At 52.2% G+C, this 204,088-nt stretch overlaps 6 protein-coding genes and 3 long non-coding RNA genes across 19 annotated transcripts; 4 read left to right on the forward strand and 5 right to left on the reverse strand.

The window, feature by feature from the left end:
• Positions 1–7,682: 7,682 nt before the first annotated feature.
• Positions 7,683–9,725, reverse strand: LOC138424470 (uncharacterized). The gene is made up of 2 exons (XR_011250806.1): positions 9,237–9,725; positions 7,683–9,112 (listed from the first exon to the last, which is right to left on the reverse strand). It is a non-coding gene; the product is annotated as an uncharacterized lncRNA (long non-coding RNA).
• On the forward strand, positions 9,494–26,985 carry WDR82 (WD repeat domain 82). The gene is made up of 9 exons (XM_069561436.1): positions 9,494–9,993; positions 14,027–14,124; positions 16,815–16,881; positions 20,859–20,958; positions 21,393–21,509; positions 21,755–21,910; positions 22,354–22,423; positions 22,983–23,125; positions 24,126–26,985. The coding sequence occupies exons 1-9, from the start codon at positions 9,833–9,835 to the stop codon at positions 24,153–24,155; spliced, it is 942 nt and encodes a 313-aa protein (XP_069417537.1). The 5' UTR covers positions 9,494–9,832; the 3' UTR covers positions 24,156–26,985.
• Positions 11,575–23,759, reverse strand: LOC138424469 (uncharacterized). Its single transcript, XR_011250805.1, has 3 exons — positions 22,801–23,759; positions 13,914–14,039; positions 11,575–13,371 (listed from the first exon to the last, which is right to left on the reverse strand). It is a non-coding gene; the product is annotated as an uncharacterized lncRNA (long non-coding RNA).
• Positions 26,986–28,871: 1,886 nt separating the features above from the next.
• PPM1M (protein phosphatase, Mg2+/Mn2+ dependent 1M) lies at positions 28,872–35,977 on the reverse strand. Of its 4 annotated transcripts, XM_069561433.1 has the most exons (13): positions 35,057–35,977; positions 34,801–34,843; positions 33,637–33,799; positions 33,138–33,425; positions 32,370–32,493; positions 31,962–32,216; positions 31,399–31,511; positions 30,963–31,047; positions 30,753–30,871; positions 30,555–30,618; positions 30,218–30,325; positions 29,966–30,114; positions 28,872–29,641 (listed from the first exon to the last, which is right to left on the reverse strand). In XM_069561433.1, exons 4-13 carry the CDS (start codon positions 33,359–33,361, stop codon positions 29,497–29,499), a joined length of 1,386 nt encoding a protein of 461 aa, XP_069417534.1. In that variant the 5' UTR covers positions 33,362–33,425; positions 33,637–33,799; positions 34,801–34,843; positions 35,057–35,977; the 3' UTR covers positions 28,872–29,496. The 4 variants fall into 4 exon arrangements, with proteins under 4 accessions (XP_069417534.1, XP_069417533.1, XP_069417535.1 ...); XM_069561432.1 differs by lacking the exons at positions 34,801–34,843; positions 35,057–35,977 and adding an exon at positions 34,557–34,619 and having other exon boundaries at positions 33,553–33,799; XM_069561434.1 differs by lacking the exons at positions 34,801–34,843; positions 35,057–35,977 and adding an exon at positions 34,557–34,611.
• A 6,003-nt stretch (positions 35,978–41,980) lies between these two features.
• On the forward strand, positions 41,981–52,339 carry TWF2 (twinfilin actin binding protein 2). The gene is made up of 9 exons (XM_069561439.1): positions 41,981–43,433; positions 46,659–46,736; positions 49,000–49,178; positions 49,578–49,673; positions 49,912–50,016; positions 50,154–50,279; positions 50,921–51,071; positions 51,213–51,334; positions 51,738–52,339. Exons 1-9 carry the CDS (start codon positions 43,409–43,411, stop codon positions 51,903–51,905), a joined length of 1,050 nt encoding a protein of 349 aa, XP_069417540.1. The 5' UTR covers positions 41,981–43,408; the 3' UTR covers positions 51,906–52,339.
• A 2,433-nt stretch (positions 52,340–54,772) lies between these two features.
• TLR9 (toll like receptor 9) lies at positions 54,773–62,163 on the forward strand. The gene is made up of 2 exons (XM_069561437.1): positions 54,773–55,049; positions 56,018–62,163. Exons 1-2 carry the CDS (start codon positions 54,864–54,866, stop codon positions 59,102–59,104), a joined length of 3,273 nt encoding a protein of 1,090 aa, XP_069417538.1. The 5' UTR covers positions 54,773–54,863; the 3' UTR covers positions 59,105–62,163.
• Positions 62,164–64,538: 2,375 nt separating this feature from the next.
• Positions 64,539–184,687, forward strand: POC1A (POC1 centriolar protein A). Of its 8 annotated transcripts, XM_069561449.1 has the most exons (13): positions 84,093–84,154; positions 84,849–84,927; positions 97,190–97,263; positions 116,257–116,341; positions 117,320–117,491; positions 117,874–118,053; positions 119,438–119,545; positions 120,506–120,621; positions 130,661–130,794; positions 140,524–140,592; positions 143,115–143,213; positions 165,898–166,041; positions 183,957–184,687. In XM_069561449.1, the coding sequence occupies exons 5-13, from the start codon at positions 117,331–117,333 to the stop codon at positions 184,053–184,055; spliced, it is 1,110 nt and encodes a 369-aa protein (XP_069417550.1). In that variant the 5' UTR covers positions 84,093–84,154; positions 84,849–84,927; positions 97,190–97,263; positions 116,257–116,341; positions 117,320–117,330; the 3' UTR covers positions 184,056–184,687. The 8 variants fall into 8 exon arrangements, with proteins under 8 accessions (XP_069417545.1, XP_069417546.1, XP_069417550.1 ...); XM_069561445.1 differs by lacking the exon at positions 97,190–97,263 and having other exon boundaries at positions 83,979–84,154; XM_069561448.1 differs by lacking the exons at positions 84,093–84,154; positions 84,849–84,927 and adding an exon at positions 84,538–84,627.
• ALAS1 (5'-aminolevulinate synthase 1) lies at positions 68,295–82,806 on the reverse strand. Its single transcript, XM_069561440.1, has 11 exons — positions 82,218–82,806; positions 80,984–81,202; positions 76,999–77,247; positions 76,082–76,231; positions 75,050–75,272; positions 74,021–74,205; positions 73,311–73,490; positions 72,821–72,985; positions 70,611–70,879; positions 69,752–69,914; positions 68,295–68,604 (listed from the first exon to the last, which is right to left on the reverse strand). Exons 2-11 carry the CDS (start codon positions 81,180–81,182, stop codon positions 68,444–68,446), a joined length of 1,944 nt encoding a protein of 647 aa, XP_069417541.1. The 5' UTR covers positions 81,183–81,202; positions 82,218–82,806; the 3' UTR covers positions 68,295–68,443.
• Positions 184,688–189,567: 4,880 nt separating the features above from the next.
• On the reverse strand, positions 189,568–203,662 carry LOC138424476 (uncharacterized). Its single transcript, XR_011250807.1, has 3 exons — positions 203,315–203,662; positions 199,429–199,630; positions 189,568–190,064 (listed from the first exon to the last, which is right to left on the reverse strand). It is a non-coding gene; the product is annotated as an uncharacterized lncRNA (long non-coding RNA).
• Positions 203,663–204,088: the final 426 nt, after the last annotated feature.

Genomic DNA, 204,088 nt, shown 5'->3' on the forward strand with positions numbered 1-204,088 from the left:
AGCTGGTTTTAGAAAAGGCAGAGGAACCAGAGATCAAATTGCCAACATCTGCTGGATCATTGAAAAAGCAAGAGAGTTCCAGAAAAACATCTATTTCTGCTTTACTGACTATGCCAAAGCCTTTGACTGTGTGGATCACAATAAACTGTGGAAAATTCTGAAAGAGATGGGAATACCAGACCACCTGACCTGCCTCTTGAGAAATCTGTATGCAGGTCAGGAAGCAACAGTTAGAACTGGCCATGGAACAACAGACTGGTTCCAAATAGGAAAAGGAGTACATCAAGGCTGTATATTGTCACCCTGCTCATTTAACTTATATGCAGAGTACATCATGAGAAACGCTGGGCTGGAAGAAGCACAAGCTGGAATCAAGATTGCCGGGAGAAATATCAATAAACTCAGATATGCAGATGACACCACCCTTATGGCAGAAAAATGAAGAGGAACTAAAAAGCCTCTTGATGAAAGTGAAAAAGGGGAGTGAAAAAGTTGGCTTAAAGCTCAACATTCAGAAAACAAAGATCATGGCATCCGGTCCCATCACTTCATGGGAAATAGATGGGGAAACAGTGGAAACAGTGGCTGACTTTATTTTTTTGGGCTCCAAAATCACTGCAGATGGTGACTGCAGCCATGAAATTAAAAGATGCTTACTCCTTGGAAGAAAAGTTATGACCAACCTAGATAGCATATTGAAAAGCAGAGACATTACTTTGCCCACTAAGGTCCGTCTAGTCAAGGCTATGGTTTTTCCAGTGGTCATGTATGGATGTGGGAGTTGGACTGTGAAGAAGGCTGAGCGCAGAAGAATTGATGCTTTTGAACTGTGGTGTTGGAGAAGACTCTTGAGAGTCCCTTGGACTGCAAGGAGATCCAACCAGTCCATTCTGAAGGAGATCAGTCCTGGGTGTTCTTTGGAAGGACTGATGCTAAAGCTGAAACTCCAGTACTTCGGCCACCTCATGCAAAGAGTTGACTCATTGGAAAAGACTCTGATGCTGGGAGGGATTGGGGGCAGGAGGAGAAGGGGACGACAGAGGATGAGATGGCTGGATGGCATCACGGACTCGATGGACATGAGTTTGGGTGAACTCCGGGAGGTGGTGATGGACAGGGAGGCCTGGCGTGCTACAATTCATGTGGTCACAAAGAGTCAGACACGACTGAGCGACTGAACTGAACTGAACTAACTGCTTAAGAGAATTTAGATAGGGAGCCTATATCAGAAAGAGAGCTATCCCCAGAGATACTTTTATATATCAGAAAGACTTATTTGTGTGCCATAATAAACATGCATGTAACAACCATTTGCTCTTGTCATATTCTTGCGAACTGTCTACTGCCCCTCTGAAATCCCCAACCACTTCCCTCTTCTCCTTAGCTCAGGATTGTATGTGCTGTGCTGTGCTGTGCTTAGTCGCTCAGTTGAGTCCAACTCTTTGCAACCCCATGGACTGCAATCCGCCAGGCTCCTCTGTCCAGGGGGATTCTCCAGGCAAGAATACTGGAGTTGGTTGCCATGCCCTCCTCCATGGGATCTTTCCAACCGAGGGATCAAACCCAGATCTCCCACATTGCAGGCAGATTCTTTACTGTCTGGGCCACCAGGGAAGCCCAAGAATGCTGGAGCGGGTAGCCTATCCCTTCTCCAAGGGATCTTACTGATCCAGGAATCGAAACTGGGGTCTCCTGCATTGCAGGGAGAGTGTTGACCAGCTGAGCTACCAGGAAAGCCCCAGGATGGTATATAAACCTCAACTGCCTGACTGCCTTTGAGTTTGTCTTTGTGGGACTGCTGTACATATTTATGTGATTAAATTTGCTTTTCTCCTATTAATCTGTTTTATGTCAATGTAAATATTAGACCAGCTGATGAACCTAGAAGGGAAGGGAAAATTTTTCCTCCAAAACAAACTTATTTAAGCTCCAGGGAGGCCTCACTGGGCATTCTAACTCAGAAATTTATCTCAAAGAACTGGAATTCACAAGGAGTTCTCAGTTTTGCAAAGATGATATGTTGTTTAGGTCACTTTAAACTGCAGCATGAAATGTAGAAATTTAACAAATGGGCCAATCTCAATCTTATTATGGTAATCATTTCACATATTTATATAAATGTATCAAATCATCCTGTTTTACACCTTAAACTTGACACAATGTTATATGGGTGGCACAGTGGTAAAGAATCCACCTGCCAAAGCAGGAGACTCAGGTTCCACCTCTGGTTCAGGAAGATCTCCTGGGGAAGGAAACGGCAACCCACTCCAGTATTCTTGCCTGGGAAAAACCATGGACAGAGGAGCCTGGTGGGCTATAATCCATGGGGTCGAAGAGTCGGAAACGGCTAAACAACAGAAACCCTTTCCAGCAAAAAATAGCTTAAACAATGAAGAGAAATTGTGATTTCACGTAAGACGCGATCTCAAGGTAGAATGGTTGGAGGATTAGCTGTGTAGATCACAAGGACCCTGTGCTAGTTTCATAGGGTGGCCAGATCAAAGTCACACACACAAGGTGGCTTACGGCAATAGAATTTTATTGTCTCACAGTACTGGAGGCCTAAAAAAGAAAAACAGCATCTAAAGGAAGATTATGGGGAGTTAGCAAGTCTGCACAAAGCAGAAATTGGCAGAGAATCTGACCCCCCGCCTTAATGATGAACTGAGATTATGTCCCCTATTCCCCTTTCAAAAACTGTCATGGCCTAGCAGAATCTTCAGAGTTGGTTCTGAAACACATGTCTGCCTTCTCTTCAGGTTGCCAGTCTTCTGAATAAAGGAACCTTTCCCTTTCCAACGAAGTCCAATCTCTTGAGTATTGGCTTTTTTTTTTTTTTTCTGGTTGTACTGGGTCTAAGCTGCTGTGCACAGAGGCTACTCCTCATCACAGTGGGCAGGCTTTTCACTATGGCGGCTTCTCTTTTTGCGGAGCATGGGCTCTAGGCGTGTGGGCTTCAGTCGCTGCGGCACTTAGCTGCAGCTCAATAGTTGCGGCTCTAGGGCTTCCAGTGCATATTCTTCAGTGGCTGTGTGCACAGGCTTTGTTGCTCTGCGGCATGTGGGATCTTCCCAGACAAGTGTTCGAACCCATGTCCTCTATATCGGCAGGCGGATTCTTATCCACTGTGCCACCAGGGAAGTCTGAGTACTGGCTTTTGAGCAGTGAGCAGCCAAACTTGAGTTTGGAAACAGCTCCACACATATACAGTTATCTCTAGGCAAGTCTGGGTTCTGCCACTTGCTATTGGAATACCTCTCTTTGCTTCCATTTTGCCTCTCATGGAGTTGTTACGAAGCTCAAGTGAAATCATATGTATAAATTAATGTGTATGTATGTAAGATAATTGTTATTACAGCTAGACTTCCTTTACTTCCTCCACACATAATGTTGCCAGGTAGCAATTGATTCTCAAGTGTTGGGATGAGAACAATTTTTAAGATATACTGTTTGATTCCAACTAAATGACATTCTGGAGAAGGTGAAACTATGGAGACAGTAAAAGATCAGTGGTTGCCAGGATTTGGGAGTGGGGGAATGAAGAGGTAGAGCACAGAGGTTCTTCAAGAATAAGAAACTACTCTGTTACCATAATAATGGATACACGTCATTATACATATGTCCAAACCCATAGAATGTATAAAACAATTGTGAGCCATAAGGCAAACTATGGACTTATGGCGATTATGATGTGTCCATGTAGGTTCAGCCATTATAACAAATGTACCACTCTGGTGAGAAATATTGATAATAGATAGGCTGCGCATATGTGGGGTCAATGAGTATACAGGAATATCTGTACCTTCCTTTTCATTTTGCTGTGAACCTACAACTAACTTTCTAAAAAAAAAAAAAGTCTTTTTTAAAGACAGAGGAAATGGACAAAAATGAATGGGCCAATTAAATATCTTGAGGGACGTCCCTGGTGGTCCAGTGGTTAAGAGTACATCTGCAAAAAAAAAAAAAAAAAAGAGTCTGCCTGCAGTGCAGGGAATACGGGTTCGATCCCTGGTCGGGGAACTAAGATCCACATACCAAGGAGTAACTAAACCTGCGTGCCGCAACTAGGGAGTCAGAGCACAATGGCAATGACGGGCCTGTGCGCCACAGTGAAAGATCCCGAGTTTGGCACTGAGATCCAATGCAGCCAAATAAATTTTTAAAATTGTTAAAAACAAATACTTTGGCTACATTCAGTTCAGTTCAGTGGCTCAGTCGTGTCTGACTCTTTGCGACCCCATGAATCACAGCACACCAGGCCTCCCTGTCCATCACCAACTCCCGGAGTTCACTCAGACTCACGTCCATCGAGTCAGTGAAGCCATCCAGCCATCTCATCCTCTGTTATCCCCTTCTCCTCCTGCCCCCAATCCCTCCCACCATCAGAGTCTTTTCCAGTGAGTCAATCCTTTGCATGAGGTGGCCAAAGTACTGGAGTTTCAGCTTTAGCATCATTCCCTTCAAAGAAATCCCAGGGTTGATCTCCTTTAGAATGGACTGGTTGGATCTCCTTGCAGGAAATCCAAGAGTCTTCTCCAACACCACAGTTCAAAAGCATCAATTCTTCGGCGCTCAGCCTTCTTCACAGTCCAACTCTCACATCCATACATGACCACTGGAAAAACCATAGCCTTGACTAGACGGACCTTTGTTGGCAAGGTAATGTCTCTGCTTTTCAATATGCTGTCTAGGTTGGTCATAACTTTTCTTCCAAGGAGTAAGCGTCTTTTAATTTCATGGCTGTAATCACCATCTGCAGTGATTTTGGAGCCCAAAAAAATAAAGTCAGCCATTGTTTCCACTGTTTCCCCATCTATTTCCCATGAAGTAATGGGACCAGATGCCATTCATTCACTTAATGATATATATTGAGTCATTAATATATAATGACTGGCTGGGCTCTGGATAACATGGGAAGCAAAATTACTTTACACATGCCTAATGGAATAGTAGATAGCCGACGGGGGAGCCTGGTGGGCTACCGTCTATGGGGTCACACAGAGTCGGACACGACTGAAGCGACTTAGCAGCAGCAGCAGCAGCAGCAGCATTCAAAATGATTGTATAGTTCTGCATCTACTGATCTGAAAGACATCCATAGTAATCTATGAGGATAGGTTTTTAATAATATTATATTATGAGCCCGTTAAAATATATTTTAACGGGGAAAAATGTCTGAAAAGTTCTGCGTCAGATCAAACGTTATAGTTTAGCTATTCCCGGACACTATGGGTTTTTTTTTTTATTATTTCTTTGAATTTTTTAGTTTCTGCAATGGATGTACATTTGCTTGCATGGATACTAAGTATATAAATAAATTAAATAATGGTTAAAAGGAAGACTGAAAAATTAAGTCTGATGTGCTTTAAAGCAGTCTGATTCACTTCTGATTGCAGTTTTCTCCTCTGTCCACCCCTCACTGGAGCCAGCCTTTCTCTAAAGTCCAGCCTGTAAGGATTTGGAGGCTTAGAGAGCCTCACTGTTACAGGGCAGGGAGCCAGGCTAGGAATGTGAGACAGTGAGAATGTGAAACAGGCTGAGCTGTTTCAGGGCACTTTTAAAATATGAAAAAAAAAAAAAAGCCTTTTTCCACTCCAAAAATAATTCAGGAAGTCAAGTCTTGGGAGGAAGCTTCAATCTTCAACAGTGAATCTGGGAAAGGTATGGGAAGTACACAGCTTGAAAGATGTGCTGCAAAGATTTCTCTTGCCATACAACATTCAGCAGGTTATGGGTGTTTCTGTGGTTGTTTTTGTAGATTACATGGCCTGAAAAATATATCTCCCTCGGTATATTCACTTCCCAACAGTTGTAGGACATGGCACCCAAATATGTCTTTGTCACCGCCTAAGCATTCAAAGCAGACTGTACATTAGTCTTCCTAGCCTGTGAAATGAAAAAGCAGGCATTGCACGGAAGTGTGTGCTCTGGGGGCACAGAGGGCTTTTCTTCCACTGCTTTGCAGTTTGGACAGTTGCCATCCATTTGCGTTCCTCTCAAACAGCCTTTTTTCCAGACCCCAGAACAAACTGTAGTCAGAAACCGTTCTTTGTCAGAAGGCAATTGCAGCCCAGACTTTGCTAGGATCTTGCCCTCTTCTCTCAAGGAATAAGTTCTCTTTATGTGTTGGGATCCTGGTTCTCTTGTTTACTTGGGGATTGGACACAGCCTTGCTTCTTTCCAGGAAACCCCCACTGTCCCAGGGTTTCTGTTTTGTCTTCAACATTGTCCAAATTATATCTGCTCTCTGGATACCACATCTTCCTAGTATCACTGATTAAAACGTTTTGTCTTCCCTCTTCCCTTTTCTCCCTCTTGAGACACCTCAGTTTAGTGAAACAAAATAAATAGACCTCTGTCACCACTGTTGTGTGTGTGTGCTAAGTTGCTTCAGTTGCTCTTTGTGGCCCTGTGGACTGTAGCCCAGCAGGCTCCTCTGTCCATGGGGATTCTCCAGGCAAGGATGCTGGAGTGGGTTGCCATTGCCTTCTCCAGGGGTGTTCAGTTCAGTTCAGTCACTCAGCCGTGTCTGACTCTTTGCGACCCCATGAATCGCAGCACGCCAGGCCTCCCTGTCCATCACCAACTCCCGGAGTTCACTCAGACTCACGTCCATTGAGTCAGTGATGCCATCCAGCCATCTCATCCTCTGTCGTCCCCTTCTCCTCCTGCCCCCAATCCCTCCCAGCATCAGAGTCTTTTCCAATGAGCCAACTCTTTGCATGAGGTGGCCGAAGTACTGGCGTTTCAGCTTTAGCATCATTCCTTCCAAAGAAATCCCAGGGCTGATCTCCTTCAGAATGGACTGGTTGGATCTCCTTGCAGTCCAAGGGACTCTCAAGAGTCTTCTCCAACATCACAGTTCAAAAGCATCAATTCTTCGGCGCTCAGCCTTCTTCACAGTCCAACTCTCACATCCGTACAGACCCAAGCAATTAACCTTTTGAGGGGCTGAACACAACCTAAGAGGCTGTTTGACTGCTCAAAGGAAACTAAAGAAAAGGTGTGTACCTATTTTGTAATCAGATATCGTTTTCCTTTGTCAGAGGTCAACTTTCCTTCCTTTTAAGACAAAGAATCTCTTATACCAGTGGTTGCCAGTTTCGCCTGCTGCTCACTTCCTGCTGTGTGGCCTGGTTCCTAACAGGCCATGGACCGGTACCAGTTAATGGTCTGGAGGTTGGGGATACCTGCCTTATACAAACCATCGCAACAATTCCATTGACTACAAAGAGGGTAATGCAACTATTCTAATAATATATCTTGAGTGTGGTCGTTGTAGAAACTGTACAATACTGTATATGGATTCCAAAATTCAAAGAACTGTGAAAAAGGCTCATTGTTATTGTACATAAATTATACCTCGATTGACAACACTAACAAAAACTGGTTTAAGTAACATGAAAATTGTGTAAGATACAATGCTAAAGCAGGAGAGGAAATGGCTGCTTCTACAGCTTAGGTGGATATGTGAGTAAGGAGGCTATCAGGAGAATTTAAAACTGTGTTTTGCTAGAGAAGGAGATAATTTTCCCTTTAAAACATTTGTTATTAATGCTATGGATTTGGGGAGCAATAAATATGTTTTAAAACTTAAAGATGGGTGTTTATAAAATGTATGGAACTGAACACTTAAAATTAGTTTGTTGTATGCACTTTATATTAAATATCAACTACAAAAGTTTTTAAAATAATTTATTTATTTTTTGGCCATGCTGGGTCTTTGTTGCTGCACAGGCTTTTCTTGAGTTGCAGCAGGTTTGGGTTTCCTTGGTGGCTCAGACGGTAAAGAATCCCTGCAACGTGGGAGACCTTGCTTCAATCCCTGGGTTGGAAAGATCCTCTGGAGGAGGGCATGGCAACCCACTCCAGTATTCTTTCCTGGAGAATCCCCATGAGGAGCCTGGAGGGCTACAGTCCATGGGCTCGAAAGGAGTCGGACATGACTGAGGGACTAAGCACCGTACTCTTCAGTTGCAGTGCAGGAGTTTCTCATCACAGTGGCTTCTCTTGTTTCAGAGCACAGGCTCTAGGGCGCTCAGGCCTGAGTTCAGTTCAGTTCAGTCTCAGTCGTGTCCGACTCTTTGCGACCCCATGAATTGTAGCATGCCAGGCCTCCCTGTCCATCACCAACTCCCGGAGTTCACTCAAACTCTTATCCATCGAGTCGGTGACGCCATCCAGCCATCTCATCCTCTGTCGTCCCCTTCTCCGCCTGCCTCCAATCCCTCCCAGCATCAGAGTTTTTTCCAATGAATCAACTCTTCTCATGAGGTGGCCAAAGTACTGGAGTTTCAGCTTTAGCATCATTCCTTCCAAAGAACACCCAGGACTGATCTCCTTCAGAATGGACTGGTTGGATCTCCTTGCAGTCCAAGGGACTCTCAAGAGTCTTCTCTAACACCACAGTTCAAAAGCATCAATTCTTCGGCGCTCAGCTTTCTTCACAGTCCAACTTTCATATCCATACATGACCACTGGAAAAACCATAGCCTTGACTAGATGGACCTTTGTTGGCAAAATAATGTCTCTGCTTTTGAATATGCTATCTAGGTTGGTCATAACTTTCCTTCCAAGGAGTTGGCCTCAATAGCTATGGTTCCCAGGCTCTAGAGCATAGGCCACTCTGCAGCATGTGACATCCTCCCAAACTAGGGATCGAACCTGTGTCTCCTGCACTAGTAGACAGATTCTTTACTACTGAGCCACCAGGGAAGCCCTACAACGCTTTCAAAGAAGGCTTAAAGAAAAGTTGTGGGTGGTAGTCACAAGAAGGTACAACCAAATAAAAAAAAAAATTCATCCACTTAAAATTTATGCAATCTAATGTAGGCTGCTGCTAAGTCACTTCAGTCGTGTCTGACTCTGTGCGACCCCATAGACGGCAGCCCACCAGGCTCCCCCGTCCCTGGGATTCTCCAGGCAGAACACTGGAGTGGGTTGCCATTTCCTTCTTCAATGCATGAAAGTGAAAACTCAAAGGGAAGTCGCTCAGTCGTGTCCGACCCTTGGCATGGACTGCAGCCTACCAGGTTCCTCCATCCATGGGATTTTCCAGGCAAGAGTACTGGAGCGGGGTGCCATTGCCTTCTCCATCTAACGTATAGTACACCTTAATAAAAAAAATACAGAAATTGAAATCTGGCTCTGTCTGTTGCGGACCAACGGTCAAAAGCCACCAGCGTTGACTCACACCCAGAACAGGCCTCCTGGGGCGTAGCCCACCTCCGCAGTACCTGCTGTCCCTGGGCCTGCGGCCGGGGCTCCTGCAGGGGGCGCCTGAGTCTCTTAGCGGTGGCGAGCCCGCACACAGGCCTGAGGCTCCGGGTCACGCGGGGCCTTGGAATCCAAGGGGTAAGGACGTGGGAGTCCCTTCCCCTCCCGCCCCCGCAGCAGGTCTGGGAATTGCCTCTTGGGGCCACCCAGCCACGCCACTCCCTGCCGGCAGCGCTGACGTCACCGCCCCGCCTCCTCGCCTCGCGCCGCCGTTACCGCCCCGCCCCTTTTCCCGGCTGGCTCCGCGGTGAGGTTCCTCGCCCTGGGCTTCTGCCTGTCGTCCCAAGATGGCGGACACAATGAGCCGGCGTCGCGCCGGTTGGCCCTGAGGCGACCGTGAGGCTGAACGGTCGGCAAGGCCCCACAGTCCGGGCAGAAGAGTGTTGCTTAAGCAGGAGGAGAAAGAGGAGGAGGCGTCCCGACTGCCGGCCGCTCTCCCGCCCGCCGCCGGCGCGGCGCCCGCCCCGCCCCGGTCGGCCCCTCGGCAGCCCGCCCGTTCCCCGGGCCCCGCCCTGGCCCTGCGCCGCCGCCGCCGCCGCCTCAGGCAGCCGCCGCCATGAAGCTGACCGACAGCGTGCTGCGAAGCTTCCGCGTCGCCAAGGTGTTCCGCGAAAACTCTGACAAGATCAACTGCTTCGACTTCAGCCCCAACGGCGAGACGGTCATCTCCAGCAGCGACGACGACTCCATCGTGCTCTATGACTGCCAGGAGGGCAAGTGAGTGCGGCGGTGGCCTTGGGCCCGGGTCTGAGTCCCGCCCGCCCTCCGCGTCGTGGCCCTGCGCTCGCCCCGCGGCCCGCTCTCTGCCCGGGCCCGGCCCCGCGGCCTGTTTTGCACACGGTCCTGCCAGGGCCGCGTCCCCTCCGAAGCCGTCTGGGAGACCGTTTTTTTCTTAATAGCGATGGCGATAACAATAGTCTTGTCTTCCTTCGGTCTCCTTTTAGACCGTTTTTGCATCTCTGGCCAAACCCCACCTTGACCTTGACCTTTAAACGCCGGGTCCGCCCACCGCGGCCCCAGCTGGTAGCTTTTCCGTTAGGCGGGCTTCGTCCTCGGTGCCCGTCGGCTGTGGCCCCCTTGCAGAACCGCGGAGGCTGCTCGGCTGCCTCATTCAGCAGAGGCAGCTCCCTCTGCCCTCTGCTCGGTGACCTCGATTCAGTCCTGGCCCATCGCCGGTCCCCTGCCCCTCAGCTTCCCGCCGTGTTTTTGCCGGAAGGCCGCGTGGGTTGCAGTTGTTACCTGTCAGGATTGATTTGTTGTGCCTCTTTGGGCCCCTTGTCTTTTCCTTTCTGTTGCAAATCATTCTCTTCCTCCCTCAGTCCCGGTTCCTACGTTTATAGTTAACTTTTTAACAGCATCTGAAACTTTTCCTTTTTGCCAGACACGGACGAACCTGGCCGTCCCATCCCGACCTGAATGTGAACCTCCTAATAGAACAAAGAAAATATCATGTAACAATTTCGTGTTTCTTCTTAGGCTTGTTTTTTAAAATTACACCTTACAGTCGATTAGGACTTAACCACAGTTCTAAGTCTGATCATGACATTTCTAGGTTGTCCCAAGTCCTCTGGAGACCCAACACATCTGTATCTCTGCAGAATCTTAAAAGCACAGCATTTTGCCAGTTCCCCCCTTTTTTCCCTTTTTCCTCAGCTCTGCCCCAGACTTGCTTTCTTCATGTCCCTGCTAAATTGTGAGCTCCTTTTTGAATCCTTGGATTTTTCTTTACCTTCTCCAGCTGTTCCTTTTGTCCGTTTTGTTTAAACTGATGTCTTCTATAAACTTTCTTTCAGAACTTGTCTCTTCATTTCTGAATTTGGTCATTTGAGGTAATGGTCTGAACTCTATTGTTCTCCCCAATTTTTTCCTGTTTGGACTGTGAAAAAGTATTATGTAACTGGCTTTGGATCTGCCTGCAGTATGTGGAAGAGTGGCCTATAGTGGTGGTCCTGGGGGAAGAGAATTGTTAGCTGGACCAATGCTGAGTGGTGATGTGAGTCAATGTTATTCATTTCTGTCCAAGTCTGGCCACTTGCATTAACGTGGATTAGAGTCATGTATAAAGCTAGGGTGGAGATAGAGGTTGTGGGGTCCTGGAGCTGGAAGAAATTTTTAAGCTGATTTGCTTGAAATGCTTAGTGCTTGTGCACAGATTAGAACCTCTTCCTGGAACTTGAGGATGGAGGTGTGTATCTTCATTCAAAGAAAATGAAAATCATGGAAGCATTTCTTCAAAGTTTGTCTCCAAATATGGCATAATTTCCACCCCTTAGTAGAAATGACATTAACTGGAAGTCCTTCTTGTTATAAGTAAAATATTAATTTTATGACATAATTCAGTTCATTCATTCATGTAGCATTTTTACATAATTACAAACTTGGCAGAAAAGTTACACCATTGTTTACGAGAACTCCCAGGATCCAATAATTAGTTATGTTTTGCTCTGTTTTCTTTGTCATTTCTATGTAAATGTTTATATTTACATATGTATATGTATGTATATATGTGTGTGTGTATGTATATACAGGTGTGTGTGTGTATATATATATATGCATTTTTTTCCCTGAACCATTAGATAGTAATATAGAGGTATCAAGCCCCTTTATCCTAAACACTTCAACATGGATATCCTAAGCACAAGGACTTTTTCTTATGTAACCAGATTACAGTTATCCAAATTAGAGATGTAATATTGACACAGTAGTATATAGCACATTCTTTAAAAGATTCTCATGTGAATTGTGACCTTGTTTCATCGTGATCTGTGATAAGAGAGTGATCTGATAGACTGGGTTCTAGTTTGGCTTTGTGACTCGGTATGTGACATTGGTCAGATCTCTTCTCTAGCCTCAAGGAGTCCATGATCCTAAGTGATAACATGAAGAAAAAAATTTGCCACTAGTGTAGGTCAAACCAACATTGGAAGAAAAGTAAGATTTCCTTGGAAAGCAGTATCTGTATTAGATGGTACTAATGTTGGGAGTTTGAAAATAGCTAAAACAAAATTCTTTGTGCTTAATATTTTCTCTGTTTACTGTTCATTGACACTTTCTTTATAATGGAGTTCATCCACTGAGTGATTTTGGGGAGAGGGAGGTGCACCACAAGACATGTAGGGTCTTAGTTCCCCTACCAGGGTTCAAACCCTTGAACCCTGCATAGGAAATGCGCAGTCTTACCCATTGCTGCCAGGGAAGTCCCAAATGATTTTTGTTTGTTTGTTTAGTATGAAAGCATACAAAGGATATTACTTTTGGTAGATGTTGTGAATTATTCAGAGAGAAGGATTTAATATTGTTTATTCTTACCTAATCACCAGAATCATAGTTTGTGCAAAGAAGCTTACCTCAATAATTGTGAAAAAATGTGCATAGTCCTCTGAAATGGATGCATTAGAATCTAGCTTTCAAACTAGAAAATGATACGAGGTAAAAGATTATGTTAAGCACAAAACTTTAGGTTAGTATTATTGATATATTTGAGACAAATAGACCATATGTAATTGAAACTGAATATTTCCCTTAGACCGTACTCTTTAACATTGGTTCTTCAGGCTCTGTCTTCATTATTGTAGGCCCAATACTGAGGTAAGTAAGCTTCTCTTTCCATTGGTAGACTCAAAGTCAGCTGTCTTGAGAGTAAGCACATGTTCGTATGCACGCTCACTCCCTCACTATCTCTCTCATTCACTGGTTAACACAGTGACTACATGGCAGAACCCAGGATGGTGGACTCGACAAGGTAGCATTCAAACTGCTCTTTTTGTTTACTCATCTTTTGGGAAACGGTGAGAATGGGAAAATTCAGTGCATTTGGAGTGAGAAATCTTGTTTGTAAATAGGTTTAATGTAGGGAAACCCTTGACGTCAAATTGAAAGTGCAGATTGACTTCTTAAAGCTCCCTGAGTCATCTGATTGTTTAGCATCTAGGTTTCAAGAGGTTTTTACATTGAGAGGGTGAACTTCTTTCCCATAAATTCTCGGTAAGCAGTAGTATAGGATTTATGAAATCCTCCTGTACATAAATGTAGAATATTATGAAGTTTTAGATAAAATATTTCGATGAGATCAGTTTCAGCTTGATCTTTAAGATTCTGTAAAAGAAGATAACATTTAAGGAACTTCAACAAATAGACTGATAACCTCAAGCTTAGAAATAAGTGATTTTACATTTAAGTAAAGAGAAAAGAACTAATAACTAGTTTTGATACAGAATTAGGTTTGTCTTATAAAAGGCTCAATATGTGCTTTGGAACTATACGATAGAGAGGATGGAAATATCAGGTTATATTAGGAAAGGCAGTTTTGCACCTGGCTTCAGTTTTGATAAATCATTTCTTGAAGAAAGAGCGTCTTTCCAAGTGAATGGCTTAAGTTCTGGCCTCACTGGTGTGACATATTCCCATTTTCCTCTTTTTTATAAGCTATGGATTGTTTTGCGTGTCTTTCTTCTCAAGTAGGTGTACTTCTTCTCAAAGCTTACTTGTGAACAGTGTAGTAAAGGCTGATTTGAGCCCTTAGATGTACTTCTACTTCCTAACTTTGGCATTTGGTTCAGGCTGTTGCCCTTGATTGATTCTGTTTATTTCCTCCCTTTTTGAAAGAAACGCTGTTTCTTTTCAGTGTTACGGCTTACCAAGAATCTTGACCCTTCCCACGTCAGTCAAGTGCTTCTCTTTACATGAAGATACTAGATTTTGGTGTTGGAAGTTTTTGATGGTTTTCTTTTTCTGTCCATTTCTTCGGCAGACCAAAGAGAACCCTGTACAGTAAGAAATATGGCGTGGATCTCATCAGATACACTCATGCAGCAAATACAGTTGTTTACAGCTCTAACAAAATAGACGGTAAGCAAACTTCTTTTTAGCAAGTTAATGGTCATGATTACCTTTGTTCGGTAAGGTTTATGGAACCTTTGTGACCAGTTATGTTTGATTATAGTTATTTTAAATTTTCCTGTGATATTTGCTGTGCTAACACCATTATGACTGAAGAGATGCTGGAAGCAAGCCATTAGAACTTTTGAAGGACTTGAAACTGAGTAAGGAAGTTTTCTAGTTTAGGGTGGGGAGTGGAAATAGGAAGCTACGAATTGTATTTACCGTTTGTGCTGCTTGAAACTTGAAAGAATACTTTTAGAAGAAATAAAAGGAAAGAACACTTGACACACAGCAAGTGTTAAACAGTGCTGCCTTCCTGTTCAAAATAACATAGATTTGAGAAAAGTTTTCACAGATACTTTCAGGTATGGTAGTTTAGTAGACTTAGAAGAGTTTTTGTATTGTCCAAACTATTGATGGTCTGTGTCACAAAGGACAATATACTGACCTTAGTTTTTTTTGATTCCAGGGACATTTTTTATCTGAATTTTATCCCCTTTTCCATTTGTTATTTAAATTTTTTGGCCATACCATGTGTGCGACATGTGGGATCTTAGTTCCTCCATCAGGAATCAAACCTGTGTACCCTGAATTGGCAGCACAGAGTCTCAACCACTGCCACTCCAGTCTGAACCACTGGACTCCCTTTCTTCTTTAAATAAAGTTAATGCCTTTGAAGAATAATAGTTATTTTTCAAATTTAAACTTGTGAATTCTTTCTCTAATAAAGTATCTTTGTTTTTACTGCTTTTCCTCTGTGATAGGTCATTCTCAGTTGACAGGTCATCTTGAAATTGAACTATAACACTTTCATGTTAGGACTGGGTTTTTTTTTTATTTTAATCTTACTGACTTATTGATTGTTTCATTTTTAGCAGTAAGATTTTTCTAATGTCATTCAACAAAGGTTGCTTAGACTGCTATTTTGGTTATGCATATCTCAGAGCAGATGGGTAGACGTTTTTTTTTTGTATGAGAATTCTGTACTTGATTTTTAGAAAGTATATTGTTTGTACTTTTCATGCCTTTATTTCAGAAGTGGTTTTCTAAGTAAACAGTGCAATTGATACTTTTGGACAAGAATATAAAACAGGATTTTGAGGAAATATATCCCTGTGATCATCTGAATGAATGGTGTTTCTCCTGTTGGGGTGTTTTTCTGGGTGATTAAATGAGAATTCTCCAAATATGGTGCACGATGAGGCAAATGTGTAGCACTTGCAGCTTTGCTGCCAGGCCTCTGCTGTGAGGACGTTGCCTTTCCTGTTTCGAGCACATCCTGAGGAGTTGCTCCAACGCTTCGTATCCTTTTGCCTGATTCCAGGCTGAGGTAGTAGTTTGTACAGTTTGAGGGTCTATGATACCACCCGGTACAGGAGATAACTGTACAGGCCACTGCCTTGCCGGGAACAGTGCGCCGGCTACCAAGTGGGGCGGAGACGATGGCGACGCCCTGCCCACCTCTGGGAAACCAGGTAATGGGGAAGGGGTGTCTTCTGCTCAGGGCCAGTGAGGAGTTCCTCGCAGTAGAACAGTCAGGAATACTTTACAGTTGCCAGTTGAGAACTTTGAAGATGTTTTCAAGGAAACTATGTTTAGCTTTGTGCCTTTTTCCCTCTCCCAGGTAAACTCCCTGTTATTAGTACCCCTGTGAACGAGTGGACAGAATTTGTGCTTTGAACCTTTTTGTTCCTGTATACTGTTTACCTCCATAATGTTCTTTCTATGCTTTCCTTTTCTGTATTTTGGCCCTATTGCCTATTACATTTTTCAAAAATTGTTTCTTATTCCTAGTCTTGTCAGAAGCATGGTACTTTCCAGTTCTGTTATTTATGGAACTTCATTCCCTTCCCAGCACCATCGTATTTTGTTTTACTTTTTCAGAAGGAATGATTTGGTTTTAAAGAGTGCTTTTCTTATTCTCTGCAAGCACAGATCTCTGATGACTCTTTTCTTTGATCCTGTAAAAATCTCACTGCTGTGAACTGGACTTGGTATAGTTCATGGCTGATGTTTAGATATCTTGCAGTCTTTTTAATCTAAATTCTCTCATTTCTTCTTTTGGCCACTTTCTAACTCACTTCTCTGTATAAGGGACCATTATAGTTGGTTAATTAGAAAAGGAGTAGAACTTTAATTCTCTTTCCATTTTATTTAATTTCAATGTAAATTGTGTATTCAGTTTACATTCAGATGAGGTGTAGGTTGGGTTAACATGCTGTTGGAGAACGCTGGAGAAAAACATGCCAGAGTCCAGCCTGATCCACAGCTCAGTACGGCTGTTGAGTTCTTTGAGCCTGTTTCGTCAGTAGCCATATGTTTTTCTTTAAGGTTTGCATTCTGTGGGTACTGAAACTGTTGTGAGGTTTCTGGTGGGTGTTGGGGCATATTTGCAGGATAATTTTCATTGTAACTATGCAGGAGCCAAAGATTGGTAACAACAATGATTTTTAAACATAGCTCTGTATGCTTTCAGCTTGAGAACTCTGCTTTTGAGTTACGTGAAATCTCTAGTGCTGTGGAAAGGAGTTATTCACTATTGTGTATTCAGACTTTGCTTGAATTATGGAGAACAATGAATTCTTTTACCTTGTCTTTTCAAGATGAAAATGCAAAGTAAATTATTTAAAAATAATAGGATATTTATCTTCTTTCAGATACTATTCGTTACCTGTCATTGCATGACAACAAATATATCAGGTACTTTCCTGGACATAGCAAAAGGTAAGACACAGTTGTTAAAAAAAGTAAATAGGTTATCCAGAGAATAAATGAGTGGAGAGATTTTATTAGTGAAATGAAGCTAGTTTCTCACTGCTGCTTGGCATATCTCTTAAATCTTCTCTTGTTAACTGTTCCTAAACAGTCAGCTCTAGAGTAATCAAGGTTGTTGAGCCAGGGGTAGGACTTCATGGATAAACTGAAACCTCAGTTAAAACATTAATAGGAAAAATGTGGACTAAAGATACTCAATGGAAACCTATATAGTAAAAATTGCATTTGGCATTTAGAGATCTCAAATATCAGACATCCCTTAATGAAAGGACAGTTTACATGTCTGAGGCTTCCTGTATAGGTGGCCCCCATTTCAGCATGCTCCTCCTCTACATAAACATGTTCCATATGAAGATCTTCATGAGAATGCAAAATTGATAAATTGTCCTTTGTTACTTTTTGAAAGTTAAAAACCTTGTTTCCTTATTCAGTTTCATAATGCAGGTTGTTTCTCTCTGTCTCTTATCCCAATTCTCCTAGTATTTTTCCTCCGGTTTTTCAAGTTTGGGTTGAATGTTATACACAATTTCCCTTGGATGCTATTTTAATCAGTGGGACTTTTCTTTGCAAATGTACAGTAATCCAGCATGGAGTGCTTCAGAGCCCTGATAAGAGGTGGGCGGAGAACACCCTGTTTACAGTGGCACTTCTGATTGGGCTGGGCATTTTCTTTGTTGCTGAACATAAGAGATGGCAATTGTTGGTTACTGTGTAGTTCAGACAAAGAATGGCTTGAGACTAGTAGATGTTTTTGTTTGTTTGTTAAATTAATGGTCACAAACGTTGTCTGTAATTGAGAGTTGATGGCAGTTGTTTGAAACTGTCCAATCTTACCCCTTGCCCAATTTCTTGACCTTCTGATTCTTCATGGATAACTTTGTTCCTCTTTTGTGAGAAAGTCAAGACCATCCAAACTGAGTTCTTTTCAACTTCTGTCTTTTCCACCTAAATTCCTCTCTTAGAAACCTTTCCCTGAGAAAGAAGTAGTCTTTTTCTTCCTTGAGAAAAACAACCCCTCTCTACTTTCTTCCATCTCCTTTACTGCCTACAGACTTCCTTACCTTGAATTTTTTGGTTGAGAATATCACCCACTTCTTTTCACTGTCAGACACAGAAGAATAATCTGCATATTCCCATCTCTACCTCCTCACATTCATTCACTGTTTAATTCTCTCATCCAAGCCAAACTGTTTACTCCCCTTTCCCTGCTGCCTCCAGGTAAAATACACTGCCTGGGGCTTGTTTTGGCACTCAGCCTCTCTGTAAAGCTTTTTTTTTTCCCCTTTGGCTTTCCATCTTGGTTCTGTTCTTGATATTCTTGGCCTCTCTTTCTTCTTTAACTCTGAAGTAAGCAAGTAAGTACCCTAGCTTTTTTCTCTGCTTCTCGGTATTTTCTCAGCTACCTCCATCACTGATTTCATTCACCTCAGATGGCTTCCCAAATCAGTATTTTCAGCCTATGATTTTCAGACTGGACTTTGCACCTACAAATTTTATACACATCTCTGTAGGTCTCTGACAGATCTGATACTCCATCCTTCGTTAAATTCCTTGGGCCAGTTCCTCTGTCTGCCTTATGTTTTTTCCATCTGTCTCTTGTAGTTCTCCCAATTCAAAGCCTCTGTTGTCTGTTCCCTGCTTTTTCCCTGCCTTCGCATTTAGTGAGCTGTTAAATCCTGTTGACACTACCTGGGTTTAACCTCATGTGTCACTTTCCTCCATACTTACTCCTTTGCTTCTGTCCTTGCTCAGGTAAATTACTGTCATATCCTAATCTCCCCACCACTCACTATCCTGCTTCTGCACTCTGGTTTTTGGTTTTTGTTTTTTTTTTTACAGTTCTGACCACTTCACAGCCTCCATCAAAAAGCCTTGGAGTCAGGTTCTTTTCTGTCTGTCTGACCCATTTTCCCAGTATTATCTCCCGCCACTCCAGTTGAGTTGAACTCTTGCGATGCTTCCTGAACTGCCTCATGCCTTCTCCTATCTGGCATCTTCCAGAAAGACCACTCCCATTGAAACCTTATTCAACACAGGTGCAGCTGCTTCCGGAAAGCCTTCTCTGACCCTCTCTTGGAATTGTCTGGGCTAGAGAGTTAAGCTTTCTTAGAGTGGAAATCTCGTTTCTCCTTGCATTCCCTGTGCCTCTTAGCAGAGCCATATGCCAAGGTAGACTTCCTCTGAGCTTCTGACCTGAATACTGGGACATACAATTACATGTCCATCCATATGCATTTTCCTCACTCTGTTTTATTACCGCCTCAGCATTCCCAGGAAATTTTGGCTTATAGTATCTTTAAAATTTTTAAGTTGATGATGTAGTGCAAATGTTAATTTAGTTATGCTGGAAGATTGGTGGGGGGTGCGGCAGGGAAAGTACATTTTCTCATTTTCTGTTTGTGGCACACATTTTAATTTCTTTCTCATGGAACCAAAACCTCCTGAACCCCTTTCAGTGTGATCTAAAATTTGAACTTCCTCTATTTCTACAGTTAAAAAATCCATTCACAAATGAGTTGTGTGACTTGATCACCTTATTTTTTAACTTCAGATTTTTCTTTGTCAAAATGAAACAGTACACCACCATCATTTCCTCAGTAATCTTCACCTATGACACCCACTCTTTTGTCTATGAAGTGTTTTTTAGCCAAGCCAGAATGTGGAGCTGCTCTTTCAGAACACCCAGAAGGAAGTACCATCTGAGTGTCCATTTTCACAAGGGCTTCCTCAAGAACCCCCTGGTTAGGGCTCTGGCATGCTCCAAGAGGCAGGTAAAGCAGAGTCACATGCTGTCCTCCATAGGCTGGGCCCAAATTCTGGGGACATGGTGGGTATCTTCAGTGCAGAGCATGGCAGAGCAAGAACATGAGCAGAGGGGGAAAGAGAGCCCAGATGAGGCCTTGGAAGAAATATTTTTCAGTGAGTGATTCTTAACAGTATATGGGTCCCCTAGAAACATAGCATAGGCTGTTAGCACAGGCCTGTGGCTCTCCGTAGGTATGGCACTCAAACTATCAGCCTCACCATCACCTAGGAACATAGATTGTCAGACCTATTGGACCCACAAACCTCTAGTTAAGGAATTTTTTTAATAAATTGAGATATAGTTCAATACCATAAATTCATCCTTTTAAAGTGTACATTTCAGTGGTTTTTAATATATTCACAGAGTTGGGCAACCGTCACCACTGTATAATTCCAGAACATATTCATCACCCCAAATAGAAACCCTGTATCCATTAACACTCCCCATTTCCTGTCTTCCTAGCCCCTGGCAGTAACTAATCTACTTTCTGTCTAACCTCTTTTACTTTCATGTATGTTTAATATGAATAAGTGATTTCATTTCTTTTTATTGCCAAATAATATTCCTATGTGGTGATAACACATTTTGTTTACCTGTTTATTAGGTGATGGACATTTGAGTTGTTTCCACTTTTTAGTAATTATGAATTATGCTATTATGAACACAGATGCAAGGGGATTTTTCTTTTTGACATATGTTTTCCTGTTTCTTGGGTGTATACCTAGCAACGGAATGTTTACCTTTTCGAGAAAGTGTAGAACTTTTTCAAAGCAACTGTACCATTTTACATTCTTACCAGCAGTGTATCAGGATTCCAGTTTCTCCACATCCTCACCCACACTTGTTATCTCTCTTTGATTTTTGCTTTGCTAGTGGGTATGGAGTGGTATCTCATGATTTGATTTGCATTGGAATCGTATATTTTTATGTTGTAGCTTTAAGTTGCTTTTTAAATTATACTAATTGCCTTTGATTATTCCAGATTGCTTGTGTATGCTTGTTTCTTAAAATAACATTCTTAGGAGAACATATATAGGGAGGCAGGCCAAGTGGTTTAGAGTTCATATACAATTACTGCAGATATTTTGCTTCAACTACTGTTTATCTTGATGCATTGCAGGGTGGTGGCCTTGTCCATGTCACCTGTGGATGACACTTTCATTTCTGGGTCTCTTGATAAGACCATTCGGCTCTGGGATCTCCGCTCTCCTAACTGCCAGGTAATGTTGCCTCACAGTTACACTGTAAGTGTTTTCTGTGGTAAGCACTATCATCAGTGCTCCCTCGCAAGGAAGGGGGAAAGCAGTGTTTCCTTTCTGGGATCCCAGAGTCTTTAAATTTGGGAGAAAATTGTTTCTTTTCCTGGTAGGTGACTAATAATTGAGTTAATACCTTAATCCAGTACATATTTATTATGATCCATGCCTTAGTGTTTTAAAGGCAGTTTTCCTGGAGGCTCTGAACTATAGATATTAGATTTCAGAGATTTGTTTTTATTTGAATTCAGTGTCTGTAAAATTGTACAGTTAGAGTTGATCTGAAATGAATTGCATGGAGATCTATTTTTCTAAAACTTCATTTTAGTTAGTTTTATGTTTGTTTTTGGTAGAATCCTGGGTTCATTAACTTTTTAAAAAATTTTCTTTTTTCTTAGGGTCTCATGCATCTACAGGGCAAGCCAGTTTGTTCTTTTGATCCAGAAGGATTAATTTTTGCCGCAGGTGTCAATTCTGAAATGGTCAAACTTTATGATCTTCGCTCTTTTGATAAGGTAAATCTTTGAATCTTTGAACTGTCTTGATACTATGGAGGTTTTGAAGGGTGAGATGGACATTTAAGAGCCTTTTTCAACACTAGAGGAGGTACGTGGTAGATCTTAGAAAGCATCAGAGCAGTACTTAATCCTCTGCTTTCCCTAGTCCCAAAGGAATCTAAAGGGATAGAATGAGATTTGGCTCTGGCAGAAGGAATGATTGATGTGCCTTGGGCCTGAGGCTGCTGTCTTCATCTTTCCAGGGGCCATTTGCAACATTTAAGATGCAGTATGATCGGACTTGTGAGTGGACAGGACTTAAGTTCAGCAACGATGGCAAGCTCATCCTCATCTCCACCAATGGCAGCTTCATCCGTCTGATCGATGCATTCAAGGGAGTGGTGATGCACACGTTTGGGGTGAGCTGACAGCTTTTGCGCTCTTTTTTTTTCCTCCCAATGTTCTTACCTTTTTCTGTGGTCATCCCTTCTGAGGATTATGTTAGCTAGTTGATGGAGACCAGCAGTTGTCTTTGGTTAAAGGCATGGACTGGCATTTTCTTCCTGCACATGACATCATTTCTCTTGGATTCTGAGACATTTACTTCTCACTCAGTGGCTCAAGTTTTGTGTTGAGATATATAATAATTCCTGACCATAAACATTATCTAGCTCCCTTGAACATGCAGTTGGGAGTGGATTAATTGTAAAGGGTGGTAGCCGAGTCTGGAACCTTGGTAGCATGTGGATTGAGAAGGAGAGAGTATTTCACAGAAAAGATGTGTATGTGGAGTCAGTGTTTGTAGGCAATTATTTTTTGTTAATGGCACTGTAACGAGTATTGTTTGGCTTTTATTTTTTAGGGTTATGCTAATAGCAAGGCTGTCACATTGGAGGCCTCGTTTACTCCAGACTCCCAGTTTATTATGATTGGTAAGCTTCCTTTATACCCTTTGGGGGTTATTTCTCTGATACTGTGCATTATGTTATTTTTGCTGGTTATAACTAACTAAGATACCATTTATTATCCTCTTGATAGACATTTTCAGATTTCTGTGTAGCACATTATGTCAAAGATACTGTGTCTTTAAACTGTCCTGGCTTTGCATGTCTTTACTGGGGATGGACGTTACTGATGGTCTTCTCCTGGACCAGCATAGAGTTAAGTCCTACAAGCACTGTCTTGCTGATAGTGCCGACTTCCTGTTGTAGCCTTGCGTTGAGTCACCTTAGTGTAGATGTTTGTAGGGTGACTGTATTCAGCCCCCTTTTTAAATGAGAAAACTGAAGTTAGAGGGGAAATGACTTGCCTGAGAATAGAGTCTAGATCAGTTCCTAATGTGTCTTTTCTTCACTGCCTTTGCTCCTTCTTCATTTCTGCTGATGGCTGGGTCCTGAAGGTTGGCTGCTTTCAAGATGTCAGTCCATGGCTGCCGCTTGTCTTTGTAGTATGCCTTGAGCTGTTGTTACATGCCTTGATCTTTCTCTTCAGGTTCGGAGGATGGCAAGATCCATGTCTGGAATGGAGAGAGTGGTATAAAAGTGGCTGTATTGGATGGCAAACACACAGGCCCCATTACCTGTTTGCAGTTCAACCCCAAGTTCATGACCTTTGCCAGCGCTTGTTCTAACATGGTATGTGAACAACAGGAGACATCCTCCACACAGGGGCCCTCTTCATTTGGGGTGGGGGTCCTTCTGCAAGAACAGTGAGTTGTTTTAAATAGGCACAGTTACAAGCACCCAAGTTCCTGTTTCTTAGCTGGTGGCCTCCCTATTTCGCCTCTGTTATCTGATCTGTGATTGGGCTGGCCTTTCACTTTTACTTTTCTTTCCATGATCTGGGATCACCTCTGAGGTGGAGATCTTAGTTCAGCTTTGGCTCCTGGTTTTGTGTCCAGACTACCTGAAGCTTTGCCTCATAGTTTTTTGGTTTCTTAAAACTCTTTGAGCCAGCCTTTTGTGGCTGCAGACTTTCAGTTTTTCATTCCTCTCAGATTATGCTGAGTTCATCAGAAATTCTTAGTTAATCACAGCTCACCACTTAGAATTTTCTCCAGGCCCCTGTCTCCTCCTGGACAACATGAGCAAAACAAAATAGCAGTGAATCTCAGCCTCCTATTTCCTCTTGGCATCTCCTAAACCTGTCTAGGTATTGGGGTATGAGGCATTTCATTACTAGCCTACTCAGAATACATTGCTCCATCTCTTTTTCTTTTTAACTAAGAAAACTGTCCAAAAAAAAAAAAAGGGTAGCAGAGCCATCCAGTCCAACCTCTCTTGTTATTTACAGCTCCTGAATGAGAGGGCCTGCCTGAGGTCACTTATAGGTTAACAGTGAAGCCAGACACCCACCTCCCAGAGAGCAGTCCTTTTTTTTTTTTTTAAACACCGGACCTCTGTGATGTAATTTAGTGTTGAGGGAAAAAGAAGTAGCTTACTTTCACATAGATTGGGGAGTGTTTCTCTGTTTATAGATTGCCAGTCTGTTGGTCAGGAGGGAGGGCCACCAGCCATAGCTGCTTCAACTTTAGGGTTGGGTGCCTTGATGGTGGGGGAGGGGTAAGAAAACCCTTCAGCATTGAGGAGAGAAGCTTGGTTTCTTAGAGTTGACTCATGTTCTTCTTTCATCCAGGCCTTCTGGTTGCCCACCATTGATGACTGACCTGCACGGTGCTTGGCTGTTTTCTGTACAGCAAGGGTGGCAAGTAGGAAAAAACTCAGAGGGGACTAAGATGATAGTGGGATTGGATCATTTGACTGGGCTGGAGAGCATCCTTCCACATGGCCTTCCCGAGAATGTGCTGTACATCTGCTCAAAAGAAAAAAGTTACTTTGCCGAACTTCTTCAAAAGGACTCTTGGTGTGGCCAACTCAATCGGGACTCAGACTTTCCAGCTATCACTGCACCGAACTCTTCCAGAGGATTGACCAGACTTGTGATGAGGGGATAGTGGGCCCTCGAGACGCCTTCAGTTTTGAATGTATTTGCTGCTGAGGAGTCGGTGAAGTTGTTCATTGTGCACATCCCTTCTCCCACCCCCATCAATGCATGGGAAGCCACAGTTCTGATTTTGAGATGCTAGGGCAGCTCAGTGCCCCTTGCCCTCACCCTGCATGCCTTGTTACTGGGTCTCCCTGTGTTTTCGCGGCATCACCCACAACCGTTGCATTACTTAGGTGCCAAGCATTTACAGAAGTAAGTCTCCATGTATTTTAGGGTCAGAAAGGGACAGATGCAGAAGGACCTTGCTTTCCAGGAAGTCTTGCAAGTTAGTCATGTGACGGTGGGTGACCTGACCATGCCTCAGGCTCTGGGTAGGCAAAGGGTCAAGGGCCTGGAAGGGAGGGAGGAGTGGGAGCAGGTGAATCCCTAGGGCTGGGAGGTCTAGCAGCAGCTTGGTGTGTTCCCCTGTCATTAACAAAGCCACGGTCCTTCTGGGTGCCTGCCAAGTCTGATTGTGTATGAAAGCAAGGTGGGTGTCTGTTTTTGTGCATGAGCTCCATCGCGTTCCTGTGGGCCAGTATTGTGGAGTGACTCCGAGCTGTTTACATTGATGCCTTCCCTGCCCACCACAAGTTGTGTACATAGTCTCCAGATGATCCTACCCCTTCCCCAGCTCCCAACATGGGGCTGGCCTAGGCCTGTGTTATATGTTATATTTAGCCTTTTTATATATGACTTGGGATTCTGTTGTTTGTATTTTAGCACAGTGTGTGTACACCTTCATTTAAATATATCGTGTGTGTGCATACATATATACGTATATATATGTATGCACATATATATATATATTTTAAAAGTATCAAGAAGTTCAGCTGAAGGAGATGAAGCCCCGCGCCCCCGGAGAAAGACTGCATCCTTGCTAATAGTGTTTGCCACTGCCACAAGTGTTAGTGAGTCTCCCTATTAACCTTTTTTCCCTTCGGGAGACTAAACAAAAGCAAAGCTTTTAGTGTTTGCTGTCCCCATGGCAGCTAAGTGAGGGTCTTGGAATGACTGCCTTGTGTTCCTCAAGTCGCACTTTGGGGCCTTCTCTGCAGTATTAGCCCCTTTTTTGCCCAGTGATGCTCCGTCTGCGCCTGTATGTGTGACAGTCACTCTTGCATGCCTCTTGTGTCTGGCTTCTAGCATTTGGGGACAGGATGCTGGAACCAGAGCATTTTCAGCTTGTCTGAGGCTTCCTTGCCAATTACAGGTCACTCCTGTTCACCTGTATGTCTGCTTTCTTGCTGCTTTTCCTTGCCTTGTCTTGGGGAGGCTTCCTAATCGGGGTTGACATAAGCTGCAGATAGCTCATTACCTTTCCCCTGCCTGGCCTTCTTAGAGCAGGACAAGTGGCATATTATTTCACCAAGTTCCCAAACAGAATCGAGTAACACATTCCCTGCAGACCCAGAAACAGGCCCAACAAGGTTATGTTTGACTTGCCCAAGAGTACCTATCCACTGGTGGGGAAAGCAAGCCATTACTCTTGCCATTCAGCAGCAGGAGTAGGCTGTGAATTGCTAGCAGTTACTGTTTGTTTTCTCTTGCTTTTTTAGCAGTTACTTTTTGGTTTGTTCCTCAAATTTAAGGGCAAGGGGCATACATCTTTGCCAGACATAGATTGGAATCTACAGTTTCTGCAGTGCCACACTCTTTATAAAGCTCTGCATTCTCAGAGTGGAGAGACTTTTAGAAACCAAGTGATCTGAACTATTAACTGCCCACCCCTGGCTTTCCAGGGTAGAAAATTCATGGTAGGAATAACTGTTCAGAGAGAGTACTTGGAACTGTAGGTTAACAAGAAAGCCTGTATAAGTGACGTATCTGTAACCCAGAGCAGCCACCATATATGACTTGTCTATCCGCAGGAAGATGATTTGTATTGAGTTCCTGTGAGTCTGAAGCAGAGGCAGCAGGTCCTTTGAAAATAGGCACTGCACTGCTTCTGTTTATGGGGACCTGTGGCTGCCGAGCCAGCTCCTGAGTTGGGAAGGAAAGGGGAAGATGCAGCTGGAAGTAACCGAAGGTGATGCCGTGGTGGAAATAAGGCAGAATTAAGGGAGGAGTGTCTGTGAGCCAGAGACCCTGAGGAGCACCAGGGGTGCTGAGGCACCTTCAGTGGGAGCCGAGGTGCTTAAGTTCTGGGGATGGGGGCGCACCATGCTCTCCAGAGTCAGGGCCAAAGCCACTGATGTATATGTGATGGTGACGCTGCACTGCTCAACCACCAGCCAGTGGGTATTTTTTTTTTTTAAAGGAAAAAACATAACTTGCAGTCATAATTAATGCTTATTAAGAAAAATCTGGGAATTTTAAAAAGAATCAGTTTACCACCCAAATGTTACCACTGCTAATATTTTGGTGTTAAGTGTTCCTCTAGACATTTCTGTGCATATAGATTTTTGGTGTGTTTACATAGTTGTTATTCTACTGTATATACAATTTTATGTCCTTTTTGTACTTAACATATAAACGTTTTTTTCCATGTTATCTGTCTTAGACAGAATTTTATGGCTGCAGCCTCTTCCGTTGAGTTTTCCTAGCACTGTGTGCCTTGTTCTTAAGAGTTGGAGGGCGTGGGGGTGGGTTGTCCCCTGTCAGTCCTCCTGGCTCATACTGGGACTCACTGTAATGCTGTGGACAGGTTGTTGGGCTTGCTGGGACTGCCTCTGGTAACTAAGCCCTGTGGGCTGGTGGGAGGAACCCTATATCCAGCTCTCAATGCATAGCAGTCTGGGTCTCTCAACCCCCCATTCGAATAAGCAGCAGTAGGCCAGAAATGAGTGACCCAGAAAAGGCAGGCCTGAGCCAACCTTGAGATCTTCAAAGACTGTATTTGGTGTATACCTCAAGCTGCCTTTCATGCCCACTGTTAACCTCAACCCTTGATCAGTTGGCAACCTCTAGCTGCAATAACGTTCGTCCTGCTAGGCACTAGCTTGTGGGGGGCCAAGTATAGTGGAACCAACATTCTGGTAGAAGGCCTGGCCTGTTCCTTAGTAACCCCCTGCCTGGCCGGTGAATTGGTAACTCACTAGTAGCATGGCATCCTCAGCTGCAATACCGTGGGCCTGCCACTTTGCCCCTGGTTGTTAGAGGTTGACCAAAGGCTCTGGAGGGCAGCAGAGGGAGCGTCCCAACTTGTAAGGGGCAGGCCATGCACAGGCTGTCAACATGACTGCTCAGGGAGGAGGAGGTCCCCCGCACGGCCTGCCGTGAGGGCTACTGCAGTTTTTGGCTCTGCTGAGAGACATGAACACGCAGGTGAGTGTGGCTGCCTTTGCAGTGGTCACTCCTGTCAGTTTGGCTTGTTTGCAGTTGAGAGACCTACCGTTGCCCACTTCCTAGGCTTCAGCCTTGTGATGTGAGAAGCAAAGTAGACTGTGGGCGAGCTGGCTCAGTAGTTGACGTGGGTAGTGGGTTGGCAGGCACAGGATACCGCTTATAAAGCTTTGCTGGGGGCAGGGGTGAGTGGAAGGTGGGGACTGCTGAAGAAATAGGAAGTAAAACTACAGGGTGGTAGGGCACAGTTGTCCTTGCCAGATGCCTCACTAGAGTCCTGGAGAGGCTGCCCAGAGCTGCTGGGGCCAACCACAGTTGGTCATGACCCAGCTGTGGACAGAGGTAGGCCCAGAAGTGCGGGGCTATGGAATATGACTAAAAAGTAAGTAAGCTCATAGTTTATCCTATCTCTTCCCTAGAGAACATGTAGCAAATGGAGTCTAAAGTGAGTTAATGGGCAGGAAAGGTGGTCTGGGAGCCTCCCCAGTGTGTTAAATAAACAAGTTTCACCATCACATTGGGCTTAGTGGTCCTTGTCCTTTCTGGCTGCAGTTTAAGGCTGTGAGTTGCCTGGTAGGAATCTCAATTGTAAACCAAAGTAAGAGTAGATAAGGGAAGAGATAGATAAGGCTGAGGTTATGAAATTAAACAAATACTAAGCATTTGAGCCTTGGCCAGTGCTGGATGATAAAAAGGGGTCTTGTGAGGAAGTTGAAGAACTAAACTACTCATCAAACAGCAAGCTCTGGAGCCCTAACTAACGTCTCCAGTCAGTAAGTCTAGCTTTATTCTAAATTTACTGTAAACTTTATACTAAAACTACTATAATTTGCATTTTTTAAAAACCCAAAGGCATTCCCTCCGGTACCTCAAGCCCAGAACTCACAGCCAGCAGTGGGGACCCTCCTGTTCTCCTGGGCAGCAGTTCTCTCACTGGGGTTCATCCCAAGCTGGGAACTAGGGAGGCTGCAGAGAAGACAGTGCTGATTATAGGGAAATTTGTAAGGTGGAGCTAAGGTTAAGACTGATTTTTTTTTTTTAAGAAGAGAACGAGAAGAAGCAAAAAGTACTATAATGCCAAGCTTTACAGCAGTTGACAATTCACAAGGGTTCTCTGCACATAAACATTTAATAGGGAGGTGATGGAAGCAACAAAAGGGCATTGTTGAGGCATCAGCCTTGGGCAGGGCTGGGGCCAGAGAGGAACAGTCAGGAGCAGTGATGAGGGCATTCACTCAGCCACCTCTGGGGCTCCTTCTGCCCATTAGTTTCTCCCCCAACTAAAGCTCCTGCGTCTGTGCCTCTCCTCCAGCACAAAGGGGAGCAAGAGTAGGATCTCAGTGACAATGCATTAGAGACCTGGATCCAACCACAGTCTGTCTGCCCTTTCTGGCATCCTTGGCCAATGCACTTAGTCCAGCTGTCCCGATTTGGGAATAACGTATTGGGCTGTTCAGGATCCTCTCCGAGGAGCCTTGTGTCGATTCCTAATGTAAAGTGGCTCTGCCAGACATGATTATTGACAGTAGCGTTCTTTGCCTGGCAAGGAGGGGACCTGGGGAACTCCCTACTTTCTTCCAGCTCTGCCTGCCTTGTAGAAATGCGCACCTTGAAATGGGCTGGGGTCAGGGCTCGGTCTGGGACAGGGGCAGGCAGACCTGCTGTTGACCGTGGTGGAGGGATACCCATATCGCACCTGGCCCCTTAATGGTTCTGGGATGCGGTGTCTGAATCCTCAGTGGCTACTGTGCCCCTGGCCCTGGTGGTGCAAGGGAATCACGAACACAGAGACGTCATCGTAGGACACCTGCCCTTCCTGTATGGGGCTGTCATCCGTCCCCTGTGTGCTGCGTATCAGCATCTTGGCCAGCTCCGAGAACCTGTGGGGACCGTCCTGCAGATGTACTTTGGTGCCAGATCAAAGAGGCAAGGCCAGCCCTCAGGGAGAGCTCCCCCAGTGCTGGACACGAGAACTCAAGCAGTGCAGTCTGACTGTGGGGACTGGGAGGGCCACAGATTGGACCATGTGAGTATGGACCCAGAGAATTTGGGGACCCACAGTCACCCCCAGGAAGCCTGAGGTAGCTCCAGTCCTGGCCAACTGTTCTCAGCCGGACTCCTCTGCTGTGATGTCTTCTCGGTACTTCTTAATGTTGCTGCTGGTACTAACCCAGGTCCAGGCAGATCCCCAGCAACTACAGTACCTGTGTGGGTCCTCTCGGTTGCCAAGGAGGAAGCTCTGCACCAGCCGTGCCACTTGCTCATTGGACAGGACATCCCAGAGCCCATCAGTTGCCATGACAACCACATCCTCCTCCTGGGGCTCCAGCTGGTCCATATCGAGCACAGTCACCTGCAAGGTAAGTCTGAAGTCTCCTCACCGCTCCCTTCCTAGCTCCCACCAACCTTGCGTTGTCTGCTTTTCTGGGCAGATGGAAATGCTGTGGCCCCCTCACCTGTGGGACAGATAGCAAGAAGGGCTTGAGCTGAATATTTGTGTCCAGGACTCTGAGTTGATGGTCTCCTAGACCCCGGGAGACGGCCAGGGTTCCCAGTAGCCGAGCCTGGAAATAACAGAGGTGTGAGGTGATAGCAGACAGCCCCAGAAAATGTACATGTAAAGCACACAGAGGTGGACTGTGACCCATGGGCCCCTGGGCTGAGAGAGAAACATCCCTGTGACCTTGAAGCAGCCCCTAGGACCTCAGCCAAGGGCCCCCATGAGGGACAAAGGAGCTCCCACCTCTACAGGGGGCGATTCAAGAGGGATTCTCGGAGTGGCCGTTCACTGACCTGCCTACCCTGTCCATGAATCAGTGGGTACTTGAGATCCGACTTCTCCACACACTTGTAGCTCCTACCAGGAGCAGACCCAGTATCAACCCAGGCCAACAGGGCCCACCTTGCGTGTAAGGGGACTGCCCTAGGCCACCCAGCTGAGCCTGGACCCCAGGGCTCTCCCCACAGTGTCCCCAACCCCACTTCACTCACCAGCCACTCATGTGGTGATCCCTGAACAAGACCTTCTGCCCCAAGTCATCCCCCTTCAGTCGCCGAGGGAACTCCAGTCGGGTGAACTCACCAGCCAGAAGCTCAGGGTAGATAAAGGCCTGGGATAGGGAGGCCTTGCTCAGATCAGGCTCCCTCTGGTGGCCCAGGAGCTGGGGCTCCATCCACATCTTCTCCACTAAGAGCACCTACCAGCTGCTGGATCCGCTGCCGCTCAGTCTCTGGGGTGAACTCAGAGCTCAGGGGCCGTACCTCATCCCTCCGCACCAGGATGGCCCTGAGGGGAGTTTTAGAGGAGACGGAGAGGTCTGTGGAGCAGCCTCCATCCTTACCCATGGCCTCCCTCCTGCCGGCCCCTCCTCCAACCACCAGGGGCCAGTTCTGCCCATGCCAATCCCTTGCTCAAAGCCCCTCCGTGACTGCCTAAGTCCTGCAGGGTAAAGCCTCAACCATCTGACCCGGTCCCTGAGGCCCCTGCCCCTCTGGCATCTGGCACATACCCAGTGCACAAACAGCTCAGCCATATTCCTCATTTCTGTCTCTCCACTTCCAGCCCCCTTCACTGTCCCCCCCACCTCTCCTGCCCGTCTGCTTGCCCCGCCTCGCTCACCCTCCAGAGCTCACTCACCTGCTGTCCCCAGCATTGGCCACATACAGCTTTCCCTTCAGGGACACAGCCACCAGGGCTGTGCAGCCACCCACCTGGCCTGAAGCCTCCAACTCTCGCCCGATCACCTCATCCTGGGGCAAACCAAGGTTGCTTTAGCTACTGCTTGTACTGCAACCGTGCCCCTGTCCCCAACCCCCACCCTACAGCGCACTTCCCAACCAGCAAGCATGGCGGTCCCTGCCCAAAGTCACTATGACTCCAGGATCCCTGTGGTCAGGAGATCTAAATATATCCTTGGGGAGGTATGGAAGTCCTAAACAGTGAGGAAGAGAAATCAAGGACCTAAAGGATGTGCAATGAGATAATACAGGTAAAAGCTCCTAGCACATATTAATAGGAGGTGCTAGAAAAACAGGAGAGGTTATGGTGACTGCTTAATAACAGCCTAACCCAATTTTATCCTCTCAATCCGAAGATCCAGGGTGATCACCATTAAGTGCAGGGACGCCCCCTAACCCAGAGTCCCTCAGGTCCCTGGGGGTAAAACCTTCCCTCCTTCCCCAGCCAAAGGTCACACTCACACACTCCTGAAAGGCACTCTCCAGAGCCCCGATCACCAAGTCTTCCGTTCTAATGCCCTTTTCCTCCACAAACTGGGGGTCACTGGGGCAGACGCAGCGGCCGCTGAGGTGCATGGGGGGCTGAGTGGCCACCATGCCCTCTACCACAGCCTCCAGCTGCCGGCGCAGGCAGGAGTGCAGAGTGTTGGCAGCCAGGATAGCTGCAGCTGGACCACCATGCCCGTCAAACAGTGCCCAGTAATGACCTGTCAGGAACTGTACAGGAGGGGCCTGGCATCAGGCTCTGCCTGGCCTCCCTAGTTGTCCCCTGGCTGAAAGTGAGGCACTAGGGCAAGAACCTCAGTCTGCAGTCCTGGCCCCAGTCTTGGCCCCAGACTATAAGAGGGGCTCAGGCTCAGCTGCACTCACCTCCTCTGAGCACAAGGTCAGCCATTCCTGGTCCTCTTCAACCCCAAACTCACATCTCCGGATGCACAGCTTCCCACAGGCCGCCTGATCCTCATTGAACTCAGATTTCTCTGCGTTGATGATTCTGAGGCCAGGATGTGATCAGTGACCCTTTTAGGGACACACCTCTGCCCCCATGGGTGCAGAGAACAGTTGAAACATAGAAGGGAGCCCTCCCTCTGGAGCAATAGCCACTGTGCTGTCCCTAGCACACACCTGGACAAACAAATGCTGGTAGTTTGCAAACTGTTCAGTGATCTCACAACTAAGGCAAAACTCAGGACTCAGCCACTCTGGAGCTTACCTGCTGTCCTGGGCTGGGAGGTAAGGACAAGGCTGCCTAGGGAGCTGTGAGGCTTCCTTGCCTATCTGGTGCCCCATCTCAGCCATAACCCAGGGTGAGATGTGTGTGCGTGAGGAGTGGAAGGACTCTCCAAAGCCCAGAACGCTGGACCTCTGCAGGGACCCTACCTCTTTTGGAAGCCTGAGGGGGTAGGCTTTTGGGCTGAGGGGGCAGGTCCTTCCCGACCTGAGGTGGGATGCGGGAGGGACCAGAGGAAGTTATCCACAAGGTCGGGGGCGCGGGACCCTTCACTCAGCGGCGCCTGTTTTCTCAGTCGTCAGCACGGGACCCGGGCGGGATCATGGGGTGGGGGACGCGGCCTCAGGATAAGACTCGCGGGGAGGGGGGAGGTTCGGGCGGGCCCCCGTTTGGGGCCGGGCACTCACTCGGCGTAGCCTGCGTTCCAGGGCAGCGAGCGGCCCCGTACCGGGCTGCGCACGGGCCGGGCGTCCGGGCGGCGCGAGGCGTCGGCGGTGCCGGAGCTGGAGCCCGAGCCGCGCAGGAAGCGGGGCCGCCGGTAGGGCACGGGGCTGGCGCGGGGCCGGGGTGGCCGCTGCGCGGGGAGCGGGCCCCTCGGCAGGAAGCGGCGCCGGAACCAGTCGGCTGACATGGCGCGTTGGCCGGGGGCTGCCGGCGGGGCGCCGGGCGAGAGGCTGGGCCGACGGCACCGCCCGCTAGTCCCGGGAGGAGGAAGCGGGCTAGCGGCGGGGCGGAGCCGGCTGCGCGGCGACGCCCCCAAACCCCAACCTCCCCGTCGCCCGGGAGGGAGCCTGTACGCGGCCTGGGTGCCATCAAACCTACCGACAAGCTGGTGGTGTTATCAACCCCACTTTACAGGCAGGAACACTGAGCCTAAGAGAGACTAAGAGGCTGGCCTCCGCTCACCCAGGAGCCTGAGCAGGCTGAGGTTCACCCACCCGGACGCGGCACGAGCCTCTGAGAGGGAAAGTGCCTCCTCCCCGCCCAGGGAGGCCGTAGGGGTCCGGGACCTCCAGGCTGGATCAATGTCCATGGCAGAGAGTCGGGCCTCTTCTTGCTAGCCCGGAACCTTACACAAGGGCAAGATGGGAACAAGATGTACTTGGAGGTGTCACACGCCTGACACATTGAGTAAGAGGCTCAGAGCACAGTGTTCCCTCAGGTGACCTGCATGCCTCACCCACTTGGCCTGGCACCCTCCGCTTTCAGACCGGGCTTGGTGGTCACCCTGGCCTTCCTTATCCTGAGCATCCACTCCCACCCTCAAGGCCAAGTCTTGTAAACATTGTGCCTCCAATCAAGATGTCCTCTCTAGACAGACAGCAGGGGCCTCACTAGAGTGTTAAGTGACTGATGAGTAAACAGAATCCTTGGTTCCCCGAAACAGCAACTAGTCAAGAGTTCAGACTTGTGACTAAGGGAAGTGAAAGACTTTCATCTGGGCTGGGGGCAAGATGTTGTAGGCCTCTTAACTCCTGGCTGCCCACCACCACGGGGTCTGCAGCTGTGTCCTCCTTCACACCTGCATGCTAGCACCACGCTTTGTCACCGTCCGCCACTGAAGCCCAACTTCCTATGCAGGACTGTTACTTCCATCTCATAACAAGGACTCTTGAGGCCCACAGAGGGGAAGTGTCCTGACACCCAAAGCTGTGCTGTTTCCACTATGACAGTGCAGCTGACTCAGAACCCCCATGGGGGATTTCTCTTCCCCTTTCCTCCTCTGGGAAGACAGCCCTGGCCACTTAAAGCCCCTAAGGCCCTACAACCCAGGGCCCTGGGGCAGGGGAAGGGGGCGGTGGGGGCGCTACAGGAGCAGTCCCTACCTTGGCTTCCATGCCTAAGCCCAGCACTTGCTCATCACTGGTCCTTACTTCCTCCTGGAGGCCAGCCCTGCCCCACTAGGAGTTCCTCCCACCCACAGAGTATGGTTCCTGGGGTAGAGGAGCTGTGCCCAACAAGCTGTCCCTCAAGTAACTCAGTTCCAGCTAGCCTGGGAGCTAATTTACTGTCCCCACTTTGTGTGTCAGACCCCAAGCAAGAGAAGAGCACTACTGGAAATGAGCTCACCTGTAGTGATGGGGACGTCCTGGCAGACAGTGCTTGAATCAGCCTTCAAAGGGGAAGGGGACAAGAAGAAGGCTTTCTAAAGGACACCTGAGCTACAACCTGTCATTGGGACAAAATGCACCCAGTGACCCAGAGTGCAGCAAACCCAATTCTATCAGTGGGGTGACCTCCTCATCCCATCAGCCAATGGCTCAGAGGCTTTTAAAATCTTAAACCAGAGGCAACAATGCAAACAGAGTCTATTCCCCACACTTACCATCTCGGACTCCCTGGGGGGATGAAGGTCCTGTTCCCTTAGGTGTATTCAGAGAAGCTCCTGGCAGCCAGGAGTCACAGGTGGTCTGTTGCCCACCTTAACTATTTTGAGTTTTCAGAGCCATGTAGAGTCTGACAGCAATCCCATCCTCCCTGTTCCAAGGGGGCCTGAGCATTCCTCCAGTGCTACCCAGGCTTCTGTGGCTCCGTAGGCTCCCAGGAGCCTCTGCTCTTGTCTGGATCCCAAGACTGATTCTCTTGGTTTACTCTGTTATTTCGCTTCAGCAAAGTGGTGGGTATGTCTAAGAAAGGTAGACTGGATTCTGGTCATTTTTTCTGGGTCCTTGTAAGTCTGAAAGAGCTTGTATTCTGTCTTTGCTTTTTCTTTTTTTAAAATGCATTTGGCTGTGCTGGGTTTAGTTGCACATGTAGGATCCTTCCTTGCCATGGGTGGGATCTAGTTCCTGGACCAGGGATCGAATCTGGGCCCCCTGCATTGGGAGCATGGAGTCTTGACCGCTGGACCGTCAGAGAAGGGAAGTCCCTGCCTTTGCTTTTTATTTAATATTTCGGTCCAGAATTCTTTCTGACTGCTGTCATTGTGTTTTGGCTGTTACTGCTGCTGAAATCCAGTGCCCCATCACTCCCAGGACTTTGGAATGGCCTGTGTCTGCCTTTTTCTGTCTCCAGAAGCCTCCAGGCTCTTCTGTGTCATGTCTAGTGTCTGAAGTTGTAGGTGAGGTTCCTTGGGATGGGTCTGTCTTCGTTTCTGGGTTGAGTCCTCCCTGCTGCTGCTGCTGCTGCTAAGTCACTTCAGTCATGTCCAACTCTGTGCGACCCCATAGACGGCAGCCCAGCAGGCTCCCCTGTCCCTGGGATTCTCCAGGCAAGAACACTGGAATGGGTTGCCATTTCCTTATCCAATGCAGGAAAGTGAAAAGTGAAAGTTGCAATTCCTCACTTTCCAGTGACACTCTTCTCCCACTCTCGAATGAACTCAAGCCTGCCCTCTCCTGGCCAGAGACCTCTCCTCCACTAACCCAGCCGGCCTGTGAGGGATAGAGGGCCATTTTCAGGCTGTGGTTTTTTCCACTCACAATGAAAAGGCTTTTGTTGAATTCCATACCTGTTCTTAACAAGATTTTAGATTTAATTTAAAATATTTAATACATTTCATTATGACTCAGTTTCTTTCCCTGAAGTCAAACAATGGTACTACTTTCTAGTGAATCCTTCCAGAGATGTCAAGGGTATTCTGTGCAAGTTCATGCAAAATAAAACAAAACCATGTAAGCCCAGGGACAACGAGTGCTGGAAAAATGTGGAGAAAAGGGAACTGTCATGTATTGTTGCTGGGAAGGTAAATTGGTGCAGCCACTATGGAGAACAGTATGGTGGTTCCTCAAAAAAACTAAAAATAGTACTGTATGATCCAGCAATTCTACTTCTTGATATTTCTCTGAAGAGAACAAAGTCACTACCTTAAAAAGCTATCTGCCCCACCATGTTTATTGCAGCATTATTTACAATAGCCAAGACATGGAAAAAACATGTGTTCATCAATGAATGAATGGATAAAAAAAGTGCATCTCTATGATGGCTCAGATAGAAAAGAACCTGCCTGCAATGCAGGAGACCTGGGTTTGATCCCTGGGTCAGGAAGATCCCCTGGAGAAGGGAATGGCAACCCACTCTGGTATTCTTGCCTGGAGAATCCCAAGGACAGAGGAGCCTGGTGGGCTATAGTCCGTGGGGTCACAAAGAGATGGAGATATATATATATATATATGTAAATGATAGGATACTATACACTGTATCCTGCATGTGAAGTTTTCATATAAGATACCTTTATCTTTTCTTGCATCAGTTCTTGAAGAGCTGCCTTGTTCCTTGTGAGGGCTACCGAGCAGTCTCTGCAAACATGCAGACTTTATGTAGCTAGTCCCCCAGTGTGAACATTTGCATAATTTTCTTTTTGCTTTACAAGTTTTTTTGTGTGGGCATATTGGTAGGATCAGTTCCTACTAACAGAATTGTGGCATCAAGGCATTCCTTGTTCACAACAACACTATTCATAACAGCCAAAAGATGGAAACAACCCAAGTGTTCATCAACTGGATGAATGGGTGGACAAACTGTAGCACCAATGCACAGCGGAATACTATTCGGCCATGAAAAAGAATGAAATGCTGATACATTGTACAAGGAGGATGAACCTCCAAAACATTATATTAAGAAGCTGGACACGAAAGGTCACATATTTTATGTTTCTAAGATGGTTGGATGGCATCACCAACACAACGGACATGAGTCTGAGCAAACTCCAGGATATAGTGAAGGACAGGGAAGCCTGGCGTGCTGCATGCAGTCTATGGGGTCACCAAAGAGTCAGACACAACTGAGCGACTGAACAACAAAGTAAGTAAATCCATAGAAAAAGAGAGGAGACTGATGGTTGCCGGGGGCTGAGAGTAGGGGAGAATTGGAAGTAATTGCTTAATGAATATAAAGTTTTATTTTGGACTGATAAATAATGTTTTGGAATTAGATAGAGGTGGTGGTTGCACAACATGGTGAATGTCCTGAATTGTTCAGTTTAAAATGGTTAATCTTTTAAGGCATTATTCATTTCATTGTGCTGGACTTAGTTGTGGCATATGAACTCTTTTTTAAAATAGAATTATTTGGGGCTGCACTGGGTCTTTGTTGCTGTGCTCAGGCTTTTACTAGTTGTGGCGAGCGGGGGCTACTGTTCATTGTAGGCTTCACATTGCAGTGGCTTCTCCTGTTTCAGAGCACAGACTCTACGCGGCGGGTGGTGGTGTGGTGGTGTGGTGGTGTGGTATTCAGGAGTTGTGGCACTCAGGCTCAGCTGCCCTGTAACATGTGAGAATCTTCCCAGAGCAGGGATCAAACCCATGTCCCATGCACTGGCAAGTGGATTCATTAACCACTGAGCCACCAAGGAAACCCCTGTAGTGTTTGTTTGTTTTCATTAGTTAATTTGGCTTCACTTGAGTCTCAGTTGTAGCATGTGGGATCTTCCACTGCAGTGCGTGGACTCTCTAGCTGTGGTGCACAGGCTCAGTATAAAATGGCTAATTTTATGTTATGTGAATTTCACAATTTAAAAGAAAAAGGGGGAGAGGGAATACATCTAATAATTTGTAGATATTGTCCTACATGAAGGTGGCACCAATCAGCCTATTTCCCTATCCTTTGACCATTGCAGTTTTTTAATAAAGTTTTAAATTTTTACCTAAGGGCTTTCCAGGTGGCGCTAATGGTAAAGAATTCATTTGCCAGTGCAGGAGATGCAGGAGTTGTAGGTTCCATCCCTGGACTGGGAAGATCCCCTGGAGGAGGGCATGACAACCCACTCCAGTATTCTTGTCTGGAAAATTCCATGGACAGAGGAGCTTGCTGGGCTACAGTCCATGGGGTCTCAAAGAGCTCGACACGATTGAGCAACTGAACAGACATACCTTTAATTTTTATCTATAAGTAAAAAATATGCAAGTCTAGTTTGACTTTCACTTAATCGGAGAGGATAAGCAACTTTTCAGATTTGAGAGACATTATTTGCAGTTCATTTCCTATAGATGGTCTTTTTGTATCCTGTGCCCAGTCTTCTTACTGAGCCATTGGTCTTTTTCTTATTATGACAGTTCTTTATATATAAAAGAAATCAACTCTTTATTTTGAAATGATTTGCAAGTATATTGTTTGTAGCCAGTTACAATTTTATGTGATAGTGAATGGTTTGCCTTGGAAACGAACAGAGATCATTCTGTCATTTTTGAGAGTACATCCAAGTACTGCATTTCGGACTCTTCTGTTGACCATGATGGCTACTCCATTTCTTCTGAGGGATTCCTGCCCGCAGTAGTAGATAAAATGGTCATCTGAGTTAAATTCACCCATTCCAGTCCATTTTAGTTCGCTGATTCCTAGAATGTCGACGTTCACTCTTGCCATCTCCTGTTTGACCACTTCCAATTTGCCTTGATTCATGGACCTAACATTCCAGGTTCCTATGCAATATTGCTCTTTACAGCATCAGACCTTGCTTCTATCACCAGTCACATCCACAGCTGGGTGTTGTTTTTGCTTTGGCTCCATCCCTTCATTCTTTCTGGAGTTACTTCTACACTGATCTGTACCATGTTGGGCACCTACTGACCAACTGGGGAGCTCCTCTTTCAGTGTCCTCTCATTTTGCCTTTTCAAACTGTTCATACTGAGAATGCAAGAATACTGAGGTGGTTTGCTATTCTCTTCTCCAGTGGACCACATTTTGTCAGACCTCTCCACCATGACCCGCCCGTCTTGGGTGGCCCCACACGGCATGGCTTAGTTTCATTGAGTTAGACAAGGCTGTAGTCCGTGTGATCAGATTGGCTAGTTTTCTATGATTATGGTTTCAGTGTGTCTGCCTTCTGATGTCCTCTCACAACACCTACTGTCTCACTTGGGTTTCTCTTACCCTGGACGTGGGATATCTCTTCACAGCTGCTCCAGCAAAGTGCAGCTGCTGCTCCTACCTTGGATGAGGTCACCCCTCCTGACCTTAAATATGGAGTAGCTCCTCTCAGCCCTCCTGCGCCTGCACAGCCGCCGCTCCTTGGACATGGAGTAGCAACTCCGGCCACCGCCCCTGACCTTGGGCATGGGGTAGCTCCTCTCAGCCGCCGCCCCTGTACATTGTCACCCTGCTTATTTAACTTATATGCAGAGTACATCATGAGAAACGCTGGGCTGGAAGAAGCACAAGCTGGAATCAAGATTGCCGGGAGAAATATCAATAACCTCAGATATGCAGATGACACCACCCTTATGGCAGAAAGTGAAGAGGAACTAAAAAGCTTCTTGATGAAAGTGAAAGAGGAGAGTGAAAAAGTTGGCTTAAAACTCAACATTCAGAAAACTAAGATCATGGCATCCGGTCCCATCACTTCATGGGAAATAGATGGGGAAACAGTGTCAAAATCACTGCAGATGGTGACTGCAGCCATGAAATTAAAAGACGCTTACTCCTTGGAAGGAAAGTTATGACAAATCTAGAAAGCATATTAAAAAGCAGAGATATTACTTTGCCCACAAAGGTCCGTCTAGTCAAGGCTATGGTTTTTCCAGTGGTCATGTATGGATGTGAGAATTGGACTGTGAAGAAAGCTGAGTGCAGAATTGATGCTTTTGAACTGTGGTGTTGGAGAAGACTCTTGAGAGTCCCTTGGACTGCAAGGAGATCTAACCAGTCCATTCTAAAGGAGATCAGTCCTGGGTGTTCATTGGAAGGACTGATGCTGAAGCTGAAACTCCAATACTCTGGCCACCTTGTGCAAAGAGTTGACTCATTGGAAAAGACTCTGATGCTGGGAGGGATTGGGGGCAGGAGCAGAAGGGGATGACAGAGGATGAGATGGCTGGATGGCATCACCGACTTGATGGACATGAGTTTGGGTAACTCCGGGAGTTGGTGATGGACAGGGAGGCCTGGCGTGCTGTGATTCACGGGGTCGAAAAGAGTTGGACACATCTGAGTGACTGAACTGAACAGTGTTATGTTTGTGTTTTTGATTGTGGGTTTTTCTATATAGACTTTTCTTCCTTTTTAAAAAATTATTACCATGTTGTATTGGTTTCTGCCATACATACAACTCAAATCAGCCATAATAGAATTTTTATTTTTAATGTAAATGATTTTTTTGTTTCTTTCTCGTATGGATTCTGGGTTTGGTAACATAACCAGGAGGACTTCTCCATTCCAAGATTTTACAATCTCCTCCCTTTGTTTCAGTAATTTTCTATTAATGTGTGTTAGTCGCTCAGTTGTGTCCAACTCTTTGTGACCCCATGGACAGTAACCTGCCAGGCTCCTCTGTCCATGGGATTTCCCAGGTAAGAATACTGGAGTGGGTTGCCATTTCCTTTTCCAGGGGATCTTCCTGACCCATGGATCAAACCCGGGTCTTCTGCATTGCAGGCAGATTCTTTACTGCCTGAGCTACCAGGGAAGTCCTTTATATTAATAGTTCACTTAAAAAAAAATTTTTTTTTTGAATCGTTGACCCACCTGAAAAAAAATACATTCAAATAATTTCAATGGCTACTATGTGTTGAGAAACATCGGCAAGAAAGGAGCAACCAACCTATTCCTGGACACCCTGATAATCCCTGGGCTCATCTGAGGAGCTGTGTGCAGCTTTCTCATCTTTCTGCCTGAAACCAGATCTCAGCTAGAGATGGAGTCTGTTTGGATGCTCCACTGGTCCCTGGGCTCCTGGCTTGCATCATAGGCTCTGAAACTGAGTAGGACTGGGCCACAATCCCATTCTCTCAGGAAGTTCCTTTCTCTGGTTCAACCCTTTTCACTCAGGTGTGAGACAGTGATGGAGGCGGTGAGGGCCACTGCCCAGAAGGATTTCTCATCCTTTGTCCTAATTTCGTGAGTAAAGGAAACTTAGGTTCTTGGGGAACACTCACTGCCTTATGACTTGGATCAAATCACTTCATTTCTCCAAACCTCAGATTCTACATGTGTAAGGAGACAGTAACACCTACCCTGTAGGACTGTCATGAGTATTAAGTAAATGTGCCCTGCCATAGTAACTGTGCAACACACAGATTCACAGTTCATTCAGATATTTTTTTTGGGGGGGGTAAATATTATTGGGGACCCGCTAATCCTGGGCACTGTTGGGAACAGAGCAGTGTTGGGGATACAGCAAGGGCAAAAACTTAACTACCGGTGGGAGGAAGACAATAAAGAAATAAGCAAGTAAATGTTAGGTAGTGATAAAAACAGAGAAAACGATGCAGGTGGGGCCAACCAGGTAGCAGGGGGGACCTTGATGTTAAGACAGCCATGTAGTTCATCTAGTGATGGGACATTTTAATAGGGAACAGAAGCGTATTCTTTTTTTTTTTTTATTAATCTGTTTTCTTGGTTAATTCCTGTTTCCGAGAGGTTGAGGTTCTTATGGTTCTGTGGAACTGCCAAGTGTTCTTGTGGAGGGAGGCAGGTCTGAGAGCTGATATGACCAGAGTCTCGGTGTTGCTGGCCTCACTGGGCTGTGACAGATCTGAGTTGGGGGCACTTGCCTATGAACTGTTCTCCCAAGGGCTGGTTTCACTGTTACACGTGGTTTTTATGTTCCATAATAAGTGCTGAAGTGGTCATGGTGAGCTCACTGCACAGCCCCAGTCCTCGGGGTGTGCACAGGAAGATGAATAAGAAAAACCTTTCAGTTTTGTGTGTGCTGGAGAAACCCAGGGTGTGGGGCACACAGAGGAGGGCTCAATGCTGCCTAGTTAGGGTGGGGTAGGGACAGGGGGCAGGGAGCTCAAGCTGAGGTATCAACCAGGCAGGCCACATAGTCCATCACCAACTCTCAGCAAAAGCCTTTCTAACCTTCCCAACCAAAGTCCCAGTACAGGCTCTGATTGGACAGACTGTCCAATCATGTGCTCACCCTGACTCAATCACAGTGGCCTGGAAGATACATTCTGTTGGTAACCAGCAGGCAGGGGCTGATGCCAGAGAAGGCAACGCTCCTGGCTATGGAGTCAGAAGTTGATTAGGAGTTGGGAAGTTTCTCAGACTCACCAAACTCGGACCCTCTTTGCACATGCAATTTCCTCTTCTCGGAACACTTTTCCCTTGCTCTACCAGGCTTTCCTCCATGTCTCCACTCAAATTTCACCTCCTCCTGAGGGTCCCTTACTCTCTGCACAGGGTCCTCACGGCCACAGACTCCGTTCATTTGCTGGCTGCCCAGTAGAGGGTCTGTCTGGGCTCCCACTGCTAGGGCAGGGCCGGCGGGTCGAGACGCCTCGAGGAGCCCAGGCCCCACAGGAGGTGCTCAAGAGACATCTCAGAGGAAAGGGATGCCACTCAAACACACGCCTCCACCCCCTTCAAGGCCACAAATTGGGGTAAGTGCCGATCCCCCACCTGCAAACCCACCTGGCTGGGACTCACGGGCACGCCCCAGCGCCAGGGCACTTGGATCAGGGTGCACAGACACACGCGCTCAGCCACACGCTGGACCTGGTTTTGGTCACAAACGGCACGCGCAAGCGCGCGTACAATCCGATCCATTCCCCGTCTTAGGCCCACCCGGAACCAAGCGCCCACTATGCGCACGCGCGGCCCAGAGTCCCCGCCCCTCGCCCGTCAGGGGCGGGGCGCTCTGGGGGCGGGTCCTGCGGCACCGCCCGGGAAGCTGCGCGAGTCTGGGCTGCCGCCACCACATCCTCCTCCTTCCTCTCCTTCGAGTGCAAGCGAGCCAAGCCGGGCCGGGGCCAAGCCGAGGGCTCCGAGGGCGCGGGCGGAGCGGGTCACGGAGTCATGGCGCATCAGACCGGCATCCACGGTGAGGACGGATGGCGAACGGACAGGGGGCCGAGGGTCTCTGCTCGCGGCTGCGGCCCCTCCCTGGCTGTCGGGCCCCTCTTTCCTCTCCCGGCATCAGCCTGGGGAAGCTTCCTGTTTTCTTTTGCAGCCGCGGGTCGCCTGGGGTGGTCATTTCTTGGTGGGATGCGGGCTTACTGTGCATAGTTGAGGGTGCGTGTACATGTAGGCACGCAGCTGGGGTGGAAGCGGCTGTGTTCCCATCTGGGGGTGGAAGTGCCTGTGTGTGCCCATCTTTTAGCACGCAGGGTGGGTGTACCCGGATGTTCGCATCTGAGGAAGTGTGCACGCATGTGCACTTGTCTTGTGGGTACAGCCCTGTTTATGCACATCTGGATCTGACTGCTTGTGTACATCGAGTGCACAGCACTAACGGCTGGTTGGACGCTGTCGGCTGGAATCATCTTCAGATGATGATGGAATCATCATGATCAGTGTTTCGTGACTGTGTGCACATGTCTGGGGGTGTCTGTGTGCATGTGCACAATTTGGGTGCCTTGCAGTGTTCATTCGAGTCAATGGAGGCACCGTATGATTCCTATTGGCTGTGTCTGTGTGAGGAGGGGGTCCTGACCTTTTGGCCCCTCCCCAGACCCTCACAAACTAGGCTGGCAAAAACTTGGGACAGGTGTTTTCTAAGTGGGGATGTGGAGAATTGCCAGTCTGACCTTGACCTCTGATCTCTCTGCTATTTTCCATTCTGATCTCCTGAGTCTGCCCCAGTTAGGGTTGGAAGGTCCCAGCTCCAGGCTGGAGGCAAGGAAGAAGGTTCTGACCTAGAGATTCCAGGCCAGGTCCTCCACCCCAGAGCGCAGGGCATCCTCCTCCTCCTGCAAGGGTCCGATTCCTCCTTCGACAGGACAGGGAAGAAGCAGTGGCCGGGAGCCAGGTGTCCTGACTATCTGGACCTCAGTGTGCCCCTGTGTCCCTGGCCTGGGAGGGCTGCCTGGCCTGTGGGAAAGGCCCAGGCTGCTTGCCCAGAAGCCTGCTGGTCTGGGCCTCAGCCATTCCTCCCACCACACCAGGATCCCCTGCCCAGGGCCATCACCATCGACCAGCCTGACCACCTGGATCTCTGCTTGCGGTTGTGGCCGCTTGGTGGCTGGCCCTGACAGGGTTTCCCTGGCCACGCCCCATAGGACCAGAAAAAGCAGGAGCCTGGGTCTGGGCCAGGGCTCTCCAAGAAGAGCTGGAGGGGCGGCTTCATGACTCAGCCCCACGGAAGGGAACAACCCCTCACCAGACCTGCCCCTTCCTTCCCCTTTGATCACTGCTGCTGCCTCCAACTGGGAGGGGATTAGAGGTTAGGGCTCCACCGCCCCATGCTGGGCTGACTGGTCCTGTGGCCTGGGCCCTCCTTCACTCCCTCATTTCCCTTATGCTGAGATCAGCCTGGCTAGGGAAATCTGGCAGCCCTCCTTCCGCCTGGGAGCAGCCCACCCCTTCCCATTTCTGGCCTGGGGAGGTGGCAGGAGAGATCACCCTGGATGCCTGGGTGCCAGTCCCGATCCGCTGCCTCACAGCAGGCAGGAGAGGGCTGTAACCTGAGGCTGACTGAGACAGGGTGGGAGGCAAGGCAGCAGGGGTGCAGGTGGGGGGCATGAATCTTTGATGAGAGAGGCTCAGGTGTCCCAGGCCTGGCCTCTGGATTATTGATGGTGGCTGAGGAGACATGGAGGGCGGTATGTCTTCCGCTACTGGGGTGTCACTTTGTCCTGGTAACACTAGAAGGGGTGTGTCAGCCTCTCCCTTGGGGGAGGTCTGAGCAGGTAATAGCCTGCCCTGCTGTCATTGCAGTAATAAAAATGAATAATTGTTATTAGGACAGGCTAATGCTGTGGGACGTATTAACTCCATCTTATAGAGGAGTTTGAGGTTCAGTGAGGTCAGAGGTCACTTACATCTGGTGGAACCTCAGGCCTGGAGTCCACTGAGGGGCAGATCTGTCCTGGCTCAGTGGGGCTATGTCTCCATACCATGCTGCTGTCAACCCCAAGGGCCTGCCTGGCCTAGCTGCAATTCCACCCACCCTGTGGCCTTGGAGGGTGGTACACAGCACTGTCCTGTGAATCATGCTCACGGTCACCCTGCATGATGGGCACCTGAGGACATGACCAGAGTTTGTTTTCCTAAAGGCCCCCCCGCACCCATCCTCGAGCTGCCAGTCGGGCCCTATAAATATTCTCTGACCTCAACCCTCCAGCTGTGTTCCCACACAATTCTCCTGACCCCTGGGCAGCCCCAAGGTCATGCTGGCCTGGCCCTGTGCAGCCCTCTGGAGACCCAAGGAGGTCCTTCCTAACTTGGACCTTTGCTGCCCCATCTGAACCACCAGTGGATCTGTGATTTCCACATTCCCCTAGCTCTGACCATGATCCTCTGCAGCTGTGTTCCTGGTCATTGGCTGTCACCGTTTGGCTCTGTGGCTCAGGGACCACAGTCAGGGTCTGTTTTGGAGAGTCCCTGAGAGTCACTCCTCTTCCTGGCTGCCTGGGGGTAGAGGTTTATCACCCCCTGGCCGGATTGAGCCAGAGGACCTCCCAGCGTTAGGCAGCCTGGCTGGGGGAATGGGGCTGGGCGTGTGTGTGTGTGTGTGTGTGTGTGTGCAGGGCACGCGCGCACGCGCGTGTGCACAGCAGTGTGTACCTCTGTGTTTCTGTGTACAGCCACTTGCCTGCACATATTTGTTAGCCATGCTCTGCATTTGCCTGTGTCTGAATTTATTAGCAACCTGGGGACTGCATCCGTGTGTGTGTGTGTGTGTGTGAATAGACATAGTGGTCAATGTATGTTGGGGGCTCCTGTAATTTTGTCTGTGGATATGAGGATGCTGGGTGTGTCCCAGGCTAGCCCTGGGCTGGGCCTTCTTGGGGGTGCAGGGAACAGGTGGGAGCTGTTCATTCTGGCTGGCTTGGCCTATCCCATTCCCGGGTGGGCTGTCTCATCTCCATGTGCCCTGTCAACAGCCGTCCCAGCCAGCAGGCTGCCTGCCTGCCACCTCTGCTGGCTAAATTTGGGAGCTTGCGTTCAGCGGCCGTCTCAGGTTCCCAGTCACATGGGGGCCCGTATTTAATCTGGTTCCCAGCTCCGCCACCAGACCCCCAGGACAGAGCAAGCCCCGAGCGTGTCCCTGCCCACACTGTTCCCTGTGCCTGCTCAGCGCCCACCATGTTTCTTGTTCTCGTAGCCACCGAAGAGCTGAAGGAGTTCTTTGCTAAGGCGCGGGCTGGCTCTGTGCGACTCATCAAAGTTGTCATTGAAGACGGTGAGTGCTTTCTGCGGGCGAGGGGACAGGCTGGTGGCTGGACCCTACTGCTTCCCTGGGAGGTGGGGGGAACATTGTCCTTCAGCCCCTCAGGACCTCAGTTTCCCATCTGGAAATGAGAGGTGCCTTATAGGAGAGCCTCGGTGGTGGGCATGGTCCTTACGCCTGTTACACAGGAGCTGGGGACATAGCAAGGAGAGCCCTGCCCAAGGGTCCTGCCGAGCCTTTCCAGAGGCTCTGTAGGGTCGCAGGGGATGAGTAAGGCCAGGCACTGCCCTCGGTGTCTAGTGCCGTTCACCTCCCTGGGTGGTGGACAGGTCTGGCCTCACTTGGCCGCTGGCTGGGGAAGAGTCCTAAGGAGAAGCCGGAGCCCTATCCAGGGGAAGTGCCCTCACTGTGGGGAGAAGGGACTTGTGTCGGTCTCTTTCAGAGCAGGACCAAGGAATTCCAGGTTTGGCTGGGCCATGACTTGAACCTGGGGCATCTGAGGCTTCCATAGGGGTGGTGCTAGAGGTATAGGGCTTGGGGTGTGAGTGAGCTTGAGCTGAGGCCTAAAGTGGGGAGGGAGTTTGGGGAGGCAGAGGATTAGACTGAGGCTTGGGGAGCTCTGGGTAGAGAAGTCCTGGGGTACAGGACTGTCCCTGGAGGTGAGGGGTACAGACTCCAGAACTGGGAATGGGCCAGGCCCCCACAAATCCTTCCAGCCCTTCTTGATAGCCATGCAGTAGTGGGCCCTTCTGGGTGCCTCCTGAATGGGCTTGGTGTCCAGCTGACTTTTCACATGCTGAATTGGGTCAAAGCTGGGTCTGCCCAGACTGAGAATCCACCCAGGCTTTAGAGCTAGAGCTCTATTGGATGGTGTCCAGGGTCCCCAAATTCAGATGCCCTCAGAGGCCAGGTTGGGGATATTGGCGTAGGTCAGCCCCCTGCACCCCTCTAGAGAGAGGAACTCATGGACCCCAGACCTCAGCCTTCCCTGTCACCTCCCAGACAGAACATCCCTGAGACATTGAGCAGGAGGAGTCTCTCAGTGGGCCCTTATCTGCAACCTGCTGTTGGCCACCTGGGAGCCCCAGAGGGTCCAGGCCTCCTGCCGGCGTATCTGAGTGTGGCTTGATCTTCCTGATTTTTCTAGAAAAGCCAGGAATTCCACTTGTTACATCAGATTTTCCAGTTTGAAAAATGTTGGCAACAAATGAAACAATTTTGGCAGTGCTGTTGGCCAGCCACCTCCGCCCCCGCCCGCCCCCCACCTTCCCCAGCCTTGGTCAGCCCGTGGCTGCTGGTTTTCAGCCTTGATCTATCTGAGTTCTGGGAGGATAGGTGAGGAGGCCAAGGCCAGAGGGAGGTGGATGGGTTGGCAGGCCCGGCTTGTAGGCGCTCTTGGATAGCCAGCCCTTTGCCCCCATCAGGAGGGCTTGGTGCTCGGGTGCTGGTACCCTCAGGCTAGGTGGTAGTTGTCCACTTACCCCAGTTCTTCCTCCAGCCTGGGCCTGTGCATACGGGCTGGTGTTTGGTTCCACACTAAGACTCCTGGTGGGGGTTGGTGGGTCGAGCGTGTGTCCATTCAGCCACTCTGCGCCAGCCAGGAAGGCGGCGGGACTGGTCAGCCCTAGGTGTTAAGAGGTTGGCTACTCTTGATTGGTTACTTTTGGGGAAGGGGACTAGAGCAGGTGGAGGGCAGCAGGGTACCTGTTTCTGCAGTGTCTGGTGGGAGCCCCTGCCTCCCTCTTTCCCACAAGCCTTTCTGCCTGCAGATCCCTGTGACCTGAGGCTGGGACAGTATTTCCGACAGCATGTTCGTTCTGAGAAGGGTGTGCCAGGGGGTCTGCTGGAGCCCCAGGCTGAGGGAGGAGGGGGCCAGAGGCACAGTGGGGCCATCCACTGGGTATATTCCAGTGGGGTGAGGGCCGTGGGTATCTGTAAGGGGACGTGTTGTTGGTGGCTGTGGGTACAGGGCTGCGTGTCTTGGTGCGGTTGTCTGTGCTGGGTCATCTGTTGGCATGTTCTCAAGGCCACGTGTGTGTGTGTGTGTGTGTGTGTGTGTGTGTGTGTGTGTGTGTAGAGGGAGCAGCCTCGGGCTGGCAGCTCTGCGCCCTCATTCATTCATTCATTCATTCACTCACACTGACTGAGTCACAGACTTCAGGGGAAGGCAGGGAGGGTGGTCAGTGGGTCTGAGTTACCTCCAGGGGCCAAGCCCACGGTGAGAGGTGGCTGTGGGACATGGCTACTCCTTGGCTCACCTGGCCTCTGCCCCCAGAACAGCTCGTGCTGGGCGCCTTTCGGGAGCTGGTGGGCTGCTGGGACCAGGACTATGACGGGGCCGTGCTGCCGCTGCTGGATGCCCAACAGCCTTGCTACCTGCTCTACCGCCTGGACTCGCAGAATGCCCAGGGCTTTGAGTGGCTCTTCCTCGCCTGGTCACCTGATAATTCCCCCGTGAGTCTTCAGAACTCCTGCCCAGCCTCGGGATCGGAGCAGGGGGGAAGCTGGTTCTGATCAACATAACATGGCACTGCCCTGGGGAATCTAAAGGGGGAGATGTCAGATCCTGCTCGAGGGAGTATGAATGAGGGAGGGACAAGGTCCTGCACTTGGAGCCTGGCATCTCAGCCTCCCAGCCAGGTCAGCCTGGCTCTGAGAGGCAAAGGTTGCGCTGGGTGAGGGTTCCCTCTGCTGTCCAGACCACCCTACTGCAGCCTCACCTTCGTGCTACGCCCTCTGCTGGGTGCATGGGCACAATGAGGAGACCTGGTCCCCACCCAGAGGCTCCTGCCTGCTCCTGGACAGGCAGCCCTGCCTGGAGAGAAGTCTCATGGCTTGGCGCCTGCCCTTCAGGTGCGGCTGAAGATGCTGTATGCAGCCACACGGGCCACAGTGAAGAAGGAGTTTGGAGGCGGCCACATCAAGGATGAGCTGTTCGGGACTGTGAAGGTAGCTGCACCCCCCTACCCTACCACCCCAGACCAGGACCCTACAAGACTAGGGTCACGGGTCCACAGAAGGTGGGGTGTTACGCCAGGTTACAGAGCAAGTAGGTGCCAGGGGATGAGTAGGGAGGGCTGGGAGAGTCCTAGGTCTGCTTTGAGCACCCCTAGAGTCTGGGGTGCTCAATGGGCTTCTGCCAGCCCATCCTAAGGTGTTCACTTACGCCTCTGCATCCACTGGTCAGGATGACCTCTCCTTTGCCGGGTATCAGAAGCACCTGTCGTCCTGTGCAGCACCTGCCCCACTGACCTCGGCTGAAAGAGAACTCCAGCAGATCCGTATTAACGAGGTGGGCACACCGGGCAGAAGTCCCAGCCCAAGGCCTCCAGGTCAAGTCAGGCCCCACTGGCTGAGCCTGCACTCCCCAAGTGGCTACCCCCTGGTGTGGGCAGGAGAGGGCCTCGCTCACTGTTCACCCGTCCCCAGGTGAAGACAGAGATCAGCGTGGAGAGCAAACACCAGACCTTGCAGGGTCTGGCCTTCCCCCTGCAGCCGCAGGCCCAACGGGCACTTCAGCAGCTCAGACAGAAGGCAATCAACTACATCCAGCTGGTGGGTGCCGGTTCCCTGCCCCAGGCGCACACTTGGGGTACACTGTACCCCACCTGCTCCCGCTCCCACGCGTGAGCTCACTTCAGCTGCCCCCCTGCCTGCCTGTCTGCTACAGTCGCTGTGTGTAGTGGCTGCAGTCTGTTCCCTGCCCAGCCCGGGCCCCACTCACCGGCAGAGACGCCTGACACACTGTCCCTCATTCCACCCTCCATGCTGCATGCACACGTCACCCTTAGCTCCCCCCTCAGCCCGAGCCCCTTCCTGTCCCAGACTCCCTCTGCAGCCCTGCTGATCACCCGCCTTTCCCCAGCCAGTGGCCTCAGTGGTCCAGCCTTCCGCCTTTCAAACAGAGTGGCTCTTCCACCATGAGGATGGGTTGGCCCAGGGATGCTGCCTCCCTGAGGTCAAGGCCTTCACCCCTGACCTGTCCATCATCCTTGGTGGGACTTCCTTCTCTAGCAGAGCATTCAAAGGGGCAGAGTTAGGCCTGGGCTCAGGAGTGGCCTCTTCAGAGTGGGATGAGGGGAGCCCCAGGAGAGGAGCTGTCCGCAGCTTCCCACCTCAGGGAATTCTCGTCAGGGAGGGTGGGCCTGGGCCCTCGCCCGCACGGTGCCCTCACATCTCCCGCTGCCCCTCGGCAGAAGCTGGACCTGGAGCGGGAGACCATCGAGCTGGTGCACACGGAGCCCACGGACGTGGCCCAGCTGCCGTCCCGAGTGCCCCGAGACGCCGCCCGCTACCACTTCTTCCTCTACAAGCACACCCACGAGGGTGACCCCCTGGAGTCTGTGGGTGAGTGGCCGTGGTGGGCCTTCCACTTCTCACGCGGCTGCACAGGAGCCGCACGGGCGCACGGCCGGGTGGGCGCCTGCGGGGGCTGTGGGGGCGGCAGGAGCGCCGGGCCCGCCTCAGCCCGCCTCCCCGCCCCCGCAGTGTTCATCTACTCCATGCCCGGCTACAAGTGCAGCATCAAGGAGCGCATGCTCTACTCCAGCTGCAAGAGCCGCCTCCTCGACTCCGTGGAGCAGGACTTCCAGCTGGAGGTCGCCAAGAAGGTGGGTGCTGTCCCCTTGGGCCCTGTCACCACCCCTACGTGGGACGGCAGCATCCCGAGACTGTGGCAGAGCAGGGGGCATTGTTGCCCTGTTGGATGGAGGGGGAGACTGAGGCCCAAGGGGTTGTGTGTGTCGCTGGTGGCCTTGACAAGCCCCAGCTGTGACACCTGTGTCTCTCCTTTCCCTGAGTTTGGAAGGCAGGTGGAAAGTGACAAGGCCTTCCACCAGCAGGCCCCCAGCTCTGTGCTCCTGGGGTTGGCATTTCATGTGGGCATCTGGGAGGACACCCCAGGGCTAGAGAGCAAGAGATCCAAGAGGTGCTCCAGGAGTGGGGGTGACCGAGGGTGGTGCATGTCAGGGCCCTGCACCCTCGGAGTGACCAACCATGCCTTGCCCTGGACAGATCGAGATTGGTGATGGGGCGGAGCTGACGGCTGACTTCCTCTACGACGAGGTGCACCCCAAGCAGCACCTCGCCAAGCGGGCCTTCGCTAAGCCCAGGGGCCCCGAGGGCAAGCGGGGCCACAAGCGCCTCATCCGTGGCCCCGGCGAGAACGGGGATGACAGCTAGGTGGCAGGACCTGAGCCCTGCTGGCGTGTGGAACTGTGGGGCTGCCCCCCCCACCACCCCCACGGCCACCTCCCTCCTTGCAGCCGGGCTCTGGGGCGGGGGTTGCCTCCTATGGGTAGGAGGGCTGGTAACTGAACATCCTTGCAGCTTCCGAGGGCCCCTGGGCTGGCATTTTGTGACCCTCCCCCACTGCTGTCCCTGCCTCTCATCCCTGTGCCCAGGGCATCTGGGGACCCTGCTCGGCTGGTTCAAGGGGCTGCGTCGGGGGACTGGCATGAACCAAGCCCCTAGGGGAACTAAGACTAAGGCCCCAGCATGGCCCAGAACCCTTTGGCCACAAGGGGTGAGGTCATTCGGGGCTGGGGCAGAGGGTCACCGCAGGACAAGATGGTTGAATGCTGTATTTTTTAAAGAATAAAATATTTTTAAATCAACAGCTGAGTTTGGCCCTGAGGGACTACCTCTGGCCCTGGGTATGGGGAGGCCCTGGGCATAGACCTGCCCCTCCCCACCACACACACATAAACACACACACACACACACACACACAATGTGGAAGGGGCCTGCGGTCCTGCGGGGTGGAGCCACACACACACACCCCCACACACACAGTGTGGAAGGGGCCTGTGGGCCTGCGGGGTGGAGCCGCACACACACACATCCGCACACACACACCCCCCCACACACACAGTGTGGAAGGGGCCTGCGGGCCTGCGGGGTGGAGCCGCACACACACAGACACACACACACCCCCACACACACAGTGTGGAAGGGGCCTGTGGGCCTGCGGGGTGGAGCCGCACACACACAGACACACACACACCCCCACACACACAGTGTGGAAGGGGCCTGCGGGCCTGCGGGGTGGAGCCACACACACACACACCCCCACACACAGTGTGGAAGGGGCCTGCGGGCCTGCGGGGTGGAGCCCCAGCCCGCCTGGCTGCAGGTATGTGGAAGAGCTGTGTCCGTGTGCGCATGTGCAGGCTTCGCTGTCAGCTCATTGGCCCCCTCTTGAGTACCTTGGGTACTTCTCTTGTCCCAAAGGGCCTAGGTTTCTGGTCCCGGGGACTCTGGGGGAATCTCCCTTGGGCTTGGGATTCAGCAGCAGCCAGAACTTCATTTTCTGCCTCTGAGAAGTGTGTAGAAGACCCCTGCTATCCCAGATGGGAAGAGTGCAGGGTTGGGGACGGATGGGGCCGATGATGGATTCACCTGCTGGATAGGCACTGTCCTTTTTCTGGAAAGTGCCTCGGGCTGGGACTCAGGGCAGTGTTCCATCCCTGGGGCCTTTCTCTGCCTCTACTGAAGTGCGTAGAATTGTAGGGAGTGGAGCTGGAACCCAAGCCAGAACCCACAGAAGGCAGACTGATCTTTCCCACCTCAAACACTGGTTCTCAAGTGGGCAGGAAGACAACACCATTGTTCCCATGCTGTCAAACCCCCGGGCCTGTGCACCAGCTGGGTGCCCAGCAGCTCAGAGCCTGTCTGCCGTGACACCCGCCCAGAGGTGCACACAGAGAAGCAGGGGTAGCAGATGTCCAGCCCTGCCCGTCTCGCCAGAAATGCTGTTTGTTCATTCATTCCCTCATTCACTTAGCCATCTCTCAGAAACACTCTGTGCTGCCCAGAGCTGACTGTGGAGACCCATGAACTCAGCAAGTGTTGAGCACCTACAGACAACTTTAACAACCTTATGGCTTTTGCCTTTATGATCCCCTGAACTCTTTCTCTTCCCTGAAACACCCTTTCATTTTACCCAAATCTGTGTCTCCAGAATTGCAATTTCTAACTTCATATAAACTCTTTATTTGCAAACAAAACAAAAATGTTAACAAATTAGGTAAAAGCTCAGGAGTGCTCCATCTGGGGTAGGGGCTTTATAAGAAGATCAGAGAAGGCCTCATTGAAAGGGTAATGTGTGACGAGAGAGGTAAGGGTGGTGAGGGAGAGGGCCGTGTGAGTTATCTGGAAAAAGAGCTTCAAGACACAGGGAACAGTACATTCAAAGGCCCTGGGGCAGGAGAAGTACATGCGTGTGTTCGAGCCACAGCCAGGAGGCCCGTGTGTCTGGAGACTGGGCAGGGAGCAAGGGGCAGGCAGATAGCATAGGACCCTGCTGGCTATTGTGTGGACTGTGGCTCTGGCCCCAGAAAGGGCCATGGAGGGGTCTGAGCAGAGGGGGAACCTAATGTGACTTAGGGGCCTAATAAGAACAAACTGTGGACCTTGAGAGCAGAAGCAGGACAATCCTGAGGATGTGACAACTGCTCTGGTCTAGGCAGGAGGAGACGGCAGCTCAGACCAGGCTGGCGGATGTGGAAGTGGGGGCAGGGTGGAAAATGGGCACATTCTGAACATGGAGCCAGCAGGACTTGCTGAGGGTCCTGGGGCATCCTGCGGCTTGGGGCCTGAGTGATCTGTTGCAATCACCTGGGTCAGAAGGATTGTGGGGGGAGCCTCAGGGGAGGATGGGCCAGGAGGTCTCAGCTGATCCATTGGTGGGGTTTGTGCTCTGATGGTGCCCTGGGAATGCAGAGGAGGGCCTGCTCCTGGAGGAAGCCACCGCTGTGGCAGGGGCAGATGACCCTGGGCAAGGCCAGTGCTGCCCCCTGTCCCATACGCCAGGCCCAGCATGATACACAGAGCTCTAGGACTTGTACCTCAGGGCAGGAAAGGGCAGTGAGGGAGCTGCCGGCCTGGGGGGGCAGGGGTTGAGAAGGCTGAGGCATACCCCACCAGGTCTGACACTGCTCCTAATTCCAATCTCTTGCCAACCTTAGACTGAGCTCTGGGCCTTCACCTCTCTCCAGACTTCCCAGAGGACAGGTGTGAGGCCCACGTGGGGTGTGACAGATGGTTCAGACAGACTGGGGTGGGGGGCGGGAGTAGAAAGAGGAAGGGGTGACGGAGCCATCTGCCACCTGACTATGCAAATGGCCTCTCTGACTCATTATGTCCCCTACACCCCACCCCTGCCATGAGCGCAGGGAGGAAGGGGGCTACCAGGTTATTACAAAATTCTCACTTCCTCTGCTCTCTGAGCCGTCGGCACGGGAAGTGAGCGCCAAGCATCCTTCCCTGCAGCTGCCGCCCAACTTGCCCGCCAGACCCTCTGGAGAAGCCGCATTCCCTGCCATGGTAGGATAGCAGCCCTCGGCCCCCAGGGAAGGGGACAAGGTGGGGAGGAAGTGATGGGGAGAAACACGGGCTTGGGAGCTACAGACAAAGGTAGGTGAAAGGGACAGTCACCCAGGTGGCTCTGGGGAAATTCACTGAGCCCTGAAGTCATGAGCCAGGAGACCAAAACTCGCTGCTTGGGTGAGGAGGCTGGGGCTAAGGGCTGCTCTTGGTGGTGGTGCCGGGCTCACTGGTGGTGCTGGGCTCACTGGTGGTGGTGCTGCTGGGCTCACTGGTGGTGGTGCTGCTGAGCTGTAAGCCAGGGGGACGCCAGGGCTGTGCCCTGTCTGCCCTTTGCTGCCCAACCTTCCCTCCAATTCGTTCTGACCCACAACAGTTTGAGTGCCTGGGCTGGGTAAGGTGGGCAGAGCATGAAAGAGCTAGGCAGTAGCCATCCTGGCCAAGGCCCTGGGCAGTGGCCAGCCTGAACCCCAGCAGGAGACCTTCATTTCCACCTCTTGGCCAAGTGGAGCAGGAGTGGTTGGGGGAAGCCTGACAGAGAGCAGAGGGAGGTTTTCAGGGGTGCTGGAGGGAAGGGAAGATGCCTCTCTGCTTGGGAGAGAAGAGAAATGACCTCTGAGGAATGGAAGGGGGAAGCGAGGGTGAGCTTGGGGGGCGCCTGTTGACCACCAACCTGGCTCTCCTGTCCAGCTAGGGTTTGGTTTTGAGTGAAAGCCTCCATCACAAGTCTAGATTGCAGGTCTCAGGATGAGCTCTGATTCCTTTCTCTGAGTCAAAGGCTGGGTCTCAGATCTGAGTCCAAGTTCCCCATGGGCTTTGGAGATGTGATGGGCACTGCAGAGAGAAACAGGAACCTCCCTGGAAGGCTGGGAGAGACGGAGGTGGAAGCCCTCCTGGGAAACCCCCAGGGAGGTGGGGCAGCGGAGGTGGAGCTGGGGCCGTGTCCTCACCCGGCGCCCACCTTGCAGGGCCCCTACTGTGCCCCGCACCCCCTTTCTCTCCTGGTGCAGGCGGCGGCGCTGGCAGCAGCCCTGGCCCAGGGCACCCTGCCTGCCTTCCTGCCCTGTGAGCTCCAGCCCCGGGGTCAGGTGAACTGCAACTGGCTGTTCCTGAAGTCTGTGCCGCGCTTTTCGGCCGGAGCCCCCCGGGCCAATGTCACCAGCCTCTCCTTAATCTCCAACCGCATCCACCACTTGCACGACTCTGACTTCGTCCACCTGTCCAACCTGAGGATCCTCAACCTCAAGTGGAACTGCCCGCCGGCCGGCCTCAGCCCCATGCACTTCCCCTGCCGCATGACCATCGAGCCCAACACCTTCCTGGCTGTGCCCACCCTGGAGGAGCTGAACCTGAGCTACAATGGCATCACGACCGTGCCTGCCCTGCCCAGTTCTCTCGTATCCCTGTCGCTGAGCCGCACCAGCATCCTGGTGCTAGGCCCCACCCACTTCACCGGCCTGCACGCCCTGCGCTTTCTGTACATGGACGGCAACTGCTACTATAAGAACCCCTGCCAGCAGGCCGTGGAGGTGGCCCCGGGCGCCCTCCTTGGCCTGGGCAACCTCACGCACCTGTCGCTCAAGTACAACAACCTCACGGAGGTGCCCCGCCGCCTGCCCCCCAGCCTGGACACCCTGCTGCTGTCCTACAACCACATCATCACCCTGGCACCCGAGGACCTGGCCAATCTGACTGCCCTGCGCGTGCTTGATGTGGGCGGGAACTGCCGCCGCTGCGACCACGCCCGCAACCCCTGCAGGGAGTGCCCAAAGAACTTCCCCAAGCTGCACCCTGACACCTTCAGCCACCTGAGCCGCCTCGAAGGCCTGGTGTTGAAGGACAGTTCTCTCTACAAACTAGAGAAAGACTGGTTCCGCGGCCTGGGCAGGCTCCAAGTGCTAGACCTGAGTGAGAACTTCCTCTATGACTACATCACCAAGACCACCATCTTCAGGAACCTGACCCAGCTGCGCAGACTCAACCTGTCCTTCAATTACCACAAGAAGGTGTCCTTCGCCCACCTGCAACTGGCACCCTCCTTTGGGGGCCTGGTGTCCCTGGAGAAGCTGGACATGCATGGCATCTTCTTCCGCTCCCTCACCAACACCACGCTCCGGCCGCTGACCCAGCTGCCCAAGCTCCAGAGTCTGAGTCTGCAGCTGAACTTCATCAACCAGGCCGAGCTCAGCATCTTTGGGGCCTTCCCGAGCCTGCTCTTTGTGGACCTGTCGGACAACCGCATCAGCGGAGCGGCGAGGCCGGTGGCCGCCCTCGGGGAGGTGGACAGCGGGGTGGAAGTCTGGTGGTGGCCCAGAGGCCTCGCTCCAGGCCCGCTGGCCGCCGTCAGCGCAAAGGACTTCATGCCAAGCTGCAACCTCAACTTCACCTTGGACCTGTCACGGAACAACCTGGTGACGATCCAGCAGGAGATGTTTACCCGCCTCTCCCGCCTCCAGTGCCTGCGCCTGAGCCACAACAGCATCTCGCAGGCGGTTAATGGCTCGCAGTTCGTGCCGCTGACCGGCCTGCGAGTGCTCGACCTGTCCTACAACAAGCTGGACCTGTACCATGGGCGCTCGTTCACGGAGCTGCCGCAGCTGGAGGCACTGGACCTCAGCTACAACAGCCAGCCCTTCAGCATGCAGGGCGTGGGCCACAACCTCAGCTTCGTGGCCCAGCTGCCGTCCCTGCGCTACCTCAGCCTTGCGCACAACGGCATCCACAGCCGCGTGTCACAGAAGCTCAGCAGCGCCTCGCTGCGCGCCCTGGACTTCAGCGGCAACTCCCTGAGCCAGATGTGGGCCGAGGGAGACCTCTATCTCTGCTTCTTCAAAGGCTTGAGGAACCTGGTCCAGCTGGACCTGTCCAAGAACCACCTGCACACCCTCCTGCCTCGTCACCTGGATAACCTGCCCAAGAGCCTGCGGCAGCTGCGTCTCCGGGACAATAACCTGGCCTTCTTCAACTGGAGCAGCCTGACTGTCCTGCCCCAGCTGGAAGCCCTGGATCTGGCGGGAAACCAGCTGAAGGCCCTGAGCAACGGCAGCCTGCCACCTGGCACCCGGCTCCAGAAGCTGGACGTGAGCAGCAACAGCATCGGCTTTGTGACCCCTGGCTTCTTTGTCCTTGCCAACCGGCTGAAAGAGCTTAACCTCAGCGCCAACGCCCTGAAGACAGTGGATCCCTTCTGGTTCGGTCGCTTAACAGAGACCCTGAAAATCCTAGACGTGAGCGCCAACCCGCTCCACTGCGCCTGCGGGGCGGCCTTCGTGGACTTCCTGCTGGAGATGCAGGCGGCCGTGCCTGGGCTGTCTAGGCGCGTCACGTGTGGCAGTCCGGGCCAGCTCCAGGGCCGCAGCATCTTCGCACAGGACCTGCGCCTCTGCCTGGATGAGACCCTCTCCTTGGACTGCTTTGGCTTCTCGCTGCTAATGGTGGCGCTGGGCCTGGCGGTGCCCATGCTGCACCACCTCTGTGGCTGGGACCTCTGGTACTGCTTCCACCTGTGTCTGGCCCATTTGCCCCGACGGCGGCGGCAGCGGGGTGAGGACACCTTGCTCTACGATGCCTTCGTGGTCTTCGACAAGGCGCAGAGTGCAGTGGCTGACTGGGTGTACAACGAGCTCCGCGTGCAGCTGGAGGAGCGCCGCGGGCGCCGGGCGCTCCGCCTCTGCCTGGAGGAGCGAGACTGGCTCCCTGGCAAGACGCTCTTCGAGAACCTGTGGGCCTCAGTCTACAGCAGCCGCAAGACCATGTTCGTGCTGGACCACACGGACCGGGTCAGCGGCCTCCTGCGCGCCAGCTTCCTGCTGGCCCAGCAGCGCCTGTTGGAGGACCGCAAGGACGTCGTGGTGCTGGTGATCCTGCGCCCCGCCGCCTACCGGTCCCGCTACGTGCGGCTGCGCCAGCGCCTCTGCCGCCAGAGCGTCCTCCTCTGGCCCCACCAGCCCAGTGGCCAGGGTAGCTTCTGGGCCAACCTGGGCATGGCCCTGACCAGGGACAACCGCCACTTCTATAACCGGAACTTCTGCCGGGGCCCCACGACAGCCGAATAGCACAGAGTGACTGCCCAGCACTCCTTTAACCCCACCCCCACAATCTCACACACCCCCAACTCCCCGCACCCCCGTCTCCCCACACCACCCCCCGTTTTGCCTCTCTGCCTGGGATGCCCCAACGTGCCTCCCTTTGCAATCCCACCGCTCTGTCTGGCCCCCTGGCATAGAGCAGACACATAAATAAATGCTGCTGGAGAGCCAACAACTAACCCTGAGCTCATTGGAGGTGCTATTGGGAGGGAAAAGGGGAGAATTCACCGGGCCTAAAACAAAGGCGGGGAGCAACAGGTGATTGGCGGTAATTGCCATGGAGAAAAGGGGAGGGCCCACAGGGCTTAGGCTGGCAGGGTTAGGGGGAAGCTGCTAAGGGCAGTTGTGTTCACTGTCATCTTTTTCAGACAGTGAGGTCTTGGTCCTTCCCAGAGAATAGACTGGGTCTCCTGACCCTTTCAACTCCTCCCTCAATTACCAGTCCTATTGAGCTGGGCATTCCTCTGTAACTGGCCTCAGGATCTATCTCCCTCACCAGCAGGGCCTAGGGTGCCTCAAGGGCAGGCAGGGAATCTGCAGGCCTGCTTCATTTCTGACTGGCACCAGATTCCTAAGAAGTGGTAACCCTGCAGAATGTTCATTCCTAAAGCGATCAGGAAGATGTGCAGCAAGCTCAGAGGGGGTGATTGCGCTTTCTGGTGGCCACGTTTATGCTGCACTGGGGAGGCTGGTCCAGGCTGGGGAGAGGAAGGCCTGTGGGTGAATCCTGGCAGCAACGGGCTGAGAGCTAGGGAAGAGTCTAAGGTGAGCTCACAACCCATCCCTTTCTGTTTCTGCCTTGAGTGCATGCTGAGTCTCTCTGTTCTGCATCAAAGGGACACCTCGGTGAGAGCCGTCACCTGGCTACAAAGGAGGGGCCTCTCTTTCCTGCTCCTGCCTCTCGTAGCTGATTGTACGTATGTGGGAGTTGCAGCCACGGTGGAGTATGTGTGTGTGTTTCTAGTTTTGGTGCTAGATTTCTGTGTAGACTTTGGGATACTGCTGGGAGCCTCGATGCCCATTGTTTGGAGAGAGCCTGTTCAGTGTCTCCACAAGTGTGTGAGGAGTCATGGGTCCTGTTAGGCCCAGGGTCCTTGAGCTGCTTTGCTCAGGCCGGCTGTCTCCCATCCCTACAAGTAAACCTGCCCTTTGAGGCGCAGAGGAGACACGTGCGGCCTCTTGGTTCGAGCTGGTTTCTGGGGCGCTGGGAGAGAGAACCCAGCTGAGTTGGCCATGGGCCCAGTTTGGGGCAGCTCAGGGGCTCAGGGCCTCTGGGCTGGAAGGTTGGCACTCAGGCAGACTTGGCTAATCTTGCAGCCTGGTTGTGGGGATCCCTGGTAAGGACAGGAGGCTGCTTTTTCCCCTCCCTCCAGGCTATTGCTGGGAGAGAAGTCTAGGCCACCTTCTCCTTTCTGACCTGGGTACAGGGGCTCCTGCTGGAGGCTGGCATCCCCTATTATCTGCCTGCCTAAAAGAAAGACAGAGGAGGGTCTCTGACCCACATATCTGTGGCCCCATGAGGGTCCTGATTCAGTCCAGCTTCTGGAGGAGCAGGCTAGCATGGCCCCAAGCACTTCCTTAACCCACACTTGGGGAGAAAATAAAACAAGAACTGTCATTCCCCTAGGCTGCAGTCTTGTGGGCGGGGGAAAGGGGGCCACTGAGTGGCTCTGAGACTGTTCTGGCCACATCTGGGAGCAGAAGTCAGGGCCCTGCCCAGGGTACCACATTTTGCATGTGAGAAGCACAATTTGCCTGTCTCTGACCAACAGCGTCTGCCCTGGGGCAGACCCCAGCTAGGACCTCTGCATTCCTGGCCATGCACTCATGCTCCCAGTCCTGGTTCTTCTGAGGATTCAGAAGAGCATCTTGGAGGTGAAGCATGGGGGCTATGGTAGGAGCATGCTTGGGCTCCACTTAAGTCAATCTAGAGGCGTCTATGGTGCTCAGTTCAACTTGCAGGGGAAAGTTCTGCTGTCATCGACCACATCTAGGGGCAGAGCCACTAGCCTGGGCCCTGCAGGGGGTGCTAGGAACTGGGCTCCTGTGGTCAGGAAGGACGCTGGTGGCTGGCCCTCTTCTCCACACTGCTGCACGTCCTCAACCATTAACACTGCCCACAATACAGCTTTGCAAGGCTGGGGAAGAAATGGGCCTTGAATCAGATTACCTGGGGGGACCACCAACTCTGCTGTTTGGGTTATCCTGGGCAAGTGCCCTCCCCTATAGAGACTGCACATCTGCCTGTGAGAATGGCCAGAGTTACTCTGCAGGCTGTTACAAGTATTTATGGTAATGTGTTTCAAGTTTGGGAGACCTAGCTGGCCACCCAGTGGTTATTTGTAGGTAAGGTACTTACACTGAGGACAACCTCTCACTGGGACTGTGAGAGATTTTTCTCTCTCTATCCAGAGATGGATCCTTCTGAGTCAGGGCCCTTCTGAGTCAGGGCCAGTGCACTGAAAGGGGTTCAGAGGCAACTGCGGTGGAGCTGATTTCGGACGCACGCAGCAGTAAGTGCCAGTTTGCAGCAAGCAGCAGGGAGCCATTGCTGGAAGCAGGGTCTTACTTTCCCAGTCTGGAAGTCCTAACCGCTGGACCATGGTGGAGCTGAAGAGGAAAAGTTAAAATTTTACATCACCTCCTTCTCCTTCTGCCTCTGTAACTCAGCTTGCCCCTTGCAAAGTCTAGATCACGTAGGTCACGTAGTCTCAAAAAGCGGGGACTTGCAATACTAGGAACTGGAGTTTATCTCACTCACCCTTGTCCTGCTCTTTGAAATCGTCCAGCCCCTGCAAATCTGCTTAATCATGCCTGTCCAAGCCAGGCATCCCCCTCCCCATCTTGACCACTGTACCCGTGCGCGCGAAACCCCTTAGTTTAAACCAGCCTATTAACAGCCAGTGTTGCCCACTACAGTCTGTCTAGAAAAACTCTGTAATCCCTTTGTTCGGGGCTCAGAGGTTGGAGTGTTAACTCCCCTGGGCCCGCCAGTATAATAAATCTGAGTTCTCTAACACTCCAAATGTGGTGCTTCGTTTCTCGAGTACTGGTTTCTGCAAGAGAGCCAGCAGTTAGGCTAGGGTCCCTAGTCTTCGCCTGCTTAGTCAAGAATGAGGTGAGGCGGTAGAAGGTAAAGGGTAAAGTAAACAGTTTATTGAAAAGAAAAGTACATAAGGAAAGGCACACAGGTGAGCTCAGAGAGAGAGAGTCTCGCCTTTTTTGAAGTTTAAATCCTTTATAAGGGGGCGGTTTTCCGGGTCTTTGTCTTCCCTCAGGCCAATCATCTTTCTCGCTCTCCCCCTGGTCAGTTTGTCTCAGGACCCTCACCTGAGGTTTGCGCACATACACCTTAGCCAAGATGGATCTCAATGTGAAGGCTTCTGGGAAGAGCAAGACTCATTACGGCCTGGAATATCCTCTGATTTTTGACTCCAAGGAGCCATCCTGAGCACGTGTAATGCCTCCCTTATCCTTTACGCAGGCAGGGTTCTTGCCTCTCTTTGTCCTTGTCATGATTATTCCCTTGAGATGTTTACAAGACACAAAGACTGGCTATTTACCCTGTTTCTGTGGTCACTTCCATTTTGGAGAGGAAACAGGAGGCTGGTAGTAAATTCCTCAGCAGGAGCCCACCTATCTCTCGCCTCAGGAAATTCAAAGAGGAGCTGGGTGATTGTAAATATCCAACCTGGAGCCTGTCTATCTCCTGCCTCAGAAGCAGAGGCTCAGGAACCTGGCAGCGGGAAGGGATCTGCACACCCTGGTGTTGCCTCCTTGTGCTTCCCGGCCATCAGGGATCAGTGAGCGCTAGACAAGTCGAGGTCTGGGCACAAGACATAGGACAACTTGACGGGAAGAAATGTAAAAGTAAGGAAATTCTACCTGCTAAGATTCTAAGTTACAGCTCTCCCATTTCCCTCTAAGGACACATTATTTAATGCCCTGAAAGTGAAAATGTTAGTCCCTTAGTCCTCTCCAACTCTTTGCGACCCCATGGACTGTAGCCCTTCAGCCTCCTCTGCCCGTGGAATTCTCCAGGCAAGAATACTGGAGTGGGTTGCCATTCCGTTCTCCGGAGAACTTCCTGAACCAGGGATCGAACCTGGGTCTCCTCCATTGCAGGCAGAGTCTTTACCATCTGAGCCACTAGGGAAACCCATTTAATGCCCTAGGCTTCCGAATATTCTCAGGGAGCTTCCATGACATCATCCATTTCCACACTTGCATCTTTATTAGAAACCTTGCTTACACGAACTTTTCCTGTGTAAGCAGTTGATGAATCCTTCCGCTCCTGCAGCGGTGCTCCCCGACAGTTTTGGCACCAGGGACCCGTTTTGTGGAAGGAAATTTTTCCACCGACAGGGACTATACAGGGGGATGGGTTCCAGATGATTCAAGAGCGTTACATTTGTTGTGCACTTTATTTCTATTACTATTATATCACCTCCACCTCAGATCATCAGGCATTAGATCCTAGAGGTTAGGGACCCCTGCTCTGCAGAACATTCCATCATCCTTTGTTCTCATAATCACACACAGCAGGGAGAAGCTGAGCTAATGACCTTGTTGACTCCCCCCAACCCCCCCGTGGCTCTGAGTCTAAATGAGAAGGAAGGTGGGTCTTGTTAAGCATTGGGAGAGAAACGTGACCCAAAGTAGAGGGGAAACTACTGGACGGAAAGGAGGTGGAGGCAGTTCCAGGCGTGGGAATCTGGTGGACAATGGAAGGGCCCTGAAGGCTGTCCTGGGGGAACAGGGCCGGGAAAGCTGAATGAGGGCATTTCCTGAGCTGAAAGGAAACTTGTGGTGGTTCCCAGGGGATATGACTTCCATCTTACCCAGGGGGCCTGCCCGGGTGTGTGGCTTTATCTGATGCGACCAGGACTCAGCCAGCTCTCTCATCGCCTGGCCTGGTTAGGGGCATGGACCCACCCCCAGAGGCTCGGAGCTGAGGCCAGGAGTCTCATTCCTCCAGTTGCTTGGCTGTTCTTCAGCTCATCTATCCATTCTAGAAAAGTAATCTTGCAGGTTTTCACAGGTCACTGTTGTAGGCTGAATGTTTGTGTCCCCTCCTTGGTGGAAACCCTAACCTCAGGTGATGGTGTTTGGAGGTGGGGCCTTTGAAGGGTAATTAGATTTTAAATTAGGGTAGGAGGTAGGTTCTCCGTGGTAGGATTAGTGGTTTTATAAAAAGAAGAGAGGGGGATTTTCTGGTGGTCCAGTGGTTGAGGCTCTGTGTTCCAATACAGGTTTGATCCCTGGCAGGACTAAACTCCCACATAGTGTGGGAGAACTAAGTTCGCAGGCAACAAATACTGACTCGGCACTTCTCTGGGGCGCACATGCTGCAACTACTGAGCCTGCGCACTATGAAGTCCATGCGCCTCAAGCAGCTACTGCGCATGTGCATTCTGGGGCACACCTTCTGCAACTACTGAGCCTGTGCACTCTGGAGCTCACGTGCTGCAGTTACTGAGCCTTCACAGCTCTGAAGCACAGGTGCCTCAAGGAAAGGCCCGTGTGGCACAACAACTCGGACGCAGCCAAAAAACAGAATAAAGTAATTAATTTAGAAAAAAAGAGAAGAGGAAGAGGTAAAGGTCACATGCATTTATAGCGAGAAGACAGTTGTCTGCAGGCTAGGAAGAGGACTTCCACCAGTAACGGAATCTGTTGGCAGCTTGACTCAAGACGTACAGCCTTCAGAACGGTGAGAAACGTTGTTTCTTGAGAACCGGCGGTGTTGTTTAAGCCCCGTCCTCTGTGGTGTATAGTTACAGCAGAGACAGACCCCTTTTGCTTATTCAGCACATCACGAGCCTGGGAAGAGAAATCCGGGGAAGAAACAATGGCTAACACCAACCCCTGGAAGCTGGTGGGAACCTCCGTGGGTATTTGAGAGCCAGGAGTCTGTCTAGACCTGAGGCTGGGTGAACAGGTGAGGGTGGGATGGCTGATGAAGGTGCAGAGATGGATGGGATCTTGATACCAGAGAATCTCATCAGCCTATTGTGACAGTCTAGGATATTTAAATAGAATTTATCTGTTTGGCTGCGCTGGGTCTTAGTTGTGGCGTGCAAGCTCTTAACGCGGCATATGTGCTCTCGTTCCCTGATCAGGGCTGGAACCTAGCTCCCTTGCATTAGGAGCTTGGAGTCTTAGGCCCTGGAGAACCAGGGAAGTCCCGACCATCTGGTACAATTTGAAAACCCAGAAAAATTTCTGCAGGGGAGGGACAGGACATGATTTGGGGGGCGGGGGTAGGAGTGGGCTGTGGCTTATGGGATCTTAGTTCTCTGACCAGGAATTGAACCTGAGCCCTCAGCAGTGTAAGCGCTGAGGCCTAACCACTGGGCTGACAGGGAACTCCCTGTTTTTTTAAAAGCTCTCTCAGGCTGCTGCGTGGGGTAGAGGCTGGGGCTGGGGCAGGTGCCAGGGTGATGGCGCAAGCAAGAGAGAAGCAGTGGAGGTGTCGGGAAGTGGCTTGGCTTGAGGTCTGTCTTTGAGATAGAACTTACACGACTTGTTAACAGTGTCGTGTGCGTCGATGAGAGCTGACTTCCGCACGAGAGGCCAGAGTTAGAGGATAGATAATGGCAAGATGAGGAGAAGGGTAGGTAGCGGAGGAGTGGGCAGCCCTGGGCGCCGTCAGGAGCTGCGTGGTTCAGGTGCTTGTTTATTGGCCATCAGTGATGTACAGCTTGAACTGAAACCCAGGGTGGCGTGTGTGTTGGAGACATGGAGAGATCCTCAGAGAGGATCCACAGAGAGGGGAAGCCTGGCGTGCAGTCAGAGATGAACCCAATGGGCGCTCAACATTCAGAGAACGACCAGCTCGGGAAGGAGGAGGAAAGTCAGGAGAGGTCAGTGTCCCAGAAGCTTAGAGAAAGCTATAAAAAGGCTAAGGACACCCACCTCAAATACCAATGAGAGGCAAACAGAATGGGCCGCTGGATTTGGCAAAGACAAGCACGATGTGGCAAGAAAAGAGTGGCCTCCACAAAGAACAGGCTGAAGGACCAAGTGGGGAGGGCTAAGCAGAAAGGGCAGAACAGAGGCAGCAGCTAGGTGGGGCTCAAGACCGAGGGAGAGCTTGTTTTATTACAGGACGGTGAGCGCCTGCTGCAGGCCCACGGGAAGAAGGTAAGAGCCGGTTGCAGGAATGCACAAGAAGCTGTGGGACTCAGAACATCAGGGGCAGGAGCACGAAGGGTTGGAGACCACAGGTGCAGCGAGCGCTGGAGGACTGCTGTGACAGAGCAGCCTGTACTGCCCGACTTTCACAGGGAAGTGTGAGGGCCAGGGCTGGGGGGAGCAGCGGCCGCAGCACTGACTGTTCGGTGTGGGGAGAGGCTTGGACTGAGGCGGCTGCAGCTGCGGCTTATGCCCTCAGAACTGCTTGGGGTTGGGGCACAGGTGGGCCGGCCACTGCCTGGCAGGCATTAAAGCCATGCTGACTTCCCTGTTCTGCCTCTTGTTAGTGCTGCAGTGAACACTGGGGTGCCTGGTGCACGTGTCTTTACAAATTAGTTTTTTCTGGATGTATGCCCAGGAGTGGGATTGCTGAATCTTATTTTTAGTTTAAGGAACCTTCATACTGTTCTTCACAGTGGCTGTACCAACTTACATTCCCACCAACAGTGTAGAATGCCCCCTGACTCATTCCCTTTTCTCCACACCCTCTCCAGCATTTATTGTTTGTAGATTTTTTTGATGGTGGCCATTCTGATGGTGTGAGGTCATACCTCTATGTTTGTGAGTAATATTCCATTGTATATATGTAATCTTTGACAAAGGAGGCAAGAATATACAATGGAGAAAATACAGCCTCTTCAGTAAGTGGTGCTGGGAAAACTGGACAGCTACATGTAAAAGAATGAAATTAGAATACTTCCTAACACCTCTACATAGTTTTGATTTGCATTCCCTGGTGATTCTCTGGTGATAAAGAATCTGCATGCAATGCAGACCTGAGTTTGAGTCCTGGGTTGGGAAGATCCCCTGGAGGAGGGAATGGCAACCCACTCCAGTATTCTTGCCTGGAGAATTCCATGGACAGTGGAGTCTGGCAGCTACAGTCGCCAGGTGGACATGACTTTGAGTGACTAACACTTTCACTTCTCTCTAATAATTAGCTATATTGAACACATCTTTGCATGTTTGTTGGCCATCTGTTTGTCCTCTTTGGAGAGATGTGTTTAGGTCTTTTGCCAATTTTTTGATAGGGTCGTTTGTTTTTGATATTGAGCTGCATGAATGAGCGTCTTGTTATTTTGGAGACTAATCCTTTCTTGCTTTGTTTGCAAATATTTTCCCCCACAGAGGGCTGTCTTTTCATCTTGTTTATGGCTTTCTTTGCTGTGCAGAAGCTTTTAAGTTTAATTAGGTCACATTTGTTTTTATTTTCATTACTCTAAGAGGTGGGTCAAAAAAGATCTTGCTGTGATTTATGTCAAAGATTGTTCTGCCTATGTTTTTTCTAAGAGTTTTATAGTGTCTCACCTTACATTTAAGTCTTTAATCCAGTTTGAGTTTATTTTTGTGTATGGTGTTAGGAAGGATTCTAATTTCATTCTTTGACATGTAGCTGTCCGGTTTTCCCAGCACCACTTACTGAAGAGGCTGTATTTTCTCCTTGTATATTCTTGTCTTTGTCAAAGATTGCATGTATACAATGGAATATTACTCAGCCAGAAAAAGGAACAAATCAGAGTCTTTTGTAGTGATGTGGATGGACTTAAGAGTCTGTCATACAGAGTGAAGTAACTCAAAAAGAGAAAAACAAAGATTGTATATGAGCACATGTATGTGGAATCTAGAAAAATGGTACAGGTGAGCCTATTTGCAGGGCAGGAGCAGAGATGCAAACGTGGAGAACGGGCACGTGGCCACCACTGGGGAGGGGCTGCTGCTGCTGCTGAGTCGCTTCAGTCATGTCCAACTCCGTGGAGGGTAGGACGAATTGGGAGATTGGGCTTGACATATTACTACCATGTGTAGAACAGATGGCAAGTGGGAAGCTGTGGGATAACGCAGGGAGCTCAGCTCCGTGCTCTGTGATGACCTAGAGAGGTGGGACGGGGCAGCAGGAGGCAGACCGAGTTTAAAGGGATGAATGACTTTTTGATTCAGTAGCCAATAAAAAGAGGAACCCTAATTTAGACAAGAATTTATTTTCTGGACTACATGTTTACCATAGATTAAAATTAATATAATTTAATTCACATACAAAGACAACTGTGGAGGGACTACCTGGATACAGTGTGACTTGGGGTAGGTGGAGTAACTTAGGGCACAGCACATTCAGGCCTGAGCAGATACCAGCTTGCTCATACCGGAGAAGTAGGATTTCTCTCTTTCGCTCATCATTTCAAAATGCAGTGGCCTCCTGCAGAAGTTGCACTCGGCTGAGGAATGTGGCTTGAGTTCCAGCCCAACTCGCTTCCATGTGGCCAGCAGATGATCTGTGAGGAGCAAGTTTTTTTAAATTAGAGGAAGTACATAACCAGGACAAATGGACAATGATAACTTTTACACAAGTGTTCACAGCAGCATTCTTTTTTTTTTTTTTCATAATAGTCAGAAAGTGGAAACAATCCAAACATCCACCAATTGATGGATAAACAAAACATGGTATATCTGTACTGAGGAGAATTATTTGGTAGGAATGAAGTGCTGATTCAAGCTACAACGTAGATGAAACCTTGAACACACTGTGCTGTGAAATAAGCCAGGCACAAAGGGCCATATACTGTACGACTCCATTTCCATAAAATGTTATGTACAGGCAAGTCCATGGACAGAAAGTGGATCAGGGCTGGGATGTGGCTGCTAAGCGGTGTAAAGTTTCTCTCTGAGGTGATAAAAACGTTCTGGCATCAGAATGCTGACGGTTGCACAACATTACTTCAAAGCCACTGAATTATGTGTTTTGAAAGGTTAGAATTTGTTTTATCTGAATTCTATCTTAATAGGCTGTTACTTAAAAAGTAGAGAAAACCCAGGTCTGGCTTTACTTTACACCCTTCAGAGAAGAAGTCGCTCCCACATGGCTGCACTGTGTGGAATGGATCATTCCTTGCAGGGGAGCCCAAAAGGCTGGAGGCAGGGAACCACCGTGGGTGGCGGTGGAGGCTCAGGAGGGCAACACACCTCCGAGGCAGAGGCAGCTATGAGTTTAGTCTCTGCCTTCAGCTGGACGCAGGCGGAAAGGCCTGCGTTATACAGAACTATGAGAATATGAAATGCTGAACAGAAGGGGTTAGGTGTGTAGTCGGTTTTCAGAGAAGAGAGAAGTGCAGAGCTGAGCTCTGGAGGCCCGGGCAGGCTTAGGCTGTCAGAGGCATCTCTCCTGCAGCAGCCACCACTGGGGGTCCCTGAGCCACACAGACAGAGGCATGGATGGGAACAGTGAGCGGACAGCAGGCTCCCTCGGTGCTTCCCGTTAAGTGGAGCAAACGACTAACCGTCTTTCACACTTCTGTACCACCTGAGAATATTCTTAATTACTTGGAAAAAGAAGAGACAAATCTGAATGGCTTGAATTATAAATGCTGCAGACAGCTTCACGCCACTCTCCCGCGGGGCTCTGGCGGCTCCCTGGCTACTCACCCACGAAGTAGCTCATCATCTGCGGCGTGTGGTGCGGCGTGGGGGCGATGCGCAGCAGCTCCTCGCCCCGGGGCACTGTGGGGTAATTGATCGCTTGGACATAGATATTATGTCTAGTCATTAGTTCATCACAGACCTCCGTGTTTTTAGCAGCATCTGCCACCTAAGATTGATAATAACAGAAGATAAGGCTGGAACCAGACAGCAGAGACTAGTCACACGCGTGTCCAAGTGGCTTGGGCTCGACCTGCATATGCAAGCCTGGCAGAGAGGCTGCCCCAACACCTGCAGTTTAAAGGGCTGTTTACCACAGATCAGAGAACTGAAACCATAGTAGAAGTAACTTTCACACTGATCTCCCTCCCAGGATCCAAAGCGGGGAAGCGGGAGCTCCCATGAGCCTATTGTGATGGCAGTGGGTGTGTGCACCCTGGGGATGAAGGCAGCTTTGGTGATACCAGCTCTGTTACTCAGATGAATTCAACTGTGACGCCAACAGGGCTGCCCTTTGTAGCAGGCAGAGCAAGACCTATGTCACGAGGCAATGAATAAAAAGCAATACTTTAGAGCTAGCCAAGCTCCGGCTTTCAGAGCTTCCCAGACACAAGCTCTGTGTTTACCCTGTCAAGGCTAGTGTGCTGGAGAAGGAACCTCTGCTCCAGCCTGCTGGGCTCAAAGGCTTCATTCTCATCGTGAAGTCAGCCAAAGGCAGAAACATGGCAGACGGCCACTGGCTACAGCCCTTGGGCCCAACAGTCACCTTGCCCAGCCCAAGTTCAGGAAGGCGTGAACTACAACATCTCCTGGTCAAGTGCAGAGACCCAGCCCCCAGCAAGTCCAGTCACAGACAGGTCATTACCCGGACAGGGATGATGTGACTGGGGCAGTGGACCACTGGCAGGCCGGCATCCATCAGCATCTGCCTCATGAGCTTCACGTTGCGCTGGTGTTGGCGGCGAAGTGCCTGGCCCTCAGCGCTCCTCAGGATCCGCACAGACTCCAGTGCTCCAGCCAGCAGCATGGGCGGCAGGGAGGTGGTGAAGATGAAGCCCGCTGCATAGGACCGGACGGTGTCGATCAGGGAACTCGTGCTGGCGATGTACCCTCCAACGCAGCCAATGGCTTTGCCTAGGAGGAGACGGGTTCATTTATTACAGCGACTGCCCTAAGTGTGCACAGCCAGGCGCTGCAGAGCCTCAGAACACTTATTCTTCTCTCTCTCCTTTGTTTGTCCTAAGACTGAAATCAAGGGACAGCAGCCCATTTCCAAAAGGGAAAAAGCTGAGAATGTTACGAAAGGGTCTTGCCCAAAGTCAAATGGCCAAGCTGGTGTCTGATCAGGATCAAAGCGCAGGTCTCCAGACTAGGTCTGGCACCAGTGGCTGGTCCCAGCGTGCCTAACACCAAGTGCCACCTCCCCTCTGTCCTCCCTGCCCACCCAGGTCGCCTGCATCTTCCGCACTCTGCACTGGGCCTGCTCTGGACAGGGTCCAGCTGGGTGCTCACTGTGTTACCCTTGAGGCCAGAAGGTCGGCTAGCTAAAGACACCTAATTTGTTTTGGCAGGACTGGTATTAATTTCTACTTAAGTAATCACAAAACCACCAAGGAGTGTTTGCTGGATAAACATGAAAACTCAGACCCTGTTATGGTTGATTTAGGGCTGACCTCATTTTTCCTTCTTCCTGAGTTCCCTTATATAATTGGTATCTCAGGTTTCAAGATTAAGGACTCCAGAAGAGTCCTCTTCGATCTTAAAACATTATGTTCTGTAATTAACATTCTTGCTTCAACCCCACACATGACTGGACTGGTATAAGCTGTCACAATGGAAAATTTTCCTCTCCAGCCCTTTTCATCTCTCAGGGACCATACCTTCAAAGGGCCCACATCATGAGAGCTCTTTACAAGAAAAGGGCAGCGGGAATCAGGACAGGATGCTAGAACGAGTTCTCCTCTGGGCAGGGCTCTGCCCCAAGAGCCCCAGGCTCTCCTGGTCTGCACGACATTCTCACGCCCCTTGACGGGGCTGAAGGACACTCTTTTTTGCTTGCCATTCTTTTACCAAGTACAGGCTGTAAAGTGGCATTTTAGCCAGCCACTGCGTGTGTCTCCAGCCGCTTTACTAACTTCTGAAATTCTCAAATTTGTATAGATGACATTTTTATCTCATAGACGAAGAGAAGGCCTATAGTAATTGTCTGTATACTGTTCACTTTCATTCTTCAAACTGAGGTGGGGGTCTGCTGTTACCTCCATGAGGAAACTAAGGCACAGAGAAGTTAACCACCAATGCAAGGTCACACCGATAGTGAGTTACACAGGCAAGACTTACACCCAGCAGGCAGCATGGCTATGGAGTCTGGAGTTGCTCCAAGAGACGCTGCCTCTCAACTAGGAGGAACAGAGGATATACAAGGACACTGGGTGAACTGGACTGTCCCCACGTGCTAGGGACAGAGCTCAGCGCTTCACACCCAGCACCTGGACCTGTAGCTCCAGGAGAATAGCACAAAAATTCGTCCTTTTAATTTCTTTTTAATATAAAGGAATAATCTGATGTAGAGAGAGTAAAGGCCATTGTCGTGGTGTATACCTAGACCCACAACTACGTTTGGAATGAGCTCAGAGGGCAACAAATGGTACTTCCGTCATGTCAGGCTATGAGATTTACTTTGATTCTGCTGGCCAGGCCTCCATGACTCAAGGGATTCTGCTAAACTGTGCCACTCACTGAGAAAATAAAAACTTGCTCAAAGAAGTGCCCCAGGCTTTAGATGCTATCAGACCATCTCCTCACCTGACCCATTAGACCAGCAGCCGTTGGTTTTGTTGTTTAGTTGCTAAATTTTGTCCGACTCTTTTGCAACCCCATAGACTAGTCCCCAGGCTCCTCTGTCCATGGGATTTCCTAGGCAAGAATACTGGAGTGGGTTGCCATTTCCTCCTCTAGGGGATCTTTCTGACCTAGGCATGGAACTCTCATCTCCTGCACTGGCAGGTGGGTTCTTTACCACTGAGTCAGAATTTAATTTTAGTATGGATTACAGCCTGTGCAGAGCACACATACCAAGTGTTCCAGAAATGATGTCCATTTTTGGCATAACTCCATCCCGATCGCCAATCCCTCCGCCTTGCAGCCCGTAGAGCCCCACTGCGTGGACCTCATCCACGAAGGTGATTGCTCCAAACTCGTGGGCCACATCACAGAGCTCTTCCAGCGGGCACACTGCCCCTGAGGAGAGACCACAGACCGCGCTGAAGCACTCGCTGTGTCACGGATTTCTCTTTTGGTAAGTATTAGAACACAATAACTTACCTTCTAAGATATTTTTAATATTGGGGAAAGCAATGAACTTCCCCCAGTTTCTGGACTGTTTTGGAACTAGGTAAAAACCAAAGTAGAATATCTACAATCATCCAAATCTATACAGTGTCCCCCAACTACAAAATCCTGGCAGAAAGTGAAAAGAAAAGAAACTACAAAAATAACGTCATGCTTTTAAGTTCAGGCCTTGTATTCATTAAAAGTTTTCAGGCTGGCCTCTAGATAGACTTACCGTCCATTGAGTGGACAGTTTCAAAGGCGACGATCTTGGGCACGGCAGGGTCGGACCTTTGCAGCAGTTCTCGGAGGTGGCTGACATCGTTGTGGCGGAAGATGTACTTTGGCACTCCGCTGTTCCGAATCCCTTGGATCATGGAAGCATGGTTCCCAGCGTCAGAGTAAATCTCACAGCCTAACAAGACAAAAATGCGCTTTATTGTCATCTGTACCAAAGCTAAATTATTTTCTCAACAGTCAAGGACAACAGACTTTGCCCTGAAAATGCTACTTTGCCCCGTAGGAAAAAGACCCTGCATGCCAGTTTCTTTCTGGCAAAATAACTAACTAGTGCTTCTCCTCTGAGAAGGCCCATAGATATAAAATAACCCAGTGGCACACAGTTAATCTGCTTTGAAATCTGGCTGCCTCACTCCAAACTCAATCAAAAGATAACTACACATGATTAAGAGAATTCTCCAAAAGATTTTCTTGGAATACAAAGCACACTGGAAGCAATTACTGTAAGGACAAGCCCTGCAAGTCTGATTCTTCACTGTTATCCTGCTCTACTGGAACTCAGAATGTAACACTTCATGAAGTGTTAACTCAGTTCAGGAGTTCCTAGCGTATCTCTTGAGTGGTCTGGGTAAGTCTTTTCTGTCATCTTCCTGTTACTACTAAGAAACCCAGACAGTTCTAAGGCACCCACAGCAGGCTTCCTACCTGGCATCATCTTAGCCAGAGTGAAGAGGGTCGAGTCATTGGCCACAAAACACGAGGAGAACAAGAGTGCGGCATCTTTCCCATGGAGGTCAGCCAGCTCCCGCTCCAGGTCCACGTGGAATTTACTAGTTCCAGAAATATTTCTAGTACCCCCTGCTCCAGTACCATGCTGTTTCAAAGTGTCTCTTTAAAAAAAAAAAAAAAAGGCAGACAGAAAATACATCTCATGGTTCTGAATACTGTAAGAACAGTTCCTCCCTCTAGGATCCAGGAGACTGCAACTGATGTTGATGTAGCGCTTCTTTCCCTGTGAATATGGGGCCAGAAGTTTCAACCACTTCCTGTCTAGACTGAGTGGGAGAAAGCCTCAACACCGGGGTGATGATGCCTCTGGGGGGATCAAGAGCAAGTGTCCACTTACCAGTCTTAGTTTAGTTAATTTACAAAGGTTTCTTTTCTCTGACAAACATCTCTTTCTCCAATAACATGACCTCAGGCTCTAGAGGGACCTCTTGACTGACTGTCAGTCATACCCTCTGCGAACCAGTCCCATAGTCTTAGGCTGTCTCTATTACTAAACCTCAGACTGAGCTCTCTCTGGCAAGCCTGCTTGGGGAATTTGGCCAGCAACTCTCTCAGGTGTCCATACCATGGCAAACCTCCTGAAGGACATGAACTATGGGCTCTGCCATCCCATGCTGCTCGATTTGTATTTCTCCATCCACACCTACAAGGCAGGGCACGTATGTGCAAGACTGCTCGGTGTAAGAGGGGTCCTTGCTTATGGAGAGGTTGGAAGTGAGCAGACATATAGTCAACGAGCCCATAAACTTGAACCCTTGCACAAAGAGGGGCTCCATCAACTACTTACACTTTAGAGTTCTCTAAAATTAATGTGTACATATTTTTAAAGGCTAAAAATTTAGCTTTAAAAATGTTCCCCTATAAAGGATCCAATCCCTGTAAATTATCAATGTCTTGCCAAGTCACGCTTATGCCGGTGGTATCTGAAAGCTGAGAGCTACTTACATGACGGCTCCACACACCCGTGGGTGGCGACTCATTCCTAGGTAGTCATTGCTACACCAGACAGACACTTGCTTTTTGCTGATGAGAGAGTCCGAATAGTCATCTGCCATGGGGAAGGACTGCGCCTTCCGGTTCACAGTTTTGAAAACTCGATAGCTATGGTCATTTTTTTTCTCATCAATTTTCTTCTCAAAGAAGTGATCATACTGAAAAGTGCAAACAGCTAAAACCAAACAAAAGATGGTATAGTCTGATGGTTAAAAAGCACATCTAGGCTTTGGTGAAGACCTGGGTTCCCATCCCAGCTCAGTCACTTGGCAGTAGGGAGGTTCTGGACAAATGAAGGAAGTACTCATCTGGGCAAGTTTCTTGACGCCCTCATCTTAAGACTGTATGTCTCAAAGGACACTGTATGTGCCAAGCATTTAACATAACCCCCACCCTGATAGCTCAGTTGGTAAAGAATCCTCCTGTCATGGAGGAGACCTCAGTTTAATTCATGGCTCAGGAAGATCCCCTGGAGAAGGGAAAGGCTACCCACTCCAGTATAATGGTCTGGAGAATTCCATGGACTGTATACTCCATGGGGTTGCAAGAGGCGGATACGACTGAGCAACTTTCACTTTTCACTTTCCGTTGAGTAGACAGTAGGTGCTAAGAGAGAGGAGGCAGGCTCTCAACAGGACTGGCATTTACTATAGACAAGAGCACCAACCTGCATCAAGCAAGCGGCATGTTTTTTTTAAATTAATTTGGCTGCACTGGGTCTTATTAATAGTTGCAGCATGTAGAATCTTCTGTTAGTTGTGGTATGAGGGATATTTAGTTGTGGCGTGTGGGATCTAGTTACCTTACCCAGGATGCAGCTCAGGTCCCCTGCCTTGGGAGTGCTAAGTCTTAACCACTGGACCACCAGGGAAGTCCCAGGGACATGGTTTTTAATCCTCAACTCACCATGCAATGATATATTTAATCTGATGTATGTTTAAGTTATAAACGGTCTTCCACTGGGCAAATATCAAGGAGACTTACATTTTGGCAAGTTATCTTGAAGAAGGTGGGACACTCCTTCTGGTCGTTGCTTTCGCATGATATCCTGAAAGTTCTTCAACAGTCCATTCAGCTCCCCTCCTTCGGTCTTCACGTTAATCACACTGGGATTCACTGAGGTTTGGACAACCTCTGGAATACAAGTAACAAGAGGCACAGGGGATCAGTGTTCTATTCTGAGTCCACAATGCCTTCCAGATATATTGTCAAAAATGGCTTACTGCCTAGTTCATAAAAATAGCCCATCATAACCAAAGTGAGATGTAACTGAATATATGAAGCCTCTCTTCTTTAGTTACTGTTTGGTTTTGTTTTCAGAGCTACCAACCAGCTTTGAGGAACATTATAAACTCTGAAGCTTTTTTTTTTCCCCCTGGCTGGTTAGCATGCCTTCCCCATTGCACCCCCCAACCCTAACTGAGACAATTTTCTTTATAGAAAACAATTCCAGCCATTTGATCATTTCTGCTGGTGAGGTTTCTTGGGGACCTTGTGTGTTCCATGGATACAGCCACAAATGGAATAAAGCCTACTACACAGCTACCACCACTAAGACAGCTTGGGAGTCCTAAGACCAGCACTAACTGCAGTAACACTGTTTTTTCCCTTTTATCCCACCAGATGATGGGAAAGAAACACAGGGCCAACAGTTAACAGTTTATGCCTACGGGGTATTTTCAGAAATTAGTTACTGTAAAAGCTGGTCACACCCTACAAAACACAGAGAAAAGAAACTCCCACATTTTACCACACAGTCCCCTATCTGGATGACCTCTCTCCTTGGCCCTAATGAGGAAGACACGGTCAGAAATACTCCCCTAGTAATAGCTCAGACAAATCTGAGGGTCTGGAGAAGCTGAAGGACCTCTTCACTCTAGTGAGGGTCCCTGGCAGTTTACCTTCCCTCACGGCATGCATCTCCTGTACATCTTCCTGAAGCGCCAGGCTGGCTTTGCGGAAGACGCTGCTGCCACCCTGGCTCATCTCGGCTGCCAGGAAAGGGCACTTGCTCCCAGTGCCCTGGCTCGAGGCGAGGGAAGGGTGTCCAGACGGAAGCTGTGTGCCATCTGCAGTCTGCTGGGATCCATCAGGAGCCTGCTGCGATCTGTCAGGAGCCTGCTGCACTTCAGCTTTGGCGGTTTTATCCTCTGAGGGGGGAAATGGAAAAACTGAAGCATTGGATCTGGCTGCTCAGGACACGGAGGCCCACTTGTTTCTTTCTCTTGTTGCCTCGAAGACACACTTTATACTTCCTCTACCTCAGGATCTAGACACCAGTTTATTCTTACTGGGTTCTGCAAATTCAACTGCTTTCCCATCTGTCTCACTGGAAACAATGCTCCTGTGAAGAGTTAATTGGCACAGTCCACCTACTGCTCAAACCCACAGTACCTCTCACTTATCAATCCCCAAAGTAGTACTTTCGAGTTCTAGATGGCCCTGCATTCTTGAGTTGGATTATTTTCAGTAAATCTGCCCCAAGTACACGCAGCATATTTCATGAGAGGACACACTCTTGAAGGTATTTGGAAATGGTCATACAACTTTTCCTCTGCTAATATTTTCTAGACCAAAAACATTCACTGGTTTAGATTCTTGACCAAAAAAAGCATGCTGTTGCTTAACATATAAACTATTAGTTTTCTCTAAATGGCTCAAAGAAGTTCATGATTTAACACAGTTGGCTGGGAATTAATTTCCTAGACTTTCCTCTCCCCTTGAGCAAAGGTGGTCATCTTCCTTCTGGAAGTCTTTCATCATCCTGGGATACTCCTGTGAGTCACAGGCCACGCTCTCCTATAACTTGGGTAAGATGTCTCCATACAGTAATACAGTTTTTGTTAAAATCTTCTAAAAGGAAAGTTAAAAAAAAAAAAAAAACCAGAAATGGGACTTTCCTGGCAGTCCAATGGTTGCCGCTGCTGCTGCTGCTAAGTCGCTTCAGTCGTGTCCGACTCTGTGCGACCCCAGAGATGGCAGCCCACCAGGCTCCCCTGTCCCTGTTAGGACTCTGCATTTCCATTATACGAGGGCACAGGTTCAATCCCTGATCAGGGAACTATGATCTCATATGCCATGTGTCATGGCCAAAAAAATTGCTTTCATTTTTCATTCACTATAAAAGTCATTAAATACATATTCAGTGTGGGAAGTCTGGAAAAATAGAGTTCTAGCATTCAAAACATAACCATTAAAAAAAATAATGATAAGCATTTCAGGACTTCCCTGGTGGTCTAGTGGCTGCGACTCCAGAATTCCACTACTGGGGCACAGGTTCAGTTCCTGGCTGGGGACGTTGCACATGCTGTGCGGTGTGCCCAAACAAAGATACCAGAAAGCCAACAGCCCCCCGCCATAACCCCTGCAGACAGCTCGGCATATTAACTATCTTTTCCCCTTTTGGGCGCGTTTAGAAAAAGTTTTACTTATTCTGTATGTTGCTGAAGTGAAAGTCGCCTGGTCATGTCTGACTCTTTGTGATCCCATGAACTACGCAGTCCATGGAATTCTGGCCAGAATACTGAAGTGGGTAGCTGTTCCCTTCTCCCCGGGATCTTCCCAACCCAGGGGTCGAACTCAGGTCTCCCCCACTGCGGGCAGATTCTTGAGCAGCTGAGCCACCTATATGCTTGTTTTAATATGCCCTTTTCATTATCAAGATCTATATAAGCTAGTAAATATTTTGAGTATCATTTGGGATGGTTACATGATGGTCTATCAAGTGGACAAGTCACATTTTACTCAACCAGGAATATAAGAGGAAATCTATTGCTAGGACAGACTGGTAAAACAGGGTTTTGATTGTTCAGTTAAAAAAAGCCATAACTAATTCCTAAACAATGGTACGGAGGAAAAAAGAATCCTACAAAGGATTAAATCCTTTCTACTAAAAGAAAAAACATTCCTTTCTTACAAGTTCACACCCAAAGAACATACCTAACAAACCTCTAGGGTAAATTATTCCCCAGAATTAAGTGGAATCTGAAAAGTTGAATTCTCTCCTGGAAAAGACTAGAACTCAATCTCTGATCTCTTTATGAAAAACAAAATTTTAAAATTAATATACAAAGATATATGTGTTAAAAAAAGTTACTACTTTGACAAATTCTGTATGATTCCATTTAAGTGACATTTCTAGAGTAGTCAGAGATGCTGTTCAATCATGTCTGCCAGGGCCTGGGGGAGGAAAATGGGAGGGGGGAGTTAGGATTGAGTTGCCACAGAGTTTCATTCTGGGACAATGAAAAGAGTTCTGGACATTGCATGGTGGTGATGGCTGCAGAACAATATGAATATACTTAATACCACTGTATAATTAAAAGTGGTTGCAATGGGAAGTTTTATATTATATGTACTTTGCCACAGTAAAAAAAAAAAAAAAATGTAAAAAAGAGAATAAGGACAGCATGCTTGCATTTAGTTGGAGCTGTGTTACTAGTTCTGGCCAACAGCTGTTATGTGTTGCTCCCTGGCTAAAATACCCAAGAGCTGGTGGGGATCAGTGAGTATCTGATGATATTAGGAAGCTGCATCATCTTTTAGACGTGATAATGGTACCATGTTGGTGGTTTTAGAACTCATGTCTTTTAAAGGTACAATACTGATATTTACAGAGATTTCTGGAACCAGTTTCAAAATAGCACAGTGGGAGTAGACACGGTAAATGAGGACACAAGTGAAACAAAGCTGGCCCTCACTGATTACTGTTGTTCAAAATCGAATTCACTGTTACGAAAAGTTTTTAAAAGATGAGCTGATGTGAGACCTTCTCACTTTCCCGTCATGCGGTAGTGACCCAAAAGCCATCGATTTCAGAGGTAAAGCTGTAGGACACCAAAGTGTGAACCCCAGGTCACTGCTTAGAAGAAAATGGCCCTGATGACCCCAAGTGTGAACAACATGACCTACCTTGAATGAACAAGATAGAAATCTTTTGTGTGTTAAGCCCGTGAGATTCAGGGGTTGCTGGATACCTCAGTGTAGCCTAACATAACTGAAAAGCACACAGGCACAGTTGACTTTCTGGGTTTTCCTGGTGGCTCAGATGGTACAGAACCTGCCTGGAGAAGGAAATGGCAAGCCACTCCAGTACTCTTGCCTGGAGAATCCTGTGGACAGAGGAGAGTGACAGGCTACATAGCCCATGGGGTCGCAAAGCATTGGACCCAACTGAGCAACTAACAGAGTTGACTTTGAAGATGGTTTAGTCTGGAATAGCCCACGTGGCCTGGAGCCAGACAAAGATAAGATAAGTGACTGTCTGAGACTTCCCTTATGGTCTAGTGGCTGAGACTCTGTTCCCCAATGCCGGAGGCTTGGGATTGATCCCTGGTCAGGGAACTAGATTTCACCTGTTGCAACTAAGACCTTGGTAATAGCCAAATAAACAAGTGATTCAAAAAAAAAAAAAAGGTGTGACTGCCTAAGTAATTAGCAGGAATTTGGGAAGGCATAGCACAGAGAAAGCAGTTGAGGGCAAAAGACACAGGTCAGGCAACATAGCAAAGGGAAGGAAAAAAAAGAAGAAGAAAAAAATCACTTTAGAAGTTACAGGCTTCCAGATTCCATCTTTACAGAAAGATTCCAGATTCTTAGGCTTATATGAATGAGGCACTGACAAACTCCCAACAGATACCAACATGCAATCCATAAGGTGGAACACTGGGCACTGTTTCACCTTTAAAGATGTGAAAACTGAAAGTGCCTACTTTGTGGAGTTAGGATGATGATTCCATGAGATGATCTATGCAGAGAACTGAGCCTGGCACAGAGTAACCCCCTGAGCGTGACCCTCATCAGCACTGTGCGCAAGAACTGCTTCCAGGGTCTTGTAATGAACGCAGACATCCCACCACCCTCTGCTTCACTGCTAAGGACACTTACTGTCATTAGCTGGAGGGGTTTCTGTGACCTGCTGGCAGAGGACTGCTGAAGTGGACAGGGCCCGAGGGGCTGGCTTGGCCCCAATTTCCATCATCTTAGGGCAGTTTTGGGCATAGAACAATAGAGATTTGCCTGCCTTCTGCAGAAAGGCTTGAGGCACTCGGGATAAGAATGGGCAGCGACGAACAACAGTCTCCATCTCCCGGAGGTACACTGATCCTGCACAAAGATGAGGAGTGACACCAACACTTGTTAATACTCGTGCAAATACCACCCCCAAGGTCACTGGATTGTCACCTGAAGTTTGTAGCAAGGGTACCCTGGGATACTAACGAGTCTCACTCAAAAATGTCTAAGGGCAGCACTGATGAGGGACTAAGAAGTGGTGATCACACGCAACCCAGATCACCATCTCCTTCATTCCCCAGCTCCCTACAAAGGCACCTGCAAAGCTACTTTACCAAGTACCGTAAATAACGATGATTAATAACCAAGGGGTTGGGACATTAGGGACGAGTCAGGAACAGGTCTGGGAAGTCAGAGGCTCCTTGAGGAAGATGCACAGTGCAGGTAAGACACCTTGGCACCCACCCAGGTGGTGAAGTGAGGCCAGGGAAGAAGCTACTGTCATCCATCCAGGCAGAGAGGACTCTTAGGGATCCTGATCTTCTCCTGGTCCCCACACACTCCCAAACCTCTCAAGAAGGCATCCAGTCCAGCCCTGGGTTCCTGAGGCCAGGATTTCCCCGAGGGTATGCCCCTACCGTTCCATGAACTGGGCATAACAGAAAGCAGAGGCGTACAGAAGGCCAAGGGTACAAGGGGAAGTGCAGCCCGAACTAACTGGGAAGAAGCAAGGGTTAAAAAACCAGGGCCTTGGGTCTGGCGGAAAGCGGTGGTCCTGGGCAGGGGAAGTCAGAAGTTACGGGTAGAGGTGGGGGAGGAAATGTCTAGGACTTGAGATTAACGAGGTGTCTTAAGACAAATTCGAAAGCGGTTAGGGTTAGGGTTAAATGGGGAATGGCCATTCGAAAGCGGTCGGTTAAATGGGGAATGGCGGAAGGGGCCGATGTGGTAGGAGATCGGCCACAAAAAAAGTTGACCCCGAGGTGGTGGGTGATTAGTGCGGTGGGGGATGGGGTCCCAACGGCTAGGGCAGCGGGCGCCGGCAGGCAGGGCACGCGGGGGTCGGGTTGCCCCCAGCTGCGCCGCAAGAGGAGCGCGGGGCCCTCACCTGCGCGGGGAAGTCGGCGGAGGTGGCGGAGGCCGCAGGTACCCAAGTGGAAGCGTCGCACCAAGCCTTGCCCTTGTCTGCGAGAACCCTCAGGCCGTGATCCCTGTCGTCCTAATATACACCCAGGCGGGCAGCTGCGCTTGCGCCGTGGGGCGAGTTGCGGCCTCTGCGCAGGCGTGCCACGGAAAGGGCGGGGCGAGGCGAGGAGACGCTCCTCCTCGGACTTTGACTCGGTAGAGAGGGGTTTACCGCGACTGCCTGTAGCAGGGCTGAAGTGCAGAGCTGTGGGCGGATACCTTCATCCCGCACCGCCTTGCCGCTTCCCCCGCCAAGTACCCCTATGCTTCAGAACCATTTGTGGGGCATAAAAGGGCAGAGGTGGGGGAGGGGGGAAAGCACCTCTAGGGGAACTGAGGGGTTCAGTTCAGTTCAGTTGCTCAGTCGTGTCCGACTCTTTGCAACCCCATGAATCGCAGCACGCCAAGGCCTCCCTGTCCATCACCAACTCCCGGAGTTCACTCAGATTCACGTCCATCGAGTCCGTGATGCCATCCAGCCATCTCATCCTCGGTCGTCCCTTTCTCCTACTGCCCCCAATCCCTCCCAGCATCAGAGTCTTCCAATGAGTCAACTCTTTGCATGAGGTGGCCAAAGTACTGGCGTTTCAGCTTTAGCATCATTCCTTCCAAAGAAATCCCAGGGTTGATCTCTTTCAGAATGGACTGGTTGGATCTCCTTGCAGTCCAAGGGACTCTCAAGAGTCTTCTCCAACACCACAGTTCAAAAGCATCAATTCTTCGGCGCTCAGCCTTCTTCACAGTCCAACTCTCACATCCATACATGGCTACTGGAAAAACCATAGCCTTGACTAGACGGACCTTAGTGGGCAAAGTAATGTCTCTGCTTTTGAATATGCTGTCTAGGTTGGTCATAACTTTTCTTCCAAGAAGTAAAGTGAAAGTGAAGTCACTCAGTCGTGTCCGACTCTTTGGCAACCCCATGGACTGTAGCCTATCAGGTTCCTCCGTCCATGGGATTTTCCAGGCAAGAGTGCTGGAGTGGATTGCCATTTCCTTGTCCAGGGGGTCTTCCCGACCCAGGAATTGAACCCGGGTCTCCCGTGTCATCTGCATATCTGAGGTTATTGATATTTCTCCTGGCAATCTTGATTCCAGCTTGTGTTTCTTCCAGTCCAGCGTTTCTCATGATGTACTCCGCATATATACGGCTCTAAAAATAGGTACTATGGGAATAGAGGAGAGAGGGGAAACTAGGAGTTCCAGACCAGGATCTTAAGCAGTATCTGACCCACCCAGGCTTATTTTTATGTGGGTGGGAGTGGGGGAAAGGGAGGGACAAAGGAAGCTTCCGGGAGAAGATGAGACTGGACTGATTTAAGCATGGTGTGGTCCTGGGTCCTGGGGGTGATTTCCAGGGACCTGGAGCGAGGGATTCTAGGAGCAGAAGTTCAAGGAGACCTAACCGTCGCACTTTGTGGTCTGAGATAAAGGGACTTAACCTGATGCAGAGAAGGAGCACAAGGAACAGGGCTGGATGGAACCCACACACTACACACTCGGGGGCCGGCGGTGGAAGCATGGGGTCTGACCGGTAGTTGGGGTTTGGCACATATTGATTATTTTTATTTTCCATTGTGGGCTGTCCAAAGTCCCTTGCTGGCCGCCTGGTCTGGGCACCAACTGAGTGACTCAGGGCTTTCTCCCAGAGTTGAACTGGCCCTACCTCCTTTGAGTCTCTTCCAGACCACACCTGTAGGGTACAGCTTGATACAGCCCTGTCAGGAACGCCAGCGTGGCCTCCTTGCTCCACACCCTTCCCAGCTTAACTTGGGCTTGGTTGAGCTGGGCCTGCACCAGGCTCAGGGGTGCTCTCCTCTTGTCCGGAGGAAAGGGCTGCCCAGGTAGCTCCTTCCTCAGGTGGGTGTTAATTAGAGGGACAAAGTCTAGAGTGATGGTCGTCAAAGTGGGTCCAGTACCTCCCAGTTGCCTCTCTCCGAGTTCCAGCCAGCTGCCAGACAGGTGAAGGAAGTCAACCTGCAGAGGAGGCACCAGGGTCTGAAGTGGCACTGGGGCCAGTTCAGGGGTCCAAGATGAGGGCTTTGCCTGGGGATCTAGGGCTCACCTCTGCCCCATCCTGCTGAGGGGCCCTGTGCAGTGCCCAACAGCTGGAGAGAATGTAAGTGAAAAGATGAGACTCAAGTGCAGCCAGAACAGAGTAAACATGGCACTGGGCACTTTGCCCATCCCTACCTGAGCAATGGGATCGTGAACCCCATTCTGCCTACCTCGCGGGGCTGCTTGAGTGATCAGAGGCAAAGCAGAAGCTGGAAGAACAGGATATCAGAGCTGGACATGGGTTCTAACCTCAGCTCGATCTTGTTTTATCTCAGGTAGGCCACAACCTCTCAAAGGCTCTGTTCTTCCTTGTAAAGCTCTCCAGCCTTGCCACTTGTGTTTGGCAGAGGGTCAGGTGAAGTCATGGATTTCAGAGGCCAATTGTTTAAACCAACAAGTTTCCAGCCCTCTGGGAATTTCCTGTTTAATAGAAGGAAAGGTTAGGAAACAGAAGACTCCCACAGAAAGTGAAATAGAATGTTGTAAATAATTCCAGATGGAGGAAGAGGCCATTACTCCAACAGGCACTGAAGGATAGGGGAATCCCAGCTACAAGGAAGGCTTCCAGAAGAAAGGTACTGGCTGGAGGGGTGGGTGTTTGTGGGACTGCAAGACTGATGGGTGAGGCATAGAGTGGGAAAACCCAGCTCTGTCCTGGAGGGTAGTGTGAGTCAGCTTGAATAGCTGGGCTGCAGGAATGCAGCTAGGTAGTTAGATGAGAAGGGTTACAACAGAGCTACATAGCTTCCCGGTATGGGGAAATAATCGGACCTAGGAATCTGTGTCTTAACCAGGCCTCCCTCCTGGTCATGTGGGGATAGGGTAGTTTGAGGCCACATCTTGTGAAATGCTGCACGAGTGGTTTCCAGATTGAGATCTTGCTTTTTTTTCTTTTAAAGAACTTTATGTATTTACTTTTAAAAGTTTTGATGGCATTAAGTCTTCATTGCAGCATGCAGACTTAGTTGTCCTGTGTCATGTGGGATCTTAGTTCCCCGACCAGGGGTTGAACCCATGTCCTCTGCATTGGAAGGCAGATGCTTACTTACTTGTTGGCTGTGCTGGGTCGTCACTGCTGCGTGGGCTTTCTCTAGTGGTAGCGCATAAGGTCTCCTCTCTAGTTGTGGAGCGTGGGCTTCTCGTTGCAGTGGCTTTTCTTGTTGTAGAGCACAGGCTCTAGGGCGTGCAGGTTTCAGAGGTTGTACTACATGGGCTCGGCCGTTGCAGCTCCTGGGTGGTGGCGCACGGGCTTAGTTGCTCCAAGGCATGTGGGATCTTCCCAGACCAGGGATTGAACCTACGTCTCTTGCATTGGCAGGCAGATTCTTTACCACTTAGCCACCAGGGAAGGGAAGCCCTGGAAGGTGGGTTTTTAACCACTAGACCCCCATGGAAGTCCCTGAGGCCTTGTTAGAAGGGCAAAGGCTAAAGCCATGAATTCTAATCTTGAATGTGCTACTTTTTGATTTTCGAGTCTTGGGCAAATTACCCCATGCCCTAAGCCTCAGTTTTTGCATCTGTAAAGTGAGAGTGCCCCTCTGTCTCAGTGGGCGGGCCCCATTTTGACAGAGTTGAGATCCCTTTCCTGAGTTCAGCCTTCTTGCTCTCCTCTCCCTCCCTCTGCTTTTTCCTTCCCTCTCTTTTCTCCCCCTCACTGCTGTCTTGCCTCCCTCCTCAGAGCTGTGGTGTAAAACACTCATCACCCTGGTCCCGAGCAGGGGAGCCCAAGCCTCCATAGTTCAGGCAAGGTCAGGCTCCATTCTGGGAATGACGCTAGGACCCAGCCTCCCCGACTCCCCTGTCTGCGTCATCTTCACCGTCAGGGGCCGTTTCATCGTTTTCCACCCTGTGTCCGAGGAGCTATTTTTAGCAGGGATCACGAAGCCCAGGGACCTTGAGCAAGCTTTGTGCTTTCCTCTGGGCCTCAGTTTCCACATCTGCCAGCCAGGTGAGAAATCTTACCAGCCTTCCTGGAGACCCCAGTGGACGTGGGACAGTTTTGAAGACAGGCAAAACCTTCAGCCTGTGCTACTGATGCTCAGTGTGGCCTTGGGCCCGCAGTGCCCATTGGGGTGTTGGTACCTATATGAAGAATGGTGGGTGAGGGGCCAGCCTTGTAGAAGGGCTAGAGGTTCTGGAAACAGCTCTGCTCTGCTCTGGAGGGTTGGAAACATGAGCTCCAGGGTTTATAGTCATCAGGCCCAGGAGTTATGATAGGAATTTGGGGGTTGGCTGGGACAGGAGGGTTCTGAAACACCCACCACTTGCCTTGTTCTGGTCCTTCCAGGCTCTGGCTTACCTGGGGCAGGCCTGGGCCTGGGTTCATGAAGCCATCTGTGGGACAGGGGGTGGGCTCCTATTGACTAGGGGGAGAAGGGGCCACAGTGGAGCAAAGCCATCAAATGCTCCAGGAGGCAGGTCTAGGGTGGTCCACAAGGAACAACACCCCGCACTCTTGTTGAAAGAGAGCAAGAAATGTCCCAAAAAGCAAACACTTATCTTCCCAGAGAGCCCCAGAGGAGCCCAGAATCTAACCTTCCAGCCTAGCACCCACAAACTGTGGCCCAGACAAGTTCTGTTTGACCTACACGGTGCTTTTAAAAATGTGAGTTAGTTGGCAAGATGTAGCAATCCGGAGATTGTTAAATTGAAACTCGGATTTTTAGCTTCTCTTGAGCACCCTGCAGGCCTGGAACCCCTGGGCTGGCCCAGGCAGGACCTGCTGTCTCCACGTTTCCACCAGCGCTCCCTCCAGGGATTTCCCAACCCTGAGGACATGTGGTGTCCAAGCAGTGACAGCTGTCTGACCTTGCAGACATCTGAGTGTGTGTCTGTAGCTCTAACCCATTTTAGAGCCCAGGTGACTAAGACCCAGAGAGGGGAGAGGACTTGCTCAGGGCCACACAGCAGATGAGGTTTGGGTTGCAAAGGGAACCAGATGTAATGGTTCTCTGCTCTCTAGCCCACATGCTGGGCTCTTTTGCCCTCAGCCTCTGGAGGAGGGTCTGGGGTGGGGGGCTAGGAGAAGGATCGGACTGGTCCAGAGGTGGTTCCCCAGAGCTTGTCCTCAGCTCCCAGCCCCGGCCTGCAGGTCAGGCCTGAGCAGGCCTGCTGAGGTGATGGAGCAGTGATGGGGTGATAACATAGGGTGGAGTGAAGGGACCTGACTGAGCCCACCTCCTCTGGCCAGTGCTGGATGCACAGTGCGAAGGAGCCTCTCTCCCTGCCCTGAGCTGCTGAGGACACACCCTAGGAAAGGGACCGCTATAGACTGTGACCAGCGTGGACAGGGCACAGGGATGGATGATGGCGGGAAGGAGGGGACCCACCTGGGAGCTGGGACCTGGTGTCAAGGAGATACTGCTCTGATGGAACAGCCAGGCTGAGGGCCTCACAGAGAAGGCTGGAGGAGCCTAGTGTGGAGGAGGGAATTGGGGGGCAAGGGAGGCTAGAGGCAAGGGGGAGACAAGGGAAGTATGTGGGGTGGGGGTCAGAGTCCCAGCCGACCGTTACCAGAATCCCACTGTTACCAACTGTGTGATTATCAGCCAAGGCAAGGACCTTCATTTCTCCCTGGCTGTGCAGGTATTTAAAGGCCTGTTTTGCTGCACTCTGACCAGAGGCGGGAGAAGCTGGGACAATGGAGGGATGAGGAGAGAGTGAGTGAGCAAGGCTGAGAGCAGTGGGGTTGGGTGGACTGGGGCAGTAAGAAGGCTGGAAGGATGACACTACCATGAGCAAGTAGCAGCTCTGCTCAGATGTAGGCCCTGGTCCCCACGAGGAAGCCTTCTAGGCCATTCAGTGATTAGCCACATACACTGGATAGAAATTCAGGATGGTGAAGGAACTCGCCCAGGTCACACAGCCAGCAGGTGGAGAACAGGGCTGACCTGCTGGCCTCTGATCCAGTGCCCCACCCCAGGGAGATTAAAGGAGCTGGGAGGAATGAGGCTGGGACTATGTCTAAGGGTTTTAGCTCTCCGTGGAAGCCTTTCTCTACTTCTGGGTGTTGGTCCACTTTGGTTGGGCAGATGGGAGTGCCCAGCCAAGGAGACGGCCCAGCCTGACCCTTAGAGGAAATCATCCACTTCCAGAAACCTCTGGGCAGCCAGCCACAGGCTCAAGAGGCGAGACTTCATTCTGACCCCACACACCGGCAACACTGTGCTCCTTCTCCGTCCCCCGCACTTGGGTCAGAGGCTCTGGACTTGGCTGCCTGGCACTGGGACTTTCGGCCTGCTGGAGGCTGCCTTCTGCCCTGCTCTCCTTGCTCCTTGAGGACCCTGGAGGCTGTAGGTTCTCTGCCCTCGACTCTAGAGCCCATCTCTGATGGGGAGAAGCAATACTCCTCTCTGCCTCTTCTCCCTGTTCCCGCACCATTCCATCCATCCTTTCTCAGGACTAACAGTGATTCCCTAAGACCAACCACCGCCCTACTGAATTCTGGTCCCAGGCAGTTCTGCGCCTTTTCCTATCTAATTCTCAGACGTGGAGTAGCCATCCGCAGCCCCATTCTCAGAGCGAAGGCAGACTCTTGTTTGTGATCAACCCCCAGCTCCAACCCTCACAGCCTCTCTGAGATTCAGCTTCCTCGTGCACAGAAGGAAGTAATACATTACATGGTGATTAAATGTTATGTATCAGCCCGGCTAGGTGATATTGCTTGTTTGTTTAAACACCTATCTAGACGTGGCTGTGACGTACTTTGTACATATGATTAACGTCTGCAATAGGCTGACTGTAAGTAAGGGAGGTTGTCCACAGTAATGTGACTGGGCCTAACGCAGTCAGCTGAAGGCTTTGAGAGGAAAACCTGAGGTTTCCTGGAGCTGGACTTTTGTTGCAAGCAGTCATATAGAAATTCTGCCTGAGTTTCCAGCCTCCTGGCCTGCCCTCCAGATTTCAGTTTTGCCAGCCCTCACAGTCATGTGAGCCAGTTCCTTAAAATGAAATAAACCTCTCTTTCTCTCCCTCTCCATCTATGCTATGTTTCTTAGTGGTTCTCCAAGGGTGACAGGAGGACTCCCTGAAACACCACCCCCACCTGGAAACAGCATACAGTGTGAGCTACGAACAAGGGAATCGAGGTGTGGAGAGGTGACTTGTCTAGAGTTTCAGAGCTGGAGTCAGGAGTCGAGCGAGGCCTGTCTTCCCAGCTCTCTCAATGTGTCCTTGTCTTGTCACCCATCTCCTTGCCATGATCCTCAATCAAGGTGCCCAAGGGGCCTCCGGTGACTCCCTCTCTCCTGGGGTTCCCTTTGGGTTTAATTAGAGCCCTCAAGTCCCAGTTGGGGGTGAGACCAGAGGCATTGTTGGGGCCTGTCTGGTACTGAGTTAACTGATTCTTGTGCAAGACTAGCAGTCTTGTGACACGTCAGGCATCACCAGCCTTTGAACTGTGGTGGCCCTGCTGTGGCTTTTAGAGTCGTTACCAGTGAAATCAACCAGGGGTGATGGCTAAATACCCACCCCTTCACCTTGGGGAAGACTTCTCTGCCCCACTCCATACTCTGCAGACCTCCGCTCACCTCTTTGCAGCATGGCCCTGGGTTAGCAGCACAGAGCCCCACAGGGGCCTGATGGGGTGGGGCAGTATGGGCCCTGTCCCCCCTGGGCTTAGGGACAGCTCCATCTCAGCTACAGCTGTTGTCATTCTCAAGAACACAGCCCTCTGTGGCCAGGCCTTCTTCCCATTTTTTCAAGAAAAGCCTCATATCCATATTTTGACGTGAGCACTCTGAATTCTTGTCTTTTTTTTTTTTTAATAGCAAAACCCTATTTATTTGAATAGATAATATTTGCATATGCCGAAAATGCAAATAGCATGGTTCAGGGTAAACAAGGAAAATTCCCCTCATCCGGGTCTTTCCGCAGACACTGCCACTGCTCCTAGGTTCTCCTGGGTCCTTCCAGAAAGATTCCACTCATTTATTCACATTATCCGTTGATCGTCTACTATGTGTCCAGTGCTGCACTTACGGAACATAGTCCTTTTTGCTCTTTGTACTTAACACTAATAGCTTGGAGAGAGCCCTGTCAGTGATCAGGGAGTGCCCATCCTTTTCCACAACTGTGTGATAATACTCCACCGCACTGTTGCTCATCGTTTACCCACATAGCCCTTACCAATCCTTTGGTGGTTTTGAGTAGGTTGCACTTTCAGACATCCTCATATAGGGTGAGGGCGTCTGTGGGATATTTAGAAATGAAATCACTAGTTGATTTACAATGCTGTGTTAGTTTTAGGTGTAAGCAAAGTGAGTGAGTTATACATATATATGTATTATTCTTTTTCAGATTCTTTTCTCATGTAACTTATTACGGAGTGTTGAATAGAGTTCCCTGCGTTCTATATCAGGTCCTTGTTGGTTATTATATGAATTATTATATTAATGTGTATATGTTAATCCCAACCCTCTAACTTATCCCTCCTCCACTTTCCTCTTTGGTAACCATAAGTTTGTTTTCTTTCTGTTTTTTTTTATGATTTTATTTACTTATTTATTTTTGGCTGTGCTGGACCTTCATTGCTGTGCCTGGGCTTTCTTTAGTTGTGATACGCAGACTTCTCATTGTAGTGGCTTCTCTGTTGCAGAAATAGGCTCTAAGGTGTGTGAGTGTCGGTGGTGGCGGTTCCTGGGCTCTGGAGTGCAGGCTCAATGCTTGTGGCCCTCGGGCTAATTTGCTCTGCAGCACGTGAGATCTTCCCAGACCAGGGACTGAGCCCGTGTCCCCTGCGTCAGCAGCGGGTTCTTTACCACTGAGCCTCCAGGGAAGCCCTCATATGTTCGTTTTCTGAGTCTAGCAGTCTGTTTCTGTTTTGTGAATTAGTTTATTTGTATTGATTTTTTTTTTTAGATTTCACATTAAAGTGTTATCATATGATATTTGTCTTTTTCACTTAGTATGATCATCTGTAGGTCCATCTATGCTGCTGCAAATGGCATCGCTCCATTTTTTATGGCAGAGAAATATCCCATTGTACCACATATATGTATGTAGTATACACTTAGATATGTACCACATTTTATTTCCATTCATCTGTTGATGGACGTTTAGGTTGCTTCCACATTTTGGCTACTGTAAATAGTACTGCAATCAACATTAGGATGCATGTATTTTATAGTTTTCTCTGGATATATGCCCAGGAGTGGGATTGTTAGGTCAAATGGTAGCTCTATGTTTCATTTTTTAAGGAGGCTCTGTACTGTTCCCCATAGTGGGTATACCAATTTACATTCCTACTAATAGTGTAGGATGGTTCCCTTTTCTCCACACCCTCTCCAGCATTTATTGTCTATCAGTTCAGTTCAGTTCAGTCGCTCAGTCGTGTCCGACTCTTTGCAACCCCATGAATCACAGCATGCCAGGCCTCCCTGTCCATCACCAACTCCTGGAGTTCACTCAGACTCATGTCCATCAAGTCAGCGATGCCATCCAGCCGTCTCATCCTCTGTTGTCCCCTTCTCCTCCTGCCTCCAATCCCTCCCAACATCAGAGTCTTTTCCAATGAGTCAACTTTTCGCATGAGGTGGCCAGAGTACTGGAGTTTCAGCTTTAGCATCATTCCTTCCAAAGAAATCCCAGGGTTGATCTCCTTCAGAATGGACTGGTTGGATCTCCTTGCAGTCCAAGGGACTCTCAAGAGTCTTCTCCAACACCACACTTCAAAAGCATCAATTCTTCAGCGCTCAGCCTTCTTTACAGTCCAACTCTCACATCCATACATGACCACAGGAAAAAACCATAGCCTTGACTAGATGGACCTTAATCGGCAAAGTTATGTCTCTGCTTTTGAATATGCTATCTAGGTTGGTCATAACTTTTCTTACAAGGAGTAAGCATCTTTTAATTTCATGGCTGCAGTCACCATCTGCAGTGATTTTGGAGGCCCCCAAAATAAAGTCTGACACTGTTTCCACTGTTTCCCCATCTATTTCCCATAAAGAAGGTAAAAATCTTTGATTCCAACTTTGCTTTTTCTCTCATATAGAATTGTATGCCCTGTTATAAACAACCTCAGATGCTTGATGGAACGAGGTAGTTTTCAGGAAATAGATATATAGGTTTACTTATTCAGTAAATACTTATTGTGCACCTATTGTTTACTGGGCATTGAGCTAGGTTCTAGGGAAGCAGCCCAGCTCTCATGGAGCAGACAGTCTAGCAGGGGAGACAGATGTAAACACAAGCCCATCCAAACACATGATCAAATGAGAGTGAGAGCTCACACAGGTGGTCTGAGTGGCCAGAACAGGGGCTGCTTTATCTGGGGATTTGGAAAAGCCTCATGAGGATGGGACATTCCGTGTAAGTCGTGAGGAATGGGAAGAGCCGGCCAGGTGATGGCTGGGGTGGAGCAGGCCCGACTGGGGGTCCATGACCTTGGTTGTCTCAGGCTCTAGTCACTGCGCTTCACGATAGTGTTGTTGTTCAGTTGCTAAGCCGTGTCCGACCATTTGCGACCCGAAGGACGGCAGCGTGCTGGGCTTCCCTGTCCTTCACTATCTCCTGGAGCTTGCTCAAACTCCTGTCCATCGGATCGGTGATGCCATCCAACCATCTCATTCTGTGTCACCCGCTTCTCCTCCTGCCTTCAGTCTTTCCCAGCATCAGGGTCTTTTCCAGAGAGTCGACTCTTCCCATCATTATATGGGCAATCACCTGTTGATTGAAATATCACCTGTTGGTGAAAATATCACCTGTTGTGTCAGGCGCCGAGGAGGTGTTGGATACGTCTCATCATATTACTGTTATTATAGTAAAATGTGAATGAGAAGGCATGGATGAGAAGTTGGGGCTAGTGGGCAGTGCTCAGAAGATGGCCTTGGACTCTTTAAGGCTTTGAGGACCCTGAGGAAGGTGGATGGGGAGGAGCTTGAAGGCCTCTAAGCCCTCGCTGAAGTCATAGAGGTGGGGTTGCTGGTGGGATGTGGCGTGGGGGGCAGCAGAGGCCATCCAGGCCCCAACTGAGAGGGTCTCCAGAGCTGGCTGAGAGGAGGACCTCTTCTCATGGGGCCTGGGGTTAGGAAACAGCTGTGAAGCCTTGGGATCAATCCTAGGTGAGACACACCCTGGTGTTCAGGCAGCATGAAGTGCCAGATCCCCAGGCAGGGGATTCTGGGGTCGGAGGAGGGCAGTCTTAACATCTACCCAACCTGCAGATCCCATCTGACTTGATGCTGAGGCCTGGTTGTGACACCAGCTTAGCGCTTCCCTTCAGCTAACGGCCACCATCCCACCCAGCCCGAGTTCCTCTTTTCTGAGCCCCTACATCAGGGTCCGTTGGGACTTTGCCTTCATTGCTTTGACTTGGGCGGTCTAGGGGGGCTAGAGGGGCTCAGCAGAGCTGTTGGCTCAGAGGAGGTCCTCCGTGAGCATTTGATGAATGAATGGATGAGTGAACGAATGAATGGAGTGGGTAAACAGGCAGATCTTCTCTGTGAGCTCTGTGAGTATGGTGAGTTCTCAGGCCCCAGAGCTGGGGGGAGTTTGTGGGCAGGTTGTGTCACCAAAGAGGCAAACGTGAAAAGTGGGAAGCTGATGGCTGGGTAGGAGAATCTGAACAAGGTCATTACTAGGCACCCGGTCGCTCAGGCATTTGTGCGAGTCTGCCCCTGGGGAGATCTGCAGGCACCCTGCCGTCGCACCCCTTTTTGTCCACACATGGGTCACAGGCCCCTCCCTGGGGTCCGTGCCATCCTCTGTGCTCACCCTGGGCTGGCCGTCTCTGATCCTGGTCTGTAGACCATGAGAGGGCTCAGGAAACCAGCTGAGGCCCCGTGGAGCTGGGCAGGGTAGGGAGCTGCAGGACAGATGGGCACAGGGCAGGTGGCGCGTCTCCCCATCCCAGGCCCCGAGCCTTTCTCCTGGCCCTTGTCCCGCTGCCTCTGGCCAGCACATCAGGTAACCATGGCTCTGCGTGGGAGGGCTCCCACATTATGTCTGGGTAACTACATTTAGAAAATAGTTTTTCCACAGCCTGCTCATGTCTTAGCAGACAGGAAGCTGCTGGCAGCTCTGAAGTCACAGTTTAGGTTTGGGAATTCTCCAGGCCAGAGCAGCCTGGTGGTCATTCTCAGGTGTACACACAGGATGTCTCTCAAATGCACACTTGGCCCAGGACCCACAGGTGCCAGAGTCACTAACACCCCCTGGTGCACAGCCACATGCCCAGCCACTGTAGTCATGGGCCGGCACACTCAGACTAGCAGCCACGTGTAGCTGCAGAGTCACATTTGCTACAGGCAGACAAGCAGGGACGGGCCGCTGTGCGCCACGGTTGTAGCGTGGTGTGCACTGTTGCACACGCGGCCAGGCGGTGTGGTGCCACAGGGTTGCGCACTGCTGCTTTGCCCCCGCTGAGTGCCCACTAGCTCCCCGGAATGCGACATCACTGTTTCCCTACCTGCATTTCTGGTGAGGTCAGGGCTGTGAGGTCAGTAAGCGCCCCCTTGGGAGCTTGGGAGAGGACAGTGGGTTTGTAAATCACCCGAGTCCAGTCGGGGTCATCTTGGGACATTCGTGCGCTTTCCAGAGTGTGTGGGTATTATTAGGCAGTGGCAGGAGTCCAGAGAGGATACATCAAAGGACGCCACAGAGGTGGTACTGGTCAGTGTTCGGGCTGTTGAACAGGTGTTCTCTGGAAAAATGTCCTGTGGTCACATAGGTTAGGTATGTGTATTATATAATTCAGCCGGGCTGAACAAAGGTGAACTGGTTTCTTGTTTGTAGGTTTTGGCAGAGCCGTGTGCTGCCAGAGCTCTTGGGAATGGAGTGGGATGGGTGGGGAGGCCATAGCGTGGGTCTCGTTGCCCATCCACACTGCCTTCTCAGGGCCTCAGGTGGGCTGGGGGCACCTGAGCAAGACTGCTTGGCAACACCAGCAATCCCTGGACCCTGCTGCACCCACCGCGGGGTTGTGGATTCAGGTGCGCACCCTAGAGTCTGCATTTCTGCCAGTTCTCAGGTGTTGCTGGGGCTACACGTGGAAAACCACAGACCTCAGAGGAGGCAGAGGGAGCTTTTCAAAGCAAAACTTGCCTGGGGTTGCGCCTCTGCTCAGAGCTCCCCCCCGCTCAGTGGAAGGCACGTCCTCACCGTCTGCAAGGCCCACCCACTAGATGACCCCCCAGCTAGTTATTCTGTCCCTTAAGCCCACCCAGCAAATCCCTACCTTGGGGCTTTGTGTTGCTGCCCCTTCTGCCCTGAAACGCTCCTTCCTCAGATCTTGGTGGGGACCGGCCCTCGCCGCCATCCCTTCCTTCTCACTCCTGCAGCCCCATGCTTGTACCCCGAGGCCTGCCAGGACTGCAACAGCACCTGCGGCCGTCTGCATCCATGCCTGGAGGCCAAGGCCATGCTGTTGTGTTCTTGGCTCCATTCCCAGCACCAAACGTGGTGCTGGGGAAGGGGAGGGTCGGAAGGGGAGGAACAGAGCTGGAGGGGCCAGCAGGGCTAGAACTCCTCTGTCAGCCAGGCCTGAGCACCTGGAGCCCCCACACAGGAGGGCCCCAGGGGGACTCCCTGGTCCGATGCCAGCTCTGCTGCCCTGGGAGGGGGTGGGGAGGAGAGGACAGGTGCCCCGGCCAGGGCAGTGGAAAGTGGCCCTGAGGGCAGCCAGGCTCTGTCACCAGCAACACGTTCCTTATCTGCACTGACCTGTGTCCTCTCCTTGGAGCACTCGGCATCCTGACGTATCTCCCCAGAGGTCATGGCAGTGTGGATAAACTCCGCTCACCTGTAGTGCACAGTGATGTGGGTGAGGTCGGAGGGTGTCCTGTGGCAGAAACCAGAAGGTTCTGGGGAGCTGGGGCCAGGCTTGTTTTCCCCCTGACACACCCTCTGCTGGGTCTGGCCTGCCAGCCGGCAGAAGAGGAGTTAGCCCGGCCTGACTGCGAGTGCGGGTGACTGATGGGGAGGGGCTGGGGGGGCAGAGCCCCTCTGATCTAGTCCTCTGTGGGGTCTGTGGGGTGGCCGCCCGGAATCTGCACCAGCGTCCCTGGGGCCTGTCTGATTGTGTCCTGCCTCCTTCCCGAAGCAGCTGTAGCCCTCCCCCAGCATGTCAAGGCTGTAGGTTGAAGCAGCCTTGGGTGTCGGGATAGTCCCTGAAATTGCTCATGATGTCAGTGGTGGCCTTGCTCGAGGCTCTCAAGGAATCCTCTGACAAGCAAGGCTTTTTAAATTTATTACTTTATATTTATCATTGTTTCTGGCTGCACTGCACAGCGTTTGGGATCTTAGTTCCGTGACCGGGGATGGAACCCATGCCGCCTGCAGTGAAGCACAGAGTCTTCAGCACCGGACCACCAGGGAAGTCCCTCACAAGCAAGGCTTTGACTTTAGGGTCCTCCTGCTCAGGGAGCGCATCAGGCCCTGAGGCTTGCTGAGTGGCTGTGCCTGGCAGATGGACTGCAGGCTGAGCTCTCCCGGGTGTAACTGTGAGCAGTGTCCCGCTTCCCACGTACCTGTGTCTGTCCATACGCACACGTGTGCACGTGCAGCAAAGTCTGCAGTCTGCGTTCCTGCACCCCAACCCCCACCCCTGCCTGCCTCTCCCCCTTTTTAATTGACAAAACACCAAATTAACGTCAGGTGTACAGTGTAATGATTCAGTATTTGTATGTATTGCGAAACAATCACCTCAGTGAGTCGGTTAACATCCATCACCGTGATACACGGTTACATAAAAATTGTTTTCCTTGTGATGAGAACTTTCCAGATCTACTCTCCTAGCTATGTTCAAATATGCAGGATATAGTATTATTACCTATGGTCACCATGCTGTACATTTCCTCACCATGAATTATTCATTTTACAATTGGAAATTTTTTTCAGGGAGCTTACTGTACGCCAAGCCTGTGGTTTCATCCTCCTGCAGCCCGATGCCATAGGGTTGTGTCCCCCCAAAGGTATGTTGAAGTCATAACGCGCCATAGACCTGTGAATGGAACTTTGCTAGAAAATAGGCTTCCCTGGAAGCTCAGCCGGTAAAGAGTCCGCCTGCAATGCAGGAGGCCCCGGTTCAACTCCTGCGTCTGGAAGATCCACTGGAGAAAGGATAGGCTGCTCGCTCCAGTATTCTTGGGTTTCCCTGGTGGCTCAGCTGGTAAAGCATCCATCTGCAATGTGGGAGACCTGGGTTCGATCCCTGGGGTGGGAAGATCCCCTGGAGAAGGGAATGGCTACCCACTCCAGTATTCTGGCCTGGAGAATTCCATGGACTACATAGCCCATGGGGTCACAAAGAGTCAGACACGACTGAGCAACTTTCACTTTCAGGGTTGTTAAAAACATAATGAAGTTAAAATGAGGTCCTACTGGATGAGAGCGTGCTCTAATGCTACTACTGGTGTCCTTTATAAGAAGGCCAGAGGCGCATAGAGAGGAAGGCATGTGAGGAAGGAGGTGGAGATTGGAGTTGTGCTCCACAAGAGCTGAGAAACTCCTGAGGCAGAAACAAGGCGGGCGTCCTTCCCCAGAAGCTTTGGGAGGAGCGTGGCCCTGCCAGCACCTCGATTTCTGACTTCTAACCTCCAAAAGCAGGAGAGAATAAATTTCCCTTGTTTTTAGCCACTGGGTTTGTGGTGTCTTGTTACAACAATCCTAGGAAAGTAATACATTTATTTTCTGTTAGGATCTCTATTGTACAGGAGGAAATAAGATTCAGAGATGTTAAGCTGTCACCTACCCGTACACACCAAGTCAGTGTAACACCTGGGATTGGAGCCAGATCTGCACAACTCCAAGCCTGTGAGCTCAGCCTCCCCCCATTGGACCTCCTTTGGCTCCATTCCTTGACCCACTACAGCATCCCACTCCCCGCAGCCTCAGGGGAGATCCCATCCCCTCCCTGTTGGGGGTCTCCAATGTTTTTCACTAGCTCCTAAAACTCTTCCATGTCCTGGCTTCCCCAAGCTCCCGTCTGACCTCCTTCCTTCCCTTCCCCAGCAGGCTTCGGGGGTGCCCCTCACCATCCCCCAGACCCTGCATGGCCTCGGTCCTTAGTTCTGCTGTCAGCTGTCCGCATGGGAGTTCTGGTACCCCCACAGCCTGGACCCCCATGCTCCCGTGCGTTTCTGTGCAGTCATCATCTCCCTGTAGTTGTACCCCTCCTTCCTGTTGCTCCCACATCTCCATACCAGGACTCTGTCCCCAGACCTCTCCCCTTCCAGCCCTGCTGAGGATGGACCCTCTGTAGGGGAGCCCCGACCATACCCCCTCCCTGGCACCCCAAGCTTCCAACATGCCCCATTGCCCCCAAAGTGGCATTTGAGACCACTGTCCAGGCTCCTGTGGACTGTGAGGTTCAGACAGAGGAGGCCCCAGTTGCCTTCTCTGCAGAGGGCCTCCCCCATCTCCCTGCCCACAGCCCGCTTTGACCCCCAGCCTCTACCCTGGCCCAAGGGTGGAAGCTGCCACTGCCCAAAGCGGGTCCAGGTCTGTTCAGCCAAAGTTGGAGGCCCAGCATGATTTGTCAAATCCTGAGCCAGCCTGTTCAGGGAAGGGGAGGAGGGCAAGGCCAGAGCTCGTTTGATGTTGTGATGACCTTCTGTTGGTCCAGCAGAGGTTTGCACAAGGAGGGGTCGCTGGAGTCCATGTGTCCATGTGATGTAACGGGGCATCAGCTTGTACGCTGGTACATCGGCACGCGAGGTAACAGCTGTGGTTGGCACTCTGCCTGCTCCCTCCCACTTACCGTTTGGGGTACACAAACCTGAGCTCTTACTGCCAGAGACCCCTGCAGAGGGCCTTCTGTGTCCCAGAAACCCCTAGGCCTGATGTATAAGTGACTGAAGGTGCCAGGCTCTGAAGTGTGGGTGGCTAGGCCCTCACCCCAGGTGAGGTGACCCTGAGGAATGTCCTGTACTGGGTCCGGGCTCTCTAGCGACATCAGGCTCCAGTTGCCCAAGGTGGTAACTTGCTTAATAATACCCTTCATGGTTCTCCCTCCTCTGTCTCACGCTCACACTCCCTACTGGTGTTCTCTCAAACACACGAATTAGCCGTAATCCTTTCTCAGCTTCTGGAAGAACCCAAACCAAGACAAACAGGTAGACACATCAAAGTTATCCCGTAAGCATGCAGGAAGTGCAGCAGACACACAGTCCCATGCAAGAACTCAGAGGCGCAGGGGGGTGCACACAGTCACACACTTCCTCCATTCCATGTGCTCTCGAGAGGGGCCTGGATGAACTGACGGGACCCTCCATCTAGAAGCACTTGGACCCTCATCCTGCTTGGCCTTCAGGTCCCCACCCCTGCCTTTTTCTGGACGCCTTCTCCCTATCCTGCCAACAGAGGGACACGCTCAGTGCTGGGCCAACACCCCTAAAAGGACATTCAGAGGGCTCAGCCTGCTTGGTGGCCGTTTCCCTGTCTGATTCCCCTGGAGCAGAGGCTAGTTCATCTCCTGCCATCCCCACTGAGGGGGTGCAGGGGCAGCTATATACCTGACCCTCCATAATGCCCAGGGACCACGGAACAGAGTGGGGCATGCAGCTGGCATTCCACAGATGCTTGTGGAATAGAACTGTCTGCTCCCGCCTCTATAGCAAGCCCTTCTCTGAGCCCCAGCATCACAGGGACCCCTGGGAGGGATTTCCTAGTGTTCCTCAGGCCCAGTGGTTCCAGGGAGTGAATTGTCCAAAAATTTCGGCGACTATTCCTTGTGCCAAGCCAGGGCTGAATGCCCAGGACCCTCCTGTGATTAGCAGGAGGTTAACCATTAGCAGTGGTTGTCACTGTCACGGAGTCATAGCCTAGGGGGAGATAGATGAGAAAACTCCAGCATATAAGGAGTGAGGGGTATGGAGGCATAAGGGATGCCTGGGGTGGGGCCAGCGGAAATGGCTCCTCAAAAGGCAGGGGCAGGCTATCCAGGCCCTCCTGGTGCCCAGAGTTTATCAGTTCCCCAGACCACTACATCAGATTCACCAGAGGGGAGGAATTCCCTGGCAGTTCTGTGGTTAAGACTCCATGCTTCGAATACATGGGGCATGGGTTTGATGCCCGGTCAGCGAACTAAGATCCCACATGCCCATGGGTGTGGCCAAAAAAAAAGAAGAATCACCAGAGGGTTTATTATAAATATGGGCTCCCAGCTCCACACGGCTCTATGGCTGGTCTGGGAACTGGCATTTAAACCAGCTGCACCCTAGATTCTGGAAAACCCCATGTAGGCCTGGCCTTGGCAATCTCACTCCATTTAATGACCAGCTGAGTGACAGTTCTATAGCCCTGCTTCTCAAACTGAGGGTGGGATGGTGGTGGTCATGAAACCACGGGGTAAACGGGTATATTTCTGAATATCAGTGTGACTTGGAGTTAACTGATCAATCATTAAAACACTAATTTGATATTTAAAAGATATTAAAAGGGAGTATTTGCTAAAATTCATGGTTTAAGATAAAATGAGACAACAAAGGACTTTGTAGTGTGGGATTGGACACCTTGGGACAGTTTCAGTCCCCATCTCTGTTGTTGGGGGTGAAATCTTGAGGCCCCCTTTTCTCTCCACCAGGGCCTGAACTGTTTAAGGGTTTTTATTCTTCCTGTATACATTAGGATTAAGGGTTCAGGCTGTACAGACAGACTTGGGTTCAAATCCTGGTTTCCTACATATCAATACTAACTCTGTGCCTCAGTTTTCCTATCAGTAAAACACCGTACTGCTCCTGGCCTTGTAGTTAAAACTTCACAAGGATCTTGCTGTACTCCTTCAGTTCAGTTCAGTCTCTCAGTCATGTCTGACTCTTTGCAGCCCCATGGACTGCAGCACACCAGGCTTCCCTGTCCATTGCCAACTCCCAGAGTTTGCTCAGACTCATGTGTATCGAGTCAGTGATGCCATCCAACCATCTCATCCTTTGTCGTCCCCTTCTCCTCCTGCCCTCAATCTTTCCCAGCATCAGGGTATTTTCCAAGGAGTCAGTTCTTCACATCAGATGGCCAAAGTATTGGAGTTTCAGCTTCAGCATCAGTTCTTCCAATAGATATTCAGGACTGAGTTCCTTTAGGATTGACTGGTTGGATCTCCCTGCAGTCCAAGGGAGTCTTCTCCAGCACCACAGGTCAAGAGCATCAACTCTTTGGCACTCAGCTTTCCTTATGGTCCAACTCTCACAACCATACATGACTACTGGAAAAACCATAGCTCTGACTAGGCAGACCTTTGTCAGCAAAGTAATGTCTCTGCTTTTTAAAATGCTGTCTAGCCTGGTCATAGCTTTTCTTTGAACGGGCAAGCGTCTTTTAATTTCATGGCTGCAGTCATCATCTGCAGTGATTTTGGAGCCCAAGAAAATAGAGTCTGTCACTGTTTCCACTGTTTTCCCATCTATTTGCCATGAAGTTATGGTACTGGATGCCATGATCTTTGTGTTTTGAATGTTGAGTTTTAAGCCAGCTTTTTCACTCTCCTCTTTCACTTTCATCAAGAGGCTCTTTCGTTCTTCACTTTCTGCCATAAGGGTGGTGTCATCTGTGTATCCGAGGTTATTGATATTTCTCCCTGCAATCTTGATTCCAGCTTGTGCTTCATCCAGCCTGGCATTTCATATGGTGTACTCTGCGTATAAGTTAAATGAGTGGGGTGACAATATACAGTCTTGACATACTCCTTTCCCAATTTGGAACCAGTCTGTTGTTCCATATCCAGTTCTAACTGTTCCTTCTTGACCTGCATACAGATTTCTCAGGAGTATTTCTGGTATTCCCATCTCTTGAAGAATTTTCCACAGTTTGTTGTGATCTACACAGTCAAAGGCTTTCACGTAATCAATAAAGCAGAAAAACATGTTTTTTTTGAACTCTCTTGCTTTTTTGGTGATCCAAAGAATGTTGGCAATTTGATCTCTGGTTCCTCTGCCTTTTCTAAATCCAGCTTGAACGTCTGGAAGTTCACGGTTCATGTACTGTTGAAGCCTGGCTTGGAGAATTTTGAGCATTACTTAGCTAGTGTGTGAGATGAGTGCAATTGTGTGGTAGTTTGAACATTCTTTGGCATTGCTCTTCTTTGGGATTGGAATGAAAACTGACCTTTTCCAGTCCTGTGGCCACTGTTGAGTTTTCCTAAACTTGCTGGCATATTGAGTGCAGCACTTTCACAGCATCATCTTTCAGGATTTGAAATAGCTCAGCTGGAATTCTGTCACCTCCACAAGCCTTGTTTGTAGTGATGCTTACTTGACTTCACACTCCAGGATGTCTGGCTCTAGGTGAGTTATCACACCATCGTGGTTATCTGGGTCATGAACATCTTTTTTGTATAGTTCTTCTGTGTATTCTAGCCACCTCATCTTAATCTCTTCTGCTTCTGTTAGGTCCATACCATTTCTGTCCATTATTGTGCCCATCTTTGTATGGAATCTTCCCTTGGTATCTCTAATTTTCTTGAAGAGATCTCTAGTCTTTCCTATTCTATTGTTTTCCTCTATTTCTTTGCATCGTTCACATAAGAAGGCTTTCTTATCTCTCCTTGCTATTCTTTGGCACTCTGCATTCAAATGGGTATATCTTTCCTTTTCTCCTTTGCCTTTAGCTTCTCTTCTTTTCTCAGCTGTTTTGCCTTTTTGCTTTTCTTTTTATTGGGAATGGTCTTGATCACTGCCTCCTGTACAATATCACAAACCTCCGTCCAGAGTTCTTCAGGCACTCTGTCTATCAGATCTAAGCCCTTGAATCTATTTCTCGCTTCCACTGTGTAATTGTAAGGGATTTGACATAGGTCATACCTGAATGGTCTAGTGGTTTTCCCTACTTTCTTCAGTTTAAGTCTGAATTTTCCCATAAGGAGTTCATGATCTGAGCCACAGTCAGCTCCCAGTCTTATTTTTGCTGTACTCCTTGATAAATGAAAATTGTCCACACAGTTCAGTTCAGTTCAGTTCAGTTGCTCAGTCGTGTCCGACTCTTTGCGACCCCATGAATCGCAGCACACCAGGCCTCCCTGTCCATCACCATCTCCCGGAGTTCACCCAGACTCACGTCCATCGAGTCCGTGATGCCATCCAGCCATCTCATTCTTGGTCGTCCCCTTCTCCTCCTGCCCCTAATCCCTCCCAGCATCAGAGTCTTTTCCAATGAGTCAACTCTTCTCATGAGGTGGCCAAAGTACTGGAGTTTCAGCTTTAGCATCATTCCTTCCAAAGAAATCCCAGGGTTGATCTCCTTCAGAATGGACTGGTTGGATCTCCTTGCAGTCCAAGGGACTCTCAAAAGTCTGCTGGTGCTATACCACACCACAGTTCAGGGCTGAGAGTATTCTAATTTCTTGGGTATCTAGCCCTGTGTTCCCACCCCAGGTGCTTGGGAAGGCAGCCAGCAAAGACTTGTGAGGGGACCTGAGGAGCTGTGACCTGGCATCCTTCCATCTTGCCCAAGTCCCCTGGGTTTGGGTTGGTGTCTCCAAACCTCAGGCTTCCCAGGTGGTGCTAGTGGTAAAGAATCTGCCTACCAATGCAGGAAACACGAGATGCAGGTCCGATCCCTGGGTTGGGAAGATCCCCTGAAGTAGAAAATGGCAACCCACTGCAGTATTCTTGCCTGGAAAATTCCATGAACAGAGGAGCCTGACTGGCTAAAGTCCTTGGGGTTGCAACGAGTTGAACCAACTGGGCAGCTGAGCACTCCAAACCCTCTTTGGCTGGGCGGTGGGACCTGGGGACAATGAATTGCCCTGGCTACTGTGCCCCTCCCCCCGGCCTCACCAGCAGACCAAAGTCTAAGAGGCTCTGTGACTTGCCCAGGGCCATAGAGCCAGTCCCTATTTTAGGGCTGTGCAGTCCAGTATCATAGCCACTAGCCACATACTGCTGCTTACATTTAAATTCATTAAAATTGACCAAAATTTAAAATCCCATTTCTTAGGCACAGTAGCCACATTTCAAGTGTTTGACAGTCACATGTGACCAGTGCTACCTTGTGGAACAGTGTGCATACAGAACATTTTCATCATCACAGAAAGATCTCACGGTTCCACTCATCTCAAGAGGAAGTTCTCAGCTGTGGCTGCCCACTAGACTCACCTGGAGAGCTTTTAAAAAACACTGGTGCCTGGCCCCACTTGCAGAGGTTCTGAACAGCAGCCAGGGCTGAGAACCAGTGCTCTGAAGCCCTGTTCAGATTGTCTACTGGAAAGCTTTCTCTAGTGGAAATGGTTCAAATTGAATTTATACCTTTTGTGAATGTCTGCATCCCTCTCCCAGCTCATGTGTGCAGAGCCAGGGTTGGGGGTTGAGCCTGAGTTTTGTGGAATTCCCTCTCCACATAGTTGGGCTGCCTGGCCCATTCCCCTCTCTCTGGACAATGTGAAATGGAGGTCCAGCATCTCTCTTGGCGTTTCTTGAGGCTATGGGAGGGAGGTCATGCTTCATGCTTGTCATGCTTATGGGGTGTGGGTAGAAGTACTCAGAGGCATCCCTATCTGGCTTGAGTGGATGGTGAGGAATGTGGCTACTGGCCAGCTCTGTTTTCTTTCTGAAAACTGGCCCCAGAGTCCCCTGGGTCCACTGACCTTATCGTCCCAGGAATTGCTGTGGTGACTCTAGTCATGCTGCCCACTGTTTGCAACATGCAAGGGCAGGCTGAAGCTGTGTGCATACCCAGAGTGGCCACTGCTGCTGGATGGCTGAGCAGAGCTAGGTGAGGTTGATGGCTGGGGACTCCATGGATCCTCTCCCCACTTTGGGGTGGACCTCCCCTATAAGAAGGCTGACCTGCAGGGGCACGCCAGTTTCACAGTGGGTTCCCCTGGGGCTCAGGATTGCAATGGGTCTTCCTGGGGGGGGGTCATCCTGCAGGGGTCACTCCCACAACAGGGAGACCTGCTACCAGAGCGCCATCTTGGTTCACCCCTACCCTAGGAGGGCCGCATGTCCCTTGTGGCAGGGGGTCTGGGAGTGATGACAGGGTGAAAGGCCCTTGCAAGGGGCCCTGTGTGGGGGCTGTATACCAGGACAGAGACATGTCTGCCACAGGGGAACTTGGAAAAGAAGGTCTCTCAGAGCCTCCTCAACATGGAGATCCCCCCAACAACATTAAAGCTCTTCCAACACTGAGCATCCCCTGCTCCCATGGAGTTCCCAGTCAGAAATGGGGTTCAGTCTGCTCCAGCAGAACATGGAACGTGGAGCCGCCAGTCTTGGTTTATGGAGACTGTGCTTGTGGTGGATCCTAGGTTGTCTGTGTGGTTTTCTCAGACCTCTGTGTTTTTATGGTGAATAAATGAGCAAGAGCCAGTGGGGGCATCCTCAGTTCCTCCTTCCTGAGGTGTAAGAATCGCAGACAGTGGGAGCTGGAAAGACCAGAGAGGATGAGTAAAATCTTCCACTGCCTCTCACTTTGAGCAAGCCTGACATTTAAAAATCATTTTACTGAAGGATTTTATAAATGCAGTTTTGTAGATTATGAACTCTTGTAGACCAGAGGTGTTCTCTAACTACAACTAACAAAAATAAAGCCAAAACTACCACCCAACAACAAGAATGAATGAATCTATATGTGTAATAGATATGGTTTTCTGTATTTGTTTCTTTTTTAGTGTTTTCATTTTAAGTATTTGGCCAGTAGGCAGGAGAATAGCTGAGTAAGATGCAGATGTTGATGGAAAAGCTTGAAAACTGTCATTTGAACAGTGCTGAACAATTTTGGGATGTGTGTAAGTGATACAATACATGTTTTAAGGAGAATTTCATAGTGTATAACTTAAGTGAGCCTGAACATTTCTAACATAGGAAGCTGCTTCTAACATACAGGAACCAATTTTAAGCCAAATCACAGTGAAGTTAGGTTAAAAAAAGTGAAAGTGAAAAGTGAAGTCGCTCAGTCCTGCGGACTCCTTGCAACTGGATGAACTGTAACCTACCAGGCTCCTCTGTCCCTGGGATTCTCCAGGCAAGAGTACTGGAGTGGGTTGCCATTTCCTTCTTAGGGTTAAAATATATCTATCTCTTGTGTCTGGCCCCAGACCTTCCAAGTCCAAAGAAGAGACTCATTCCTCCACATGCCAACTCTACCCCCCACCCCCTCACCACCCCCCACTTCCCCAGCCCCAACCCTGCCCCCTGACCCACTGTCAGTCTTTGAGTTCACTGCATTGGGCTCTAGTTTGCAGGTCCAGGCACACACCATCTTAGATACTTGGATATCATGAGAAACTTCAGGGGCCTGGCCAAATCTTAATCAGTGTTTGTTTTGTTTACGTTCATTTTCTCAGTTGTGTCTCTTTATGACCCCATGGAATGCAGCATGCCAGGCTTCCCTGTCCTTCACAATCTCCTGGAGTTTGCTCAAACTCATGTCCATTGGATGGCATCGGTGATGCCATACAACCATCTCATCCTCTGTCGTCCCCTTCTCTGCCTGCCCTCAATCTTTCCCAGCATCAAGGTCTTTTCCAGTGAGTCAGCTCTTCATGTCAGGTAGCCAAACTATTGGAGCTTCAACTTCAGTGTACATCCTTCCAATGAATATTCAGGGTTGATTTCCTTTAAGATTGACTGGTTTGATCTCCTTGCTGTCCAAGGGACTTTCAAGAGTTCTCCAGCAGCACAGTTCAAAAGCATCAATTCTTTAGTGCTCAGCCTTCTTTGTGGTCCAACTCTCACATCCATACATTACTACTAGAAAAACTATAGTTTTGACTATATGAAGTGATGTCTCTGCTTTTTAATACACTGTCTAGGTTTGTCATTGCTTTTTTCCCAAGGAGCAGGTGTCTTTTAATTTCATGGCTGCAGTCACCATCTGCAGTGATTTTGGAGCCCAAGAAAATAAAGTCTGTCAATGTTTGCATTTTTCCCCCATCTATTTGCCATGAAGTGATGGGACCAGATGCCATGATCTTCGTTTTTTGAATGTTGAGTTTTAAGCCAGCTTTTTCACTCTTCTGTTTCACCTTCTTCAAAAGGCTCTTTAGTTCCCCTTTGCTTTCTGCCATTAGAGTGGTGTCATCTGCATATTTGAGGTTATTGATATTTCTCCCTGCAATCTTGATTGCAGCTTGTGCTTCATCCAGCCCATCATTTCTCATGATGTACTCTGCATATAAGTTAAATAAGCAGGGTGACAATATACAGCCTTGACATACTCCTTTCCCAATTTGGAACCAGTCTGTTGTTCCATGTCTGGTTCTGACTGTTGCTTCCTGACCTGCATACAGGTATCTCAGGAGGCAGGTAAGGTGGTCTGATATTCCCATCTCTTGAAGAATTTTTCACAGTTTGCTGTGATCCATACAGTCAAAGGCTTTAGTGAAGTCAATGAAGCAGAAGTTGATGTTTTTGTGGAATTCCCTGGCTCTTTCTATGATCCAGCGAATATTGGCAATTTGATCTCTGGTTTCTCTGCCTTTTCTAAATCCATCTTGTACATCTGGAAGTTCTTGATTCATGTATTGCTGAAACCAACTTGAAGGATTTTGAGCATTACCTTCTAGCATGTGAAATGGGTACAATTGTGTAGCAGTTTCAACATTCTTTGGCATTACCCTTCTTTGATTGGAATGAAAACTGACCTTTTCCAGTCCTGTGGCCACTGCTGAGTTTTCCAAATTTGCTGGCATATTGAGTGCAGCATTTTAACAGCATTATTTTTAAAGGTTTGAAATAGTTCAGCTGGATTCCATCACCTCCACTAGCTTTGTTCGTAGTGCTATGCTTCCTAAGGCCCACTTGACTTCACACTCCAGGATTCTGGCCCTAGGTGAGTGATCACACCATCGTGGTTATTTGGGTCATGAAGATCTTTTTTGTATAGTTCTTCTGCGTATTCTTGCCACCTCATCTGAATCTCTTCTGCTTCTGTTAGGTCCATACCATTTCTGTCCTTTAGTATGCCCATCTTTGCATGAAATTTTCCCTTGGTATCTCTAATTTTCTTGAAGAGATCTCTAGTCTTTCCTAGTCTATTGTTTCCTTTATTTCTTTGCATTGTTCACATAAGGCTTTCTTATCTCTCCTTGCTATTCTTTAGAATGCTGCATTCAGATGGGTATATCTTTCCTTTTCTCCTTTGCCTTTAGCTTCTCTTCTTTTCTCAGCTGTTTTGCCTTTTGTGCATTTCTTTTTCTTGGGGATGGTTTTGATCACCACCTCCTGTACAATGTCATGAACCTCCATCCATATTTGTTCTGTCACTCTATCAGATCTAACCCCTTAAATCTATGTCTCACTTCCACTGTATAATCATAAGGGATTTGATTTAGGTCATACCCGAATGGCCTAGTGATTTTCCCTGCTTTCTTCTATTTAAATCTGAATTTTGCAATATGGAGTTCATGATCTGAGTTACAGTCAGCTCTCGGTCATTTTTTTTTTTTTTGCTGACTGTATAGAGCTTCTCCATCTTTTTTTTTTTTCTTTTAAATTTTTATTTTTACTTTATTTCACTTTACAATACTGTATTGGTTTTGCCATACATTGACATGAATCCACCACGGGTGTACATACGTTCCCAAACATGAACCCCCCTCCCACCTCCCTCCCCATAACATCTCTCTGGGTCATCACTGTGCACCAGCCCCAAGCATGCTGTATCCTGCGTCGGACATAGATAGAGCTTCTCCATCTTTGGCTGCAAAGAATATAGGCAATCTGATTTCGGTATTGACCATCTGATGATGTCCATGTGTAGAGTCCTCTCGTGTTGTGGGAGGAGGGTGTTTGCTATGACCAGTATGTTTTCTTGACAATACTGTTAGCCTTTGCCCTGCTTCATTTTAAGTATTGACCAATCCATACTTCACCAGAAGAGGTGTTGGAAGATTCACAAATCTTGAAAAATGCCCAGTCTAGATCAGGCCCAGCTTGGGGTGGGGTCGGGGCGCGCGTCTAAGGACAGCAGAAAGTGAGCAAGGACGGCCTCTGGTGGACAGGTCCCGGCAGTTTCCTCTTTTAAACTGGTATTGTAATTTACATCGGGTACTCAGCGCTGAGGGTCCTGAGAGGGCCAGGCTGCGAAATACCCTCTCATATCGCAAACTGGGAAACTGAGGTCCACAGAGCAGGGTTAGTTTTTCCCCGAGGTCACACAGCGAATCAGGGCAAGAACTGAGAATATATCCCAGGCCTTTCGACTCCACGGATGTGATTCCGGGTGACTAGTGTTCTTTTAAACAGACACTTGTTTTAAGCGCGTTCGGAGGAGCGAACCACTTAAAGAATTCATGAAGGGCCAATAATTGGCTCTGAATGGGGTAGAAAAGCCGGCCTCGCGGGCGCTTTTAGAGAACACAAGCACATCGAACCACACCCTCTACTTCCGGGATCCTTAAAGTGTTGGCTTCGGGTGGTTAATCCCGGCCCCACCCTCGTGGCATCATGGGAAATGTAGTCCTGGTACCCTCCAGACACAAGGATGAGGACCGTCTTGGAACTGCAATCCCAGAAGGCTCTGTACATGGTCGTTTTAGCCTGGCTACGGGTCGGTGGGGGAACCCTTTATTCCTGGACTCTTCAATTTCTCAGGGGGAATGTGTGACGGTGGACAGAGGCATTTGGCGCCGCCGTCCGTAGGCTGACTGGCCAAGTGGCGCTAGACGCAGAGACCGTGGACCCGGCCCTACAGCTTTCTTTCCGGTCGACGGGCAAAAACTTGAGGCACCGCGTCTCCTTTAACCGCGGTGGGCGGGGCGAGGTGCAGAGACCCGCGTTGCTATTGGCGGCGGTTGGGGGCGCGGAAACTGAACGCGCCGCAACGGCAGCCGCCGCTCCTTCACGCTCCTCCAGCGCCTTGGGCGCCCCCGGCCCCGCCATGACCGCGCACTGCCCGGTAAGTTTCTGTCAGCGGCGGCCGCCCGAGCTGTAGTCTCTCCGCGGGGACAGTGGGACGCGGGGTTCCGAGCAGGTCCTCTCTGGCCCCAGATTTCGGTCGGTGCAGGCGGTGCTGAGTTCTGGCACCTGGTGAACGCCTCTTGCGAGCCAGGCCCTGTTCGCGCTGCCGGGGCTAACAAACCAGTAGCCTCTGCCCTCGGGATTTGCTTCCTAGCTGGGCAGACACTAGCACGGCCTGACTGGAGGGAGGTGTGACTTGGGGTCAGTGCCGGGCCTCTCTAGTTTCAGTCTCCGTTTCCCTGAGCAGTGGGTGGCTGAACGGGGGGCTTGTTGAGAGTGTATTCTGTTCCCTGTGTGGGAACAGCTAGGCCCCCGGGACGCCTTCGTCAGTGTGACAGGCTGCCTCTCCGCCCCAGGTCCTTCCAGAGGCCAGTGGGGAGCACTCCAAAGCCCCTCTTTTGGAGAGGTTGTTTTGAAAACTCAACCTGCCTGGTACTCTCTGGGTTGTGAAAGTCAGTGACGCTGAGTGGTGGCTTGTTGGCTTTCTTAGGTGTCTGGGCACGTGAGCCAAGGGCCCGGACTGGGAAGCAGGCCTTTTGACCCCCTAATGGTGTTCCCCATCTTTGGGGGAAACGAGGAACCAGGAAGCCTGTGGCATTGGAAAAGAGGGTGCTGGGAGATTTCAGGGGCCCGCTGGCTCGGGGCAGATCTGACCGTGCCCTCGAGGGGGTACTGTTTTACCCTAGTTCTTTCTAAGAAGCTCAGGTGGAGCCGTTTCTGCTCTGTGCCCCGCCCTCCCCCAGCTGCCGTTCCCTCTCTAGGTGAAAGGCAGGTGTGTTGGGGGTGGAGCGGGGCATGGGGAACGGGAACCTTTGTTCTGGTTACAACTCCTTGGGGTCCTTCCTCTGCACCAAGGACGGGTTTTCCCCAAGAGGAGGTTTTGCTGGGCTCTCTGGTCCCCCCAAAATGCTTCGTTGAGGTTACTGATATTTGGGATAAGGAGAGATTTTGCGTGGCTGGGGTATAACTCTCTAACACGAATTACTGTTGGGTGGAGAAGTCTCTGGAATATTATCTCCATGTCTTCCTACAGCTTCTCTGATGTTGGGCGGAGTGGAGGTGGTGGTAAAGCCTCAAGGGCTTGTTCAGGGTGGACCTTCGGTTTTACTAGTCAGTCCACAGTGGGATGGAGGGTATGGGATCCGATTCCTGAGATGGTGGTTGCTGAAAGTCCCCATTTTCTCTCCTTGGTCTTTGAAAAAATGATTTTGATGATGAGATGTTATTCACAGACCATAAAATTCACCCTTCTGAAGTGTAAAATTCAGTGGTTTTTAGTACTCTCACAGTATTGTGTTAGCATTATTGTGTTTCCAGAACATTTTGATCACCCCCAAAGGGAAACCTGTACCCATTAAGCAGTTGCTTCTCTTCTTCCCCACTTCCCCTGCGTCCCCTCCCTTCGGCCCCTTCAGTCCCTGTCAGCCACGAATCTATTTTCTGTCTTTATTCTGGACACTTCATATACATGGACTCAGACAAAATGTGGCCTTTGGTGTCTTTCACTTATAGCATAATGTTTTCAAAGCTGTACCTGTTTCCAGTGCATGGCTGAATAAATATCCTGTTGCACAGATGTACCACATGTCATTTATCCATTTATCTGTTGATGAACAGTAAGGTTTTCCCACTTAGTGCTATTATGATTAATACTGCTGTGAAAGTTTTTGTACAAGCCTTAGTGTGAGAATGCTCTCAATTCTTTCGGGTATTTACCTACAGTTGCTGGGTCATTTCATAACTCTGTGTTTAAGTTTTTAAAAAATGATTTGTTTCTTTTTATCTTTAGCAGTGCTGGGTGTTCATGGCTTTAGTTGTGGTGAGCGAGAGCTGTTCTTGTTTCGTTGTGTGGGCTTCTCAATTTGGTGGCTTCTCTCGTGGCTGAGCATCGGGTGGGCTTGACTGGTTGGAGCACGTGTGCTTAGTAATTGGGGCTCAAGGGCTCTAGAGCTCAGGGGTTGTAGCACACAGGGTTATTTGCTCTGTGGCATGTGGAATCTAGGGGTCAAACCCATGTCCCTTGCATTTGTAGGCAGATTCTCAACCACTGGAGCACCAGGGAAGTGTACTATGTTTAACTTTTTGAGAAACTACCAGATTATTTTCTATAGTGAGTGTCCCCCACCCCCCTTTTTTTTTTAAGATTTGTTTATTTTTGTCTGTGCTGGATCTTCGTTGTTGGGCGCAGGCTTTCTTCAGTTGCCGATGGGGAGGGGGGGCGGTTGGGCTTCTCATTGTATGCTTCTCTTGTTGCAGGGCACGGGCTCCAGGGCACATGAGCTTCAGTAGTTGCAGCAAGCAGGCTCAGGACCAGGTTCCTGGGCTCTAGACTACAGAATCTGTAGTTGTGGCGCGTGGGCTTAGTTGCTTCTCCGTGTGTGGGATCTTCCCGGAGCAAGGATCATACCCGTGCTGCCTCCACTGCAGAGTAGGCTCTTAACTGCTAACCACCAGGAAAGCACCCCTCTGTTTTTATACGTTATTTTTATTTTAAAACCTTTATTAATGTAACCGAGTAGTATTTTGGGTTGTGCTGTGTCTTAGTGCTGCGCATGCGCTTTCTCTAGTTGCTGTGCGCACGCGCTGCTCTAGTTGCGTTGCGCAGGCCTCTCACTGCGGTGGCTTCTCCTGTTGCTTAGGTCCGTGGTGGGCTCGGTAGTTGTGGTGCATCGGCTTAGTTGCCCTGCAGGATGTAGGATCTTACCGGACTAGGGATTGAGCTTCTGTCCCTGCTTTGGTAGGCAGATTCTTCATTGGATCACGAGAGAAGTCCTTTTTTTTTTTTTTTTAATATTTTGTCTATTCTGGCTGTCTTATATGCATTTTAGGATTAGCTTGTGAATTTCTGCAAAAAAAAAAAGTACCTGAGATTTTTATGAGATTCTATTGACTCTCTTTAGATCAACTTGAGTATTGCATCTTAATATTAAGTTATCCAAACTATGGACATGGGATGTCTTTCCATTTATCTGTATCTTTTTTTAAAATTGATTTATTTTTAAATGAAACAAGGATGAATATTTTTAATGATGAAAGGTATGATTCACAAACAAGATAGACATCATAAACCATTAGACACCTAATAACAAGAAGCAAACATAAAGCAAAAATCGAAGAAATAAAGGAAAAAATATATATATATAATCATTGTGAGATATATTAACATTTGTCTGAGACTATTTTATCAAGGGCAGAAAAAATAGCATCTTGAATGATGTCATTAATAATTTAAATATAGATTTCTATTTATATTAATTTAATCTTACATCCTACACAAATATATTAAAAATTTTGTTTCTCATACATAGGACAATTTCAAAAAATAGAATTCTTTTTTTGTGTGTGTGATTCAGTTATACGTATACACATACTATTTTTGAAATTATTTTTATTATGTTATTACAAAATATTGATTATAATTCCCTGTAGAGTACTATACAATAAACCTTTGTTGCTTGTTGCATATCTTTTTACAAAATTATATATATTGCGTTACATTTCATACTAAGTCAAACAAGTGGAATCAAAATGTCATAAATTTTTTAGTTAGGCAAAAATTCCTAAGTTTTCTAAAATATATATATATTATTTATTATATGTATACAAGAGCTTTTCTACTACACCTGATAACTTGATAAAATCTTGAGAAAAACATCAAAAAATGAAAGAGTTGGAAAAGTCGGAAAACATAATCTAAATGACATGGGAGCACTGAATATGAAATAGAATGTGAAACTAGAAAAAATTCGTAAGTTTTCTTCAATATATATATTATACATCTGTATATATTTTTATATATGTATATAAAAGATTTTTTACTATACTTGATAAAGGCTTCAGAAAGAACATCAAAAAAAAAGAGATGGAGAAATTGGAAAACATTAACTGAATGAAATGGGAGCACTGAATATGAAATAGAAAAGTGAGACAAACCAGATGGAAATAATATATCATCGTATAGTTCAGCTCAGTCGTGTCCGACTCTTTGCGACCCCATGGACTGCAGCACACAGGCTTCCCTGTCCATCACCAACTCCTGGAGCTTGCTCAAACTCATGTCCATCGAGTTGGCGATGCCATCTAACCACCTCATCCTGTGTCACCCACTTCTCCTCCTGCTCTCAGTGTTTCCCAGCATCAGGGTATTTTCCAAGGAGTCAGTTCTTCGCATCAGGTGACCAAAGTATTGGAGTTTCAACTTCAGCATCAGTCCCTCCAATGAATATTCAGGACTGATCTCCTTTAGGACGGACTGGTTGGATTGCCTCGCAGTCCAAAGGACTCTCAAGAGTCTTCTCCAACACCACAGTTCAAAAGCATCGATTCTTCAGTGCTCAGCTTTCTTTATAGCCCAGCTGTCACATCCATACATGACTACTAGAAAAACCATAGCTTTGACTAGATGGACTTTTGTCAGCAAAGTAATGTGTCTGCTTTTTAAAACGTTGTCTAGGTTGGTCATAGGTTTTCTTCGAAGGAGCAAGCGTCTTTTAATCATGGCTGCAGTCACCATCAGCAGTGATTTTGGAGCCCAAGAAAATAAAGTCTGTCACTGTTTCCATTGTTTTCCCACTTATTTGCCATGAAGTGATGGAAATGGATGCCATGATCTTTGTTTTTTTGAATGTTGAGTTTTAAGCCAGCTTTTTCACTTCCTCTTCCCACTTTCATCAAGAGGCTCTTTAGTTCTTCACTTTCTGCCGTAAGGGTGGTATCATCCGTGTATCTGAGGTTATTGATATTTCTCCCTGCAATCTTGATTCCAGCTTGTGCTTCATCAAGCTTGACATGTCACATGATGTACTCTGCATATCAGTTAAATCAGCAGGGTGACAGTATACAACCTTGACGTACTCACATATGTACTGACATTTCCCAGTTTGGAACCAGTCTGTTGTTCCATGTCCGGTTCTGACTCTTCCTTCTTGACCTGCATACAGATTTCTCAGGAGGTAGGTAAGGTGGTCTTGCTCTGGTGGGCAGGACCTTGCTCAGGAAAGCTTTGTAATCCTATTATCTGCTGATGGGTGGGGTTGTGCTCCTTCCCTGTTGTTTGGCCTGAGGGCACCCAGCTGTGGGGTCTATAATCAAGTTAAGGTGACCTCCAAGAGGCTTCACCCCAAGGGGAACCTTCCCAGACCACTGCTTCCAGTGCCCCCATCCCTGTGGTGTGCTCCTGCCGATCCGGGCCTCCACAGGAGGCCCTCCAACACTAGCAGGTAGTTTGGGTTCAGTCTCTTGTGGGGTCATTGCTCCTTTTCTCTGAGTCTTGGTTTTATTTTGTTTTGTTTGTGATCTGCAAGACTGGAGTCCCTGATTGCCCCAGTCCTGTGGAAGTCTTGTAGTCAAATGCCGCTGGCCTCCAAGGTCAGATTCCTTGGGGATTCCCAGTCCCTTTGTGGGATCCCAGGCGGGAAGCCTGATGTGGGGTTCAGAGCCTTCGCAACAGTGGGGAGCTCGTTTGGCATTACTGTTCTCCAGTCTATGTGTCACCACGCAAGGAGTACGGGATTTGGTTTTATCGGGGTTGAGCCCCTCCCACTGTCTCGCCTCGGCTTCTTTGTCTCTAAATGTGGGATATCTTTTCTGGTGGGCTCCAGCGTCCTCCTGTGGATGCTTGTTCAACAGCTAGTTGTGGTTTTGGTGTTCCTGCGGGAGGAGATGAGCGCAGACACTTGTACTCCAGCTTGAACTGGAGCCTCTTATCTAGGTCTCCTCCTACTTTTTCCAGTGATTTTTTTTTTTTTTTAGTTCTCACTGTGTTTTACACATCTTTTGTTAAGTTATTCCTAAGTTTTTTCTTTGTGTATCATAAATGGAATTGTTTTCATACTTTTATTCTTCACAGTGTTCATTGTTGATATACTTGATTTTTGTTTATTTTGTATCCTGTAACCTTGCTGAACTTGTTTATTAATACTAGTTTTTTAGTGATTCCTTAGAATTTTCCTACATAAAGGATCATACCTTGAGCATTTAAAAACCCTCCTGGTTGTTCTAGGAAGTGTCTTGGACCTAGGGAAGCCCCTTCCTCATCCAGGCTTCACACATTTGACCCTGGCTCTCCCTCAGGAGGACCCTTCGCTGGAGAGGCATTTTAAGGGCCATCGAGATGCAGTCACCTCTGTGGACTTCAGTCTCAACACAAAGCAGCTGGGTAAGAGGAGGCATCTTGGACTGAGAAGGTCGAGTTTCTGCCTGGGAGGTGTGGCATGAGGGGGCAGGGCACAGTGAGAACTCAGGTGCTTTCTCTAGACCTGCAGCCTGCTTCAGCAGCCAGTGCCCTGGGCACTAGGCTTTCTGAGTTCCATTCTGCACTTGGAGTGTGAGGCTCAGAGAGGTTGGGGACCTTGCCAAGATCATACAGCCATTGAGAGTAGGACCTAGTTCCGGGCTTTTCCCTCCATACCCCATCTACCTCTGAGGTCTGGCCTCAGAATGAGCCTAAACGGTGGCATTTCCTTGGGTCTTTACTGATTCTGCTGTCCACAGTGCCACAGGCACGCCTTCTTATTGAAGATGCCCACCAGCGAGAAGGCTGTGGAGCAGAGCCGGGTGTGCCCTCCCCCCACTGCTCTTAGGCTGCAGCTGAGTGCCCCGTTCTTGGCCACCTGAGGGTTCAAACACGGCTATCACGGCTGCAGCTTTCTCGTTTCTGTGGATGAGCTTCCCCCTTCATCCCATCGTCAAGGTCCCCTGCCAGAGACTGCTGGTTTCATGATACACTAGAGGTTAAAAGGAAACCCAAGTCATTTGGGGTCTGTTTTGAGGCCCTTCTGATGGATCCTCTTAATGGTAATAAGCCTACTGGGTTGAGCTGGCTCTCCAGTTTTAGGAGGACTTGCTCTCTAGAGCCTCACAGTGTGTCTCTGGGGAGACCTGGGTCCTTTGCAGCACAGCGCTGGCTTGTGATGGGTATCTCTTGGGCTGGTTTCTGTGTGGACCTGCTGCCTGGAGAGTCAACAGGCCACAGGGTCTCCAAACCCCTGCTCAGCAGTCACTGGAAGTGTGACTGAAGATGGGGAAGATGGAGCTGGCTGTGAAGCTGAGTTTCCCTGCTGCCCACCCTGCCCCAGCTCCTGGTGGAGGCGCCAGCCTGCTCGAGCTGAGGGTCACATGTCCACTCTCGCCTCAGCCAGTGGCTCCATGGACTCGTGCCTTATGGTGTGGCACATGAAGCCCCAGTCCCGTGCCTACCGATTTGCTGGCCACAAGGACGCCGTAACCTGTGTGAACTTTTCCCCTTCGGGACACCTGCTTGCTTCTGGCTCCCGCGACAAGACTGTCCGCATATGGGTACCCAACGTGTGAGTTAAAGACATGAAGGGGCTTGTCTGAGTTTTGGCCCTGGTGCTGGACTGGTCACAGTAGGACGTCTGCCTCACTTCTTAGGGGCCGCTGTTAGAAGCTGGGCTTCAGTCAGGGCCCTCCCCTCAGGGTCAGCAGGGAGATTCTGGGCTGACCTCAGCCATCCTGGGAGGATCCCACCTGATGCTGCTTGCACGTGGGTGAGGTGGGCTCGGGTTCTGCTCCTGTGGGGGAGGCTCTTGCTTCCCTATTTGGGGACTGGGGCACTCAGGCCTGGATTGATTTTGGGAGGGTCCTGAGGAGTGGGGAGAGCTTCGATGTGCCCTTATGTTGCTGTTATGGGTTTATGGATTTCCTGACTCTGGATGCCCATCCTTGCAGGAAAGGCGAGTCAACTGTGTTTCGTGCACACACAGCCACAGTGAGGAGCGTCCATTTCTGCAGTGATGGCCAGTCCTTCGTGACAGCCTCTGATGACAAGACAGTCAAGGTGTGGTCAACTCATCGCCAGAAATTCCTGTTCTCCCTGAGCCAGCATATCAACTGGGTCCGCTGTGCCAAGTGAGTGTAGTCCTACCTGAGATTGTTGGAGAGACCTCAGGGGTTGGGGGTACAAAAAAGATGCCAAGTGTCTGCATCCTGACCTTGAACAAGTTACTTAGCCACTCTTTACTTTTCCCGAGCCTCAACTTCCTTATCTGTGAATAAGAACATTAATAGTTCTTATATTGTAAGTTGTCAAATCTTCACTGAGCTAATGCATGAGGGATAAGTTAGTCAGTTGCTGGCCACAGTTGACCCCCTGATATCTGTGCTGATGCAGCCCAAAGTGGGTCATCAGGGGCCACTTATTAGCAATAGCAATAACAACAAGATAACGTCATTCCACCCCTAGACATTTTCTTCTAGCTCCTTGTGGCAGTCTTGCAAGTTGGTGGCATCGTTGCCATTTTGCAGATGAGGAACCTGAGGCTCAGAACAATGCAGTATCTTGTCCTTCGACACAGAGAGTAAGTGGCGGAGCTGAGCTTAGAAGCTGGGCCCCTGTCACTGAGGCTTGCCTCCTTAGCTCTTGGATGCTCTGCTCCTCAGAAGTGGGTTTTGCTCCAGAGCTGCCTAATGGGGGCCCAGGCTTCTGATGGGTTGGTCTGGAAGCTGGTTTTCCTTTTGGTGCGGGGCCAGTGCTATGGGGATGGGGCCAGGTAATGAAAGTACTTTTCAAGGCCTAAAAGCTGCAGACACAGCTATGCCTACTTCTGGTTTATTCTGTTTGTTTCAACAGATCTCACATGTCAAATCTGTGTGCTTCAGGGGAAGAGGTTGGGGTGTCTGGGGACCCCAGGAAACCATGGGAGTCAGAGGTTGGGGACTGTTGAGCTGTACTTTTCTGGGGACCCCAGAAGTTACTTGTTCTCTCGGGCACTTGGCTCCCTGTCCTGGGAGGTCTCTGGCTGTTGTGAGAGGCCCGCACCATTGGGCTTCTGAGAGTGGGAGCAGCCCAGCCAGCAAATGAGGGCTGAATTCACACTGGGCCTTTGGTGGTAGGTCTCCAGAACCTCCATCCGTTTTGGTTGGCACCTGGTTTTGCGGACCAATTCTGAGTCGCACATGGCCTCAGGGCTCTGGGGGCAGGATGGCGGTGTCCACAGTGAGCTCTGGGCTACTTTGATGCTACAACACTGGAGTCAGCATGCACGTTGCCATGTGCGGTGTCGGGGGCCCTGTGTGTGACCGTGCTTCTTACCTGCTCACCAGAATGTGGGCACCCTTCTGGTCCATCTTGCAGAGAGAAGAGCATTTGCCCCGGATCACTTGGGGTCAGAGCAGGGTGTGTGGCCCCAGCGCGTTCCTGTGCTGGGCAGCTCAAGAAGAGTGACTGGAAGGCGATGTGTGGCACCTGTGATGTCTGTTGATTGGTGGTGTGACTCCTGTCCCCCCGGTTCAGGTTCTCCCCGGATGGGCGGCTCATCGTATCTGCCAGTGATGACAAAACTGTCAAACTGTGGGACAAGACCAGCCGGGAGTGTGTCCACTCGTACTGTGAGCATGGCGGGTAAGTTCCTAGATCCTCTCCCCTACCTGTAGGCCCCCGAGAACAGCACAGACTAGGGCATCAAAAGGCCGTAGGGGCCTCCAGTGGTGGCATTTGGGGCCCTTAGCCATGTCTCTGTTGCTCCCTGGCTGTGCGTGCGTGCGTGCAAAGTTCTGCCTCATTCCCATCCCCACGAACAATAAGAGGCTTAACCTGAAGGCATGAAACTCTTGGGGCTCTCTTTTCCCTTCATTTTCTAGTTCTCAGAATTGTGAAGTGTGTGTCTGAAGAAGTTGAACCCAGACCCCCAAAAGGATATTAGTATGTTCTCCGTGGTGACGACTTTATAAATGAAAGGCTAATCGGTTCTTGTAGCAGATGGTGGCTGTTCGTATTGTGTTGCATCATTGAGAGGGAGGAGCCTGTGTTTGAGCAGGGCCTCACCTGATCTGGGTCCCTGAATCAGCAGCAGCTTCTGCCCCCAGTAGGCTGAGACCCCCCGATCAGGGCCCCTCCCGAGCCACGGTACTGTCCTGAGTGTCCCACATGAGTCTGTCAAGGGCCCTTGGCTTATCTCCTAGGAATAGGTGAGCAGAGGGTCTGGAACCTGCTGGCCCCTCTCGTCTGGGCCTCAGTTGTCAGGACCTGCCCTGCCTCTGGCTCAGGTCAGGGCGCCAGCTCTGACTGAAAGCCTGCAAGCAGCTGGCTGACCATTGGTCTGAAGAGCAGTGTCTCTGCCCGCATTTAGAGGTTTGTGCTGGGACTTGCTTCTGGAAGTCCCCCCAGGTCACTCCTAGCTCTTGCCTCACCCTCTCCTTCTTGCCTTCCCTTGGCCGCCTGCTAAAGACACAGGGCAGCAGGGAGGTGTTCTGCACCGAGGGGAGCAGCATGAGCAGATGCGCGGCACGGGGAAGCGCTGGACGTTCTCGGGTCTGCTCTGAGTCAGGCCTCCTACAGCACTCGGTGGCCCCCTCTTTCCAGCTTTGTCACCTACGTGGACTTCCACCCCAGTGGCACGTGCATCGCTGCTGCCGGCATGGACAACACGGTGAAGGTGTGGGACGTGCGGACTCACCGGCTCTTACAGCACTATCAGTGTGAGTGTCCCCGGGGGGCTGCTGTGGGACTGTGCTGCGCCAGGCGTCCAGCTCATGGCTGCGGGGCTGAACTGGGCCTGAGGACAGCCCTGGCTAGCTGTGGGGAGTCCTGGGTCTGTTGGGATCTCCAGGGATGGGTCATCTATGGTGTGGCTGTCTGGAAACTTGGCTAGGGGATGGAAGGGGTTGCCACCTGGCATCCACCAGCCCTCTGGTGGCCATTTGTGACGTGGCAGAGCCTCACGCACACTGCAGGGCAAATGGGGGCTCTGGCCAGGGCGCCTCTCGAGGGGCACTTCCCAGGGGCTGCATGTGCCACTTGCCTCCCCCTGTAATGAACGCTCTGTTGCTCTGGGGCCAAGCTGATAGCTCTGGAGGTGATGAAGGGGACAGGTTTGTCAAAAGAGGTCCGTGTTGGTGGGGCCTTGGCCACCTCTGGTTCCATGGTGTCCTCCACAGATGTGGAGCCAGGAGCTGTTTGGAGGGTCCATTTGTTAGGGGCCAGGCTGGTAAACACAGCCGTGGTGCTGTGTCTCCTTATTTAATTGTAGCCCTTAGAAGGCAGGGTGGCGGGCTGTCAATATGGGCTGGTGTCAGGCTCCAGGAGGGAGATGGGGTTGGGGTCAGACTTGTGTGAGCTCAAGATGAGATAGCTGAAGCTACTAGGGTATGAAACTGGCCTCAAGGTAGGTGTGACTGGGCAGAACTGTGATTCACCACAGTTGTGGGGATGTGGACCCAGGAAGGGAGCTGGTGAGGTGCCACAGGAGGTGCTGGGAGTTTTGCCGGAGGCTGAATGGATAGGCAGACCTGGGGGTTTGGGGCAAGACCAGGAAGAGTCAGAGCTGGAGTAGTTTGAAGAACTGTGGTTGTGAATTTGGGACTAAGTTTCAAGTTCATGGGATCACTTGCAAAATTCACACCCGAAAATGGGAAGGACAGTTCAGTTCAGTCGCTCAGTCGTGTCCAACTCTTTGCAGCTCAGGCACGCCAGGCCTCCCTGTTTATCATCAACTCCCAGAGTTCACTCAAACTCACATCCATTGAGTCGGTGATGCCATCCAGCCATCTCATCCTCTGTCGTCCCCTTCTCCTCCTGCCTTCAATCTTTCCCAGCATCAGGGTCTTTTCAAATGAGTCAGCTCTTTGCATCAGGTGGCCAAAGTATTGGAGTTTCAGCTTCAACATCAGTCCTTCCAATGAACACTCAGGACTGATCTCCTTTAGGATGGACTGGTTGGATCTCCTTGCAGTGCAAGGGACTCTCAGAGTCTTCTCCAACACCACAGGTCAAAAGCATCAATTCTTTGGTGCTCAGCTTTCTTTATAGTCCAACTCTCACATCCATACACGACCACTGGAAAACCATAGCCTTGACTAGACGGACCTTTGTTAGCAAAGTAATGTCTCTGCTTTTTAATATGCTGTCTAGGTTGGTCGTAACTTTCCTTCCAAGGAGTAAGCGGAGAAGGACATATTTGTACAGAGTTGTGGGGTGTGGGGTTCAGAGTTCTCTTCTTGCACCCCCAACAAGCTGTTCCGAGTCTTAGATGTTTGAGGCTGGCATTTTCTTGGGGTGACTAAAGGAACAGATCTTCCAAGAAGGGAGAATGGATCCTGGTCTTGAAAAGCACCTGGTGGAGATAGCTGGGTGAGTTTGGGCAGGTTACTTGACTCCTGTGTACCCCTGATGAGACGTGTTTCATAGGTGGTGTTGGTGTAATGAGTTGGTTCATGACAGGAACTTAGAGAGTGCCTCTCTGTGTTGCGTCAGTGCGGTGTTGGTGACAATGATGGTGATGCTGCTGCTGCTGCTGAGTCTGTCCTGGAGTCTTGAGGGCTGGTTTCCTCGCAAGACTGGCCCTGCTGGCCCAGGCCTGCAGTACTGCACACCACCACCAGGTGGCAGGGGCCAGCCACAAGAGTGGTTCTTGCCTGGATCGGAAACCCTGGAGTTTGTCACTGATGGCTGTTCCAGACAGCAGCTTCTAGAACTGCTAGAAGCTTCTAGAACTTCTAGAACTTCTACCCTCTCCTTGGAGACCACGCCTCTCCTCTCCTTCAGCCTTAGAGGCCTTTCTCCTGCCTTGGGCCAGGCCCAAGTTGCAAACTGGGTGTATCAGCACACTGATGTGGGGAGGTGGGAGGAGCAGAGTGGTGCTGGGCGGGAATGCTGTCTCTGAGTGTGAGGTCAGGGGGCCTTGGGCAGGGAGGTGATGAGGCAGGGCAGTGCCTGGACTCTGCTTCCTGTCTGTACAGAGGTGGTGGTAACCTGCCTGATGGGGTTTGTGAGGATCTGATGGGAGAATCCAAATGAGGATTACAGTCTAGTACTGGATATGTGGTTTTACCACATAAATCTTCATACTGATGGGGAGAATCTCCAGGTGACCCTGGGCGAGTCCAGGCACACCTCTGATGGATCAGATGCCTGGTGTTGACGAGGTACAGCAACAGGTGCCCGCAGGGAAGGGCCTGGAATGCCATACTGTAGCCCGTGTCCTGGCTGGACATGCTGGGATGAGGTGGAGAGGTGGCAGGCATCTGAGAGGATAGCGTGCTGAGAGCCTGCTTGAGTAGGAAGCCATGTGCCTGGCGGGAGGGCTGTCCATGCCCAATGTTGGGTGAAGGCTAGACATGAGAGTGAGGCAGGGGTCAGGCCCAGAGGGCAGGTTCTGGAGACTGGATGGAGGCAGAGCTGATGCTATGGGTGGAGGGGCCAGCTGAGCCTGGGTATCTGGGGTTGCATCCCTGAGCTCGAGGGGCCATGGGAGAAAAAGATCCACAGAGCATCCAGAGTGATGAGTGGGAGCCTGGTCTCCCCACAGTGGAGGGCTGAGGAGAGTGGAGGAAAGTGGGGTGTCCTGAAGAGGATGCTCAGGGTGTGGTGACCCACAGCAGTGGAGGAGAGTGGAGGGTGCTGGGGAGAGGTGCCTCGGCTTCTTGAGGGAGCAGGCTTGGCAGCAGGTGGGGGTGGAAGGTCCATGACTGGCAGGGCTGGGGGGCGGTGGGTGGACTCAGGTGGCATCCGAGGTCGAGTCCTGAGGGGGCCTGAGGTGCGTGAGGCTGACAGGCTCTGCAGAGGAATTTCAGCCTGTTAATACAGCTGTCCTTTCCTCTCATGACAGCCGCTCAGCAAGCCTGAAGCATTTGATTCCTAAGCACCATCCCCCCTTAGGGACCAGAAACCTCGTGGGCCTGAAGCACCCCGCAAACAGCTGGACCCCCCTGAGCTCCCTGCCCAGTGTGTGGCACACGGTGGCTGGGCACAAGGCAGCAGGCTCATCCCAGCACCCCTGGGCTCAGCCTCCAGGGCTCAAGGAAACCTCGCGGGCCCGAGCTCACTGGTAGGGAGTGCACCCCTCCCCCTCTTCACTGGCAGGGACCTGGTCAGGTCTGCTCAGGTCCAGCCGCTCCCCTAGACAGTGCTGTGGCAGCACCTGCGACCGGAGAGGTGCTCCTGGCTCCTGAGTAGCAGCTGTCCCCCCACCCCAAGAGGCAGGGACACCCCTGGGAGGCTGGATCCCCGAGAGGGCCTCCCGGCCCCTTGGCAGCAGGCAGAAAACCCCAGCAGGTTTTCTGACCCCTTAAGACACCCAGGGGAAAGCTTTTAAGGCCAGTGGCGTCCAGTGTCTCCCCTGATTGGGGTTTGAGTGCATAAGGCTGTTGTGCTTTTCTGAGAAATTGGTTCGTGATACTGCAGTGTGTGGCCAGCGAGTCCAGGCCTCCTGCTCTGTGGAGGGTACTTCCTGTCCCCTGTTGGTGTGTTAGAATCACTTTGGGCGACAGCAGGTGGCTGGCACCCTTTGTCTCAGGCGAGGGGTGTCTTGCTCTGGCCTGTCACTGCGGAGAGCAGTTCTGATTTCCCAATTCAGCAAGGAGTTGGTGGGGCACTGGAGCCCCGGGAGTGCCAGTCCCCACGGAGGTGGCTTAGGCGCCATATGCTCAGAGCCCACACTAAGACTGTTCAGACATCTGAGCAGCCTTGTCCCAGATCCCTTCATGTGCCTTGTGCTTTCCAGGCACGTGTGTGTTCGATATCCAGGGACAGGCCTGGGTGGTCAGCAGCGCAGGGCTGCTCCCCATTTCACAGATGGGGTGTTTGAGGCTTGCCTGGGTCATGCAGTGAAGAAGCTCCGGGTTCCTCACACTGTGTTGATTCCAGTCATTTATTTGCCCAAGGCCTCTGAGAGGACTTGGCTCTCTCCAGAAGCTCCAGTTAGAGCTCAGAGTCCCAGCTTCTCTGTACATTGGTCCTTAGCAACCCCCTGGATGCCCCACCCTACCCCAGACATGGTCATGGAAGGTTTTAAAGCTGCTGTGTAGCCAACAGGGCAGGTCTGCACCCTTTTTGGGTTTTGGAGACTGAGAGGGTTGATCGTGAGGCCAGGCACTGTCCCACCTGATCTGGCCAGCACACTGCCTCTCCCCCGCCTTCCCTGAGCCAGCGTTCACACAGCATTCCCGCAGAGCAGTGTTCGGAGCGTCTTTGCTGCTGCTATCAGAGCACCTTCATCGTGTGAACGCATAGCTCTTGTAAGCCCACAGCCTCTGTGTCACTTGTGATGCCAGTTGTGTTGTGAGAGCCGCCCTGGGTGGTAGGTGCCGAGCCCCTTGTGGTGGGGTGGGGAATGTGGTGTGGCTTGGCACTGGGGTGGCCTGTCCCTGGAAGGGGCCTGCTGGGGTCCCTTGGCCAGTTTGGAGCCCATTGGACAGGGGGGCAGGTTTGCTGAGGATTCAGCAGGAAGAGCTGTGCAGGCAGGTTGGGAATGCCCAGGTGTCTCCTTAGGCCGCAGCTGTGACCTGTTCCACTACTGGGGGCAGGGTCTGCAGTGACCTCAGGCCCCCTCCTTGGCACCCTGGTGACTTGTAGGACCTCGAGCTGGTACATCTCTGACCTTGAGTTGGCATCCCTTCTCTGGGGTAGTGCTGGGGGTGGGGTGTAGCACACAGCTGTGCCCGATGGGCAGCCTGCCATCAGCCGTCACTCATGTCTGCCGTGGAGCCAGGCAGAGGGCCTGCAGCTTTGGCCTTGGTGAAAAGTGGATTGTTTGTGGGCCATCACTGCTCAGGGTTTTGTGACAGGAGGCTCACCCCCTCGTGGGGCAGTTGGGCCTCCATCGTGCAGGGGGACTGTCATCCAGGGCTAATTCTTATGAGGCCTCCCTGGCACAGTCCCACCCTCTGCAGAGCTGGAGAAGCTGTCCCAGGCTGACGGGGCTGGGGGATGAGGAGCTGAGCAAGTGGGGAAAGGGGATTGGTTGTGGGGTCTGGCACATCTCCAAAAGCCTGGCTTGCTGGGCTGAGCCCTATTCTGGAGTAAATGGTTCCAGGTATTTCTACTCCAGCCAAGAGGCCTTTGCTACTCCTGCCATTTATCGTGGAGCTAGGCTTCAGGCACCCTTCCTCCCTTGGGTGGGCTTGACCAGGTGGGAGGCCCTGGCATGGCAGCCGCGCCCTGCCCCTTGCGCCTGGCCGGTCCTGGACAGCCCTGTGCTCCCTGAGCTTGCCTCCCTGCCCGATGCTGCTGCTGCCTCTCCCAGCTTTGTCTCAGGTCGGGGCGGGGGTGGCACTCGTGCCAGCGCAGGCTGCCAGGGGCTGCAGAAACAAGAATAGCATGCCCTTCAACAGGCTCAGGGAGGCAGAAGTGCCAGGAGCAGCATTTTGAGGATGCCCAAGAGGAGATGGGGGTGTGGTGAGGTGGGGGGGCGTGGTGCGCAGCTGACTCTCCACGCTGTCTGCTGTGGCGCTGAGGGTGCAGGGGATCTTGCTGTGCTTGCCTCCCTCAACCCCCAGTCCCGACTTCACCGCGAGTGTGAAGCTGCCTTCTGGCGAGCCCCGCCCCTCAGGAGCAGGCTCGCAGCCTAGAGATGCACTGCCTAAGTGCCTGCACGACCCTGTCTCCTGCCCCCCAGACTTGACACTCTTTCAGGGTGAAGGAAGGATTGACTTCTTAAGCGTTCGCTCAGTCATGTTATCATAATGACTATAGTCTAATGCTGAAAAGATACATTCTGGAGGTATGTAGATGAACAATTAGAGGTGCCCCTGTTCCTGTCCTCCTCAGACAGAAGTCCTGCTCTGTGTCAGGAGCTTCAGTCCACGCTGCTTCCGGGTCTGCCCATGTGGGTGCTCCCCCCACACGTGGGAGTCTTGGTCACACTCTGCCCTATTCGTGTTCTTTCTGCCGCTGTGTGTGGCTGGTGCCTGTTCAGTTCTGCTGGGGTTGCTGTGACTTTGTTCCTCTGCTCTCCATGCCCCTGTTTTTGGTGAACACTGAGGGCGCTGCCCCCTTTCCCTTGGCCCTGGCTGTAGCAGTGTGTTGGGCTGTGGGGACTCTGGGCTCTGGCTCTAGGAACTGACTCTGGGGATCCTGGCAGCCCCGCTCCAGGCCGTCTCTTGGAGTTTCTGGTGCTGAGAGTGTTCAGACCTAAATATCGTGTTACGTAAGGTCCTGGCTGTCTCTCCTAAGTGTGTGCTCAGGACTGTGAATCCACAGTCCCCGGCGTCTGGCCAGCCTGGAGTTTGAGGGGCTCCATGCACCTCTGTCGGCTCTGTGGGGACTAGTTCATGGTGGGGGTGTTTATGGGCCCAGCAGTGGCTCCTGCACGCTCATGTGCCAGGATGAGGGGTTGGTTTTAGAATTTGCCTTTATGTTTATGGCTGTTCTGGCGTGATGGGTTCATGGTTACTGTAGTCCCACTGATTGCCACCCTACCCCACCACCCGCCCCCAGGCCAGTAGTAGTGGGTATGAAGGCACCAGATCTCAGCAGTTGCTCTAAGAAGCTGTGATGTGACTGGCTGGTCCTTGCACTGCCCATCCCCGTGTGTCCTGTCTGGGTCCCAATCACCAACTGCTTTTTGAGACCCGTTCAGTGTCAGGCCTTGAGCGAGGAGCCAAGGACCCAGTGCAGCCCCTGCCTGGTGAAGCACATGGTCTCTAGGGGACCCAGTGGGGAATGAAATAGCTGCACATAAATGCAAAACCCTTGCTTTGAAGAGGATCATGGTGCTTCAGGAGGCTAAAACAAGGCCCTGATGGCGAGGTCAAGGGAGGCTTCCCTGGGGTGGTAACTGAATATTGAGCTGCAGGGTCTTCCCGGCCCAAGGGGAACAAGGGGTAGGAAGGTCCTCCGGCTAGGGAGCCGACAGGGCTGGGGGTCAGATCTTGGAGAGAGGGACACCAGCGTGGATGGTGGGGCTTGGGCTAGAGCGGTGGGGAAGAGGCACGGAGGGGCTGGAGCTGTTAAGGGGGTTAAGTAGCGTCGGATGCCTGGGGTGGTGGCGGGGGCATCAGGGCTCGCTCTGCACAGATGCCTCCCAGGCATCAGCTGGTAGCATCCCCATAGCACCCTACGGGGGGTGCTGTGCTGCAGAAGGAGAACAAGCTCAGTGTGCCAGGGTGGGCCAGTCGGGAGGCTGGGATCAGAACCCCAGCCTAACTGGCTCCCGAGAGCTTGTCTTCACTGGCTTCTCACCCACCCCACTCACGTTCTTTCCCTAGACCAGGAGCTGACTGTGGCTCAGATCATGAACTCCTTATTACCAAATTCAGACTTAAATTGAAGAAAGTAGGGAAAACCGCTAGACCATTCAGATATGACCTAAATCAAATCCCTTGTGATTATACAGTGGAAGTGAGAAATAGATTTAAGGGCCTAGATCTGATAGATAGAGTGCCTGATGAACTATGGATGGAGGTTCGTGACTTTGTGCAGGAGACAGGGATCAAGACCATCCCCATGGAAAAGAAATGCAAAAAAGCAAAATGGGTGTCTGGGGAGGCCCTACAAATAGCTGTGAAGAGAAGAGAGGCAAAAAGCAAAGGAGAAAAGGAAAGCTAGGCATCTGAATGCAGAGTTCCAAAAAATAGCAAGAAGAGATAAGAAAGCCTTCCTCAGCGATCAATGCAAAGAAATAGAGGAAAACAACAGATTGGGAAAGACTAGAGATCTCTTCAAGAAAATTAGAGATACCAAGGGAACATTTCATGCAAAGATGGGCTTGATAAAGGACAGAAATGGTATGGACCTAACCAAGGCAGAAGATATTAAGAAGAGGTGGGAAGAATACACGGAAGAACTGTACAAAAAAGATCTTCATGACCCAGATAGTCATGATGATGTGATCACTAATCTAGAACCAGACATCTTGGAATGTGAAGTCAAGTGGGCCTTAGAAAGCATCACTACGAACAAAGCTAGTGGAGGTGATGGAATTCCAATTGAGCTGTTTCAAATCCTGAAAGATGATGCTGTGAAAGTGCTGCACTCAGTATGCCAGCAAATTTGGAAAACTCAGCAGTGGCCACAGGACTGGAAAAGGTCAGTTTTCATTCCAGTTCCAAAGAAAGGCAATGCCAAAGAATGCTCAAACTACCGCACAATTGCACTCATCTCACACGCTAGTCAAGTAATGCTCAAAATTCTCCAAGCCAGGCTTCAGCAGTAAGTGAACCGTGAACTCCCTGACGTTCAAGCTGGTTTTAGAAAAGGCAGAGGAACCAGAGATCAAATTGCCAAAATCTGCTGGATCATGGAAAAAGCAAGAGAGTTCCAGAAAAACATCTGTTTCTGCTTTATTGACTATGCCAAAGCCTTTGACTGTGTGGATCACAATAAACTGTGGAAAATTCTGAGAGAGATGGGAATACCAGACCACCTGACTTGCTCTTGAGAAATCTATATGCAGGTCAGGAAGCAACAGTTAGAACTGGGCATGGAACAACAGACTGGTTCCAAATAGGAAAAGGAGTACGTCAAGGCTGTGTATTGTCACCCTGCTTATTTAACTTCTATGCAGAGTACATCATGAGAAACGCTGGACTGGAAGAAACACAACCTGGAATCAAGATTGCTGGGAGAAATATCAATAACCTCAGATATGCAGATAACACCACCCTTATGGCAGAAAGTGAAGAGGAGCTAAAAAGCCTCTTGATGAAAGTGAAAGAGGAGAGCGAAAAAGTTGGCCTAAAGCTCAACATTCAGAAAACGAAGATCATGGCATCCGGTCCTATCACTTCATGGGAAATAGATGGGGAAACTGGAAACGGTATCAGACTTTATTTTTTTGGGCTCCAGAATCACTGCAGATGGTGACTGCAGCCATGAAATTAAAAGACGCTTACTCCTTGGAAGGAAAGTTATGACCAACGATAGCATATTCAAAAGCAGAGACGTTACTTTGCTGACTAAGGTCCATCTAGTCAAGGCTATGGTTTTTCCTGTGGTCATGTATGTATGTGAGAGTTGGACTGTGAAGGAGGCTGAGCGCTGAAGAATTGATGCTTTTGAACTGTGGTGCTGGAGAAGACTTGAGAGTCCCTTGGACTGCAAGGAGATCCAACCAGTCCATTCTGAAGGAGATCAACCCTGGGATTTCTTTGGAAGGAATGATGCTAAAGCTGAAACTCCAGTACTTTGGCCACCTCATGAGAAGAGTTGACTCATTGGAAAAAACTCTGATGCTGGGAGGGATTGGGGGCAGGAGAGAAGGGGACGACCGAGGATGAGATGGCTGGATGGCATCACGGACTCGATGGACGCGAGTCTGAGTGAACTCCGGGAGTTGGTGATGGACAGGGAGGCCTGGCGAGCTGTGATTCATGGGGTCGCAAAGAGTCAGACACGACTGAGCGACTGAACTGAACTGAAATGAGGGGCATCGTATTGGCATGTCAGAGGTTCTCTTTTCCATTTGGTTTCCCTGAAGTGGCAGCATGTGAGGCCTAGTGAGGGTCATGTTCAAGCATTCTGTCCGTCTCCAGCTTGATGGCTTGGTGAGGAGGGAGAGGCAGAGGGATGGCTTGATCCCCTGGCCTTTCCCCTGGGCTCCCATCTGCCCTGCGTCTGCCGTGGCCTGCCCTCGGCTCTGGGTGGGCCGCCTCCTGTCCTTTGCTTGTGCTGCCCTCCTGGAAAGTCCTTGGGAGACTCCTCACGGCAGCTCGGGATGCTGGCTGCCCTGGCTGGCCCCGCGTGCTGTCTTCTGGCTTCACGGGCCTCCCAGCCTGCGCCTGACTGCCGTCCTTCCCCCAGTGCACAGTGCGGCGGTGAATGCCCTCTCCTTCCACCCGTCGGGGAACTACCTGGTCACGGCCTCCAGTGACTCAACCCTGAAGATCCTGGACCTCATGGAGGGCCGGCTGCTCTACACACTCCACGGCCATCAGGTGAGGGCATCAGCCTGGGCGGGGTGGCGTGGCGTGGGCTGAAGGGGCCGCCTCAAGGTGGCCCTTCCCTTGGCGCCTGATGGGCCGTTGGAGCGTTTTGCATCCCCCCACAGCCTGGGCAGTGGGGTGAGGTGCAGAAACAGGTGTCCTACCCATGAGAGCTGTGACCTCTGCAGAAGCGCTGGGCCTGGGGCAGCAGCTGAGGAGGGAGCACAGGGCTTCAGTCAGATGGGGGTGGGGAGGGAGGCGTCTGGACGTGGCTGGCAGGGTTTCTCTAGGCTGAATGGAGTCTGTCCCAAGTGACCTCCAGCCTCCCTTGGTGGTACGGTTGAGGAGAGCCCTGGGACCCATTCCGTGAACAGCCATGAAGCCTCCTGGAGCCCTGTGGAGGCAGAAACAGCAGGTGCCTCGTGGAGGTGGGCATGAAGGAGGGAAGTCTCCCCACATGTTTGCTGAGGAGTTCCCGGAGCTGACTCGAGGAGAGGGGCTTTCTCTCCGAGCCCCTTTTAGCAACGCACCCATGCCTCGGCTCCCTGTGGGGCAGTGACTGGGCACCGGCCTCAGCGGGTGGGCTGTGGGATGCGGGCTGGGTGTGGCTGAGTGTCTCCTGCTGAGCAGAGTGGTCAGCAGAGTGTTTTCTGTCGGGGCAGAGACCAGAGCATTTCCATCTGTCCACTTCTCTATTTGTGAGCAGGCGCAGGTAGGATGGAGAGTGGGGGCACTCTCGAGGGCTGAGGGAGGCTCTGGGGTGCTCGTGCCTCTTGGGCCAGCAGCTGTGTTGAGGTGCCTACCCCAGGGCCCTCTGGATCCCACTGCCACCTGAGTTGTGTATAGGGCCTTGGCTGGGTCTTGTGGGGGCAAGGCCTTTTCTTTTGCTTTCTTGGGACGTGGAGGCCACTTGCTATCAGCTGTGGTGATCCCTTGTCTGTCAGAGACATGCCTGGTGTGCAGGAGCTCTGACCTGTTCCTCTGATGTTGACACATCTGGGCGTCATGTGCGGCCACTGGGCTGAGGTGACTGCTGCTCTTGTCAGCCTGTGGGGGAATCACTTTGGTTATCCCTTTGGCGATTTGATTACTTAGATTCATGCGTAACCAGTTTTGGCTGGAGTTTTATAACCAGGAGGGCATTTGGAAACCACGTGAAGGCTGCTGCCTCTTGTGTTCCGATGATAAAGGAGAAGCCATGCACGGAAATACTGTGCAGACAGGTGCACACCAGGTGACCACCCCATTCTTTCCTTTTTCTTGTGAGCACTCTTCAGACCGCTGACTCAGCTCTGAGCCTGAGAAGCCTCGAATGCAGCATCTACAGGGGCATTCCTGAGCTCAGGCCCAGCGTCAGAGCATGGAAGCCTGTGGATGTTGTTTTCCCAGAGAAGCAAGACGGGGCCACGATAAATCACGTGGTTGCCTGTCTGCTGTTGAACCTGGAATGTGGGAGCTAGGCTGAGGACAACTGGTAGTTTTGGGGTGTGGAGAATGGGAAATGGCTCCAGGAATCACCAAGCTTGCAGTGCCCAGAGGAAGGGGGAAGAAAGAGAAGCAAGCTCACCCCTATTCATCTTGCTGTCTGCCTGTCCATTATGTCATCCGCTCCCCAGCTTGCTGGGCTGGGCGTCATGGGTTTGAAATGGATGCAGTGGCCCCACCCCCTGGGGCTCATGCCTGGCAAGCAGGGGACTCCCTGGGGCCATCAGCAGAGCTGAGGTGGCATGAGATGCGTTACGAAACGAGAGGCAGGTTGGGTCTTGGGTGGTACTTGGAGGGTTAGGTGAAGCAGCGTGGGCTTCTTCCCCAGAGTGCTGCTCAGATCAAAGTGGGACTTGGAGTGAGAGGCTCACATTTGTTTCTGTTCTGACCCTTGAAAATTCCCACCAAATACAGACACTTAGCACTGGTGTGCTGTGGGCTTTAGGGGCCTGGGTTTGGGGTGATTCACAGTCAGCTAAGTGTGCCTTCCTTAGAAAGGATAGTGCGGTTGAGCAGCCTTGATTGGGGCAGTTATTAAAAACAGCCCACCAGCCAACCTGAATACCTAGAGCAGGTGGATGTCTGGGCTGGGAGCAAGAGTGCCTTTTCTCTCCCTGAGGGGACAGACCTGTGGAGGTTTGACCTGTGCTGTCACTGGGAGCCAGTGTGCTCCGTAAACGTCCCTGACCTGTGAGGGTCTGTGCGTGCTATCAGGCCAGAGTGGTTCCACCCTGGAACAGTTCTTGGACACCTGTGTTGCCCTGTTGGAGAATGTATTGCCCTGACCAAGCCCCAGGGAGAGGGCCTGTACCATGGCTGAGGAGTGCAGCTCTGCCCGCGTGCTCTGTGCAGCGTCTGGTCTTAGGCTCCCCCCTCATGAAGTGCCCCCGGCCCTGTCCTTCCAGTAAGACGTGCAGCTGAGCTCCTTGGCGACTTGAGCTTCCACATTCTGTTCTGGGAGGTGACTGAGGGCCTCACCCAGCACAGCTGTCACTGGCCACTTCCTAAAGCCTGTGGCTGAGCAGCCCCGTGGCTCCCTAGTGGCCCCGGATGCCCAGGGATTCTGTCCCACAGAGTAGTTGGCAGATTTGAAAGCACCTTTGAGTCCTGGTGGGGGAACCGAGGCCCAGAGAATGGGGTAGGCAGCTTACGGTTGTTGAACGGGGTCAGTTAACCATATCTACAGTTTCCAGCACACCCGCTGACCCCATATGTATGACTGTTAGAAGCTGAGTTGTAATCTCACTCTTGTTCTTAGTAATAGATCACTGGTCTGTGTAGGAAACCAGCAGGCCTCATGGCTTCTTGTGTTCCAGCCTCACTGTTGGATGACAGCATTCTGGTCAGTGGGAGAGGGATCCCCTTGAAGCTTTGGTTTGGACTTGAGGACTTCCTTGTGATCGCCCTCAGGCAGAGCCCTGAGGGAGCTTTAGAGGGAGGGCTGTTGAGTTATTCTGCTCCATGGAGCAGCAACCCCCTTGGGCCTCCAGTTCCATACCTGTGAGAAGGTACAGTGCAGGCTGGGGGTCAGAGGCCAGCTGAGAGGAGTCAGCTGCAGGGGGCTGGTGCTGGGGTGAACCAGACCCTGACCAAGAGAGGGGGCTCTGTGTGTGCCAAGGAAGTGTCTCTGTGTCTTGCGAGAGGGCCGGCCTAAACCACCTCTAATGGGGGAAGAGCGTGAAAGGGTCAGAGTGGAGAAGGAAGGGTCGAGGAGGCAGAGCTGTTGGGCAGAAGCTCTCTTGCCTTGGGTTGAGGCCAGAAGTCTGCCATCTCCTGAAGGCACAGGAGCACCAGGACGGCCACATGCCAAGCGCAAAGCTAAGACCGGGGTCACCTGTGGTGGCCTGGGTCTCCTGGGCTGGGCCCGCGTGCAGCACCCAGGGCAGCTGGTGCCCCAGGCGTCTGGCCCTGCTGGCAGTTCGGTGGCTCTCTGGTGTGTGACTGGCCACACTTCCATTGGCCCGAGAGGCCGGCTGGCTTGTGGGTTTGGGGGCGGACATGAGTTACTAGTTTGTTGTGAGCCTAAAGGATTCTGGGGCTTTCTCCCTGCAGTCCCAGCTTTGGGATTCTGAGCCACAAAGGGCGATTCAGGGGGTGCGACTGGTGACTGAGCGAGGCTCCTGCCTCGTGGGAGCTGGCATCACACATGCTGTGCCCCTGAAACAACTCCTTGGCTGCTACTGGGGCTCGCGTGGCTCTTGAGAGACTTCTTTGGGGTGAGTGTCCACAAGTGATTTGGGCATCAGGCCAGAGAGCTGGGCAGGCCCATTGCTGGCTCCAGCCCAAGTGGGCCCTGGCCTTTCAATAGCCCTGCTGCTATTGCTGCTTGAGGGCAGCAGGTCTGCAGACTCCAGCTGAACAGACAGTGCCCTTTGCCAGGGCAAGGGTGTGGGACGGGCCCAGGAGCCTTTTGGGTCTGAGAGATGGGGTAGCCCTCTGCCTCCACGTGAGTCTGCCATTCAGGTGGAGAGTGGGCAGAGTGGAGAGGCTCTGCCAACCTGGGGATGGGGCACTGCCCTCTTTCCTCCACCTTCTCTCCTGGGGACACTGGGGTGATTTCTCTCTCAGTGATCTGGTGGAAAGGAGCCCTCATGGTCACCTTTGCCAGCTGCTTTGACTGAGGCCAAATGTCTGATATATTTTATTGGGGAAAGTTCACAGCCTTGTCTGATGCCGAGCTTTCTAAGGAACCACCCCAGTATTTCCAGGACTGAACCGCTTATACCCACCTCTTTCTGGTTTAGAAAAGACGCTGGGCACTCTCTCATCTTGTTCAGCCAGAAAAGCATGAGTTTTGGGGGTCCACAAAAGGGAGGAAAGGGCTTGGGTGTTGGGATCAAACCATTCTGGCACCATCTCTTACCCTTTGACAGTGGTCAAGACCTTGCCTTTGCCAGCCTTTCCTCCTCTGTAAGAATGACACCTGTACCTGTCATAATGGGAGAGGATGTCTGTGTTGCTCGGCACCAGACATAGTAGGTCCTCACAGGGGTCAGTCCCTTTTCTGTGCAGCTCTTGGAAAATGACCCCGTGCTGTTCTAGGTGAGAGCTCTTTTTTCTAAAATATTTATCTATCTATTTTCCTGTGCTGGGTCTTAGTTGTGACACTTGGGATCTTTGGTTGTGGCATGTGGCAGTTTGCTGACCAGGAATCAAATCCAGGCCCCCTGTATTGGGAGCTCAAGTCTTAGCCACTGGACCAGCAGGGAAGTCCCTAGGTGAGAGCTCTTTAACAGGCAGTTTACAGTTTCTGTTCTGGGCATGGTCCTGGCACCATGGGTGGACAGTGTTTGTTAGGAAACTGAGTTCATGGTAGGGGGCTCTGATGGCCGTCACCCCTTTCCCGTCTGGGATGGGATGTGTCCATTTCCCCTCCTCCCATTCACCCCCAGAATCTCTGTAGGGTTTGTCTGGCTTCTTATTTTGCTTAGGGTTGTTCTCATCTGCTCCATATCATCCTCTCACTCTGACTTGACTTTTGTCCACAGCTCCTAAAATCCATCCCCCAGTGGGTCCTGAGCAGTTTGTCCCACTGCTGTTTTGGTCTCCAGGCCTGCTCGCATGGCCCTTCTTTAATCGGGTCTCTTCCGGGGCCTGACCCCTGGAGGACAGCGTGGTATCTGATGGCACCGGGCTGTCTGCGGAAGACAGTGCCCTCTCTGAGGCTCTGGAAAGTCTTGCCCTTGGAGACCCGCCTAGACTGGGACACTTAGGTAGGAGGGAAGGGAGTCCTTGCTTCTTGCCAGAGCCAGTACAGACTTCGGGTTGTCACTGCACAGGAGCCTCCTCATCCCACCGTACCCCTCACTTCGCAGTGGAGAGGGCTTTCCCACCAACTGCCCCGAGCAAGGCCTCCCCCTCGCCATCACCCCCGCTCCCCCGCCCGGAGTTCTGTGTGGCACACGTGGGGACAGTGTGCTAGAAATACAGGTTTATTTTTCTGTATTTTCCGAAACATAATCTCGAGCCATGCTCATTTGGTTTTCGTCCCCAGAGCTATTTGGGAGAGGATGGTAGGTGGGGCGTGGGTGGGGAGTTAAATCTGGTGCTTGTGGCTGTGCAGTTGGAGTTCGTGTCTCTGTGGAGTGATGGAACCACACAGGGACCAGCGGGCCCGTGGTTCCCCACACCACAGCTGGCCCTCGGTGGGGCGAGCACCCATCACCTGAGGCCCAGAACCCCAAACTGGGACAGCGTCTGTCTGTGCCAGGGGCTGAGCTCGGTTGCTGAGAAATCACAGGCTTTGAGAATGGGTCAGCTGATGCTCCTGGTGGCTTGTGCCTTGCTGGGGCCTGGGCTGGAGCTGGGGGAGTGGCATTAAGTGGGGCTCACCTCCCAGGAGGAGCCGCAGCAGCAGTACAGAGTGCCTGTGCATGTGGGCCCGCCCTGGCTGCCCCAGGCGGGAGGAAGTCCTCCGAACAAGCCCCTCCTGCCTTGTTTCTTTACACCCTGCAGCTCTTGTGTAGTCGGTTAATTTGGGGGATTTGCTTTGCTGCTTGAGAGGCTTAGCCCTGGCTTCGATGGCTGGGGTCCTCCTGCAAGAGGTGAGGGAACATAAGAGGGAGGAGAACAGTTCATGAGCGCCAGTGGAAGTTAACAGGAACTCAGCCTGATCCTCTGTTCCCTGCTGGCAGCCCAGGTTAAGGGCTGGGAACAGGTGTCCTTGGCTAAGGTCAGGAGCAGCCTAGGAGCTAGGGGGGTGTTCCTTGTCCACGGGGCTCCCTAAAAGGACATCCACCAGGCCACAGCAGGTTGAGTGAGCCAGTGTAGAGCCTCCCTTTCGGAGTTTTGTGGAAGACACAGTCTGGTGGGCTGGGTTACGGTGCCTCTGTCTGAACACAGGGGTCAGAGTCGAGCACCCACGCCAGAGGCCTCCTTGATCTCTGTGTGTGTGTTTGATGGCCATGCTTTTATCTCTGGCGTGGGGCATGTGGTGTGACATTCTGTTGTGTTTGCTGGAAGCCAGTGAAAAACATCAAAACACTTGGGTAGTGGTGATGGGGGTGCCTGGCTGGCCTTCCACTGTAACTGTTGTCGACACAATAGCCAGGGTTCAGGTGTGCAGGGCCTCAGGCTGGAAGGTGAGGAGTGCGGAGAGGTCTGGACAAGCTGCAGGGGCCGCGGGGTGAGGGTCATCAGAGCTGTGGGATCTAAACGCTGTGGCATCCTTTGTTTTGCCTCCCCACCCCTGCCGTTGATGCTTTGCTGTATGAATGCGAAGGAGCTAGCCAGTGTGGGTCCCTTGGATCTAGAGGTTGTCCAGGCAGAGGCAGTGTGTGGTGAAATGACTGGGTGTGAGTCCAGCCAAGCTCGAGGGCCACGTGGCGCTGGGTCAGTGGGGAGAGGGAGGTGGGGGCCCTGGCTGCACCCAGTGCTCCTGGTGATCATCTCAGACAAGGCTCCAACTGGCCAGATCCGGGGAGCGAGCGGGAAGGAGCTGCTAGAGCCTACGCAGCATCCCCGCCAGTGGGCCTGGGCCCCGGACGGGCACCCCCAGTGGCCGGGGGACAGCTCGGGTCCACACTGCTGGGGCCCCGGTGAGAGCTGCTGCTCAGGCTACCGCTCAGGAAGCCCTGGAGAGGCCCTGGGCCTTGCCTTGGGGAAGAAACAGCCTGGCGCTATGCCTGCCCTGAGCCGGTGGATGAGTGTTTCAGGAGTGACTAATTGACTGAAAGGGGCCAGTTACTGTGAAGGCAGGGCAGTTTCAGAGAACACACGTCATACCGGGCCCCTGCCAGGGCTGAGAGAGACGCCCCAGCCCCCAGGGTTTGGAAACCAGAGGATGCTCCTGAATAACTGCTGGACTTCAGAGAGTCCCAGTGAAACGGGACACTGGGATGAAGGACAGGAAAATACCACATAGTGGAAGCTTTGGGGATCTAAGATCTAAGGTGGTGCGTGCTCAGTGGCAGTCAGAGGCAGATTTGTAGCCTTAAATGAATTTACTGAAAACCAAGAAAGATTTGGGTAGTCTGGGTCTCCAAAGACCTCCCGAGGCTTGGCATGCGGATCATCAGCAGTGGAGAGTTGCGTCTGCACTGCAGTCCATGATGACTTTGGCCCACAGCAGAGCCCAGGGACAGCCGTTCTCCGGGCTGTGCTTCAAGTGCCCCGGACTGTTTGTGCACCCCGGGTGGAAGGGTAGGAGCCTTTGTGGAAGGAACACCAAGGGGCCTGGCATAGGAGCCGTGCCGTCCTCTTGGTAAATGAGCAGCAGTGGGGAGGACCGTGGGCCTCCACCCTGAGGGGTCCTCAGAGCACCCGTGTCGCTTGCACTCTCCCTGGCGTTTCCTGGGACCTGGACCCTAGGGGAAGCTCTAGCTCTTCTTGCCTGGAGGACCTCCAGCACCTGCTCTCTGGTCCTGATGCCCCTGCCAGACTGGGCTGCTGGCCACATTCTTCAGTGGTCCTGCTGCCGCTTGGCCTTCAGCATCTTGTGCCCAAGCTGGCATCTGGTGTTGAGTGACAACAGGAAAGGGGACTGACCCACGAGTGTTTGTTCGGTTCCTTAGTTGCGGTGACTTCTTGGAAACCCGCCCTTCCTCAGCGAGCTCTGGGCAAGCAGAGAGCCCAGCTTTTCAATACACTCTGTACTATTTTCCTTCCCTTTTCTCTTTCCTTTTTGTTTTTCCTCGGAATGAAAACAGTTTTGTCGTTTTATCTTTGTATTCATGTAGTGTAGCTATATATTCATCAAAATATTGAAAGTATGAGACAGTTGAGAGATTTCTAAGACTCAAGTAAACTTGCCACCTGAAAGTGCCCCCCTGAAGTCCTGTCAGCCTGTGGTGACTGTCCTCCTGGAAGGCTATCTGGGCGATCGTAAGCTGCTCCCACCCTGCACCCAGACCCTGCGCCTGCAGCCGTGGTGCTCCGCTCCTGGTGGCGGTTTCTCACCCGGGCAAGTGGACGTGGTTCCCGCCAGGGAGAGTGGATCTGCTTTGTCCTGGTGGATGGCTGCCCAGCACTCCTGGGTTCTGTGGCCCCAGCCTCTGGGCCCCACCTGCACAGGAGGTTCAGTGAGAGGCACGGCTGGAGGCTTCATACCCGACCCTCAGCCCTGTCCTCCAGGGTAAACATACAGGCCGCGCCTGAGGATCGAGTGCGTCAGGGCAAGTGGAGCGCTCCAGGCAGCCTGAGCACTTGGCGTTAGCCAGCTTGTACTACTTCTTCACCCCCCTTTATGGGCAGCTCAGGGAAGGGGAGCTGTGGGTAGATTCCAGAGACGGAGGCAGACGTGCGTTCTCCTGCAGCTCTGTCTAACCTGCCTTCTCTTCTGGGCAGGCTGCAGCTGCCCTTGCTCCGTGACCTCGGGTCCCTTTCCAGCCTACAACCTGTCTGGTCTTTCTGGCACTGAGTGGAAGTGCTTCCCAGTGTTCCTGTTGTCCTGGGTGTGTCGGCCCCACTGACAGAGGCCCCTCCCACAGGCAGCAGGGGTCCCTGTTGCTCCCTGTGCTACTCTAGAGGGACCGAGGTGGCCGTAGGCAGCGAGCGGCTGCAGCGTCATCCTCTAGGAGAGAACCTCCTTCATCTGGCTTTGCTTGGGGAATGCCAGGTAGAACCACATTAAAGTTTGGCCAGAAGGAAGTGATGGTTTGCGGTGGTGTGCTGAGCTGACTCTTGCTGTGTGTTTTTCTGCCGTGGGTTGCAGGCGTTTGAGGAAGAGTCCTCGCTCTTTACGGGAGATCATGTCCCCTGCCTCAAGCCTGAATGTGCTCACTGGCCCTCAGGGTGCGGCCAGGGATGGGCTTGGCATCATCCTTTGGACAGTTGTGAGGACCTCCAGCATCTGAGAAGCCAGAGGGTCAGGTCTCCTCCCAGGGCCCCAGCGTGAGGAAAGTGACGCACTCATTAGAGGGACACGAGGTGGGGCATGGTCTGGTCAAAGGGACCAAGTTCTGGCCCCAGTGCTGGGCCTGCAGAAGTCAGTGCACCTCTCTGACCTCTGGCTTCCCCCTGGAAGCTGAGGACAGTGGTGTCGGCCTAGCAAGGCTGTCAGCACCGACGGTCTCGCGCATCCTGGCCTTGGCCTCACGGCCGCCGTCGTCAGTGGTGCCCGGGCCGGAGCCTCAGCGGCCGTGCTCGTGCATCGGCCCCTGCCGGCTCCTCCGCCCACGGTTGGGGGGACACGCGCTGGGGGAGGTGCTCAGCCCTGAGGCCTGCTGTCGCTATCACTCGTGAGGCTCTGATTTCTTCCAGTGCGTTGAGGATCTAGAGTGACCTTTGGTGCTTGTTCTTTTTGGCTTGTTCTCACAGGGTCCAGCCACCACGGTTGCCTTTTCAAGAACGGGGGAGTATTTTGCTTCGGGCGGTTCAGATGAACAAGTAAGTAAAGAATGGTCCGAGGGATCCCAGTGGATACTGAGGAGAACAGACAGCGGGCTGAAGTGCCACAGGGGTGGGGGGGCTGGGTTTCACCAGCTTCCTTGGGGACTTTCAGCAGCCTCGGAGGCTGGATCCTGGGGTAGGGTGCTCAGAGCAGCACCCTGCTGCCCCAGAGCCGGTGTGCTGCAGGCGCCCACCATGGCAGCGTCGCAGAACTCCTGCTGCTCAAACCAGTGTGGGCTGGGAGGGGTCTGCGTTAGTGCTGCCATGAGAAAGGTGAAGTAGAGGGCGTTTTGTTCCCGTTTCTTTTTGGCCATGAGGCATATGGGATCTAGTTTCTTGACCAGGCATCACACCAGTGCCTGCTGCATTGGAAGCATGGAGACGTAACCAGTAGACCACTGGGGAAGTCCCCAGAGTTTTTTAGGAACTTCTTTTTCCTGTTTCTAGGGGAATAATTAGGTAATTATTGGATGCTTACCATGGACCTGGTAATGTGGGCAACACGGCAAGAGTGTGACCCCTCACTGAGCCCTCGGGGCAGCCCCGGGGGACCTTCTTCAGCCGTTCTGTGGGTGAGGAAGCTTGAGTCAGAGCTAGGACATGGCTGGAGGCTGTGCTCCACTGTCTGCCGGCCATTGCTCCCTGGCCTGCTCGTGTGCTGTCTGAGGGACGGCATTTTCCAGCTCCACGACTGCAGAGCTAGAACATGTGTGAGGAGGTCCTGTCCTGCCTTGCCACCATGTCCCTGGGGTCTGGCCCGAAGTCTGGGGCCTGGTAGGCCTCCCACTGGAAATCTTTCTCCGGGTTCTGGTGCAGTGCTGCTTGGCCAGAAAACCATACTTCCCAGACCTGGGGAGGAAAGAGTGGCTGTTCTGAGGCAGTGTGACCTGGTAGGTTGCCCAAAATGTCCATCCTCCTGCTCTGAGCCTTACAGCTCTCCTGGCTTCACCCAGGACAGTCCCACTGGCTTCCCAGTGAGCTCCAGCCCTAGCTGATTTCTGTTCAGTGTGTCAGTAAAGCAGAGGGTGGTTGGAGGCACAGCAGAGCTACGAGATGGCAGGTGTCTTCCCACACCAGCACCAGTTCCTGTGCTGACCAGACAAGGCAGGAGGAAGACCAAGGAGATTCCTGAGCCTTCCCTGGGTGTGGAGTCCTGGCTCATTGCTTAGAAGACTAGGGAGACTAATAAATCCACACCATAAGTAAAGTCCTGGTAAAGGCACAAGAGACACCCTGGTAGGAAGTAGGGTCCCCACCCTGAGCCCTCCTTCGGCAGCTCCTGCTCTCAGCTCCCCAGCTGCCTTCTTATTGTGTGCTCTGAGAGCCTTTTAGGAATGGCCTTTGACATTCTCTCTCCACATTCGTGGGAGCCATTCCTCTGCTCAGGATTATTCAACAGTTAGACTGGTGCATTGCCCAGAACCTTATAAACAAGGGGGTGAGTGCCGCCGTTCATTTTGTAAAGGGGACCAATGAGAGACCCTGGATCCCCATCAGCTGGGGCTGATGAACAGTGCTGCTCTGTGGGTGGTGAGCAGCTTCCCGCAGAACCAGGCTTGTGGCTGCATCCTGATGGGGGAAGCATCAGGAGACGTTGAGTTTCCATCTTACGTGGATCTGGCAGTTTTTCTGTGGCCTCAGTTGACTGCTGTACACGATTCACAACTCCTGCCATCCTGGAAGTGGCCCTGGAGGAGTGCTGACACCCTCCAGCAGGGAGCACTCTTACGCAGCTTTTGTAAGAGGAACCTCAGGGCATGAAGATCCTCCCAGTGGGATGTAGAATAATGGATGTGTTAACCACTTCTCTCTGGGGCCAGACTTCTCCCTGGGGCCAGTGTCTGAGTTTTACAGCAGCCCTGTGAGGTGGGAACTACCATTCATCCCCATTTCACAGATGCAGAAACCAGGGCACAGAGAGATTGAGTCCCTTGCCTAGCGCCACACACTAAGGGCTGTAGCCAGGATCTTAACCCTGGGGGTGTGGCCTGGAGTCTGTATCTGAACCACTTCTCACAGCGAGGCTGGCCAGGCTGCCACTGTGAAGAACTTCTGTTTTGGTGGGGAGATAGGTGATAAACATGGGAAAGCGGACAGAGATTTAAACAACTACTGAGTGATGCCTTGAAGGAAATAGAGAGCTATGATCAAAACTAGCAAGAGGGCCAGGGAAGGCCTCTCTTAGAAGGTGGTGTTAGGGCAGACATTTAGCCTGATGTGCTAGGTATACAGAGCCTGGACCTGGGACGCCCCAGGCACAGGGAGTGGCCAGTGCGGAGGCCCAGTGGTGATGGCGACTCTCCACCCTGATGGAGCGCCCGATCCTCTCGGGGCCTGTTCAAAAAGTCTGCTCTCCAGGGAGGTGGGGCAGGTCCAGAGATGAGTGGGGTGCCAGGTGGGGACCACAGTCCCACCATTGGCCCAGAACTTTGGCGGTAGCCTCTGGGCCCATTTTCTCCGTGAAGGATAGGTAAGGGGTATTTCTCCTCCTGATTCTATGCGCTTGTCGGTCTCGACAGGTGATGGTTTGGAAGAGTAACTTTGACGTCGTCGATTATGGAGAAGTGCTAAGAAAGCAGAGGCCCCCGGCCACGCGGGCCAGCTCTTCTGGGACTCTGGTAAGTAGCCTGACAGGCGTTATCCTGACTGAGCCCTGTGGCTGGTGGACTGGGTCATGGTCAACAGCACTGGGCTCAGGGACAGTGGGGGCGCTGCAGGCTTAGGCAGACTCCAGGAAAGAGACCCTGGTAAGATGTCGTGATTTACCAGAAACTTCTTAGGCGGTTATGGTGCTTTGTTTCAAATCCGGAGTGAACAAACAAGATGTGAGGAGGCTGTCAGCGTAGACTGCCGGATGCCTAGGCCCCGTGTCGTCTGCTGGGGGATTGTTTCTGTGGTTCAGGCCACTAGCTGATTGAGGCCTAAGGAGAGGAAGGACCTCTCTGGTGCCGAGCCTTGGGCGCACTGTCAGATTCCTAGAGGGTGCAGGGCCTGAAGCCACAGCTAGGACGAATGGGAAGGGCCCCAGCCCTGTTCTCACTTCCTTTTTATTATAAACCATGGAAAGGAAGTTCCTCAGTCACAAACCATTTTTAGTACCTTTGTTGGTAAAAGGGCTTTCAGTGTTCCTGAATTTAAAATATTCAATAGTTACAATACTTTTTGGACAAATATTTGGGGTGAAAAAGATAACCGATATGGTCTCATGCTTTGAAGAAGGTAATTTTCAGCTTTGGCTGAAATAAACAGTGATCCAAGGAGGTGGAGCCACGCGGACTGTAAGCTCTGGTGCAGGCTGCTTAAATCTCTCCTGCCTGGACCTTAGTGGCAGCTTGGCCTCTCCCACATGCAGAAGCTGGCCTGAACAACAGGAAGCGGCTTGCCCAAGGCCCCTAGCGAGTCAAGGTTGGCCCAGAATAGAACCAGGAAGCCTCTAAATCCATCCCAGGGCTTTCTTTGGCTCCAGCAGAGGGCCCCACCCTGCCCATGGCCCATCCTATGTGTGGGACTCCCTCTAGGAACACGCCAGGTTGGGGTTTAAAGCTTTTCTTCCAAGAGTTGCCCTTGGCCCAGAGGTTTTGTTCTCCCTCCGCATTTGCTAAAGGAGCGTCCAGTTCTCAGCTTTTGGTTTTGTTGGGAGAATGGTGACTGGGTTGCCCAGTGGTCTGCTTGCCGCTATTTCATCTTCCACCTATAAAAGCATTGTCTGGACTGGGGGTTTTTCCGGTGGGGTTGGGATCCCTTGGGGTCCATGCCCACCTCCTCTACAGCTTCCTGTCTCTTGGATATTTATGGTGAACCACACCCTGTTGAGGCCTTGACGTGTAGTGCCCTGTCTATTCCTGACCTCGTCATGATGAGTGCTCTGAGTGAGTGTTCTCGTTCATGGTTGAGACACCTGGGGCGTAGTCGCCTGCCGCAGTGTATAGTCCTGGGAGCCCACCATGCTGGCCCCCCCAAGCAGGGCTGACTAAGCTAGAAACTGCAGGTGGTAGAGCGCTGGCTGGAAGCTCTTCCCCATCCCAGGAGAGGGGTCTGCTATCTGTCTCTTGGGAATGGTTAGTAATCAGCAGCAAGGGGAGAATCCCTTGGTCCTTTTCTGGTAGCTTTTGGGAAAGTAACTTAGACAGCTGCCCCATGTCCCTTAAGTCTGGGCCAGAGACAGGGTATGGGGCACCCTTGCTTCCCATAGCTGCAGGGCCTAGTCATCTAGGATGGAGGGTGTGGGCTGGGAAAGCCAGCAGGACAAGGCAGGGTAGGGTCTGGCCGAACCATTAGCAGGCCTCAGAAAAAACATTTGTTCCTGAACTAGCCTCAAGCTCTCTGCCCAGTGGGCATTACCCCGTGGGGCTCAAATCAGGAAAGGGGTGTGGGATCTAGAGTCTGCACCCTGGCTCCGTGGTCCAAAAACACTCACTCTTCTCAAACCTCCATTTCCATAGTGGGACCCGAATACCCCTACAGGCAGGCTCCCAAGACCCCATGTCTGATGTAGGTGACTTCTGCTAACCCAGAAAGTGATGTGACTTTTTAATCCTAAAGTCATTGTTTCAGGCTCTTCTCCCCGTTTGTTACAGGCCCCTTTGAGACTCTTGAGTTGGCGTGTAGGTCCTCCTCCAGGGATACCACGCCCACACGCACACACCACAGCGTGCACTTTCAGTGGCAGCTCTGGCCTCAGGACTCCCAGGCCAAAGAGGAGAGCTGAGGGGTTTGTTTGGTTTGTTTTATATATGTAACATAAAATTCATCATTTTGCCTATTTTTAAAAAAAGTATGTGTATGTATATTTATTTGTCTGTGCTGGATCTTACAGCATGCAGGATCTTTGATCTTCATTGTGGCGTGTGGACCATTTTGCCTTTTTCTTTTTTTTTTTTTTTTAAGATTTCTTCATTTTGGGGGCTATATAGGGCCTCTCTCACTTCTGGAGGACTTTCTCTAGTTGCGGTGTGTGGCCTTCTCATCGCAGGGACTTCTCTTGTTGTGCAGCACAGGCTGTAGGCTCGCGGGCTTCACTAGTTATGGCCCCTGGACTCTCGAGCCCAGGCTCAGTAGCTGTGGTGCATAGGCTTAATTGTCCCGTGGCATGTGGGATCTTCCAGACCTAGGGATCGAACCTGTGTTCGCCGCACTAACAGGCAAATTCTTTACCACTGAGTCACCAGGGAAGCCCCCATTGTGCTTATTTTTAAGTGTACAGTTGAGTGGCATTAAGGACATTCACACTGTTGGGCAACCATCACCACCACTGTACACAGAATTTTTTCATCTTCCCAAACTGAGGTGAGTTAGTTGGTATAGTGCAGCTCAGTGGCTAGGTTTTCCCCTGAGGTGAGGAGGCAGGCTGACAAGTGTAGTCTTCCTTTCTGGCCCATGGGCTTCCCAGGCGCTGAGGTAGTGCTGGTAATTGATTCTGTGGCCAACCAGGGTGTCTCAGCTCCTCAGGCACCCCCCACCCCTCTAACTCTGTCCACATACCATTCTTCCAGCAATGCAGGGGTTCTCTGCCTTGGTGCTGTTGATCCCTTGGGCCAGATGAATCTTCACTGTGGGGGCTGTCTGTGCATTGTAGGATGTTTAGGAGCATCCCACTGGCTTGCCTGTAGCACCCCCCACCCCTAGTTGTAATGGTCAGAAATGTCTTCAGACACTGCCAGGTGTCCCGTGGGGAGCAGCGCTGCTCCTGGTTGAGAGTCACTACAGTGACTCCGCCTTGGGAGTGAGCCCAGAAGAGGGGCTTCTGCAGCAGGGCTGGCTGGGGGTGGGAGGGGCTTGGGGATGCCACTAACTCTGGAGCCTGTGATCCTGCTTGATGGGCCAGATCTGGGCTCTCCCCCAACCAAGCAACTGTGGCCCAGGTCTCTTAGTCTGGCTTTCTAACACAAGCCCATTTTGTAGAAATGTTTGGCTTATCAAACTTTGGAATCTCCAGGGGTGATGGTAAACAGCAGAAAAAGACCTTTAACAGTTTGATTTTCCTTACTACACTTAAAGTGTGTTCTTGCCCTTCCTGCCTGCAGGCTTTCCCTGGCTCTGAGGTGTAGTGCCTGGTGAGGATTTGGTGGCTTGGCTTCCCAGAGAGCCTTGAGCACCACCGCCGTGCCAGGGAGCTCTTGATCCTGATGTCCACCTCCCCCCTTCTCCCCCCAGCCCTGTTTACACTCTGGGTCTCAGATTCAAATGCCACATGAGTCACCCCTGGGCATTTGGGGATGTTAGAAGCGCATTGGGCCAGGTGCTGGATCTTGAATTCTGGACCACATGCCTGTTAGAGTTTGGCAGTCTAAAGCCAGAGGGGCAGACCATGGCAGGGGCGGCCCTGTGGTCCTGTGACAGCCCCTGGCCTGGACCCCTGCTCTGGCAGTGGCTTCAGCGCTTGCTCTTGGAATGAAGGCCATCCTTGAGCCCACTGTGAACAGAGCTCTGTTCAGTGCCGGAGCTATTTTCAACCTCTGGTTGAAATTCACAGCTTATTTTTAGACACATTTCATGTTGAAAAGCAAAAGCCATTTCCCAGCCCTTCAGAATGAGAAGAATGGGTTCCATTTTCCCTCTATTCTTGGCTGAGTTGTGATGAAAAGGGATCTCGGTACTGTGGCTAAAGAGCTTTCTCTTCTTGGAAGCCTGCAGAGGCAGGACTACAGCCCGTGCCCTGGGCTGAGGATGGGCAGGAAACACCACGTTCTGCCCTGTGGCGTGCTGCGTGGTGGAAGAAGGTTGGGAGGTTTCAGGCAGGTGAATGCCTCCAGAGGGGCCTGTGGGGTCCCCGCACGCTGTCTGGGGCAGGGGCTTTACTGGCGTCGTTGGGGGACTGTATCGAGCTTTGTTTCCTACCCCAGCCCTGGCTGCCTTGCCCTCTCTCACTCACTCTCAGGGTTCTCACTCCCTCCTGTGTTTTCTGCTCAGTCCCTGTGGCTGTTGACCACTGTGTCTTGGCCGACCTTGGATTTGGCACCTGCTCTCCAAGTCCCAGCCACTGTAGCTGACTTCTGCCTCAACCACAGAAGCATCCTAAAATCGTTCTTCATAGCAAAGATGCATTTATTCTGATAACAATCTTACTCTTGCCTTCCTCCAAACATCTGAGAGCCTGTTGTGCAATTAGGAAGGAAGGTTGTGCTGGGTGGGGCGGGAGGTTAAGAAGGCCAAATTCTAGGTAATTCAGTAAAACTAGAAAACCACTTCCTGAGTTCTCTGAGCTGGCTGCCCTCCAGTTGAGAGAACCTTGAGGTCTCGGGCCAAGGGCTTTTCTCCACTCAGCTCAGGCGGGAAGATGCGAACTCCTCCTCCTCTGTGAGATCGCATGAGGTGTTACCCATCGAGCAGGCACTTGAAACCATGCCTAGCACATGGCAAGTGCTCACCAAGCTCTATTTTTAAATTTTGTTTTCCTTTTTTCTATTTTTAGAATGTTCCTTTTCCTTCCTCTGTCTGACAGAACTAGACAAGCCCCCTGCCCCTGCTGTGATGAGGGACAGCAAGCCAGGGCCCGGGGCGCTTCTGACCAGGTCATCTTGGAGGTTGACTCTGCTCAGCAGGCTGTCCTTGTGAGGGCTGGTGTGGCTTCCAGACTCTTGCAGGTGTCAGTTATACATCCTGATGAGTAGCCTGAGTCCTCTCTGCTCCCACACATGAAAGCAAATCTATGAGCTGGGAGGAAGCAGCCCTCCTTTCCCCCTTGCCCCCACAACTCCTTGGGGCACAGTGCCTAGGACCCCCCGAACCTTAGCCCTCCTCTTCTGTCCCCAGGAAGAGGAGGCCAGGTTAGCCGAGGCTGTCTGTCCAAGGCCTCAGCCTTCACTCAGGGTGGTCCATTTCTTCTTCTTAGTTCCTTTGGTCCATGGAGCCCCTGACACCCCCTGTACCCCTACTTTAGTTCCCACAGTTTTTGTTTGCAGACTGGGCTTGACTTAAGGGTTTTTGGGCCCTGATTCCTGGCCCAGAGAGCCCTGGCACTGGATCTTGTCCCATGCTGAGGATCTGGGAGTCCTGGGTGGCGTTTGCTCAAGATCTGGGTTCTCACGCAGGGCCCTGGCCTGAGGAGTCATCAGATCAAGGTAGGGAAGGGAGCCATCTCCACCTGTCTCGTAGATTTGCGTTCTTGCTCGGGAAGGTGGGAGACTTGGGTCTCTTGGTGAGAACACACATTTGTGGTCAGCATTCGCTTTTCATAGTGAAGAGAAGTATGGATCTGTAGATGGGGCATTGTGAGTAGTTAGAGCAGATGCGCACCCCAAGTTTATATGTCTTAGAGAAGAGCCTCTCCTTTCTCTACTTGAGGCCAATTCTGGCTCAGAATTTCAAGCTATTAAAGGGGGTTCTTGGCAGCAGATCCTCAAGCAGTTGTCTAAGGCCATGCCACCCTGAAAGTGCCCAATCTCTGATCCTCAAGCAGTCAGAGAGTGCCAGGCACACGGGCATCGAGAGCCCGGTGAGAGGCACAGGAAAGCAGAGCCTCCCCGACCCTCCCAGCGCCTGCTTGCCTGGTTTGGCCATTGTTGGGCCTGGCAGGGTCTGGACTTTGTTTTCATGTTTCCTGGGACTTAGTGGATAGGCCATCTCTGTGTGACTCCTGCGGCATAATTCGTTCCCACCCCTGGTGCTGCACAGAGGAGAAACCTGAGCCCTAAGGGCACCTGCTGATGAGCAACCCAGGCCGGTTGAAGCCTGTGTCCCTAGGTCTCAGCCTTTCTGTTAGGAAAATTGAGAGACTCTTAATTGGAAACAAACAAGAGGTATTTTCCCCATTTCTTAAAGGGGCAAAAGCATCCTGTCTTCCTCAGCCTCCAGGCCAGATAGCCGAGCCCTGCGCAGGACAGACTGGTGACTCGGAAACACAGCCCTCTGTCTCTCTTGTGTGTATGTGCTTGTTCACCCCTGGCAGTTCCCCTGGGGCCTCTGGTGTCTGCATGCCCGTCACCCTCGGGGAAAGTTGACTTCCCACTGCCCATCCCTGTTATCACCCACTCTAAGACCCCAAGGTTCCTCTTCTGAGAGGCATCTCCAGATCACCTGAGATGGGCTGGGCACCGTATAGGACAACCAGAGACCTGGCTGGCCAGGCGCTTCCTGGGGTGAGTACAGCACTCTTACTAGGATGGGTGCCGGGGAAAGATTCTTAGGCAGCCCTGCTGGGGAGGGGGGTGATGCTGGAAACGTCTGACTCTGGGAGTCCCTTTAAGAGCTTGGCTGGCAGTACTGCCCCTGTGTCCTGTCCCCAGCCAAGGCTGAGGCTGCTTCTGTGACCTCAGGCAGGTCATCTGGAGTCTCTGTATCCTGATTTCTCCCCACCGGCCTACATTACTCCTTCGGGCATGTTCCATTTTGCGAGCTCACTCTGCAGAAGACCATCCGGTGGGGTGGGGGTGGGGCGGGGCAGCTGCAGCAGCCTTTGCTGACTCTGGTGACAGGCCCTCACACAAGATGCCTCACTCCACACTGGGATTGCATGTTCCCCAACCTTTACCTGAGTGGAAGTCCTAGAAAGTGCTCCAGGTTTCTTAGTTTCCTTGAGAAGCCAGAGGATCCTAGAAATAAAGAAGCTCAGTGTTTGTTCTGTCTTTTTCCAGTAGTCATGTCTAACTCTTTGCAACTCCACGGAGTGTAACCCACCAGGCTCCTCTGTCTATGGAATTTTCTAGGCAACAATACTGGAGTGGGTTGCCATTCCCTTCTCCAGGGGATCCTCCTTACCCAGAGATCGACCCAGATCTCCCACACTGCAGACAGGTTTCTTTACCATCTGAGCCACCAGGGCAGCCCCCAGACTCTAATTATTAACTTGTTTTGGGCTTCACTGGGTCTTTGCTGTTCCCCGGGCTCTTCTCTGGTTGTGGAGAGCAGGGGCCACTCTCCATTCTCTGCATTGCGATGGCTTCTCTGGTTGTGGAGCACGGGCTCGCAGCACGCAGGCTCAGTAGCTGTGTGTCCTGGGCTGTAAGTTGGCTCCGTGGCATGTGGAATCTTCCTGCATGAGGGATCAAACCCATGTCTCCTGCAATGGCAGGTGGATTCTGATCCACTGTACCACCAGGGAAGTCCCCAAGCTACAATTTTTAAAGAAAGTTCCCTGCTTTGGACAGTGGCTGATGGGTGCCATGACTGTGCACTGTCTAGGAGCACCAGAGATCCCGATACACGCAGCAGAGAGCTCCCTGAGGCCAGCACCCTTCCCTCCGACCCGCTGTGTCCAGTTCTGGGAAGCAGGCAGGATCCCCCCTCCTTTTCCTTCCAAAGGCTGCACTGACTGACTGGGAGGTGGGTCAGGGCTGCCGCCAGGCACACGTTAAATAATTACTATGCTTCCCAGAAGGGACAGGTTGTTTTTCACAAGCAGGAGAAGGATTTTGTGGAAGTGCATTGGGAGAAGTTACTTGGCTTCCTGGCCCTGTAGTGAGGAGACAAGCCTTTTAACATTTGACATTTACTGCAGCAAGCCTCTTGTGGTGGTTCTCAAACTTTGGTACGGATCAGAATTTCCCTGAGGGCTTAAAATTCACCTTGTCCCCTCCCTAGAGTGTCTGATTCAGTAAGGGAATTTGCATTTCTAACAAATTTCTGATGATGCTGATGCTGCTGGAAACCAATAGATTGAGACCCTGGCATGCTGGGCAAGGAGATGGCTGGAAGGAGAGAACCTTTGTCCATCTTAGGAAGTTTCTACCACTTGGGAGAGGCGCCTGGAGAATTGGCGCCCCTTCAGCCCAATTTGGAAAGAGGTGTAGTTGGTTCTGGTCTTTGTGCCATGTTAGAAGAAATCCCAGTGTTGCCCTGTGGTCTCTTTAGACCTAAAGGCACTCTTTAAACCTGCGGGGCTCTGTTGACAACTGAGCAGGCAGTTTTATTACCGGTCAGTTAGGGGGGGGGGTGGGACCCCAGGCAGCCCTCTGAGCTTCTGCTGAGCCCGTCATCCTCTGTGGGCTCCTGTCCTGGCCCCTCGTGCCGCTGCGTCAGTCCAGTCATCAGTGCTTGAACCCACATTCTCCACGCCAGCTGCCTCCTGCGTTGTCCTCAGTGTTCACCTCTTACCCTGCAGATGGGGGTGCCTAGGTCACCTCTGGTCCTCCAGGGCCTGCAGGGCCTTTAGGAAAGTTGGTGGGTGAGTCTCTGGTGGGCCACCTCAGCTTGAGATGGCCTTGGTGCTTGTGGCCCAACATTTAAACCCCCAGGTGGAGGTCTTCTTTGCAGAGCCTTTTGGGGAAGTGCCTCCAGATAACGAGAGCAGGAACAAGCCCTGGAATGGCCCTGACAGCTGTGACATCCAGAGGCTGGGGTGGTGGGCTGGGCAGAAGCTGGGCTCCGTTCTCCAGCTGCCCTCTCAGCGGGATGATGGTAGTTTCCTGCCACTGAAAAAGTCCCGTCTGTGTCACAAGGTCCCTATCCAGAGGAGAAGGGCACAATTCCTAGGAAGGAAGGCCTATTAATGACTAAACCAACGGGGGTGTAGTCTCCGAAATCCAGGGCAAGGCACATTAACACAGTCACAGTGCCATGAAGATGGGTGAACTTGACTCTGGAGTCCAGTCAAAGCCTGGATGCCCTTGTGTCCCGCTCTGAGTGTGTCAGAATACACCTGGTGCAGGAGCCTGGGCGTGCGCTCACACCTTAGAGAGCTCTCTTACCTCTTTCAAGGGTCTCAGAGCTATTTTGGGTTTCCTTTCCCCCTGGCAGCCAAAGCATGGGTTCAGGGTCAGTGGAGATTGCACAGTTGCATGCGTGTGCTAAGTCGCTTCAGCTGTTCCCAACTCTCTGTGACCCTATGGACTGTAGCCCGCCAGGCCCCTCTGTCCATGGGATTCTCCAGGCAAGAATGCAGGAGTGGGTTGCCATGCCCTCCTCCAAGTGATCTTCCTGATGCAGGGATGGAACCTGCGTCTCTTTTGTCTCCGGTATTGGCACGCAGGTTCTTTACCGCCAGCGCCACCTGGGAAGCCCCCACAGTTGCACATGTGAGCCCAAATCCCAGGACAGTGGGTCCTTGACATTGTGGCGCTTTGCTCTGAGGTTAAAAGGTCCCGGGCAGGCACAGTCCCCATGCCTTGGGTGTTCTGTTTCACCTGTGGGGCTGCTGCCATGATGCTGCCATTTTGGTGGCAGTGCTGATGAGCATCCACAGCCTGGTTAGGCGATGCCGACAAGCCTCCTCTCCACAGAAAGCCAGCAGAGGCCATGCACACAAAGCAGGGAGGGTGGGCAAGACCTGAGGCTGCTGGCATCTGGAGCCACAGCCTGCCTGCCTTCTTTCACCCTTCCCCCCCTTGCTTCCTTTTTCCATGGAGCTTTCAAACTCAGAAACCTGAAAATGGAAGAAATGATAGACTCAGTTGCTCATATCTGACTGTGGTTCTTCGGCCCCACCCTCTCTGTTCCCCAGCAGAGCTGCGTTCATCCTTTCAGTCTCTTTCCAGATGGCACCTCTTCCATGCAGCCTTCCCAGAAGGAAGGCTGCAAACTCTTCCTGCTCTGCTCACCCAGAGCACTGCTTACGAGAGCAGCCCCTCTCTGCTGCAGTCAGTTATTTGCAGGCCTAACTTTTTCCTCTGTATCCACGTGGTGCCCAGCATGCCTCTGGAACAGGAAATCTGAGTTCAGTGGGCACATGCCTGCTGTCTGTGGGCAGCATGGGTGGAGTGTGTGAGGCTGGAGGCAGGCTCTGGCTCTGGGCTTTTGGCACGTTTGATGGTCCCAGGCTAAAGGAAGGAAACCACTTGTTGGCCTGGTTTGTCAGCTTAGGGTTAGGTGGCATGGGGTGGTGTGGGTCGTGGAGGGTGGGAGAATCCGCATGTTTGGACTAAAAGTTTTAGTCTTCCTTTCATTTCATTCCTTTTCATTTTCAATGGAAAAAAGCCCTTTGCAGCTTATATTTTCCAGATTGGATGGCAGCATGGCCCGTGTGGTATAAGGGTGTTGAATAATGCTTATGTTTATGTTCTCATTGGTTACCATGGAAAAAAATCAGAATAGATGGTTTCCATGGAGATTATCTTAAAATTAGTTTCTTTGAAGTTCTGGACACTGCTGCAGGGTTCACTGAATGCTATTGGTGCAGTTGGGGCTTTCTCTATGGCTGTGCCAAAGGCTATCCTGGATGTTTGTAGATTTAGCCAGATTTGCCTCCTGTGCTTAAAAGTGTCAGGACACCAGAGTGGGAGTGATCTTGTACCTCACCTTCCTCCTGGGGTCCCACTTGCTTGGCTTCGGCTCCACAACTCATTCCTGTCGCTTGGAAGCTTTTTTTTTTTAACCTCCAAAAAAAAACCTTTTGTGGAAATTACTAAGCTAGCACACAAAGAATATAATATAGTGAACCCGACCATGTACCTGTTACCTCACTCCAGCGTTTTGCCAACCTTGTTTTTTGTCTCCTCCCACAGTTTTTAAAAGAATTGAAATATTTTTGTTTAATCCAGCTATTTTATTTTACCCTAAGTAAAGACTTCTTTTTGATTAAATAACTGAAGCTCTTACCACATCCAACACAATGAATAATTCCTTAATATCAGGTGCCTAGTGCATATTCACATTTTTCTTCATTGGGTCAAGAATGTTGTTTTGTGCTGTTTGTTCAAAGAAGGATGTGGGAGTCTTTGAGAAACCCCACATCTTCCCTCCCAGCGTGGTCCTGGGACGTCGAGAGGCTCAGTGCTCCTAGCTCAGAGCTGCAGGTGGGCCAGGCCAGGCCAGGCCGGCCTTGGGGCTCCACTGTCATGGACAGTTGTGTGCTCTGAGCTCTGGGAAGCCCTTGTCCCCAGCGCCACCCCCCCCCGCCCCCCCCCCACCCCCATGCATCAGATCAGGTGGGCCTGCCACCGCCAGCTGTCCTAGGGCAGGCGTCCACTGGGGTGCGCTGTCCCCCTTCGCAGCCTGCAGGGGGAGGGAGGTGGAGAGGTGCTGTACCCTTGATTCACAACAGCTGTGTGCAACTTCATTTTCCAGGAAAGGGGGGCTGTGAGACCCCAGGTTGGGAGGAGGCCGCCTCCCATGGCTCCTCCCTAGGCAGCACCAGGGTGAGGGCTTTGGCTCATTGGAGGCCCACAGCCCCTGCTGGGCAGGCAGGGCCAGTCCTGGCTATCTGTCTCACAGGCTTTCCTCACGTCCTGAGGAGCTGCGCAAAATATGAATTACCGAATGGTGGGAGTGGTGCCTGGGGACGATCAGTGTCTCTAACTCTCTCTCCATTGAACCAAGTGCAAGGAGAGTTTAAAATAGCCAGTCTTTGTTCCCGAGGTTTTAAACATTCAACTCCAGTAGTTACAATGAGCTGTCTTCAAGTGGATCTATAAATAAACTGCTACTGTTCCTCTTTGTCACCGAGAGCTTCGGCGTCTTCCAGAGACGTCGGCTCTGCTGCTCATCTTCATTAGATGCCTCTCATCTGCTGGGCAGCTGCAGCCATCAGAAGCTGGGCTGACACACACAGTGCGTAGTGACAGCCACACGTTCCTTTTTAAAAAGCCACAGTCCCCCTTGACTGCCTGCACAGGGAAAGACATAGCTTTGCACTGGAGAAACCTGGCAGCGGGGTCAGCGTCACCACTGATCGAGGTCAGTGTCACTCATACAGAAGACCTGTCCCCATGAGCCCTGTGATGCCATACACATGACTTTTGTGGCGCTCTTGTCGAAAATGCGTAACCTCGTTCCAGCTGTGAGAAGACATCAGACAGACCAAAACTGAGGGGTGTTTGACAACGTAACTAACCAGTAATCTTTCTAAAGTGTCAATGTCATGGAAAAGAAGGGAAAGCTGAGGAACTGGACAGATTGCAGGAGACTAAGGAGAAAAAACTAAATGTGGAGGGAGATGCTGGATAGGGTCCTGGAACGTCAGGATTCAAGGATATTAATAGGTAAACTGGTGAAGCCTGAGTGGAGCCCTTCCTTGGTTTGGATAATGGAATTGTCTCCGTGTTCATTTCCTGGTGTGACCATTGTACTAATGATTATGTAAGATGTTAACACTGGGGGAGGGATATATGGAAATTTTCTGTACTATTTTTTGCAACTTTTCTCTAAGTCTAAAATTAGAGCAGTTTAAAAAACAAAAACTGCCTTTGATGCTTGAGCTTTATCGGAAGCCTTGATTTCCCACCCAGGGTGTCTCGGTTCAGGTGTTCGTGGTGTGGAGAGCAGGTTTTTCTGTCTCACGGCAGGAGGTAGCAACCGTAGGGACTCTGCAGCCAGCCTGAGGTGAACTGAGCGAAAAACTGGCCCCACAGGAGCCAGGTCATGTTCAGAGAGCACTCCTGCAAAGGAGTCGGTCACCTCCTGGGCACCGCACAGTGGCGTTGTCTGCTTCTCGATGTTGGTTCTCAGAGTGCTCCAGAGGGGCGCCTGCTCCGGGAACTCCGGGCAGACTGGCAGCAGGTGCTCTACTCATAGCGCCCTCCTGGCACTTCCCTGGGCTGCGTGGAGGACCCCACGGCCTGCCCCGCCCTCTTCCTTATCATTTGTGTCCCTGACCTTGGGCTCTGCCTTGCTACCTGGCAGTGTGGGATTCTGGCTGTACCAGGTGTGATGACCTGAGGGTTTCTGCCCCGGAGGCCTGATTGGTTTCCTCCAGCCTTGGGACCAGGAGAGGGCCAGGATCTCCCCTGCACACAGGCGCGTTCTCCCTGCACGATGGTCTGCTTGCTTCCTGGCTGCGGCTACCAGTTTGCAGTCACTTAGCCTCTCTCTCCCCGTTTCATCCTCGCTCCCTTCTCCCCGCAGCTTCTCTCATGGGTCAGTTCAGTAGGACAGTCCTACTTTTTGCTGCTGGAGGCATATCTGGACATTGGAATGCCTTTCCATTTCCTGTGTATAACCGAGGCCCTCCTTTCATACCTTTGAGACATTTGGCTTCATAAACCAGCCCTCTAGTGTAGGGGGAGATACTTGGAAACCCTTGGACAGCGTGGCTGGGGAGTCAGCAGGAGATGTCTGGCTTTGAGCCCAGGAGTGGCTGACATAGGTGGGGGTGGGGGCCTCAGTTTTGCTTTGGGCCTGACTGAGAAGAAGCAGGTTCCCTGGTTGTACATTTAACATCTCCCGCATGCCAGGGAGGCACGTGACCCATGCAGGGGTAATAGGAGGACTGAGGCGGCATGGTCTTTGCCTCAGAGGGTGTCTCAGGAGGGGACTGTGAGGTGTGAAAGTGGGCCAAGCCGCCTGCTGTCCTGCCATTTGGACAGCACCGGTTCTGAGTGAGGAGGTGTGGGTCAGGCATGTGGATCCCTCGTCCTCCATGTTAGACCCATCCTGCGACCTCTTCACAGATTCTTAGTTCAGAGGACTCCCTGTCTGCTTCCCATTGGTGGGAGCCTGGGGTCACAAGGTGGCTCTTACACTGAGTTGGGATCTGTCACTTTTTAGAGTCTGATTAGGTTCAGAGGATGTCGTCCAGCCCCTTGTCGCTGGGCCTCTTGGCTCACTCAGTGCCCAGAAGACCCAGGGCCCCGCCCTCTTGGGAGTCTGGTGTGGAGAACTCAAAGCGGCACCCTGCATGCTCGTACCCGACACAGAAGCCAGCAGCGGCAACCAAACTCAGTGCTCGTGCTTGGGCTGGCTTGAAAGAACATTGGCAAGACTACAGAACAATTAGATGATTTTAAGAAGCCAGAATTCCTCTTGGGTTCAGGGCTATGTTTAGAACCAGAAGTTTCCTTTCTTGTTGGACTCCAGGCCGGAACCCTAAATTATAGAGCAGACAAGACTGTAGTAGGTCTAGTCCACAAATATGTGTGGGGACACAGTACCAGCTTTCTTTTGAGCTTTGACTTGAGAAAACAGCTGTGCCTGTTTCCACTGGAGAAGCCGGAGCTGAGAGGAGCCCGAGTGAGCTCGGCTCTGTCCCCTGCTCCCCTCGCCAAGGCCAGGTTTAGCAGACAGGGAGACAGGCAGACTGGATTACTGTTAACTTTCTGTGGGGCCAAGTGTCAAAGCCAAAGGCATGAGGTGAAAACCAAGAAATGTCTGTGTGTGTGAGTCTATACCCTTGCTTAGCAGACTATGTGATGAGCAGTTGGATGAGAGATTAGGTTGAAGAGATTTAACCATGGTGTGTGTGTCTGTCCATTTCTTCCAGCTTTGCACTCAGGGTCTGTACTAGGAGGGTACCAGTGAGCCCACCCAGGTCACTCCCATCTCCTCTCTCTAGTCAGACCCAAGCCTTGGGCAGTAGTTTCTGGATACTTTGGTCTATTACAGAGTTTCTGTTTCTGGAGCAGCCTGGGCAGAGGACAAGGTCCAGTGTTAGAGATTAGAAGAAAAGGAGAAATTTCAGCCTTGAGCAAATGTTAATAATTAACCACCCCACCCAACCAGAGGGGGCTATTCTGTCAGGTCGGCTTGTGACATCTTTGTGGTAAAACTCCAGCCACTCCTGGCTTCCAGCCAGCTGTATGCAGACCTCGCTCGCTCGTGACTGGCAAGCTGTGTATGGACCCCGAGCGGCTGAGGCCAAAGTTCCATAGACTGGGTGGCTGCTGCTTAAGAAACCCTGCCTGGTACATCTGCTAACAACCAGGGACGTCTGCATTTGGAAACCATCACCCCCAGACCAGTGGTGGCCCTCACAGACCTCACCTGTGGTCTTCAGCCTTAGGTCTCACCCGCTGCTAGTGTCCCCTGGCCGGGCAGGGATTTTCACCTTGAGAGCAGAGTGGCAGTGATGGGTAGCGTCAAGCGCAGTGTCGTGTGATGGGCTGGTGGGGTCCCAAGGACATTTCAGTTGTAACTGCATCTTTTTAGGTCAGACTTATTAATATACAAATAGTAACATTCACCATTTTTAAAAGCGAACCATTCTGTGAGTTTCAGTAGTTATGTAATCACTACCGTGACTACAGTATTCTATACTACTATAGCATGTTTCCATCATCTCCCAGATTTCCTTGTGCTTCTTTGTAGCCAATCCTGTCCATCCATCTCTAGCCCCAGGCAACTACTAATCTGCTGTCTCCATTTTTCAGAATTTGATATAAATGAAATCATACAGATATATATTCCTTTTACTCTGGTTTCTTTTGACCTAATTATTTTGACAGTCACCCATGTTGTTACATTTATCAATAGTCATTTCTTCTTCTTTTTTTTAGTATTTGTTTATTTGGCTGCACTGGAACTTAGTTATGGCATATGGGATCTAGTTCCCTGACCGGGGATTGAACCTGGGCCCCTGCATTGGGAGCACAGAGTCTTAACCATTGGAGCACCAGGGAAGTCTCTTCTTTGCCGTTTTGAGTGTCTCATAATTTTTTATTGCATGCCAGTCAACATGTTGAGGATGGCAGAGGCTGACGTAAATAGTCTTACCAGGAGTTGAGCTTAGTTTAGCATTACCTTGCATTTAGGGTGAGGTCTGGGTGTTGGAGAATTTTTCTCAGTGTTCCTGCTTCACCCCACGCTTTCAGTCTAGCCTGGGGGCCTGCCCCTCAGAGAGTGTCTGTGTCCATGGTCTTGTCCCAGCCCTGGCAGTAGGCTGTTACTGCTTGTTGCCTGTTGCTCGCTAGCTTTGTTGGGGGGATTCTCTGTGTCCTGGGCCAGCTTCAGGCTTAGGCTCCGTGTCCATGGGTCTCAGGAGTAGGGCATTCTCAGCAGTGCTGCCCCTCCCTCAACCTTTGAAGACCTCAGTGATCTGTCAGGATGGTTTCCTGCCTTTCCCACAGGAATAAAGGGTTTTATCTCTTTTTGCTCTTCTCATAGGTTAAGAGTTGTGTTCCACAGGTGACAAGGATCTTGGTGGGGCTTCGTGCCTTTTCTGTGACTACTCTCCTCCTCCAGGCCTGCACCCTCAAGGATGGTCTTCTTCCGTCCCTGCACCCCACCCTTCCCACCCCATCTTTCTAATGAATGCCCAGTAGAGGTCTGTGGAGAAGACCATTGAGTTCAGTTAGTCAGTTCAGTCACTCAGTCTTGTCTGACTCTTTGCGACCTCACGGATTGCAGCACTCCAGGCTTTCCTGTCCATCACCAACTCCTGGAGCTTGTTCAGACTCATGTCTATCAAGTCGGTGATGCCATCCAACCATCTCATCCTCTGTCATCCTGTTCTCTTACCTCCAGTCTTTCTTAGCATCAGGGTCTTTTCCAGTGAGTCAGTTCTTTGCATCAGGTGGCCAAAGTATTGCAGTTTCAGTTTCAGCATCAGTCCTTCCAATGAATATTCAGGACTGATTTCCTCTAGGATGGACTGGTTTGATCTTGCAGTTCAAGGGACTCTCAAGAGTCTTCTCCAACACCACAGTTCAAAAGCGTCAGTTCTCCGGCACTCAGCCTTCCTTATAGTCCAACTCTCACATCCATACATGACCACTGGAAAAACCATAGCTTTGACCAGACAGACCTTTGTTGGCAAAGTAATATCTCTGCTTTTTAATATCCTGTCTAGGTTGGTTATAGCTTTTCTTCCAAAGAGCAAGTGTCTTTCAATTTCATGGCTGCAATCACCATCTGCAGTGATTTTTGGAGCCCAAGAAAATAAAATCTGCCACTGTTTCCACTGTTTCCCCATCTATTTGCCATGAAGTGATGGGACCAGATGCCATGATCTTAGTTTTCTGAATGTTGAGCTTTAAGCCAGCTTTTTCAGTCTCCTCTTTCACTTTCATCAAGAGGCTCTTGAGTTCCTCTTCACTTTTTGTCATCTGCATATCTGAGGTTATTGCTCTTTCTCCCGGCAATCTTGATTCCAGCTTGTGCTTAATCCAGCCCGGCATTTCGCGTGATGTACTCTGCATGTAAGTGAAGTAAATGGGGTGACAGTGTACAGCCTGGATGTGCTCCTTCCCCATTTTGGAAGGCCCTCTAAGCTGTGTAGGCTCCCCTCGTCCCGGGCTCTCCCCTCCACCGGCCTCTGCCTTGCGGCTGCAACATGGAACCTGATGGCACTCGGTGTCCCACTTTTGCAGGCTTTGCCGGAGGTGACCGATGCTCACTTCCTGTTTTTCTTGAAAGAGTCTGCCTTTACTTAAATTCCAGGCTAGTTGTTTGCTCTGTGATCTCAACACTCTGATTTAAGATAAGTTAACTGTCAGTCGTAAAAGTTGGACTATAAAGAAAGCTGAGTGCCAAGGAATTGATGCTTTTGAACTGTGGTGTTGGAGAAGACTCTTGAGAGTCCCTTGGACTGCAAGGAGATCCAACCAGTCCATCCTAAAGGAGATCAGTCCTGTGTGTTCATTGGAAGGACTGATGCTGAAGCTGAAACTCCCATACTTTGGCCATCTGATGCAAAGAACTTACTCATTATGCTGGGAAAGATTGAAGGCAGGAGGATAAGGGGACAACAGAGGATGAGAAGGTTGGATGGCATCACCGGCTCGAAGGAGATGAGTTTGAGCAAGCTTCAGGAGTTGGTGATGGACAGGGAGGCCTGGCGTGCTGCAGTCCATGGGGTCGCAAAGAGTCAGACACGACTGAGTGACTGAACTGAACTGTCAGTCATGTCCAACTCTTTCCGACCCCATGAATGTAGCCCACCAGGCTCTTCTGTCCATGGAATTGTGCAGATAGGAATACTGGAGTGGGTTGCCATTCCCTTCTCCAGAGGTAAGTTCAGACCCTTTTCGACTGTCTGTCTCTTTCTTGTTAGGATGGGGTTATCTTGGGCGGGAGCTTGTTATCCATGTCTGCTTCTTGATGATGATGGAAACGTCAGACCAGAGTAGTCAGTGTGGAGAACAGTCAAGAAGTTACCCCGATGGCTTGACTTCTTGTCCAGGAAAGCCCTGCAGGCCCTGCTCTTACTTGGTTTTATAATGAAGATACATGGGTTGCTTACCTGTGTATTTGAGTGGCTGACAGCAACCACAGATATTATGCAGTTCCTACTGTGTGTAGTGCTGAGCTCCTGGTAGCATATGACAGGCTGGCAGCAACAGAAACTGAGGCAAGCAGGTCAGCTTACTGTGGGAGCCCAGGATCCTGCGCCAGGGTTGGGATACCCGCAGAGCCCAAGTGAGATTTCCACAAAGTTAGATTGACTCATATATTTGAGCATGAGATGGTTCAGTAGCATCATTGATTCCATGAACAAGAGTTTGTGCAAACTCTGGGAAATAGTGGAGTACAGGGAAGTCTGGCGTGCTGCAGTCCATGGGGTCACAAAGAGTTGGACACGACTTAGCCACTGAACAACAGCATAATTCTGAGTTTCACCTTTTTTTTTCTTGCAATGTTAAGATGTTTTTATTTGGTAAAAGTTGTTGACTTGGTGCAGCTCCCTACATATGTATGTGTAGCATGTTGGAAAGCAGAGACATTACTTTGCCAACAAAGGTCCATCTAGTCAAGGCTATGATTTTTCCAGTGGTCATGTATGGATGTGAGAGTTGGACTGTAAAGAAAGCTGAGCGCCGCAGAATTGATGCTTTTGAACTGTGGTGTTGGAGAAGACTCTTGAGAGTCCCTTGGACTGCAAGGAGATCCAACCAGTCCATTCTGAAGGAGATCAGCCCTGGGTGTTCTTTGGAGGGAATGATGCTGAAGCTGAAACTCCAGTACTTTGGCCACCTCACGTGAAGAGTTGACTCATTGGAAAAGACCCTGATGCTGGGAGGGATTGGGGACAGGAGGAAAAGGGGACAACAGAGGATGAGATGGCTGGATGGCATCACTGACTCGATGGACGTGAGTCTGGGTGAACTCTGGGAGTTGGTGATGGACAGGGAGGCCTGGCGTGCTGCCATTCATGGGGTCGCAAAGATTTGGACACGACTGAGCGACTGAACTGAACTGAAAGCCGTTACAATTTTACTTGTGATAGACCTAGCTGAGGACCGTCAGGCAGGGCCCCTAGTACCCTTTGATGTTGAACAGACAACCCCTTAAGCACTGCTCTTGATGTCCCGTCACTGTCATTACCCACAGCCTGTCACATGCGCCTCTCCCTACTCTCGCCCATCCTCTTCTTATCTCTGCCTTGTCACTTACTTGCCAAGCTCTTGAGGAATGCCACATCTGCAAAGTGCTCGAGTGCAGGTGAGCAGCTATGTGGGGCGGGACTGCTGGCCCTTTGCCTTGCGGGGAGGTGTCGTTCCACAGGAATGTTGTCATGGTGGCTCTTTGAGGTGTCATCGAGTGTGTGTGGAGGGCCTGCCGGCTCTGTGTTCAGCTCTGCCATGCAAGCATTCCAGGGCAGGTGGGGCTGGGGAATGACGTAAAAAATATTAGAACCGGGAGCTGGGAGCCTCCATGAAGATGGAAGAGAGGCACTGGGCATGTGGAAGCAAATCCATAGGTGATGTCCCCTGTCAGAGGCTGCTTCCTGTCAGGAACTGCCTGTGCTTTGAGTTTAGATCCTAGCTGTAATTTCCTGTATTAGAAAAAGTTATTTAACCTCCGTGATTCTGCTTCCCCATCTGAAAGTGAAGGCCAGTGATGCCTGCTGTGAAGGGTCACTGTAGGGATTAAGTTAAGTGGCCTCTACAATGCTGGCTCATGAGCGACAAGTAAACCCCAGCAGAGTCCTTTATGTGCCGGACTGGCAGTGTGGTAAGCGCTGTAATGTCTGTAGTCCTGGTGAAAGCAAGAGCAAGAGCAAATGGTGTGGCTGGAGGGACAGCCCAGGGCAGGCAGAACCCTGGACTTGTGAGCAAGGCTGGAGGCTGGGTACCTTCTGGCAGTTACTTCCTGTCTGAGCTCAGGTTCCTGCAGCCTCTCTTCCTGAGGCCGCTGCCCTGTTTGGGGCATGTGGCTGCTGTCCTCAGTCTTCCTTTGGAGTGGCTTGGCTTGGGCTCAGAAGGAGGGTTCCTGTTGCTGAAGTCAGTGGCACTCATCCCCACCCCTGCCTCCAGAGGCTTGGCTTGGCACTGTCCGTTTCTGAGCCATTTTGCAGAAACACTCAGAATTTCTATCCCGTCCTTCCCAGGCAGCAGGTAGCGCCCAACTGGTCACTCCTTGAGGACACTGGTTGTCAGGACAGAGGGCTGCCAGGTTCCCATCCTGCCTCTGGTGGCCTTTCCTGAGGGAGCCAGGGGGACTCAGTGACAGAAGGAAGAGCGTGCTTGTCTGGAACGGGGTTTTTTGGAAGCAGTGGGCATAGGCTCCTCCCTGTGGGTAATCCGTAGATAAGCGTTCCTCACAGTCCAGCCCTTGGAAGTGCAGGCCCAGTTGTCACCCCCATTTTACAGATGAGGAAGTGGAGGCCCTAAGAGGGACTAAAACTCTTGCCCAGGCCACCTAGCCTGTCAGGGGTAGAGCTCAGATGCCGGCCAGGGGCTGTCTGAGTCCCTGCTCTTCCTGTTGCACTCTGCTCTGTCTCCCAACAGAACTGCCTAGGTCTGGGGGCCGCTGTGGGGAAGGCCAGTCCAGGCTTCTGAAGCATTTCCCTTTGGGGTGGATGGGGTTTGAGAGCTGAAGTGTAACAACTTGTAGAGGACTGGAAGACCCCCAGGCCCCACGGGCCAAGGTCTTAACAGTGGCCACAGCAGACAGCAGGCGTGTGGATGTGGCACTGCCCCTGTTTTCAGTTATGCTCCTCAGGTTTGTGTCTTACATTCAAGTTCTCTTTAAGCACTGGGGCCTGCATTTTCCCAAGTCCAAATTGACGTGTACTTGAGAGTTTGTTAGCTATGAGATTAGAACACTTTCCTAATAAAGGGAAATATGCAGGTAGGGGCCATGTGCTGAGCTGCCTTTCTTTGCTGGTCGGTACTTGTCTTCTGGGCGGACTATTTTTCAAGGATGCTGAGGCCTGTCCAGGGGAGCATGCCCAGCGCAGAGCCACTGGATTTGTCTCGGAGATGGGCCAGCTCAGATGAGATGCCCGCTGGCTGCTGATCCTAGGAGAGCCGCAGTCGTAGCTGGTATTCTGCAGTGGCCATGGCTGTGAAGGATGGGGTAGTGCTGGCTGGAGTGCCCTGGGCTCTGTTGTGTTTGGGGAGTTGACAGGCTTTGAGCCCAGTGATGTGTCCTGGGTTTAGAAGGGAGAGGAGTGATGCGTGCAGGCAGGGGACAGGGAGAGACACGGACACGTGGGCGGGTGGTGTGCGGGCTGGCTTTGATTCTTGCCGCTCATGTGTCCTGTCTCTGGATGTGCAGCGGCTGGAGGAGCAGGATGGGGTAGGGCAGGTCCAGCTGTGCAGGGGCACAGGGGGGCTTCTGGTTGGGGATGAGGGGTTGCAGGGTGAGTGGAGGATCAGGATGCTTGGAGCAGGGGAAAGAAAGGGTGGATGAGGGGACCCTGGGAGCTGGGCACAGAGGGCAGAGGTGGGAGCAGTGCTGGGGAGGGAGGCAGGCTAGAGCAGGGTCCCCTGTCATGGGGCTTGAATTTTCTCTCGGAGCCTGTGGAGAGCCCTTGGAGGACTGGCAGAAGCCAAAGAATGACATGTAACATTTTGAATGTCTGTCAGTCAGATTATGGTTGAAAACATGGAGTCCTAAGGGTGGCTGCATTTACGAGTTACTGGGGTGTGGGGCTGGCCTCAAAACTGACACTGCGGAGTGTCAGCCTCACTGAGCATGTCATTCCCACAGGGAACAAGTCCATAGAGGAATTGTATCTTCCTGAGGCATCTGCCACTATGTCCTTGGGAACCAGGTGGTTCCCAGCATCCTGCTCTGCTGCACACGTGCACGATGCTTCCGGGGTCTGGAAAAGCCTTTGTGTGTAGGGCAGTGCCTAACTTTGGGGAGATGCGCATTGGACTAGATTAGTCCATTTAGGAAATCACTTGTCCAGTGACGGTGGTGGCAGGGGAGGATGGCTTCTGCATTTGGGGACTGAGGATCTTAGACAGGAGCACCAAGTCCTTCAGGTTCCTGGAGTCTTCTCTGAAGCAGCATGGGGCACCTGTCTTGTGGATGCTGACTCCGCCAGCCATTGGACCAGCACTTTCACATAGAATCTGTCTCCCCAGGGGATCTGTGCCAGGGCAGGGCCGGACCCTTCCCTTAGTTCTGGGCCATCCCATCCCTGGGGTGGGGAGTGGTCGTTGGGCTAACTAGGAGGAAGGGTGACTTCAGGGTCCAGCATAGACTTCAGGGGCCCTGGACTCTGAGAGGCGTCACACTGAAGGTTACAGGTCTTGTAAAGAGCTGGCAGCCTGTGGCCTCTCATGAGGACCTCGAAGAGCCCAACTTGATATCCCTCTCAGGGCCCTGCAGCCTGGACTGCCAATTACTTTGATTCCGCTCCTTGCTCTCAGTCTCCACTTGGAAAGGAGGGCCCAGAGGTGGAGTCCCGCCCTTGCTCACCAACATTTGGAACTCGTCTTCTCAAGTTTGCTGGTGATTTTCCCCTTGATCCTTTGAGGGGCTCTTCTTTTCCTCATTGTTTCCTTGAGACTAAAGGGCTCTCTTTCCTTTCATCGTCTTCAGCCAGAAGTGGACCCCCTCGTCCCGCCAGGCAGGGGCAGAAGTCAGGAGTCGATGCAGAGCCAATCCCAGGAGCCCGTGAGCATGCCCCAGTCGCTGACCAGCACGCTGGAGCACATCGTGGGCCAGTTGGACGTCCTCACCCAGGTAGGCTGTGACGTGACTCCCCCCATCTGCACTCGGCCTGGCATTCAGGCCATTTGAAGTTGGCCTGCCAGTCCTGGGTTTTTAAAAAAACATAATTATAGTGTACTTACTCTTCAGCCCAAATGAATGAAATGGCAGTGCCTGCCCTGGGATCCTGTCTCTCCAGCCATTCAATCCCTGACCAAGCCATTGGACCCCAAAATCACCAACACTGAATCCTGTCAGGGAGTGCCCACCCAGTGCTGGCTTGGGCCGCAGCAGAGCTCTGAAAGAAGCACTGTCCGTTCATTCGAGTCTTCACTGGGTGGACACTCCGGGGACATGCAAGAACTGTGCACAGAGAGTCAAGGCGCCAAGAGGCAGCCAGGCTCTGGGTTTGAGCTGGCGCTGCTCCTTGTCCTCCGAGCAGCCTTAGAGATACCCCTGTGGCTCTCCAGGCCCCAGCGTGCTTGTCTGTCACGCATTTGCCATGTCTCATTTGTTTGCTGCAGCAGGTCTTAGTTGCAGCACGCAAGATCTTTAGTTGTGGCATGTGGGATCTAGTTCCCTGGCCAGGAATCGAACCCAGGGCCCCTGCGTTGGGAAGTGCGGAGTATTAGCCACTGGACCACCAGGGAAGTCCCGAGCCTGCCCTATTTGTGGTCAGAATTAAAGGCGATGAGTCTGCAAGCAGTGTTGGGCCTGTGCCTACCCCTGGGTAGCTGCTCCATAAATGTTAGCTGCGGCACTGACCACCCTCATCCCTGAGGCCCATGTGGCCCCCCCTCCACCAGGCGCACACATGTACCTAGCTGCTCATGGACAGCGGTCTGTGCAGTGCAGAGATTTCAGTGAAGCAGAATGCCCTGGCGAGAGGTGGCAGCCAGCACCGTGGGCATACCCAGGGGGCCTCTCGTCCTGGGGCAGAAGAGCAGTTCTGCGCAGGGAGCAGCAGGATGCCTGCAGGGCTGGGCTGGGGGTGGAGGTGGGGACCACGAGCGCATCCAAGCAATGAGCAGAGTCCAGCACAGCCAGCGTGAGGCATGTAGGTGGCGTGGCGCCTGGGCGACCGCAGGATGTAAAGGTCCTCAGGCTCCTGCCCATCTTGGCTTTGGGTGTAGACCCCTCTCCTGTGCCAGCTCACAGGTAGAGGGAGGGCGTAGGAAGGAGGCAGAGTACCCTTGAATCTCTGATGGAGATGGGGGTGAAGTGGCATGGTGTCTCTTCTGTACCGCTGGCTCCAGGCTAAGTTCTAAGAGCTCCTCCACGTGGCGTCACGTGGTCCACGTGTCACAGGATCCCAGCTAGTACGGCACGGCTTGGACCCACTGCCGGATGGACATTTGAGGGGAAATGTCAGGCGTCAGTGACTAGTGGGGATGGTGAGACTGTATGCGCATCACACTGACATCCCTGAGCGCCCTGAGCCTTGGAAGAGAAGGCCTGTGCTGCGAGGGGGAGAAGCAAAGACTTAGAAAACATTCCCCACCGCAGAGCCGTCAGAAAGCGCCCAGCCTGCCTCGTGTTCTTCACAGCCTCGTCAAGTGAGAGATCAGGGGAGGTGGAATGAATTAGAACTTTATAGGATAAAATTGGAAATCAAGTCTGAGAGGGTGGTTAAAAATAGCCTCATTGCATCCAGAGGAGTATAACACTAAAAACATTTCCTGTCACTGTATTTTAAAGGCGTACACGGAAGGTTCTGTTATGTGTTAGCAGTCAGGAGTCTGATAGTAACTTCGTAAGAAACTGGCATCCCAGGGAAGAAGTGAGCCTCTCTGCCTTGGCCTGTGGCTGGGCTCACACCTTTCAGCCCCTTTGCAAGTCCAGGCAGCGCTGCGCCTGACCAAAGGCCCAGCCCGTCAGCCAGTCACCCGCTGTGCTGGGCGGTGTGCGTTCCTGGAAGCTAGAGTGTGGCTTGGGTTCCAAGGTGAAGTCCCCATCGAGGTCTTAGAGTGCAACCTGTTTTCGAAATGGTGTGTGTTGGAGGAGTGTCTGCACTAAATCTCGTGCCACCTTAGGCTTGGTCGTCGGTTGTTTTCCATGCTCACGTCCTCTCCTGGAGTTGAGGCTCTCACTGAGGTGTTCAGCCCCAGCCAGAGCTGCCCCATTCAGGTTGGAGGGTCCCTGGCCCCTCCTTTTAGGACCAGCATGGCCGTGGACTATCCTTTCTGGAGGCTCCCCTCAGATGTAGAGCTGGATGACCACTGCCGTCCTTGGTCCTGTGTGGATATCTCAGCCGGGCTCTGCGCCTCCTGTGGGTGCTGCCCCTTGGCAGTGCTTCTCACCATCTGATGCACGCCTGTGCTCTGGAGGAGCTAAGGGTATCTCGGCCACCCCAACACTGACTCGTACTTAGTTCAAAGTCCCCTCTCCCTTACCTCACTGCCCCTCCCCTCCCCCACAAGGAGGTCTACTTCTGAGCAGCCTCTGAGAGGGACAACGGGCTTCTGTCCTGCTGAACATCCTTCAGGGAAGAAGCCTGGGGCTGCAGTGGGCAGTGGCCAGGATGTTTAGTGGAGTCACAGAGTCCCAGGTTATAGCCGGCACCCCGCTGTGGAGGTTCATGGTCCTCAGCCTGCCTTCCTACGGGTGTGACCTGCTGAGTTTATCTGCAGGCCAAACCTCACCTTCCTGAAGGTTACAGTTGGACGCTTTTGCTTAGTGGTCTGTGGTTACAGCCCAGTGGCCCAGCCTCTGAGGCCACTAGCCAGAAAGCACACCCCCTTGTCCTGGCCCTTCTTTGTGTTGGAGAGAACCCCCGCTTTTGCCCCTGTAGAGTTGCTGTTTGGGGTTTCACTGCCACTGAGCTCCTCAGGACCTTGATCCCACCTGGCCACCTTACATGTCCCTGTTACCTGTGGGGAGCCGTGGTCTACCCTTGGGTGTCAAGGCTGCTCTGCTCAGTTCAGTGAGCCACTGCCCATTAGCCTGGGCGTACCTGCTCTCCTGGACTTGGGGGCGAGCTCCAGTCACTCATTACCTTGGTAACTTTGGGCAGGGACGGGGCTTCCCAGAGCCTCAGCCTTCTCGCATGTGAAGTGGGGACAGCCCAGCCTGCTCGTGTCCTCTGAGCGCAGTGGGGAAGCTCCAGGTTACCTGGGTGCTAGACTGGTGCCAACTGTTAAGCAGGACTTGAGGGAGATGTTCTCGGGATCCGAGTGGGAGCGCACCAGTGTGGTCAGGTGACCCAGGAGTAGACATGCCACAGGCCTCTGTAACTGCTGGAGTCCCAGGAGTGCTTTTGAGCTGCCAGGAGGCTCTAGTGGTCTGACTAGGCATTAGGACGGGAGGGAAATAAAGCGGAGGTCTTTCCCCAGGTCCAGGAGGTGGCAGGAGGGACCAGGGTGCCTACTGAAAATCAGGTGGCTCGGGGTTGGGGGTTGGCACTAGATGGGAGCGTTGAACCCAGATCCAGGCAGCTGGGCCAAGACTGAAGCTCTGCAAAGATGTATGTACATCTTTTGACAGCCATCCTTTGAACTGAATCATTGTAATGGTTGCTGCGGAAAATGTATTCCCTAACAATGAGATTTAGGTTTTTCTTTGGGAGACTTCTTGTTTTTCAAAACCCCTCATGGGAATTCTCAAGAGGAGCTCGGGCTGAGGTCATAGATGTGGCTGTTGTGTACCATGTATGTGCCCTCCCCCTCCTCCTGGGAGCCTGTCCTGCCCCCCACCCCCATTCTGTCCTGCGGCCACCCTGTCAAGTGTCCTGCTGGGCCTGCTCCAGTCAGTCGTCTCTTCCTGAGATAGATGGCCTGACTGCAGAGGCCTGCGTGAGGCCAGAGCAGAGCTCCAGCCAGGAGTCGGAAGCCCCGGATGCTCTGGTACAGCCTGGCCTCTTTGCATCTGTGTGGACTTGGGGAAGCTGTGGTTTCCTCCTCCATGGAGGGGAGACATTAGACCCTGCCCATCTATCTGCCCTGGAGGTGGGCAGCAGGGGTTAGCATCTCAGGTGGGGCCTGAGACTATTATTATGGCCTTCTTTCTGTGAGTCTCCGCTCCCTGCTGCCCCTGGCCGGGCCCCTCCCCTTGTGGCTACTCCGAGAGGAAGGGCTCCAGGTGGACCCCTGCCAGGCCTGCCTGCTTGGTGACAGACATTCAGTGAGTGTCTAGACAGAGGCCCTGACCTTTCCCTTTGTGTTCTTGTGGGGGTGCTGCCAAATGATTTCAGGGTCCCTTTCCCAGGTGCTGGGAAACTAACCAGTGAGCAGGGAGAAGCTGTTTTCACAGTCAGCGTCCTCACCTCCCACCCTGGCACCCTTTGCTTCCTTCTGAGTGACAGAGGGTAGGTGGTGTCTGGAAGCTGTGGAGGCCCTGCATCTTCCTCAGGGGCAAGGGCTGAGGTGTGGTCGTGTGGACAGTACCTGGGAGCAGGGAGGCTGCAGTGAGGGGCCTGGGCCCAGCAGGCGAGGTCTCGCCTCAGAAACCCACAGCAAAGTTATTTTTGACTCCAGTTTCACGTCTTGCTGCTTTTTAAAAATATCAAGCCATGAAATTCCTGTCCCAACTGTGTTTTTTCATGGCAGCCGTGCTCAAGACTGTGATGTCAGACATTTAGGTTCTTGTGAGTCACGGGGCCGCTGGGCTCCAGGACTGGAACCCAAGCCGTGGGAAGCAGGCGGGGGCAGGCCACCCAGCCCTGCTGGTTAGAAGGTCCAGGTTGTTGTGACTCTGATGACCTAACTCAATGAGGATAAGGATTTTGGCCTGTTTGCTTTGGGGAATTGGATACAGTGGCACGTTGCTTTGAGCCCCCCGCCCGCCATGGTCCCTGCAGTTTCCTTTCTGATGGGGTGCTCAGGCGGGGTTTCTGGTTCTACCCTGGTGGGAGGTGTGGGACTCCTGGGCCCTCCTGCCATGGACTGAGCTGCCTGACGGCTCTGAGGGGCTCTCAGAGTCCCTCTTTCCTGGACAGACCGACCGTTGTTTGTGGAAACAGACTCCAGATTTTAGAGCAGTTTCTCTATTTTATCTGGGGGCGTGTCCTCCCAGGGGTGTCTAGATGGAATTTGTTGGGAAGGTGTACAGTGAAAGTGCTATCGACCCCTGTCTGTGGGGTGTGTGCACGTTCCCCCGACCCCGTCCGCCACGGCACATGCACACACGACCACGGGGATGACTGTTGCTGGTTTCTGCCAGAGCAGGCCCTCCCTCAACTGCATGCCTCCACCTTGCCTCGCCTGTGTACAATCCCAAGTGGGCTTGCCAGCCTCTTTATGGATATTTAAGGGCTGCCCTGGGGCCACAGTTGAGTTCAGGACAGCCGGGGCTCCTGCCTCTCGGGATTGGGAGACAAGAGACTTGTTTTTCCTGTTAAGAGGCTACTTCCTGGGGACAAGGGACTGAAGACACTCTGGTCTATTGGACATTTTGGGTCCCCCTCCAGATGGTTGCAGAGCAGCTGGCCCTGGCCCTCCCCCAGCCCTGTTGCTCGTTCTGGCAGTTTGTCCACAGGCTTCTCTGGCTTTGCAAATACAGAGGCCTGGGGAGTACCAAGCCAGGGCGGCGCTGCTGGCAGTACTCAGAGGCGGGCCATGAAGGGGGCTGGGTGGCAGCTCTGTGTTCTGTCCCGTCTGTGGCTGTGGCAGAAGCACCCCCTCCCCAAAGAAGCTGCAGATGGAATGCTCCCGCCCACCACATGGGCTCGGGAAGGCTGCGGTTACCTCTGGGCCTGGGAGTGTTCACGGTCGTATGAGATTTCTCCTGGGAGGCCCCAAGCGGGCTTGGAGCTGCGGTGGTGGGCGGGGGGAGAGCAGCAGCTGGAGCACTGGTCTTGAGCAGGGACCTCTCATTCCGCCTGGCTCTGGATAGTTCTCAGAGGACGGAGGAAGGGGACCTGGGCGATTTGCTCTGGGGACCCAAGGGCCCTCCCGAGAAGGGTCAAGCACAGGTCATGAGAAGGGGCCCATGAGTCTTCTGGTTGTGATGGGCAGCCCCAAATGGGCCTACGCAGCTCTGAGATTAACCAAGCCCTAGCTGACCGCTTGGCCCCTTGGTGCTCTCCTGAATGAAGCACCACGGGAGCTGCGAGGGGCTGCTGTCGGGCCTGCCATTTGTCTCTGCCTCTCAGCAGAGGGCCCTGTGGGCCTGGACTGTTGGTACAGACGCTCATTCTCCCCATGGTAGCCATGGCTGGGTGGAGGAGAAAAAGCAGAAAGGAGCTTTCAGCTGAGCAGAGCATGGCATTTGGGGGAAATGGTTCTGTAACCCCTATTCTGAACAGTACCTAGCTGGTGGCTTTAGCAAACTGCCCAAGATGAGAGGCTGGGTCTCCCAAGATGGGCAGTGGGCACTCAGCAGGGCAGGGGGAGCCTGTGAGTCCTGTATGCCTGTGGTGGGCCTGTTGGATGAGGGCCGCAACCTGACTTGCCAGGCTGTACTGAGGTTTTCAGACCTCTAGCAAGCTATCGAGCAATCTCTCTGACTTGTGACAGTTGTGTTTTATTGGGTGTTGGCTAATTGACTATTGTATATGGACTGCTGAAAATCTGAGTATCTGAAGGAATGGGATACTGAAGGTGGCCAAGGTTCATGCCCTGTTTGGACTCTCCCTGGAGCCAGAGCACAGCAGAGCCTGCGTAGTGCCTGGCATCCTGCCCCTTGGGGTCGTGTCCCTCCCTGACCCTAGGCTTCCCAGGTGGCCTCTTCATGGCTGGCAGAAGCCAGGGTTGGTGGAGAGTATGTGGCTCAGGTCTTCCTCCTGGTGGGGGTTGCACCTCATGGTCCCGGGAGCATCCAGTTTTATGGATGGTGGTGAGTGGACCTGCTTTTTACAGCCTCTTCTTTGGGGGTAAGCAGTAATATGGAAAAGCCTGTGTTTATTTAAAAGGAATTGTTATAAGGTCACAAGGAAGGTAAATTAGCCAAGATTCTCTAATCCCATAGCTAATCCACCAATAGAAAATAGTGTTCCATATACTTCCTGAAGAGAACTAGTCCTCATTAGAGGTGGGGGTCGGGGGGGGGGGTGCAGAAACGCCGGAGAAATCCTATATCCCTGAGATAATGTGAAGCAGAAATGTGGACTAGAGGGCTCAAGGGACAAAAGCTCATTTTGTGATGTTGGCAGCAGGCTGCGGGATGATGAGGAGTGGTTAAAAAGACAGTTGCTGAGCCCAGGCAGCTTGGGGGGAATGTCTTTAGAAGCTTGTTTTTCTGTGCATCAGCTGTGTGTGATCTGGACGAGTTAACCTATCAGACAGACATCAGCATGAGCGGGAATCTCCATTCCTTCGCCTTTAAAGCTCAGGCCTCGAAGCTTTCAGTCCCAACAGGTCGGGCATGGCGGGCGGGGGAAGGGGAGGAACTGGGCTGCTTCCTGGATTTCTGTCCTGCTTTGCACACCCTCACTTCCTGCTGAGGTCAGGAGGCTTCCTCCCTCCCCAGGCCAGCTGGCAGCAACCCCTCGGGCTCCAGCCTGTCTGCCCTCCTCTCCCTCCTCCACCGCTCCCTCAAGCCTCCCCAGATCCAAACCAAGTTGGGGGAATGTCCCTCAGCAGCCAGGCAGGGTCATCCTCAGGTGCCCCGGGACCTGGACCTGCCTCCTCTGCATCCTCGTGGCACTCAGGGTCTGGCGTGTGTCCATCCAGCAGTCAGTGTGCACCTGTGACATGCCCGGGGCTGTGCCTGGGAGCAGGAATAGACAGAAACTCTGTGCCTGTGAGGCTGGCACTCTGATGGCCATCAGCCGGCTGCTTGTGAGCGGGTGTTCACACCTCTGACTTGAAGGCCTCTGGCCCACAGACCTTCAGGCGCCAGTCTCAGGCTGGGGCCGAGACACAGACCTTTGGTGGTGGGAAGAGCTGAGCCCAGACCAGCAACCCTTCCCAAGGGAGATGGGTTAGCCCCTTCCGCCCCCACTCACCTCTGACATGTGGCGGCTGGCTGGCCAGGGTACCATTGAGTTAGAGCCCCGCATGTGTACACACGGATGTGTACCACCCTGAGAGCCAGAGCTGGAGCTGCCAGGAGACGAGGCTGAGCCAGGCAGGCGCTGGGCCCAGCAGCCCTGTGCTGTTTTGATAGCTCACAAGACCCCACAGCAAAGAGATTCCCCTTTTATTGCATCTGTTTTAGATCTTTAAAATCTGAGTGAAGTCAAAAGCATGCTACAGGGGAGATTAATTCCACATTTTTCCATCTTTGCAGTGAAACCCAAGGAAAGTTAGACGTTCTGTGCAGCACAGTCGAGTCGGGGGCGCTGAGCCAATGGGTGTTGCCCACAGCCTGACATGAGTGCCCCAGTGGCATGGCTGGGTGACTGTGCCCTCTCCCTGAGACTCGGGGTACATGGGCCCTCCATTCCCCCCAGGAATCTGGTTCCTGTGTTGAGGGAAGGGGGCTGGGGTGCCCCAGCCCCTCTGGGGAGACTGCCTGGAGGAGCCAGAATCAACCACAAGCCTGGAAGTGATTAAAAGGAACTTTCCGTCACAGGAGAACTTTAAGAAGCAGCCAGACCACCACGTGCCCTGATGGCTCAGACCCTGCGAGGCCTGACCACAGGCTGTCTTTGGGGCCTCAGCCAGGGCCCCTGTGAGCCAGGGGGCCATGTTCCCATGGTGAACCCCTGCCCAGAGCAAGTGCCATGTAAATGTTAGCTAAAGTGTTACGATGGCTCTATAAGATAAGGACTCTGAAGTCCAGGTCAGGTAACTTGCCAAGACCACTCAGCAAGGTAGTGGTAAAGTTCAGGTCTGAACGCAGGCAGTACAACCCCGGTGCCTGTGATCTCACTGCCCAGGACAAAGGGGGAGGCCGGCATTTTCTAAGGCCCACACCCGTGTGAGCACCACGACGTGCTGAGAGAGGAGGAGGGCAGGGACCGGCGCTGGGGTGGGGACAAGGAGCACTTCTTAGGGGCGCAGGGCTGGAGTGGGGCTTTGAGCAGGCAGGGTGGGGCAGGAGAGCAGTGGTGATGGGCAACACAGGCCTTGAGTGTAGGCCCAGGAGCCTGGCCTTTCGTCCTGTGCTATTGAACAGAAAAGAAATATAGCAGAAGTGGTGTGAAGGGCAGGGGGGTGGGATGTGTCTGGGAAGCCAAGGCAAAGGGATGAGGACTGAGGAGTGGTCATCTAGGCCTTCTTCCATCCGGGGATGGTCCTCCATCCGCGTGGGGGCCCACAGCACTGCCTGTGTGAGGGGGGTCCTGGGGCCAGGCGAGGAGGCTCTTTGGGCAGAGTCCTGACAGCACTGCCGTGCACAGCCACACACGGCCGCAGAGGGGGCCCCCTGTGGCAGCCCTTCCCAAGGCCTCCCCGGTCCGCTCAGCGCCCTGCATGCTCCCCACTGCCCTGCCCTCCCCCACCCTCTCCCCGGTGGCACCTCTGCCCTGCACGTCTCCCTTCTCAGCCTGACTGCCTTCCCACTCTGTAGCAGACGTGTGCTCATGTGGCTCTCCTACCCCCAGCCCTCTCAGCTTTCTTCCCTTCCAGACTGGGAGACCCCCAGTCTCCTGGTTTCCCATGAGACTGCCTTCCCAGGGCGATTTGAGCTCCCCTCGCCATGGGTCAGTGCACTGGAGGGGGCATGTGGCTGAATGTCAGCTCTCTTCCTCCGTCGTCTGTGTGAGCTCAGCCACGGTGTCCACCTCTGAGCCACCTGTCTCCCCTGCTCCAGGGAGACACAGGAGGACCTTTCAACCATAGAATCCAATACCACTCTCCACAGGGGGCCCCGAGCACCCTGGGGCTCTGCTCACAGCAGAGTGTGGACGGGGAAGTGCCATGGCTGCGGGTCGAGGGCTGCGGGAAGAAGGGCTGTTCCCGAGCTGGATGGCAGCGGGGAGGATGGCGGGGAAGCCTGCAGTGAGTCACCTGCGCACGGGAAGCTTTGTAAGGAACTCGCCAGATAGCTGAGAAAAATGTAGAGAGAACATCCTCATTCTTTCCCCTCCTTCAAGGTGGTGCTCACTGTCAGTCGTGGCAGCTTTGCCAGCAGCCTGCCCAGATGGGACTGGTGCTGCAGCGCTGCAGTGCCTGGAGCCCCCAGGAGCCAGCGTCTCGGTTACTGCCGGGGATGGGCCCCCGATGGGCGTGCGAGGGCCTGATGTCAGGAGGGCTCGTGGTGTCCTGAGGCCCCTCCGGGCTTTGCAGAACTTAGGGTGCTAGTAGTTTTCCTGCTGCATTTGCACACGGGGAGTGTGCAAGAGGTCGTCAGTCAAGATGGTGGCAGTGGTGGCTCTGGACAGAGCGGCAGCTGCTGGGAGGGACCTGGCTTGGAGGGTGCAGCTAGGTCTGTGTTCTGAAGTGCCAGTTTACTCAGCCCTGCTTCACTACCTGTTGTGAAACTAAGAGCCGTGGTTAGTTCCTGAGCTGAGCCTCTGCTCCCAGGGTCCCCTCTGGATCCAGCACTTGGAAAATTGGCCACAGGAGCGCCATTCTCCCTGGATGGACCTGCTCAAATTTGAGTCTGCTGAGGCAGTGCCAGGGAATGGAGGCTCCCCAACTCCTGTCCCATTTTGGCTGAGGGCCCTGGGGTCCCTCCTCCACTTTCCTTGTGGCCACCGCTCTTTTTTCCCTGTTTGGTAGCTCCAAACCTACCGCTGTGGCCTCTTGGCAGTGCCACGAGAGTGCTGTGTTCTCTGCCTTGGGACCTTGCCCCTGTGCACCTGGCGCTTGGCCTGTCTTGCGCTGTCTCCTCGCAGAGGCCTTAGGGCCTCCTGTCAGGGTTGGCACTCTCCTTCCCACGGGGGCTGGCCTGGGCTGTAGCCCCAGAGCAGGCGAGCCCGGTCGGAGGCTGGACTCCATGCGGAGCTCAGTCCCTGTGGGCCAGGTCAACACATGTCTTCTTGCATTCTCCCTAAACACAAAGTAAAAAGAGAGATGGGAGAAGAGGCTTAAGAAGGAGCCAGAAATGAGAGATGGGGGAAAGAGCTGAGGGAAAGTGCAGGACAAGCTCACCTGAGAGGAAACCAGGCCAGGGAACGTGTGTGCCTGAAAGGACCGTGCTGTTCCATGAGGCTGCAGGTAACTTACACCTGTCCTGCTGTGTTCCACGGCTTCCCAAGGTGGGGGATTATTCTCCCAGGGAGCACTGATTCTCGCCTGCCCCGTGTGATGCCCGCAGAACTCTCCCCTGGACTGGAGCGGAGCCCCTGGGAGTACAGCTGCCCAGCCTCTCGCAGGCAGAGGCCCCACGTACCTGCTTTGACTTCTCCCAGCGTCGCAGGTGTCCGAGGCCCCGTGGCAGGAGTGAGGGTTGAGGCTCCCCTTGGCCACCTTGGAGGCCAGAGGAGATACACCCAGGTTCTGTCCCTGCAGTCTGTGCCCTGAGGGGGCGCAGACGCCTGGTGACTCGATGCCAGCAGAGAAGAGGCATCTGAAGCAGGAAGGTTTGGAACTGTGACGCTGTCAAAATGTCCCCCGTGTTGCGTTCCCTCCCACTTGGAGTTTGGGGCCCCAGGTGCCAGACTTAGCACCGAGGACTGGCATTTTGGTGCAGCTCCTTCGGGCGTCACTATAATTCATAAGGGACTAAAAATAAAAGCCTGTCTCTTTAAAATTGGTTATTTTTACACCACACTCAGAAGGCCCTTCAGGGTGTTTCGTAAAGCATCACAGTTCACTGTTGAACTGTGAGCGAGAGGAGCGTCTCGCCCCCGTAGGAGACAGGTCACAATGTCTTCTCCCCCCTCAGCAGGAAAATCAGGATTCAGAAGATTCAGCCTTGCTGAGTCTCTCCCAGGGGGTTTTCCTCAGCGGGTTCTGACCAGATCATGACAGGAACCCCACCCATTGGCCCCAGCTGGCCTCTCCCGTGCTCTTGGGTTTGGTCCCCAATGCCTCCAGCATCCTGCTTCCTATGGGGTCCCTGGGTTGGGTGGTCCTTCAGTTGGCACCCGCTGAAGGGGCCGGGCTCTTTCCAGGGGTTTTCAGTGCCATCACTGATGTGGTCCTGCGCCTCGGCCAGAGTCCCCGGCACTGCACCGGCTTCTGCTCTCCAGTACCCAGGGGCTTGTGGATTCAGTCCCCTCTTCCTCTCCTGTCTCCCCTGGCCCCCTCTACCCCCATTAATGAGGATCATCTCAGAAATGCCAAATAACCCTGCTGCTGGCCCAGGCTTCTTCCACTGCCGCCCGTGCCTGCCTGGCCATTTCGGAGGGGCCTCAGCCTGTGCCCGCTCTCAGCCTGTGTTCTCGTTTCTCTCTCCCCATCTGACTCACCACCAGGCGGTGGTGGGTCATACCTCGTGGCTCTGAGTCTGTCCATGTTCGTCCTTAGCCCACCCACCACCACCTCCAGACCAACCCACCATCATACCTAATCACAGCCACTCCCAGACCATCGCCATGGAGCAGCCAGAGGGGCCTCACCCAGCCTCAGGCGCCCAGCCCCTTCCTGCTGCTCTGAGGCTGAAGCTGGGGCTGCCGGGTATGGCCTGCAGGGCCGACCCCATCTCCTGCCTCCTCCCAGGCCCCTCTCCTGCCTCTTGCCTTCCCTCCTACCCCAGGGCCTTCCTGTCCCTGGTCCCCTGTCCTCGGTCTTAGCCCACTCACTTCCTAGGGCCACCTCCCCTGGTTCTGACCAGGCAGCACCCAGCAATCTCCCAGCACACACTGCAGTCCCGACAGCTGCTTAGCACTGGCCTCCCACTCTCTGCGCATCCTGTGGGGCCAACTGATCCTGTGTGCTATGCGCCATTGTCACCCTGAACCTGGCAGGGACCAGCACAGGGTGATGCCCCAGATGATCTGAGTGAGTAAAGAAAGTGTCTCCTGCAAGGGTTGGCAAGCTTTTTCTTAACAGTCAATATTCTAGGCTCTGTGGGCCATAGAGTTTGTCATAACCACTCCACCTGCCCTTGGGGCAGCCATGGACAAATGTAAGCACGTGGGCATGGCAGTAAAACCTTTTTTTATAAAAACAGTCCGCAGACTGAGTGTGCCAGCCCTTGGTCTAGAGAAACAACAGAATTCATTGAACAGCAAACAGGAGTGTTTCTAAGGGAATGCTTTTCCTTAAGGACTGTGGCTTCCTGGAAATTGTTGGTAATAGCAGGAGAAGGTGTTTCTGGAACAAGCCCCCAGGTGATTCTCTGACAGGTGTGACTTTGAAAGTGAAACTTCTGGTTCCCCTATGGCTGTGACCCTGGGAGGCAGACAGTGTTGGGCAAAGAGTGATACTGTCCAGGCATGGAGTCCGAATTCTGTTTCCTATTGCTCTGATTCAGAGGAAGGTGCTTCATTTAAAGTGGAGCCCAGTCTTGTGAGGGGTCAGGTGCCAGTGGTGACCTGGGCGAGTCCTACAACTTAGTTGGGGTCTGACTGCTTGTCTTGTAGGGAGAGCACCCCAGTGAGAGATAGTATCTAAAATAAGGGTGTTAGGGTCGCTTGTCATTGCATACATATTAAAATTAAAAGGTTTTTGTTGATATATCCCTATATTACTGCCTTTTCATCAGAGAAGGCAATGGCACCCCACTCCAGTATTCTTGCCTGGAAAATCCCATGGATGGAGGAGCCTGGTGGGCTTCCGTCTATGGGGTCGCACAGAGTCGGACACGACTGAGCGACTTCCCTTTCACTTTTCACTTTCACGCATTGGAGAAGGAAATGGCAACCCACTCCAGTGTTCTTGCCTGGAGAATCCCAGCGACGGGGGAGCCTGGTGGGCTGCCGACTGTCGGGTTGCACAGAGTCGGACACAACTGAAGCGACTTAGCAGCAGCAGCATTGCCTTTTCATAGCTCAAAATTGTGACTTTCATGATAATTCCAAACCTAAATGTTCAGCTAGATAAGAGACTGCTTTGTGGACATGGGAGGTGTTTGAGGCCTGGGAACCGCCTCAGAGAGTAGCCAGATGATGTGAGGACAGTGCTGGGTGGCCGTCGGGGGTATCCCTTCCGGCTGCTTCTGCCCATTTAATCCAGAGCCACCAGACCAAGTGGCCTGGACAGAAGGTGGCTACCGCTGGGTGAAAAGAGAGATCCATGGCTGTGTCCTCAGGCAGTTTGAGCTTGGGCACAGGGCGAGGGGCGATCAAGACTGCTGGGGCCCAGGGCCGGTAGTCCTCAGCCCTGCCACAGTGAGCCAGGGGAAGAGGACTAGGCTGGGGCTCTCCTTACACATGGATGGGGATAAAGCAGACGTGCGCAGTTCATGGCACGCTAGCCCTCACTCTGAAGCCAGGCCACCAGGGTTCACAGTCCAGGTTTGTCATTTGTATGCTGTGTGACTGTGGGCAGGTTAATATCACTGTGCCTTGGTTTCCTCTTCGGAAAAATATGGGATGATAAGTGCTCCCGCCCTGAGGGGTCATATTGGAGTGCTTGGAACATTGTGAGCACTCCATGTCAGCTGCCAAGAACAGCCCCTGGAGCTGTGTGTGTCAGGAATTAAGATGGGGCTTCCCTGGTGGCTCAGTGGTAAAGAATCTGCCTGCCAATGCAGGGGAAGACGTGTTCAGTCCCTGGTCCGGGAAGATCCCACATGCAGCCGAACAGCTAAGCCCACGTGCCTGCAAGCCATAGAGCCTATTTCTGCAATAGGAGAAGCCACTGCAGTGAGACAGAAGCCCGCACAGCAACAAAGAGCAAGCTCAGCAGAGTCAGGGTTGCCTCACCCCCACCCCGAGCCCGTCCTGGGTCTTCCCTCAGGTCTGGGCTTCGGGGGCCTCGTGTCTGGATGGCACAGGGCCAAGGAGAGTGTATGAAGCTGCCTGGTTTCTCCAAGGTCAACAGACGGGAGGGCCCTCTCTGTGGAAGAATTTGGACCCCAGAGTCCCGGCTGATGGCTTTTTTTTTTTTAATATTCATTTATTTGTGTATTAATTTGACTGTTAGTTACTGTGTGCAGGATCTTTTCATTATGGCATGCTAACTCTTAGTTGCAATGTGTGGGATCTAATCCCTGACCAGGGATCAAATCCAGGCCCCGTGCACTGGGACCGCAGAGTCTTAGCCATTGAATCACCAGTTCAGTGATGGCTGTCTTTCCCAGACACTTTGCCCAGACCAGTCTGCCCAGGAGCCAGAACCCTTGACTCCTCGGCCCCTTCTCCCGTTTCCCTTGGCCCTCCTTAAAATTAAGTTGCTAATCCTATGACACCACGTCCAGCTGGACCATTTCCTTCTTTGGGACCTGCCACAACACCTGACTGTCACCCCCGTGGGGGATTTGTGAGAGGCTGGGACCAGGTCGTTCACCCTTGAATAAAAGGAAAGTGAGGTGACTGGGCTGGGAGCAGGGACTCAGAGGGACTGCGGAGGTGTTTGCCTTTCCAGTGCTTCTCCTCACCTTCCAGGGCAGGTTGGCCTTGTCTCCAGGCCTGGGGAGTATGGGCACCAGGTGGCAGGAGGAAAAGTCCCAGGGCTGGACCAGGGCATGAGGTGGGGTAAGCTGCGAGCAGCCTGTTTGGTGTGGCCCCAGGCGCGCAGGACTGAGGGCAGGGCTCTGCCCTGGATGCCGAGGCAGCACGTGTTCACGGAGGCATGCTGAGCCCACAGGTAAAGGTCACAGTGCAAACTGGGCACAGGACATGGCCCAGAATCTCATCTGTCCCTGTGAGGGTCTCTGCTGCCTCCTCACTGCTGCCAGCAGCCGGGGAGTACAGTGGAGGCCTGGCCGCTCCCTGCAGGTGGCCTGCCTGGCCTCTCACTGTGTGTGCTGCCAGCCCTGAGCACGTCTGACTCCTGCTACTTGGCTGCCCCCATCGGAGCCTTTCCACCACTGGGGAAGCCCTCTCTCTGGTGGAAGGAAGGTGCATCAGCAAATCAGAAATCAGGGCTTCCGGGCTTCACGTTATCAGAAGGGATAACTGTTTCTCATGAAAATGAGGTCCCATGCTCTAGTGGGATAGGATTATTAAGACAGATTTGTGAAGAAGAGATTGTTCTGACATACAGAATTCCAAAGCTGTGCTGCTCTCACCGGCCATTCCTCCAGCTCAGAAGGGGTTTGATGGGATCCTACATGACTGGGAAGAGTCTGGTGGACTAGATCAGCGCCTGGTGGCTGCCAGCCAGCATCTTGGCAGATTAGGCTGGGCACACCAGGAGTGGGGGAGTGGAGACCAAACAGAGATGATGCGGCTCTTCCAGAAGCTTGCCTGGGGGAAGGGGAGAACCTGCAGAGTTGAGAGGGGTGGGCTTTTTTTTCCCAGCCCATTTGTCTATAACATGGTATGAAACACCCCGTCAAGCATTTATAGCTCCCAAAGGAAGGACCTCCCAACACCTTCCATTTCAGTGGCTTGAGGTGAAATAGATAATGCTTTTTTGTTCAAAGAAGTTTAACATCATCAAATTTAATGACCATATTTCTACTGAGCTTGAGTAACCCCCGCCCCCCTGCCCGCCATGGAACACTCTACTTAGTTAGCCCCATGAAATGCGTGGCACCCCTGATATTGACATTGGCCCAAAACCCACTGCCTCCACATTTGGCAATTCAGTCCCTATGGAAAAACATTTCTTTTAAGTGTGTGTGTGTTGGGGGGCAGTGCTGGCCAGAGGAGGACAAGCTGGCTGGCTCCCCACTGCGGCCTGGAGTCCAGGGCCATCGGAAAAAGTCTGGATGAGGAATGATTCTGGAGCTTGGCTCAGTGTGGGTTTTGCAGCAGCCAGTGGAAACTTCCAGGAATGCTACTCTGGGCCAGCCGGGGGCTATTTCCGCTGCCACTTTCAGGAGCCACAGACCCCCTCTGTGGCTGGCCGGCCAGTAGAGGGGAATGTGATCGTCTCTTTCAGCTCAGCTCTGCCTCTCAGGCTGCCAGTTCGTATTCCACAGGCAGCAGCCTTTCAGGCTCTGTCCTGTGCCCTGGGGCTCAGAGCCCCTGCAACCCAGCCAGCTTGTTTAGAAGGGGCCAGCCGCCAGGAGGAGCAGCCTCCATGAGGCTGATATCCGTGTGGGATGCTGCGAGAATTTATAGCAGCCTTAGAGGGGAAACTCCCTCCCCAAATGTTTCAGCGTTTTATTAAATATGTGAAAGGAAAGTTTCCTTTCTACTGGACCAAGGCCCAGAGCCTCCATGGAGCCTCAGGGAAGGTGGCAAAACCTCTTGGGAAAGCCCACAAATGGGTGAAATTAAGAGAAAGTCTTGTTTCTTAATCTGAGCCCTTTCTAATGCCTGTAGGCTACAAGGCAAGGAACCAAGCCTGCTTCATTCCTGGTGGACTCGCCCAGGGCCTGCGTGGGCCTGGACACTCCTGCCTTTCTGCCAATGCTCTGTCCAAAGGCAGAGGCGGGGGGCAGGTTTTGCAGCCTTGTCTGAGGGCCAGGTTGGCAGAGCAGCCATCATGCCGGGTGTGCAGGAGAGGCCAGAGAGTCAGTCTCTGCCCCCCAGAGGCCAACATGATGAGCATTGTCGCCGTGGCCACATGGGCCAGGCTGACACGTGCTGGGCACCCATGCTGTCACCTCACAGTCTCCAGGACTGCTGTGAGCTTGACATTATCGTTCCTGTTATAGTGGAGAAAATGGACTCAGAAACAGGGCGTTAGGGCCTCAGTCCCAGACAGCACATTCCTGCAGCGGTCCCCAGTGGGCTCGGACGGGCAGTGGCCCTCGTGGGCTCAGGGTTCTCACCTCCAAGCCTGGGAAGCCTCTCCAGTTGTGCAGATCAGAGGCCTGGGCAGGGCCCAGGTGGAGTCCCTTCATTTGTGGGTGCAGCTTTCTCATCTTCGGGATGGAGATGGTTGATGGTCTCTGCAAGGACAGAGCCTGGCCCAGATGAGCAAGTGCTGCTGCTCTGTAACTCAGCCTAAATGTCAGGCCACGAGGCCTGCTGTCCCTCACTGTGTCCTTCTGCTGCCCACAAGCAGCAGAGAACCACCTTTCCACACCAGCAGGAGCAGACATGAGGACCCAGGGACAGGGCACCAAGCAGGAGCCTGGGTGGGAAAAGACGGCGTTTGTTCCGGGGCAGCTGAGCAGGCCTGGCTGAGGGCAGCCCAGGGGCCCCTCCATCCTGAGCCTGACCGTTTATTTTGCAGACGGTCTCCATCTTGGAGCAGCGGCTGACACTGACAGAAGACAAGCTGAAGCAGTGTCTGGAGAACCAGCAGCTAATCATGCAGAGAACAACACCGTGATCAGGGGAGCGAGAATCAAGAGCTCGGTCAATTCGGGGGGTGGCAGGTCGGGGATTGTACTGGACACGTGGGTAAATAAATAAGATTCAGCCCTGGGAACCATATCCACCCCAGAGCCCAGGGGCTGTGCACCTATGCCCTCCACCCAACTGTCTGCACCCAGAGACTCCACCTGGTGATGGGAGACCCCCATAGGCCAGGCCCACGTATGCACAAATGATATGCCTAGTTTACTGTGAAGGAGCCGCTCCACATTAATGTTTGTTATCTTGGAGTCTTAAGGAGCCCTGAGTTGGAGCTCTCCTCTGGAGGCGAGAGCCCCAAGCCACCCTGCTTTTCACTCGTCCCTTACTGACCTTCCTGCCATGTGACTGGCTTTGTCCTGCATCCCAGAGTAGAGGTGGACCACTTGTTGGTTGGATGAGCCAATAGTTTCCTTTAAATCTGACAAAAGGCCCAAAGTGGGCCCATCTGTCCGATTTATCCAGGAACAAGCCCTCTGGAGGGGATGGTGGCTTTGCAGTGGCCTTGATTTCTATCCCACATGTTTCCTGGGGCCTGGGGGCTTCTTCCTCTGCATCCATGAGGGCAAAGGAACCTGAACATTAAAATGAACTTGATGGAGCTCGTCACTGGAATGGCTTGTTCTGAGTGAGACCTAATCAGTCCCTCCATCCCCAGGGTCCATAAAGGGAGAACAAAATGACATCTGGGGAGGGCCCCTGCCAGCATCACCTCCAGAGCCCTGCACACCTTGCTTGCCGCTGTTCAGGGTCTTCAGGAGCAAGGACAGCCAGAGTCCCTCTGGCTGGCGCGTCCGGCTGCTTCAGCTGGGACCTGGAGGCTTCAGGCACCTGCTTGTCCCCTTGCTCGTGAGGGTTCCATAGGCTGCTTCCCTGCATCCGTGCAGGAAAGCCAGGCAAGTGTTCTCCATATGTCTGGGTGTCATCCATATCTCTGCATTCAGCCTCTTGGGGCCCAGCCAGCCAGGGAGGTATTTACCCTCCAACATACCTGCCCAGCCCAGGGGCCTAGGGGAGCGGGTGGTGGTAGAGTCCCCGGAACTGTCAGTACCAGGCAGCTAGTGAGGTTCCCAGCCGCTGCAGGTTCCAGGTGGGAGCAGAGGCTGAATGCCTCAGAGCTGAGGCTGGCAAGAGGCAGCCTGTGTTGAGTCCTGGTGAATGAGCCTGGGGGAGCTGCTTTGCCACCTGGGTGGGGAGAGAGCTTCAGTCTGGAGTCAGGCCTCAGGCTCTGCCTTTGGCTGAGCTGTGTGACCTCCACATGGTGATATGACCTCTGAGCCTTAGGGTCTTGTGTCAGGTAGCAGTGGTGACCACCCCACCAGGTAGGCACTTGACAGGGCCGTGCTCCCTGGCCCACCTGTCCCTCCAGGAGGATGGAGCTTGCTGGATGGGCAAGAGGCTGACGACTCAGGACATTTCAGAGCCCCAGGAACCTGCTGCAGTCCTCCACATGGCCCTGCTAGTATGTAGAAGAACCCGGAAGTCTTGCTGGTCTAAACTGTCAGGTAAGCTCCTCAGCTGCCTCGGGAGGTCATGGTTCCCAGTCTCTGAAGGCTTTTTTATTTTAAAGGAGATATGGTTTATCTATTTAATATTTATTTGGCTGTGCCCAGTCTTAGTTGCTGCATGTGGGATCTTTCGTTGTGGTATTCAAACTTTTAGTTGCATCACGTGGGGATCTATTTCTCCAACTAGGGGTCGAACTGGGTTCCTACACTGGGATCATGGAGTCTTGGCCACTGGACCACCGGGGAGGTTGCCCTGGAGGCCTTTAGGGAAAGTCCGAGTGGCCCCAAGTCAGCTTGCTCAGGGGGGACACAGCTTGTGGGCCAGGCTTGTCCGTCCCTCCCAGGCTGGCTGCCCTGCCCCTGAGGAGACATGGGCGGCCTTGTTGTGGTCGGTGGAGCCGGAGCTCCCAGATGTTGGGGCTGTGGCGATTCGAGTAGCCTGTCCAGGCGAGGTCCTCTCCAGAGGAGAGGTGGCCCTTGCTGGGGACAGCAGGACAGGTGGCCCTTGCTGGGGACAGCAGGACAGGAGCTGGGTCTCCAAGGCATTGTGTCCAGCTCTGCTCGCAGACCAGGCAGGGTTGCTGCCCATCACGCCTTCAGTTTATACCAGGATCGAGTTTTTAATTTTTCTCTGAAATATCCCCTCCTCAGTGAGAAAAAATGGGTTTGAGAGTCTGTTAAGGATTTGGGAAATGGCCTAGGAGGCTGTAGTGTGGTATTTTCCCCACCACCATTATCAGATATAAACAGTCTAGACAGGGTTGCTTACCCCCACCCCCCAAGAGCACACAGCTTGTCTGGTGCCAAGGTATCGGTGTGACCTGGGCTTCCCCAGATGGAGGGGGACAGAGCTGTGCCCACGGGCTGTCTGGGAGGGCTTTGCACGACGGGTTGGACCAGGGCCTCCTGAGGGCTTTCCTGCCACCCTCACCTGCACTGATGGAGTCACCAGCCAGGCCTGGGACAGGGGAGGAGGATGGTTCTTGGAGAGCTGTCTTTGTCTTTGAAACATCACAGATACCTGCCGCCCCCAAGCCGGGGGGTCAGTGTGAGTGACCAGGCTGAGGCGCAGTGCGAGGCTCAGCTAGGTGATGCTGGCTGTGCTGGTGGCTGGCAGGTCTGCTGGGGGGTTCTCACAAGCTGCTGGCGACGGGGAATGTGAGGTGACTTGGCCCGGTTGGAGGCCCCGTGACGGCCTTTCTTGTCTCCCCAAATGACACTCCCTGCTAGCCCACCCCAGCAGCTCCCCTGTGGCTGGGGCTCTTACCAGTCCCCCAGTTGTGCTGCCAGGCTCAGAAGCAGTCCTCTAGAAATGTAAATGCCTCAGCTTAGCTGTCATCTCTCCTAATTTTGGATTTTGGTAACTCAGATTCCAGAAAACCAAACTGCAGGGTTTTTTTTTTTTTTGCCTAGGAAGATGTTTTTAGGCCAGGGGGCTTTTGTTAGGAAGTACGTCTTCATGGCAGATCCCAACCCCACACCCCCATCCCTTCATGCTCTAATTTTCCTACCATGCGGAATGAAACAAGTGTCTCTGACTTAAGTTGCAGCCCCCTACCTATCCTTTGCCAGATTCCGGGAATGGATCTGTACTTCCTGCCAGAGAAAGAGAGAGGCAGGTCAGGTAGGCTCCAAACCAAGACAGAAAGCAGCAGCAGAGTCCAACCCCTGCCTGTGGCAAGCCTACCACCCTTTCCTCCTGAGGCACCACTCCCAGGAGCCCAGACAGGCTAAGTGTGAACGGGTCCCCGCAGACCTGTGTCCCTCCAGAGACTTGAGGGGCATGAGCCAGACTGTCCTGGAGACTGCCATCCTCACATCCAGCAGCAATCTTGTCCCTGGTCTCCTGATCTCCACAGGGGTGTGCTGCTTGAGAGCAGGCAGGTGAGGGCCCCTGACCCACCACCACAGTCCGCTCTGCCCCCTGCTAGCTCCATGACCTTAGGTTCAGTAACCTTGTGGAGACGGTTTGTGAGCTAGTTCCTGATCCATTGGGCACAGAAGGTGCCCAGAGCAAGTGTGCTTAGTGTGTGGCTGGAGAGAGACTTCTGGCGGTTCAGACCCCTTCTCCAGAACTTGGCCTGTGTCCAGGAGGACGCAGTCTGATGGTCCCAGAGTTGTGCTGGCTCTGAAGTTCTCCGTGACCAGAGTTCTGGTCTCTTGACCCCATGACCGCTGCCATGGGCATCCCCAGTGGTGGTGAGGGAGCTGGGCTGGCAGACAGCCCCCCCAACCCCCACCCGAGAAGGCAGGCCCTCCAAGGCGGCCACTAGGGCCAGCGCAGGCTTGGGGGTGGGTGTTTGTGATTGCCGGGAATCCCGGAAACCCAGCCCGCTGAGCAGGCTCGAGGGTGGTGAGTCACACTGTCCCGGCTCTTTGTCATTAGCCTTGTCTTCCTAAATGATCTGCTCAAGATGAGCCCCTGATGGCTCCAGCCTTCATGGGTGTGTGGTCATTTAAGGGGCACAGACATCAGCCCCAGAGTTTTCTCCAAGCATTCCCTCCACCCCTGTTCCAGGCTGCCAAGGGAACCACGTTGCCAAGGCAGCAGTGGCAGACTGAAGGCGCTAGCTCACTTCCTGTGAGCGTCACCACCCTGACACCAGGCCATGTCCCGTTGTTGGGTGGGCTCCAACCCACCCCAGCTGTCACCCTAGCACCCCAGGCTCACTCTCAGTCACTCTGGGGAAGTCTCTAGAGGCCCAGCGCGTGGGGCCCTCACATCCAGGTTCAAGGATGAGTCTGGAGCCAGGCCAGACAGCCTGGGGCGAAGCCATTAGGAAGCTTTCTGTGCCAGCCCCTCCTCCGGCTGGGAGCTGCTGTGTGGAAACACTCTCCCCAGAACCTATTTATAGAGCAAGGCTGAGCGTGGTCTCACTTCAGGTGAGGCCACCTTGAACCCCCCTCTGCCTGGGCGTGCTGCTGTGACAGGAACCTCGACCCCCGCCCCCCAGTCTCCTACCACCTGTGAGAAAGCTGCACCGCTAGATAAGGGCCCTGGGCAGGAGCGGAAGTCCTGTCCTGCAGCTTCCGCTTCTCAGCCCGAAGCTGCTCTTGCGGGCACGAGCACTTGCTTCTGAAAGCGGGACTTTGACTCTCCCTCGGGTGCTCGGTGTGCAGAGGCTGGGCCTGGAGGAGCCAGTGGGCTCATGGGCTCCCTCAGCCGCGCACACTGACTTCAGCTTCTGGCCTCCGGCCTCCTCCAGCTAGGCAGCTGGCCTCAGCCCTGGTGTGGAGACTGACTGCAGAGCCGTGGCCGTCCCCAGGCACCTGGGGCCCACGTTCACCCAGTCCGTCTTGTTCTCCTGGTCTCAGGCCTGGCCGAGGGCACCGGTGCCCTGCAGATGCTCTGCTCAGCTGGCCTCTCCTCCAGACCTCTGCCCTGCCCCTGCCTTTGCCCAGCTAGGCTCCGCCCAGGGACGCGCCTTGACCTGGCAGGTCCCTCTGGAACCAGCCAGCTCCCCCAGAAGCTCCTATGATGCCCCAGCCACCTCTGCTCTGAGCCCCTCAAACTGACCCCAGCCAGAGTCACCCAAGGACACACCCTCACGCCCAAGGTGGGGCTGGGAGCGCTGATTGTGTTCTGCGGAGCCAGCACCCACCCCCACCTCAGCTCAGCCCCCAGAATTGTTCCCCATGACAGCTGCTCCTGGATTGGGTCTGCTAGAAGCCTCTGGGACTTGGAGCAGGAGAAGCAACGTAATTAGTCTTCCAGGACCTTCCAGGCAGCACCTCACAGGTGCCTGTTAACTAGAAACAGAAAGTGCTTCCTGTCGTGGAGGCCTGGGCCGGCCCGAGTCTGGGCTGCTGCAGTGTGACTTCTTGGCCCCAACCGTGAAGTTAACCTTTGCTCCCAGGGTGGCCTTGGTCCTGAGGTTGGGTCCAGTTCACCCTCAGCTGGGGCGTGCTTAGGAATAGGGCCGTTTGTGAGGTTCCCACAAGGATGCCCATGCCCTTTGAAACATATCCCAGAGTCTTCTATTTTTCCAGTTCTAATATTTTCTTAATGAAGTATAGTTGATTCATAATGTGAATATCTGCTGTATAGCAAAGTGATTCAGTTATATATATTCTTTTTTTCCATTGTGGTTTATCAAGGGATAGTGAATATAATTCTGTGTGTTACAGTAAGACGTTGTTGTTTATCGATTCTATATACAAAAGCTTATATCTGCTAACCCCAGCCCCTTCCCCCTTGGCAACCACCGCTTGGTTCTGTATGTTCATGGTTCTGTTTGCTAGATCAGTTCGTCATATTGTAGATTCCACACAGAAGTGACGTCCCGTGGTATTTGTCTTTCTCCGACTTGTTCACATAGTAGGATAATCTCTAGTTGCGTCCACGTCGCTGCACACAGCATCATTTCGTTCTTTTCTAGTATTTATTTGGCTGCACCGGGTCTTCCTTGTGGCATACAGGGTCTTCTAGTTGCAGCATGCAGGATCTCGTTCTCCAACCAGGCATTGAACCAGGCCCCCTGCATTGGGAAGACAGAGTGTTAGCTGTTGGACCACGAAGGAAGTCTCTCGTTCTTTTTTGTGGCTGAGTAGTAGCCCCCGGAGTGTGTGTACTGCATCTACCCATTCATCTGTTGATGAACATTTAGGCTGTTTCCATGGCCTGGCTATTGTGAATAGTGCTGCTGTGAACACAGGTGGTGGTGGTGGTGTTTGTTTAGTTGCTGAGTTGTGTCCAACTCTGTGCAATGCCATGGACTGCAGCCGCCAGGCTCCTCTATCCGTGGACTCTCCAGGCAAGAGTACTGGAGTAGGTTGCTATTTCCTTCTCCAGGGGACCTTCCCGACCGAGGGATCGAACCTGCGTGTCCTGCATTGCAGGTGGATTCTGTACCACCGAGCCACCTGGGAAGCCCAAACAAAGGTTTGCATGTGTCTTTTTGAATTACCACAGTTTTTTCTGGATATAGGCCCAGAGAGGGATTGCTGGATCACATGGTAATTCTTAGTTTTCTGAGGAACCTCCATAGTGTTCCATAATGGCTACCCATTCCCACCAACAGTGTAGGCGGACTTCCTTGTCTCCACACCCTCTCCAGCATTTACTGTTTGCAGACTTTTTGATGATGGCCATTCTGACTGCTGTGAGGTGATATCTCATTGTGGTTTTGATTTGCATTTCTCTAATAATCAGCAATATTGAACATCTTTTCATGTGTCTGTTGGCCATCTATATTTCTTCCTAGGGTCTTCTGTTGGGTTAACTGCCTCTGGTTTAGGGGAACCTCAGCTCTGGTGGCCCCTCTTGAGGGGCCAGGGGTTAGTCTGAGGCAGGTTAGGTGAGAGTCTGCCCAGCACTTGGAGCAAGCATCCCTGAGCAGCCAGACCTGCTGCGATGAGGCTTGCTCCTTTGCTGCCTGGCCTGCTTCTGCCATTGGCCCACTCCATCTGTTCTCAGCATAGCAGCCAGAGTCAGCCAAGCTGTAAGATTAAAAAATAATAATAAAAAGAAAACTTGTAAGCTAGCTCATGCCAGCCCTGCTGAACCCCTTCCAGCAGTTCCGCAGCCTCCTTTAAGTACAGGCCACAATGCTCACCGCAGCATCTCCTACCACCCTCCAGCCACCCCTCAGGCCACTCTGGACACACCAGGAACATTCCGGCCCCAGGGCCTTTGCACCTGCTCTTCTGCTGCCAGGAGCGCTTTGACTTCACCTGTCTGCCTTGGTCTGCCCATCCACAACATGGGGTAAGAACAATAGAGGCCGGTAGAGGTGCTGGAAAGATGTGCTGAGACTATTCACACAAGGCTGTAAGAACAGCCTTTGTCCCAGCAGGGCTCCAGTGCGTGGCCTGGGGAGGTGGCTGTAAGTGGGAGGTAAAGGGCCAGGCCCCCATCATCCACTCCTGTGGGCCAGCTAGCTGGCTACAACACCTACTGCAGGCCTGGCCCTGGTTGGCCTGCTGGAAACCTGGGGCTCAACCAGTGCTCCTGGGAGGGAGATCCACTGTACCCCGTGAGGCCCTCCCATCTGCTCCCTAACCGCCGTCTCTCATTAGACACCCCACTCCACGTGCCAACATGGACCCTACAGAGCCTTTTCCTATGAGGCTTCTAGCCACCAGGCCAATCTGAGTGCCCAGGCATGGCCCCCACTGGACAGGGAGGGCAGGAGGAGCAGCCAGCCCACATGCCCAGCCTCCTTGCCCACCCCTGAGCCTAGAGGACAGAGCGGACAGGTCAGTGGCCTTGCTGCACCCAGGGCTCTCCAGTGGGGTCAGGGTAGCTGGGCTGGATCTGAATGAGCATCTTGCTGCTGGCCAGCTGTGGAGGGGCTTCCTCACACCCCCATAGGTCCTGCCACCTACCTGGTTCTGTCCTGCTCTTAAGGGCTCAGAACCCCAGTCCAGAGGGTCAGGGATTTGGGGCTTTTTCTGCCTGAAGGAGAGAAGTGGGCCCTCTAAGGGGTCTCCCCTGCCGCTGCCACCCTTCCCTACTCCACCCCGGCAGGTGGCTGGCCTGGGCCCTCCTGCGGGGCTGGAGCCTGGCAGTCACCTTGTGCGAGGAGGGCAGCAGGACTTGTGAGGATAGTCTTCCCTCCTCTGGCCTCCGCTCTCCCTCGCTGTCCCCCTCCTCCAAACACATGGTTCCAATCCCCTCTCAGGCCCCTTTCCCCCTCCCCAGCCCCTTCCCATTTCCTCTCAGAGGCCCTCACTTGCATGTGGAACTCATTAGAAGCCCCTCAGGCCTGGTAACACAACTCTTGGGGAGGGGGCCTTGTCCACAGCCCCCATGCTGAGAGGAGCAGCCTCCCTGTGCAGCCTTGAGCTGGAAACCACGGGAGCTGCACTGGTTAGGGGAAGTGTGGCCAGGCATTGGCTCAGCTCTGTCCGCGCCCGTTTAATCGTCCTGGCCTCCCCAGGAGCTAGGATGACTTCCGGTCCCACTGCAGCATTGGACCTGCTGGTGGAAAGCAGACCTCAGAGCACCTGGGGCGGATCACGGGGAGAACATGGGGTTTTGAGCAGCTCTTGATGACCTTCAGCCTCTCATCTGAAGATGGTAAGGGAAGTGCAGGGAAGAGAGCATGGTCTGAGCAGCCGCTGGGCAACATAAAGCCATTTCCTCTCCTGAAGGACAGGCTGAGGGCAGTGCCGTGGGCTGGGAGTGAAGGTTATGCAAAAAAACGGATGCTGTGGTCCATATGGCCAAAATTAAGCCTGCTGTATCCCTGCAGGACTTCTCAGAGCCTGTAGCACACCCTTATGCTCTGCAGCCAGGGCCAGAGTTCAGAGTGTTTCTCAGACATTTGACCACTTGAGCCTCTTTCTCCAGGTTTGCTTGGTGAGACTAGCATTCTGTGAATCCTGCTTTGGACAGCTGTACAGGCAGAGCCCTGAGGAGGCATGATCAAAGCCCCCTGCTAGGAAAGGCTCCCCGAGGGTCAGAACAGGGGCTGCTGTCTGCCCAGACTGAGCAAAGGGTGGGGACTGAATGGCAGCCACAGCTAAGCAAGGGTGTGCGGGGGCCAGTGTGGCTGAGCCTTGGAGGGAGGGCCAGGCGTGATGCCCAGTCCCTCCCTGCCCTTCCCCATGGGAGCTCGGCGGGCTGCTGTGGGCACTGAGGCATGAGGCTGGGGACAGGGCCTTCCCCGCCCACATCAGCCTCAGCTCAGGCAGCTGCCCGCTCCAGGTTCAGGAGAGTTGCTGTCTCCTGTCACCCTTCCTGCTGGTGCCACAGCCTCTCTGCCGAGTCCTTGCTGCCCGCACTCCACAGCACAGCTGCATACCAGCCCCAGGCCCGAGCCTCTGCTCCAGGAGCCCTTCCCACAGGGGGCGCCGCCCGCCCCCAGGGCCCTCTCCCCACTGTCCAGGCACAAGAGGGCTGAGCCGGGGAAACACGCGCTCGGCCCTGGGCGGGACCCTTCCCGAGCGCTTCTCTCGTGCCTCGTGTGGTGTTCTGTAGGGACCCCAGTGTTCAGAGGAGGAAGCAGGCCCGGAGTGGGGAGGCTGCTGGTGGAGTCAGCGTCACGGCCAGGCCCCTTGGTCAGGCTGCCAGTCTCCACTCTTCCCGTCCCTGCTGCCCATGCATGGGGCCGCTTGGGAGCGCCTTGGGCCTAAGCAACCCTTCCCTGTGATAATCCAGGGTGGAACCCGCCCGGCTGTCCCGCACCCCTGAGAGTTAGAGTAGTAAGCCAAGGTGTTGCCCCCCCCGCCTTAGATGGAAAGGCTGGGCACCTCTGGGAGCCAGCCAAGTCCACAGCAGCACCCCAGATCTGAGGGTCCCAGCTCTCCCACGGTGGGTGCTCCGTGTCCCACTAGAGTTCATGGCCTGAGGAATCCAGCCACTCCCCAGCCTGAGTTCTTGGCCTGGCCTAGTGGTTCTGGGGAAGGTTTTTATTTTGTGGTGTTTTAATTTGGCTGTGCCAGAATTTTTTCGGGGTCTTTGTTGCGACATGCAGGATCATTCATTGCGGCACACAAACTCAGCTGCGGCATGTGGCATCATCCCTGACCAGGCATTGAACCCGGCCCCCCTGCGTCGGGAGTGCAGCCCTAGCCACCGGACTGCCAGGGAAGTCCCGCTGGGGACATTTTGACAGGGGGCTCCAGCTCTGGCCAAACTGCCCTCGGTGCCTCACCCCCATGAGCCCGTCTCAGAGCCACCGCTCTGGCTCAGGCCAGAGGGCTGTGCCGTTAGGGCACTGCCGGCTTCTCGCTAGAGACTGCATAAGCCACGGCGAGGGGCAGGGACGGGAGCACGGTCCCGTAAGCCGAGGCGGCCCCAGGTCCTCCCTGTGACCACCTCCGAGGGCCCCACTAGGAGCCCCGAGACTCCACTGGTCCCTCCTCTTCCCAGGGGACCCTAGTCTTTGCACGGATGGAGTGCCCCAGGTTTGGGGGGCATGTGCCCCTGTGGCAGGAGTAGGGCTGGGTGAGGCCACATCAAGAAGAGGAGTTGCCCAGACTGTTGCCTAGGGCAAGCACCCACGCTTGCCTGCCTGTGCGCACAGGACATTCAGCACCAGGCGGCCAGCGGACAGCTGAGCCCACGTGGTAACACTGCTGGCCATGAAACCTGCGACGGGGCTGAGCACTGAGGCCTCAACCCAGCGGCCTCGTCGTGGTCACGTGACAGTGATCGCCGTCACTATCACCGCCAGGGCCTCATGGGAGGGATTCCTGAAAGACGGTGTGTGGGCCGATGGGGAGTGGACCAGACAGGCCCAGGCTGGCAGCAGGCAGATGCTAATGAGGCAGTTGGGCCTGGCAGCTACAGAGAGACCTACCAGGCACCACCCCTTGGCCCACCAGGAGCACCCATCCCAGGCCCCTGGCACATCCGCCCGCCAGGTGCCCTGGGAATTCCCGGCCACCTCCACCCTCCCAGCCTGGAAGGTTGGATTGACTTCACTGTCAGGGGCCTGCCACTGCTAGCTAGCTAGCTACAGCTGGTTTGCGCAAGACAGAGAGCACCACCCCAGACTCCATCACCGCTCCTTGTCTTTGCTCTGGCTGGGAATGCCTGCCAGAGGCACCCTCTGGCCACCTCCCCCACAACCCCACCCGTTGCCCCAACAAACCATTGGATCTCCAGGCCCTTCCTTGCAGAGGTGGCTTCAGAAAGAATCAGAGGAGTCAAGCAGGAGGCCAAGGGTGACAGGGTGGCTGCTCCACCCCCAGAGCCCTGGCTTCCATCCCTGAGCCCCAGGCGGGCTCATGTGGTGCTGTCCACAATCCTGAAGGGGAGGATCAGCCCATGGCAGAGGTTTTGGGGAGAGGTGTGTGAGAGGAGAGGGCTCGCCTCCACCCACAACTTTAGGGCAGGGGACCTGCTGAGCCCTTTTCTTCTCCACCTTCCTCCAGACTGCAAGGAAATTGGAGCTGGCCGCTGCTTTCTCGGGGCTGTTGAGCTGTTTCTCCTGGGCCTCTAGGGGTGACCTCAGTTTCAACATAGGGGGCTTCCCCACCCAGTCCAGCCCCTCTTCCAGGCTCGCAAATGGTGGTGTGCAGGACTGGAACTCAGGCTTGGGACTTGAGGGACCCCCTGGGTCCACCGGGAGTGGGAGTTTGCGCTCAGTCTACAGAGGGAGGATGAGATGCCCCTGGTCAGGTGGGGGCCTGCACTCTCAAATAGGGAGACCGAAGCCACCAGCCTGAGCACGGGGAGGACGGCCTGCCAGGCTCGGTGCAGGAGCCACCCCTTCACAGTAAGGAGACTTCCGACTCCAGGCAGCCCATGCAGGACAGGCTGAGGGCCAAGTGAGGATTGAATGGAAGTGAGAGGTTGCTGGGATCCTCCAGTGTGGCAGAGAAGGGCCAGAGGCATTTTAAATCACAGGACCTTGCTCATGGCTGGTGGCCCAGGAGTCCAAAAAGAAGTCGGATCCCTATTCGGACTCAGCCACCTCTGGTGCCCACACTGGCTCTGGAGGCCGGGCGGGGGTGGGGGGATAAGCATGCAGTCAGTCGTCAGACCAGTGAGTGCTAAGGCCCTGTGGAGACAGCAGGCGGGGTGCTGCAGGGGCCTGGGCTGGGGGACCCTGGACCCTGAGGGGAGGCGGGAGAGGGGCCGCGCCAGATCACTGAGGCCACGCTGGTCTGTAAGCAGGGAAGGACCAGGTCTCATTCTCAGAAGATCCCTCTGGCCGCTGGGTGGGGAATGGACTGTGGGGATGGAGCAGGGGGCAGGGAAGGAGGCTAGTGAGATGGTCTAGGGGAGACTGTGGAGCCGCAGTGGACAGGGTCTGGGTCTTGGGAAGAATGAGCCGTGGAAGCACACTGGATAGCACACACCTCCTTGCACATGCCCCACGTCTGTCCCCCACCCTGCCAGTGAGGGCCCCCTGCCATTCCAGTGATGGGAGAGCTGGTAGAGCAAGGGGCTCCCTGCGGAGGCCAGAGCCACCTGGGCACCACTGGACGGGGGGAGCAGAGCTCTGGTTCTTAGTCTGGGGCCCAGCCCCCTGCCCAGTTGGGGCTGTAACCATGGGCCTTAGTTTCCCCACTGGTCAAAAGGGTTGACAGCCCTCACAGGGCTGGTGCAAAGCTTGGACATGAGACCAGAAGGAAACAAGCCTTGAGAATATCAGGCAGGCCCCTGATCAGGAAGACGACAGGGCCTGTGTGTGGGAGCCCCAGGCAGGCATATCTGCCCGTCCCACTTGCCTGTGTTTGTGCGTCTCCTTTCCATCACCTTGGCCACCGTGACTCACTGCACTGTGGGTAAGTGAGTTAACTGGTTGGGGTTGGAGCCAGACCCTTAGGTAAGGCATTCCCTTCCTAGGCCTCGGTTTCCTCATCTGTAAGATGGACAGACAAGCCCTGCTTTGCTCACCTCACTGGGGAACCTGGGGTGGTGCAGGGCCAAGGAGGTGAGTGCTGCACTGGCGTGAGGTCAAGCGGTCCAGCCTTTGTGCGGGGACCAGGCCTGCTGGACGTCAGTCCCAGGTCAGCCAGCCGTGAGCAGGGCTTGAAGTGTTCAACTTGTCTATGCTGACCAGCCCAGTGGAACCTCCCTTTATTGAGGGGAACTCCAGGCCTGAGAGAGCTTGGAACAGAAGGCAGGTGGGATCATGGCAAAGGCCTGGCTGGGCCCAGGTCTCTGGGTGACCTCATGGGGGACTCTGGTGATGCAAGGAGGCTCACACACGGGAGGTCGCAGAGGCAGGATACCCAGCCCTGCTGTACCCCAACTCCTGCAAGCTTAACCGCCCATAAGTAGGTAGAGAGCAGGGGAGGAAGTGTGTGGAGGCAGGGGTTCTGTGTCTGGGGCACCGAGTAGGAAGCAGGAGGAGGTTAGGGTGAAGCGAGCTGGGCCGGCTATGAATTGGGAATTCAGCAAATAGGTTTTGTCTCCCTTGACTACCACAGGTAATCAACTGGTTTTGAGGCCTGAGGATAGTGCAGCAAGTGCTGTGATTGACTAGTAATGCCTGCCCGGGAAGAATCATGGCCGAGCTGCTGACTCTCTGGGCTGGTATTTGGCCAGGAAAGCCACACTCTCAAATGAGTAGCCCCAGGAATCCACCTGGGGAGGCTGGCCGAGGGCCTGCAGTTGCTGCTGGGTGGGCAGCTGGGGAAGAGAGGATGACATCCGTCTAGTCTCCCTCTGAGGTTCCCACGCTCCCTTGTCCAGGGCAGGTTCTCAAAAAATGAGCCCACTTGGGAGGAGAGGCTCCCCACCTCTGCCTTCTCCAGGCTCCCTGGGGAGTTCCCAGAGCTCTGCCCTGGCTTCCATCCTGCTGACTTTTGTCCTCTGGTTCTCCGGGGTGTGAGCCACTCTCCCCCCTGCTCCTCAGGGCCTCAACACCTGGGCCGGGCGGGAGGAGGCTGGATAGGCTGGCTCTGCAGTTGCAGAGCTGTCCCAGGCAGCAGCCTGTCTGTGCAACTCTGCCATCACCGGGGCCTGGCGTTCCCCGTGGGGAGGTAGGCAGGGATAGATCCTTCCACTCCATGCAGAACTAGTCAGCCCAGAACACCCCAACCTGGGCCAGTAGGGAAGGGTGGGCCTGGGTGACAGTAGATTCCACCAGCCTGTAACAACCCCTCTGGGTTCTCTGTGGGCACCCCTCTTAACTGGGAGGCAAGTGCCCAGACATACTCTGTCTACATGTCACAGAGAGTATGTGCACATGTGTATTGGATATTTCTGCACGAGTGCACTTCCACTCTCTACCTACTTATGGGCAGTTGAGCTTGCAGCAGGCTGAGTATCCTGCCTCCGTGACCCCCTGTGTGAGCAAGTGAACATTTCAAGCCCTGCTCATGGCCCAGCCAGGCCTTTCTCATGACCCCACCTGCCCTCTGTTACAAGCCCTCTCAGGCCTGGGGTTCCCCTCAAGAAGGCGGGTCTGCCGCGCTGGTCGGCCTGGGCAACATTTCAAGCCCTGCTCACGGCTGGCTGACCTGGGACTGACATCCAGCAGGCCTGGTCCCCGCACAAAGGCTGTACTGCTTGCCCTCACGCCAGTGCAGCACTCACCTCCTTGGCCCTGCACCACCCCAGGTTCCCCAGTGAGGTGAGCAAAGCAGGGCTTGTCTGTCCATCTTACGAGGAAGCTGAGGCCTAGGAAGAGAATGCCTTACCTAAAGGTCTGGCTCCAACCCCAACCAGTTACTGTATTAGTGTGTTTTTTTTAAAAATTATTTTATTTTTGGTTATGTCAGGTCTCAGTTGTGGCACGTGGGTTCCAGAGCATGTGGGCTCTGTAGCTGTGGCTCACAGGCTTAGTTGCTCCGCAGCATGTGGAATCTTAGTTCCCCCACCAGGGATCAAATCCTTGTCCCCTGCACTGGAAGGCAGAGCATTGGATCACCAGGGATTGGTGTTCTTTTTCTGCACACACATCTGTGCCTGTGAGCATGTATGTGTGAACACACAGATCTGTGTGTTTGGGCCTGTGTTGTGTCCTTAAGAGTGTGTGTGTGTACGTGCACACACACAGATGTGTACAGCCAGGAGTTCTATCCGGGACAGGAGAGTTGCCAGGCCTTTCACAGTCCACTCCTGGCCTGGCTTAAACACTAGCTGTTCTGACTGCAACCCAGACAGGCACCTCACCAAGGTATGCGGGAGAAGCTATCAAAGTTCAGGGACAAGCAGAGACTGCTAGTCTGGGTCTTAGGCAGGGCTCTGGATGGCGCATCTCCTCCACCCTGTGGAGTGGTCCTGGGTAGAGACTGGCTCTGCACCATGCACCAGAGCAGACACCCTGGACTGGAGTGCCCAGCCCCTGCCTCTGCTCAGCTCTCACAGTGGGAAAATCTGCCCAATCGTGGAAGCTAGCAGGAGCTCACCCCAAATCTGTGCTAGGATGTGAAGGCCAGGAACGGACAACCCTCCCCGCTCCTGCCCGTGCCATTGAAAACATGGTGGCTCACCTCTAAGAAATCCAGGGGCACCAGTGGGAAGAGGGAGACTCACTTCCAAGATGCTGATGCTCGGTGCCAGTTCCTGGGTCACCATGCCACATGGACATGGGGCGGGGGGCGGTTGGGGTGGTGCGCACCAGTTCTGTTCAGTTCACATCAGAGCTCTGCTGTCACAACCAAGCTTTGCCCCCTGGGGAGGCCTTACAAATAGCTGTGAAAAGAAGAGAAGTGAAAAGCAAAGGAGAAAAGGAAAGACACAAGCATCTGAATGCAGAGTTCCAAAGAATAGCAAGAAGAGGTAAGAAAGCCTTCCTCAGCGATCAATGCAAAGAAATAGAGGAAAACAACAGAATGGGAAAGACTAGAGATCTCTTCAAGAAAATTAGAGATACCAAGGGAACATTTCATGCAAAGATGGGCTCGATAAAGGACAGAAATGGTATGGACCTAACAGAAGCCGAAGATATTAAGAAGAGGTGGCAAGAATACACAGAAGAATTATACAAAAAAATCTTCACGACCAAGATAATCACGATGGTGTGATCACTCACCTAGAGCCAGACATCCTGGAATGTGAAGTCAAGTGGGCCTTAGAAAGCATCACTACAAACAAAGCTAGTGGAGGTGATGGAATTCCAGTTGAGCTATTTCAAATTCTGAAAGATGATGCTGTGAAAGTGCTGCATTCAATATGCCAGCAAATTTCGAAAACAGCAGTGGCCACAGGACTGGAAAAGGTCAGTTTTCATTCCAATCCCAAAGAAAGGCAATGCCAAAGAATGCTCAAACTACTGCACAATTGCACTCATCTCACACGCTAGTAAAGTAATGCTCAAAATTCTCCAAGCCAGGCTTCAGCAATACGTGAACGGTGAACTCCCTGATGTTCAAGCTGGTTTTAGAAAAGGCAGAGGAACCAGAGATCAAATTGCCAACATCTGCTGGATCATGGAAAAAGCAAGAGAGTTCCAGAAAAACATCTATTTCTGCTTTATTGACTATGCCAAAGCCTTTGACTGTGTGGATCATAATAAACTGTGGAAAATTCTGAAAGAGATGGGAATACCAGACCACCTGACCTGCCTCTTGAGAAATCTGTATGCAAGTCAGGAAGCAACAGTTTGAACTGGACATGGAACAACAGACTGGTTCCAAATAGGAAAATGAGTACGTCAAGGCTGTATATTGTCACCCTGCTTATTTAACTTCTATGCAGAGTACATCATGAGAAACGCTGGGCTGGAAGAAGCAACAAGCTGGAATCAAGATTGCCGGGAGAAATATCAAGAACTTCAGATATGCAGATGACACCACCCTTATGGCAGAAAGTGAAGAGGAACTAAAAAGCCTCTTGATGAAAGTGAAAGTGGAGAGTGAAAAAGTTGGCTTAAAGCTCAACATTCAGAAAACGAAGATCATGGCATCTGGTCCCATTACTTCATGGGAAATAGATGGGGAAACAGTGGAAACAGTGTCAGACTTTATTTTGGGGGGCTCCAAAATCACTGCAGATGGTGATTGCAGCCATGAAATTAAAAGACGCTTACTCCTTGGAAGAAAAGTTATGACCAACCTAGATAGCATATTCAAAAGCAGAGACATTAGTTTGCCAACAAAGGTCCATCTAGTCAAGGCTATGGTTTTTCCACTGGTCATGTATGGATGTGAGTTGGACTGTGAAGAAGGCTGAGCACCACAGAATTGATGCTTTTGAAGTGTGGTGTTGGAGAAGACTCTTGAGAGTCCCTTGGATTGCAAGGAGATCAGCCCTGGGATTTCTTTGGAAGGAATGATGCCGAAGCTGAAACTCCAGTACTTTGGCCACCTCATGCGAAGAGTTGACTCATTGGAAAAGACTCTGATGCTGGGAGGGATTGGGGGCAGGAGGAGAAGGGGACGACAGAGGATGAGATGGCTGGATGGCATCACTAACTCGATCAACGCGAGTTTGAACTCCAGGAGTTGGTGATGGACAGGGAGGCCTTGCATGCTGCGATCCATGGGATTGCAGAGTCGGACACGACTGAGCGATTGAACTGACCTGAAGGCCCCTCCACCATGTGGTTCTGGGGCTGAATGTGTGCAGACAGGGCATATGGCTCCAAATGTGTCTATGGGGTTCAGGCCTGGCAACTAAGGGACGAGGGCTGAGATAGAGGTGGCAGGAGGAGTGGACTTGGGAAGGGAGACAGGCCGCTGGACATACAAAGGGGGAGTGTGGGGCGGGGGGGAGGCTGTCACTGTGACTGTGATAGAGTCCAGAGCAAAGATGGGGGCAGGGTCCTGGGATCACCTCGCCTAGAGAATCTAGAAGCTGGGATATTCTTCTAGAAGATGGACAAAGAGTGAGTGCAAAAACTCCAGGCTGAGGAAAGTGTGTGCAAAGGCTTGAGGCATGTGGGAGAGGGGTCTGTTCCGCAGAAAACTCCACACCCAGCCACAGCTCCCCACTCACCGCCAGGGACCCACCCTGTCCTTCAAGGAGACCCTAGTGAGTGGGGCACCTCTTCCAGGGGCTGCAGGTGAGCAAGGATCTGAACCTGGAAGGGCAGGAAAGGCCACATTCCTGAAGAGGAGGAATGCCTTTGATCCCAGGCCTGGCTCAGGCCACCCGGTCCCCTCTTCCAGGATCCCTGAGAGGCTCACAGTTGTAGAGCAAGGCCCTGGGCAGGGGCAGCTCTGGCGTCTGCAGTCTGACCCCAAGCAAGATCCTGTCAGGCTCTGAGCCCTGTATGTGCATCAGAGGGTTCTGTGTCTGTCCACCGCCCCTTCCCCAACACTCAGGGGCAGCCCTGCTGGGACCACTGTGTGCATTGTGCCCAGCTGTTCACGGCTGGAGGCAGGGCTTCCACTCAGGAACCAAGGCTTCGGGCTCTTCTCCAGCCAGGGTGACCGGGCCGGGACCAGGCTGACGTCAGGGGGCCAGGCTGATTTGCTTCCACTGTACCTCCTCCCTCCCCAAATGCTGCCCCTTGTCCTGTACTACAGCAGGGGGCCCCCACCCCCAGGGAGGCTTCCCAGTTCCATGCGTCGTCACAGGCTTCTCATCCAGGGTGGCTGTCCCTGAGAGGAGTCTGGAGTGGGAGGGAGAATAGGGAGCCATCACACGCTACTTGTGGGAAGGTGGGGCTCTCTCCCTCCTGGGAGGGGCACAGAGAGGCCCCTCTCCGTTGGGCCCCCACTAATGAGAACACTGCTGTAGTCCACACTCCAACAGGCTCCCAACAAGCCCACTGAGGAATGCTCATTAGCGAGGAGGTCCTCTCCCATGTGTGTCTGCTTAGACCTCTTTTTTGTCTATTGGCTGCACAGCCCAGCATGTGGGATCTTAGTTCCCTGACAAAGGGGTGGCACCTGTTGCCCCTTCATTGGAAGCGCAGAGGAGTCAATCCCAGGACTCTTCGTTTGAGCGCTGTCTCCATCCCTGCCGACCAGCAACAGGACTACCTTGGGATGGACTATTTGGGTACTGTCGGGCCCAGCACCCTCCCACATGGGGAGACCTGAGGCCCAGAGAGGTGAGAACCATCACAACTTATCAGCAAGCAGCAGAGCAAAGTGTGCATCTGAGCCCCTCAGGCTCGGCGAGCCCTTTCGACGCGTTCCGGATCCCCGGGCAAGAAGGCGCTGCCCAGCAACCCTAGGACAAGCCTGCGTGGGAGGCCAGAGACCAGCTTTTCCTATCACCTCCCTGGGCCTGGCATCTCGGATGCTAGGACCATCTATATCTGCAATACTCTGGTCTTTCCGGAAGTGTAACCGTGGAAGAGATCCCTGCTCCTCTGCCACGCAGCCCTGCAGTTGGGATGAAACCTGGTAGACTCTCCTCCGCGAGGACAAAAGGGCGTTAGTGGGGAGGTGGGTAGCGGGGAATGCCGCAGGGCCGCTCCTCTACCTGGTCAGAAAGCTCAACTCCTGCAGGTTCCAGAGGCACGCACTCTGGCAAATCTCAGGCACCGCCGCCATTCATCTCTGACCCTGATTCCCTCCAGGATGTAGAGGCAGGGTGGCGGGGAGCCGCCCAGCCTCGGGCAGAGTGGGAGGGGGTAAGCCCCAAGGATGTGGGCGCACTCCGCCGGGCAGGGAACGGACCGGACGGACTGCAGGATCAGCCAGGGACGGACTCCCCAGCGCAGACAGCCCTGACTCCTTAGGGGAAGCGCGGCAGGCCCCGCGCACGCGCGCCGCGCTAGTGGAGCCGCTTTGTTCCAGGGCTACCTGCGGCTCCATTCACCTCCTCCGCGGAGCCAGCCAGCCTGCCACCCGCAGCCAGTGCCGCTGAGGCCCCGCCCAGCCCGCGCTGGGTGGAACTTTTGGCGGGCCCCGCCTTCCCTCTGCCCCGCTCCTTCGGCTGCGATTGGCGCTCTGCGTGGTGCGTCCCGCCTGTCATTAAAGTTGATTCGACAGTTAGGAAAGGTGGGAGGAGAGCAGGTTACAGAGGGGGCCCCCTCCCTCCCACCCCGGTCCAGTGGAAAAGTCACGTGGCGCTTCACTCCGCGCCTGTCACCACTCCGCTTGTAAAGCTTTCTTAAAGGTCCCGCTGTCTCTTCCCAGGGCCGGTCCTTTTGGGGATTTCTACAATCTAGCCCGCGGAGGGTGGCACGGCCCTGAGCCTTCCTACCTTAGCTGCCTAGTCCTGCTTTCCCCCTCGGACCTGCTGGAGTGAGAC

The sequence above is a fragment of the Ovis canadensis genome, chromosome 19, assembly GCF_042477335.2.
Source record: "Ovis canadensis isolate MfBH-ARS-UI-01 breed Bighorn chromosome 19, ARS-UI_OviCan_v2, whole genome shotgun sequence".
Taxonomy (NCBI): Eukaryota; Metazoa; Chordata; class Mammalia; order Artiodactyla; family Bovidae; genus Ovis; species Ovis canadensis.

What these genes read in the sequence shown, in the direction of transcription:
- WDR82 (XM_069561436.1), top strand. Translation starts at nt 9,833, where the DNA reads ATGAAGCTGACCGACAGCGTGCTGCGAAGCTTCCGCGTCGCCAAGGTG. An exon ending in TATGACTGCCAGGAGGGCAA is followed by an intron (nt 9,994 to 14,026) that starts GTGAGTGCGGCG and finishes TTTCTTCGGCAG; the next exon opens with ACCAAAGAGAACCCTGTACA. An exon ending in ATCTTCGCTCTTTTGATAAG is followed by an intron (nt 21,510 to 21,754) that starts GTAAATCTTTGA and finishes TCATCTTTCCAG; the next exon opens with GGGCCATTTGCAACATTTAA.
- TLR9 (XM_069561437.1), top strand. Translation starts at nt 54,864, where the DNA reads ATGTCCCCTACACCCCACCCCTGCCATGAGCGCAGGGAGGAAGGGGGC. An exon ending in AAGCCGCATTCCCTGCCATG is followed by an intron (nt 55,050 to 56,017) that starts GTAGGATAGCAG and finishes CCCACCTTGCAG; the next exon opens with GGCCCCTACTGTGCCCCGCA.
- ALAS1 (XM_069561440.1), bottom strand. Translation starts at nt 81,182, where the DNA reads ATGGAGACTGTTGTTCGTCGCTGCCCATTCTTATCCCGAGTGCCTCAA. An exon ending in GATGCATGCCGTGAGGGAAG is followed by an intron (nt 76,232 to 76,998) that starts GTAAACTGCCAG and finishes CTTGTATTCCAG; the next exon opens with AGGTTGTCCAAACCTCAGTG. An exon ending in AACTGTCCACTCAATGGACG is followed by an intron (nt 72,986 to 73,310) that starts GTAAGTCTATCT and finishes GTCTCTCCTCAG; the next exon opens with GGGCAGTGTGCCCGCTGGAA.
- TWF2 (XM_069561439.1), top strand. Translation starts at nt 43,409, where the DNA reads ATGGCGCATCAGACCGGCATCCACG. An exon ending in AGCAGATCCGTATTAACGAG is followed by an intron (nt 50,017 to 50,153) that starts GTGGGCACACCG and finishes ACCCGTCCCCAG; the next exon opens with GTGAAGACAGAGATCAGCGT. An exon ending in AGCTGGAGGTCGCCAAGAAG is followed by an intron (nt 51,335 to 51,737) that starts GTGGGTGCTGTC and finishes TGCCCTGGACAG; the next exon opens with ATCGAGATTGGTGATGGGGC.
- POC1A (XM_069561441.1), top strand. Translation starts at nt 84,590, where the DNA reads ATGGGTTCTAACCTCAGCTCGATCTTGTTTTATCTCAG. An exon ending in GGAAGGCTTCCAGAAGAAAG is followed by an intron (nt 84,928 to 116,256) that starts GTACTGGCTGGA and finishes GCTCTCCCTCAG; the next exon opens with GAGGACCCTTCGCTGGAGAG. An exon ending in AACTGGGTCCGCTGTGCCAA is followed by an intron (nt 118,054 to 119,437) that starts GTGAGTGTAGTC and finishes CCCCCGGTTCAG; the next exon opens with GTTCTCCCCGGATGGGCGGC.
- PPM1M (XM_069561433.1), bottom strand. Translation starts at nt 33,361, where the DNA reads ATGTCAGCCGACTGGTTCCGGCGCCGCTTCCTGCCGAGGGGCCCGCTC. An exon ending in TGACCTTGTGCTCAGAGGAG is followed by an intron (nt 32,217 to 32,369) that starts GTGAGTGCAGCT and finishes CCTCCTGTACAG; the next exon opens with TTCCTGACAGGTCATTACTG. An exon ending in GATCACCACATGAGTGGCTG is followed by an intron (nt 30,619 to 30,752) that starts GTGAGTGAAGTG and finishes TGCTCCTGGTAG; the next exon opens with GAGCTACAAGTGTGTGGAGA.